Source organism: Ascidiella aspersa, chromosome 4, assembly GCF_963924565.1.
Source record: "Ascidiella aspersa chromosome 4, kaAscAspe10.2, whole genome shotgun sequence".
NCBI classification, from domain to species: Eukaryota; Metazoa; Chordata; class Ascidiacea; order Phlebobranchia; family Ascidiidae; genus Ascidiella; species Ascidiella aspersa.
In genome coordinates, this window is record NC_139450.1 from 13,476,741 (window position 1) to 13,718,718 (window position 241,978).

At 37.5% G+C, this 241,978-nt stretch overlaps 17 protein-coding genes and 1 pseudogene across 21 annotated transcripts; 3 read left to right on the forward strand and 15 right to left on the reverse strand.

Moving 5' to 3' along the window:
• Positions 1–6,011: 6,011 nt before the first annotated feature.
• Positions 6,012–24,001, reverse strand: LOC146148008 (uncharacterized). Its single transcript, XM_083387982.1, has 3 exons — positions 22,915–24,001; positions 16,945–17,161; positions 6,012–6,189 (listed from the first exon to the last, which is right to left on the reverse strand). Exons 1-3 carry the CDS (start codon positions 23,999–24,001, stop codon positions 6,012–6,014), a joined length of 1,482 nt encoding a protein of 493 aa, XP_083244108.1.
• Positions 24,002–28,726: 4,725 nt separating this feature from the next.
• Positions 28,727–53,685, reverse strand: LOC146148009 (nephrocystin-4-like). The gene is made up of 27 exons (XM_083386411.1): positions 53,437–53,685; positions 50,716–50,856; positions 50,126–50,325; positions 49,431–49,651; positions 48,967–49,160; positions 48,318–48,451; positions 46,905–47,041; positions 46,532–46,650; positions 45,852–45,937; positions 45,305–45,443; positions 44,785–44,888; positions 43,591–43,744; positions 42,691–42,910; positions 40,887–41,047; positions 39,562–39,728; positions 39,077–39,216; positions 38,616–38,727; positions 37,770–37,914; positions 36,917–37,143; positions 36,510–36,618; positions 36,001–36,174; positions 32,773–32,929; positions 31,938–32,082; positions 31,291–31,462; positions 30,714–30,899; positions 29,901–30,044; positions 28,727–29,296 (listed from the first exon to the last, which is right to left on the reverse strand). The coding sequence occupies exons 1-27, from the start codon at positions 53,623–53,625 to the stop codon at positions 29,153–29,155; spliced, it is 4,221 nt and encodes a 1,406-aa protein (XP_083242537.1). The 5' UTR covers positions 53,626–53,685; the 3' UTR covers positions 28,727–29,152.
• LOC146148010 (DNA-directed RNA polymerases I and III subunit RPAC2-like) lies at positions 53,685–54,370 on the reverse strand. The gene has a single exon (XM_083386430.1). The coding sequence runs from the start codon at positions 54,331–54,333 to the stop codon at positions 53,977–53,979; it is 357 nt and encodes a 118-aa protein (XP_083242556.1). The 5' UTR covers positions 54,334–54,370; the 3' UTR covers positions 53,685–53,976.
• A 4,605-nt stretch (positions 54,371–58,975) lies between these two features.
• LOC146148011 (uncharacterized) lies at positions 58,976–60,823 on the reverse strand. Its single transcript, XM_083386426.1, has 2 exons — positions 60,544–60,823; positions 58,976–60,236 (listed from the first exon to the last, which is right to left on the reverse strand). The coding sequence occupies exons 1-2, from the start codon at positions 60,800–60,802 to the stop codon at positions 59,644–59,646; spliced, it is 852 nt and encodes a 283-aa protein (XP_083242552.1). The 5' UTR covers positions 60,803–60,823; the 3' UTR covers positions 58,976–59,643.
• A 5,465-nt stretch (positions 60,824–66,288) lies between these two features.
• LOC146148012 (uncharacterized) lies at positions 66,289–67,743 on the reverse strand. The gene has a single exon (XM_083386432.1). It carries the CDS (start codon positions 66,999–67,001, stop codon positions 66,681–66,683), a length of 321 nt encoding a protein of 106 aa, XP_083242558.1. The 5' UTR covers positions 67,002–67,743; the 3' UTR covers positions 66,289–66,680.
• A 7,024-nt stretch (positions 67,744–74,767) lies between these two features.
• Positions 74,768–76,181, reverse strand: LOC146148013 (uncharacterized). Its single transcript, XM_083386433.1, has one exon. The coding sequence runs from the start codon at positions 75,265–75,267 to the stop codon at positions 74,947–74,949; it is 321 nt and encodes a 106-aa protein (XP_083242559.1). The 5' UTR covers positions 75,268–76,181; the 3' UTR covers positions 74,768–74,946.
• Positions 76,182–81,070: 4,889 nt separating this feature from the next.
• On the reverse strand, positions 81,071–89,833 carry LOC146148014 (F-box only protein 24-like). The gene is made up of 13 exons (XM_083387983.1): positions 89,780–89,833; positions 89,017–89,166; positions 87,815–88,019; positions 87,586–87,748; positions 86,884–86,971; positions 85,342–85,466; positions 84,772–84,946; positions 84,195–84,339; positions 83,757–83,869; positions 82,955–83,124; positions 82,509–82,638; positions 81,858–82,010; positions 81,071–81,397 (listed from the first exon to the last, which is right to left on the reverse strand). Exons 1-13 carry the CDS (start codon positions 89,831–89,833, stop codon positions 81,071–81,073), a joined length of 1,998 nt encoding a protein of 665 aa, XP_083244109.1.
• Positions 89,834–92,513: 2,680 nt separating this feature from the next.
• On the reverse strand, positions 92,514–94,664 carry LOC146148015 (protein FAM72A-like). Its single transcript, XM_083386428.1, has 4 exons — positions 94,439–94,664; positions 93,821–93,898; positions 93,391–93,515; positions 92,514–93,133 (listed from the first exon to the last, which is right to left on the reverse strand). The coding sequence occupies exons 1-4, from the start codon at positions 94,606–94,608 to the stop codon at positions 93,042–93,044; spliced, it is 465 nt and encodes a 154-aa protein (XP_083242554.1). The 5' UTR covers positions 94,609–94,664; the 3' UTR covers positions 92,514–93,041.
• Positions 94,665–96,428: 1,764 nt separating this feature from the next.
• LOC146148016 (coatomer subunit beta'-like) lies at positions 96,429–111,028 on the reverse strand. Of its 4 annotated transcripts, none has more exons than XM_083386413.1 (23): positions 110,890–111,028; positions 110,658–110,763; positions 109,597–109,715; positions 109,370–109,496; positions 108,856–109,059; positions 106,662–106,853; positions 106,050–106,141; positions 105,756–105,906; positions 105,570–105,672; positions 104,990–105,100; positions 104,686–104,881; positions 103,038–103,184; positions 102,650–102,780; positions 102,487–102,556; positions 102,177–102,314; positions 101,848–101,958; positions 101,066–101,237; positions 100,559–100,694; positions 100,021–100,198; positions 99,627–99,698; positions 98,949–99,011; positions 98,212–98,286; positions 96,430–97,262 (listed from the first exon to the last, which is right to left on the reverse strand). In XM_083386413.1, exons 1-23 carry the CDS (start codon positions 110,890–110,892, stop codon positions 97,170–97,172), a joined length of 2,790 nt encoding a protein of 929 aa, XP_083242539.1. In that variant the 5' UTR covers positions 110,893–111,028; the 3' UTR covers positions 96,430–97,169. The 4 variants fall into 4 exon arrangements, with proteins under 4 accessions (XP_083242540.1, XP_083242539.1, XP_083242538.1 ...); XM_083386412.1 differs by having other exon boundaries at positions 98,176–98,286; XM_083386414.1 differs by lacking the exon at positions 98,949–99,011 and having other exon boundaries at positions 96,429–97,262; positions 98,176–98,286.
• Positions 111,029–113,171: 2,143 nt separating this feature from the next.
• LOC146148017 (splicing factor 3B subunit 2-like) lies at positions 113,172–115,753 on the forward strand. The gene has a single exon (XM_083386419.1). It carries the CDS (start codon positions 113,214–113,216, stop codon positions 115,323–115,325), a length of 2,112 nt encoding a protein of 703 aa, XP_083242545.1. The 5' UTR covers positions 113,172–113,213; the 3' UTR covers positions 115,326–115,753.
• A 4,086-nt stretch (positions 115,754–119,839) lies between these two features.
• On the forward strand, positions 119,840–120,590 carry LOC146148018 (galactose-3-O-sulfotransferase 3-like; annotated as a pseudogene).
• A 2,946-nt stretch (positions 120,591–123,536) lies between these two features.
• On the reverse strand, positions 123,537–126,263 carry LOC146148019 (uncharacterized). Its single transcript, XM_083387984.1, has 10 exons — positions 126,241–126,263; positions 125,997–126,140; positions 125,169–125,365; positions 124,971–125,108; positions 124,662–124,890; positions 124,427–124,601; positions 124,260–124,360; positions 124,044–124,203; positions 123,729–123,981; positions 123,537–123,664 (listed from the first exon to the last, which is right to left on the reverse strand). Exons 1-10 carry the CDS (start codon positions 126,261–126,263, stop codon positions 123,537–123,539), a joined length of 1,548 nt encoding a protein of 515 aa, XP_083244110.1.
• A 3,739-nt stretch (positions 126,264–130,002) lies between these two features.
• LOC146148020 (band 4.1-like protein 2) lies at positions 130,003–148,695 on the reverse strand. Of its 2 annotated transcripts, XM_083386416.1 has the most exons (20): positions 148,520–148,695; positions 147,253–147,400; positions 145,314–145,434; positions 144,416–144,589; positions 144,049–144,136; positions 143,568–143,720; positions 143,109–143,206; positions 142,842–143,005; positions 142,312–142,382; positions 142,016–142,096; positions 141,377–141,503; positions 139,723–139,743; positions 138,306–138,448; positions 137,289–137,429; positions 136,312–136,680; positions 134,803–135,075; positions 133,818–134,021; positions 133,009–133,089; positions 131,737–131,866; positions 130,003–130,409 (listed from the first exon to the last, which is right to left on the reverse strand). In XM_083386416.1, the coding sequence occupies exons 1-19, from the start codon at positions 148,637–148,639 to the stop codon at positions 131,759–131,761; spliced, it is 2,685 nt and encodes an 894-aa protein (XP_083242542.1). In that variant the 5' UTR covers positions 148,640–148,695; the 3' UTR covers positions 130,003–130,409; positions 131,737–131,758. The 2 variants fall into 2 exon arrangements, with proteins under 2 accessions (XP_083242542.1, XP_083242543.1); XM_083386417.1 differs by lacking the exon at positions 139,723–139,743.
• A 4,763-nt stretch (positions 148,696–153,458) lies between these two features.
• On the reverse strand, positions 153,459–163,384 carry LOC146148021 (uncharacterized). The gene is made up of 16 exons (XM_083387985.1): positions 163,363–163,384; positions 162,753–163,097; positions 160,656–160,822; positions 160,320–160,394; positions 159,822–159,978; positions 159,448–159,564; positions 158,958–159,088; positions 158,599–158,738; positions 158,286–158,461; positions 157,257–157,411; positions 156,684–156,847; positions 155,959–156,128; positions 155,094–155,359; positions 154,634–154,762; positions 154,132–154,281; positions 153,459–153,605 (listed from the first exon to the last, which is right to left on the reverse strand). The coding sequence occupies exons 1-16, from the start codon at positions 163,382–163,384 to the stop codon at positions 153,459–153,461; spliced, it is 2,511 nt and encodes an 836-aa protein (XP_083244111.1).
• A 2,980-nt stretch (positions 163,385–166,364) lies between these two features.
• Positions 166,365–172,452, forward strand: LOC146148022 (eukaryotic translation initiation factor 4E type 3-B-like). The gene is made up of 7 exons (XM_083387537.1): positions 166,365–166,580; positions 166,902–166,974; positions 168,424–168,518; positions 169,854–169,914; positions 170,285–170,351; positions 170,805–170,960; positions 171,465–172,452. Exons 1-7 carry the CDS (start codon positions 166,381–166,383, stop codon positions 171,506–171,508), a joined length of 696 nt encoding a protein of 231 aa, XP_083243663.1. The 5' UTR covers positions 166,365–166,380; the 3' UTR covers positions 171,509–172,452.
• A 3,807-nt stretch (positions 172,453–176,259) lies between these two features.
• Positions 176,260–202,277, reverse strand: LOC146148023 (solute carrier organic anion transporter family member 4A1-like). Its single transcript, XM_083386719.1, has 16 exons — positions 201,906–202,277; positions 200,860–200,974; positions 200,547–200,707; positions 200,054–200,129; positions 199,268–199,441; positions 191,050–191,140; positions 189,987–190,146; positions 189,378–189,477; positions 188,401–188,569; positions 187,347–187,501; positions 186,228–186,426; positions 183,687–183,834; positions 182,475–182,556; positions 180,019–180,154; positions 179,086–179,308; positions 176,260–178,612 (listed from the first exon to the last, which is right to left on the reverse strand). The coding sequence occupies exons 1-16, from the start codon at positions 202,092–202,094 to the stop codon at positions 178,496–178,498; spliced, it is 2,295 nt and encodes a 764-aa protein (XP_083242845.1). The 5' UTR covers positions 202,095–202,277; the 3' UTR covers positions 176,260–178,495.
• Positions 202,278–209,522: 7,245 nt separating this feature from the next.
• Positions 209,523–215,543, reverse strand: LOC146148024 (syntaxin-binding protein 5-like). Its single transcript, XM_083386368.1, has one exon. It carries the CDS (start codon positions 215,504–215,506, stop codon positions 212,162–212,164), a length of 3,345 nt encoding a protein of 1,114 aa, XP_083242494.1. The 5' UTR covers positions 215,507–215,543; the 3' UTR covers positions 209,523–212,161.
• A 5,307-nt stretch (positions 215,544–220,850) lies between these two features.
• On the reverse strand, positions 220,851–225,277 carry LOC146148025 (galactosylceramide sulfotransferase-like). Its single transcript, XM_083387843.1, has 5 exons — positions 225,125–225,277; positions 224,005–224,172; positions 223,572–223,677; positions 223,037–223,151; positions 220,851–222,247 (listed from the first exon to the last, which is right to left on the reverse strand). The coding sequence occupies exons 1-5, from the start codon at positions 225,205–225,207 to the stop codon at positions 221,364–221,366; spliced, it is 1,356 nt and encodes a 451-aa protein (XP_083243969.1). The 5' UTR covers positions 225,208–225,277; the 3' UTR covers positions 220,851–221,363.
• Between the last annotated feature and the right edge of the window lie 16,701 nt (positions 225,278–241,978).

A 241,978-nucleotide genomic window follows, 5' to 3' on the forward strand; every position in this document is an offset into this window, starting at 1 on the left:
GTCGACTGAAAATTGGCAATTGCGATTTTCGCGACGAGTCATAAGCAGAAATGGACGACGAAACTACAAAGCGATGTCGGGGTCTTAACTTGTAGCGATTAAAGCGGCGCCGGATCCGTAAAAAGCAAAAAATAGGCGGACAGCATGCCGGGAAGATTACGTCTACGGCGGCACGGCTGGCTACCTGCTTTAAATCGTGCTCGAAATTACGCGTCGAACAACAAGCTTAGTGCGGATCGCTCGGGATTAAATAATTGAGGCGCAAATCGGGTTCCCAGGATGAAAACACGGATTTTCCCGGACTCTTGGTAGGTGATACATCGCCGTTTGTCGATCAGTTTGCTTGTCTCGCACAACGCTTGTTCAAAGGAGGCGCTTACCAAACGAATTGCACGGAATGCAGTGTACTTTATAGCACAGGCGCCTGATAGGTTATTTTTTGTAATCCTCATACATTTTAATTTTGGATAGAACCGTTGGTGAATCGTCTTTTAAAAAGGAAAGAAATCTAAAATTTTATTTTAAAGCTTGAAAAAGGCAAAATAATTGTTATTTAAATTACTTTATTTTTCCATAAACTTTTTATTATTTTAAAGACATGTTACCTAAGCTTTTTGTCCAAAGATGAGAACAGTTCACTGATTTCATCAGTCTGTTATTAACCAAACCACATTTTTTAAAAAATCGCAAGTTAAATTAGAAAAATACATGTGACATTCATACTATTTTTGGAGACAAATTCCTTATTGTTTGTAATTTTAATTTTGCTATACTGCCAGTGGAAAGGTTTAATAAGAGTTATTCGATTAGAGTTCGATGCATCTTCGTTTTCTTTGTGTTTATTATTGTTTTATAAATTATACTTTCTTTTACCAGTGTAGGTCTAGCTGCTTACCACGGGCAGATCCAGGGGGCACCTGCACCATCTGCAAAGATCTTTTTATAGTTTTTTTCATTACATCTCAATTATGTAACCAATATATCTTTGCGTATTTTTATAAAAAACGTTTAAGCCCAAATGCGTTTAAGCCCCAAAGTGTGAAATGCATCGCATCACACCCCAAAAATAAAATTTTAGCAGCTTAAGCGACGCAAAGGCGTTTTTCGCTTTGCGCAAATTAATTTTTTGTATTAAAAGTAATACCTCCCCAACCTATAAATCTTTAACAAAATAAACGAAGTGCCTGGGGTTCTAAAGGTTAATTCTTTGTAACGTCACGTTTTGACGTAGTTTTGTGACGTCATCTCAGAAAAATATTTCATGGCCCCAAACAAAAATCGGAAATCCGTGCCTGGTGATTGACCCACGCGTTTCGCTGCAATACTTCAAACTCGATGCACTGACCATAATCATTTTAACGCATTCCATATTTGGCGCATCTGGCCAATTTTGACGCACCGTATTACGCCCGGCCGTCATATCGCCACCTCACTGACGTTTATTTACTCGAAACGTCACTTTCGGGAAGTCGATTTATCGAGCTACAAAAAAACTCCCAAAAATGGCGCCGACACAATGCAGACCGCTCGTGTCGAGACAATACTTCTAGATTGCTGTCATCATTGATAGACCTATAGTAGATAAAGATACACCAACAAAAAATGACTTCTGTGAATTGATTTTCGATGTTTCACATGTTGCACACTTTATGATATGTCGCCGGATTATTTAGAAACAAAAACTATTGTTTTACTGAAATTAACTTTCACAAAAGCGATGCTGAAAAAATGATTAATAAGTACTTCTAACATAATTTAAAACGTCCGCCTACAACCATGCTATAATTGGCTCAAGTTTTAAATTTAAAAAATATTGTTACATTTAACATTTTATCCAGGCAACTGGGTTATGCCATTTTGTCGTGACCTGAACGTCTTTATTCAAATAATTTTTATAAATATAGGAGTTTGTCAAGTCTTGTCAATAGCAACGCGCTTGTGCCAGGAACTTACCGTGAAAGCTTTATAAATATTGTGACAAGATGTTAACAAGAGATTAAGGTTATTTTGGTAACGCATGGAACCATAAAGAAGTAGTCCACATATTTTTTTTAAATACAAGAGGCGGCCCTCAGTGCAGTCGAGTATAAACAAAACTCTAGCGAATTTTGTTTTTTGTCTTATAATGCTTCCGCTTTAAAGAAGCATTTGAATTAAGGGTCAAACTTGGTTACTGAGTTGGCGACCCGTATGCGGTTCGACAGTAATACAAAAACACGTATAGTCGTTCGTATAGTGTAGCAACAAGGCTGCTAAAATAAATTGTAGAGCAATCTGAGAATAGTTAAATTAGTTATTGAAGGATTGTCATTTTTAGCTTTACAAAAAAGCCTTTATTTTATGTGTGCAATATAATAACCTTGTAAAAAACGTACAATCCTTTTTATGTATTTAGTATAACTTGGTTGCTTTAGTCGTTCACCAAAAAACACAGAGTTCGCGCAATGTTCACCTTTCCCAGACCTATAAGCTCTACGAAACGCTATTTCTAGATTGCAGCGGCAACGTCGATGTCAGAAGCGTATATGGTTGGAGAGTGATATGGAATAACATATTACCTCTGTGGTGGCGACCAGAAATCGGCTTTGGTTTCTTGACGATTTCCATTCGGCTCAGTGTCCGTTTGATCGAGTGCCTTCCCAGGCCCATCCGCATCCTTGTCATTGTGCGATTGACACCAGCAGCGGCGTAAAAGTCTCGGAAGTGTCTTGTCAGCACGCTTGATAATTACACGCCCTCCGTCGACTGCCGATAACTGGCAATTAAGCGTTTTGCCGCGATGCAGTGACACAAAAAACGTCATCACATTTCCAAGAAGGCTTCGAAATGTTTGACTTTTCTAGAAGCTTAATCTACTCGAGACTCCTTTAAAGTGAACGATACAAGCTTAAAATAAAAATGACCTCCACTTGGCCATACAGCTTGCGGCCCAATTTTGATGTTTTTGTCGCTATTTGAAAATAGGTGAACACTGAACAGTTTTCCCATGATTATCAATCGAATGTTCATGAATGTGAATTTTGTGATTTTCGCCACCTGTTTTAAACGCTAGAATGTTTATAAATGTCCGGCCTTTCGACGAAACCATTGTTTAAGGTTTGATTTAAAGATGGATAGTCAGTTCTAAAATCAATTTTCAAGTCTAGAAAAAATATTTTCCAATCGTTCATGTAGGACTCATAAAACCCATTTGTTTTCAAATCGAAGTACACTTATCTTATTTATCATCTTGTTGTTCCGGTATTCAAAATACATATTGTTCTAAAAATATTATGTTTAATTTTCGTTTTAAAATAAGTTGGTGAAAAAATCATGTTTGTGTCGACACTTTTTATTTTTCGGAAAACATTCCGTCTTATTTGCTTTCATATTACATTTTTTTGTATTTTACGTTGTTCTTACTTGTTGGACAAGTCTGGCTGTCGGGTTGCAAGTAAAATAACCATGGCTATGAACTCGATAGATTTGGGCTTATTTTAATCATGGTGAAAAACGTCAAAACGACTTTTAGCGATAGAGCAACAGCACTAAAGGAGTGAACAGTTAAAATATAGAAAAACAAAAAATACAAATTGAACAAATATATTGGAACAAGGGCAAACGCGGAAGAATAAGCGTGAACGCTTCAAAGCCTCTAACAAAGAAGCGACATTGAACTTGGTGATAAGAAAAACGAGAACTGGCTATCGGAAAAGACAATCGTGGTGCAGATTATAATCGAGCCTGTTTGGGAATTGGGGGCAGGCTTTTGCCGAGCGATTAGTTTGGTCAGAGAAACAAAAAATATTTTGACAGGCCCATATAACCTCCGCCTTACGTGGCGCATGGCATTCAAACATGGTAAAAAAAAACTAGAGGCTATACCGCTTCACCCAAAATAACTTTTGACGGTCAAATGTGAACAATTAGAAAACCCGTTAGGCCAAGTTCGAAATAAACTACCATTTAAGAACCTCCATCGAGTAGTTGTATCACCGACACACGAATAAACAATACATTTACATGAGTCACTCGTATTGAGCACAGGTGCATTCCCAAAAGTTAAAAGAAGCGTGACGGTTACGCGCCAACGCTGACATTGATTAACGATTAGTCACGTGACACCTGTTACTGGCAAATTGTTGCCTGAGATTTCGATTTCATTACTCTCAAATTCAAATGGAACGCCATGGAATCGCGATTTTTACGCCTTTTTATGATCGCATAAACCATCGAAATTAGCAATGCGAAGAGTGGTCAACCTTTGACTATAATTTGCAAAAAAACGCTGGAATATTTAAATGAAATTCGGAATTTCACACTTTATTGCCGTGAATAAATATACAGATGCTTTTGTGGATTGCAATTTGCCGAGGTTCCCCATTTGCTGAACCTTTGGACTAAGAAAGGCCCAACGAAATCTGTTTTTCACGGATTAATATTGTGTCATGCACCTGTAAGGCGGTTGCGATAGCGGTCTGCTTTGTTGTACCAATATGCCAATTTCGTAGGCCAAAACGCGGGGTGGTCGTCTGTCTCACGACTGGCGATATTGGAAAATCAACGATGCGAAAAAATAAGACCAAAACTCTTCGGGTTCACAAATTATTCTTTTGCAGCTTTAGATATTGTCCGTTTATATTATAGGGCATTGAATTGTGGATCAGATCGACTGGCAGACCCGAATACGTGACAAAATATGTTGCTTTGATCTACGACGTAAATCAAATTTATAGTATTCGAATTTGTTTTCGATTTGCAGTGCGAGTTAGTTTTATCCATATATTAACGGGTAAATTGTTGATTTTGGAGTTGTATAGCCCTTACTAGTTTAAGCCACATATTTATATAAAATGCTATCGGCAAAAGTAAAAAAAAAATGGTGATTTGCCGAAACTTCAAAAAACTTCAACTTAAACTGGAGATGTTAAGCGTACTCCAGTGTTGGCGCAAAAATGGCTGCCGTTTGTTGGTGCGGGTCTGCCTGGGTTCGGCTTCCCCCAACGGTCGCTTTGCAATGAAAGGAATACTGACGCTAAACATAACAACAGTGAAACCGGGAAGAATACGTGAAGAAATGGAAGATTATACAACGTTAATTGGCAAATAAACGAAAAACTGTAAAACGTGGTTTAGACAAGATTCGCAACGAGCGACACAAACGCGAAAATATATGTCAGTAAAAATTACATCAAGCGGGTACGTTAGCTTTTGACACCTTTTTAGTCGCATTTTTAACTATTTGTCAGTTTGTGGAAAAAAGAGCAGAACTGGCAATTTCGGCTGTGTGCCTAAGCCAACATATCGGCCTTCTTTTAACTTAGATTTTGGGAATACAAAAATTTTACCAGAATCACAATACATATTACACAGGCCTTCAAATAAGAAACAACTATAACGATAATGCTTCACCGGATGTGGAATCTCAAGATTAGAAGTTATAACTCACATACGCTAATGTTACTACGTTATAACAACAGCGGATTTATAAAAAAAAGACGAAAAATAAAAGTATAATTTTATTTTAAAACAGTGCTAATTATTTAGTGGGGGAAGCACTATGGTAAATTAGACACAGAGTTACGTGTAACTTTAGGGAACAAATATCCATGGCCCATTAACAGATTAAGAGCCCAAAGCGTAAAAAACACTGGAAAATTCAAAATGGACTGTAGTTTAACTAAATATCCCTTCAATACAGAACTTAGAAAAGCACCCTTGCACAAATTGAATTGGCTATGAATGTGCCTTACGGTTAGTTGCATGATTTAGGTGGTGGTACAGAATACGTGAATGGATATAAAAGTTAATCAACTACTAAAAGATTGAGTACAACATTAATTTGTAAAATTTGTGCAAGAATTCTTACTCTGTTGCGGGCGAGGCAGCGAATGAGTCGCAACACACTTTTTTTTTGTAAAAAAACAACCTTTCGAGCAACAATATGATGCCTGTGCAGCACGGGCTTACAGTCAGCAGCGGCATTTCCAGGTGGACATAATCGGCCAGCACATAAGTAAGAAGGCAACCTATCAGCCCACGTTCTGGAGTCGCGCCTGGAGGTTGTGCAGGGCGAAGAGTGACGCGTTCCTCAGGCACATGGCGTCAGGTGCGGGCAGGGGGGTGCGCGCCAGGGCCTCTTGCTGCAGTTGGCTGATCAGTCGCTGTGCCGCCTGTCGTTCGGCCTCGCGCTCCTCCGTAGTTTGACGCCTGAAAAGTTGCGCAGCGTTTTACACAATTGTTCGTCGACCCAGCAGGTATTAATTAGTGTGGTGCTCACATGTGACATACTGGCGATTAATGGTTGGCGTTCGGTATTGGTATATTTTACTGTTTTAAAACCTACACCAAAGCGACCGAAAAAGGAATGAAAAAAATTAAAAGTCTAAGCAGAAAATAATAATCAAGTTTGTTTGCATTCTTAATTTCTATGGTACTGAGCGGACGAATGTGGAGTCCCGCGCTACCTTTCATCTGTAGTGAGCAGTGAGCGCCACTGCAGTTTGCTTTGATCTGTTTGCTTTTACTGGCAAAACAGTTGAAAAAAAGATGGCCTAGAGCAACAACAAACCACTGCGTTATATTTGTCGCTACTCCGGCGCAGCACCGTTTTTGGCTAATTATAGCAAGAAAATTTATACAAATGTGCCATCCAAAAATAAAGATCGTGTGAGATCGCTTATAAATCAAATTCCGAGCAGATTTGTTTTTATAAGAGGCAAGGAGAAACGCCAAGTTTTTCAAGCGCACAGAGTTTAACTTTCCAAGCGCATAGAGTTTAACACGAAAAAATGCAAACGGCTATTCAAGTTTCGCAAGGCCAAAAAATTAGATGGTAAACTTGGATATGTCCATGCACTGTATAACATGTCGGTTTACATTACACTTTCCTGTTGTGTTTTTTTTTAATTCATGTGGTATAAACCAAAGGATTCGCCAAGGTTAAATAATTTGAAAACGCCATGAAAATGTTATGGAGGAACCGACCACGGCAGCCTATATAACGGCCTAAAGAATAGCGGCCTCGATAGAGCAAAGTCAACGCAGGCAAATTTCCCTCAGGAATATCGCCTTAGCCCTCGTTCTCGCAGTTAAAAGCCAGCGTGAAATCCCGATTGGCTTCCCGCTGCAGAGCGAAGGGCACTCTTGCGATTCTGGCGGCGACCAGGCGATCGCGGTCGGAGATAGTGTCCAGCGAACAGCTAAAGGTTATGAAGCCGTTCATCATGGTCGGGCAACTACAGGTGGCACGGATCCACGCCAACAAAGCAAGGCTAAACAATGCGCGACCGGTTTATTTTCGCAGTTGTAGCGTTTATACACTCATCATAATCTGATTTCCCAGCCTGACGGGCGGCATCGGGCTGTGATTGGGCGACGCAAAGCAGCAGGTGTGTTTTGGCGTATCGTAACTGGTGTGAAACGCGCTTGTTGCGGACAGCGCCACACGCAGCTCTGTGTGTACGGTTCTTTGCATGGGTGTTCGACGACGGAACACCGAGGTAAAATACAAAAGGGCGTTTATCGATACCAGCAACGAAGCGTCGAATTTTAATTTTATTTCTAATAGAAGTTGTCTCTGTGCTGGTAGGGGTTCTACGCTTATTAGCAATCTAAAGTTGGTTATACATCAACACTCAATTAGGAGCCAAAATATTAAGGCATTTAACAAAATGCACAAACATCATCATTAATCATCAATAACCTAACAGAAAGTTTCTATTATTGAGTTACGTAACGCAACTGAACTCAAAAAAAATATTAATGAGTTACGTAAACTAAAAAAACACAACTAAAAAAACAGCCAAAATACTGGTCTAGTTGAATTCGCTAGTTCGGGGTCTTAGGCGATTCGACACAGGGTTTAAAAATATGTCTGGTCTTCAACGCAATACGCTACATCATTGCTCGACATCTTATCGCACACCATCACTTTATTAAAGACCCGCTATCTCTTGAAGTGCCCTTACTGGGTCGGCGAAAAACGGTCATGGGCAATTTTACACTGGCAGAGGTTGTTGGCCATTTTAGTGCGAATAACGGAAAGTTTGGGGGTAAACACATCCTGCTGTCTAGACCAGGGTAATTCTGTTAAGTCATCTTTCTCAAACCCTTTTAGAAAATGAGACAATGCAAAGTACATAACGCATCGTCAACTGGTAACGCCAAAATAAAATAGGAAATAGTTTTAAACGCCATAGCAGTGAGGATTTCACACTTGAAAAAAATTTACACGGTTTCATTGTTTCTCATTAAAAGAAATAATATGAATTTTACTAAAAAACATATAGTTTATGTGACAAACAATCTATAACGGATTGCAGAATTAAAAAATTGGTGGTATAAAACCAACCGCAGTCTGCATTAAAGAAAAACTAATTCAGCTTACACCTAAATGCCCTTTGCCGCTTACAAAATATAAAGTACGATGCACAAAACGAATCAAAAATCGATTCACCCATTTTTGCTTGGCTTATACAGCATCAACAAGATAAAGTGCGGCTCAACGAAAAACAATCAAATCCATTATGCGACCGGTCCGCCTCCTATGAGAATCGCGAAATCCCGTCCAAGCCCCGGTCGCATCCATCTCAAACAATAAAGCCTGTTTCGCACAATAGCTGGGAGCCTTCAGCGCCGCCGAAGACAAATTTGGCGTTGAAAACAGCTTTAGCGGGTCTCGGGGGCAAAAACAACAAGTCGCCCCGGGCGCACCTGGACCCTCGGGCCTCAAGGTTTCACAACAGGGGTGGGGAAGGGGTCGGGGTGCGCGAGCGTCGTATCACTCGACACCGCGAGGATGAAGCGCTACGATGCGCACTCCAAGAGATACCGATCTGGGCCTTTGTTTCGCTTCTTCGCCAAGTTGAGGAGATTAAGCAGAACTTTGAAAAGGATACCCACAAACGCCAAGCAATGCCACCAATGTAGTTAAGCGACTGGGAAAGTTTGTAAATGTATAATGTTATGTCCCACATTTTTTTTAAACACAGCTTCTAACTTGAGATACACCTGTGCAGTATATGCGTTTTCGGTTTATAAATAGTTTAGGCTCGGGGTGGAGGGTTAGTCCAGCGGCTAATAAGACGAGCATTTGTTGCTTGTTGAGATTTCAAGGACGATTGGCAACAGGGCATAGAGTTCGCAATAGAAAATAAATCTATTCTGATGTGTGATGTATAAACATGTTGAATACCCAGATTTTCCGAGGTCCACCAATAGAACACAAATCAATGATTCATTCTCAAAATACAGCAAAACTAAACAAACACTTTGTTTGTGTATTTTTTTGAGAAAAAAGAAAATGAATCTTTTTAAAAGCACAGAGAGCAGCATTGCGTTTGTTACTTTTCGAAGTTCGCATCAGTTGTCTCAATACCTATTTAGTTTTTTGGCCATTCAACGTATAACTAATAAAATAGTATCCAGCAGGTAGTCGAACATTTGGTTGGCAACTCTAGTATAATAACAAGTTTTAAATAATGCCAAAGTTATTCCGTGTTTGACGGTTTGTATACCAAAACGTAAAATACCAAAACGTAAAATCATACTAAAACATTGTCAATCACAATAATTATATCGCTTTTCTAACTAAAAAAATACTAATTTAAATATGTAAGGCTTGGCTGGAACTAAATGTATAGATATTAATAAAAATTAACCTAAAAATGTTAAAGCGAGTTCCTGGAGGCTACTGTAGCTCAGCGGAGAGAGCCTATGGACCGTAAACAAAATGGCGCTGCACGCGAAATACTGGTCGTGGCGCGTACAAATTAAGTCGGCATCGGGTTTGCCCCAAAGGAAACGCCGTTCGCTTTGCCTTGATGGGCGGTTTTATTAGAGCGTTGGAACAAAAAACAACTTCAGCAGGAACATAATTGCGCCATGCCTCTTATGCCGTATGCAGCGCGCCAATCTAATCACGTCGGGGACAGACCTAATGCAATCAATTTGCTAATTAGCTTAAAAAGTCATTTCTCGGCGGCAACACGCGACGGACGGATGAGTGGTGTGTTGCGCGACACGCGACATGGCAAAATAACCGCGACGGCCAATATTGGCGTTAGGGGAGGGGCCGGGCAAAGAGCGACGCGCTTCGTTACATTAATTGCGAGCAGGGCAATTTGCCGAAGCCAGAATATAAGCTGTATATGGCTCAGATCGGCGCACACAGGCTGCAAAATTGAAAGGCACCAGAGGCTTATGTTAGGGAGCAGTTGAAGCGGCGGCGATGGTAGCAGCCGTAGCTGTAGCCAGCCCGCCCCTAATCCCAAATGAATTGATTTGCGCCCAGGCACAATGCTGTAGTAGCGTTCACGGTTAATTGTGGAAACTTAATAATAAGCGTGCGGGGCCTGGGCGCCGATCGATCGCTGTTGACGTTTATGCGAGTTTTATTGGCGTTAATGTTCGCGAATTGAATCGGGGCGCGCCGAGCTCGACTCGGCCGCCTTAGGACTGCGGGCATCGATCGTCCCCCCGGCTTAGAAATCGCATTTCATTGTCAATCTCGTCGAGACATTTTCGGCCAATTTTCAAGACTATTACGATAAACGCCAGGCCTCGATTTTCGGCCACAGCGCTCTCAGTCTTTTGTGTAGTTCGACCTAAAGACCGTTGGGTTTTCTGCCCCCATTTTGACAAAACAGCGGTGCCGCCAGCTTTTGAAACGGCCCTTTTTAATTGGTGCCTTTTCGAGAAGAGCTTCGTAGCTGGCTCAAGCGTCCTCTGGATTCGATATTTCGTTTTTCATCAGAGCCAAAGTTCATAATTGCAAATTGGGGCGAGATTAACCGACACGGGAAGAGTGGCTTTCGACTCTGCTTTGGCAGGAAGACGCAATTATGCTTGGAAAGTTTAGATGCGAGTCCGACGTCCAATTAGCAATGGAATTTGTGCACCCGCAGAAAATAGAGATTTCTAATTGCAATTTTTTAATTGGTTTTAAGGAAATTAAGATCACTTTGGTAATGCTAAAACTATATTGGAAGTTTGGTAAATCGATTTTTTTAATTTGGTTGAAAACTAAAATCCACGCGAAAGGTTTTGAGAACTCGACAAATATCACAATGCTGTTTTCGCCATTTGTGAAGTTAAAAAAATACTTTAAGGTTGCTATTAACGTGCTACGGTTGTTTCGAAAGAGAACTATACTATCAGTTTTGCAAAACCGATGAGCGATTCATTTAAAATGTAAGTGCGATTTATTTAAAATTACATTAAAACTAATTCAAAAACAACATGAACCAAGGAAGATTTATTTAAATACTTTTTACACTTAAGCGCATATATCAAGATCCAAAAACCATCTGATTTGAGAGTATTTAATATCATGAATCAAAAAACTTCCAGTGCCCGCCCTATGAAACCTTGAACTGATGCGTCGGAGGACCAATAGATTAATCCCTGTGCCACATGACAAGCCGTGCATGGTTATCCTCGCATCAATCCTCGCCGAATCTCACCGCTAAGCACTTGAACATTGATAATCGCGCCTCGGCCAAATAGCGGCTCGGATCATCGGGCTCGCATAGCAGATCGCTTTGGCAGAGGCGGTTGCTCTCTCATGGGATTTTTACGCGGCCGCGGCGCCTGGCGCTTTCAAGAGCCCGCCGAGAACTTGTGGCGTAAACAAGCCATCAAAGCGACGCGTATTAATGCGATTAACCTAAACTGCGGCGATGGCGATGACGACTTACAAGGCAAGGTGTACGCGTCGAATCGACTTTTGTCGGTTAAAAAAACGGCTGCTGGAGTGCTGTGCGTGACTTTAAGCTGGCTGTAGGAAACGGGCTGCTGCGGATTGGCACTTTACCTTGAAGTGTTGTCCTCGACGGAAAGGTGTTTAAGCTGAAAGGCGGTAAAGCGCTGATTGAAAGCTTTTGTAACTAGGTTGTACGTCGATTTGGTAACATCGTATTACATCCTAAAGAAAATAATCATCACTACAACATATTTGTAACGCTTATTGCGGGATCATTTTAACGGCGAATCTGTAAGAAAATAGATGTCCCTCTATACAGCAGCTATATAAACGGATTTCGGGGGTTGTACTTTGTAACTGCTAGTTTTTTTCACAGTTAATCTAAAAAACCTACATAATATTAGTGCTACTCAACGTATTTCTTACACTTGTTAATAAAATACGTTACCCTTGTTTTAAAAAAATGTAAATTGTCGTATATCACCACAAAACCAAGCTTAGAAATTTATGAAAAACTCATTTTATACAAAATTCGTTTTCTCTATGGTCCGTTGTATCAAAATAGAGTAGTGTTTGTTTTATTAATATTTGTAGTGTTTACACGAATAAGTAAAACTTGGAATATTGGACGAAATATTCTGTATAAGTTATTGTTATTGTAACTATAACAGTTAAACTTTTTACTATATAGCACTATGCATATAGTACATCGAACGACAGCGCAGGCTCGCCGAATATGTCGACAAATAATGCAAGCCGGGCAGGCTAGAAAAACAACTAGCCTTCAGTGAGATTCGAACTTACCACTTCCGGCCACACAGGGGCGCTATTAATATAGGCCTTAGTTAATTACAAACGAAATAACTGAAACGCTCCCTAAACAAAATACAACATTCAAAAACAATATAGCAAAGAGTTATGCATACTCAAAATGAAACCGGCGAAGCACAAATATCTTAACACTATAGTATGACATCACTGTAAAAGTGACATAAATGCAAACAGGGAGGAAACCCGGTGGCGCTGTTTTTATTGCGGACTTGGCACAATATAAAATTTGTCGAATTTTCTTCCGTTATTACGTCCTACAGAAAATGGTGGCTTATAAACTCTCTGTTGGTCCGCAGTTTCCGGCACGCCAATCATCGTAAATGCGAATGGGTCGTAACGCATCGTGTTGGCCAATGCCATATGTCGATCACGTTTAACGCCAGCGACACAGCGTCACAAGAATACTTTGTTTTTGTAAAGACCTGAATTTGACTCGAATTTTGAAACTTTTTGTGATTTGTTTTGACATAGAAAGGTTTAAATAGAAGCCTAATCCTCGTCATATTTGGTGATTAAAATTCAAACTCCGTGGTGAATAACACGTACAACACCTGCGTTACGCGAAACTGGAAGTCATTTATAGTCAATCACTGCAAATATATAGGTTATAGTTTCAAATATATAGGTTATAGACATATTCCTACTCTTGGCAAATTCTGCGGGGTAAAGTAACACATATTAGACAAATATGTTTATCACTTCTATGCTAAAACTATTTTACAACTTCCTAACGAAAAATGAAATGAAACAAAAACAGACTTGGATAGTTTTCAGTGGGCTTGCTCGGGGAAGCCTATACCATGTATTGTAATTCCGTTTAGCGTGGCCGGAAATTATTGTTTTTTTGTAAGATCCTATACTTAACGTTATTTATCGCTATACTCATCAATGTAGTGTTTTAAAAAAATGACAAAACAACTTTCTCGAAACACCATTTTTTAATTTCATATTTAAATGTATTATAGGCCAGGGGTGGGCAAACTGCGGTTATTTTGCTATTACCGTTATTACTATGTTGATTATAACCGTTTTGTTATATTACAATTCTGTGGTTATTGCGGCTGGCCGCCTTGCATTATTTACCATTTTTGTATTGAAATAATTTTGAGGCTCTTTGGTGCTTGTATTTTCGTCAAATGGCTCTTCCGTTGAATACATCTGCCCACCCCTGGTATAGGCCATATGTTTAAAAAAAATATTTTTATAGTTATATATTTTGTACCCAAGGAAAAAAATATTTTTTATAGTTATATATTTCTGTCCTTCTTGCTATGAACACAATGATGTAAACTTTATTCGGAACGGTATATATGCAGTACATATAGACATTTCAGCAAATTGACTGTTAGTTTCAGGCACAACAATACGGAAAACATCCTTATTAGAAACCATAGGATATTGCGTCAATTTAAAATGAGTGTCGCGCTTATTGAAAACAAGTGGACTACTGAAACACACAATTAACATCATACTAGGTTTGTACCCGGAACAGCGTTGTTGTTTTTGTACGAGCGTATAGGAAACATAAAATCTGCCGCATATTTATTTTTGACACGTCGAGCAAGGAACTATAAAACTGTGGAGTTAAAGTGTAAAACCAGTATATAGCCCAGCTATCGTTTTGGAACGTATATACGCACTGCTTACGAAAAGTAAATTTTGTTTAGTGTTACTTTATAATACAAGCATACAAAACTTGACCTTGTAAAGAAAAGGACAAAAAACAATCCGGTAATAATATTTTTTTTATATTTGGCAACACATAAAGTGAAGTGCTTTTTTAAAGATTACTTTTTTTATTCAAAGAAGTTGGTGAATGTGATGGCGTTAACACTTTTCTTTACCGCCATTATTTTCGAAGAGCGCATTATTTAGCAATGCGCAAAATACATACGATTCGGAAAGAACTTAAAACGCGGAGTCGAAATAGATTAGCAAAAGTACACAAAAACCGAACTCGCCTTGAGGTTTGCCAACCCTCCTCAGGGGGCAGCGCGCACAACAATGACCGCTAAGGTGACAGAGGCGTGCTGAATACGCTTTACTGCGAGCGCAAGCTGCCGAGAAGCACGGCGCCAATACACAAGCCCGCCTTGTTTTGACAGACCTCTCTCGAGCAAATTAATAGCTACAAAACGCTTGTCGATACAACCCGGATGTCATAAGTGACTCTCGTTCCGTTTTGGGGACGGTTTCATTTCACCATTTTCCGTTTATTGCAAAAAGGGGGTATAGAGGCGCTATAAATCTGCTTTCCAATTGACGGGTTTATATTCTCCAAACAAACGGTTCGAGTTTTCGTAATATGGCACGAGATTTTACAACCAGAGGAATTGGACCTATATGAAATGTATAAATTCCACACGTGGCTTGGTTGGTATTTGGAGTTAGTACATAGACGATAACCACCTAAATCTGGGCGATAAGTGCAAATGAACTACATTGAAAGAAAATATAGATTTAAACGTTGGGTAATTTGCTGCTTCTTAGGTCAAATAAATTTGAGAATGTCACAAAACCTATTAACAGAAAATAAATATTCTGCCAAAATATTTCTCTTAATAATATAAACGATATATTCCTTTTTAATATTATTATTGTTGTTATCATGTAACGAATATTTAAACGAAACACATCATTTGAAACAAGCAAACGTTCCTGAAAACACCGCTTATTACACGCAGACTTCAACCTTTTGCGCGATTTTAAAAAATGGCGCACGGTTTTGACCTGTAAGTTGGTTAAAATAGTGTTAGGCGTTGGGTAAAATAGATACACTACGAAAATATATGTCGGCTTTAAAAATAAAATCCATTCAAAATCCAACTGTATCCACAAATAGAAGGATTATTTGCATAAAATTATAAAATGTTAAAAGGTTTAGTTTTTTAGCAATGTGGTCATATGCAACTGGAGTTAAAAAGTTGCTCCGTATTTTAGGCTCTGCTGCGATAGCGAGGAACGTTTAATAAACATACACATAATAGCACGTCACCCATTGAAAGAACGACAAGCGTGATCCTTGAGGTATGTAAATTGTTTGAAGGGTATAATCAAATCCTAGGTCGTTTAGGTCGATGATTTAGTAACTGCTAACACGTTAAACACAGGCATAAAAAATGTTGTTTTTGTTTTGTTTGAATCTTAAAAAGTTGCGAAAAAATATCACCTTACATAACTGTTTAAAACTAAATAAAAACTATTATATCGAAATGCTTTGTTTAAATCTTAAAAAGTTGCGTACTGTAAGTAACAAAAAATATTATCTTACTTAACTGTTTAAAATAAAATTAAAACTACTATGGAATGTCGACCTTTTTTCCTACAAGTCCACAGAATATACTGTTTTATGAAGGCAAAGTTGATTACAACAACATAACGATTCATAGCATTTTATTGGGGTATTATGAAGGAAGTGCAACCTCTTTAAACTAAGTGAAGCTCAAAAGAGTGCTGGAAGTTAACTTTCCGTTAAAAGTAAACACGTAAAAAACGGGAGTAGTGGCTAATAGTCAAATTGATGTAAAAATTAAACAGATTTTTCTTTGTTTTAGCAGCTCGTAAAAATTCCTAATAAAGAAAAAGTTTAAATTATATATTTGCAAAAGGCCAAAAGCTTAATGTACCCAAACAAAATTATTTTGTTCGAAAATCAAGCATACAATGAAATAACTTTCGCGTGAAAAACCTGATAAAGACCATGTCCAAGCACGCAAATTCGCATTTACCCGTTTAGGGTGTTTGACTGGTTTAAATATAAGGTATATATGGCTACTCGAACCAGTTTTTTCGTTTATAACATTAAAGCTATATGAATATTTAGCTGATCTTTAAAAATCGCTGAAAATACAGAATTATTCTTAGATGAAGAACTTAATAATGTTTGACAGAAAGGCTGCGAATTTGGAGGCTCGAAATTGACAAGCTTTAGTCAGCATTTTATTTTTGAGGTATTCCATAACAAAAATCGTTGATAGTTTAAAGCAAAGTTGTCAATGTAAGCGTCATTATTTTTTTTATATTTTATTAAAAAGTCAGAGGAATAAAATTCGAGAAGGACGTCTGGGTTAAAGAAGAATAATTATGAAGTTGAGTTAATTGAAATAATGCTCCGTTGACATGTTTAGGCTACCCTATAGTGCGGTGGCTCTCTACATTCTTGGGTATGAATGAAGTTTATTTTGGTGGAAAGGTCCGACAATTTGTAGGCTTTGTCAACAGTTAGAGCAAAGTCTAACACAATGACCCCTAAAATTATTTTCGAAATATTGCGTACTTAAAATCGCATTTAACCTTTACTCGGAGATATGGCCTCAAAAATTGGGGATCCACTGCATTCAGCGTTATACTCTGTTTATCAAACTTTCCAACCCCACACAACAGCACCAGTCGACTACCTGCGGTCATTTATTCGTATAAACAAGCTTTACCTCCACTTGGTCCGTCGGTTCTGGAACCACGTCTTGACTTGCGCGTCGGTCATTTTCAGGTTCTTGGCGAGCGAGGCGCGCTCAGAGCTGGCGAGGTACTTCTGCCGGTGGAAGCGCTTCTCCAGCTCGCAGATCTGGATGCGGCTGAACGAGGTGCGCGGCTTCTTCTTCTTGGGCGGGGTTCGGTTCTGGTAAGGATGCCCGATCCGTCGCGTCACTGCGGCACGAAGCGAGAGACGTTCAGTTTGGGCGCTGACTGGCGAAAAATCGGGAAACGCGCCGGGACTAAAACGGACCATTTCGTGTGTGTGCGACCGGCGGGCTGCCGTCGTGGGCTTCGGGCGTCTCTTTTAAGGGTTTTCTTGGTCATAATTATTTTTACATTAGTTTTCAAGACATTTCTTTCGGCGCATTAATTCAGCAAAACTTTCGTTGCCGATGACCCTTCTCCCTATAAAATTACTATTAAAGACTTCCCTAGGTATTTTGCTAAACTCGATTAAAATGTTTTGATTTACTTTTATTTTTGTGAACTGACATTTATCCATCAAGATATTGATGGCAGCCCCCGAAGGTTGAGTCAGGCAACGACAACAACAGCCAATGTGATATTTTCAGATAAAAAAAGTTTCAACCATTTATTTGCAAATGGCCAAGACCTGTACGCAAACGAAATTATTGTGTTGCAAAATCAAGCGTACAATGAAATAACCTTTCGCGTGTGAAACCTGGTAAAGACCATGTCTAAGCATGCAAATTCGCATTTACCCGTTTTAGGGTGTTTGACTGGTTTCTGTATGGTATATATGGCTACTCAAACCAGTTTTCTAGTTGATAAAATAAAGCTATATGAATAACCAGCTGATCTTTAAAAATCTCTGAAAAAATATACACAAGTATGAACAAGTCGACCAAATTGTATTTAGGAAAAAATATTAATCAGTCGCCGAACATTGTGTTTTTATGAAGTACATTACATTGTGGCACTTACACTTTTTTATTCTGTCAAAAAACGCAACAATTATTTAAAACGGACTGGGAACCTTAGATACCTGGAGCGGATCAAGGGGCTTTCCGAGGCTACCACACATAGACTGTATTTTTTGTTTGCTTTACCTAGATAATTGCAAAAATTTATAGAGTGTTTTATCCCGTTTAGGAAAATATTTTTTTGTAAACAGAATTTTTTTCGCACGCCGCTAGAACGTTTGTTTTCAAAGAAACACTTTCTGAAGAGTTCAACGGCCTATCGTGTTTCTGCAATCTCCTTTGATATATTAGGACAATTGCAGTTGCACATTAGCACACGATTTCGACCAGGAATAGAAAAGTTCTTCACGTTACTTGTATCTTTACGTTATGGCGTAACTTTGTGACATCACTATTGGTTTTATTATAGAACCGTCCATGTTAGCAGGGTTGGATCCAGTGGGGCCACGAAGCCATCCACAACTGTAATTTTTACCTATTTTAACAATAAATAAATAAAAACTAACAATGTAAATGCAAAAAAAAAAAAATCCAAATATGTTTATATGGTAAATGTGTTTATATGGTAAAGATGTTTATATGGCAAATATGTTTATATGGCCCGTTTCCCACAAAGTCGACGAGCTTCTCATTGCGGTATTTTAATAAAAAACACGTGACTTTTTGTGTTTACGTGTTAACGTAACTTGTTACGTCATGTTTGACATAACTTTGTTACGTCATACCTGAAAATCGCGTGATGGCTCCCTATGCAAAAATCCTGGATCCGTGCCTGTTGGATAACAACCATTCGAAAAAACGAAAGGAACGCTAATATTTTTTTAGTGGTGTGAATATTGTGCAGATAATAACGTTTTACTTTCTAAACGTAAACCAATTAAAGTTGGGCCTACTTTTAGTTACAAAGAGCTTAACTGTAGACTTTGATATTTACTTTGACTTAGAGGCACACCCTCTAAGTCCGATGGTCGCCTAGTAGCGTTATTCCAAAATGAGGCAAGGCTAAAAACAGCAATTGCAAAACGAGGTAGCCCCGCCTGAAAATTGATGACATCGCAATCCGTCAAATTCGATAAAACGACACGAACTGACAACCAAAACTAATCCACGGTCTGCGGCCAGTCTCATGTCGGCCGCAATGAAAAATGATACCCGGAATCAAACGGGCAATGAAACCAACAGCAAGGCCTTCCGAAAGCTAAAGTTCGCGTTGGGCGTAACGCAAATAATTGTTGCTAGCGACACCTCGATTGTCGAGAGTTAATCTCATTACTTGTTTCGGGTGAAAGGTAAGTGCTCGCGATGTTGCTTTGCCTTGGGGGTAAACAACCAGCACGACTGTCGCGTTTGTGCCTTTGTTACGAGCGAAGCAATCTTATCGAAATTGTGTCGCAAATATTCTTCGGTAAAAATGTGTTTTTTGCAATGGAAGTAGAAACTGACACTAAGAGAGTGTGTGTTTTCTGGCAATCTTACGAAAAAAATCATGTTAAATTACATTATAATAAATAAATCATTGTTCTTAAATTTTACTCATTGAGTTAGCGAATACCACTTTTTTAATGCAAATGTTCTCTGTGAAGTTGTAGTGCCACTATCAAAGAACAGCAAACCGTTCACAGTGGAAATTGAGCATGAAACAAACCGGAATTGGCAACATTGTTGTTCAGGTCTACGCGCACAAAGGCAGCTATGTAGCTCAAACAGCACTCCTTACATGGCAGAGAGGTATCGAATATACACTTTGCCGCGACATTTTAACGCTGAGCCCAACAAGAGAAAGCGAACTGTTTGCTGAACTGTGAAGGCCTTAACTTGGGCGGCCCGTGTATACTTCGCGCGCGAAGCAAGCAAAAGAAACACTTTAAATTATAAGGGACGTGTAAGGTCTGGCGTTTATCGGCCAGACAATGTTTTGTTTTTTCAACGGTAGGAAGCGGCCCGAAAGCGACTTGCTTTGGCTAGCTGACAAGATCAGCACTGGAAAGGCATTCCTGGGATAAATCCACGGGCGTGGGAAAGCAGCGTGACCATTCAGTTTTTTGCTATTGTACAATATAAGATTAATACTGCAAAGTACACCTGAAACAATAAACTAGATTGGATGCTATTGTGTAGATACAATGTATTTGTCTTTACAAATGTCTTAAACAGTGTTGAATGTTTTAACATCTTAAAAAGACGTCGGAGGAAGACTTAAAAAATGAGAGTTCAATAAACTAATCGGTCGTTTTTATTGTTAACAACCGGCCATTATTTCAAAGCATATATCGCATTATTGTATGTAGATCTTTAACAATGTTGAGTTCCCCCCTTAACTTATTCTGAAATCGGACTGGGTCCTTAACCTGGGACGGATCAAAGGGATTTTCGAGAATACCACATAAAAACTATATTCTTTGCTTGATTTACCCACATAATTGCAAAAACATCGTAGCATGTTTTACCTTGGGTCCTCTGGCAAATTTTTACAAACATTGATGTTGTAAACCAAGAAATATCTGCTATATAAGAAGATTCTTACTTTAGTGTAAGAAGGAATATGGATGCTAAATACGGGATTATTGAATAGCCAAATACTGCGCAAGCAATTGATGCTTTGCAGCAAACGCCCGACAGACCGTAATTTGTGTCATTGTATATTTTATTGAGTTGCCTCTCCAGCAAAGCCGAGTGAGTAAACCGCCAAGCTTGGCGCTCCAACACTGTTAGTCACCACATATCGAGCGCCGTAAATAGCACTAGCAGTGGCATTTTATGAGCCTTATTTTGTAAACATGACTTCATAAGACACGAACTCACACGAAGACGTTAATCCGAGTATTTAAGTGGAAAGATCATTAAAATACATCGCCGCCGAAATTTGCCCGGCGTACAAATTGAACTCTTAATAAGATGATCACCTGTAAATCCTGACATGCCGTTTTGATGTAGCGTTGGCAGCGGCTTTCAGATTAAAATTGTTTCGCCGGGCGACACGGAAAAGCTAAACTCGTACTAGCGTTGACTAAAGTATTACTGTTAACCCGTCTTCGACGTGTCATGATACCTTTTACGGCACCGGAATTAGGGGTAACAAAATGGCGAATATACAAAACGTACACGACCTTGCCTTTGACTATACTGTGACAATTTTGGATATACGAATTTTCATTTAAAATGATAAACATATAAGACGAGCGTTATAATTGCAAGCTCCATTATAAATATCCAATCATTAAAGTTATATACGAAAAACGAAGGTGGTTATGGTGCTTACATTTAACCGAGCTAAAACAAGTGGTACTGGATTTCGATTAAACCATATTTGTAACATTAATACTTAAAATGCCAATTATGGAGTTCACGGAAATGTGCAGCAAAATCACTGATAGCAGTGCAATATTACGGTAATAAAACATATTAAATTAATAACCCGCCACTCGGCATACTAAAGGTAATTATATCAAATGAAGTTTAGAAAAATAAAATGAGAAGGTATGGATGGCTTCAATATCTTCGCCAAGCCAGGCTGTGCACCTTGAATCTATTCCGCTCATTAAACATTTATTGAGGTGCTTGTGCCAAACCACAAGAGAAATAGAGGTATTTCGATTAGCACGACATCTCTGCTTGCCTTATCAAACAATTTTCAGTATGACCCTTTCGATCTCATTAAAATAAGACACAATACACTAATGTAAAAAAAACACTGTAATTAAAACATTAAACAATTTTTTGGTCAAATTTTCTATTTGTATCTAACAAATTGTATACCGCTCCAAGCTGGACCATTAGGTCAATAGACGTAAATTGAAGTCCAAGTAAATTTTAGAAGTCGAATGTTGTTAACAAGCTGAAAACTAAAAAAACACTACTCATTGGTTTTATTTGCTGTATATAAACGGTTGGTTTAGAGGCGTTTTGGGACAAGCATTATATAAGTTTTGTCTGTTCAAAAAGGTCATATATCTAAGTCAGTGTTTCTTAATCAGGTGAATGGTTCATCCTAGGGTGAATCAAATTTTTGCAGGGGTGAACCAACTAAAGGGGGTGAATAAGGGCGAACTGTTAGAAATGGGTGATAGCTTGCGAGCAGGGCGGATATTCCGGGTGTTCAACCTGTTCAGTGAACAGGTGAGAATTTCCAAAAACAAAATCAATTCTAAGTTTTTCATCTTTAATGAGAGAAGGGTGAATGCAATCTGGAGATATATGCAAGGGATGAACAGAACTAAAAAAGTTTAAGAAGCCCTGATCTAAGTCATTGTTTTACAACCTTTAGGGGCCATGGAACACTTAATGCATTGAAGTTCCGGTAACAATTCATTCACTTTAAGATTTTCTTAGTCCGATATCTGGGCATGTTTGGATGATCACAAAATTGATATTTATAGTTACTTTATAAAAAAAATGGTTAAGCTCATTGTGTGTTAAACCAGTGATTTTCGATCGGTATTTTATAAACATTAGTCAAATTAAACCCCTGACGATCTGTCAGGGAACACTAGTATTCGGCGAAACGCAAGTTATCACTGCTCTCTTTACATTTTTAGAACACAAAAAGTTCTTTACACAGTTAGGCATGCTATTACCCAGTGTTGTGAACAAGTCAAGTTGAAATGACTTAGGTCCCAGTCAAGCCTTTTTGAATAAATAACAAGTCAAGTAATAATTAGAGTAAGTCAATTCCAAGTCAAGTCCTTTCAATAAAAAATAAATTAGCATATTAAATTTGGCAAACTCGTCCGATTAGGAGCAATACAACATTCGCAATATACGGCAAGCAAATTATTTTATGTGCAAAAAATTAGGATAAATAAACCAATTTTATATAAAATGCTTAATGAAATCACTTCATTTCAACCCAAGTCATTTGTCCAAAAGACTCAAGTCAAGTTAAGTCATTACAAACAGTGACTTGAGTGCAAGTTAAGTCATGGAGTCATTATTATTTCTGCCAATAAGACAAATATGTAACACTGATTCTCTATAACTTACATGCAATTCTTTCTCTGCGGCTTTCCATCCAGGGAAAGGTGAGAAGAGACGGTCTTTGGAGGCTCCTGGGTGGCATCCGGATCAGACTACCGTTGGCGGCCGACACCGCCGCCGCTGCCGAGTCGGCCGCTGCCATCGCCACAACTTGATGGTTTAACGACGCTTGGGACTGGGCAAGACTGGTGCTGTACGCGGCCGGGCCTGCAAGGCTTCCAACCCCGCGGTGATGCGACGCGGGTAGGCCTCCTGTCAAGATGGCTGCCGCCGTCGCGTAGCCGTTGTAACAGTTTCCGTAGCATTTTGATGCCGAAAAAGCCCCAGCGTAGCCACCAGCGGAATTGTTACTCGCCTTGTCGTGAACGCAGCTACCTGTCGTTGCCGTCATTTCCTCGCCAGTTCTTTTAGCAGCATCACCCTCCTGTTGCTGGTCACGGCCCCCGCCGCTGAAACGACAGTTGCTGTAACTGGAAAAATGGCGGTCGCCCATACCAGGTTGCTGCTTATTACCCAAGCTTGCGTCGTCGACTTGCTGCTGCTCATTTGGGGAGTTTGTTTCTGTTTCTGATGAATTTACCGACTGATAAGGAAAGCAGTTGCCCGAAATCTCTCCCTGCTGGTTGTTTACGACACCATTGGCTTTTGCGTACGCGTTTTCAGCTGTATCGTAACCAGCAGACGTTGGAAACTTATTGGCGGAATAGTTATTTTCCAAGCCAAAGTGGGAACTGTTAAATGTGCTAGAGGGATACTCGTGGCCGTAAATGTTACTGGTTCTATTGCCGTAGCCATGGTAGTATAACGAAGAGTCTCTTATACGGCAACCATTGTAGTATTGACTGTTGTAAAGGTCGTTTCCCCAGTAATTGGCAAACTTTGGGTAAAAGTAGCCGTTTCCGATGCTGTTGTTATTTGACTTGTCACTGCCAGGAACGTTTTTGGCGTCACAATACACATTGTAGTTGTACTGTTCTCGGGTTTCTTCATCCAACGGCGAGCCATCTGAGTTTGGGCTTAAAATTTGATTTATGCTGAACGAAATGTTTTCCTGGCCCTGCAAATGCGGCGGTACGGGCCTGGTTTGGTGCATCCTTACTTTCGTAGATTTTGTTTCTTAATATAAAGAAGCCGTTACCAAATTGATTTAATCATACTTAAACACTAGAGATATCAGTTACAATCTGGAGTTAAATAGGCTTTTAGAGCGTACAGAAAAGGCCATTTCAGGAGTTATGTATTGATCAAAATTTAATCTTTGCTTATTCTGCTTTAATTTGATTTACTGTTTATCATACTACCTATTTAATTAATAAAATACCCCGAGACTTATTTTGGTAGTAACATAACTTGGTACACTCATGTTTTATCTTTTCTAACTGAATTTTAAACAACCTGAATACGTCCTGATTCCTTTATCCTGTTGAAACAGACAACTTCAATGGTTCTACATATGGTAATTTGATTTCTTCTGAGTTCTGAATCAAGATCCTGCATTTTATATCAACATTCTGTTGCGAAACTTTACAGCCAAAAATTTCGGTCACAAAATAACAACAACCGTTCCTCAATGCTACGCTAAACAATATGTCGGCCGGTTTGTCAAAGCGTATGCCAGTAGTATAGCACTTTTTCTCGCAAATCCAGCAGGGCACAGGCCTTCGGGAAGATTTGCTTTTGTGGGAAAAAGGATGGTTTGAATCTCCGGGCAGGAATATAAGACGACATTGACAACCGGTTTATGGTCCTTTCGCCGAAAATGGAATACGGAATCCTGCGTTACATTTGTAGGCCTTATTTATTTCTTATTGAATGCGAATTGATACATGATATAGATTTTATTAAGCACGTTTTTTACCGAAACAAATTCTTGAAATCTTTAAAACATGTTTAACATTTTGCTGTGAAAACCGCTATAATTTTTTAAAGCGCATGATAATAGTAATGGGTGCTTTGGTTTAAATTAAAATTCAATTTAGTCTGACATAGTTTTATATTGCGTGAGGTTTTCCAAAATTAGCTGGAATCTCAAAATTGGAGCAAAAGGCCACATGATAAAGTGCAATTCACAGTCTTCACTCTGACAAAGGCATAGTTTGAATCTTCTGGGAATCGGGGGGCTTCGTTTCAAACATACACAGGCCAAATCCTGACGGTTCAGAAGTTAATCTCTTCCACTGAGCACAATCCAGTCCAAGTTCAAAGACGGGCCGGTGGATACGTCCAGCGCCTAATTCGACGTTTGCACAACATCGGTTTGGTGCTAATGGCGGCCAGGTCGGATTAATTTCGTTCATGTAGCTACACCCCCAATCAGCGCAAAGCCGGGGTTTAGTCGGGGTCGCGTGATAAGCATCTTTTCGCTTCTGTCATCGCGATGGTTAATGAGGCGCAACGTAACATCATCCATGCGCGTCCGTTGTTTTGATTGGAAGATTCCCACCTTATACTAGCGGGACGACTTTTGTTGTCGGGAAAAGTTAGTTGAAGCAGTCTCGATTATGTTGTGGACGATGATCCACTACATCGCGAAAAACTTTAGATTTACCGTTTACCTGCAGTTCAACAAAGGTTTAGTCACCTGTCGCTTCGTAACCATTCATATAATCGAAACACATTTCTCTTAATAGTATCCCTTACTGACAGGAGTACATTATATGAGCAAAATATAAACTTTTGTTGGATTTGACATTTGACGCCATTTTTTTACCTTTAAAGAAAAAATCAATGTTGAAATACAATACCAGGGCCCTTTATATAGATAGGTCGTATAGGATTTCATCTGTAGTCAACTCAAAAATCTAGGCAGAAATCGTCTTGCTGCGTTATATCGCTGACAGGAATATTTTTCATCGTTATTCCACAAATAGGGCTTTTTGTCGAAACGCGGTTTCATCTTTTATAACGATGTGTTTGCCTTATCAGTCTTGTGTATAGGGTTTCAGCAATCGGTCTTCCTTGAGTCTTGTTGATCGGATGAGTTGAAAGGAAATGTGAGAGCCTGTAAGTATGTCGTCACATTTTGATTTGCGCAGAGCGACGAGCACAGATGTTGTTTTTAGCTTCAAAAAAAGCATTCACAGTAGGCCTACAAGTAGTACCCAGAAGCTAGCACTCAACAAGGCCTAAACAATCGGACAGCAATTCACACTTGTCGACCGCTCAACGACGAAGGGATTAGGCAATGGGCCACACACCGAATGCTCGTGTTTTAAACGATGCATCACGAGATAGTTTGCCACCCAAAACTTCAAAGCACGCCGGCGAGGGGTTTTCATGCACACCTCGGCCGCGCAATCTATGCACAAAATAAAGGGCTAAGTTGATCCCCTTCAATTAGTGGACTTCTCCATTACCAGAAGAGGCAGCGGGAAGATATGCACGATAGCGGGTTGTTGTTTTAGTCGGACCAGGCCAAAGAGGCACGGCCATCCCGCTGCCTGGCCCACGTGCTGCCTGGTCGTGGTCCATCAGGAAGATTGCAATGGGCCATGACTGGTATTTACCTGTCAAAACTCGGCTTGTTCGGACAGCGTCTTAGCGCTGTTTTTGTTCTGATTACCGGTCAGCACACGCGACAGGTCGAGTGCCCACTATGACATCACGATTGCACGGGTGCAACGCGTCATCGATCAGCGCGGGGGGTGTCAAGCCCCCTCGAAGACCCGACAATGCTCAGTTTACACGGCCGTCGAGCGTTGCCCACTTGCGGTCAGCGAAAAGAGTGCAACGGCCAATTGAGTCCGGCCATTGACGACAATTGTTCCTTATCTCCGACCGACCAACACTTCCGACAACGATGCCAGTAATACCGGGCGAGATTGTGATGATAATATTTGGGTCGCCTTCCTAATCCAGCTTAATGCCGCGTTGGGCTACCTGCGGTATTAGGTGACAAACAAACTTATAAGGTAGATCGTCGTTTGCACAGCCGCGTTTATCTTTTTGTGACTTTCGAAAACAAAACTGCGTTTTCAGTGGATTGGGATATTGTTAAAAAAAATTTTTTTGTTTTCAATAAAAAATGGTAACATTTTGAATGAATAATTGTTAAATCATATCTTCATATTTAATTGTTTTGAAAAGACAAAAATATAGTCAGCTTTCCCAGCATTTTAGTATCTAGATTTGGATATAGAAATGTTATTTTGAAATTTCATCGAAGGTAACGAAAGTTTTCAAGTCACTTTATTGTTACCAAATAAATGTGTGTTTGGTGAAATATTCTCAAATTGAGGTGAATAGGCGTCAACTGTCGAACACCGAAGAAGCTAAACCTGCCGAACTCATTTGTCGGATTCCTTCAATTTGATGATAATAAAAATAATGAATCACACCTTTCGCCGATCCCCGTTAACCCGAGGACCACCCGGAGATCACCTAAAATAACCACGCGGGAAATTTTGCTCGAGATTATTTCTCACCGCCATAGGCCCAGCGCCAAAGACGCGGACGACAATAAAACAACAACAAAAAGCCTATTTCGAGAGACTGCTGCTGCGGCGGCGACCTATACCAACAAGCTAAAAATCGCGCGATGAAAGACGGCCGAAATATCGCCAACAGTTGGTTGCTAGTCAGGTCTTCTTCTGCCCATACGTCGAAGAGCCAAAGATGAAAAGACGGGCGTTGAAAGAAAAGAAACCCATGATCTTCCAACAACGGTTTGGTTCAAGGTCGGGGCCCGATGCTTTGATCGCGTCTTCTAAGAACGCGTCCACTTAGCTAGGTGTTATGAATTCTGTCTGTCGGTAAAAACGCAACAGCGCACTATAAAGAGGCGCCTCGTGTAGACATATAAGGGTGTTATTTTAAATATAAGTATATATATTATTTTTAGGTAAAAACTTTTCTTTACAAAGTTTATGTAATATAAAACTAAATTAAATAGACACCAGATGGCAACATTTCGTAGTTCCTCTGGCTGTTTTCTGATTTATACATCTTAAAAATACACCACCATGGCATGCAAAATTGAAAAAAAAAATTATAGTTTCGTTATTTAAAACTTGATTCGAATCCTTTTTCACATTATCTCTTTGAGGAAAGTTTATATTTGCTTGTTCTATTTTTTTGCCTATTAGTGCCACCGAGCGGCAAAGCAAACAATACGATCCTTAGTAGAATAAATCGTTGGACGACAAGCTAAAAACAAAAATCAGATCGAAAAGCGGCCTTCTGAGCTTATAAAATACAAAGTGTGCGACAATAATTTTTATGCGTAACTCAGTTTCCAAATGGACAACTTTTAAGTGGTCTTGACCGGAAGGATTTGTGGCGGCATGCAAGTGAGCAGAGAATCTAAAATTGTTGATTACGAAAGCACTAAATTTCTGCAGGTTTATTCTGACGTAACACATCTGTCATAACCACCAGAAATATATTATACTCCCACGCTAGATGTACTGCTGACAAAAAATATTTTATTTAAAAAAAAGTATTACTTTTTTTAACTTTTTGTAAAATGAAAGCAAAAGGCATTCATTTGTATAAGGTACACCTCTAGATTGGTTTAGCAACGAACATTTATTTTTTAACAGCTATCGCAAATTACACAATTATCATTCCAACGTTCAAACAGCCAAGGTAATCGGCTATTTATGTTTAGCAATCAATATTTCTTATAAATCCATAGGACATAGTTGGTGGTACGAGAATAAAAATAATCCCACGTGCTACATATGAAGGGTAATATTAATACTCCCCGATGTGCATTACCACATTACCAACATCTGCGGAAGATTAAATACTGCGTGTTTACACGTTTTACTCTATAAATATATATATTTTATTCTGATATGATAAAAACCACGCCGAGTTCACTTACATAACTACACGCATTCGCGACGGAGTAGAAAAATAATCGTTAAATATAACAGCGATAGAGTATGAAAAAAGAAACCAAATCGTAAAGACCTAAAAACACGCATTGACGAATTACTACAGTGCTGATGAAAATAGCATTTTATGACAATCTTAAGTACAGAATATACGCAATGTAATCTAAGTACCGAATATACGCAATGACATACAATTTGCCAAATACTTACACTAACCAAAAATTACACGAAACTGCATGGGACTTCAACAGGTGCAGCACACTATTTGACGAATGTTTAAAATATATGAAAACATATTCTGGACGTATCTACACTAATAAGTAGCGTAATGTGGAGTGGTTCGTTCGCCTCTTTCTAACTATATTCACCAATTTTAGACGCCACCAGGCCGCAGGATCATGACGTCACAGGTAGGTGACGTTGACAAGGAAGGTCTCCTCGTTCTTATCATCCTGGTCGTTAATGAAGATGTACACGGGGAACTTGCCTCCATGGTGAAGGCCAGCGGCAAAACGGAGACCAATGGTGGTCTGTTCACCCGGGCCGAGCTATAAAAAAACATTTTTTTGTCTATAGTTTACGTTTTAATTGTTGTCATCAGTTTAATCGTTGTTTTCATCTGTTTAATGGTTGTAAGAAAGTCAACCCAGGGTATTTCAAAAATAAGCTGCTGCTACCAGGCATTTTTTAACTGTAAAATTGTTCTTCCGGCAAATTTTACTAAAGTGCCAACGTTTCAATTACCTATTCTAGCAATCTTCTTCAGGGCAATATAATTGCAACCATAGGCGGTATTTAGTTTAAAATTAAACCAAGGTATTTAGTTTGAAATTAAATCGCATTAAATCCATACTAATTTCGGTAAAATACCGATAGCGTTGGTGTTGTGTTCTAACACGGATGCTGGATACCGGAGGTGGCAGCTATTTAAATACACAACGTTCTACATAGACCTAGTAAGAATATCAAAGCCCATACAAAAAAATTCAAAATGAATAAACAGATATTCGAAACGCTCAAAATACTACCTACCTCTGTATGGGCTTTAATATTCTTGATACGTCTTACTACAAACCATTATGCTCCAAAGTTCCAAATAGAGATAACAAAAAAATACACTACGGTTGCATATAGACTTCCTAAAAAGCACACCTCTAATTGAGTTTCCCTGAAAGTGAGCAGGTCCGAACGACTTGTCATAAGCACAAAGGTCTTTCTGTTCGGGTACGGGTTAGTGTAAGTGATGATCTTGTTCGAACCCTTTCCTCCCGAACGATGCAACTCGATGCTGAACTCCTGCATAGAAAATCCAATAAATTACCGAATGTGTTGACATCGTTTGAAAAGTACGCTACGAGAATAGTGTGTAGTGTGCACTAAAAAACGATTAGTACTTTTGTATCGGCTTTAGCATTCATTCTACGTCAATCTACAACCACCAGTTACTATGCTCCGGTTAGTAGTCTTAAACTATAACTTTTATAACTGGTCCACGGACCAAGGCACGACCAGTTGACCTGTAGTTCGTTTTTTTTCCTAAATCACTTCTACAGAGCTGACAAATTCCAATAAATAAGAAAAATTTCAAAAAAATAATATTTTTTTCGAAGTTAACTCTTTTTTTATAGATTGACTTTTATGTGAGCATCTATTGCAGCTAATATATAAAAAAATGTGTTAGGCACAATGTCATTTACAAGATTCTGGAAATGAGCGAGTACTTTTACCTAAATCAATCAACCATCAGGCACAATCAATATACTGTTGCAGACAGTTTAAAACTAAAAATGCTTCTTTTGGTAAAAATTTTTTATATCTGTCAAGTTGTAGTTTTTTGAAAAAGGCTACCCGAAAAGGTAATAGAAACGTCTGCGATCAATTTTCAATTAACAAACAGTTAAAGACCGGAGGGTTGAAAACGTCCGAAAGAAATCACAAAAAGCTTCGTACTTTAAAGTCTATTACCTTAGTGATGACAGGCTCCCTGGTTTTGACGGCCACCAGCCAGCTCCTGAGCAGCTGATGATATTCGCTATCGACCACGTTGACGTACATGAAGCGCGTGCCACTGGAGGCGCTTGTGGTGCGCACGCCGGCGTTGATCTCGTGAACGCTGTTGGGTGGAAGAAGGAACACCTCGTCGGGCTGTACCTGTGAGAAGGGAAGAAGAGAGAAAGAAGAAGGAAAAGGTCAGTTGTACTACGAAAAACGATCGGTGCTGGTGATTTTAACATGTTTAGTGTTGCGTGTTGAAACATATGAGATAGTGATCCATTAGTGCCAAAACGTTCAAGATTAGACTTTTATATTAGGTGTGAGGAATTATACATGGGCAAGAAAATAATTACATCATCTCATGTTCATGGAAATGTTCGTCTAGACCCAGTTTTTATTCGTCCGATAATAAGTGGATGGTATTATAATTTGTCTATTGCTGGGTTAATAACGAAATTCGATCGATATTGCAATAGCTAAAAACCTAAATTGTCAAACTGTATACCTAGAGATGGCTTTTCTCGCCAAGCCACCGCCAATACCTCACCTGCATCTCGTTGGGGTGTGAGGAGTAACAACGCACCATGCGAGCAGTCTGGGTACCCCTCAGTACGAGCGAGAACCTGCTGGTCTGCCCCAGGACGCAGTTGACATCCACGCGTTGCAGCGAGTGCACGTACAGCTGCCAGATCTGGCTCGGGACAGCCAGGAAGGGGTCACTGCAGAGACGAAATGTGTTTTAGGCAGTTGAAAAATTATATATTGGCTAACCTGCGCTTTGTTGGCTTGGTTGGGTTGGATTTTTTTGTTGCCAAACCGGCATGGTTCGTATTGGTGATTTTGTACCATGGGAGAACAAAACTATTGGTTTATTACTTTAATTATACTCATAAAGGTTGGGGAAAAATAAGCCTGGAAAAACCTAATGTATTTAGCGCCAGACTTTGTTGTTTAAAATCAAAGGTTGTCCATTGGCCCAAAAGCTCATGGACATTGAACAGTGGACACCTTATCATTGCTGGGAGTAAGATATACGAAACTTATAGAGAAGGCATTTCCACTTTATCACGATGAAACCAATCGTTATTTAACATCGTAATTGTAAAATATAAAACACTTTGATTTACTTACTATTGCGACCAGCATGCAAAGCGCAAACCAATATAATCCAGGCCAGCACTTTGTCCGACTTACCTGTAAATTGAGATGTAGAAGCGTCGCACAGAAGGGGAATCCCCGCAAGGTGATTTGAGGAAAATTTCGCGCGGCTCGTCACGGCCCAGCGACTTTCCCTGGCACACTACCTCGGGGTCGCTGCACACCACGTGGAACTGCTCGTCTATGACAAAATAATGTAGAAGTTAATCGACCATTCAGTGATAATGAGGCCATAGGTATAGTATTGTAAAATGAGCCCAAAAGCGTGTTTTATGGAGCCAAAGATCTAAGCCTTAACTATGAGGACCTTTCCTCGAAAGAAAATACCAAAGCCCTGTTTCCTACCGTATGCCCTAAAAACTATGCTTTTATGTTGAGTTTTAGCTGTTTCGCTTACCATCGAAGCAAATTAAACAACACACGTAATCTTGGTAAAACAGTGGTATCTTTGTGAAAAAGGTCACCCGCCATTATGGACCCACCTATATGAAAATGACTCCAGATGTTCCAACTGAGCGAATAAGAATAGTACCATGAATTCATTTGTAGAAATAATTTTGAACAGCTAATAATAAATGTGGCGTTTTCGATTTTTTTGCGAGGTAAACCAACTTGTCTACAATTCATCATGTTTTCGTTTTTTTGCCAAATTAAAAAATACGACGACTCATGCCAAGTCTGTCAAATAAAAATTTATGAATTTTTGCATGTCCTGTTTAAAGCGTTTACATTGGAAGCAAAAATTGGATACGAACAAAGTACATTGCGTCTTATAACAAAAAGGAGTACACACTAGTAGTCGACTGAGTAATGAGTATCTTAATTGCAAAGTATGGGGATCTAATTTTCTTACCAGAAAAAAATATCTCACCTGAGTCGAGGCGAGACGGTGGCAGCCTGATGGTCTTCTTCAGAAACGTGTGCTCGGGATTGTAAAAGCGGAAGGTTTGGTCGACCACGTGAGGCTGGGGATCCACCGTCAGGTGGAGCACCGAGAGGGGCCGACCCTCAATCGTGCGCAGGATGGCCTGAGGAAATATGATCAGTAAACAGATATTGATCCCAACAAGCAAAAAGTGGAAGCCTTAGTATTTAAAACAGGCCTACTCAACTGGCGGACCGCGGTCTGAATGCGGACCTTTTTAGTGTTGAATCCGGACCTTATCTGTCTCAGTATTACTTAGCATTACGGTTTGATGAGTTTTCTCTTGGCAAACAATTGCTGATGTTCATTGAAAACCGGGGTATTCTATGTCAAATCATCAAGCCCTTGTAACCACCTGTCTTAGATTTTGATGATATTTACATTGTGCAAAATATATCCCCAAAAAATAAGTTTGCGAAAAAAATTTCGAAAAAATTCCAATCCGTTAAGAAGTTACGGCATTTTTAAATGTGGCCACTAGAGGAGGTTTTCGGACACCCCAAAAATTGAAATGTACATTTAAACGCTGTAATTTAAGTAAAAATGAAAGTAAAAGTACCATTTTTGGGGTCAAGGAATCAAATTTTTTTTTTTTTTTTTTTGAATTTTTTTTTTTTTGATTTTTTTTTTTTTTCAAAATTGCATTTGGGTAAGGTTAAGAGGCCTTAAGTGGCACTTAAAAATTGTCTATGTTTCGAGCTGAATGGTGAAAGTCTGCAAATATTTAGAAACCCAATTTTTTATTTGTTTATTCTTTATAGCAAGATCTGTCAAATAAGCCTAAAATGAATCTTTAGACTTGTTGGAAATAGATTTTATAGCCAAAATGGAATTATACTATTTTGGTTACAATTCTCCTGTTAAATGTATTCATTGTCTGCGCTTTTTTACTTATGAAAGCTCTTTGTATATTTTGTATGATTTTTTAAAAGGATTAACAGAATATGGCTCTCCAGGAGACATTAAGATGACTTCCAGGAAATTTGTTTAAGCAATTATGATTCAGCTGGACAAAATATTACTTTTAAAACTATTATTTTGGCCCACATTGTTATAGCTGTTCAATCCTTAGACTAACCACCCTTTTTTGTCCTAGATTTTTTCTACATCTTTGGCAGTTTGGTACTATCTGTCCATTGCTTTATTCTTTTATTAAATTGTTACTTGGTTACCTGCTGCAGCCTATATACTAATTAGTGAACAATCAAAGATGGAACACGCTTCGGTGATTTGCTGCACCGGAAAAGCTACCAGGGATGACTGTCACAAGTTGACATACACTAAGACTAAGTCACTGTTGAACATGTCGGATATTGATGAAGAAGAAAACGAATTGGTTTTGTGGAGAGCTGGGTTTTAAAAGAGGAAATAAGCACTCTGCTAAGACTGTATGTAAGCATGTAAGCATCACCATGCAATGCTTTTTAAGTGTTTTGAAAGAAAAACAGCAAAGTGCTGCAATCCATATTCATTGCACAAGAGGAAAAGAAAAGCAAAGGACACTGTTAAGATTGATTTGATTCTTGCTAAAAATATGGAAGAGAAGAATTTAAAAACAATACCAGCATGGAAATTATGTGTCACATGCTACAAGCAGCTTTTAAGTGACACCTGTAGGTCTAGTTGCGAAAGTTTAAGTTCTCAAAATAGATCTTAATTGTTTTTAAGTGTCACAGTTACACCAGTAAAACGCATTGGATGACAGTTTAAATGCAACTGGTGTTTCACCTTTTAAAGCACACAGCTTGCCAAAAATGCAAGAGTTAGCAAAGCGAAAATAAAACTTTACACAGCCAAACACTGTTCTTGGAATTGATGCTTGTGATCTTGAAGAAATAGATACTAACAATATTATTTCTTAGCATGGAAAACATTCCAATGTTTAATGCAAAGGCTGTTTGACATTAAGGAGAAACTATCTACACATTCTTACCAGACATGAGTCTGCTATACCTCATCTTCATAAAATATTTTTACTTTTTTCTTGGCTGCAATTGAAATTATCTTTCGTTGCTTCTTTTTGGGAGAACAAGTATACCCTCATTTTTCCTCAATTCATCTGCTAGAGGATATTCAAATACACCACAATGTGGGCCAAAATAATAGTTTTAAAAGTAATATTTTGTTCAGCTGAATCACAGTGCTTAAACAAATTTCCTGGAAGTCATCTTAATGTCTCCTGGAGAGCCATATTCTGTTAATCCTTTTTTAAAAATCATACAAAATGTACAAAGAGCTTTCATAAGTAAAAAAGCGCAGACAATGAATACATTTATCAGGGGAATTGTAATCAAAATAGTTTGTGTTCCACTTTGGCTAAAAAACTTTTTTCCAACAAGTCTAAAGATTCATTTTAGGCTTATTTAATTGCTATAAAGAATAAACAAATAAAAAAATGGGTTTCTAAATATTTGCAGATTTTCACCATTTAGCTCGGAAGACAAACAGTTATTTTTTTTTCAATTGTCCCTTAAGGCCTCTAAACCTTACCCAAATGCAATTTTGACTCCAAAATGGGATTCCCTGACCTCAAAAACAGTAGAAAACATACTTTTACTTCAAGTTTTACTTAAATTATAACGTTTAAATGTACATTTCCATTTTTGGGGTGTCCGAAAACCCCCTCTAGTGGCCAAATTTCAAAATGCCATAACTTCTTAATGGATTGGAATTTTTTCGAAATTTTTTTTGGCAAACTTATTTTTTTTGGCTATATTTTGCACAACGTAAATATCATCAAAATGTGAGATGGGTGGTTACAAAATTGGATTTTTTGTGATGATTTGATAAGTCTTTCCTAGATGGCAAAATCGAACAATTTTGTTTGATATTTTTGTCTTGATAGTTTAGTTAGGGGTGTAACTAACAGTGATCTGACAAAAAATCTGCGGGCCAGCTACATGCAACTGATGCATATAAGATTTTATGAAGTCTTGTTAATAAATAGTAGAAAGTATAACGCTATGTGTAGTTCAGTCTAAATTGCTGTAATGTTTAACAGCATACTGAAAGATGATAAGCAAGTTAAAGTTAGACCACACTTCTTTAACTAATGGTTTTGCAATAAAATTTAACAGATCCATGAAACTATAAATTTTCGTCGTTATCATCCCTTCTTTTTGTTCGTTACAACTGTTACAATTACATATTCAATTACGAAGTATAAATCCATACCTTGACAACTTTGGACTTGATTGTTCCGTGGTAGGCCGCGTCCTTAGTTGGCTGTAGAGTGGTGGTAGTTGGCCTGAACTTTTGACCCGGGTTCTGCGTCGCCACCTTGTGGTCGGCCTCGTAACCTTGGTAACGGAAAGGTATGAAGACCGTCTCTTTCGGGCGGAGAAAGATCTAGTAAAGATATGTGTTCAAAAACATTAATGAACTATCACTGTCAAGTTTATGTCGTAGTTTAATTATGTCAGACCGACGGACTTTAAATACTATGGTTACTAATTTATGGATGGTTCACTAAATTCAAAAGGATAAATCGCAGCAAAACCGCTTGTTACTGAAATATTGTTTCCCACACTTTACTTTAAGTATCTGCATATGCAGTTTAAAACTTCATTCGGTTTTTATGCTACGGTACCAATATCTTTACAAAACCTTAGTTGTACAATTGTACGATGTACATGTAGATCGCTGTCAGATTTTAACTGGATGTTAACGCGTGGCGACCGTACCTGGGGAAGAGACGTGATCGGTTCAAAGTTGAACATGTTTTCTTCAACTGGAGTTTGGACACCATTCAATGATTTGAAGTATCTCCATTCCCGTGAGTCGGTAATTACTCTGTGTAAAAAACAATTATCAGCATTGGGGATTAACTGACCATACTCGAATCTATTGGCAGTAGGTCTTTATGCACAACTTTTTTTGCTTGGTTTAAAAAAACAGTTGTAAGCAAGTAACAGGTTTTTTTGAAAAAACAATTTATGTTTTTCCATCACAGCTATAGGAACTACATTTTCTATACCAGCCAAAAAACAATTTGAAACTAATAATTCCAGGGTCCACTATTTTACTAAACGTTTTTTTGCCAAACAGTTGTACAAGCTTAACCGCATAGGGAAGGGGGGATTCCCCTTACCTTAACTCGTCCGAGTCGCACTCGATGGTCACGGTCTGTTGCTTGGCGAAGGGATTCTTGAGCTGAAACTCGAGAAACTCGGCAGCGCCCAGCGTGGGGCGGAGCGTGTGGCGAGTCGTGATCGACATGAGTAAGATCTCCATGATTTGGTCGCCCTTGAGCTGCTCCCGGTAGGTGGCGACGGTGCGCAGGTCGCGCAGTTTCATGTTGCGCTCCTGGGCGTGGATCTGCAGGGGTGGATAGAAGCAGAAGGATTTAGTATGATTTTACCACCTTTTAAAATGGTCGCTTCGACCAATGTGCTGTTATAGGCGCATAAAGAACTTTAATAATGAGTTATCATAGTGATGGAAGTATTTATCGTTTTTCGAGCGAATTTACTGTTAAACACTCGTATTAAAAGCCGTTAAGATTCGTATGCTGTCTGTGTAAATCGAAGGGTTGACGAAAATTCTGGCTTAATATCATAAAATATTTACCATTCAAAACATTCAAAATTCGTTCAATTAAATAAACATTAAATAATTGAAAAAAATATATTATCTGCTTGTCCATTTCCTAAATCAGTGTATGTTTTTTGAAACTGAAAAACTTGATTTTGCTAATTGTTATGTAAAAACGTGGAGTAGTATGAGCATTTCTTATATATAATGATAGCTGTTTTTCAATGACTAATCCGTATTTAAGAAATTTTTTTTTTCCTTTTTAAACGATTTTATCAAACTGAGGCAAGTTGTAAATGTACCAATTAGTTTGGCAGCACCACAAATACACTGTAAAAAAAGCAAATCATAACAGATCAAAACATTAAACAAGACACTATTTAGTTACAATAGCTTAATATCATAATTACCAAGGCCCTTTGTCCGGTGGTTATTGGTTTCGTGACGTCACCATTGCTCTCCTGCGCCTCCTGCTGGCGGACGGCCAACATCCGGGCTATCTTGCGCTTGCGATCCGCCTTCATCTCGGGACTTAATTCAAGGTTCTCCTTGTTGCTGTAAAAGCAATTCGACGCAATTTTAAACTAAATAAAATTAAATAATTTAATAACTTCCTACTTGTTAAGAGTAAAAATATATCTTTAAGACTAATTTGTCGTTGAGCGCAACTGAAAAAAATGCCACCAAAGCAGTGGTCGGCAAACCGTGGTCCGCGGCCCAAATGTGGGCGGCAGTGCCAGTGTTAGTGGGCCACAAGTTACTTTTGAATAGAGTGTTATCATGTAGTTGTGGGCCCCGTGATAGCCGTACGTCCAATTGCAGTTTATTTTAAAAGTTCATGTGGCAAATAAATTTGATGTTATCTTAGCTTCGTTTAGACACACGTGCCAAATGTGGTTCTGAGAGCCTGTCGAACTCTAATTTTTGCCACCTTTTTACATATGTAAACGCAAAAATTCTTGCGCCTCGCGCGTATATTTTTAGTTTTATAGTATATGTTTTACAAATATGCCATGGTAGTGTTTTGGCCATCAATATCAAGGCACCGTGTATTATTTCACCATAAAAACAAATATCCTGAATCCGTTTTCGTATTGGTTTTTCGATGTGGGCCTTTAATAACTCTGAAAAGAGTGTTTTAGGCAGGGAAAAAAGTTTGCCGACCATTGCACTTAATTGTAATCGGTTAACACTACTATTTTAGGAAAAAATATCAAAATCCCTAAATTGCTAATGAAGTACAGGCAAGAAATTACCTTGCCTCGTCTGCATTCTTGTCTCTTGTCGCATTAACCAGTAACAGTTCCGACAGTTCCTGGTTCGATTCAGCCATACGCTTCGCTCGCACCCGGCTAGGACGGACGCCATCTTGGTAGAAAGGCAACGTGTTATTGAAATAAAGTAAAGCCAAGAAAATCTACGAAAATCGTAAAAATATACGAAGAGTCGAAAAAATTACGTTAACCCAAAAGAATAGATATGTTTAACCCTTAAAAAAGTATCATTGCAAACAAAGTGAGTAAAAGTAATTTACCCATTTTAAGGGACCCAACAGTCTTACAAGTTTTTCTAACGGTCTCTCAACATTTATTAGCGATCGATGTATCGGTCTATCTCTATACTGTGCTTTGAATTATAAGAGATGGAAGATTGCTGATCAGCCAAATTTTATGACCTAAAGTCATCAGTAAAACACATAATCTTTCGAAATACTCACTCTTTCTCTGTTGGTTCGCCGAGGACAGCGTTCCACCGGCGAACCCGCACCCGCTCAAATCGGCCACCACTAGGTGGTTCTTCTTGAGGAGCGAGATCGCGGAGGTTTTGCTTTCCGACGGGAATCCCACGTTGCCTAATCTGTGTCAGAAAAAATTAAAGCTTTTTATTTAAGGTAGCCTTTGCGCCTGTAACAAATATCGCAATCGATATCCTGATAACTTAGTTGACGGGCATTTCTGATAACATACAAACGATTTATAGGTTAAGCTAATACATGGATATACCTAAGGTTTAAAAATAATTTTATGTATTTTACAATAATAGTGTTTTAAATGCTTGTTCTTTTTGTGAAGCAACGCAAAATCTGAAAATAGGTAAAATATCGATTAAAATATAGAAATAAAAATTTAATCTTTAACTTTCAAGTAAAAATACAAATCTACACATACATCAATATTTAACTGTTTTTTTAATTTTTCTGACCTCAAATGTAATTTCCCACGGAAGAGCTTGGACAAACCGAGTGGCCGCACAGCGCCCCCAGTGGCAAGATCCCCTGTCATCGTGGGGGTGTTTTCCAAATGATCCTCCATGATGACGTCAACCTCGTGGTTGGCACACACGGCGGGGTTTCCCCCACGCAAGATGTGCTGCGAAAATGACCACATTCAGGGTTAATATTGAATTTAATTTATACACTCGAGTGTTTAACAATCAGCATTTGCCTGTACGTAATTATTAGACTCGCCATAACTGTCAACACGCTTTTTGCGACATTTTGTCCTACTACTCCTACCCAATTGTTTTTCACCAATGGTTTAACCATCCTTTATATGTCGGTGGGTTTAGGCTACATAGTTCTGGATTGCCAGCCTCGATTGTTTATCATACTATTCAATGTGTAGGAGACACTTTACCACGTGTCGTTACCGATTTACGTATTATTAGCGTTTGATATAATTTGCTACAAATCACAAATTGAGCCCAGTAGACCTGATCAAAATAACGGTTTTCAACTTAAGGCCCTGGCCAGTTGGGCGGGTGGGTGTCAATCAACACTCGCCTGGAGCGAATTTGGCTAGCGCAAAAGCTCATCCCCTGACATGAGAAACATAAACTACAAAAAATGTTCGAGTCAAACCAAATGCATTCATGGGCCATTCAGGTGGGCATCAGTATAGCCGTATATGAAGTTATATGAAAGTAAAAACAAGTGATTGTCATGACAAAACCATAACGGTATATACAGGCGCATGTATGCCGAACCCTGGACTACCTGACATTGATTTGGTTAAGAATACCGACAGTCCGGCACACGATGGAACACAGTGCACGTTTATAATCACACATTTATATGCAATACCGAAAACAAAAAACCTTAACAACTGCCACGGATTCCCGATACTGTTGCGTGTATAGTATTTTTTATTTATTTGAGTTATTGCTCATAAATAATCGGACGAGTATACCAGTTTTAATAGTTTAAAGTTTTATTTTTTATATTTTTATGAAGGACTTGACTTTAAGTTGACTTGCTCTAATTATGGTTTGACTGGGACTTGACTTGAACGTAGTGATTTATTTTTATTATTAAGACATTTACAGCACTACACAGGAGTATAGGTGGGTTAGTGAAGGCGCGTAGAAATATAAACTTGAATGTTTATTATTGTTTTTATTTTTCAATATTCATAACTTTGCATATGATGCATTTGGTGTAACTGTGGGAAATGTGCTGGAAGCCACTTTGTTGTAAACGCAAGTACTACCTAAACGATATTAGTTTTAAAGCGAAATAAAACCCTCACCTTTAGCGGAACAGAAAGTGAGCCGAGCAGGAGAAGAGAGTCCCCGTCCCACACGTCCACGTGGAGTTTGTGCGTTGCCAGGTAACGGAGAAAGGAGCCATTCTCGCCAGGTTTCAGGTGCGCCGGGTCGACGTGGTACTTAACCTCGAGCCCGGGTTGGCCTGAACGACATACCGAACGCGGTTAAACAAATGTGATTTCTAAACAACGGCCGTTGGTTAGATGGAGTTTAAACCAACTGTTTTAAACATTGGTAAGACTGAAAATAGGTTATTGCTGCCAAGCATAATGTATAACCGAGTGTTCCTCATCAAGCAGTTTTATTATAATATAATCAATCGACGTTTTGACGTTCTATACAAGACGCCTTCATCAGGATAATGGCATATTATTGGTAAGACTGTTTTAAACATTGGTAACACAAAATTAGCCAATTAAACAATTGTTAAAACGCATAAAAATTAAGCAATTTTTGCATCTTTGCACAAAAAATGTATTTATTGTTCAGAATAGATCACTGGTATTTACCATGGTACATTAATGTATGTTGGATTATTCTATATGCGCGAAAGAATGTGCAAAGTGTGTAGCGGCAATCTTAAATAAAGATTGTTCGGGTGACTAAAACATTGTTAGGGCTAAGGATGTCCGATACCCGATATTTTGGAAAAGTATCGTGATATGATCTGATACTAAATGACGTCCTTATTATGCTTAAACAAGCAAAATAGGTAATCTTACACGTTCAAGAGTAATTTTTTTCAGGTTACCAGGACAAATTTGGCTTTCGCGTTAAGTTTAGTTACCTCCAGTTGTTTAACCTGTGACCGTTTTACGATAGGCTCGCCTTTCAAAATAGAAATCGCTGCGTTTGATGCAAATCATGGATGAAATTCCTGCATTGATTTATCGGCCCCGATCCGATATTATCAAAATTCGGATTCCAGCCAAGACCGAGATAAGAACAACACCAACGTCAGAATAAAACACAATTCGGAATAAGGCCAAAATAGGACTGATACCTAATGGTAATAGTACAGTCTAAATCGGAATAAGTCCTAAATTTGTCGGAAAAAGACCTAAAGGGTCACAATCAGGCCTAAACAACAATTTAACTAACCCCAAACCCCACCCATACGTACATCACTAACTCCCCCAATAATTTCAACACTAACCCATTTTTAACCTTACCCATTATGCACCAATAACCCCAAACAGGACCAAAAATCCGGTGCGCAAACAGCAGCGGTCAGACTAGGGCGCCCAAACGTAGTCGCCAAAACGGCCGATGCCAGACCGATGACCCCCGATCGTAACACACAATCTACCCAAAGGTTCGGGCGTTATTTAGGCTTTCTTCTGATTTATTTAGGACTTATTCCGTTGAATTTAGGCCTTATTCCAATGAATTTAGGACTAATTCCTAAAAATTTAGGCCTCATTCGGATACATTTCGGACTTATTCCGATGAATTTAGGCCTTATTCTGACAGATTTAGATCTTATTCAGACGATTTTGCTCGTATGCTGTACTGGATATTACTGCGTATTTGGCTGTATTATGACGTTGGCCTTAATGCTATGGTTTTATAGATTTTTCTGCTTTAGATATTGTTGCTTTTTAGGTCTCATTGTCTGTCCGCCAGACATCCCTATATTTGGCATTGATAAACATCACTCACCACAACAACCCATGCGTTAAACAGGGTTAACAATATTGCCACACATGACTCAACAATTACGGTACTAAGAACTGACCACAATTTCATATTATTATATATGACTTATCAATGCTAAGAACTGACCTTCGTCCATTTTCTCCCCGCTCTCGATCTTCCGGAGGAGGCAGGGATCGCCTCCTGCTCCCTGAGGTTTCCGGAGCAGCGCCAGCCTCTGGGTGGTGACGCTTCGGAAGCGATAGAACTGGAAGGAGAGGAAGATGGAATGGATGGGAGGGGACGAAGCTTCTCCGGGAGCACTTGAGGGAAGAGTAAAGGCGAGGAACTGGAGGATGATCTCATTCGCCTACGAAGAAGTTTTATGGTTACATTTATTGTTATACGATTTTTTTAATATCATCAAACTATTGGACTTATATTATAGCAAGGGCCCACCCGTGGCACGCGAGCTAAAAAAATGGCACGCAAGCCCCCCAAAAATTACTGGATTTGTTACTTGGACAATTGATGAAAAATACCATTTTTTTAGTTCGGCTGAAAACAAACGTTTGCAAAGAAGCAGTTTTGGTCAATTATTTGCTTGATTAAATAAACAATTGTTTTTCATGTTTAAATAAACGTTTTTATTTTTTTGTAAAAAAAGCGCTTTTAACATTAGAAAGAATTAGTTAGTAAACTTTGGCACTGGAAGAAGTTATACGATAAAAATCGGCACGCCGGCATGTTAGAGTCGGACACCACTGTATTAAAGAATAATCTTATTTGGTTTGAAGGAATTTTTTTAACAGGATTAGATGTTTATACTTATTTGTTTTTGAGAAAAAACATTTATTTTCTTGTGTTGATCACATCAATCCTTGAAGAACAGTAGCACAAAAGTATTTTTAATATATTTTGTCATCATTTATCTATACTTAAATATCACAAAACAATATTTTTATTTGGTGGTTTCGTTATTTTACTTTATCGTAAGTGATCCGTTCTATACCATATTTTGTTTTTAAGTTTAGTTCGGCAATTCCATACCTGCATGACGTCAGTGACCTCCCGGTTAAGGTCGACCTTGTGAAAGGCGTCACTGGTTACCACGGAAACGGCGGGCGACCCGTCTCTATCCAGGATCTCGGGAAAACCGGCGGCGTAAAGTCGGGCGTACGAGGCGCGAGTCAGGGCCGGGGCGCTGTGAAAAAAAATGGCGTTGGATTTTTCAATTATATTTTTGCTACTAAGTAAACATATTCTAAAACAGGGGTTCTTAAACTGAGGTCCATGAACCCCTTGGGGGTCCGTATATTATTTTAGGGGGTCCATCAAAGCCAAATTGAAATATTAGCGTATATTTAAGCAGTCATCAATTTTTCAAGCATTGAATGTATTTAGACTCTATTTCACTTTTACAATTTCTAGACTGAAATCAGGATATTTTAGAAGTCTATTGGAATTGTGATGCGAATTTTTGACGTTATATTTTAAAAAGTCTTGCCATTCTAATTTGGGGGTCCACGGTAAAAAAGTTCAAGAACCCCTGTTCAACAAGGACTATAAACTTTTTAAAGAATTTTACGGAGCGGACCGTTTACGTTTTTTTATTGATTCGTGGACCCTTGCAATAAAATACTGCGGAAAGGAAAAACGTCACTATATGACCGATGTAGATGACAACAAAGACATAGGACACAGATCAATAAACTAAATTTTGTATAGCGAAGTTTATGAAGATGGGTAGTACACTTGCTTTGCTTTATATTTAGTTTTCATATTAAGACTTGGGTTTAGGACCACAAACTTCTCATTCGCGGACCCACTTAAATTTAAAATAAACCCAATATTGAAAATGTTTTTTGTTAAAACTAAATTTTAGTTCAAAAATATATTTAAATACAATCAAATAAAAAATCCTATAAAACAAAACGCAAAATCAATTTTACATTTATCAGATGAAGTTTGCCATTTACACTAGGTAAATAAAGTATAAAATAAAATCTTTATGCAATAATGCCAGGAAATTAGTTCCTTATTCCCGCAAAGCGTAACCTATTTTCGAAAAGTGGTAAGAAAAAAAATACGAAAAAGTCTATATGTAATATGAGATTAGTGACGTATTTTTTTAAGTAAACATGTATTTTTTATACAACGATTAAAAATGTTATACGGGGGCGGACAAAGAAACTGGTACAGTTATGGAGGAAAACAGAAAAGGAAATAGAAAGAAGCCCACACCTTTGTGCGACGGGGTAGATGGGTGGTGCGTGGACAGGAAAGGAGTCGTCCGGGGCGTCCAAATGACGTACTTCGAGATTGTAGCTTTCGAAAGATTGTGCGTCCTAAATAACGCGTTTTTAGTCAATAGCAACATTCAAGGAGGGTGAAGCTTACAGAAAGCAGAATTTTCGATGTATTGCAAAGACTGCGATTATAAACGTTAAAAGCGAATCAAGTTTCGGAAAAAGGCCTAAAACTCACTCTTTCATATTGGCACAGATTGTCCTAACAGTTAAACTAACACGAACTGCTTAAGAATTGTAACAGCAGGTAAAATTGTATCGTATGTTAAATTTGTATGAGACTTTGGAAAAGTTTGACTTGCAAATGGCTTACTTAAACCAATAATGACTTGACTTGGGCAATTGATGACTTGGACTGGGACTTAAGTCATTTCAAAAGGAATTGTTTACAACATTTCAAAAAATCAAGTGGCACTTTTACCAACAACAAACAAACAACCGAAGTAATATGTCACCTGAACTGGTGCAAGCTTATCTTCGCTTGGCGCGGCGCCCGACGGCGGCTTTCTCGGCGAAGGCTTCATTATTGTGGATACCTGCTCGAACACTGAAGTCTCGCTCTTCGGAGGTTCGTCCGTTGTCAAATAGGAGAATCTTAAAATAAGAAATCAAACCACCACAGTTAAAGGCGTGTTTAAACCAGAATGGGATTGGATAACACCGCAAATCAGGTGGGTTACTCCTGATGAAAGACAATACATTAAAGACAAACCTATTGGGGCAAATTCTATTGACTATACATTAAAGTTATCATTTAAAAACATTGGACAAACTAGTACACGTTTGTTGTCTTGGCATATCTACAGCAAAGCGATAGAGTTGAACAAGCAAAGTTTGAAAAAACTTTTTGTTAAACTTCTAGGACATTTAAGTACATCCAAAAGGCAAAAGCGTGACCTAAAATTAAATTTCTACAGCCGCTATTTATTTTCGATGCTGTTACCAAACGGTTTCACCTTTACCCTTTAAAAATGTCAGACTGGACAATGCTAGATCTCTTACTTTATTTCTCCGTTGCTAACAGCCTTGTCTTCGTTCTTAAGGTCCTTGTAAAAGAATAAGCTGTCTGGGTTGCTATCCGTTCCGCCCTGTAAAAACATCAACCTAATTTATCAAACAATGACGTGATGTCGTCCCATTCAATCCGCTCTCCTTTTACTGAAAACAGTGGCACTTCCGCCGTATACAGACCAGTTTGCGAACATGCGCTGTAGAATTACGTTGACTACTTATTGCCTATTTGCTTGTCAGAATTAATATTTAATGAAGCTATTTGTAACCCGGATGTGTGATCTAACAGATAGGTTTATGGACGATCGTCCAAATCATGTCACTAACCAAATTTAGTTTTTCATCTTTAGGTACATTTTCGCTCTATCGTTACAAAATATGCTATGTAAAACAACGTACGCCGTTATGCAACCGATTTACTAGATACCAGATGTCCGCAACCAACCGTATATTCCATTGTAATTACTATTATATATTATTCATGGTGGTAGCACAATGGCGATGTGTCTCGTATCCAAACGGCAGTCGCCGTTGCCTGCAGTGTTTTAAACAGCACATTCAGCTGATTACACGCAAAATTACTCCCAATCAATTTATTTATTTGTGGAGCTGATTTTTGCAAAAATTTAATGCAGAGTTGAGGCTTTTTGCACCCAACAAGTAGAACTTACGTGTAGAGTAGCTGTCGCTGGTCCAGATGGGTCACGAGTGGGGTGGGCAAAGTAAGGTTGCCACGCCCCCCAACGCAACATCACTGTGAAAGGCTGCGACCGAAGGGATGACATGGAACCTGTGTTTTTATACACACAAAATATGTTTAAATTAAAGAACATAATTTCGCTTTCTAAAAAAGGTGACACCTTCAACTCCAAACAGTTTTTACTGCGTATTAGTACATCTCCTTTAAACAATATGCAGTTTAATTTTCTGTTTTTCGATAAATGATAATTATATGGCAGCGTGTATCCAGCTGATTTTACCCATGGAAATACATACCGAACCAAATATCTAAAATACCAACTTTAAATGCGCCATGCCTCTTACCTTTTATTAATCTTTGGTCGTTAGGTGGCACTGCAAGCACGTACTCCAGCTGCATGACGATGGCCACTAGGGGGTCGGGGAGCATCTCGTTTAGCTCGATTCGACTACGCAGAACGAGCCTGTCGCTCGGGCCGTAACTACATATAAACGTTATCCGTAAAAAGCTAAAGTGTAAACTATTTGGTCGTCCACTCTCTAAGCTTTGCAAATGTTGCGAAATGACACGAATGATTAACTGGTTGGTAACAAGAATGATTCACGAAACGTTAGTAAAGAATTACATTTACCAGAGGATTTGTTTTTGCCTGGTAGCAGCAGTTTATATGAGAATGATTCACATTGTAATACACAGGGGTGTCACTGCTATTTAAAAATGAGTTGTGGTAATGATTTATACGCAAAAAGATAAACAAACACAACACTTTTTACAATGTTAAAAAACAAATATGTCGCTGAAAAAGCTTGATATTTTTATCTGTATGGGTGTCGGTTTTTTGTTTTGTTTTTTGTTTTGAAATTAACAGGTGACAAAAAACAAAGGGATTCAGCACAGACAATGAGGAAATTCGTTAAATAAAATCCTGAACATCGATTCCTATTGTGTGAATTTGCTAGTTTTTTTCATTATGGTATACATTAAGTAATCGTACTTGAAAAGGTTATAACTACATTCCTATAATATAATTACATTCCTATAAAACTTAACATATAGTTGGAGCTGTTACAAGTACTAAACAACGACTTGCTCGATAACCATCACCTGGAGAGTAGAATGGTTATCTATACCTGTGCTCTTCTACCGATGTGCACGGTGCACCCTAGGGTGCACCACAATATAATGGGATGCACAAGTACGAAAAGGTATACAAGGGTTCATCACAAACTTTTAACAGACCATTAATACTAATACTGACATTTAGGATATTAGAAAAAATATATAGGTTTCACTTTCAACTGATGTAAAAATGGACCTCTGTATAGTACTCGCAAGCAGCGTATCCATGTAGCCTACTGCGTAGCCATATAATAGTTCGTCAGAACAACTGTAAGGGTTCACCGAACAAAAAGGTTGAAGAGCCCTGATCTACACGAATTCAATCATAACAGTTAAAATAAAAACATTTTAAGCTGTGGTCCAGTATTTCAATATGCTAACAGCGTTAAGCGCAAACTAATCTGCTTCTCTTTATACTTAACATACGTGGAGCTGTTACCAGTGCTAAACAAACTTGCTCGTCTGGAGAATAGGATCGTTTAATTTGTTTGTCGTTCGTTATACGGCAACAAATGTAATCATAACGGTTCAAATTAAAAAAAATTAAGTTGGCATCGAGAATCCCAATATGCTAACAGCGTGGTACTCGTTTCTAATAAGGTAATATCACCACAAAGTCCACTCGGAATGACACTAACCTTACGGAAGCGCTTGCGTCGTTCCGCTTTCCCCGACCAAAGCTGGCCGTTCTGCTCCTACCGATCATCGCCTCTGGTTCGAGGTGGGCGTATTGCGGCTTTTGGACATAGCAGAAGCCGTTGTGGACGCCAATCTGAATGAGAAACACGCACATAGAGTGGAAAGCTTCTTTATAGAAAATTATTTAGGGCCTTTTTTTAGGGGTGGATTGTTTTCTTTCTTCTAGAAACGAAGCAAGCTTTCTTGTGCACTAAATATCGCCTGAAGTATAGGTAAATTCCTTGTATTAAATTCTTAAATTCCTTGTCTGCAAAATTTATGAAGACAAGTGCTTTTTAAACCTTTTTTAATTTCAGTGAATTTCGCGTTGCGCTCATTTACATTTAAACCGTAAATTTTTAATTCTAATTCGCAAATTTGTACTTTACTACTATTATTATAAATGTATAGAGTAAATAACACGGGCTTCTTGATTTTAAGTTTGTTGACAAACTCGAGACATTAAAGCAAGATATTGTATTTTGAAGTTCTCAGATACGACAATGCCACTCTGTAGCCGGGTGGCCAACTTAATATCGACCGATGGCAAACGTTATAAAATTATATCTACGGACCACACACGTAACGAAAATGAAAGTGTCTCCGCACCATGAGTCTCCGTTCCGTTACGGTGACCGTTTTTCCGTCGTCCGTTAGGTTGTCACGTCGCAGCCGATCGTCGTTGACTCTTCTACACAGTTCCTCTTCAAACTTATCCACCGTAGTTCCCAGGTTAACCGACAGCTTCTCGATGTAGCCCACGCACGACTTGAGGGGCCTTGGCTTCAAGTAGAAATCGCGGCCTTGGGAGAGGCCAAAATTATAGGTGTTGTAATAAGGTATTTAATTAGACTAAAAAATCTGTCAAACTCAAACAATATTAGTTCGCCATAAAACACTTGAAATGAGTTAGTGATGAAGTTAAGGGTTAAGGTGACAGCTAAAATAATGTGATTTCGGTCTTATTGCTGAAGTATAGCAGCTTCAGCAATAAGCAACTTATTGCTTATTGCAACTTAAGTATCACCAACAACTACCAGCAAAAAAACGAAAAAATGTAGACTTAGCACTACCGTGTTCTGTTTTGCTGCAGCTTTCCGTCAATCCCGGAACACGTTCGTCAGAACCAAATAAGCTGTTCTCAGGGAGCAAGTGAATGGCCTGGCCAAGCTGATTGTGTCGGGAAAGGATCAGGTGTAGCTGACAGCCAACCACTGGCTTTAGGTTGGGGTTGCTTTCCAGAGGGTCTTCCATGTAGAGCAGGGCACGTGGGGAGCCATTGAACACGTCCAATCTTGAAAGTTAAACAGGCGTTTTAATTTTACACGGCTACCTTCATATATCAAGATACATAAAAGCTGAAAAAAGGGATTTTAATAGCCTTCAGGTCAAACAAAGGTGTTCTCACACAACAGAAAAAATACAGACAAAGTAATGTTGCCTTCTTGGAAAAATACTATGGGCGGTCAAAACCACGAAAGATTACTGAAACATACACAATACACATGTGCCTAAAACTGCAATCTAGCAGTAATGTATAAGCTTTTATCGTTTGTCAGTTACAAGCGGATAGACATACTATTATATTATTTAATACACATGCGTTTGAATTATGAAAATCTAATAAACATTGTAGTTGTTGTTAGCAAAGGCATCAAAGTTGAGGCCGAAAACAAAGTATACAGAATTCATGACTTTTTTTTGCACCAATCTATAATTTATTTTAATTTTTGTTAATAGAAAAGCGGCAGTCAAAAACACCATTTACTTTTTCATGGTGGGTTGTAAGTCCGCAACATCCTTTATAACTGTTCCGACGGTAAATGGTCGAAGAATACTCCAGCCCATAGATCGCCGTTTTCCAGTGGTTGCATCGCCAGGTAGCGGATTTTTAGGAAACTGGCAGGCGACAATTTCGATGGCCAGAACTACATTTGAATCGCTTATTGGAGTGTGAAAATAGGCAGTCTGCAAGCATGCCAAAAGTTGTTAAAAACATGTATTTAAAAACAGAATTGCCCAACTTAGGTGAAAAAATAATCATGCTATTATTTCTATTGTTTGTTCATATTCAGGTTTAAGCCTGTTCCAAAATTAACAAAGTTTGTTTTAGATCTTTTTACCCTTAGTGGTTTATTTAGAATTTACTTTGAAGAAAAATAAGAATTTGTTTTTTTCCTTTTCAAACCCAAAGATGTAATTTTATGTAAGTTTTTCATGTAAAATTTTTTCTCAACTAATTAATTTACAATAAACTGAAAGAAATTACTTTCCATACTTAAAAAAGTAAAATCTTTAAAAAAAAATATGTATGTCAAAAAAGATTGCTTAAATTATATTAACAAAACGACTGCTTACAGTATTAAAGTTTATGGATGTTTGCTGGCCAGTCAATGACACCTCTTTACTGCACCAAGTCCTTCCAACAAAACGGCGATACAATATGTCAAACATACTGATATAAACTCGGTAAGTTGTTTTGTAGACATCAAGTGTATTCTGGTAAAAAAAAACGTTCAAATGTAGCTATAAAATTGCTAAATTTTAACACAATAGATTACAACCAAAAATAAGTTATAAAAAGGAGCAAATGTAATATACATATTTAATATATATTTGGTGCAATTTTTCGGTCAGTGATTAAGTCTGTCGATAATCGGTATGCTCGCAAGTCGCAAAGAGAGTGGTGGAGCACTGTACGCAAAGGCGCTCCGTTTCAAGTGAGAAGCCTTCATTAGGCATCAGCAAATTTACACGAAAATCGTACAACAAACCTACCGGAGAATAATTTGATAGTGAATTTGACCAAAGCTTAAGTAGTTTGAACAGTAAGCAATGTATATATACAAACGGTATTTTTCTTACGTTGGACGTAGTTTTGCACCGAGATTGCGTATTGGCTTCAATAAAATGTAACAAACAATTTTACATTTGCTGCTACAACGTCTTGGGTTTTCGTAAGGTAAAATACATGTCACATGCTTAACCAAGTGTTGTGGGCTATTGTCGCGTATTTGTCCGTTCCATTACAGAAACAACACACAACATTGTAATTTGGTTGCATATAAAATTTTCACATAACCTTTTTAAATCATAGGTTATAACAGCAGTCGGTAACCTATAGCTCGCGAGGCATATATGGCTCTTTTGGTGACGCCAAACTCTAATCGAAATACAACCAAAAGTATGCCGCTTTTATGGCTCCCCTAGGTAAAAAGGTTCCCGACCCCTAGGCTATAACATGCGGCTTCAGCAAACTTACACAAGAATGCTACAAGCACTCCAGCCATCAGACTGAGATAAGAACAACATCAACGTCAGAATAAGACCAAAAAGACTAATACCTAATAGTTGTAGTACTGTCTAAATCGGAATAGGTCCTAAACAAATCGGAATAAGATGTAAATGGTGCGCCCTAGCGGCACCAATCAAACTAGGGCGTCCAGACGTAGACACCAAAACGGCTGATGTCAGATCCATGGCCCCGGATCATCCCATACCCTCGTTAGTTTAGGGCGTTATTTAGGCCATATTCCTATAAATTTAGGCTGTATTCCGGCAGATTTTGATCTTATTCTGTACTGTATATTACTGTGTATTTGGATTTATTATTTCATTGGTCCTATTACTATGATTTTACAGATTTATGTGCTTTAGGTAATTGTTGCTTTTTAGGTCTTATTGCGTGTTTCCAGAATAATATTTTTAATAACTCTTCTAAAACAAAAATCCTTATTCTTCCCAACCACACTCAAAGCAATTTACCTTACAGGCACAAATGTTGTAGTTGTACTTTTTTACACTGAGTAACCTACCAGGAAACATTCCAGTTGCTACCCTGCCCATATATTTTAAAATTAGGAAGTATGCTTTCTATTTGAAATTAATATCACGGTATGGCATAACATTTACCCCCAAACAAAACGTTATGCCCAGCAGCGCACCAAATTAATTAAGCTACCTTTTAGACATATGGGGCACTAGATGTCTGTTTTGTCCCGCTTTCCTGATGGTATACACAATAATTTGGTAGCCCCATAATAAGAAACATTCTTTTAAAATTATTAATTCCTTTTTAGAAAGTCTTGTAAATTAAAATACTAAATATATAGTAAACCTGAGTAATGATTCCATGAGCAGTGACTAAATCAATACGACAAGCTACACTTCTTATATCGCTTGCAAACTTTGATAACTTGAATTCCCAAAAACCAGAACAATCTTTGTTTCTTCGATTATGCATGTGTAAGATAGATGACCTGAAACCTTCTACAGTACATTGCTTGGCGCTCATCAATGATGATTGAGTTTTCGTTCTTTTTAAAGACTTTACGTTTTCTACTTTTACTATCTCTCCTCTTTTAAAAACTGTTGATGTTGACTTTTTAAAGTTTGTACTTTTAGGGGGTTTTAGGCTGTGCACATTTTGCAAAGAACCAGGAGAATATTCTAACGTCTCAGATTTTGATTTAAACACGACAGAGTTAGTATCAACACTTGATTCTCTGAAGATGGTATATTCCTTGTTTGCTTGCAGATTAAACGTCACACATCTGTCCTGTGCCATAATGCTTTGTGCACAACTATACTATTATTGCAACTGTTTAGGCATTGATCAAGTACAGTAGTTTTTATGTTGTATGCCAATACTATTTTCACAAACAAATATATGCAAAGCTGCTTAAATAATCAATATAACAGCCTTGATACTGTACTTAACCAGAGAACACAGCTATCAGGCTACAATGGTAGGTAAAGCATTTATGGCAATAAAACACAAAAAGCACAGTTTTCTCACTTACATTTGTGGTAACAATGTCAAGAGGTTGTGTCACAGTCTATTGACAACCAACCCTATAAGTCAGTACCGGTGAAAAAATGGGTAATTTTTAAACTAAACTTTTCTAATGAAAATGTTAAACTTTTTGGATAGCTCATTTGTACTGGACTCAACACATTCAGGAATAGTTTTAGCCCTAAACTACTAGGTAAAAAGAAATAGCAAATTGACAGCCAAGTTTTTTTCAATATTTTAGGGCACTTTACATTATAAAGTTACAAAAACAAATGTTAACTTACAAGTTGAAGGAGGCCAGAAACATTTTTGACACAGAGTTGATATCCACTGGACACAGGGTTGTCAACTCTGTCCCTTCCAAGTTCTACATCATTCCAACTGGTCACAACGTCAGCCCATGTTGTGAGCTGCAACTTGCCATCTTTAAAGATCAAGTGTTTAGACTGAGATCTTTTAGATTCTTCAACCATTTTTTCTCTTTCGTTCAAGCAGTTTTAAAGGTTAATCATATCTTTAACATATTTCAATACTGAAAAATTACCATTACAGTTTGTGTAGCATGATTGAATGAATGTTGTATTATAAATTACATTATTAAGTTAAAAAATATAGAACTTATCAGGCAATAAATTAATAATGACAATATTTTTTCACAAAAAATTCTATTTCGAACTTGGTAGCAGTATTTGGTAAAGCTAAGACACACAAAAATATGGCAGTAAATTTTCAGGTTAACCTGGACAAGATTTGCAACAGCTGGAAATTGTTTTGTTTTTTTGTACTGCAACAATTTACTATTGTTCCTAATGCGAAAGCAAACGTTATGTTTCTTCTTCCATATTATTTTGCTGGCAATTGTGTTTGTAACTTTTTACAGAATCGTCAAATGTACACAAAACATGCTGGCAAACCGAGTGCAAATCCTCAAGTCCCTTGCGTAAAACTTCTGTCACTGCTGCTCCGCGTGTTTGAATCCTGAAGTTCAGCTTGTTTTCGGCAGGGTGAGGAATTGAATACCCACAAAATTCAACGTCAGGATTTTTCGCAATGATGTAGCGTAGCGCATTACCAAGTGTGTGGTCCTCATTGTGAATCACAAAAGTGGCACAAGTCTTTGTACTTCCGTCTTTAACTTGTTCCACTTCTAATTTATTGCTAACATTCACCTTTTCACCCATTTTATGTCAGTTAAAACCTCCTACATATGCATAAAGGAAATCTGTTTTACATATTTTAAGTTAATCTTTGCTTAAGATTGAATGAATCTTTGCTTAAGATCCAAACATGCAATAGTGGCTTTCTCCTAGTTTTTTCCCCAATAGAATCTCTTTACTTGATTTTATTTTCAATTGTGACAGATTGTGTAAAATATTACGGATTTAGTAACAGTTTGTGACCAAGATAAAATGGTGAATAAAATATTCAACCACTATTTTCAAACACATTGCATATATATGTTAAGAAGAGGCAAACTAGTTATCAAACTGTGATTTTGAACGCTATTACAAAATTATTTTCCACACATATAGAGAATGACCTTGGCCCGATTTTGTGCAATTCAATTCACGCCTCAAGAATTTGTTTGTAACTCAGTAGTATGATATTACAAAATGCCTTAGATCTAAAATGTTTTAATCCAAAGGTAAAACTTACGACAGACAAACAGTACAAGGATGCAAAATCAAATTCACCATTTGGTGCCTATTGGGATAACTAAATGCCCAACAAAGATAAAAATGTCACCCTGCATGCATAGTATGGTAATTGATTTAATAATTAATTTAATGCTAGGCAAAAGTCCTCAGATGGGCATAGATGAATTTTTAGATCTAGTTTAATTGCATTGTTACATCACACAAGGAATATAGGGATAAAATCAAGAAATGGAAAGTACAAAAATTGAATTGAATTTAGCCTAATACCATCTGAAGTTAAACATCTGCCAGTCGGCTAAGAATACCCTGTAACCCTCAAATATTGAGCAATAGTTGCAATCAATACTTGAATGCGCGGCGCTCTTTCACTTATGTACGTGAAAAGTTATGCAAAAACTAAAACAAAATAATACCGCATACCACAACGCATATTGTTTGGGTTAGAGTGCGGGTTAGCGTTTGGGTGAGGGTGGGTCAAGTAATATTATGTTTATTATTAATAATAACTTGACCCACCCTCAACCAAACGCTAACCCGCACCCTAACTCAAACAATATGCGTTGTGGTATGCAGCATTTAAAGAAAGTTTTTTTTTTATTAATTTTCACGTACATAAGTGAAAGAGCGCCGAATACGCTATTTAATTTCAGTTAATTTTACCTGAAAGCAAACATCAAAACTTGCACTATTGTCCACAACTCTGCTGATTTATTCAAGTTAAATCCTGATATCCATGTGTTGGGTTTTTGAACATCATGTCCATGATTTTAGCATTAAATTGTTTTGAAATTTAGATCCATATATAAACAGGAACTGTAAATAAGTTAGATACGCAGGCAAGCCACTACCTATTCTATATCAGGAAGCAAACATTTGGGTCCATGTGGTGCCAAACGTGAATATACACAGAGATGTTATCATTAGCCTGAAAATGAACAGTTTAATGCCTAGGGCTGTTTCTGTTGGAAGAGAAATTTTGAAAACTTCAAAGAAATATATCTATTTACTTTGTTTATACATTAATGAAATGCAGCAAGTTTTTAAATAATTCATTTTATGGCGCTGTAGCATTTATCACACAATATTCTCGATCCAATGAACAAGCAAGACATAGTAAGGGTTGTTCAGGCGCTGCTTGCTGAAACGCAATGGGTAACACTAATTTACGGAATTAGGGGTGGTCGGAACGCTCACTGTATTATTATTAAATATAATAACACTTGACCCACCTTCACCCAAACACTAACCCCCACCCTAACCCAAATATTGTGCATTGGTTTAATAATTGTTTTAACGGGGTAACACTTAAATTAGTGAGCGTTCTGACTATTCATTATTCCGTAAATTAGTATTACCCAACGCAATTTACTACTAGCAAATTTAGTTCAACTTTGTTGGGGAAATTTTAATTTGCCATATAAACGATATCAAATCAATATTTATGTTATTAAAGGGCTGTCAACATACCAATCGTTTAGGGGCACATGTTTTACTACAAAGTTAGTATAAACAACTTATAACACTAATTGGTTAAGTCTAGATCAGTGGTTCTCAACCTTTTTTCTTTCGTGGCCCATTTACGTTGCAAAAAATTCTGTGGCCCAATAGTTTTATAAAGGAAAAAACTGTAAAATAAGTTTAGAACAAAACATAGACACAAATGAAACTAAATCTAGCTTTTTTATATTGGTCTGTGGCCCACCTTAAATGTTCTTAATATGGCCCACCAGTGAGCCATGGCCCACTGGTTAAGAACCGCTAGTCTAGATCTATACAAATTTACAAAATTACTGATTTTGTACTACGCTATTTTCACGCTCCATTGAAGACGAAATAAAGTCGGTTTCACTTATAGAATACTTATATTATGGTTGTTATGAAGTGGTTGGCCCATTGGCCCAAAGCAAAGTCTATGGGGTTCTTAAACTTTTTTAATTTGCGCCATTCTTTCCAAATATTATGTTTCGGAGCCACAAGACTGATGTGCTTTTATTGATACTTTTAATACAGAATAATCTGTATTATAGAGGAAGTGTTCTTATCTTAATAGAAACTAGACGCGGTCCTACGATTTTTAATTAGGGGAGGGCCATGCGTTTTTTACACATTACGTCAAAAAGTTTCGTCATCCCGTGACGTCACAAACTTACGTCAAAACGTGATGTCACAAAGAAGTTATCTTAAGAACACTTCACAGTTCGTTCATTTTTTAAAGTTTTATGTTGGATATAGGTGTTATACCAGACCTGGGCAACATACGGCCCGCGGGCCGGATCCGGCCCGCCAAGCAGTTTAATCCGGCCAGCGGCTTATTTTCAACAAAATACATAGGCTAAGCGAAAACCAGGGCAAGTTTGACAGATCGTGTCAAGACCCCGGCAAATTCGATTTTTAGCCTGTTCTAAATGCTAAAACGGAAATTATTTTCGCGCTTTGCGCGAATCTCTTATGTGTTGCTCGTATGTGTTGCTCCACTCGATTTTTTGGCAATTTCACAGACAAATAGCGTCCTCTGCTCAGTGGCACTTTTTCCGACGAAAGTTTAACAAACTTAGCCTAAATATGTAAATATTAGGCTAAGTTTGTTAAACTTTGTAACACATCGGTAACTTAAAGTTTTAAAAACGAAGAAAAAACATACAGGTAAGTTTTTCGTACGAAATTTTCACGTATTTTTATCTTAAATTTTGGGTCAACGCGCCCCACAACTTAATAAACGCTAATATATCAAGCAATGTACATTTTTAGTCGGTGCTCAATGCTTTACGTGCCGTCTAAATCTAAATTAAAGTTTGCATTTTCAAACAAACATAGTCGCAAATTTTTCGCGCTTCGCGCAACGTTTTGTGCCCTTGTTCAAATCCGTCTTAAATTGCACATTTTCGCACAACTCTAAACGTAATAACAAATTGGTTGATTATTTGATTTACATCGTCAGAGTATGACGTCATATTGTACGTATTTTAGATCCTATATTATATTTGACCCGGCCCGCCACAATGTTTTAGGTTTCTCATGCGGCCCGCGGCTAAAAAGAATTGCCCACCCATGTGTTATACCGTAGTTTTACAAAAGCTATATTCCAAACGTGTTATCGATTCACGCGAAGCGAAAAGAACGCCTTATCGTTTGTTTAAGTTGACAAAACTTTCATTTTCGATGGTGCGATGAGACGCACGACACTTCTGCGTAAATAAATTTATCTAAATGGGTCAAGACATACCAGAAATATAATCCAAATTACTGCCCATAGAATAGAGATTGAAAAGGGGCACTTAAAATGTAAAACTGGCAAATTAAACAAAACGTTGTTTTGTATATGTGGTTAATTGTCATGTCAAGTGGTTTTACTCCGAAGACTAAAGTCAAGCCGAGTACGTAAAAACAATTATTTTGGTGCAAGTCATTGATTCAATACAGGGAATCGCTTAAGAAATTAATTTAGGAAGTATTATGCGCCTATGACGTAAATGATACAACGTCTTTATTTATTTATGTGTCAATAACGGCAATTATGCAACAGTAACATGCTATTCCCTTTTTATCCCACACTTGAAATTTACTGGCAGTGCCACTTGTTATATAATCTTTATTTTCGATAAACCAACACGTATCTCCAAATGAACAGAAGCAGCCGGGCCTCAATAACATGCGTAATTGAAAAGTGGGGAATGTTTTGCAATTCCCGTGGTGCTTTTTTGAAAATATTTTAGGGGAGTCACCATCCTAACATGTGTTTGGTACACGTTGCTGCCTTGAAAGTTTTTTGTAAAGGTCGAGAAAAAATATGCAAATAATCAAAATTGAGTTCAATTTGCGTTGAATAAACCAACTACTCTCTGTCTCGGCGTTATTTTAACCATTCGGGATTACCAGAATTTCAAAATTTTCACCTATGAAAAAAAAGTCAAGGTTGTTGCATTTTTATATTCAAATATAAATACGATCACAGAGGCTGGGGTGATTTTAAAACGTTCTGTGTCAGTGAATTTCTCGGGAAATAGGCCAACAATGTAAAGTTTTTAAATAATATTTTACTATACTAAAGATAATAAACTAAAATTGTTGGTCCAGAATAATTAACGTGAACTTTGTAAGCGAGACGTAGTGTTTGCCCTTTAGAGTTTACGTAAGATAGAAGAACATCGTTATTTTAAAAATGCGAGCGACCCAAAGCTTAGCTTCTTGGGTAAATAAATAACCGTAGCACATTTATTTACAATCAAACAGTTGCTATAGGAACGACAGCAACACCAAAAGGTAAAAGAAGGTAGGTGAATTCCATCAAAATGCCTTTAGGGGATTTACCAGGTTATGCGTTCGTGGTGTAATTTTCATTAGCGGAAATAACAACTTCGATGAAACAACATCAAGTATGAAAACAAACGTTATTATCAGACACACCGCATGATAAGGGACTACTAATAAACATATTAGAAATTGTGGCTTGTGCTTAAAAGTATGTTTTACCCACGTCATACAGTTACACATTATACTGGTGACAGGCTGGCTCAGTTAAGCGGCCACCCTTCAGGGAGAAAATAGGCGACCAATCAAGCGAAACCACTCAAAAGAAAAAGGGAATGTGGGACCGCGGTGTCAAAGCTTTGAAGGTTTTGAACAAACGTTACACATTTTTTACATTGTTTTGGCGCTGGTTTTGGCTTTGTATACGAATCAATTTGGCAACATTGACATTCCCTAATGGAAAAATTTTGACAACATACAAAAAGAGGGTTGGAATTAAGGGTTTTGTAAAGCGGTTGCACGCATTTATCGAAAGATAAATTGCCCTTCAGTTCTAGTTATGTCAATCTCGTGGAGAATCCAGGTTTAACGTCCATTTTTGTCGTCGAACACGAGAGGGTCGGTTTCGTCGCCGCGATTGGTAAACTTAGTTTGCTGATTGGCCGACATCGGGTGCACTTTCTCTTCCGTTTCGCTGGTTTCCACGGCCGGCGGAAACAGGTTAAAGCACATCTGTCCTGGCTGCTGGCTCTGTGCAGCAGCTTCGACTGGGGCGGCTGCTGTAGTGCTCAATGGCAAGGCTGGTGGTGGCACGTTTGTTGACCCGGCTGGTAACGCCACAGCTGTGGTTTGCGACATGTTAGCAGAGCTTTGGGAACTGGTGCGCTCGGCGTGGCAGCTACTCAACACGCCATTGAACAGGCGTTTAAAGTTGGCTCTGCAGCTATAAATTAGGTAGACCAATCCTAAAATGTAAAGCCCGCCTACAAGACAATACAAAACGTATGTGTTTCTAAAATCGACGGTATTTTGCTGGCCCGAATACATGGCATTGTTAACAAACTCTCGAAGCAATTGCAAGCTGGCGTTCTGACTAGATTGATATTGCGTCACTTTGGCGATTTTCGGGTTCAGCAGATTGAGTGCCGGTTCGATGAGAAACAGCTTTATGTATACAACTGTAAAATAAACTCAGTGTTAAATTGTCGTGCCATGTGTAGATATCAATTCTAATACAGTAAACAATTTCGTGGTTTTCAGTTACATACTTTTGGCTTTTAACAGTAACAAATTGGAGTAGTATAACTATAAATAGAAATGATGTTTACTCATATTAATTGCTGCGGTCATGGCCTTATTCCCAATATACTGACTTTGAATGGTAGAAGTTAACTAGATTTCAAGTAACCCACAGTTAAATTGTGAACAATGTTTAACGTTGTTCCTATCAAACAAAAAAACAGTATAGAAAACTACTAAACATACCTGGACACTTAGAGTAACAAAGCGTTTTGTCCAATTGAGGACCGCAGATCTCCTCACACGGCCTGCATAAGTCGTTAAGCGGATATTTTTCCAGTCCACATTTACCTTTGGAAACTTCAGCGTTACTAATTAGCCGATTAATGACGGCAAGGTCTCCTTCGGTAACTTTAGCTGAAGCATATGGCCAACATACAGCAAAAACGATTATCAATGCAAAAAGGTTGGCCATTCTTGTTCGATCTTTCTGGATTATTTTCATACTTACACGAATACACGAATAGCAATACTTAACAAATGTAGGCCTACACTGCTTCCAAACATACTAGTAGTGCTTGGCTAAATTTACTACACGTCCCGCCGGGAGGCACCGGGGAAACTCCCAACATTTTGTGAATGGGAAGTTTCAAGAGTATGGCGCAATGCCTCTGTGTGATGAAGTAATAGGTTCGCACCAATTTTATTTAGTACTTTGCTGATGCATTTTTCTGATATCTTAGTTATTTTAAGATTTTCCATCTTAATAAGTGATCTCGCCTGCTAAATTATTTTCACTTTAATCTTAACTGGGGCTGTATTTTCGTCAGTTGGTTCCGGTGTAAACTTAATTATATAGCCCCCACTTTTCTGAGCATCATATTTAATTGAGTTATTTAATCATAAAAGATGTTTTTGAAAAATACAACAGCGTATCGTAAAATAAAAATAGAAATACAATAAGACTGATATTGATGCTTAGTTAATTATCAACTTGTGGATTGTAAATTCCATATGGGGTTGTCCGATTCTTGATATGTGGTTGCAAAACCGAGACACAATTTACTTCGCGCTAAGAAGTTTAGTTACCACGAGTTATTACCCTACTATTTTTAGATAAATTTACCTTTCAAGGTAGGATCGCTGTTTTGGATTATACTATTGCTGAACCTTTTTCAATTTGGCATCGGATCGGCACCGATACCAACCTAATCCCCGACGAGTAGCGTTAATACTACGACTTGGCATCGGGTATCTCTTCCGATCCGATATTATCAGACATCCCTAATTCAATAATATTAAAATGTTTAAAACGTGACTCGTGCAAATTCTGAAAAACAAATAAGTTTACTAGAGTTTTTAACATAATATTTTACAACTTCCAATGCTGGGCCCTTATCGGCGGTAAGTGCGACCCTGTTGTAATTATTGTAGACCAGTGGTTCTCAAAGGGAGCCACTTGGCTTTTAAACTTGAGGGAGGAAATTTGTTCCGGGGAGGAATAGGGGAGGAAAAGTGAATGAAAACTGTTCACTTTATTTTTTAGGAAGAATTAACAGTGTTTGAGTCTTTAAGGGAGGAATATGAAAATTACTTTGAGAACCACTGTTATAGACGATTCTTAAATAATAGGCCAATTTTTAAATGACTTGTATTAAAGTTTTAAAATGACTTTAAACAGGTAAAATAAAAAAAATAGAAAATGTAAAAAAACTTACCGGATTTGGGGAAGGATCAGCCTTATACCACAAGTGGTTATACAAAGAGACTGACCCTTTCTATTTTAGCAATATATAAGTTGCAAAGAGAAAAAAATTGCGTGCAAATAATTATCTAAAAACACATTAACGACTTTTGCTAGGAACTTATTAAACAAAACACAATTACGCACATAGCAATAAATAATACATACATAGATGTCATATTTAAAAATACATCAGTAGGCTATAACCAACGCCTATCTATAATAAAGGCGTTGGTATAACGAAGCGTTGTGTAATTACCAAAATAACCATGCATTAAATATCGCCCTGGACTCTGGAGCGACACTCGATAGTAATTCATTAATTAATCAATCACGGCTGCAATCAACGGCTATTTTAATTAAAACATGACAAGAGGCCATACCAAAAACTATAATGTAGGACTGTTTTACCTACATTAATGCAAATATTTTTCGCAATCTTTTATTACTGTTTATATGTTTAAATGACTTGTAAAACTCTTTTCAGACCAAAGGCGCCTTGGGTTTTATGATACTGAAAAACTTTAAACTTAGCGAACATATTTTTTTGCTCTTTTTTCGCGCGTTTGTTTTACAACTTTTCGATATCCACATAACACCGAGAGTGTAAAGGCTAATTCACATTTTTGATACCTTATATCAGTGGTCTCCAACCTGTGGGTCGCGACCCCAAGTGAGGTCGCCTAAAATTTTTCTGGGGTCGCCCTAACTTACCATATTTCTGCTGTTTTAGTACGATTTATGTATTTTGTTTTCTTTGCAATGACGTCACATTAATAAACCTGACTGGGTACATAGCAAAGATATATTTTTGGTGTTTCTACATAAAATACGTTTTTAGCTCTTAAGAGCTGGTAGGATACAAAGATTTCAGCAAATAAATATTTGCTTTTGGACTTCGATGCAATTACTTTACCCGACTCTGTCCAATTTCGTCAGTTAACTATTTTTTTCCGTTTTCAACCACACAATTTGTTTAAAGAAATTCAGCGCAATGAGCATATTAACAACCAAACATCGTAAATCGCTTGGAAGTAGAGCATTACGGTTATGCTTATAGGCAAAGTGGAGTCGCGTTTTTCAAAACTGGTTAACACTATGCAGCACAAAATGCCATTTAGTGTTAAACATATTGAAATTTTTGTGTTTGTTCGTGTGCTAAATTCAAATTCATAATTTAAATAAAACATCCTAAAATAAATCATTTTGGTGCACATATAGCCACAGTTCTCTGGAAATGTTATAATTTACGTGTTACTTAGTAATTTACGTGTTTACTTAGTTTTCTTATCTGAAAACAAATGGGGTCGCAATGTAAATTCTGATTTCATTTTATTTAAATTGGGGTCGCTTATTAAAAAGGTTGGAGACCACTGACTTAGATCATAGAAACGATAAAAGTTGTTATCGCTTGACTGAAACTTTTTCTATTATATGTGATCATAGACTAGCCGCGCGGAATATAAACTAAAAGTTATTCTAATTAATCTAGTTTTGAGAAATGCAGTTGGTGCTTTCGTGTGAATGTGGCAGTTATACTGTAATTAACAACTCACAACCAACGTTATTAACACATTAGGCCTATGTGTTTGTTGTTTTGCGCTTGGAGCAAACTTATACGGTGGTTTTTGTGGAAATCGGTAATGGCTCACAAATTATTTTCCAAAATTTTCTACTTATGATCAAAACTAGTTTGGCAATATAAACTAACAAATGCAAGTTGTTTGCGCGTGGCGCAAACGCTTTCCCCTCTAGCTTGGCTAAGAACAGTAATTTCTTAAGCTCTCTTGTTTTGTGGCGTGACGTTATAATTTAAAATTAATTTATTTTATACCCTTCCGAAACAAACATTCTAGATCTGCTTCCGAACTAAATGTTGTTGTCCTAAATGTTGCAATATTTTCCCTTGTAATGCCAATTATGCTAAGAACCAGTTATTGAAATAAACGGTTGTCGAAGCGAAACTTGACCAGTTGCAAGTTTTTAATTGACTAAAAACAAAAACACTCTCACTTTTAGCCTCTTTTGTTTGTTTATTTCGGTCCTAATTCAGTTGGTTCATTTATCTAAGTAAGTGGATAACAGTTTAACAGGCATCATTTGCGTAAACGTATTAGTGGAGATGATGGAGATAATCAGTTTAAAATCATGATACACATCAGGCGCAAGAGCGCTTGTATACCCTGTACGGTCAACTTGTGGGAACAGGTCTTACAAGTTTTACCAAACTGCATCACTTTTAGGGCGAACTTTACCAAATTACCTACGACTGCACGGCGGAAAAGATATTTAGAAGTTTTGAGATCAAACTAAACCTGAGCCATCGTGACCAATAACGCCCTGTGCTCATTTGGAAATAAAGACTCGGATAAATATGTTTGTGCTGCGATGCGCTAAAAAGTGTGGCGCATGTGTTATATTGTTTTAGCAAAGTAGTAACTTTCTGGGAAGAGGTCACTGCCTGGATCTCGGCGAAACTTGATAAGTGTAGTCCGCAATCCTGTTTATATGTTGTTTTGTATGGTGGCGGATCTAATTAAAACCCTGTTGTGTTTGTTGTTGTGCGCGCGTTTTGTTATTTACCGTTGTAACTATACGTCGAATCCGTGCTGAATTGAAATATGTTTCTCAGTTTGGTCAAATTGGTGAAGAAATCGAAACATCTTATCGCCACTAAGAATAATAGAATGAATGACTTTCAATGCAAGTGGACAGGGCTCAAGCCCATAGTACAAGTAAGCACAAATCCCCAGCCCTATTATAATACCTCCCTGCTAAATCGACGCTTTCTAACATGTGCTTTATCTCGCCTATTTTTTATATTTCGCACTCGTTTGTTGTGTCCTTATAATTTACAAAAGAAAACAAAAGTTTAACATTTGGAAGATCAATTTCATAGTCTTAGCAAGATAAATTTACTTTTGCCTCTACGATAAATAATAAAGAAGTTGGCTAACCCCATAATTGATTTTACTTTTAACACTTGCACATATTGCACTTATATGTTTGTCATGAATAACGCATCATTTTTAGTCTTCGCAATTATTAATTTTCAGCGATACACCCACCATTACCTTATAGGTATAAAAGTTATAGGTATAAAAAAGCCCGCTTGCCAAACATTCCAATTGGCTTTTTTTTTTAAATTGCACAACATTTTTTCGAATTTTAAATCACCAAGCGATATTCAGGTTAAAGGTTAATGCCTCACCGTATGCCCCACCGTAAGCCACAATGGCTTAGGAAAAGGTAAGATAGGCCTAGTCGTAGTCCTATTTATAGTTTTTTTTCCTCAAGCCGGAGGTCAATAAACTATACGCTACGCCTCTAAAAAAATCTGAGCCTGTAAAATATGTTGTTAATGTTTTATTGGTTTAGTGACAACCAGGCCCTTTATGTAAACAAATATGCCCTCTGCGCTAAACAATTTTAGTTTTTGTCACCATAAGAAGAAAATAAACTGTTTGGAATGTTCGATAACAATGCGTTATTGCATCGTTAATTAGTTATGAATAATTATAATTTGAAAAGTAAAAAAGAAAAAAAAAGCATATAACTTTTGCGTTGTTGTTTGTTGCCGGGTTGTTGACCCTACTACGTCAGTCCTGCAGGTATAAACATTGACAGTACGAACCTATAGTCAAACTTATATTACTCAAAAGTTTATTTAAACGACACACGTGGCGTCTAACGTTCTTTAAAATACAAAACAGCAAAAATTAATTTCGTATCGCTCAACCGCAATTATAAATAAAGATCATAAAGCAAATTATTATCAAACAGGGAAACGTTTGCAAAATACATATAAAGACACGCAGTTTTTAATTCACATGAATACTGGTGCTAGACGTATTACAAATATAAACACCTATTTAACAGAATTTTTCTACGACCAATAATGCATATTGAACTTTTAATGCGTTTACCGAGTAATCAATATCCTATATAAAAGAAAGCTAAGTGATTGAATGGGCATTGCAACATGGATTGCATTAAGGCTGTTGCACTTATAGCCGCCGTATGGCAGTTTGAAAACGTTCCAAATCGCTGACTCGTGACCTTTCGCACATTTCAAGGTTGACGCAGCGAACTTGACGTAGCAAGGCATGTACCGAATAGCACAAAGTTTAAACAGCCGAAAACGTTAAACGGTGCAACTTAAGTACCAACATGGAACTAAAGCATTCACAAGTCACGATAAGCTAACATCCATTAGTGCAAACAAAAATTGAGAAAACATTCAAACATAAGGTTTTAAAAGCTTTTTTTGATCGTCCAAAGCTCATTTCGGATTCTCAAACGCTGACAGTTGTTGCAGAAAATAACACCAGTTTCTTGAGGTACGAAGAAAAGTAATAGTACAGTAAAGTCAAATTATCACAGCTTTAAATTCAAATAGCTATAAGTACGCAAAGAGCAAACAGTATTATTGGTCGTCGAGTTGCTTTCGTTGCCTAGCCGGAAATAACTTTGTACTTTTGTCTTTCAATATAAAATAACGAGTGTCGTTCATCATTAGGGCGTGCCTTGTGCGCAAAAGGTAATAAAAAATAAATTACGGCATAAAAAATAAAAAGGAAAATACAGAATCAGCTGCGAAGTCCAAGAATGTGCGTGCGCCTTTATAAGGTTCGCATTTTTACCGGCTGTATCTGCCGTCGGCGTAAACCTCCTTTAGGAGCTCGCGCAGGGCGGGATTGTCTTTGTGCGCTTCGATTTCTAGCCTCCTCGGAAGCATCTTTTCACGCACATTGTCCCAGTCGACCGTTTCGAAGAGCTGATTCGAGTTCCACCGGTTGAACGTCACGTCGTTCTTGACCAAGGCAGTGTAGGTCAGCGCCCCTACGCTCATTGACCCCACGAAGGTGACAGCCCCCATAAGCGGGTAGATGCCAAAGTGCTGCCGCAGAATGTTGAACGCCCCACCGGCCATCGATTTCATGTGCATTGAAGAAGGCATTATTTTTTACTAATCGGTAAAATTTAAATTCGAGTCTTTAATAAATTTGTAAGTAATCGCTGCAATATAAAATGTAATTTGTATTACCGGGTTTCAATCGGTTTAAATAACTATATCTTAAACAGAAGTGTAAAGCTGTACATAATTACATCAAAGCCCACTCCAATGGTCGATACAAAAAAATAACAATAAAAGCGTTTAATGGAGTTGATCAGAATCTAAGAGCAGCTACATATACCCTGGCCACAGAAAAAACAATTACTGTAGCATTCGAGAAAAGTTGTTTACGCCTCATTAAACTGGGAATTATTTATAGATTACATTCGCAATCTATCACGATTTCGAGGGGAAACATCGATTTGGCTAAGTTCGCTAACTTAGTTGTTTGTCAGTGAACGTCTGCTTTTATTTGTACAGAATGTAGCCAACGCTCTACAATCTATATGAAATATTATAAAATAAATTCAACAACGTAAAAATATGGTAAAATCAGCACTTGTAACAAATCAACTGCTTGCATGGCATTTTACCGAAAAAAACTTTTTAAGTAGCAGACACGTATTATATTTGCCGCAAACACCTCTCCATGTAGTTTCACAGTGCAGTGTGTGGCTTCGCAATCTGGGCCTATTTTAACAGATTAACTCATGAAACCCTAATAAAACTGTAGCCTCAAAAACCTGAGCTCCCAAAACACCTTTTCGTTAAAAAAATTCAGCAGATGCCACATATTGCAAATTGCTCTTTCGCCCACTGAATTTCACCACTCGACGAGCCTCATTTATAGAGGAACCGAAGAACGCCGCGTCATAAGAACGCGTGACGTCATCTTAACGCAGCGTGGCTGCCGTCACGTAGGCAGCCGTTAAATAAATACGTCATAAAAAACTAATTGCCCTATTATTAACACACCCGCGTCCTGGCATATTTCCATGTAACCTCAGCAAACAAGAAGTTTTATCAATTGATTTTACTTTCTTAAGTTTAACGTAGCACCAAACTTGGTTGGAAAGTTAAACAGAATAATACTTAGCTTTTAGGAAATAATTAAAACTTCAAACAAATGCTTTTTGTTTAAAAATTTATTCTGAATTATTGTAACGTCGCGAATATCACTCTGCAGTTAATGACTTTACTTTAAACAATCTGGAAGATAGAAATGTAAAATGATTGACACTTTCCATGCGTTTGAATTCAAGTGGATGTCTCTGGTGAGTGATAATTCCTGCTAAGCTAACACAGGGCTTTTAACCGTATTTGTGTCTGTTTAACTGCGAGTTGTGTAATTCAAAAATTTACCCAATAGAGGTTTATTGTTTCCTCGATGAACCAATTGACGTGGAAATAAAGAATTACAAATTTCTGAACAATTCTAGGAAAGTGACACATTATCCGTTGAATTGAACAGATATTTCTTCCAACTGAGTTCTTCATCAAGCGCACGTTTCAAAACTTATAAATAGAATGGCTTTCTGCACAACGAAGCGGCAACAAAGTATACAGTTCGCAGGACGGCGACCCCGAGAACAGTCTTTTTCATTCATAGATAACCCTATACGTCTCTCACGTGACTTTATGACGTCACACTAGGAAGGCGACCCGCCTCACGTACAGCGAAGAGTAAACAGTCGAACGCTTCTTCATTTCTATGACCGACAAAATAAGTTCAAAGCACGAGGAAGTTAAGCTAAAGGGTAGGTCCGTTGCCATTTCACCACTCTGCTACTTCAGCGTCAAAGACAACAAATGGCTGAGAAATACAAACAAATAAATCATTATAATAATGTATACCAGGTTTTATTATATTTTTTATGAAGGTTTTTACTTTTTTGTGCCTTGTACTGCATTATAATTACATCTTCAAGTTGTTAGAAATGCGGCAAAAACTTAATATTAATTAGTTTTTCGACAGGCAATCTGTTTTATATGGCAGTAATCGATCTCATCTAAGTTTCATGACGCTTAGCGACATTTGTTCAATACTAATCAAATTAGTAATGCCACACGTTGTGTAATTGTAAAAAAGATATTAGATAATGTACTGTACACGCAACAATAAAGCTTTCAGCTGTGCCTCTAAAATAAGGTTTTGTGGCTGTTTTTTTCTAAGTAGAATTGTGTAAAATTTACAAGGGCAACTGTAAATTTCAAAGGCATCACTTGTGTTTAACGTTCACGAAAAGTCATTAATAATTAACGAACTAACACATTGGCCCATCGGGCGGGTATTTTCAATGGTTGACTCAAACAAACACTTTACTGTACAAAACCCATGTTGTAACGTGCCCTTCGCTGAGCAAACAGACTAAACAGAATAAACAAAGACACTCAATTTGCTCTTTAATAGTTTTGTTTCGTTACCGTCAGCCGTATGAAAAGATACGCATAAAAGTCGCATATGCATAAAGAGCACAGGGGCAACATCTGGGCATTTTTTACATTATCACCAGCCTATGGCAAGAGAGGTATTCTCATTAACGTGAACTCCATTATATAACTGTTCTATAAAGACTTATACAAAGCAAAGCAAAATCGTTGTTATATTCTTTTTTTGCTAATTAATAATAGATTTTCCCTTTTCATCGCTCTCGTCGATAAAAAGTTGTGCTTTTTTTTTACGAAAACAAAAAATCGTGTTTAGGCACTATGAAATTTGTTAAGGTGCCACTGATGCTGTGGTGGGCATCTATAACTAATACTTTGCCTCGGGCATCAACAAACCTATCGATTTCTCTAGTGATATGCTTATTGCACGTATTACAAAAAAGTCGAAAATGGTGTATAGTTTGTCATAAAGTGACGAATACACTATGTTAGTCATTATTTTCCATTCGAGATGGGAGCAACAAATTTTTTAGATCAGCTTGGTCAGCAAACTTTTTTGCGTTAATTGTAAAAAAATGCGTTTATTTGTGTAGTTGGACCCCGCTACAAAAACTCTTAGCCATACAAACTTTAAAATACTCAGTAGAAATTAAAATACTCAGTAGAAGAATGTACGGCTATCAAGCGGTCCACAGCTATATGATTATGATAAAACTTAACTATTAAAAAATAGCTCGCGGCCCACTAAAAATGAAAAAGGTCGACATGTAGGCGAGTCCCCCAGCTCCCGTGCTTTGCACATATTTAAAGGTGATGTTTAAACTAATCATTTATTACACTTATCAATCTAAGCTGCATCAATGAAAAATTGATTAAATAGTTTCTGGCTATATACGTTCATACAGCAGACTTCCTCTTGACTTTTCCGAAAAATTTGTTGCATTTTGATGGGCTTTTCTGTTTTTGACCTTCGTTGATAAAAACATCCTGTGATATCCAAGAAGTAATTTTACTTTTTAATAAATACAATTTCGCCAACTTTATTATACGTTGTGCTTTATCTCGTTTTATGTTATGTTTTGCCAACATTTGTATTTTCCTGCAAAGATTACTCAATTAAAATAAGCAAAGTATGCCAAAAACGTAAAATTTTTAAAACATATAAAAAATATTAATACAACTTTTCGTTGTGTTACAAAAAATGTGATTGATATATACACTAACCTAAACTGTGCACTGCGTTTCACACACTAAACATTTCCTTGTCGGTGAGCCTAATTTATAGGTGATATTAAAATAAGTCGTCACTCCTGATGTCACCTACACTCTACAGTACAGCGTGTGCGTCGGCACGTGCACAACTTTTTAATACTATATATACAACTTATTAAAAGCCTTAAGTTGTTGGACCCAGATCATGGGATTAGTTTTACAAGTGTTAGAGTTACATCGATGTAATTGTATTTTCTCGTTACGTCTCCCTTAACAAATTAGAACGTTATTTGTTTACTGCATTTTACGTGGCGCAAGCGAAAAAATCAAACTATACGTGTTTTGCTATTTTGGTGCACTTCTTACTCCGCATGGCATTTACCATTCAATAAACTTTTAGAAGCGTCTCTTCAAGACCTAAAATTAATTATTGAAACGAGACTTTACAAGGAAGACCATTGCACAATTGAAACAATGCCTGGCAGCAACAGCATATTCCTTTACAAATATTGTAGACTAATATAGTTTTAAATACTACTGATTGTTTTTGGTTAGAAAAAACTCCTGTGTTGACAAATAATAACACGAATAAGTACGTGCCATTTATGTTTATTAGCTACAGGCGTGGATTTACAAAATAATTTAACTTCTGGAATGTAATCGTTTGTGTTGAAAAAAACGAATCAACGCACAATTCCCATTTGGGATTCGGCATCCGGAATACAAAAAAGGCTTAATTGGTGCATAAGTATTTATTGTTTATGTTAAATCACTTGGGAAAAATATGGACAGCTGACAACCTGCCTATTGAATTTGACAGCGTTTAGTTGCAACTCGACAAGCGAACGTTTTAAGATGTAGGAATGGTCAGCATGATAAGCAAACTGTGTACAGCTCACAAAACGCTGACCCTGGTATCAAATCAACCGTATTCGTTTATAAAACTCCAGACTACTCACGTGACATTTATGACGTCACAAGAGGAAGCCGACTAGATTCACGTACGACACACTGATGACTTATCAGCTGAAGCCCACCCTTCTAAACATATTTCCATAACACCTAAATACTTGTAAAGCTTAAGTAGGTTGAGCCAAAGGACAGTCAAAGCAACTCGGTACGCGCTTTAAGTTCTCTATGTGTTTTACAGTTTTTTTTTATTTAAAAAAGCTACGTTTCAATCTATTATATTGACCATACGACATAAATTAATACTTAACATAGCTTTGCAAGTGACGATGCGATACAGAAAACTGCACTTTAGTATTAGCTGCGTTATTACGTGATAAGTTACATTAGGTAAATCCGAATGAAATCAGTAATGCCGTACATCGTGCAATTGCTATTCAGGCGTCTAATACACCCCACAAGTATCGAATTAAACCACTAAACCAGGGGTCGGCAACCTTTTTCTAGTCGCTGGCCAAAATCAAACTCAGAAAGGACTCTGCGGGCCGCGCAAAATTTTAATTAAGAGTTGTGTTATGAAAATAGTAGAACAAGTTCTGTGAAAACACGTTTTCCGTTTTTCCGCGACGCACATGGCGGCCTTCTACGGCGCAACGGCAAAGAAGCGCTGATCCAGTTGAAAAGACAACATTCAAACGTAAACAAACCGGAGTAGAATGATCATTCGCGCGAAGCGCGAAAATTTGTCGCACTTACGTATGTAAAATAGTTAAAAAGTATGTGAGATGGACTCTTGTCTAATTTGTCAGAGGCGGCGGGTCGGAAGAATTACATCGGCGGGCCGGGTCCGGCCCGCGGGCCGTAGGCAATGAACCTACGTAGGCCGTAGACCAGGGGTCGGCAACCTACGGCCCGCGGGCCGGATCCGGCCCGCCGATGAAATTCATCCGGCCCGCCGCCTATTTGACAAACTAGGCACGATTCCATTTCAAATACTTTTTAATTATTTTAACTACGAAAAGGCGAAAACTTTTCGCGCTTCGCGCGTGTGATCCTTCTCCATTCGGTTTGTTTACGTTTTGACGCTGTCTTTTGAAACATAGATCAGCGCTACTTTACCGTTGTGCCGCGGAAGGCTGCCAAGTGCCTCGCGGACAAACAGAAAACGTATTCACAAATATTGGACATATATTTTTTAGCATTTTGTTTATTTTTTATTGTCGGCATGTAGGCTAATGAAAACTTGCAAGAAATGGCGTTATACCAAAATAAAATCGCGCTCGCTTCGCTCGCCAGGTGTGCCCGGACTTTAAAAGGTCGACAAACACTCAGCTAGATTAACTAATGTTACTGCGTTTTCCAAGTAGTTTTATTACACTTTTCATTAGTACTATGGATGACGATGTGTGGACTCGGATTTTAAACCAAACAAACGCATTTTATTCGCGCTTTGCGCCAATACTTTATTACTGCCTCCTTAAATGTAATTAAACACGGTTTTAGGCGCCAAAAAGGTCCGAGGTCCGCCTGATTTACGGTAGTTTTAACAGTTTAATAACATAATTCTTAGTTAACATTTTGTGCGGCCCGCAGAGACCTTTCTGAGGTTGGTTTGGGCCCGCGACTACAAAAAGGATGCCCACCCCTGCCGTAGACAATGAACCTACTATTAATCATTAACGTTATAATACAAGGCCACTAAAATGTGGCACTAAACAGTTTAAAATGCTGAGAAACATCTTTATTTTCGAGCAGCACAAAACAACGTTGAATCTAGCTTCTTTCCGTATCAGTCTTTAGATTTGTAATCCTTAGGTTTTCCTAGTTTAACCTTAAAATGTAAAAAACCCATTTACAGACCTAACACAAGAAATACAAAACCATGCCGATTGACCTAACACGTATTTACTTTTTTTCTTTTCTTTTTACGTATGTATCTTTAACTCTACACCGAGCAATATCTGATTTAGTGCCACCCAGTGTTTGTCTTTTTAGGTCGTTGCTAAGGCCACGGTTTGCGTCATATTATTGTGCGTTTTTTACTATTGCCGATTATAACTGCGAGTAGCTTACTACACTTATTTCGCAATAGAACTGTTAACTGATAGTCGATCTTTACCACTTGCTATATAAATTGCGTCGAAAAAATCTTTACACTAATATAATCATACGGTGAATTTTCCAGTTGGTACTACGGTTGTCCGATACTTGGCTTTTCATTGCAATACCGATACCCGATATTTTGTACAAAACGTATGGCGATTTGATCCTAAACTAAATAACGTCATTACTATCGTATACCGAGAATAATAGAAAATGTTGAAACGTAAACAGGTATTTTTTCCAGATTATAGGCCAAAATTTGCTTCAGTGTACAAAAGTTAAGTTAACTCCAGAAGTTAAATATTATTTTTAGATAAATTTACCTTTTTAAAGTAAGTTCGATCGCAAATCTTGGCTTAAATTTCTGTAGTAATTTGGTTTTGGATCGGCACTGATACCACCCTAGTATCGAACGAGCACTTTAACCCTAGTATCGAACGAGTACTTTAACCCTAGTATCGAACGAGTATTTAAGGGTGATGCAACGTTTAACACACTCAATAGTGTTGGAAGGCAAACGCGCCGACGGTCTTGACATTTCGTCAGATGATCGACAATGGAACACCAGACAGTGAGTAATTGGATATCTTTCTAAAATCCCGGGTAAATGTTGGGAATTTTTTATGTTGTGTCATCGCAGGGATTTTGACTGTCGGTTTGACCACATCCACTGCGCCAAGCTAAAAGAGTGGGAGCAAGAAATTTGACATTTCCTGTAAAACGTGTTAATACAAACTACAAAGCAATATTAGGTTCTCGCTAACAACCCAACAAGGACGGTTGCTAAGGCATATATACATAAATTAAAACTTGTGGCACGTTATATAAAATAGAGTAAAAGTAATATGGGCTATACCAGTGGCTAATGTCACCGGACCGCTCGCCATGTAGTGTCGAGTTAAGACTTAACAGCGCCACCTCAAGGCTACTTTTTATTACAAAACAATACCACTAAAAGGCTAAATTTGCCAAACCCCCTCTCTGCACAAAGACGTTGTAGCAAGAGTTCAGTTATTTTCTATGTTTGAACTTCCTGTTTAAAAAAACAAGTTTTTAAATTATCTTAAATTAGTCACTTTTCAGAAAAGCATTGAATTTTTGCCCTATAAAAAATGTTGTTTAACTTTGTCACAAAACATATAATATGAATAAAACGACAGCAATTTATTTATATATATTTTGCGCAATAATAACATGTTTGTACTATGCGCGGCAGACTGCTTGACATACATCAATGAAAAAATTGTGCGACAAAAGTTAGAATAAATAAATACCGCTCTAAACACTCTCAGGACACGAAAGGGTTCGTCAAAATTGCCTATTAACACAGTGAAGACAAACACAATCGATGAGAGCACATTTGGGTACGAGGTATGTGGGCAGACAGAAAAGATCTTTATTTGCTGAACTTGTTGTATCGCCCATCCTCGTAGATGTCGGTCAGCAAGGAGCGAAGTGGCTTGTCCTCTTTGTACTGCTCCCGGTGTCCAACAGAGACAAACTTTTGGGTGCGCTTGTCCCACGCCACCGAGTCCTGTGGCTGTTTTTCTTCAGTCCACGGATTCCACTTGATGCCATGCTTTTGCGAGGAATGGATCAGTGCGGTGATGGTAAAAGTGGACGCCAGCCCGCAAGCCCCAATAACAGCTGTCAAACAGGTGTGGTCGCGCATAATACCCATGGCTGCCCTAGACCATGCACCTACGGTGAACGACATATTTTCTTTTTGTTTTTGTTCTCTTGCAATTTAACAAATAAACGAACGTAACCACGATCGCAGCTTATAACAACTGGGCTTGGATTCCTGCAAAATATATATCAAAAATTATGGGAATAAAGAAATTATCACTTATCTAAGATAGACGTAAGCTCTAAAAAAAAGTTTAAATGCCTACTATAAACAGTAAGATATCCAAATTACTAGTCAACAATTGTCCCAATTCTATATTATATTGTTGAAGGTTATTTATTAATTGTTACAAAACAAGCTACATTTCTTAATACAGTTAACTTTTCACTCTTTGTTTATTACTACGGCCACCCCCTTGCCATTATTGTTCTACAAACATTTCTGGTACTGCCTTTCACCCACCAAATGTATTGACCACCATCATACTTGCAAACCAGAATCATACACTTTTACAACCTTGAAATGGATCAATAACTGTGCTTTGCGCAACCACTGAACAACTAAACTGATTACAAGCGGTCGAAACGGCCACGTAATACATCCTGTTGAAGTGCCAAATGGCCTTGCTGACCATCTGCTGTCAGCTAAATAACGCCCAACGAGGTTGCACATATTGACGTTCAACAGCTGCCAGATTTCATACTGATTACAAAAAAAACTTACAAAAACTTATCTCTGTGCGAAGAAGTAGTATACCACAGACAGGTCACTGCAAAACCATGATTTATTTAAAGAAAGGATCAAAGTAAACCTGAAACTTAAATAGACAAACGTTTTAACTACGCGCTCCCATAAAATGTCATTTTGCGCGTTGAAGGTGGTTCATGAAGCTTCTTATTATCATATATTTGCCGACTTTCATGTCATACAACTTCGTTTGACTATTTCTAAAACGTACAGCTGAAAAGGTCGCATTTGGCTTATGGCTAACTGTCCGCTGTCTTCTGGTCGAACCTGTGACCTTCTTTCTACGCGAAGCGCCGGTTTCGCGTTGCGTGGCGTGATTGCGTAATTTCGTGACGTCGTCGTCCGGTGATATTGCGTAAGAGGGCGCAGCAATGAAATCATCCGTTTCTAAAGCGATGCTAACACGTGGCGAAAGGCCCAGGGTGTCAGCTCTGAGTATGGAAACTGTGACGAGGTGCCGAAGCCCAGTTACAGCGCTGTTTATGAACAAAGGAAGCTTCTTTGTTGATGGATTTCTCATATTGTGACGGACGTTTGTAATAGAAGCTAATAAAATGGGACAGTTAACTGTTGGTATGGCGGCGTACAGGATACAGAACATCCAGATGTGTTTGTTATAAGCGGGTTTAACGCTTAACTGGTGGTTTGCATTACCAAACTGTTATTGCGAATAATAAACTTTCCAACACATACTGTCCAATGCTGTTTGTCGAGAAACCTGAACTACACGTATGTTTGACTGTTCGCGAAACATATAATTATTTAATCTTCAGACACTTATCGGGAAGTCATGCGTTTGTAAAAGTCCTAGGATTCTAAACTTTAAAATAGCAATTTACTTTAGGTATGCTTAGTATCTGTTCTGACTACAGCAAGAAACTTTGGTCAACAAACATTTCTATACGACTTATTATATAACTTTGATATTCTCTTTTTATTGGTAAAATTTGTTTGACATGGGGCGTATCGCCAAAAATGTTCTCTTTTAGAAAGACATAGTCACAATACAAATATGGGCTACAATTACCTCTAGTAAGAAAAATATTTAAATGGGTAACACGCCCTTTGTCAAACAAATTTTAAAATCATTACCGCCACTGTGGAAGAAATGAAAAACTAAGCAAACCTAGACATGCCGAACGCCGCGCGAAACTACCCATTTTTTTCTCTCCTTTTTCGGTCGCTTTTGCAGAAACGATTCGGTTTGGGCACGTAAGCTGTCATTGGGAAACATACCAGCAATTTCTCGTGTAGCTTATACTCGAACATTCAACAATAATAACTCAAAAAACAGTTCTTTGGTAATTATAATTGTTAACCAACATTTCGGCAACCTATTTAAATCGCCATCTTTAGGGTGAATGACACCTAACTACAGAAAAAGATTATTATTTTTGATATCTTCAAACATTCACAAAAAGGGTAGCACCATGAACATCAAAACAGACGCGATGCTGTCGGCATGCTACAAGCACTTTCTCAAGGAACAGAAGCTATATACGTTATCGGTAATTGTTTTCTTATCGTGTGTTTGCTAGCGTTTTTCTTGCACGTTTTCCTTTGGGGTTTTTCAAATATTGTGCTACGAACGTGTGTTACTCATCCTAAAGAAGGCGATTCCCTGGTTGCAACAGTTTATATATATTGAAGATTCAACATCAACGATTTTGTCATTTTGGCAAATGCAGTTAGGTTGCCCTGCTTCACTCAAAATTTAACAAAAACAGTTTTACTCTTTATATTATATTTATGTTTTGTATATTTTTAACATTCTTTCTATGTTTGGACCACATGTTTGTAAAAATAAATTTGGAATTAACTTAACCTAATCAGTTTTCTGAAATGCATTGAAATTTTGCCCTAGATGTTGTATTTTTGCCCTATAAAAAATGTTGTTAAACTTTGTCACAAAACATCTAATATGAATAAAACGACAGCAATTTATTTGTTAGCGCGCAAAAAGAACGTGCTTGTACTATGCGCGGCAGAATGCTTCACATAAATCAAAGAAAAATGTGTGTGACAAAAATTTAAATAAATAAATATCGCTCTAAACACTCTCAGGACACGAATGGGTTCGTAAAAATGTCCTTTAAACACAGTGAAAACAAACGCAAACGATGAGAGGCATGTGGGTCAGACAGGAATAATCTTTAGTTGCTGAATTTGTTGTACCGCCCGTCACCGTAGATTTCGGTCAGCAAGGAGCGAAGTGGCTTGTCCTCTTTGTACTGCTCCCGGTGTCCAACAGAGACAAACTTTTGGGTACGCTTGTCCCACGGCACCGAGTCCTGGGGCTGTTCCGCTTGAGTCCACGGATTCCACTTGATGCCATGCTTTTGTGAGGAGTGGATCAGTGCGGTGATGGTAAAAGTGGACGCCAGTCCGCAAGCCCCAATAACAGCTGTCAGACAGGTGTGTTCGCGCATAATACTTTTGGCTGTCCTAGACCACGCACCTATGTTGAACGACATATTTTCTTTTTGCTTTTGTTTTCTGTCAATTTACCAAATAAACGAACGTAACCACAATCGCAGCTTGAAAAAACTGGGCTTAACAGGTTCCTGCAAATATATATATAAATCCTGTTAATAAAGACATGAAATTATCATTACATCAGATGAACGTAAACTCTTAATGCATAACAGTAGGATTTCTAAATTACTGTAGCCGACCATTGTCGCAATAGCTATACTTATATTTGCAATTTGTTGTCTGAGGTTATTTACCAATTGTTACGAAACAAGCTACATTTGTTAATACTGTCTTTGTTCGTTACTACGGCCTTCTTGCCATTACAGTTCTGCAAACTTTTCTGGTACTGCCTTTTAACCCACCCATTTTTTTACAACCATCATACTTGCAAACCAGAGTCATACACTTTTCCAACCTTGAAATGGATCGATACTTGTGCTTTGAGCAACCACTAAGCAGCCAAACTGATTACAAGCGGTCGAAACGACAACGTAATAAAGCCTGTCAAAGTGCCAAATGACCTTGCTGACCATCTGCTACAAGTTATATAACAGCTATCAACACTAAAACGAGGTGGCACATATTGACGTCCAACAGCTGTCAGATGTAATACTCTATATGTCTATTTGTTATTTCTGAAGGGTGCCGCTGGCCATAAAAGGTTGAGAAAAAACATTGTCATTCAACTGTTTCTAAAACGAACAGCTAAAAAGGACTCCAGCCATAAGATCAAAATAAGAAAAACATCAATGTAAAAAGACTAATATAGGGCTAATACCTAAAGGTCGTAATACTATCTAAATCGGAATAAGTCCATCGTGGGTACTACGTATTTGGCTTTATTATGTCGCTAGTGTTGATACTTTGGTATTAATGATTTTCTTTAGGTATTGTTGCTTTTTGTTATTATTGTGTGTTACCTCAAAGAGGTTGCGTCGGTTTGTATGTTCGACTGTTCGCGAAAAATAATAATCAATTAATCTTTAGACATTCGTCGGCAAGCCATGTCTTTGTAAAAGACCTGGGATGCTAAACTTGAAAACAGTAACTCACTTTAGCTATACGCTTAGTTTGTGTTCTGACTACAGGAAAAAACTTCGGTCAACATACATTCTTCCGAATTATTATATAAGTTAAATATTATATTTTTGTTTTTACAATTTGTTTAACACGGGGCGTATCGTTAAAAAAATCTCTTTTAATAGTGTTAAAAATACATAGTTACAATACAAATGTGGCCAAAATAATCTCTAGTAAAACCAAAAAAAAGTTGTCAAACAAATTTTAAAATCATTAGATTAAACTTTAAAATTCAACAATTATAATAAAAAAAAGCAACTGTAACATTTGTCAGGCGTGACAAGCAATTGCTTAAGGAAAAGAGGCTATATTATATACGTTATCGCTAATTGTTTTCTTATCGTGTTTTTGCTCGCGTTTTTTCATGCATTTTTTCTTTTGTGCTTTTCCATATATGCACAAATATTTCTTACGTGCTTTTTTACGAGCGAGTGCCATCCCGAAGTAGGCGATTTGGATAGGTTACCGAAACCTTGGTTAACAATTATAATAACCAGAGAAGGAGCTGTTTTTTTATTATTATTACTTTGCCTGGTAGCAAAAGTTTATATATTCAACATCCACGATTTTGTCATCTCAGCCCATGAAGCTCGGTTACCCTTATACTTCACTTAAAAAAATAGTTTTACTCTTTATATTATTCAAACGTTTCATATATTTTTAACATTCTTTACAATGTTGAACTTGAAACGACCGATCACTGTATTATATTTTATTAATTCAGAAGCTTAACATATTCCTACAGGAGATCTGAAAAATTCTAAGTAGTTGGGTCAAACTTCCTATTGAAATGTAGAGGTATGAAGTACGGTACATAAGGTTACCAGGATGTTTTTATGCGGCGTGTCTCATAATAGAACATAGTGTACATCCACTTATGAAAAGTTTGTTTTTTCTTCTACATACGTATAGCCTGCAGTCAGGGATGCCATATATTTGCTAATTTAAGAGACGCGCCTATTTTTTTATTTGCTTTTTAATTTTATTCATAAATAATAAGTATATAGTCTGCAAGCGGTAGTTTCCCTAATGTTAATGTCCACATCGAAAATGCAGACGTGTTATGTTACGTAATTCGACAAATGTTTGCCTATATCTGTTAAAGGTTATCTTTTTTAGCCCCGAGGGTACCTATATGGTGTAAAATTTAAGTAAACATTTTTACAAAGTAGTCTATTTCGTGTTATGACTAGTTAAACTGGGTATTACCAAGAAACACACCAACAAGTAACACATACGTCATACGCATATATCCTATATTGTAAATATTTGATGACTGGCTGTTAAACCCGATATTAAGTGAAAAATATTTCTTGAAGACGACCGCAATATAATAGTTAGACTTTCTTACTAGGACGTCCTAAACACACTGCCTTGATAAATCGATGTATACAACAGCAAACACAAACTATTTCGCTCGTTTAGTGCTGTAATCAAAAGAGAATAAATAAAATTAAATTAGAAAATCCGACAAACGTTCTAAAAAGTTATTCATCTTTCCAGTATAACCTCCCCACACATAATTTTCTGATATTTCATTCTTTTAATTTCACGATCGCGAAAACTTAAGTGCGCGTAAGTGCATTAATCAGTCTTTGCTTCGTCCCTGCTGCTCGCTGGCAATAGTCCTGTCCAACTCTTCTCTTTCTGCCTGTTGCCTCAAGAGCTCCAGGGCTCTCTTTAAATCCTTCAAGTCTGGTTGGCTACCAAATGTTTCTGAGTTTCGTTCATCATTATTGCTACAGGCAACAGGCCATTGTCGGCAAGGTTTGGCAAATGACTTGATGGAGGAAGCACTGCCGGTATCACTATTTTCAAACTCTGATGCCCTTAGCTCAATGCCATCTACCATAGCCTCGACTATTCTGATCTTATCGAGCAGAACCTTTGTCTTTTTCATTTCCATAAGCAGCTCCTGTATATAAAAAGCGAATCTAAAAGCTTTTTTTAGTAACTAATTGTCATGATATTTGAACATCATTTTGTTTTCTATATAGGCTACTCTTTTGTTTAACAGTCTATATTTGAATTTCCTGTCAAACGACTTTGTTAAATCTCAAAAAAATTCCTTATTGTTTGGCTTTAAAACTTACAACTGGTAAAATCCTGCCTGCCTTGCAAAAACTTACAAATATATATCGGTTTTTAAATTGCCTAAAAAAACAGTAGGCCTAATCACATTTTAACACTTGTAAGGATTACCTGAAAAGCTAAACAACTAGAAACAAAATTCCAACCTATTTAAATACTCGTAGAACAAAATATGTTTACGGAAATCCTGTTTGAAGCACTCTGCTAGCTTGAAGTACGTGTGTGGTTTTGCAACTAACTACATGAAACATTTATATACCTGCTGTATTTTACAGTAAACTTACCTGGTTCGATTTGATGGCGAGACTTTCAGTAAATGAGCTTCGTCGTTTTGACCTGTGTTGTTCTTTGTACTCTTCCGACTGGCTAATGTCCCAGCAAGAGAGGGTAAACAGCGTCTCCTTGTGGGCGTCAATCTGGCGGACGCCCCACGGTACCTAATAAATAAATTTTGTCCAAAAGTAAGATTTTAAAGTGTCAAATCTCTCACTTAGGTCAATTAAGAAGTCTCAGAAAATAAATTAGTGAATGAAAATAGCATCCAAAAAAAAAACAATCTCTAAAGGCCATTTACGCAAACTTTCTGGGACAGTGGTAGAACATTTTTAGAACTGTTTCATAATTAGTGATCTGAGTTTAAGTAGAGCAGCAAAATTTATAATTTAAAAAAAATCTTATTGATCTGATCGTGCTTTGATAAGCCACAGAAACAAGCATTGCAAACAGTTCGTGTGTTTCGATTGAATCACTGATTTAAGGAATATTATACCACTTAAAAAAATTACAAACACTTTGGCATGGTCTTTAAGTAGTGATCCTTACGGCGAAAGCACTGCAATTATAACAAATATATGTTTGCTTCTATAAGTTTATTTCTACTTCAATCAACCTTATTTCTACTTCAATCCCCTTTTTATCGCTTTCTTAGGTAATACCTTAACTTCAAGGGCTGAAAACTCGACGCATCCTCTTGCTTTGCCAGGAAGTCTTCCGTTAGATCCGCATCCGGTTCCCAGAAGCTCACAAGAGCCACCTCTTTCAACCACAGCCATCGTGTGGTTCAAACTAGAAGTAATTAGAATTTTGAAATAGCACGAAGTTACGTGCGATCAACCGAGCGATTAGCTGCTGCTTACAGGTTATATTGTAAAATCGATTAACTGTTTAATCGCTAAAGAACATTAACAAACTGGCAAAACACTATACAACTAAAAAATCTTTTTCGGGACCAGATATTCCATAAAACCAACAAAATGCTAAATTTAGTGGACGTTTTTATAGCAATAACAGAAATAGCAATATTTACATTTCTTAACAACTTGAAATTCAACATCGCGATTAACAAAACAACAGACAATCGTGAAATGAGAATTGAATCTACCCGCAGTGTAAGATTCGCACCCTCTGTCCGCACAAGACTTGCACTGGGTTACTTCTGTCCATTCGGTCACCGGTACCCAGCTGTCCGTAGCGGTTGTTGCCCAGCACAAACGCTCGGTTGTACTCATCGATGAAGCCGATGTGACGGTCGCCGATCGAGCAGTGGATGATCTGGCAAAAAATTTGAAAATTGTAAAAAAAGCGTTGTTGTATGTGAGGCGATACGTGGCTTGAGTGCGTGTGGACAATACGAACTTAAAACTGTATAATTATGCATTTATTTATACCTGGGCATCGCTTTCATATTTAAAATGTAAAATTTATTTTTACCATTAGTCTTTTTCACAGTTTATCAAGGCATCTGCTGTGTAAGGTAGCGTTGCCATATTTTATTACGCACATCCCCTGTTAAAGATTTAATGTTTTTGGGGGACCAACGCGCAAAGATTGTTTCGCTGATTATCGCTGATAAGAGTGATGGGAACTTATTTTTGACTGGGGCCCTTAGTAGAAACAGCAAAATTGTCTGATTTTCAAAATTGAGAAACAATATGTATAGAAATTGCCGATGCATTTTAAATACCTGACTTTAAAACACGTTTTGGCGTTTCTCCCTGACGCAAATTCCAACACTGAATCAGATAAAACATTGACGTATATGACTCCTAGTGTAGGGTATAATTTATAGGCGTACGTCCCGGGCAATAGTTAAGTTTTCCAACATGGCGCTTTAAAATTAGACTTGTCACAACGCAAACTTCACTCTTTGGGTTTATAGATAATACGTTTGTTTAAGAAATTACCTTCGCTATATGCGGTATAACCTGGGGAACGCCCAGTTTCACCGTTGTGCTTCGACCAAAAATGTCAGCAAACTCGGATTTTCTCTGGACGATAACGTGAAGTTTGCCCTTTTCTGTAAAACAAAACGTTCGATAATCGCTTTCCTAAACGAACATTTGATTTAGTGATCTTTGAACCACGACTAGGTCAGTAAACAAATTCAAATAAGAGATTGTAATTTTATTAATTACAATGGCTGGGTTAAGAATTATAAACTGAGGCATGAAAGCAATGGAAAGTTTGTGTAAAAGCATAAACAAACATCAAAATACATTGCCTAAGAGTTTAAAAAACTTAGCGTATAAAGAGCTGTAAAAAGTGCAAATTACCCCACAAATCCCTTTCTGACTGCATATATGCATAGAACCGAGTAACCCGGACTCGACAAACAAACTGACCGGTGACGAAAGCAACAATCCCGACGCTGGTTTCGACCTTGACCACTTTCTCGCCGAGTGTTTTGCTGGCCGACTTGAGGGTCACTTGCATTCCCTCAGAGCCGAGGTTAAGGAGCGACGACTCGTCCAGTTGAAGGGAGTAAACCTGATGGTCATTTGTGGCAAAATACATGGAAGATTATTAAAACGGTTGAAAGGCAAAAAACGAGTCGTGTTGGCCAAAGACAAAAGCATGGAAAGAGGCGCACAAATCTAAATACAAATGATGCTAATTGCTGAAGCCACTGAGCTAAAAGCGGCGCAACGTCAATGCTGTTCGAATTTCATATTGTAATCATCACCGACTGGGCGAACATCTTGCCACACACACACACACAAACTTTCTCTTTTATTATGTAGATAATTTAAAAAATAAAACATGACAACGGTCTTACCCTGACGTCATGATTTGTTGCAGCAAAATATTTAATTACTTATTAGGTATAGTAGTATGGGAATGTTTAAATGGCCTCTATAATGTTAAAAGTTTGCAATGCTTTCTGCTTAATATATAGTAATATACGATTGAAAAAGGCACCTTTCCGGCATCGGTCAGGATAAAGAGTGTTTTTAGCTGGGGCGAGAATGACGTCAGCTTCATGGCGATGAACCTCATCTCCGGGTCAAAGGTCATGTTGAAGACACGTCGGCAGGAGCGTTCGTCGAAGACGTCGATTTTGTCGCCGGACACAGGGCTTCCGAATTCGTTCCATCTATAAGGCATTGAGGAATTCAAGTGTATGAAACTGATTAGAGGACTTAATAATAGCGTATGGGCGATAGACGAGGAACTAAGTAAATATTTTGAAATGACGCCGTTTCTTCTTTTCGGATATACTATTAACGGATAAAGATAAAAAAATAGGCCCTTTTTGCAGAAACACAAATCCACTTAAAATTCTTAGGGAGGCTTTTGTTCTAAAATCATTTAGATTAGACAGAACATTACGTGGATAATAAGGCATGATGCCACATTTTGTAATTTTGTAATTTTGTGCATTCAGCCGGCCTTATAGTGTGCGTCTCAAATGACCCGAGGCCAAAGTTATATGCTTAAAGTGTTGGATGAATATCTTTCCGATTCATGTTAAAGCAGGTCATCACTTACCCCGAAGAAATGTCGGGGGCGCTTCTGGTGTTGGGCAGCCTCCGACGTAACCTCATTGTCTCGCTTTGCGTGAGCACGTAAACGTAACGTCGGTGGTTGTTGTCGTATCGCGGATCGGTAGTAACCTGTACGAAACATATTTTTCATTTGTTTTTTCCCTTAAGTTTCGGCAGTTGGTTTGGGACAGGTGTTTTGGTCGCAGACTGTAGCTTTAGTTTGCTGTGTTCTAATGAGGTCAATTACTTGACTTAAATGCACTTAAGGGAGTGGTTTTTGAACGATTCGACTTAAACATAAGGTACTTTCGCGAACGACTTGACTTAAACTTGTGTGACTTATTTAAATAGATTTTTAGAAAAAATGGGTTATTTACGCCAAATGTTAAATGTAAAAATCATTTAACTTTTTATTTATTTCGTTATGAGAATTTTAATGCGAAACATTACTCAGAATGGAACATGTTTGGCGATTTTGTAAGTTTATCATTTAAATGCCAATGATGTGACTTGGATTTGACTTAATTATGATACTGACTTGACTTGGACTTAAGTTTTTTAGCAAATGACTTTACTGGATTTCAAAATGACTTGTTTGCCACACTATGTAAATATTTCAACAGGGGTGGTGACTTAATGGTATAGAAAAATACACGAAGTCACTCTATCCATGTTTTTCGTCACATTTAGGTAAAACGAAAAAAAAATTAAATCATACTTATTTGCCAAAAAATTAACCCGAAATTCAGAAGTATGACAACCCTAAATATATATTATCTAGGGTACTTCCATTTTATAAAACTGTGTTTCATGATGAAGATTCAAAAATGGTAAATCAAGTCAATGAAAAAAAATATTTTTAACACACAGTCAGAATTTCAAAAAAAGCATTAACGTAAGGGAAAGTCAATAAACTATCTGTTATAGATATACTTGTTCCTGGAAAACCCAAAAATAAATAGGGCAAAGATAAACGATTTTCTCAGATAGAATATAACCTAAACTTGCTCAATAATTAGTACAAATAATGTTCAGTTATATTTATGCATAACATATTTTTTTTGTAATAAGTCCATGTATACCAGTATTTCTAAATCTATTGGTCGCGATGCAAAACTGCTGCATTCGGCTACCTAACCAAATCAAACGTTAGCCGTTTGTTATGGGACTATAGCCGATTGCAGTATAGTTCAAATAAGGTTAGATTGATAGAGAGTTGTTCTAAACAAGACTTTAAATATTTTCAAAAAAAGAAACAATACGAAAACAAATTAACTAAATTCGGACTTATTCATGCTTATTGATTATTTATTATGGTTTGAAAATTCATTTTAAAGAGAATTGAGTCGCCAAAATGTTGCTGTTAAACTTAACGCTTAATATTGAGTCACCGCAAATAAAGATTGCGAAACACTTATTTATATGAATCGGGCGTATAAAAAATCTAAGTATATATGGCGAGGCTTAACATAATCACGTATTTTAACAAAATACTAAAAACTAAAGTAACATAGCATTTTTGTCATTGCACAAGAATTGTACTTACATCAATCACGTGCTTAGCAAACTCCTGGTGCCAGTCCGTCCGCCTGAAAACGAACTCGTTTGTGAACGCGTCACGTTCCCACCTGCTCCTAGTAAATACGAACCGAAAGTTATACTACTAATCGCTTTTATATTACTTGTATTTTCAAGACAGTGTTATGCTAAATCGGTCAGTAAAGTATAGGTCCTTTAATTGACGAAAATCAAAGCCTTGATATTATTTTATTTTATCACACTGTCCTTATGTTTGGTACTTATAAGGGACAACGCGATAAAAATGGAAGTACAATCCGGTTTAACAAAAAATAGAAAATTAGTTCTTCTATTTATTTGTGAATTTTTGCGTAGTTTGCTCTATGATAAGGCCAATTGTACACTGTAAAAACGACAGCATTCTTGTTATATGTGACCTATAAGACATTCCGTTTTGTTGTGAGCCAGGGATTCTTAAAATGAGTTCCGTTGACCCCTCGGGGGTACGCGGACTATTTTCAGGGGGTTCATTATAGCCTAATATAAATGTTAGTGTAATTAAAATATTGAAACTAAATCCTAAAATATTAGAGCTAAATCCTAGCCGGCTTGTTAAGTTTTATGACGTCAATTCATACCAACCGTTGTCCAAAATAAAAACAATGTTTAAGAACCCCAGCGTTAAACCATGTGCTATGGGTTCAGTAAACATGTTAAATCGTAAGCTTGCCTGAAAACGTGCAGACAGCTTGCCATATCTAGTGCGAAAACGTGGTCGCGGGTTGAGCAGAGCTTTTTGTAGCCGAACGCCAGTGGAGTGTCCGATATACGATTCGCTGTCCTTCTTTTCGCATTTGCCCCACCCAGGAGTTGATAGGTGATGCCCTTTGTGTCTGAAAGATAAAGTTTTTTAGCTCTGGGCTTTACAAAGCATTTGGCGTGCTATCATTTATTCTTACAGTTGAGACAGTACTGGCGCTTCCACGACCCTTTCAACATTGCGTTGACCGAAAGTTCGCGACTTCGATTGTTCCAGAAGCTGAAAGTGTTGCTAAACAACGCCTTCCATATGTGGTTTTCCTCGATGACGTCATAAAAGCGTCGACAGGTCTGGGCAAGGCACCCGATGTCAGCTGGGCGCAGGTAGAGCACTATCTGTGCCAGCTAAGTGAAACAGGTAGAGTTAAAAGAGCTGGAAAAATACCCCTAATTTAAACAGGTTATTTTTATATTATATATATTTGATTCGGAATGGTATACTCTCTAAAATTCAGTAATACTACCAGAAAGGTACACCTGGGCAGTTTGACCGTATGCAATAAAACTTTTTAAACCGGTGTCAACGTTAATCGCCGAGAAAAAGAATAGAAGTCACAAACAAACTTAACTATACATCGCCCGTCCAGACTATACCAAACAATGGCTTACAAGCTTTATTTAAAAGCGGAACGCCAAAATATTATCCATACGATCGACATCCCTTCAATATCTCTGTATAGATAGAGTAATTTGTATCCTTATTATTTTCCCATCGGTTCACGCTGCATAAATTATTGGTTAGTGTTCGCAAAAGACATTTTAGGAATAAAATACAATTTTTTAGTTTAATTTACTGAATGCCATTTAGGAGCCTTCAATATATTTTGATCGGTCATCATGAGGAGTATCAGAGCTAAGTTCACGACTTTGGGCGGCTTGTTATATTTTGGAACCATAAAACTGCAAAATTAAAAGAAGGAAACATAAGACGTCAAAATTTTACGCCTTCGTCGCATTATTCAAAATACTTTCTTTCGGTCTCGGGTGTATTTCATATCAGCTCACGTGTCTATGGTCGCTTTAGGTATATTTTTAGAGGTGTGCAGCCGCGAATTTAAGATGCAGTAAGAAATAAAAGGTTGCGGGGCACTCCATTGATTAGAGCAGTGCTCCGCAACCTTTACCTACTTGCGGCACACCAACAGATCTAAAATAATTCGGCGGCACACCTACGAAATATATGTCCATCGACAAACGACGACACAAGCAAATACCGTAGGCAGCCCATAGCAATTTGTGATAAAACGCGCAGAAGGCATTTACGTATTACATTCCTTTGTTTTCTGAATTTGCGATACAGCACACCGGTTGCAGAGCACTGGATTACAGTACTAGTTCTTACTAGTTCATCTGGTAGACGCATAATGGAACAATTGAGATATTCGTCGTTTGACCACACTTGCGGCGTAAACGATGACTTTAACATCTTGTTGCTGGGCGATTTTCTTGTACATGAAGACGATTGTTCTTCCTGGCATAAACCAGTTGAATTCTGTTGTAAATAAAATAGAAAATACTTTAATTTTGCGAATTATGTTTATAAAAGGTTTCTTGGGTTTCCTGACATGTTGGCATAACAAAAAAGTAACCAATTCTCTTAAAAAAGACTTAAAAAGCTTGTTTGAAGCAATACAACGAAAGTTCAAAGACGATTTTTCGGTATCTTAACTTTAGCATTTCATTCTGCAATTTTATTGTAGTGTTAAAATTAACCATAATCCTTTACATTTAACAAAATTTTTTTTTTTTTTTTTTTAGCTTTGGTTAAGTTTTGGTTAACTTTTTATCCGTTACTTAAATTAAACAAGAACAACTTTAAAAGTAAAACTTTGTTTACATAGTTTTCGATGCAATTGTACCATCGATCACCAATTAAGACTCTCTTAAACAAAGTGACATTATATGACTACAAATGTTATATAACTTATAGTTGCTATTAATATACGTTGCATAGCAGCGGAAATGTCAAAATACCTGGGCATATTGTTCTGTCACAATGACGACCAGTTGTTGCGTGAACGGCTTACGTTAGTAACTTACATTCGAGGTTTACAAAGAACTTTGCCCTACTTAATCAGTGAACAGAAAAACAATACCAAACTAACCTGCTTTAAAGGTTTCCATTTTCGTTTTCTGAGGCCGCTTGGCCTGCTTTCCATCATCGAGGGTAACTGTACACAATTTTCATGTAACCAACATAAGTTAGTTTTTAGCACTTTTACTAAGTAACACCTTAGCTTATTTATTTACTTCTAACTCTAACGCAAATTGTTTTTTTCAGCGTCAACTAACCTGTGATTCCATTTAAAAGCTGTTAACTGTCAAATTCCTGAACAAAGATCTGCTAGCACACACCATAAAAAGCAGTTGACTCATAAAATTACCTAAACAGCTGATTAAGAAATTTATTGTGACATCACAAAAGTTTTAAATTAGCTGATTTTTTAGGTTATCACCAAGACAGCAACTTGGTTGCCTTGAAAATATGTCCTTCTTTTGCAGTTTGCGATTTGTTTCTTATATATTTACCAGAAATATATTTTATGTGGTTTTTGTGACTTTTCGGCGACAGAACCAAGTCTATTTTTTAGTTTACCACCAAATGTTTATCAAAGACATTTGGCAAATAAATTTGCCTAGTTTTAGTTTCTCTTTCGCTGTTACTCTATTGAAGGTGTGAATGATAAAACAGAGATGATAATTCCACAAAACTTGAAACTCCATTTGTATTTTGTCCTCTTTTTGGGCGAAACTTTTCTTTTTTTGGATGATGAACATACGAAAGGTTTATTAATTCATCCTAATACTAATCCTAGGTTAGAAGTACCACTAACTAAACTAGGGGTGTACAACCTTTTAAACCGAGGGGTAGATAAATGTATCGGAATAAACCTATGGGACAAATGTGGATTCGGATTATACCGCGGCAACACGAATTTCTCATCGACAAATCCACCATAGCTAAAGTGCTAGCAAACTCAATCTGTGGTGTGGAAAACTTTCAGCCATAATTCACGTTAAACAATTGCCAATTTAACAAACACTAGAAGAGAAGCAATTTTAAATCAGCCACAACATATCAAACAGAATCCGTGCTGTAAACCCGGCAGCTTTCCATATAACAGTGTTGTAAACAAGTCATTTTGAAATGACTTTAAGTCCTAGTCAAGTCATTCGTAAAATAACTTAAGTACAAGTCAAGTCTTTTTGAATAAATAACAAGTCAAGTCCCAGTCCAAGTCATCGGTTGCCCATGTCAAGTCCCAGTCAAGTCATAATTAGAGGAAGTCAACTTCAAAGTCCAGCCCTTGTCAAAAAAATAAAACTTTAAATTATGAAAACCGGCAAACTCCTCCGATTATTATGAGCAACTCAAGTCAAAAATAACATAAAATCAGCATATAACAAGCAAATTATTTTATGTGCAAAGATTGGGCTAAATAACTCAATTTAATAATTAATTGCTCAATTAAAATAAATTATTTTAACCCAAGTCATTTGTCCAAATGACTTAAGTCAAGTCAAGTATTTTTGCCCAAAAGACTTAAGTCAAGTCAAGTCTTTTTGCCCAAAAGACTTAAGTCAAGTCAAGTCATTTAAAAAACAGTGACTTAAGTGCACTTAAGTCAAGTCATTGACTTAAGTCATTACAACACTGCCATATAAAGCTTGACAATTTGTTGTGCGATAAACGTGGGTCATTTAAAAATGCCTTAAAAACTTGAACACCCTGAACACGGGTTTAAATTAAAGAAAATGAACTTACAAAGGTGAATTTTGATGTCTAACGTGTCAAAGTTTTGTCTTGGTTTCAAAAAGCACTGCGCATTATTTTTTTATGCATTCCTTATCGTTGTAAGAACACTTGTGTTGTAATCTAAGAAAAACTTTAAACGTCTTCTTTATAGCATTCGATTTTAGGTAGGCTAACTTAAACGTGAAAAAATTATCCAAGATGTTAATACTACGATATAAAATTGAGCAAGCATGATACAACGTATGACACCTAGGCCCTACGCGTAATATTTAAGAAAAACTTGTGAGCTGCCAAAACAAATAAACCTATTATGACATTAACGCATTAATAACATCTAAACCAGTGGTCGACAAACTGTTTGTTGCGGCCAAAGCCGTTTTTAGTGGGCCACGGGCAAAGTTTTATCATGTAGTTGTGGGCCGCATGATACCCATAGGACAACCAGGATATGGCCCCTAAAATATAGTGTTATCCAAGTTTAACTATGTAATTGCAAAATGTTCCTGCATTTGGCGCGAACTTCTTTCAGTTTTAATTAAATCTAGTTAGCCCAGCAAAGGCGTATGCTTACCAGCAACATTGGAATCTCCTTTATGTGCATGAAGCGTCACGTATATTTGACGTTTTGTCAATTGAAAACAAATAAACACAGTTCTTTAGATTGGGTTCCAGCTGCATATTCGCGCAGGAGTTCGATCGAAAACAGCAGGTGTTTTTAGGATTAGCCTACTTGTTTTATGACATCAGTTTGTGCCTTATTTTGGAAAATTTCATGCCCTCCCAAATAAAAATCCGCTCCTGTTGGCTCAGTGGTTTTACGTAGTGGGCCTTCGATAGCTCTTTAAAGTATATTTTGGGCAGCGACAAAAAGTTTGCCGACCACTAATCTAAACTAATCTGCAATAATGGTACGCTTGTGACCAGTACCGTTGTTTAATCAGCGGACAGTTTGTCAAGTATTTGGGTTTGAAAATGTCATCTAAAAGTAGACTTAGTGGCAAAAGCAGCAGGCCTAGTTACGTTTGTGAGGGTTAAGTGATGTAGTCTCATTCCGGCTTAAAACCTTTGTCCATCTATTCACAGTAGAAAATCACGTTTTATTTCTAATGACAAAAAGCGATTAGGAGCGGGTCGATAAAAGTAGAAAGAAGCGCGTCGATGAAGAACTATCAAATCGGTGGTACTTTTCAGTAAATACTGCATCAACTATATACGCACACAAACGCACAAACAAACGCACTAACAAACGCCAATAACACGCGTTACATACAGGATACACCTACAAGTTAAAACTAAAAACAAAAAACAAAGCCGTGTCTTTTAATTATATCACGCCTATAATGTAATAACTTTCAGGCTCAACAAGTCTTCATAACTAAGTTTGAGTTTTTTCTAAAAAAATTGGTAAAGTTATGCAACTCGACCTTGTTCTTAAACATAAAAGTACTAACAATCAACCAGCTTGAAGAAAATTAATTAAGGCAAGTTAGAAAAAGCATATTGAAGTGTTGTAAAATATTAAATAAAATATGGAAACACTTCCACAAAACGCTAGAAACAGTGTTCAAGTATAACAATGTGTTCAGAATAAACAAAACAAACTAAGGTGTTCATCGACAGGGGTCTTCATTTGAATCATAAGTTACATTTGATTTTTGGTTATCATTGTTGGCAAGCTCTCCCCATGTTAAAACTTCAGAATCTTAAAAAATGAATAAGCATGTGATTTTATTAAGTTAGAAAATGCACCTAAGTTCAATAAGATCTATATTTGACTTATAGCAGATTTTTGCTAAGCAAAACCAATTAATTTCACATGAATAGGCTGTAGTAAAGATCACCACAAACTGTTATTGTTTTTTTTAATAAACAATTATATATGCCATGGGCAGGTCTTATTCTGGAGATTTCTAAGATTACTTGCGGCTATTTGATTTAAAAACCTACTGACCGAATTACCTGCATTGTTCATGCGAAGTAGAACACTTGAGGTGTGACAATGGAATATCCAAAAGTGTCCATTGTTGCAAGATTCCAGGCATTTTGCACATGGAAGCACCACATGGTACCCAACTTGATTACCGCTACAAACACACAAAACAAAAATTACATTTGGTTGTTAGTTTTAAACCAGGTATAATTTTGCCAGTTAGTTCTATACAAAAATAAACAATATGTTGACATTTACTGAAAAAAATACCAATGGCAGTAGTGAAACGCCATAAGAATTTAAGGTGATTTTTAGCAGTATACATTTGTTGAAATGAATTGGCAGTGTTGCTGGCATCTTATTGACACAAAATTACAACACATCAAATGCGTTTGTATCCATTTGTATATATTAAAATTAAAAAAAAAAAATTAGAAGCAAAGAAAAAGTAATGCTTACCATGTTAAACAAGCGAAGTCTTTTATTCTGCACTGACACGTTTCAGTCCTGTAATATTTTCCTATTAGTTCAACAGACCTAAAAAACATTAGAATGTATTTTATTTTATAATTAAATGGTGGTGTTTATATCTTGTATTTCCTTCTCTAATAATAATAGGATACCAGACAAAAAAGATTACCAAAATTCTAAGTTAAATTGTTTAACACAGTGATAATATATATAGACAAAGTTTGGTTAGCATATTTTGCACAGGAAAATATGAATTTTAAGCAATTTTTATTAAACACCAAAATCTATTGCCGCTGCTACCCTGTTGCTGTGATAATATACCTCAAATCTAGATCAGTGGTTATCCAACTTTCTATCTTGACAGACCCCTTTGGTGTCTTTAAAAGTTTTTTATGCATAATTTAGGTCATCATGTCTTCCAATGGAACCTAATGTTTAATACTGTAATTATATAATCAAGATAAAAAAAAAAAATTGTGATACCCTGTAAATATATTGGCAAAGTTGATGGTGAAATTGGTATTGCACTGTTGCATCAAACATAAAATAGAGGACTTCAATTTGACTTAATCTTTATAACTAGTAAAAATAATAATGTCACTTAACGATTTTGGTGGCAAATCCGTAGAGTAAAGGTCCACCTTGGTGTCTGCCAGCAAAATGGCTTTCATTCCACGATTCGTTAGTTCCACAGAACAGAAAGAACAAAACACTTTGTAGACTTCCTTGTTGTGAAAGTAAGGGTGAAGGTGCGTCTTGTCATTGCCTACCTCCATAGTGATTTGCCCATCAAATTATACAGATTTACAAACTGTACAACTTTCAAATTACTTTTCACTAGGTTAAAAGAAATGACTTGGTTAATTTTAAGTATAAACTAGGTATGTCAGGTGGTATCATATCTAAACTATTATTACCTTACAGCATAAGTTCTGAATATTGATGTATTTGTAAATAAAAATCCATTTTCTAACTTAAATTTTGTCCAAAAATTTTAATCAATTTATATATCCCTAAATAAAATTATAAGCAAAAAACCTTACATGGAATCATAAACATATCTTGCATGCTTTTGAATGTTTTGTTTATATGAACTTGATAAATTTATTGATACATTGTCAAACCGCCAAAATTTAAGAAGTTAGTATAGGCAAACATAAGGTATTGGACGACCACAGCACTATTTTCTATTTGTTTCAAACAGGAAATTTATAGTTTAGTCCGGGTGAAAAAGGTGAACTGGAAAACAAAACAACCTACAAAAAAGTTGGTTACATGACACATTATAACTTCAATTCACATAAACCAATATGGTCCTTACAGCTGTTGAATGTGGTAAAAATTAGAATGTTTATTGTCTAATTGAAAAAACACTCTTTAAAACAAGATATTTTGACCATTAAAATGTAAGTTATTAGAACCATTAAAATGTAAGTTACTGAAAATATCTTTGCACTTAAAACTAGAAGAACTGGCAAACATAAAAACATGTATTTAAAATGTTAATAGTTAACTGCTTGCCTGTCAGTAAACATTTTATTCTAGAGCAACGTTGTAGGGATACTGCATGACACAACCAAGTTATCAGGCACCGTCATGAGGCCTAAATCGGGCCTGTTCGATTAGTCACCGTGACAAAAATTGCTATAGCTGGCTTGGCATTTTTTTGCATAATTTAAAAGCAATTTTTAACATTGGGGGTCTTCTCAGTTAATCACAGACAGGTAAAACCGGTAGGTCGACTACTGTCGAGACCCGTACAGCCTGCAGGTCGACGCTATATATCGATCGACAAAACGCAGTAACCTTGAACCAAAGCGGCGGCCCGAAATTTGAGTCGCAGATGTTGCGCCCACATTCGTAATGCAGAGAACAGTTCCTTACCGCACAGAACAGCTGTTAGCCTGTGTGCAACCGACCGTAGCAAGAATGCAAATAAAGGAAGCAAAACTCTAGTTTTGTCGCTATGAAACTCGCTTTTCCTTCCTAACAAGGTCAATTGCTAATTCTCGATTTCAACAAATTTTATTATTGACAAGAGAACCAAAAACGACGACTTGGCAAAATACCAAACGCAAAAATACGCCACATCCGCAACTAAATACTAACCTGTTCAATAAATTTGCTTTACTCTTGTATAGCTTCTGGCTTATCAAGATTAAAAAAATTAAGAAATTTCTTTTCACGCTGTGAAACCTTTAGAATTTAAAATGATATGAATACCTGTCGGGTTACTACCGATTTATCCTAAAAAATGTCGAGTTTTGTGCTGTTTGCGTTACTTCACCTCTCCTGATATTAATACGACCTTAGTCTACTTTCTAACATGGTAAGAGAAGGGGGGTGTTAGGACTCTGTTTTGCTTTTAGTTAACTGTATCACATGAACATTTTCACCTTAAATAAAGCTGGAACTCATTTGTTAACGTGAAACACCAAAATATTTTGCATGCCTGACACACAAATTGCACTGTAAAACAGTTAACCTTTCCAATCGCCTCAGGCACTGTACTAAGCGTGTACAAACATACAGTGCTAACCACAGTAAACTAACCTTCCTGTGCAAACAGACAGAAACATGTAGCTGCACTTTTTGCAGGAATTCTTTACAAATTGGCTTCCATAGCGATGCACAGGTAGTTTTCCGGCGTCACGTTTATTATAGACACTGCACCACTTGCGTACTAAGCATTATATCTATACAGTATGCAGAAAACAGGAACTGGGTCCACATGCCTTAAATACCAGGTTGGGCGTTATTGCACAAGTGTCAAATAACAGCCAATATACGTTAAGCAGTCGGTTCTCGTTTATCACTTTGAATTTTGCTGACTGAATGTGAATTTACTTGCTTTTAAGGTTGTTGAAGTTGCTACTAAGCAGTAAGATATATAATACAGGGAATTAATGGATTGTAACAACAACCACTCTTTAGTTAAAAATAGTTGGCTGTAAACTGGTATTGCCACCTCGTGCAATGATAAGCGATACCTTTTATATTGAACCAAATGGTTTATGTAGAGCCAGATTTAGGTGCGAATGTGCGTAAAAGTTTACATCTGGTTAGTGGCCTTAAAAATACCATCCATTGTACACATATTCATCGGGTAAAAAACCTTCCGCGGCGAAACTATAACAGCCGGTTGCCACAAACCTACGGCCTCACATTATACATTTGAAAAAATGGAGCGAGCGAGAGTGGCCATGTGATGGCGTAATGGCACGCGCAGTATAGAAATATGTAATATAATACGAAATAGTTTGATTGAAAATTCGAAGTAAGAGAAAGAAGGAAACCGATTTCCGACATAAATATCAACGTTTGTCTGAAGAAGTCATCAGTCCTCCAGAAAATCGTCATCGAGGTTGACGTCACTCGTGTCGATGTCCTCTTCATCAAGTTGCAGGTTTTCGATGTCAAGTTCAAGGTCCTGCGAACGACATGAGGTTGCTAAGAAGCCTTATATTGAAACACAATTAAAGGAAACCTTTTTAGCACCCGATTTGAAAATAAAAGTAACATGAAATGTCGAGAGAAGTTACAATATCATATTACCAATAACTTTGGTATGACAATTGGAAACTACACAACTACAAACAATAGATTAAACAACGGAAGCTTGGTTAACTAACGTATTTTAAAGCTTTTTAAGAAAAAGTGAATTATTACAAACACACCACCAGCAAGCCAATCGAAATGTTAGGGAGTATTTAACAAAAATCTTACTTTAATAAAACCGTTTTCGTACTGAATAACATAAACGCGCCACAAGTCTTCAGATGTAAATTTAAATTACCAGCCAAGCGCAAATACTTTTGTGTAAACTGTAAAATCTAAATAAGTATTTTGAAAAAAAAGAAACGGCAGGCTAAAGTTAATAATGCTGATTAAAACATAATAGTTACAGGCGGGCAATTTACCTAGAAGACGCAATGCGCATTTGTCAGCAGTATCTAAATGCAGTGATTTTCTATTTGTCAGTTTAGATTATTCTGATTTACAAATGTTATTTTCCTCGAACAGTGACGTTGTTCAAAAAATTGATTTACCGCAATCCGCATACGATGTCGAACTTTATACTTTTCGTGTAAAGTAGAAAATTAAAAACAAGGTTTAACATTTTTTTCCCAATATTTCGAAAATTAAGGTGATTGTATATTTATTTCGAGCTCAATTATGCTAATTTCAAATCTAAAACCCTGCAAATTAAGCCAATTGCTTGCTAAAAAATTGAAATCATTAAAGCCGAAAATAATCAAAACAAAAAACCCAATTAGCGATGGAAAAAAAAATCAAATTATGAAACACGCGCATGCGCAGTAGCGCTAGTTTTTCTTATCTACGTCATATTCGTCGAAAGTTAGCGCGTCTGGTGAAACCTTCGTCTCTTGTTGTATGTCTTTGGTTTCCTCAAGCTGCTTTTGTGGGGCGACCTCCACGGGTGCTGGATCATCCTGAGAAAATTTAAGCGTTATTTCGAAATAACATTTTTCAATGAGTGGTGGTATATAGAGAGATAACTTATCAGCATTACTTTAGAACAACAAACACGCCAAATGGGTCTAAAACCTAGTGCAGCCATGAAACGACGGAGACTGAGAATCGCAAAGTTAATGCTTTAATATTTATGTGATCTAAGGTTATTTTTTGTTACACCAAGAGGGAACTGAGTTTTTTTGTTAAACGTGAAAAGTTTTTTGAAAATAAATTAAAACTGCAACGAAAAGCAAAAAAGCAAACAAAAGACGAAAAAACATACGCAAATAAATAAACAAAAAAGGTTTCTCCCAAACATATCAAAAACAAGTCTTGTGGTTCGAGGTATTTTTATGGAAACTTTTAGCTGGAGTTGTAGTATCATCATACAACTTAAATTGGATGGCTCGCAGACATACATGAAGATTTGGATAACATAAATATCATCTTACTATTTCAGTAAGCAGGAAGTCCAATTGGCATATCCAAGCACGTAGGATATTTAATTATTAGTTTATTTTAAGTATTGCCCAATAATAATTATAATTATATCGATAAATATAAAAAACATTAAAAAGTTCATTGCTGTTCGAGACATTTAGTTAATGTTATAGATGTCCGGCGTTCAAGTATTGCCTACCTTTTTTGCGTCTGGCTCTGGTTTGATGAGGGGGATGGAAACTTCGGGAACTACGTTCTTTTCCTTCAGCGTGAAAATGCAAAACAAAAGCATGCATTCAAACGGCAATTGTGAATAAATGCATGCAAATCTAATATCATTTAGAAGAGAGACCAAACAAAACCTTTCAAACTATTTATTTAGGGGAATAGAGGAACCATAGGGTTAATCATGTTTTTGTCTGTTGTTTAAAGAAGGTGTAAAAATACAATGCCGTATGTCTGCATGTTTGCATATGCAAAATATAACAATCACATAACCTACAGCAAAATATCGCAAAAATAGTTGAAAAGTAAGTATTTTACCATAGGCGACAGTAATATAGTAATTATATACTTAAATTGCCTTATAATATCCTCATAATATTCATAAAAGAAACAGGAAAACGATTTTTTTATTTGCAGTTTAACGTGCTTCTTGAACCCTAGCCTTCACACGTGACATTTAAGCTAAGGAGTTGGCTTTGTTAATGTATTTTAGCATTTTAAACCCAACTATGAACGTGGAGGGTCGTTTCATCTGGTCTGGTGGTAAAAATCATTGGAAATGAAATGTGCCATGATTGCGGAACAAAAATATTAGCAAAACATGCATCCAATGAAGGAAAATATGACAGGAAATTCAGAACTAATCTCTTACCTCAACAGGGTTTGTTTGAGGAGTTCCGTCGAAGCCCTGAGACTCACTGAGCAAGTCCCTGTCATCGTTGCTCTGTTATTGCATTAATATTGTTTATATCTCATACAGAAATAGTTGAGCTTGGGTTTACTAATACGCGACTTTAATGATTGTCAGAACTTAGGCGAAATTGGGCAAAACAAATTTAAAATATATATTAAGATGTTGAAAGTTGTTTCCCATAGTGATTTATCGTTCTAATAATGGCTAGCTACATGAGTATTTCAGCGACCAGGTTATTGCAGTAGTATATGGGAAAAAAACAAGCAAAACGGGCAACAAGTTGCTCTGTAAGTACGGTTGTGAAGTATATGGAAACTAAACCGACGAAAAATTCGACAAAACGCCAGCTTACAGGAGTAACTGGGTAGTGCGCGGCCGGCCTTTGCTTCTCGGTGGCCTGCAGATACTGCTCGGCGACCAGGCTCTCGGTCATGCCAGGGAACAGGTTCTCGTATTGGCCCGGGTCAGCCAGGGCGTCGGCCGCCTTCTTGTTGCTTTTGCCGACGTGCTCCTTCCAAAGCTGGACCACCCTAAAAAACGAAATCAATCGTGTTAAGCCGACCAGCGAGTGGATTTTAGTCCAACTTCAGTACAAGGCGCAAAGAAGACAAAGCCAAATATTTGATATTAGTCTTTCGCGTTTAGGTATTAGGCATGCAGATTGGCAACCTATAATTATAGCTTTACGTAACTTTACAATTGAAAAGCCAAATTTACAAACATAAAATTTACAAAAATGCAACCCGTTATTTTTTATTATTTTTGTACATAATGTATAATTGTATAATGTATACACACTACACAGAATCGATCTTACTTAGAAAAATAAAACAGGTTTACCCAAAGACCAAAAACCAATAACAACAGATAATAATTAATCAAAATCTCACCTAGAGACTTGGCTGGGCACGTAGGTCCTGGCAAAGAATGCGGCTTCTGGAAGTCGGTTGGATTCGACGAGAAGTTCCAGGCACTTCATGGTTTGACCAGTGATGAAGTAGCTCAGAAAGGCCACGTTGTTCTTTCCTGGATTTAAGGAGGCATTTTTAAGAGGAATCCTAACCAAAGTGGCGGGAGAGGGACTAGACTAGGGTAAAGCTATGTAGAAAGACTTGGCCAATAATTCCGGTTTATAATACTACAGGAACAACATAAAAATGCTCAACAATTTGTTATTGGTAAACGTTTTTCTAACATAATAAGAATATCAAAGAATTACGTCTTAATACAACCTCCAATCATTATGCTCCAAAGTTGTTCTAACATAGTTTACGGCCTAAAGTACTAAATATATTTTTACTTAAGCTTGGGCGTGTTTAGTTGTAAATTAAACGTGCGATTGTTTAGTAATCCGCTCAAAAAGCTAATCCAATGAATAATAAGAAAAAATGTCGCACCTCCAGCTTCGGCCCTTTCGGCGAGCTGCTTCACCATGCCACCGTTGCCTGCTGATGTTGCCAGGAGCAGAAGGCCGCCAAAGTCCTCCGCCTGTCTCAAACACTCCTGGGCCAGTCCGAACTCGCATTTGTTGGTCGCCAACTCGGCGAGCTGCTTCCATTTCTGCTCTGCCTGTTGACAAAAGTCGTTTTTTTGCTTTCATATATGCAGTTGCCGGCTATAAAAGAGCACTTTCAACGATCTGTCGAAACGTACAAAGGTTTTAGGTAGCAACGTAAAACGAAAATACGCTTTACGCGATTTTTATCCATCTAGAAGAGCGTGATAAAATAGTCATTTTCCCACATTAGTGTAGCCCTGATAAATAAATAAAGAAAAAGTTGTTTAAATCCTACATCCAGGATATAAAGTTCAGCGTTTCAGACTCGTTTTCAAAAAACAGGCAGTGTTTGTCACCCAATTGATCGCGACCCAAAAATAAGTATTTTTATATGGTTATATTTATTGAAACTCGGCGAGGGGGAACTCATCCACATTTATTAAAATTGACTTGATTTATGTTAGTGAAATATTTCTTCTTGTTTCACTTTAAGCTTGCAAAAATTTTAACGAAGATAATTGGGTCGCCAAAGCTTCGCTGCTATACCTGCGCTTAGTATTTGGGTCGGGCGAAAAAAGGTTAAGAAACACTGCCGTAAGGTAACAGATCCATTTTGCCGATTCCAATTTTATTAGACTAAAAAACGCAGTACGTCCTAATGCCGTAGTCGGTAAACCTTACCTGTGCTTCTTTGGCAAGCTCATACGCAACTTTCATGTCACCAAGGCCGAGGGCAAGTTCAAATTTGTGTTCGGGGTCGCTAGTTACTGCCATGGCTTGCGGTTTGAATCCCTGGGAAAAAAGTGTCAGTAGTTAGTAAAAGTCGTTAAGGGCATGGAAGTAAAAGCCTGCTCCTATTAGCTTCTGTATACGTAAAATAAGTAATATGGCATCGATACTACCAGCTTAACCTACATGACGCAATATTTACATAATTTAACAAATGCAGTTACATTAGCAAGGTGGATTATTAGTGGGCATGTCATTTGTTATCTGTAAGTTAAATTTACCTGCTTCTCAAGGAAGTGTGCTACCCTGGTGCGCTGCTCCTTTGGAATGGAGGGCAAAACTTTGTCGGCAGTTTCGAAGTCTTGCCTCATAACAGCGGTTTGATATTCGAGGACGGAAAGAAGAAGGGAATAGCTTACCTAAAAAAACGCATAATTAGAACATAATTTCTTATAAATCATAAAATACAAAGTAAAGTGACTAAGATTTCTCCTCAACCTTGGTGGTAAACTCTTGTGTGCAAAAATTTTTACATTATAATTCAACATGCAATATCTTTACTTTACATTACAATAATTTGTAAATACTCACCACATTTAGCTCCTTATCTCCAAGGTAAAGTCGGTTGTCATTCGGAATGTAACCAAGAAGATAAAGGGTTCTACAAACAATTTAAACAAATAAAAGCCATTTCCTTTAAATTAAAAATATTTTGCGTTTGTTTTACAACTGAAACAATGTGTTTGGAAGGTACCTGTCCAAGTGAGCAATTGTGACGATCTCGCCACCGACGTAATAGTTAAGTCTGTTAACGGAGTTTGTATAGATGAAGCAATCGCCGACCCACAGCCCAGTTCGAACTACCTCCTCGATTTCACCAATGTCCTGTAAACGTAAAAAGGGTGCGTTACATGATGTAGTCTGTTTAATTTAGTTTATTTAAATACCTAGTTGCATTTTAGTGCAAAGTAAAAAAGTAAATATTATGCTCAAAATAGAAGCTAAGTAAGAATACAAGCAGAAAAACTGAAATGATACAATTTTTACTGATCCTGGTAGTTAAAAGATAAAAGTTTTTAATTTCTGCTGTCTTTTCTCCCCACGTCCTTACTTTTTTGTAAAATATACAGTATTTGTAATACCTCACTGAAGACATCCGTAATACCATCTTCTGTGATGAGGTCTGAATTTTCTTTAGACTCCTCGAGTTTACTTTGGTCGAACTTGAGAATGTAGAAGGATTCCTCTGTTGTGATGCATACCAGGTCTCCACTGTCAGACCAGAAAACCTGGACATAGATAAAAAATGTATAAATAAAAATAAAAAATTCGACAAAAGATGTTTTTACAAGCAATTTGGGGTGTTAAATAATAATTTATGTGGCACAGCCACACAAGGACAATATTAATTACAATTCAATGTCACATTAACTGATGATAATACAATTACGTATCAAAACACTTTATCAAGATGATGTCGATTTGCAGACCTTTTAGGCTTGAAGGTTTATTATCCAGCTACAACAGGGTTGTTCCTAAGAAAAAATTTACACTCGTCCGCCTGGCGAGCGGCTATCAATCAGCACTCGCCCAGCCGAAATAACACTCGCCAAATTCGTGGCACGCCGTCTGCGAATTTTCGTCCTAGCGCGGTCATTTCTTGGGTTATCGTTAACCTGTCTTATGGTTTGTTTCTATACGTATACATTAGTTTTATAAAAGTCTGGTCATTTATTTCCATGCATGGATGAACAAATTTAGAAGCCACGGCCTGTCTGTTTTCCTTTTTTTTTCAAATGCTCGCGTTTTTTTCGTGTTCTGGGTTGTGCTTAAGGGGGAGTTTCACCGCAGGTTGCTTCGCGCTAGAAACAAAACGCAAAACTTCGCTCAACACTATAGTTGCTGGTCGAACAGCAAATAATCACAAAATAATTGTAAATTTACAACTAAACCATTCTTTCGCACAGTTAACAAACATATGCACCAAAGGTTCTGTGCTGCGCTATGAACTTTAGATATCGCAACAACATACTTACGTAGACTAATTGTTAATTTTCATTTGTAGTTTTCAAAATACCGTAGTGTTCAGTGGGCCGTTTCGGTCTCTTAAAACGTCTTAAAAAAACACTGCTTACAAATAATATAAAACATTTGCATTCGAACTTATTGTTACCAAAACTGAAGCAATTCTTATAATTTACAGAAAAGTAAAATTCTTATCGCTGGGTGCATCGCAAGTTTAGTAAACTTTTCCAAAGACGTCAAGGACCGGGTTAAACATTTAAAAATTAACAACGTGTAAGTTAAACAATAAACCTCATAACTATTTTCCACTGCAGCAATGACGTCTGTGATTGTTTGCCGGTAAACGATTTTTTTATAACGGGACAAAGAGTCTTTATTACGAGCTTCGAACTTGAATTCGATACCGGCGCTAAGTAATATTTCGCTTAGTAGTGGTGCTTAACACACAAGTTAAATTTCTCGCCGAAGGCACTCGCCAGTCGGGCGAGTGGGTGTCAATCAGCACTCGCATTGGCGAGTGGGCGAGTGCTTAAGTCCAACCCTGTACAACGTCAATAAGTTTGTCAAAAAATGGTGGGCAACTAAGTTGCAAAATAATGGTTATTTGATCTATCAAGTCATTGATTAATTTAGTCTGAACATCAGTTGCAACCAAACATTACAAAAGAACCACAATAAAAGAGAAGTTTTAAAATTTGATTAAACAGTAAGCTATTTATATTAGTCATTTTTTAAAAAAAAACAATACTTTTCCGAATGGCTTACATTTTTCGGGTTTATTTCAATTCTACGAATCAGTTCCAAACTTTCCCAGTCATAGAAGGCCAAACCCTGCGAGGTGCGAACACCCAGGAAGTTGCCACCATAGATGCCCTCAGCACCGAAATCAGGCTTAAAGGACTTTTTCTCTTTGAAGTTCTTAAAGAGCTTAATTGAAGTACCACTTTCTCTCACAGCATACCTATCAAAAGCAAAGGATAAACTACAAGTGGTTAATTTTTAGCAAAAATATGGTAAGTGTAAATAATAATCATTATAATTTACACTTAAACATAAAAGCAATACATACTCAGAAGAGTCATTGGCCCACGTAAATTCCAAAGCAGATCCAAATGCTTTGTTCCGTAATGCCATTGCTGTATATATGATGTACTCGCCATCGCCACAAACAACAACAAATCTGCAAAATGGTTTCAGTTCAATACTACTGCTAACTTAAATATTATCATGCCCCACTACAGTTTGACACATACAAATCAAAACTATGCATTAGCGTGTTTGTGTGATGTATCAACAATTTATTTTGGTAAAGCATTTTGCAGTGAGCAACCATGGGAAAACTAGGGACGACTGATACTATGAAATAAATATATATAAAGTCAAATGTTAAGGCCCATTGTGGGACATAAAAAACTTTCTAGTAAAAAAACTGAGTGATAAACTAATATATCACTTGGAAACCTATTAATATCTAATAGTTATGAAAATCTTTTTTTTTTCAAAAATCCATCACAAATTTATTTTAAACAAAAACAACAAGATTTTTCTCAGGCGACACTTATAATATATTTTCTTAAGAAGCCTAGTTTCTTTTCTATTAAGGTATATATGTTTAAAGCATTACAAGGCAATCTCTATCTTCAACTAACCTTCCATTTGCATTGTGACTAAGGTTTTGTGGGTAGACTTCACAGCTCCCCATGTCCTTCACTTGAAGTTGGAGTCTTTCACCATCTTTAATATCATCCAAGTCTGCTTAAAAATAATTGGTTTAAAACACTTGCTTAGCAAATTAGTCATTTTTTGAATTTAGCAAAAACGTAATATGATCTCACCACTGAGGGCCTTTAAGTTGGCTTGCTGGATTTCAGAATGCTTCGCCCAGATAATTTTTCCATTTGAGTCCATTGACATGGCTGGCTCCTCTCGGCCCAGCTTGATCATTATGCTTCCCTCATCATAACCCAATGCTATGTTGTTCGAACCCTAAAAAGGTTAAGAAGTAAAATTATTATGGTGATATTAATAGTTGACAGATTCAAGTTTATCCTAAATTTCAACTAACACAAGGAGGTTTAATTAGTCTAATTGTTTTTCATTAAGTGTAGAAATGATGCAGTATAACCAACCTTTAATGCAGAGCAACACCACACCCTCTCCATGCCATAGTTAAGGGTGGTTTCAAGTCTGTATGTATTTGCATGCCAGATCTTCACAGTTCCTATTGGAAACAAATACAACTTTTTTTAATTTTTAAGGTTTAGAGTTGTATAATTTTCTTTTAACAAACTTATTGCTAGAGATAGACTGATATACCGGTTTACTGATAATATCGGCCGATATTTGGCTTCTACCGATATATTGTATCGGTAAATGTAGGCCGATACTTTTGCCAATATTTTAGTACAAAAATATGATATAATTTTTCCTGTACAACAAACAACTTGTCAATTTTTTTATGTAGAACATTTTGGTTTTAGCATCACGCCAAGTTAATATGCAAAATAATAGTTTAATGATTAATAAAGGTGTATAAACTAAAACATTATTAGGATTTTATTTTAAATTTATTCAAGTTTTGAACATTTCCCAGGTATATAAAAAAATCGGTATCGGATATCGGTTGAAAAATTGTAAAAAATCGGGTATCGGTATCGCTCCAAAAAATGGATATTGGTCGATCTCTACTTATTACCATAATAGAAATATTTGAAGTATTTTTAGGTTCAACTGGAACTTACCATCTTCTGATCCAGTCATGATGATAGGCAGCTCTGGGTGAAAGCTAACACACACAACATTCTGTGAATGTCCTTCCAAAGTCTGAACACAGGTCTTGTTCTGGTAGTCCCAGATTTTGATTTGTCGGTCGTCTGCCCCAGATATTAAGTAAGGCTTGTCACCGCCGCTGTAGTAGTCCACACAGTTTACACCTTAAAAATAAAAATGACCTTAAAATTAAAACAACTAATATTATGATACATATTCGGATCAGAAACCATGCTGTGTGTTTCCAGGGAATTTAATGTAACTTAAACATCACTTAAGTGGCATGGGGTACTGAAAGTAGGAAATCACAACAAACAATTATTATATTGCAAATTTATTTTCCAATACTAACTCAATTTAATAGCTTCTATCTTCGAATAAATTTATTTTATACTAATGATGACAGGGCTTTGAAATCAATTTAAGACAACAGCACAAAAAATAAAATGAAGTTCAACTATGTCCAAACTTGCTAAGTCGAGAGTCTGACTATAACTCTACAGCTTGTATTCCCATCTAATTACGTAAACAGAGTGGATATACAGCAACTTACTTAAATAGGAGTTGTCATATAATTTAAAACACACAATTATTGGCTGAAAGACATTCAACTATATGCTATTTCATCTTTGAAATTTACAGTTTGCGGACTTATCATGAAATTGGTAGCATACTTTCTTTGGCTATGCTAAAACTCTATTTTGCAAACATTAAAACGTTTTAAAGTGATCTTGTTCCATTAAACGTAACCCAAACAATAAAATATTTTAGAAACAACAGGGTTGGCCTTAAGCACTCGCCCGCTCGCCAATGCGAGTGCAAATCGCTCCTGGCGAGTGCTGATTGACACCAACTCGCCCCACTGGCGGAGTGGCTTCGGCGAGGAATTTAATTAGTTGGTGTAGGACAACTTGTGTTAAGCACCGCTACTAATCGAAATATTACTTAGCGCCAGTTATTTTCCCAAACACTAAGATGCAAATACCTTCAACACTACACAAATAATAAGGTTAATCAAAGTAACGTTCAAAGCTCGTAATAAAGTCTCTTTGTCCCGTTTAAAAAAAATCGTTTACCGGCAAACAATCAAAGACGTCATTGCTGCAGTGGCAAATAGTTATAACGTTGATCGTTTAACTTAAACATGGTTAATTTTTAAATGTTTAACCCAGTCGTTGACGCCTTTGGAAAAGTTTATTGGACTTGCGATGTACCCAGGATAATATTTCTACTTTGTTTGTATTTATTGAATTGTTTTTATTAGGAAATTAAGAGCAATTGCTGCAATTTTTTTCAGTGCTTTTTATGTTTTGGGGTACCGAAAATATCGCCAACTTGTGTAACTACAGCTGAGAATTAGCAATTAGTCTACGTAAGTATGTTGTTGCGATCTCTTGAAGTTCAGAGCGGTCAACCAAGACAAAGCTTAAAAAACAACTGTTTGTAAATATTTTATATCGCAACTATGTTAAGATATAAGTAGAGCCATTGCGGATGCCCTGGGAAAATTAAAATGACCTACTATACGGAGTCGCGCAGCATATAAACCCCTGGTGCATGTTTTTCTTATGAATGGTTTAGATGTAAATTTGACTATTTTGTAAGTATTTGCTGTTAAACTAGTAACTATGGTGCTAGACGAAATGTGGCGTTAAGCAACCTGCGTTAAAATGTCCTTTAAGCACAAAAAAAAGCAGAATACGAAAAAAAGAGAGCGCGAGGATTGTTAGAAAAATGGAAAACAGGTAGGCCGTGGCTACTAAATTGTCAGTGTTATTTTTTTCACTAAAGATTGTTAAAAATATTTCGCAAAAAAACATTGTTTTAAGCGTCAACTACTTTATGGGTAATTAGTTTTTTCGTCCATGTATTGAAATAAACGACCAGACTATAAAAACTAATGTTTACGTATAAAAACCACAAGACAGAATAGCGATAACCCAAGAAATGACCGCGCTAGGACGGAAATTTGCAGACTGCATGCCAACATTTTTGGCGAGTGTTATTTCATCCGGGCGAGTGTCGATTGATTGCCGCTCGCCCAGCTGGCGAGTGTAAATTTTTGCTTAGGAACAACCCTGAACAACTAATATAATTCAGAAAAGTAGCGATAAAATGCAAAAGTTAGCAGCAATAAAAAGTCTGCAAAAAGGCAAAAAAGAATACCTTTATCGTGGCCTTCAAGGGTAAAGTTTGGAGTTGGTGAGCCAAGCTGCCAGACTTTGATGCTGTGGTCAAGGGACGCACTTGCAAACTGGTTGTTGTCTTTTGGGTTGATGACAATCTGCATGACATAGTGGGTGTGACCTTCAAACACCTGTGCACAGCTCCACTTCTTCTCCCAGTCCCACATCTTGATTAACATGTCGTCTGTGAAAAAAAAATAGTATAACTGAGAAACACTAATTTGCACAAGCTTTGTTGAAAGAGAAAATCAAATAAAATGTGTAGTTTTTTTGTTCAAAGATTTTCAATTAAACAGCTGATACAAAAGTAAAAAATAAAACATTTAAAACTTTTAGTAAATTAGTCGAATAATTGTGTTAGGGTATGTTTTCTAATATTGACTCCCTCACAATATTCAAGATAGCTCAAAATTGCATTCAAGAAAATTTCAACATTTGTTTATATGACCTTAACTTTTCTATTTGGCACCTATTTAAATAACTAAAATACTTACCACTTGATGTTAAGACATAGGGTTGTGTTGGATGTACAGCAATTGACCGAACATAGTCTGTATGTGCTTCAAATGCATGAGTCCTCTCCAAAGTGTTGTAATTGAATACTCTGATTTGCATATCGTCCTAAAAATTATTAAACAAATATACATTGACATGACATGTTAAACAATTGAAATATGATAAAACAACAACTTGAATATAAAAAATGTAAAAAATAACTTACAGATCCAGTGATGACCCAGTTCTTTCTGGGAACAAATCTGGTAGCTCTGACAGGCAATTCGCAAACCTCAAAAGATTTGACAAGTGTTTGTGATTCATGATTCCAAATATGAACATTTCCTAATAATAACAAACAGAACTTGTGAATTTTAAGTTGTTCGTTTTGTTAATCAGGATTTCCAGAAAGGCTAAGGTTAAGAGTGGGGTACATTGACCAAACACAAACTAAGGATTATGTTGGTAGCACCCAGATTGGAAAGATTTATTTCCTTTGGGGATTGGGGAATAATCTCCTACACAGTTGCACCTTGAGCCACGCATCATGTTGAAAATTGTGGACATATATTCAGCCACAAAAAAACAATTAAATAAACGAAATACTTCAGTCGCGCTTATGGTGTTTTATAGTAAATCTTTTCATATGAAAGTTTCACCAAATAAAATGTATTACAATCGCACAAATTTAGCAGTGACATGATTACAACGTTAACAACTGTCTGAATAATATCATTTGCTTCTAATCTGGCAGAGCACCCAGTCTGTATTACATTGCACTTCACAAGGAGATGTTGGGGGTGCATCAGAAAATTTTAAGATGTACAGGTGTGCAATAACATTTTTTGAATCCTACTACATCTTAATTTGTTTTAAAATTTGTGTACAATATACCAAGTCAGGTGTGCAAACAAAATTCTTCAAAAAACTATTGCCTGTACACCGGCCCAAAAATGCAGACTGGCATAGCATTACACATCAAGTTAATTTTCCAAACAAAGACGGAAATTAACCAATTACTTTAAAGGCCACAGGTCCAGAATCCTACCACAACGCACAATATTTGCAAAATTGGGTTAGGGTGCTGGTTAGCGTTTCGGTTTGTTAAACATATTAATATTAAACATAATACTTGACCCACTCACACCCAAACGCTAACCTGCATCCTAACACAAACATTGTGCGTTGATTTAATAATTGTTTGAACGCTGTGGTTGGATTCTAGACCAGCGCCATATAAAGTATAGTTGACAAGTGCAATTAATGTTTTAACAGTAAGTACATTACCATTGTACAAGGAAACAAGCATCCATGGTTCGGTGGGATGAAGATCAACACTCTTAACCCTGTCTGATCTTGCATTAAGTTTGCGTTTAATATCCAATCGAAGGGGCTGGAAAATAGAATAAGTTAGCTACATACAAAAAGTGCTAGGCAAAATATTTAGGACTACACTATACTTAAGAAGTTTAATAAGAACACAGAATAAAAACATTTCCACATTATTATCAAGACTCACCATGATGCGTATTTCTGGTCAACCGGTTAAAAAAGGTGAATTCGTTTATAAGTGGTGTAACTTCAATATCAGCATTCACTTAATCTCAGTTTTAATAAACTTTTTCCACCGAATTGGCAGAGTTTCTTCTGACGAACAAGTGTTTTTCCAATGCTGACGCGTTGGAAGCTTTCCCACCACTAGAGTCGCAATATTTCAGTTTTATTTGCAAATAAAAAAATAGTTTTTATATTCGACTTATAATTTGTAAATTGTTAAACCTGTAAAAAAATTCCATGGCTTACTTGTATAAAACGTTTCTTATTTAACAACAATAAAACGTTACTTTATTTTAAAGCGCTTTTTTAACCACTTCAACCTGTGTTCGTTAACCTCACGTTTAAGGATAAGAATAGACTTTGCCATACGAAGAAAAGCGCTGGTGATAGTTGACATACGTTTCCTGCAGTTAAGTCAAACTCACTAAAATTCGTAAAAATGTATTATACTAATCAATAGTACCGCTAACATAAGAAGTTTGCACAACAACAATGGCTTATTAAATATTAGGTTTTACCTCTAAGATTTAATTTTATATGTAAAAGTGATTGCACATTGTGACATTTTTTTCCATTCAAGCAACTTGCCATTGCAATGTTCATTGTACAGTATCTACCTATTTTTGAGACATTTTTTATTGTATCCATACATGACAAACGTTAAAACTTAGATAACAGCAATCTAGAGCGCCGGTCTACAATCCTACGACAGCGAACATTATTTGGGTTCGGGTGCGGGTTAAGGTTTGGGTTTGTGTTAGTTAAGCGGTATTATTGAATAATACTTGGCCCACCCTCTCCCATAAACACTAACCGACACCCTAACCCAAATATTGTCCGTTGCTTTAATAATTCTTTTAACTCTGTAGTAGGATTCTAGACCAGCGCCCAAAGCTGTCATATAGGTGCGATATACCTCTTCTGTAAAACATTTACAAAGCGCCAAAATGCCTTTTGGTGCTGGCAAAGTTTATGATGTGCTTTACTGGCAACCTCTAATGTTTAGATAGTTTAATAAAAACATTTAAACAGCTGAGTTTGATATATAATTAAATTCAGTCATAAACTAAAGGAAGAGGCTATTCACCGGGACACAAAGGTAGTTTTAAATTAGGGTTCCTCGATTTCTTTACTCCCTGTAAAACGGGATTGACAAATGAAACTTCCTGGGAACCCTGACGAAATTTTCGTGCCCTAATTACGTCATTATGATGATTAAAATTCTCCAAACGTTCGCGAGAAATCCTGGGAATTTCCTGTCGAAACATTCCCGGAGAGGAACCCTAGTTTAAATCGACATATAAAATTACTAGTACAAGTGTATAGAAGAGCGACCCGGTCAAATAGCCGGGTAACAAAATAATTTAAATCAATTTCCAGAGAAAAAATCATTGAAATAATGCAAATATTGGAAAATTGCATCTAATGCTACCACCACCCAAATTCAAACGCTAAAGAGAGTGATCTTGTCAAATAGCCACTTCCTAAACCGAATTCAAAATATGTTATTTATGCGTTTTTTGGTAATTGATGCCAATCAATATTACATAACAAGTTCACACAGGAACAATGATTTTTAAAATTAAATTTAAGTTTTGAAGTTTAATTTAGATGTAAAAGTGATTACTCAAATTTTCTACATTTTAACAACTTGGTAATTGTAATGTATTAAAGTAGAGTCCCAGGGCCAGTCTGCATTTCATGGCACTTCACGCCAAGATTTATGTTTGCAGTGCACTAAATTTTAAGGTACACAGGTGTGCAATCATGTTTTTTAGCACACCAGAGGTTGGAAATCCTGTCACAATTCAATCTTTTTTCATAATTTAAATGCGAAAAATCCGAATTCAGGTGTGCACACAAAATTCTTTAAAACATAAATCAGGTGTGCACTGTGTACCTGCCACAGAATGCATACTAGTGCCAGGGGTTCTAGAAACATACGTTATGGCCAGTGAGCATTTCATTGCGAGTTTGCAGCTCCATATTTTGAGATGTGCAGTTGACAAATCCTACTTTTCTGCCCATACAGTGACTTCAATACCGTACAATGAACTTTCAGCAATTTAGTTCGTTTTATAAAACGATACTGTGTTTAGTACTTCTACATTGCTACAAAACGCTGATGTCACACAACATGGCTACATTTAAAGCAAGAACTAAAAACGTGTGACAGGCTGTAACCCTTTTGGTGATTTGTATAATAAAAAATAAACTGAATATTTATTTTCAAGGTTAGTACAACGAAAAAATATATTGCTAAACATTGCTAAACTGCCTTTTATCATGGATACTGATTGGAACAAATTTAAGGTGGTTGAACTTCGGGCCAAATTAGAAGAATTAAATTTGCCCACGGTTGGGAGAAAACAAGAATTAATCAACCGCATGGTAGAACATTTTAGCAGCAATCAAGCTACAGAAGAAGCCATAGTTGCAAAAGCAGAAGCGGTGGACAACGTTTCGCAGGAAACAAACGAAAAAGACACGATAGACACACCTAAAAAAGGTGAAACTGATGCAAAAACTGATGAAAGGACAAACATTGAAGCTGAATTGCCAAACAAACAATCAGAAAAATTAAAAGAACAACCAGGAATGCCTATAAATAAGGTGCAGGAGTCCTCTAAACCTAATCTTGATTCAATCAAGCAAAAGCTTTTGGAGGGTTTGGACAAGAGCCAAGGTCTTCCCAAGGACCCAGAAGAAGTTTTGCGAATGAAAAAAATGTTAAAAAACAAAAAAAAGCGGGAGAAGAAAAAGAGAAGGCGGGCAAAAGAGCCCGGAGATATTCAAATGACAGAAATTTCATCTTCACCAGTTGTAAAAGATGTGGATGTTGAGTATGTGACTGAGGACCCTGATTTCAATGACCCGCAACTTTTTATGTTCAGGAAGATTTTCCAAGCTTTTAAAATCGCTGAAGAGGTTGCGCAAGTTAAAAAAGAAGTTCAAGCAGTAAAAACTGAGTTAACAAAGGAAAAAATCATTGAGAAGGCAACAGCGTTTGGCGCTGACAGTGATGATGATGAAGTGGCGGATGACACAGCAAAAATTTCAAAAAAGAAGTTAAGAAGAATAAATCGCTTAAGTGTTGCTGAGCTGAAACAGCTTGTTGGCAGGCCTGATGTTGTTGAGATGCACGATGTCACAGCACAAGACCCACGGCTACTTGTCCACCTTAAGGCAACTAGAAATTCAGTCAGTGTACCCAGGCATTGGTGCTTCAAGAGAAAGTATCTGCAGGGAAAGAGGGGCTTTGAGAAACCACCATTTGAGCTTCCTGAATGCATTAAGAACACTGGTATCATGGAAATGCGGCAAGCTCTGCAGGAGAAAGAAGACTCCAAAACCATGAAATCCAAGATGAGGGAAAAAGTTCGTCCCAAACTCGGAAAAATTGACATTGATTACCAAAAGTTACATGATGCTTTCTTCCGATATCAGACCAAGCCGAAAATGACTATTCATGGTGACTTATATTATGAGGGAAAGGAATTTGAAACAAGATTAAAAGAGAAAAAGCCAGGTAACTTGTCAGATGAGTTGCGCCAGGCCCTTGGAATGCCAGTGGGAGCAAATGCTACAAAAGTCCCCCCACCCTGGCTTATTGCCATGCAAAGGTATGGACCACCACCCTCTTATCCAAATTTAAAAATCATGGGACTGAATTGCCCTATCCCAGAGTCCTGTTCATTTGGGTACCATGCAGGTGGTTGGGGGAAACCCCCTGTTGATGAACATGGTAGACCCTTGTATGGTGATGTATTTGGAACCCAATCAGCTGAGTTTGCCTCACGAGATGATGATGATGATGTTGATCGAACAGCATGGGGTGATCTGGAGTCTGACAGCGAAGAAGAATCCTCTGAGGAAGAAGAGAGTGACGATGAAGATAAAGCGCATCCAGATGAATCGGGATTTGTCACTCCGGCAGAAAGCGGAATGGTCACACCGAGCGGAATATCCACTGTACCTACTGGAATGGAAACGCCAGACATGATTGAACTCCGAAAAAAGAAAATCGAAGACGTGATGGAAGGGGTTGAAACTCCTCAACTGTATCAAGTGCTTCCAGAAAAGGCACCCGGCGGTCCGATTGGACGTACCATGATGGGCTCGGCTCATGTATACGATGTTGCCGCTCCGCGCAGAGGGGTTGCCGGTGGAGTGTCTGACATGGAAGGTGTTGAGGTGGCACTCAACCCTGAAGAGTTGGAGCTAGACACCGTCGCCATGGCAGCGAAGTACGAGCAGCGAGTGCGGGAGCAAGAGCTTGTGCAGAAAGAGGACTTTAGTGACATGGTTGCCGAACATGCGGCTAAACAAAAAAAGAAACGCAAGGCCCAGACGCAGGACACCTCCAAGACCAAGAAGTATAAAGAGTTTAAGTTCTAAATCGGAACGTACAATCCCTTTGGCGCTACAAGAAACATTCATTCACGCAAAGCTCGTTGTGCTCTTCGTTGGGTCGTGCGCGGACGTTTGTCTATTAAACACAGTTTTAAAAGTAGAGTTTATGTCAATCATTCAATTCAGTCTGTTGCTTGTATTGTCGGATTTTTTATACTTTAAACCGTGTAAATTGAAGTTCGAAGTATAACTAAACTTTTCCTACAATAAACAGCCTATCACATGAATATCTTTACAATACCAAACTAATAGTCTACTAGTTATAGGATCGAAACCAGGGTCAACGATATTTTGGCCTTGCCAAATTTGTACCAAACCTAACTATTGCTTGTGAAAGATTGTATAATTATAAAACTAATCGCTCAACACCTGTTCTAAAATACGCCATTAAGTACCAATGTAATATACTTATAACTAGGGCGATTATTTTTTTACCTGAAAAATTGAAATTTTGACCAAAAGATTTATTTTTGACAAAATTTTGACCGTTGAGAAAATAAATTGATTTATACAACATATTGTTGTTTGAAGTACTGCATTAGTGCCTAGAAGTCGTCAAACACTCGTTTTTCATGTATTACTGAGTACTCACTACTGGTAAAACACAATTCAGTTATTTTTTCGGGTTTATGCAATGCTCTTGGGAATAAGTAGTTGATATTTTTGCCATTAAAAAAAACAAGTATAAAAATACCTAAGAAAAACAAGACGCTGATTATTTTAGAAATATGTTGTGTAAACAGTTAAAATACAAGGTATAAAAGGTAAAAAAAATCAAACTACTGTTCAACACATTTGTCCAAATCAGAGATACACAGTTATACAAAGCAAAAACGAAAATCGAGCTGAACCTAATGCGATAAACTAGGTTTGGGTGGTTATTTCTACCGGCTCTCGTACACCGTATATTGCTGTAATGAAGATATAATACAGTTAAAATGTCGTTGAATATAATTCCAAACTAATATTTTATGATAAAACGTGAACTTAACGACAATTTCAAAATCTGACTATAGTTTCGTTTAATTTTGTAAAATGTGCATCCTTAATCGATTTTGACTCGAAAGAATTTTGACCTAACGTGTAAATTTTGACTTTTTTGGACAAGTCAAAAAATAATCGCCCTGCTTATAACTTACCCTTGCAATGTAACAGGTGTTAATACCATTCTTTGTTCAGTTATTTAACGAATTAAAGTCTCGCACAGTGTTCCCTCTAAGAAAATTTTCTACTGAGCAAATATTTTTTGTAGTGCGCAAAATATTTTAAGGCTGCTTAGGCAGGGGCCCGCGGCAGATCATTTGTTTATTGGGACAATTAAGGCGTGAAAATGTTAAAGATGAAAAAAGTATTTTCAATAAACTTGCATGTTCAACTGCAATCGAGTTAATATATTCAAGGATGTGACAACAAAGCGGTAACGCAAAAAAAGTGAATATTTGGGATAAATTAGGCCTACCATATCTCCTATTTTAGGAGGATTTGTTCTCTTTAAAGTTATTGGTCCTCCGAGGACGCTTAAAAATGCCCAAATGTCTTTTTTTCGCATTTCGAGTTAGTTACTACTTTCAACAAGACTTTTCGGCGAGACGTTGTATTTATTTCCGAAAAAATACTGCAGCCATTAAACATGCTGAATTGCTGGTTTAAAGGTTTTCCAACAAATTGCCCGCCAGCCCTATCTTCTTAATTGTTATTGCAAAAAACATTGCGTCAGAAAAAGTGCAACCGAACCTTACATGTAGAGGCCCATTAATAAAACAAAGGTTTGAGTTTTGTAGGCCTAGCCTATCATCAGTGTTACTGTATGGGAGGCGATGTTCTTTACTTATGGGCTACGCCAGATGCCCCTTGCTGGCCGATACAGGAATTTGCGTGAAAGCGAGAAGTCGAGGCAAAGTTAACGAGTCGGGGCAAAGCGATTCGACGAAATTCGCGCAGGTGCGCGCAAATGGAACAAGGCGGACGCGGCGCTGTTTGATCATTTCAATCAAACTCTTTGGCGCAAAATCAAAGCCTATGGTCTGGAACGAATCAATCGAAGCAAAGCAGTTCTGCGTCAGGCGCGCTTCAACTGGACGAAGTTGTGCGTCCAAGGCGATAAAATGGTAAAAATGTCAAATAACGGATAGAGGGCTGCAAAGTATAAGCTCTACAAGCCGAGTGGCGTCGACGTTGCTTCCTAAAATTGCCCGCAAGGCTGGCGCTGGAAACAACGAAATCTGTCAACAGGTGTAGCCTGAAGTATATTTCACGTTGGAAATTTTCAACGACCATCTAAATAAGAAGCAAAAACGATTGAAAGCCAGTAGAGAACTTTTACATAACAACAAAACAAAAATACCCAGTTTGGCTTAAAATAAATTTTATTTTCATTTTACCTTTACCTGCGCGTTTAGTTTTAAAAAATACTCTATAGGTTCATTAATTGACCCGAACCGTTACTTTAAAGCGATTTTTGGAACCACCGCGGCAAACCGAAACTGAACTGGGATATTTAAATTGCTTTGAACCTAGACCGGAACTAAATTAAATTCTTTAAATAACATATTTCCTCACAATATAGTTTTTTTTCATTAGTAGTTTTATTGCAATTAAGTCTGTAGAAATGTTTTTTCAATGGTACTAAAATAAACTAGACCTATAGGCAAAGCACCTTAGAATATTTTTGCATGAGTAAACAAGCACTTTTTTATAAAATACAAATAAAAAATATTTGATCAGCGATGGTTTTAATCATGTAAACTAATATTTTGGTTTGTATATATAAGACCTTGTATTAAGCATTATCTAAAGAAAGAAAGCATAATATTTTGAGCACCTCAAATTTATATTTAAACATAGTTTAAGTATATCACTAACGCTTATAGTTATGAATGGTGATTGGTGATATTAAGAAAATGGTCATGGAAATGCAAACTGCGTCAGCGCAAAATAGAATTGTTGCTAATGAAGGCCTTTTCTCCAGTAGGCTACATACCAACGTTCCAACGCATTTTTAATAGTTGTAACCTAATAGACCTGAATCAAAAATAATTAAAGCTTAAAATATAGCTAGGTTTTAGTTTAAAAGTGTCAGTATTTAGGCATTTTTCATGAAATAACATATCACGCCTTTTTTATTTGAGCATTTCCGCTTTATTTTTGCGGATAGTTTTTATTTGCAGTAAAACTATTTTATTTTATTTATTGCCTATTTCCGTCCAAATCTTGGGTTGAGTACATTTAGCTGTTTAAAGTCTTAAAAAGAGAGCGTTTGTTTTTTTGTTCTGTCGTGGATATTACTGCGTATTTGTCTTTATTTTGTCGTTGGTCTTAAAACTATGGTTTTATGAATTTTTCTGCTTCAGGCACTATTGCTTTTTAGGTCGTATAGTGTGTTTTCCGTAATAGGAGTATTCCCTAATTGTCAAAATAGGGTCTAAATCGGAATAAGACCCAGATCCACCAGGATTAGACTTGAAGAGCCTCAAAAAGAGCTAAACAACATTTTAGCTAACTATGAACGACCGATTCCAGGACTGGGCGTCCTAAAATTGGGTCGCGCCTACACGATTTGATAATAGACTAGATTCAGGGCGGTCACCAGACCACGCCTCAAAAAACTATTTTTTGACAGCTTTTACTATGTAAACACATTTGTTTTCGCGCTATTCTATCCGTTTAACTACGTTTTTGTCTGTTTTAAGGAATTTATTCACTCTACAAAAGACAAGTTCTGTTGAATTTGTCAAACAGCCAATATTTGCGAATCTTTATGCGAATTTCTTTTATGCGCTTAATGCGTCACGAATTCTTCTTTTAAATTCTTTTAAATTTAAAGTTTTGCCAATTTTCACCAAGCAAACGCAATTTATTTTTGCGCTTTTGCTTAACACGAGCCTAAAACAACAGGTTTTTAAAGATCATTATTGTATTGTTTTTATCACGTACCTTTGTAACGCGTGGTTTAAAATGTCAGTAAGATGTCATTAAACCGAACAGATTGCTATTGACTATAAGCTTGTACTATAATCTATGTTATTACATATAAGTGGCCTATGTGTTGGGTCGCGAGATATTTACAATACTCAAATTTAGGTCGCATTGAAAAAAAATTGGAAACACTGCCCTACAACCCTTACCTTTGGTTTTAGATGTTATTCAGTCGATTCTGATCTTATTTTGGTCAGCGTAGGTCTTACTTCGTCGTTAATAATATTGCGTATTCGATATTATTATGGCATTCGTATTTACAGTATAGTATGTTATAATTATGTAGGCCTATGTCTAGTCTAGATATTGTTGTTTCGGATCTTTGCTGTGTATTGGATGCAAGACCGTATGTGATGCAATATTTTGTCACTGACCCACCGATGACGATTTAGTTACTTGCGTTACTTGCATCACTTTTTATAATGCCCTGTTCAAATGTAAACCCCCCGTAGGTTCTACAACGTGCAATTCCTTCGTTTCTATAATTCATTGATTTGCTGTCAGAATTCAACAAATTTAACATCATGACCCAGCATGTACGAGTGAACTACAGTGAAGTCAGAGCAGTGATGCCGCCCGACACTTTCTTCTTCTCCATCATTCACGAACCCGGAGCGCATTTCGAATCATGTTTCGATTTTTTCCGTGTCGTGACAGAATCTTTTCGCCGCGTACCTCCCAAAACTACGCCTGAATTCTGGCTCAGAAATGCTCACCTTCTTTTCAAGAAAACAGGCAAATTCTCGGCACTGGCAAAAAACCTAAACACTTTTGATTTGGGTACGACCATCTTAATGAGGAGCCCGCTTACGTACAAAATACAATCTCTGAAATATCGCAAAGATACGATTTAGTTTTGATCGCCGATCATAACGACGAGTCAATGGTTTTGCTCGGCGAGGCCCTCTGCTGGCCAATCCAAGACCTCGCATGCTTGACCTACCTTGAACGTGCGCCATCAAGGTCACGTCGATTCCGACAGAAATGCAACTATTCGTGCAGGGGCGCGCAAATGGAACAAGGCGGACGCGGCGCTGTTTGCTCATTTCAATCGAACTCTTTGGCGGAAAATCAAAGTCTATGGACTGAACCGGATGAATCGAAGCATAGCAGAACTTCAAAGAGCCAGGGACAATATTCTGAAAATGTGTGTTGATGGTGAGACCCTAGTGTCCATAAAGGAGATTAAGGACGCAAAAAACTCAAAAGATCTTATTTGTGCCGAAGGGCGTTGAAGTTGCGGGGTATAACTTGAAGGAGGGGCCGGAAAACTAAGAGTACTGTCGCCATTTTGTGTTGCCTGAAGTTCCATTTTCAAAGGAAATCGTTACAAAGCAACGCAAACTGGTGTTGCAGCTATAATGTCGAAACTAAAAGTGAAAATCTAAATATGTCATTCTATTACAATGAATTATGGTCCTATATAGAGATGTTCGATAATATCGGGTCGGAGCCGATGTCAAGTGGTAGTATCGGTTATCGTCCGACATTAGGTCGGTATCGATTCTGATTCGTGCCAAATTACTGTAGGAGTTTCAGTCATGGTTTGCCATCCAACGCAACGATTGAAACTAAATTAATCAAAAACTAGTAATGAACAATTGGAGATAAGTTTTCACGCTAAAGCAGTTTGTGTCCTAACAATATGGAACAAATAATACCTGAAGGTTTAAACGATTAAATCGCGATACTTTTTGCGTAACATATCGGGTATTTTGTATTAAGGCTATTACATTTAATACTAGAAAGGCAGATGAAATTCTAGACTACTTAAAGACAACTATTATGTAATCTGTAAAAAATGTGCTTACAGTAGTTCGGCAACGAAGCCATGTCCCGCAATTAATCATTTTTTGCCTAGTTAACTGTACGAAGACAAAACAATTGTGCGAGTCCATCAGCCAATAGCATTTGCTATAATTTAGCTGGATTTATTATTTTTGCGCTTTCAAAAAGTTCTTTGTAATGCAGGATTTATTATACGTCTTTCTATAAATTAACAATTTGAACGCAATTTTTAACGCAATCCACCCCTATTTCTATGAGCATTTTTGCACCGAATTTCAGTTGCACAATTAGGCAGGAGTTCGATCGGAAACAGGAATTTTTTAAGGTTATCTTCTCATGGCATACCATTTCTCGATCCGTTCCTGACCTACGGTAACATTTGAAGTCCTGTAGAACATACACCAAAAAACCTTTTTACTATCAGGGCTGCCACTCCTGGTGCTTTTCCACTAGATCTAGTGGCTTTTTAAATAATATAGTGGTTTTCTTGTAGAATCTAGTGTTTTTTTTATAACCGCTTATAAAATGTTATTTCCCCGCCCAGCATTGTTAAAAAATGGTAGCTGAATGAAAAATTCCCTTTTTTAAACCAAATGTAACAATTAAACCTGCTCATATTTGGTGATCGTCGATGGCTCGATGCTTGTTAATAACAGGTTGCTAACGGGCAGCAGGCTATATCTAGAAGTTCCTACAGTTGCAGTGCTGCACGAAATCTGTAGGGAATGGGCCTATTTTTTAACCGCTTGCCAACCAAAGGTGCTTAAGGAATAAGTAAGGGAGTGAGAGAAAGGAGCAGATCTAGGGTACTTAATGCCGGCGAAATAAAAACTGCCTTTCCAAAAAGTCGGCCTCTAGCGAGGAATTTCTTGCCATCTCTGGCTAGGGCCCCCAGGGTCAGTTAAAATTATTTATAGTGAATAGAACTGTTCCCAAGGCTAAAACCCAATCTTCAATATGCCAAGTTTGCGATATAAAATTAAAACAAAACAAAACTGATCTTTTAATGTACTGTACAAAGACAGCGTTAATAATAAAAAGAATAATACTGCCAAACTCAAAACCACTGTTGTTGCTAAATTGTTTAATTAGTGCCCTAGAAATATTTAACAAGAAAGGTAATAAAAGGAGAGCTTTTGTTAACTGGATTTAAGGCTGAGCATCACACACGTTTCGGAAAGTTACGCAGCCAAGGGCAGTGTAGTAAAGTTTTTGTAAATTGCCTCGCTTTGTAATGATGTATTTAAGTGCTTGTTATTCTTCGACTTTTCATGCGATAATTATGTGTATATTTAGCAAATAGTGACTTTAATAAAGCAATTATGGCACACAGACTTTAAAACAATCTATTTTTTACGTTGATCAAACGTCTGGCGATGTTAAAGCGACATAAAATGGCCATTTGTTGTCGCGATAACAATCTAGTGTTTTTTTTCTGGATCTAGTGTTTTTTATTGTCCAATCTAGTGTTTTTTAATTTTGGGTGTGGCAGCCCTGGTTACTATATATAGGCCCACGTGGTTACTGGTCAACAAAAACATATTTTTTACTTCAAGATATATAACAGTGGTTTTAGAATATTAGCTTATATATTGGGCCCCCAATTCCGAAAATGCATTTCGTTTGTTTGAATTGGCTCTATTTCGAAAACACAACAAAATTATAGTTTGCCTTTCGATTACGTATTTGTCGCCTCGTAAATTGCATGAGCATAGTGTGAAGTTAGCCAAGTTACATTTTATAGAAATAAATATGCCAGTGGTTCTCAACTGGGTGCCGCGGCACTCTATAAGTCTAGGTGCCATTTTTAAAAATCAAAAGCTGTCGAGAGATATTTAAATTCTTTTCGTGATAATATTAGCACTATTTTGGTCTTGTTCCGGTCTGTGTTTTATTCTGACGTTAAAGTTGTTTTAATTTCAGTCTTTGGGTGTGAAGTCCTATGATTGTCTTAAAATATTTTAAGACCGTAAAAACTGCAAAATAAGAATATAAATAAAATAATGCAACGTCATATTTCCGGCGCCTTAAGAATATAAATAAAATAATGCAAAACGTCAAATATCCGGGGCCTTTTGCTTTTTGCCTAGGGTCGATCGCCATATATTTCGTAGGTGTGTGGCACAATTTTTTTTTAACTCTTGTTCATGCGCCGCAAGTGAAAAATGTTGCGGAGCACTGTTGTTACCGAATGCAGTATTAATTGCTTACTAAATAGAAACTTTTAAACAAAGTTGCGCAATGCACTTCGCGCAAAAACGGAAAAAATTAGTGCATTTGTAACAGTTTTCTTCACTTAGTGATGTCTCGCATTAAGACTCTACCTAGTGCTACCCCGAAGGTTGAACGAGTTTGTAAAAGCTCAAGACAAAATATTAAATTACTAAATTTATATGACAAGATGAAAAACATATCAAAAAAATGTTAATGGAATTACGCAGTGGAAGACACTTGCTTTGGCGACATGCGAGAACGATAGACACGCGTCAAGATATACGAAAGCGTTATAACACATGAAACGATGAAGACGATGCCGATCCATGTTAACATCACGAAGTTTTCTGTAAAAAAAACATTGAAATGTTATTTTACAGTTAGTGAACTAAAATCTTATTCCAAACATACCCGACATAGCAGAATCTAGGTTGTCGGGAATTTTACTGGGGACCACTGGCTCAGCCAGCAAGATATCATCTTGGAAGGTGAATCCCCCTTGAGCAGTGCCGTCAAGGTAAAGTTGCTCGACCTTTCGTCCAGGAGAGCCCTTTAGAATCGTTATAGGTCCCAAAGTGGCGAAAGCAATGTTGTCATTTTGCAAGGATCGCCTCTTGCGACCAGCGGAAGCGCAGTAGAAGTTATTGCTTCCATCTTGGCAAGTCTGCAATGAAGATACACATATATAGCACAGTGGATGCGATAAATCCATAATTTAGTGTTTACTGTCAGGTCGCCTGTCATGCAAAGTAAGATCTTGACGTGGATGAAGATTGTGGAGCAACCGGAGGCTTTGGGAACTTGGAAGTTCGCGCAAACCGACTCCGGCGAGGATTGGTCTCCAGATCGCATACCAAATTTGAAGACTTGGTTAGGACGCCGACAACTGGAAATGCAATGTTTAGGCATGCGAAAACTTTCGGAATAGAAAAAATATTTTACCCCCCACTGGCCATAGTAGTGAGAACGTCGCTGCTGCTGAATGGATCGCTACTACAGGAAAGAAACATTTTTTCCAATGTTGCCACGAAGTCTGGCTTGTCCTGTAAAAATAAATCGTTGAATGTTGTGACAAATTTTTTGGTCCCGAAAGTATTGAGGATTATTACCTGTCCAGTGATCACTTTGACGTTCACGTGGATCACTTGACCGATCGTGTACATTCCATAGTCTCTAACAGTGAGGTAGGAGGGGCACTGGGCAGGGCAAGAATCGATCTTGCACAAGCTGAACTCAACAGAAAACTTTCCGGAGCGTCCGATGCGAACAGGGTCTTGTTGGATGCTGCGAGAGTCAAAACATTTAAAAGTTATTAGTTTTACCTAACACAAACGGGATCGTTACATCGGTTGGAGAGCCGTGGTGACCGCGTAGTCCCGGGCGTAGACGCAAGTAAAGTTGATTACGGGCACCGGCATGTCGAAAGCAGCGCCGGTGTCGCGATTAATCCAGAGCTTGTTCTCAAAGGGGATTCCCTGCTCTGCGAGAGCCGGGTCACTGCTGATGAAAGTTCCACAGTCTACGAAGGGCAAGGGGATGACGACCCGGTAGCTTCCAATGAAAGTAATTTGCCCTGTTGTAATTGTAATAGTTTACATTTATTGTAGCATTTCGAAAAACACGATCGTGCGCAGCGCAAACGTTTTGGCTTACCAACGCACTTATCCTTGCTGTCGAAGTTTGGGGACACGTAAAAGATGCTATTACCGATGCCGCCGTCGAACTCTACGTAAAATTTATCGGACACCTCAATTGAAATACTGGTCTCCGAGCAGCTAACCGTGGGAATCTCTGCCACAAACGATTGGATTAAATTTTTAACACCAAAAAACACTTTATTGTGATATATACCGATGTCGCAGTTCTTTCCGATGTAGCCAGCTTCGCTGACGCACTGATATCCGAGTTCGTGTTTGCAGGAGGGCTGGCACGCACAATCCCCAGCGCACGGGTTGGGCGAGCATGGGTCGATAACCGCTTCGTCTCCGGCGGTAATCCTTCCGATCTTTTTCGAAGCTGTAGAATTTCGGCATGTGTTGGTTCCGTTACTGCAAGAAAGGTTAAATATGTTATTATGGACTACCTCGCACGTCACCTAACTATAATTATGACAAAAATATTTAACAGTCTTCCCCGCACGCTAGGTGGCAAGCAAAGGTTTTAATAAAAGTAGCATAGATTTCAGCAAGCGTGTGAACCAAAATGTCATTAAATTCCCTCACAAGCTGGGTGACAAACAGGAGTTTCTTCAGCAGAACCTTCTTCGAAAGCAGATAGTCTGGCAATCTTAGCGGATGTCATGTTTATACGGCATTCAGTGGCGTTGTAAGTGGAAACTAATCGTAGCATGGAACTCTAAAATGAAAGTTTCTCCAACTGGGTATCAGAAATGTGTCCAATTTAACTTGTGTGCGCAATGCGTCACGTCTTGCAAATTGAAAGGCAATTTAAACCAATCAAACGCATTTTTTTAACGCGTTAAGTTTAGTATAAGATAGATATTTAGGTCCGACCCAGATTTAGAACGATTAAAATCCACACGTTTTTATAACAAAATTTTTGTGGAAATTTATTACGGCCCGCCAAGAACTCACCGAGGTTGGTTTTGCCCGCGACTAGCAAAAGGTAGCCACCCCTGTTTTACACCAACTAGGAATCATAAACACAAAGCTAACTTACACAACCACACAAAACTTCGTTTCCTCGCATGCTGGGTCACAAACCGGGGCTTCTTCGATAGTGGCGGAACCTTCTTCGGTCTGGATCTCGACGCGATCACCGCCCAAAGCAAGCAAAACGAAAAACGAACCAACAAAGGAAACCCTGAAAGTGTAAATTAACATACTTTATACTTTCATTAAAACAAATAAACAATCCTCCAACACTATAGGAATCTTAAATATCGCGCGTCAACCAAACTCACCAAATGCAACGATGAAGCTTCATGTTTAAATTAATATTACAACTTAAAAGAAAAAACTTAAACAACAACAAAAACTAGAAAATAACTTCCACAGCGAATTATCACAAACCAAAAATGAGAAAATCTAATTTGTATTAGGCGTTTTAAATAAGGAACGAAGTGTAATTAGGTAATCAACGCAAGCGTTGGATTGACCTTTTTGCTGGTATCCTGCCTAGCAATTTAGCGCGTGATAGATCATTTTCATAAATTAGGGTTGTGAACTGGAATTTAGTTTAACATTTGTCACAAATACCCAAAAGCATTTAATACTGGTTAAAAAATGATACCAAGGTAATATGTAGATTTATCTGTGTCAAATTCTGATATGACGGTTAATTACTAGAAATATGTAAAAACATTCGTTTAAAGCAGAGGTTCCCAACTTGGGCGGTACTGCCCCTTGTGGGCGTTGGCGAGTTACAAGGAGGCGTTTTGGTTGTCATTTGGGGGGGGGGGCGCCGAATGCACAGAAGGATAAGGGGGCGTTACGTAAAAGCAATTTCCGAATTTTTTTATAAACAGTTCACACAAAAATAGTAACAAACAGCACTGTAATAATGTAACATTTAAGATTAAATCGCAACTTCGGTACTGCGAACTTGTAGTGGTTCCCGGCCATTGTTACCTAATAGTTCGCTTTGTTATGTAAGGTTGTTGGTTGTTGTTGCGTTTCATCGTTTTTTACGCGAGAAAATGTTTGTTTATTTTAAACTGTTTTTTTAGTTGAATTTTTCCTGGTAATAATTAACCTTGGGAAATAATGCATGTATATTAGATAGTAATAAAACTGTATTGCATTATTACGTTAAATTTTTCGCAAGATGCAGTGCAGTTTATGTTTTAGTATGCATAAAACTATGTGTTAAATCGATAGCCATTTTAAAAACCATAACGCAATTATTGTTGTATGTAAAATATTTATCTATATGCCTTAATTGTTTCAGTTATGCAACCACGTCAATAATTTAGTTCAATTTTTACAGATGCTTACGTAAATTTATATAATATAGTGAATGTATGTTAGAGTTAGACAACCTAAAACATGACTGACAGCTCAACGAAACGAAATCGCAGACAGTATTATGTTAGACAACGATTAAAGCAAGGGTTCTTACACTTTTTTTTACCACGTCCCCCTAATTTTTTTCGCGTGGACCACCTCAGGTAAGGTATTTTTAGGAATGACGTCATAAATTGAATTAACAATACAAATAAACTTCAGAAATCTGTTGATTTCGGTCCGAAAAATGTGAAAGATAAATGTTTGAAAAATGTATTACTTCTTATATATACACCTATAGAATTTCAATTGTGTCTTCATGTACCACCTAAAACTAGTTCACGGATCCCCAAGGGGTTCAAGAACCCCAGTTTAAGAGCTCCTGGATTAAAGCCAACTATCTATTTTGGCAGTACTGGCACATATACCGTACTGTAAAGCAAAAAAGGTTGGAAAACACTGGTTTATAGTTTGGAATATGTAATTTTACCAGGGCATTAAAAAAAAGCAAAACTGACTCCTTAAGAAAAATTTGCTATTTCGCCATATATTGTATCGTACGTAACACCTTTTAAGTTTAACAGGATAAACGCACTGTAGGCTATGTCTTTGTGCTTCGCTAGTTTTGAGGTGGTTTCTGTTGAGCTATTGGAGTAAATAACCTCACAACTTATTTCCCAAAGTAATCTTAATAAATCTGCATTTCAAGCAGTGTGCGAATTTTAAATGTGTGTTCATTTTGGAAATAGTCTGATCAAAAGGGTGCTATGTGGTTTCATAAAAAAGTATGTTAGTTTACCTTCTTGAAATATATATCGTTTACCCAAGTTGACAAGAGCAGTTTCAAAGAATCACTGTGGATAGCCAAAACGCTTATTTGTGGATTGAGTTAAAAAAAAACTATTATTTTATAGTGACATAGGCCTACTAGTACGCACGACGCATTTTAACATAATTGTTTTTATCGTACTAACTAAAACATTATTTGTATATACGTAGTACAAATAGGTAAAACATATTATTTGGGGTGGGGGCATGGCGACGTACCCTGGGTCTCCACGGCGCATGCCTACGATAAAAAAACTGTTTAATATTTTTTTAGAAACCCTGTCAATGTTGCTAGACTTATAAGATAACGCTGTTTACAAAGACCCTTTCTTTGCCTTAAAAACGTTTTGCATTTAACATTCAACCAGATTTGATATGTACGCCTTATTGTAAATGGTGATTTACTAATTATAAAGGCTTTTTTAAAAGCAGTTATTTTTAAAGGCAAGTATGGCGATTGTATAAAATCTTCAGTAGGTCTACTTGGCACAAGTTGATTTATAAGAGGTCATACTTTTACAAAGCTCCTAACTCGTTATTTTCGCCATTTTGTCCTAATAGCGTACTAGCAGTATTTCAATGAACCTATAGTTCATCTATTTTGATGGACTAAATAGTTCAATAGTATTTCGTTTAAAGGCGACGTTAACGATACTATAACTGTCACGATTACGCAAATAGCCTAGTGGTAGGGGAAACTGTAGAACTGTTCATGTGTAGCTAAATTTACCCGAACGTTTGCAGGGGCGGATTCGTACAAAACGTTCGATGTAATAATGATATTCAAAACTGTAAAAAAGAATACGGTATATGCACGGCGTCTTTGGATCAAAGGACCTCAAAGAAAAATCATACATTGCCATAAGTTAACAACAAAAAATAATTTCAAAGCGCCCGTGGATCCGTCCCTGCGTAGATGCATTGCTTTGCGATACAGTTTAAAGTTTAAACGAAGATGTTAAAAAGCAGCATATGACATATTAATACCCGGATTATGACATACCTTATCCGTACAAGAGGAATTCGTGATGTAGTTATGGATTTTATTGGTTCGTAAAATGCTGCAAAGCCATTACGCGAGGAAAAAGCGAAAAATCAAGCAAGCACCGGATTGTGTGACGGGTACTGGGTACGGCAAAAAGCTGATAGCTTACGTGGCATTAATTCGACTGCACAACAAACAACTCTGCAGATGTTGAAAACACGTAGTGTTTTATGGAGGTTAATTGGAAGCGGTAAGATATTTTGTTCAATAACGTGAAATATATTTCGTGGAAAAGCTACAGCGAGGATACATTCGGAAAACGTTTGTTTAGGTTGCCTGGTCTACGAAAGATTGCTAGGTGACATATTCAACGTATTTTTATCTTTCACAGTGCCTGCAAAGTCAATTGATTGTGTCCTTATTGTAAAAATGCGTTTTTGTAAGGAGAAGATAACTGCTTGTGTCACTCAATAAGGTTCGAATTGCGAAATTGTTGGATCGTATGATTAAAGTACAATACTATTTCACTTCAAAATGTTGTTTATAGGCAGATAAGCAAACCACCGCTTTTAAAGCGATGAATTCATATTGTACTCACTATGTAAATGTGGGTTATGCAATGATACAGAAAACAACGGATATATATAATAAAAAAAATTGGGAAGAAAGCGGACAAGTACAACGGCGGTATACATTATACAATATACTTCTACTGCTAAACGCAAATACAAGGGCTAAAATACTAAACAAATCCACGTACGTTGCGTCAGTTTTTAAAATGGGAAATCAATATTTGGTGGAGTGCTACTATTTTTTTTTTATCAAACTACAAATTAGCGAAAGTGAGTACATTATTACAAGTTACTGGCTTATAGTAATCGCTAATTTCCGCAGAACGCGAAAACCAAATAAGTATTTTAAACACAAAACTATGTACGCCCTACTTTGTTCAACATTAGTTTCAACAACGGTTACACCGTTAAAATCAATTGAAAAAAAATGCGCGGAATAAAATGATGTACAGTATATGCAAAGTCGAAGAAAACAAATTGAAACTTTGACAAAGACGGGCGATACGAAATTTAACCATTAGCGTACAAGGGCAAAGTTATTTACCCTTGCTGGTGGTGATTTGTGTGCGATTCGTATTGTACGAAAATAACGAAAACTGCGAAACGAAAGACTTGGAAGCTAGAGGACTGCTGTTGGTGAAAGTGTTAGCAATCTTGATCAAGTTTGGCGTTAATCTGGCGTAATCTGTTGTTCGTCGAAACGGGCAGTGCTGTGGTTCCGTCATGTTAGTTTGAAATTCAGCTGAAACGTAGAGTTACAGGGTCAGTTAGAGCAAGTTTAAGTTAGCTTTAAATTAAACACAGAGGTTCGGCCCGTTTCAAAAACAAAAAATCTATTCAAAATCTACAAATAATAGCCACTGGTGTCAAGTAGGAGTACGCGTGGGCGACGCCGATTAGGGATTTTCGTTTGTCAGCTATAGTCAACTTGAATTCACTTGTGGTGTCCGACACTCAAAAAAGATCGTCAACAACATTGATTGAAAGGTACATTTAAAGTTTAGGCCTCATACTTGGGAGCCGAAAAGGCTGTTTTTTACTCCCTGAAAGGCTGTTTTTACTGGACATACAAAAGCTAATTGTATTCAGCACGAAATGCGTCAACGTTACACGATTTAACACTATAATTTTAAATTTTGCATCGCATTTACAGCATTTTGCGATTTCAAGTAGAGAAACACAGTTGAAACCAGTTGGCAAGATTTGAGTTTGAATTTATCCCATACATTTTCGAGGAGCCTCGGGATTAATATTTTGCACTGGTCCGCTTCTCCAATGCAAGTGCAATTTGCTGCGGACAAGTGCTGACCCACTCGCCCGATTGACGAGTGCTCTTTTTAAGCCAGTGTTTCTTAAAACTTCATTTCAATTTCTTTATCCCAAAGAATTTTACATTTTATTCACCCCAATTCAAAACCGATATTAACGTAAAAACTATACATGTGCGGATTGTGGGTGACAGGAATGAGCAAGAGTTATTGCAAGTTTTTCTGTAGGGTTAGCATTTTGTAGCACTGCATTTTGGCCTACTGTTTACGAATAATGATGTTTGCTCGATATTTTTAGATTAATGCAAGTTTATAAATGGACACAAACTGTTATATACAATACACGACAAAAACGGCGTTGTTCAGGTTAAACTGGGTATTTACCAGTTTAATTCAAACCGATGTAAATCAACTACAACAACAGTAAGCGCGATAATTTACGAAAATACAGCAATTAGTGCGAGAGAATTATTCTTGCAGCGTACATCGGTGACCGACTGACAAACGAAGACAATTTTATTGCGAGATAACTTATTCACCCAGCAAATTTCTCATTCTCCTTGTTAAACAATTGGTTGCTGATTTTAGGCCTACTGGACTAAATTTGTCGATCTGCAAATTATTATTTGTTAAACGCCAAAAACGATACATCCTTGTGCAACTACACAAAACAATTTATAACATGGCAAAAAGTCCCTACGCAAAACAAATAAGTAGGACGGAAAATCGCGACGGCTGGCCGACTTTTTCTGATTGGTAGACACTCGCCGTGCAAATTGTAATTCAGTATCAACCCCCAACCTGCAATCGTATTGGCAGATAGCTAAGAGTGTTGGTTGTTTTCAAGCATCGGTCGCTCTTCGTGCACCACGACTTTGGTGATGTTCATCTTGGGATTCATCTGGGTGTCCATAATAGTGTCTGCCATCGCCTAATTAGAGAACATTTTTCGGTTAGAAAAAAAAACAGGCAACCGAAATTGTTTTCCAAGACATGTGCGTCCGGAAGCAAATCTGACATTGTGCTACATTTAATCGGCGGTCAAGCGCAAAATAAAATCTTCCTATTTAATTTAGTAATAAAAGCATATAAATAAATTTGAACCAAATTTTAATATTCTAGTCAAAGTTTTTTTTGACATTTCACGTTAATTTGCCTTAGAAGTCGGTTTGAAAATGGGATCAGTTTTACCTAAACTTCAATATTTATATATATATTTTTTTAATACAACAATGTATTTCTTAAATATAAATTTTACGCGATTACGTACTTCAGTTTAAACTCCGATCAATATATTCTATCTGTCCCCCAAAAAGACACTACAACATGTATATTAAATTGAACTAACGACAATATCACGGATAATTGCGAAAATGATACTACGCATATAAAGCAGTAATAAAAATGTTTTTTTTTTCGAGTTGAGCTTCGTGGTCGCATTTTGGTTGATAAAGAATAATTTAAATTGTCTATTGGTGCAACAGTAATATCTAACACTAACTACAACAAAATAAATCCACATTTATCTTGATTTTCCCATAGTCGAAAATTAAAGTACGCATCGCCCAAGTCAATAAGCTGACTTTACTTAGACCGGTGCTTCTTCTTACAATGAGGTCTTGGGCCCATTGGGGGTACGACGGTACGTAAACTAGTTTTAGGGGGTCAATTAGTGGCTAGCGGAAATATTGATGTATGAATTAAAATAAAATATTTTTTTAAGAACAAAGTCTAACAGACAACAACGCTTTGTCGCATTTTGCGGGCCACATTGCGGCCCGCCTGAAATTTTTGTGCGGCCCGCTGGTCATTTTTACTCCCAAGTAGTAATTTAAACGTTCAATATTAGCCTTATTAAAATGTACCAGTCAGCTTTTAGGGGCGCACTAATAGTATAATATGGGTAAAAATATATACATATACCTCTAAAGGCCCGTTATAACTTTAAAGGCCAATACTTAATCTTGAAACTTAATAGGTTCTGCGGCCCATTAAATTATGTCAAGTGTCAATGCGGCCCACTATAATGAAATGTTGGACATCCCTGCATTAGAATTTCATAAATCCACCGACCTGGTAGTGGTCGACATCAACGTTTCCCGTTGTCACAAGGTTCTTCTCGATGTGGGTTTCGCTTACTCCGCCGCGCGTTACCTGACAAGTGCGGACAAAAATAAAAAAGCATCACAATCTAAGTCGTTTCCAAATAAGAATTCACGAACCATAAAATTCAAACCTAAATTAAAAACTTGAGCAAAGAGAAAAAAACATATTGAAGACTTCGTTAAGCACTGTTTTCCTCTATTAATTTTACGTTGCCCATCTTTACTAACCCCGCCCTACGGATAAATAATTCCAAGACCGGTGCCCAATCAAGTAACACGAAAATCATACGCAATTCAATCTAAACACAGCACCAGCACATGCCTGAAAGTAAAAGGTGTTTCTTGTATCTTGGAATTGGTGAAAGAATTGGTTTATACCAAATTAAATGAAATATTTTAAATTTTAAGTTCGAACAGGCTACGCTCTATTTGTCCACACTTCACAACAAAATTAAAAGACCTCGAAAAGTGTGAACGGCCCATCTCAAAGGTTTCCGAATATTCAGTGGGCCGTCGCCCGCCGATTTAAAAGCGCTGAATAGAGGAATTACGGAAATATTGAGCCAGTTTCTAAAGCCACAAGACAAATAAGGCCGCCAACCTTTCTACACTTAGGCTTTGTGTAGGAGGAAAACATTTCTGGTCAAAATTAGGGTGAGGGGCCCGACCGGTTTTACACGGTGGCACAATAACCCGATAGGCAACGAAGGCAAGCCTTTGAAATAAGTCAAGCCTTTGCATATTATACAAGTTAATGTGAAGTCTATGTTTTTTTACCTTGGTGATCTCGGTCGTCGTGATGGTCGAATCGGTCTCGGACGTTATGATCTGGCTGCTGAGGAGCTGCGTGTGAGTGCTGCTGTCCGCCGCCCAGGACGAGCTGTCCATCACCTGCGCATCGTCGCCTCCAGCGCTTCGTGACTGGACACTCGACTTGCTTTCGTAGGTGATGGTCTTCGTCTGTGTGTGGACCACGGGCGGCTACAAGTTCACGAATGGAATGGTTAGGGTGGCGTTAAATTGGTCGTTTAAAGTTTACCATCCCCCCTTCTCACGTCGTTGTGGCCTCCCAAAACGGAAATTTGAAAAAAATATATCACATCTTTTGACCTAATTTTACAGTAAAAAAGTTCGTAAGGATGAGAAAAAGTGATTAAATCATACAGAGAAATATATTTTCCTCATTTGAATTCCGTAAAAAGAATAATCGACAAGATTGTATAAGTTTGAGGCTTACAAAAAAACGAATACAAAGAAGGTCATCATTCTGCAAAGCATACAAAACGCTTAAAACAGTGGTCGACAAACTGTACCCAAATGTGGGCCGCAGAGCCATGTTTAGCGGGCCGCGAGTTACTTTTGAATGGCTTAGTGTCATTATGTAGTTGTGGGTCGCGTGCACTTTATTTTAACAGTTGGTGTGGCATAGAATTTTTAAATTGGCTCAGCTTTGAAAGGCCCACGTGTTTGAACTATATTTTTTGCCGATTTAAACTGTATGTAATTAAAAAAAATTTCGCGCTTCGCGGGTATATTCTTCGTTTATGTTTTACATTGATATGGCAGTGTTTTGGGCACCAAGACGCCGTGTTATATTTCACCTTAAAATTAAATATCCTGAATCGGCCACTTTTTCGTAGTGGGCCTTCAATAGCTCTGAAAAGAGTAATTTGGGCCGCGACAAAAAAAGTTTGCCGACCACTGGCTTAAAAAAAAGCAATAATGGCATCCGTTTAACCAACACACAAGATCAGCAACTTACAGACGTGGTTCCGGCCGGCGTTTCTTCCACGTAGGAGTCCACCACCACCGCCTCCGTCTTGACTGTGGGCGGCTCGGTGAAGGGCGGCAGGTCGATGACGTCATCGCTGATATCACCGCTGCCATTGCTGGCTAGGTCGTCCTGCTCCTGCTGGCGGTCCTCGCCCGAATCTCGTGACGCCGACGAGACGCTGGACAGGCTACTGACGCTGCCCTCAGTTGGGTTTACGGCGATGCTGTCGTTTTCGTCGTTGGTTAGCGAGATTTCGTGCACCTACATACGCAGTAAGGCACATCCGGTCATTATTTAAAGTTGGGATCAGGCAAGAATTTTTGTTTTTACACAAAGGTACTGTCGTCGGAAAGATGCCTGTATAATGTATATGGTGGCAGTATTTAAGAGTTGGAAGCTAATAGAGTTGTGTGTTTTACGCAGATATCCGCAGGTAGGCACCACGGCCACCAGATATACTGGGTCCACAGCTGGTGTTGATATTTTTTTTCGCAGAGAAATACATTCTGTCTCACTGAGTTTTAAGGAATTCGGGCAGATAGAGGCATAGTTGTAGTGAAATTAAATGCCACACAGATGCCTATCCTCACTAATGCAACATGTTAAAAATAAAAGATATTTAACTGGCATGAAAAAAAAAATTGCAGTTACAGGCGCCGAAAAAGGGTTTATAGCTAAAAACACACTTTCTCTGCGACCAGGGACTCTTAAAACTTTTTGCAATAAAAGTCATGCACATCAAACAGGTATGTAACATTTTTGTTTAGGTCTTATCAGGATAATTTACCGTGTTATTGCTCTTCTCTATCTAAACGTTATATTTTGTTTTGCTTCTAAAATAGCATTCACCAGGACACTAGGGTCTTTCGTGCAACATTTACCACATTGTTCGATTAGCGTCATTGCCGTTGAATGAAAAATCGAGGATTAAGTTACCAATTGACGTCGCGTTAAACGATTTCGAACGCCTTAGAAATTGCATGCCAGACGCCCATAGCATTTAAAGAACTCGACAAAGCCAGGCCCTCGTTGATGTAATTTGGTAAAGGGTTTAGCAATTCCTCGTCCAAAAATCGATAACATAAAAGATGTCGTAGTAACAATATTAATCCATCCTATGAATAACGTGGCGTGTACTGCGACCATATCTTGTGTCACTAGCAGTCACTTAATCGAACATGCTATTGACATTTTCACAACTAATGGGGCACGTACGCTATAATGCCATGTGAAAAATTACATGAATACCTATTAATCGATATATAGTACGGTCGATTTGGTATAAAATCTATAGTAGGATGATTCGATATCTAAAAGGTTGGAAATTTGAAAACGCCACTGGTGTTAGTCATACTTAAAACATACACTAAAATGGTAACAGAATACAAAATAATGGATCTTATGAAAGAAAAAAACAAAAAGCAGATCGAAAAAAGTCAAATATCCGACCAAGCTACTTCACTAACGTTTGAAAAAACAACAACATTAAAAGCAAACCTCATTTTCTTCAAGAGGGATGATCACTTCCTCGACACGCACAGTCCTCGTTTCCACGGTGGTGATCCCAGGATGCAGGTCCTCCTGATCCGAGACGCTGGAAGCGGAGGAAGACGACGAAGAAGAAGAGTTTCTATCAGCATCATCCTCTTCCACGAGCAGTGGCTCCCGATCAGGTATCACGAGATCCGGGTCTTGCTCCAAGTCATGTTCCTGTGATGATTGGCTCCCGCTCCGGCTGAAGGAGGAGGCGGTCGCTTTGGACTCGACTTCCTCCTCTTCAGAGTTGTCTTGTTCCAGCTTGTCCTCCATCGGCGAGGAACGCAAAGAGAGCTTTTCGCTTTGGATCGATTCGAAGTGTTCCGAGCTCTGAACAACAAGCGCAGTTTATACTACAGTAAAACAATCGCAGACTCGCCGAATCTGTCGATCATGATGCAAGCAGGGCAGGCTAAAAACAAGTAGCCTGAAGTGAGGTTCGAACTCACGACAACTATATGTCAGTTATGAATTTATCAAAAAGCACCTAAAGTCTATACTTTTTCGAAAACTCATTGAAAAACACTAATAATTTTTGCGACATTTTAAGTGGAACTTATCATTAAACATTGCATGCTATTAAGTAAAATATCACTTTAATACACTGGAGCAGGCCTTTGGTGCATTTTAGGCTTTCATGGCAGGTACAGTTTCTCATCTATAACGTTTTAAAAAAATGCAGGCAGTTGCATTAGCGACGTTTTCACACGCGTAGCAATCGTTAAAGCGATATACAGGTTTTTTTTAATGGCGACCTTTTTAGAAGGTTTATTTCAATGAAAACCCTGTCTGGGCGCCCGATGGAAAAAGCATTGCACAGGATATGTCGATTTTATAGCTCCAAAACCGCGGAAACACTATATGTTTGTGAAGGGAAACAGCCAAAACACACAATACAATTGGTTCGAGAATATTATAGTGAAAATACGGCGTTTCACCTCGTCGCTGTCACTCTGATGTCCATTCTCCTTTATGGCTCCGTGATCATCTTTGTCTTTCGAATCGGTTTCAGTGACCACCACAATAGTCTCGGTGGTCACTACAGTCTCGGTCACTGTCTGGACAGTATCAACGTCTTCCTGTAGTAACATTCTTTTATTTTAGTGCACTATTATATGTTAAAGTTCTGATTGCGAAACGTTTGAGGATTTACAAAAAGACAGTATACGTTAGACATCGATTATGACACTCCGGCATTATCCTAGAGCGGAGGGAAAGTGCAAAAAAATAGGCACTACTGTTTTAAAGGGGGCCAAATTGTTAATTGGACACATGCAAAATTGGTTGATGATATAATTTAACAGTTTAGTTTCAGGTATTTTAAGTAATTTTCACGACAGTTCCGCTGTGCTTTACCTTCACCATGGTAAAAGTTCCTTGAAATTCCCTCATTCTTACGCTAGTGGAAGTAACCTACGGCCTTGCGTTAACGATATACCAAGTTGCGGGATTCAGCCGGTTCGCACCGGTTCTATAGAAACGTCTCACGAAATTTTATGAGGCCAGCAAACCGGTTAGCATTACTGGTTACTGCCAATGGATTTTTGCATCTTATCTAATACACCGATTTTTAAGCTCCAAGTAGTTCACTTTTTTTTTCAAAATGTGCAATGGTCAAGTTCGAACGTAACATAGTGTTAATTTTTTATAATTGTAATAATTATCGTTTGTTATAGTTTGTCTGAAAATTGCATTGTTGCGTAAGTTCTAATCACGAGACGACTGCTTTTTAGTGTGGCTGTTAGCAGTGATTGGATTCAGCCGGGTCCAACCTTTCGCTGGAACCTGGGGTTGCATCCTGTTATTGCAACTAATTTAATTATTTGCCAAAAAATATAACTTTTTGTAACACAACCGGCTGAAAAATATGACTTATGTGATAGAACCGGCTGGCAAAAAATTGAATCCCACCACTGGATAAAGCTACGCGCAATCAACAAACGGTCGATACTAACGTCTGTTTGCGAGGTGGGGGGCTGATTAGGCACGTAATCAGAAGCGCGGGGCGGTTTCTTCGGCGGCAATCTCGCGTCAAGAGCGTCCAACGAGTCTCGGCTGGTCGACTTAGCCGGGTGGTGCGGGGACTGCAGAAACTCAACTGCGAGAAACAGGTTAAGGTTTAATTGTGTGGGCGACAGGTGCGAGAGGCACATCGACGACAAGGCGAGAAGTGCTGCTACTTTATTTGTTTGGCTACTCAGGTCGAGGCAAAACTATTTTTTTAAACACGCTAAAATAGTGGTTCTCAAATTTTTTGAGCTTGCGGCGTAGTAAGAATACAGAAAATCGCGGCAAACTATTTTCTCAAACTATAATTTTCTGTTAAAAAACATCATTGCCAAGTACCATTATAATTTGGCATTCGGTTGAACGCGAATATTATAGTATTATCAGTTATTTAGTGGATAGTGTGCATTCAAGTCGCACATACTTGTCGGAATTTGTAATGCGAATAGGTTGGTTTTCAAAATTGCAAAACAGGTAACCGTCATAGAAAAGAATCTCTTAAGGCACATTGGTGTACCATGGAACACAATTTGAGAACCACTACGCTAAGCATTGATTAATTTTAAAGCTTTTGGTTTAACGATTTCACGGTTGCTTGAAGCCATTGCAAATCGTATGGTGAATTTAATAAATCTTAAGATTTTTAAACAAAATTAATACAAATTTGGCGAGAAAAATAAAATCATGTCCAATAACAGTATCACAAGAAACACACTCAACCACTACTAAGTCAGAAATGAGGAAAAATGTGAGCCCGACTGGGTCAAGGGGATTTGCAACTGGTTAAATGCATGCTAAAATCACCAGTGAATTTAACTAAATTGCTAGCTTAATGGTTGCCTTATATAGATAAGAGAGGTTGCTTTTTAAATGCAAGTATTTTTTTATTTTAAATATTATATATAAATTTCCTTAAATAGGCCAGTGGCATATCAAGAAGTTGTTTACTCTAGCTTGCCAATGAAGAGTACAGCTTCACAAGAAAGCATGGTATTGTTTCATACCAATATCTTGGGGATAATAATTTCAAATATATCACAAAAATAGACAAAAAAGTTTTCTACAATGCAAACACAGCTTAGTAAAATTCATGCAATGCAATTGGTAAAATACTATAAAACACAACAATTACATATCCATCTATTAGTTTTTTCATCTATTAGTTTTTTACAGTATAAAAAAACGAAAATACACCAGAAGAATTATAATTTAATCGCAAGGCTAACATAAAACAATGCATATTGTGTTATTTTCAATGCACAAATTAACTTATCTATTAAGCAGAGCACAAGCACAAACAATATGTGATAATGGGTGTTCATGCAATGACATAAGTGCGTTGTATGCAACGCAGGTTTAACTCACCACTGCCTCGATCTTCCACAGCTAATGAACAATTTATGGGTTTACAAGAAAACGATGCAAATTGACAAAAAATGAAGTAATTACTATTGCATATATATATATATATAGGGAACTACAGATGTCCAAAAAAGATTTTTTCAGGATAAAAGATGCAAAGTATTTCAAGATGCACATTTTTATTTATAACAATTTGCACTAATATTTCACCATTTTTATCCCAAACAACCAATACTAAGTTATCCTGCAACTGCAGTAGCCTAGTTTTATGGTCTGATAAAGCTTAGTGCTTTTTCTGTAATTACTTTGGTGTTTGATTAGTGCCTGTAGCAGTCACACAACTATTCTTACGTTAACAGTAAAAAGAGTTAATGACAAGCAAAATCAACATAAATCATTCATTTTGCTTAAGATGTCAAATATTACTTGAAAAAATTTAAAATATTAATACTGTAGCATATAGTGGTTTCTTTGGTTTAAACAGTGTTGCACATAACCAGTTTTTTGCACCTCTTGGGGTGACTTTTAGCACCTTTATCATTACAGTGGCTGACATAAATAGACATACCAAAGGGTGCAATCTATGTCTAACAGACTTGTGGCACCTACAATCTAAAAAGTTAACCACAAAATTCTGACAAAGGACAGAAAGAGCTAACACAGAAGGCCAACATGCATTGATAATGTGTTGTGTCATGCTCAGTTAGCGACAAAATCACAGGATCTTTCCTGCCATAACAATTTTATGAGGTGAAATCAATTTTATTACGGCCGGCACATCGCTTGAGAGTTAACACAAGCTAGCTGTTCCTCTTTATAATAAAGAGGTCAAGGCATAGTTAAGTACCAACAAACTGCTTATTGTAACACCTATATCTAAGGCACAACAAATATGCCATGTAGATACAATTAACAAAGATAAATTCCTTGTCAATATTAAATTAATGGTGTATAATATCCACTTTAAAAACAAATCTAAATATAGAATAAAGGTAAGACTAAAAAAAATTTTAAAGGTTGCTTAACGTTAACTAAAATGCAAACAATGTATGTGGTGTTGTGTAGATATATATCTAACATAAAAGCATAATAATTGCTACTTAAGGACAAACACAGTCACCCAAGTGGAAAGAATGCCAGCACTGGTATTACATGAGAGATGATAATTTGTGCCTTGTAGGACACAGTACAAGCTTTGGTAATATGTAGTTGTGTGCTGTGTTTGTGGACACAGCCAAGTGAATATAATGTACCCACTGCCTGCCCCTGGTATATCAATTAAAAATCACAGTTTAGATGGTAAGTAAGTAAATGAATGGTGAGTATACTTTTTGGCTGAATTCAGGCTTGCATAATGCTATCACGCTAAACATAGTAGTAAATATTAGTATTATAATGTAAATTCTATTACTTTTAAGTTTTAAAAATGCAAGGTTTTACTAAAAACTGCTACAAAGAGGAGGGTGTTCAGTAGGTGTAGGTGTTTAGCCAGTTTTTAGTAACGTTAAAATTATTGCGCCAAACTACAAACTATTATTTAAACAATGTTTAGTGTGCAGGACTGTCAATATATTTTTCCAAAGGAAACTAAAGTCAAACACGGATTCTACAATGTTTATCCCATCTGGCAAAAGTTCTGAAACAACAGAAAAAATACCTTTCAGCTTGTGAATCTGTTTTTGATGGTCGGTTAGTGGTGCAGTCTCGCTTTGTTCATCACTTTGCGAACTGAGAGAGTTTGAAGACGAATGCCTTGACAATTCAATTGGTTTTCTTTCCTGTAGCTGTTCCAACAAAAAAAAAACTGATGTTGGTGGAAGGTGTTAACTTGCAAGAATCCCAGATGAAATTTTGCATATTTATCACTAAACTATGGATGTTATGTTGTAAATGCACAAAAAGTTCTATGTTCAGTAATTTCTAATAATACAACAAAGAGTAAAATTGTAAAACCATTTTTTCAAAAAATTACAGGTCGCAGCATAATTAGCAGTACAAAGTTGAAACTTAGCATTTTTATTAAAAATATATCATTAGTGACCATTTGTATTACCAACAAATCTTTTTCAAAGACTTGGTTAACTTTTTTATAACAATGCTCAAGAACAAACATAAAACATCATTTAAAATTTTTGCTTTTCTCCATTCAGCATAAATCTGACGCAATAACTTAAACAAGTTACTTATCAGTGGGTTAACTGCAGGGTGTGAAACACATGTATCCCTTTATGCTGTGACAAGCTATTTGATTTATATTTTCAGCAACCACTAAGGTGATTTTTGTTAAATTTTTTACCTCGATTGTTTCAACGGTTGTCTTTGTTTCAGTTACTGTTACTTCCTGCACGACAGGTTTTTTTTCTTTCTTTTCTGGAAGCTGGTACAAAGAAAAAAGAAAAATACCCTGTAACAATCTAACAAAACCTTTTTAAAATCTACTATATCACAGTTAGCATTTTTATTGACATAATTAATAGTTTGATAAACTTAAGTGTATTTTTTAACATGGATGCTTTAATAACCAATTTTGGAATGGGCATAACTAGAAATACTTCAAAACAAAATAGCCATTAAGGGCAGAAAAAATCTAACCTTTGGAGGCTGTGGTTCTTCCTCTGGCACTGGATTAAGCACCGATTTAACAGGGGAGAGTTCACCTCCATCTAAAATAACACAAATCAGTGCAACAAATAGGGTCAACCGAGTTTAGGGGTGAGTAAAGAGCAATACTTGGGATTAGATATTGGGTGTAAAAAATCGGGTTAAATTTGGTCTATTGAAAATGCAACCATAAATACTATATTTAGTTTTCAGGTGAAAAGACTAACATGTTTAGTATCCTGTATTGACATGGCACAGGGAAAGAGTAGGTCACATAAATCATAAATCTGAGTAATAACACAAAAACAAGTGCAGTCAATGTTGAATCATATTCTTTCAGCATGTAATGCATGTGCTAGATCAAGCTTTGGTCCTTAGGGATCATTTGGTCCAACCAAGGAAAAAGGAAAACAAATATCTTGGTAAATATGCGATTGAATAGAAAAGTTCAGTCACATAATACATACATTGGCAAGAATTGTAAATTTTATAACAAAAAAAAATCTTTTCAAATGGATTACCTGATCGGAGGCGCAAGCTGTGAGTTCTCTTCACCTCAGGAGCAGATCTGCGCTCTGATCCGCTTACTGCCCTCCGTGTTTCTTGCTGGGTTCGGCCGCTGTATCTGAACTTTGACCCCACACGGATAAATTTACTTGGTTGTGCATTGTCACTTCTCACCAGTCTGGTTGGAAGAAAAATGACAATAAAAATATGAAAGTGAACTGAATATAATATACCTTACACTGAAAAAATAAATTGTAATTAAATATAAATAAATAAATAACCTAAAAAAGGCATGGTGTTCCACAGCTGATTTCCAAAGCTGTTTGGCTGAACGATGATTTTGCATTTTAAATCCAATCATGCTCATTTGCATTTCACCCTGCAAAATACCACAGAAAGTGAATGTTGATTATTGCATACTGGCTCCCCTGTGTATGTTGCTAGAAGATTACATGGGCATTGGGCAGTAAAACTAATTAAGGTCTAGGTGAGTGACACTTTAAGATTCAGCACATATTGTCCTGGTTCTTTTATTGAGCAAGGGTTAAACTGTTTCAGATAAAGAAAGGCAAAATTTATGGTAGTAATCCATAGTTACCTGTTGCCTGTGGTTTATGGTATACATGATTGTGGTTATAATATTGTACAATCTTTTTTTAAATACTTAAGCAGTTCATGTTATGATGAAGAAGCTAATAAGTCTTTAATGTGTTAGGTTCATATTCTGGTCATCAACTCACATCAAGAGGTCGCAGTGTGGTGTAAAACTTGCTACGAACATAGGATAATTTGACAATACGAGGCCAGGAGAATCGATTGATTTGGGTTCCATCTCTGTACACAGATACTCCATTCCAACTGACCCCCACCAGAATTGCTACACCTTCACAGTCCTGTTGAGAGTTTAGAATTTACTGACTTAGCACATGGGTACAAAGTGCAATGAACGCTCACTGGAGGTTAGATTTTATAACAAGAATATAAAGTGTTAGCAATTTTAAGGATATGCTTCTTTCGTATAGTTTTAATGGCAATTTTGAACATGTTTAATACAGACAAGAGATAACAAGCTTTATAGATTTATATATCTACTATATAGATTGAGATTAAGCTACAAATTTTCTGCAAAAGAAACTTTCAACAGTAAAGTTTCCCCTAGAGTGGTTCTAAAATCAACTCGGTCTGGTGGGAATAGTTTTTTTTTAGGCCACTAGTATATACCTGTGCAACGTGGAGGTCTACACCATACATTGGAAGCTTCTTGGCATTCTCAAGAAAGTTCAGTTCTGCTTGTTCAGGTGTTTGCCCCCTAAAAGTCATTACAAAACCACAATTATAACTACACATACTTTAACATGTATAAAATTAATGCAAAGAGAAAACCAGCACAATTTTGATAGCTGTTAATCAAACTAAGTTGAATAACAAATTAATGAATGTCTGTACAATTTTTTTGTATTGGGTAAACAAAACCAGCCAAAATGTGACCCTGCCACACTTAACAATCTTGTTTAACTGTCAACGAAAAGTTGTGCCCCAAAAATACAAAAACTTATGCAAATACACACACACAAATTTTGAATCAAACCTATGGGTTTTGTGAAGTTCAATAACTCTGTCCTCAAGTTCCTTCGTCTGATTTGGGGCGAAAGAGAAGTTGTCAACGTAGTTTTTCTTCATCTCTGATCGGTCATAATCTCCTAGCTCCGATTGAACCACGTATGACCCCAGCAGTGCGTGAGTGACAAACGAACAAGGAAGCCTGTGTTTTGTTTGGAGGGAGATTAATTGCCTGCTAATTGCAAAACCCTAATAGACTGCACACGCAGAACAGAAGCTTTGTTTTAGTAATCAAACATCAAAGCAACTAACAATCTTAATGTTATCATAATGTTTTTATCAAAAAAGATTAATTTTAAAAGACTAAAATATATATATGTTTTTTCAATTGAGCTGCCTTACTAATACGAAGCGAAACTTCGAATTCTCTCCTATAACTGCATGTAGCAAGCATTTCTGGTGTAGTTGCGCAAAAGTGTATTGTAAGCGCTTAAACAAAATGATTGGCCGTCAGTGGTTGAAATTAAACATAATTTGTTACGTATAAATATATTAAGACCTTCAAAGGGTCTTGAAACAACAACCAACTTTTGCTTAAGGGCACTTGTCAGTGGAGCGAGTGGGTGTCACTTAACAATCGAATTGCACTCCCATTGGCAAGTGGCCGAATGCAAATTCCCAACCCTGGGTGTAACTTTAATTTCTGTTTTACAATACTTGTGCTGCCAAACATAATATTTTAAACAACTAAATTATGCAGGTATATAGTAAATTTCAAAATTAATTCAAACTGTTTAACAAAGCTTTTTTGTTTTAATTAAAAACAAAGTATACAACTATCCAACTGTACACAGAAAAAAAACAAGGTACATAAAATTAAACAAAGTTTTTTATTATTTCTGAAGACAGCTAATAAATAAACCTACCTTCCACCAACAATATCATCACGAATCTGTAGAACCATGTAATATCGTGTGATGTCCTCAAGCAACTGGGACGGGTCAGGTGGATAGAATTTAACCGCGAAGTAAAATGACCACGGACCATCTAAAAGTATATCTTAATTATACTTTATAACAGCAAAGTTTTAAATCAACAACTCAATTACTGAATTCAAATAAATTAACCCCTTTTTATAGTAAGCAATAAGAAATATATTTAAGATCTACATTTTGTTTGGCTTAGTGCAATGATTTAGTCTGCCTTTATTTTTAGTGCATAAACATAGTTTTAAGTGCGTAAACATGGTTCTTGTATGGCCTGCCATTGTTTACTGGATCATTGAATGCTCCAAAAGGACTTTTCACCATGTGTTATGCACTTGTTTGTTGTAGTTACACAAGCAATCAAGCATGTAATGTAAGAGATTTACGGAATAATTGGCCTTTCAGTTCTTCAAGTTCATATAGGTAATTTCAAATAGAATCCCAAGGCATTCTAAAATAATAGGTTTCAAATATAGAATAACAAATCTAGAAAATCTAAACCTAATATATTTTTTAATAGTTTTATTTACCTTTTATTTTTGGTGGAATATATATATATATGAATATTCCACCAAAAAATATATATTTATAGCCTTTAGTGGCAAAACAGCAATTAATCACAATACATTTCCTAACATATCTATATAGTAATCAAACAATTAAATTACAAATGATTTACATTCTAAACAACTGCCATTTGTGGTTAACTTCTGATGCATAACAACACAAAACACAAAATAAAAACACGATATAAAAAACAGATTGTTGCCCCAACCTAATTTTTTAGCCATATAGTAGGTGAAAATGTAACACAATAAACTATTCACAAATTCAGTTTGTTTTATAAGATATTGTTGTGTTTTAGTTTACTACAAACGTGATCTGTTTAAGCAGTTAACCTTTATGCTACAAAGCATACAAAGTTACTACTACCAGTAATGTGTTACTATTAGGTCATTTGCACTATGCATAACCTCGCTAAATTTTGGCCTCAAGTTGACCTTGAGTAACCCCGTAGGTCATTTTGTTCAAGGCCAGCATGCCTTAAGCTGGATGTTACTTAATTGCAAATTATAGCACTTAGTGGAATTGTAAAATCCCTGCATTGGCATTAGAAGATGTTAGTCACTCGCCCAATAACAATTGGTTGACACTTAATTATTAGGCAAAGGTCATCGCAAAGTTATTGGTCGATCGAAAAATCGCTGACGCCGCACTACAAGGCTAGATTTAAAGCAAGCGCTACAAATGTGTTGCAAAAGCTACAGGTCTTGATCCGAACCTACTACTCGCATATGTAACATGTACAATTAGGCACAACCTTAAGCGTTAAAACATGAAATTATATTGGTTCCAATTACCCGATATAAATGTCAAAATTGGACATCAATCCAGTTTGGATTTAAGTCTAAGGATCCCAAATTCTACTTTGAACATCCATAATTACAAACTGTCGCAGATAAATAAATGAGGACTAACACTAGTCTGACCACAGCACACAGTGTTTGCTTAGGGAACTGGTCAGTTAGGCTTGGGGTGTCAATCAGCACTCGCATTATTGAGTGAGAGCAGGTGCAAAATTTTAATGAGGTTGCAACAGTTACTTTTTATGTTTTATTTAACACAAAAAGCAGTCGAGTTGAAAAAAAAAACAGTTTATGAGAACCCATACCAATTTAGTATTTGACCACTACTCATTATATAATATCCTGGTATGTGGATGATGTTGTCCAATATTATTGGGAATATTGAGTTTGAGATGAGAAAGACAGTATTCGACAAACTAAAAAGTATATAAAATTCAAAATTTGCTATTTCTAGATATGCAAGAATAAAACCAAGCTATTAACAGTTTTGATATGCGTGGTCAAACAATTACTTTTTAGTTGCTTCTTTATTGCTTTATTTGGCTCAAGCCAATACTTGTTATCTGCAAGGTCTTTAAAGAAAAGTCCAAAGTAATCATATTCCAAAATGTTCAGCAAGTCATAAATCTGGTTCAGCAGCTGGATGCCATTAGCTTGTTTCTGCCAAAACAAGAATCATCTTTAATATTATGAGGTTGTAGTAAGATGTAACAAGAAAATCAAAGCCCATACCGAAGTAGGTATCATTTTGCACGTTTCGAATAACTCTTTAATCATTTTCATGAAAGACTATGTTAACTCTCAACATTACTATGTTAAAAATAAATAAAGAGTTATTTGAAACATTCAAAAAGATACCAACTTCTGTATGGGCTTTAATATTCTTAATAATGTTGTAATATTACTTGATCTCATATTTATTGAGTATAACTGCCGAGCACACACAAAAAATTGACCGTAGTTATGCACTCAACACTAACTAACTATTTAACATATTCAAAACCTCACGCCCACAAGTAAACAAATAGACAAAATCAGGGATACTCTGAATTATTTATTACTTTATTGTTAACGGACCCAATGATTGACAAGTCATTACAAAAGTCCTGAATAATAAATAATAATTTTTTTGTTTGACAGGATTTTTTTTCTGCAAAATAACTATTTCCTAACTGCAAGAAATGGTGCCGATGGTTTATCAAAATATTAAATACATGGGGAGTTTTTACCCATGTGTTGCATTTTGTCAATTTCTTATAGTAATTGTGCAACGCTGTGATTCACAAGCAATTAAACAAATAATAAAATAAGACCTTCAGGCTTTGAAGTGTTACATAATTTTTATGGATCACAAAATTAAGACCTACAGTATGATTTTAACAAACTCCTGGCTTTATACAGAAAAGTGCAAACTACAACAAATGCACTATGATGTATAATTTCTTAGAAAATTGATACATCAAGAACATGTATAAAACTGAAACAAAACATAGCTAACATCATGTTCCATTTAATGACATTTTTCTATGAGATGTTGGGTGCGCAGCGCCAAATACTGTGTTGTGCAGATATGCAAAATTTTAAAATTAAGGTGCTATGCACAAAGTGATTCAGAATCGCACTATATTCACCAAACAATTACACACAAATCATACCTTTTTTAAAGTTTAGCTAAGCACTTCAGATGTGATTTCACAAAATCTTGGGTGTGCACTAGCCACAGAACGTAAACAGAACTGTTAATGCAAATGTGAAATGTTTTTTAAAGATTTTACTTACTTCTACATCACATCTAAACTCTTGGCCATTGAGAAGGTATATCTGACAAGCTCGTATTTTCTTTTGGTTTCCACTCCTTTTTATATTCTCATTTTCGTTGGCTGACTTTTCAATTGTCATTATGACAGATTTCAAGTCTTTTTCCTAATTCTTACAAATTACATTTAATTCACAACAAAAATAATTCTGTGAAATCAAGACCAACACAAAATTAACTGGCAATAGGATCATTTTAGGGTTGATGTTCAACATGAATAGAACTCATGAATACTTTTACTCTTGAAGGTTGGATTAATCTCTAGAGTACATGTAATTCGTGGATCCTTTGGGGTGCATTTAAAAAACATTGTTATACAAATAATTTTCTAAATATTTAGCACTTAAACACAAAAAATAAGTTGACAAACTGATATATAATCTATTAGTCTGCCTGTTCTTGTAGTAACGAGGATCAGTTAGTAAATATCGGGATCAACAACAGAATACCGAACCTATACCTATAATTTCTATTCTGCCATTGTAACATGCCAATATATCAAACAACACAAATTGCATCATACGGGACTACGGGAGTTCTAAAACAGTTAAATCTTTTTGCCTAAATTAAAATAGTAAACTTTTTTTTTTTCATGTGTAAACAAAAAAACTTTAAAAATGCAACGGATTCTTCAAAATACTCCAACGTGTACTTTTAAATTCTTTGAAAAAAATAACTTTAAACAGCTTGTTTCATTAACACACAGGCGTTCCGTAATCGAAATCTATTGCTAATCAAACGTCTCGCACACTGTACGTTGCCTCCGTTCGCAAGTTCACTGCTTTCGGTAAAAGCTTTTGCGAGTGACTAAACATCTTACACATTTTTATTTCTTAGGCAATTGTTTTTGGGCTTACTTTTAGTTTTGTTGGTAAATTGAAAAATAGATGATGTTTAATTTGTTTTATGAAAACGTCCGGAAAATGAAGCGGAATTTACAATTGGAAGTGATTCTCGTGATATGGTTATAAATTTAAAACATAGGCTACAAGCTGCAAGTACTTCTGAAAAGTGGTGTATACAGGCGCGTATATATTCTTCATATACCGTATGCATATATATTAGCCTACGCTGTCGTTAACTGCATCGAAATCAATCAGTCGACAACGACGTTTCATCTGATTTAAAGTTTGCCATTTGTACTCAATCGCAACAAAGTTTTAAATAAAAGTTTATAAACAGACATGTTCTGGCAACTGGTAGTCGTTTATGTAGGCAGTTAGGCACGACTTGGCAAACCGTTATATAGCACAGTTTGGTAGCCAGGAGTCTCATATTGGAGAATAGCAACCTAATGTCAGTTTTTTAATGTAAAACGTACCCCACATAAATTAATGAATTGATGGTTGTCTAATCCAGTGCTTTTCAACTTTTAAAATTTCCATCCGCACTTTTTTATTTCGGAAAATTTTCATCCGCACGAAACAAGCACAATAAGTTTGCAACTTTTCGTTTTTTCGTTTTGTTTTTTTCCTTTAGAGCCTAAGCCTTGACCGATATAAAATAGATAGCTTAAGCTGCAATTAACCACTACGAGACTATATTACTGTATGCGTAACGCATAAGTGGACGCACCAGCTTATTTGATTACCGTATTACACATATAAAAATAATATGCACCATTTTCATCCGCACAATCATCCGCACGACGTTTGTCGTCCGCACTACAATTTTTTTCCGCCGCACAAGTGCGTACCATCCCACGGGTTGAAAAGCACTGATCTAATCATCACATCATCAGGTTGCATTTCAGATGTTTCTGTTTTTATAACAAGGCGCCTGGTTTTGTTTTTATACAGCTATACAATCGAGCATTTTTGTTATAGCCTACTCCCTACAGCAAAAAAATAAATTGAACCTGTGCTTATTAAAACTCATTTACCAACACGGAATTTAAATCAATGTAGCCTAATTGGTTTCATTTTGGCTAAGCACTAAAAAGAGCGTTGTCTAAACGAACAATAATGTTTGAAAGTGCTATAAAATGGTGCTTTTATTAAGTTTATCTTCGAGAATATTCAACCATCTTATTGTACCATAATTATTTTTTTGGAAAACATCAGCGTAAAATAAAAAAATTCATGTATTAGAACGCTGTATATGTGATGCTCTTTTCGCCTAAAACAGTTCGGAACACAGTTTCCATAAAATAATCGCTGCCGGACCAGCTTCCGGTAAAAAAATTGCAGGTATGCGGTACAGGTAACAATTTTTTTTTTAGGCCGAGACAATGTCCGTTTTTATCAGGTCAATTTTTTCTTGACTTTTATTTTTTTTCAAATGATTTGATTGAGACTTATCAGTCATTTAACAAGAATTTGTTTTCAACACTGGTTTTACAACGCTCACAACTACATACACCCTACCCTTTGGAACAACTCTGTACCGCTTGAGTAAGTAGGCCTAACATTGGTGATGTTTAAAGCTGAAAGCACGTTCTTACAACCCCGAGACTAGTGGTTCTCAAAGAGAGCCACTTGGCTTCTTTAGGGAGGAATTTTTAATTTAAGGAATAAAAAGTGGATGAAAAAAGAAGTTATTCAATCGTTGAAACCAGGGCTTTGGAGCAGTCGTAAATGTTAAACGGCTCCGGCTCCAGCTCCGGAGCTCTCTTTTATCATAGGTTAGCTCCAGCTCCGGAGCTTATTGATTCCACTGCTTCGGCTCCAGCTCCGGCTCCATTACGACAAAAACTGAGGTTTAAGGCTGAACGCTTTCCTTATTTTGTGAAAACAATTCCTTATTTTGTGAAGAGTTGCTGTTAAATTATGTGAATTCAGCTATTAGTGGAAGGCTAGTAGCATATCATCTTATGAAATATATCGGAGCCGGAGCTATTTTTTAAACAACTGGCTCCAGCTCCTGCTCCAGCTCCATTTAAATTACACGTAGAGCTCCGGCTCCAGCTCCAGCTCCAGCTCCAGCTCCAGCTCCAGCTCCAGCTCCGTTAAAAATGCACGGCTCCGGCTCCACGCTCCGGCTCCGGCTCCAAAGCCCTGGTTGAAACGCAATAAAAAGATTATTTTAACTGTATTGACTGTTTTTTTTAATGTTTGTTAGGCCCATGATCGTCTATTCTTCACAGTTGCAGAATATTGCATTGCTAGAGATGTACCACAATACCTTGCTAAAGTTGTGTCGCAAGTTCATAATTTTATTGCGCCTTTTAAAGTTACCGTTTATATTAGTCAGTAAAGATACACAAGGAACATATAGGAGCCTACCAAGGCTGGCATTTTGTACACAAGTAAAAAAATAATAGGCCTACCTACATGATACGTTAAAAGAAATTTAACTTTTAGGCGATTAGCGCATTTGAATTATATATACCGGTAACAAGCAATTCCTATGTACCTCAATACCAATTAGCATAACTTTGGGACGCTATCCATATGTTCGAAATTGTTGCAATATCATTAAATAGGCCAGTGGTCTCCAACCTGTGGGTCGCGACCCCAAGTGGGGTGGCATGAAATTTTTGTGGGGTCCTCATAACTCACCATATTCCTGCTGTTGACGAATTATTTATTTCGTTTTCTTTATGACGTCACACAACTAAACATAATTTCACACAATTAAACGAGTGCATTATTCTAGGGAAACCGCTAAATCAGCTAAGGTGACATTTAACAAAAACTAGATTTCTTTGAGTTAGCCCAGCGAATATCGAACTTTCGCAAATTGTTCTATTTGGACATACTTTCAATGCGTTATAAAAGGGTTAATTTTTCAAAAAGTCAAATTTGTTATTAAACGTAACAAACGTTGTTTGCAGATATAACAATTAGGCTTTGTATTCCCAATAATGACAGCGGATGCAGCAAAACGCTTTTTGTGTAATTCGTTTAAAGTAAAAAAACAAAGGTTTTAGCAAATATTTACTTTTGGACTCCGATCAATATCAACGTAACCAACTCTGCTTAAATATGGCATTGAACTAACCCTACTCATTTCTTTTTAACCACATGGCTTTGTGAAGCGAAATTCAGCGCAATTAGCTTAATATTAAAAACGAAACATCGCACTCGCTTGTAAGTAGAGCATTACATGCGGTTATGTCGTTATGCTATGCTGCCATCATACTGAATGTAATTTATTGTTGAAACAAATTGAAATTTTTGTGTTCGCTCGTGTTTTAAATTCATATGTTAGCTACTGTAAAACTTAGCCATTGCTCTCTGGAAATTATGCATAATTTACGCACAATCGCTCGTGTAACTTTGTTTCAGTATTATATTTTTATTTATATCTGAAAACAAAATGGGGTCGCAATAAAAAATCTCATTTCATTCAATTAAAATTGGGGTCGTTTATGTGGATTTCTTCAGAGAACATTAATTGGCTGCCTAACAGTAAAACACTTTCGAGTATAACTGTGCCGCAAGAAATGGGCGCTCCCCATCGATTTGGTACGAAGAAAGTAACGCAAAAAACGGCCCAATTGCCGTATGTACCGCAACGCAATTATTTGGGATAGGGGGCAGATTAGCGTTTGGGTTTGTCAAGCCTTAATAATAAACATAAGAGTACTTGACCCACCCCCACCTAAACGCTAACCGACACCGTAATTTTGGGTGACTAAAAAGCGGGACATTGTGATAATTAATTAAAAAAAATCGTAACTGTCTCGCCTAAATCGGGAAGTATGGCAAGCCTACCATACTTGAACACTATTATAGCGTGTCGCAAGTCTTTACAATATCGTATGTCGATAACCTGATTGACCTGACTCACAGAAGTCACTAAACGCCCTGATCTAAACCGATTCGACCTTGTCGGATATATGGCTATACTTGCGTATGCCTACAATTTGCATTTGACATGCAAATAATCGCAACGTTGGTACAAAAACAACTCAACTGGTATATTGACGAGAAAATAATAAAACACGAATAAAACAAATTAACTACAGGTGACATCTGCGTTAATTGAGTATGTCCGCCTGCCTCCCTCGCCCAAACTGGAAGAGCTCTTGTAGTCGAAACAAGTGGTGCGGAACGCGGTACTTTGTTGCGTCATAATAGTCAGGTAATCCACTGCTGTTGTAGGCTAAATTACAGTATTACACAGTAAGAAAACAAATGTCAAAGTACAAACCTAATACAGGGGTTACCAACCGTGGTTCTACGACACACTGGGTCGAATTCCTAATGTTAGGAAAACATTTTTACCTTTATAAAACTCTGGTAAAACCTCGTTGACACAACCCTTTGTGTAACATTAGAGAACATCAGATCGTGGTTATTGGTTATCTTTCAAACATTTCGCACACTTCATTTGTGTTGTTACACCTGTTTGTTGTGGCATATTATAGTAAACACCTTGACTAAAATTCTAGTAGGGAATGCCGCAATGTATTTATCAGCTCCGGGGGTGCCATAAGCCATAAAATGATAGGAACCACTGATCTAACAGAACAGTCTATGTTGAAATAATGACACAAAAAAAAGATTTAAATTGTTTTGCTCTACTGATTTTACAAACGCTGATTTGAGATAAACGATGCTGTTGGAAGAAAAATATGTAATTACACAAAACTTTGCATGGGCAATAGATTGTTTTATCCTATACTTACTGTTTTTGATATATCTCCACACGAGTTTGAAACGTAGTAAAAGCCTCCGAACGTATCAAAAGGTATCGGACTACTCTGGCGACCGAACATCTTCTTGGTCGTAAATCCCATCACGTCACCCTTCTTCACATCAACGTTGAGGTTGTTGATCTAAATGTTACGTGTGTTTGATCATTTAATTTAACATTTTGGGCAAATTGAAGTTTTGGCTGCATCACACTGGGTGGGTATAGGCCGCCATTGAGGTGTGTAGTGGTAATAGGTTGTGTTTTTTTATAATAAAAATGTATACAAAGCGAAGTGTTGGAATCAGTTGGTGCCAGTTCAAGTTCGACGAGTCTCGTCTGCGAAACATCATCTAAAGAGTGACTGATTTTCAAAAACTTTGGACACACGTATATTGTTAGCCAATGAATTTACGTGCTGGCCACTGACTTTGATTGCTCCTTTTATAGATGACTATAATAACAGACTTCCCTCTAGGTTTTGTTTGGCGTCATACCGTGTGTAACTGATTTGATATTCCATAAATCGGCGACTCCCAGACAAGGTGAAAACCGCTTTGCTTGAGAGAAGGCAACAAAAGGGTTTCGATCTGCGACGGGTCTGCGAAGACACCAGGTCGCCAAACCTGTGGTAAAAAAAACATCGTTTAACATAATTTTCAGCCAATGACTCGACTTAATTAAGTCATTAAAACACTGTAGCATATACCTCAGGGGTTCCCAACCTGGGGGTATTTCATAAATAATTAATTTTAAGCTTCATGAAATTGTCATGCCATTGCTGTTGCCTTTCCATATCGTTGTGAATGTGGGTTTTGAACAAAGTGACTATTGAGGGAAAAGCAGCACAGTGTCTTGTATATATAATATTACATGCGGCTGGCGCTTTCCAACACCAAACCAGCAAATTAAGACATTGTCAGAGCAAAAACAAGCTTAACCATCACCCTGCTATACCTGAACAACGACGAAGTTAACCAGATGCTCAAGTGTGAGCTGAGCGGCGGGAACAAAGGCGGTGACCTGTCGCAGTCGGCCGTGGCACCGAAACGCGGTTCCGGGCAAAAAAACGGTCTGGCCTCTGCTCACGGGGTCCAGGAAGCTTCGACCCACAGCGCTTGCGAACCCGCTGAGTGAGGGCGGCGGAAGGAGGTTGCGGTGACTTGGAGACTTAAACGAACGACCGACCAAAGGCGCCCCTCGGTCCTCGTAGAGGGCTTGATCTAAAAACGGTTTGTATAGCTTATAGTTTAAGATTTTCGATTTTCTTCATTGCTGACATGGTTTCGTGCGCCTGACTCACCAGTGCTGGAGAACTAAGAACCTTTTCCGTAAATAATTTCGTTTTGGAAATTTGCGTGGATGGCTGCCCTATTAGGACTCTCCTAATACTGGTTACTTTTGAAGTAGCCCATTAATATAATTAATTTTACAACTTGCATTTTAGTAAAAAAGTCACATCTGCTGGATTATCTTAAATTTCGACGAATAATTAAGTTAATTTGTTTCATGGAATTTATTACCATTTTTGGTTCGGACTATTATTCCTAAAGTTAGTCAACTTTTTAGGACATACACCATGAAAAAAATGTTAAACGGATTCATCTTTCCTTATAGCAATTGTGGCCCTCGGAGAAATTAAGCAAATAATAAAAAGCAGCTATTTACATGTAAAAATATTGACCTACGTTTTCAAGACACCGTAACAATAAACGAAATTGATTTTTCTGTACATTTTATAGGTTTATTGCCTTCAAAACACAGAAAACTAATCAAAATCACTGCTTGTCACAAATTGGGACTTGCTTCTTAACAAACTTACCGCATTGCATATCGGCGTTGATCGAATAAGCCCGAATGAGAGAATCAGTCGGAAGTGCCAAGGAGCTGCTTCGCTGCAGCGATTCCATTGCCATATCGGTGACAGACTGCATTACCTTGCTCGACCATTGGTTCATATCGATTGATGACTCGTCGGACGACATTCGAAGCCTTAGGAATACAAACGTCAATTAAAAAACACCAAAACTAACAATAAGGTGGATACGAAAACTAAAATAAGGTGGAAACTCATAAATCCACCATGATTGTCATATAATTCATCCGCCCAAAATATATGGCTGGAAATTTTCCATCATGTATGCGATTCCACCTTACGATTTACAGTTCGTGGGCTTTAAGTTTCGAAAATTGTTACTGCGCATGCGCGCGCTGGACTCGGGACTCGGGTAGTCTTAAGTAGTATTACTCGCGTCCCGAGTCCAACTCCGACTCCTCAGCCCTGGCTAACAGAGTGAACATTAATAGTTTTCTATGAGTCTGCCTTTTAAAAGAGATGTGCTCAACGAATGTCGAGTTTATAGAATTATATTATTTTTCATCCTGGTCAATTATCGAAATCAAACACTGCATGAAAATTTTGTAGAAAACAAGTTGCACTAATTTAAACGCCTGGAAACCCCTTGGTATTTTTATGCTACATCACCCAAGACGGCTTAGTCGAGTGTTAGCGTGAAAACAATAACACCAAAATTGATCAAATTTTACCTCTTGCACTGCTTGCCACGATTTACGTGCAGACAGTCGTGCGTGTGTAGGTAGAATCCGCCTTCGTTGTTCGAATAAGATATGTGAGCGGATCCGATGAGCGGAGAGGTAAATCCAAGCATGTCACCGCTTTCCACTCGAGCGGGAAAAAGCGGCTTTGAGAACTTTGAGATACACGAGAAGTATTAGGTATGTGGCAAATTGAAAACGCAGTTTCCACTTTATTGTGAAATATTATAATCGCCAATTACCGTATTCTTGTCGTGCGCATGATATTGGAATACAATTAAATACATGGTAAATCAAATGAAATAGTTGATGGAACTATTACATGTTATAGTATGCGTTGGTGAATTTAAGCTTACAATTTGCGGCTTGAAAATGTTAAACCAGAAATAGACATCCTTTTCACTTATTTTAAAATCACTCTTGAAGCATAAATTGTAATGTGATTTGAATAAAAAATGACGTGGTCTTAATATCACTTGATGCGTTAAAATATTCAATCAGTTGATAGGCATGCTTAAAAATATACACTGGACAGTTGGTAAATCTGTCGTGCGCTGCACCCACTTCGTTGAATCCACGTTTGACCTTGACTTCTTTATCCCATATTAACGTGCAATCGTTAACGACGTTAGAACGCCAGACTTGAAGTCGGATCAAGCCTCCTTGACTGGCGTAAAGCTGAATGCTGTTTATAACTCCGTCGCACGACGCCGCTGCGCCTTTTAGAAGATCACTGTTAGTTACAATGCGACATTGCTCTTTAAAAAAAAATAGTTTATGGTTTGGAAAATTGATTTTTTACGAGATACAGAGAGATATCGTTAATCCGGGCCACTTTTTTACGTCACAAATGTCAATTTAGCAGGGTGTCCTGGTTAAGCTAAAATTCAATGTCTTGCAAATGCATTACATGATAGTATTTTATATCGATTAAGACTGTTTAAAGTAAAACTTCAACAATTCTATACTAGTTCGCTATTGTTTTCAAGAACGAACCATTTTATTAGGAAATTCGGGAATCAATTTCGTTTGACTCATAACAATGCGATTTATCTAAATATATTGGTAAAACTTGGTTACACTATGCACGGATCTGTAATCTAGCTTGATATCTTGTGTAATGTAGCTTGAGATTTAGAATCTCGACTTGTTTGGGTATTGCAAATCATAATCAAGCTATATCGGTAATAATTTAGCACTTTATTTCAAGGCATTTTTGTCGGACGCCGACAGCGGGGTTTCACGTTAAGGGGTAAAATGCGTACAAAGAAATCCGTTCAAGGCGGTTTAATTTCGGATACCGGGATACTGTTTCTAGAGATCTCTCAACAAATCAAACGTTTTATTATCTTGGTAAGACGCCGCCTTTAATTAACAAACTAACGTTATTTAATTATATTAGGTGAACACAATTCACTTTACGGTTAATAGTTTCTTCGACACACATTAAAGATTTTTTTCGCAAAGTTTAAACAAGAATCAAGATAAGATTCATTGATTGAATAGCTCGTGTTGGGGCACTACAATCGCCCATATGCTCTGACAGTGTATCCTTAAAACAGAATATTTCAAGCCAAGATTTAGCTAGCTTACTTGCTAGAATGACTGTGGTTGGGGGAACGTAGAAGGTTTGACTTCTAGGCTTGACGTCGTAGCCCATGTAAGACAGTTTTCCCAGTGACCGCATTTGAGGTGACGGCCCACTTTTCTTTTGTGACCCAACTACGGAGTTGCTTGTTGCACAGACTTGTAAATCGCAGTAGTCGAACCTTAAATATAAACATACCGTTAACTTTTGTAACATGTATTAACACATAAAGTACGTTGCTGTCCAAACAAGGTTTACCTATTGTGCCAAACAAGGCCTATTTAATGAGGTTATTGATTTTCTTGATTGGCTGTTCACCTTTTGTTTCGATCCGAGGTGTAGCACCACGGCCTGTCCATTTCGCCCCGAGGATTTCTGCAGAGGTTGTCGACTAGTCCTTCGTCGGGGAATAACCCGGACTTGTACACGGTGGCGTGTGGCTCATCAACATCCCAGTTCTAAACGTAAACATCGTATCACTTGGCAGTTCTACTTGTTTGTAAAATTCAAGTCGATATAGGAGTTCACTGTCAACGCACTGGGATTGGTTTGTGCAACTTTATTAGAGTTTTGTAGCTAAACGAAGAATTTATGACAGGAAAACTTTAAGCAAGATGTCCTGGTTATCAAGGTTGTTATTGATATTGCAAAAATATCTTTCTGTGTTAAATTTATACCTGGCAAGGCACTCCAGTGAGAGTTTTGTTTGCCTTTCCTCTGTAGTCCTTTCCTTTTCCTCGATAACAATCGGATTCGACCATCTCCGCGCGAGCAGTTGCTGATCTTTGAATTACAATTGGCGATGATTCTGTTACAAAATGTATACTCGTTTAAATCAATTGGCATTACAAATTTTATTTTGGCGTACTATTGATATGTGTACGTCGTTAATCCATAGGCCCTAGGCTAAATCATACATTGTATTGCATTCATGTTAGGAATGCGACAATTCCAGTTGTAGAATAGTCCTATTAGTTTTTTAGTAGGCCTACGCGAAAATATGGCGTCAGTTAACTTTAAACCGTTTGAGATTTATATAGTTTATATATACTGCTTATTAATGAGTAGAGCAATTTTAATTTAACTTTTCCCGCCATGTTTTTAATGGTTTCGTACAAAAGTGAATTAAAAGCAAACATGGCCGGCTTCCAACAGTCAGACACTGACCTTTGTAGCAGCGCACCATTGCGTTAATGGCGTACGACCTCCTTTGCAAGTTAGAACCCGACGAGTGACGGGGCTGGGGACACGTTTCTCCTACTTTAACTGAAGCACACTGTGACCCTGAAACAAATAAATGAAATCTATTTTTGTCAGATCCAACCATAAGCGTTATAGGGATGAACTTATTCTCGTTTTAATTGATGTAACTGGTATGATCCGACGCTGGATTTTGCGTTGTCACTAAAACTGTTTTTCTTATATATAAAGAGCTATAATAGATATCGGAATCGGATCGGAAAAGGTGAATGTATGGTACAGAAACAAGTTGTCCAGCGTAAGTAAAAAAGTTGGATAAGTCCATATACAACTTTCCTTACCACTGTAAAAGAAAGGTCCAGAATTTTCAAAGGTCACCGGAATAGGGAAAGCCAAGTCGGTGCGAGTTAGCAACCCAAGGGTGCCGGAGACTGCACGCGTTGGGCACAATCCAATCACATCGCCCTCCAGCACAGGTTGCGGTGTCTGAAGAGTGACCTTGTTTTCAAAAAAGAACATATGTATATGACACTGGCAAATTTAGCTGACCATATTTGTAAATTTTAGAGTAGGCACAAAAGTGTTGGCGTTTGTTGTAATATTATTGGAATAAATCGGGGGCTAATTAAGTAGCGGAAGAAATGGAAATATGTTTTAAAGTGGCTAACTTTATATCGGTATGTTCTTCAGTTGTTTTTTTAGAAATTAGTTAAAACACAAACGACAAAACGTTTTTACTAAAAAAAAACTAAGTTACACTTAATAAAGTACCGTAAACAACAAAAATATTTAAATGGGCGTAGGATTGCATCAACGAAGACTGTGGTTGCGAATCTCACCTTGTTTATTCCGCTTTGCGAAGTAAGCTTTTCGCTGTGAAGTAGTTTGTATTCGAAACCCCAAGGACGCCAAACCTTTGAAAAAATATTCGGATAGCGCTCAAACCAAGTGTTTTCCGGTTAATATGTAAGCCAAAATAAGTGCAATATAAGTCTACCGAAACTGCAGGTCTCACAGAAATAACGTTTGTGCGTGATCCCAAAATTCAAGTTAAAAACACATACAAAATATATTTTCTTGTTGTCAAAATAAATTTATGGCGACGAGAGCAATTTTAAAATGCGAATCTTCTTCTGAAACATTAAATATAAACAGATTTGGACCAGTGTCTATACCTGAAATGCGAATCCGTTATCGCTGGCTGCGTGGAAGTTAACCGAAACGATGTCGCCATTGCATCTGACCTTGTGTTGGGGCAAAATAACGGGGTCAGGAGTAGTTACGTCAACTAGGTCGCAAGCTTTAATTGGACGACCAACGCGCCGGTACTGATATTTAGGGTCTGAGAAAGAAAATACGCTGAAATTACGGTAAATCCTAATAGCATTAATTTAATACAAATTCATGGATTGTAATTTTATCGCTTGGTCGGATTGTTTTTTTTTGATCCAATTTGACACTACACAAGGTTTATGTGGCCTACAGTTATATTTGGTTAATCTGTTGATCCGGCATACACGGAAAACAATGCTATTTTAAATTTAAAGTTAAACTTTCAAAATTCTCCCGGACGCCTATGGGCCAGGTGGATTTTTTACCGCATTACTAGATGTTTACATAAATATATTTTCGGTTATAAAATACCGTTGTGGTTTTTAATGTAGCCATTGCGTTCGACAAGTCATTAAACTTTTATAGTGTTTTATCGTTATAAATGGGCACAACAGTGATGCCTGAAATCGCAGGTACGGTCAATACTATATTATATACTACACTAATTATCAAATTCGACGATATTAAACAGTCTTACCTGCTTTAAGCTTTTTCCCACACTCCCCTATTTCTGCTGAAAGAACTAGAACTACCCAAGGTATTAACTCACCAAACATAATTTCAACCAGTTAGTTCAGTGCAAAATCTAACGGCGACAGCGTGCAGTGACAATTACCCGAACTGTTGTCTCACAACTAAAGAAAAACGAATGGCGCACAAGTATGCTGACCGGCTGTGATATGCTGCTTTTCTTTTTTCACCAATAATAACCAGTTTCATAAATGGCAAGGTCAGTTCTAAGCGCACCCCTTCTTTATTAATATGTTGACATTCGCATCCTTCTAATGTTGTTCGTCGAGTTGGTTCGGTGCTTTTGGGATTATAAACAAAATAATCCCTCGCTAACTTTACGACGGGGACATGTCGGAAGCGAAAATTGTTTCATAATTGTCGCTTATTAGTTGCGTTTTAGACTTGGCTGAATAGGATGAATGTAATTTGTGCTGTCGCCCATTGCAGATATGTTATTTGGCAATATGTGATTATATTTAAGGGTTTGCTGAATATTTAAAAATATATTTCGCTTTTATTACACCCTTACGGCTTGAAGTTATGGTTGTTGTTATTTTTATATCATATCAGCCAGGGTTTTTACCCAGGGGCCTCTTATCTGGGGACAATATTTCAGCCTTCAGTGGGCCACGAGCATAATATTCTTAAACAATCGTTAGTAAATCTTCAATTTGTTTATTTATAGTTTTAAGGGACAACAACTGAGACAGTTTTTGTTTAAATCAGTATTCCTCTTTTTTGGACTGTGGTACACTTAGAAACCCTAAAATTATTTGCTGCACGCCTACAAAACTATACTGCCAGAATTAATAACCACGCACGCCTAGTTTATCGCATTAGGCTCAGCTCGAACTTTGTTTTTGCTTTTGGTAGTGTACTCTGATTTAAACAAATGTATTAAACAGTATTTGCTCTGTCTTTTTTCGCTCGTGGTTAGCAATTATCCCAATTCCTATTTCAATAATATGCTAGATATTTGGTAATTTTCTGCAGTTATTTTTACTTTGTTTGTCAAAATTTACACAATATTTTTCTGAAATAACCATCAGCGTGTTGTTTTTCTTTTTCATTTTGATAGTTGTTTGTATTTCAAAATAACAAAAATAACTTAAACATTTAATAACTGACTTATGTTCGACCAGAATAGTCAGGAAAACATCAAAAGAGTGTGGTTGACGACGCCCAAACACTAATACAGCACACCATACAACAATATACAACGGAGTGTTGCTCTTCCAGCAGAATATATAATAGATCGACGTTTCGACGTGCTATACAGAACGTCTTCATCAGGATACTGACGTTACATGTAAAACAGATTCCTTATAAATCAACAAGTAACAATTCGTGCGATTAAAAACTCGCACCAACGCTCATTGGTGTAAGAGCGCGCGATAGCTTATCGGCATTAGAACGTCAGTTTTTACGTTCATGGTGCTGGCTTGTAAATATGTTCCACGACTCAAGAAAACCTCGCTTGTGGTAATCGGTTTCCTTGGTCAACACCTGAGCAGCAGAAAAGTTAATGCTGTGCTTGTGGGTAGTTGCATGGCTTGCCAACGCTGATTTCTTAGCATCCTTCTTGCCCACATCCCTTTCGTGCTCCTTCCGGCGCGTATTTAAACTTCTCCCCGTCTCTCCGATATAAATTTCGCCGCACTCACCGCACGGTATAGCATACACCACACCCCTTGTCGCAGTTGCATCAACCGGGTCTTTTGGGTGCGACAGCATCTGACGTAGGGTGTTAATTGGTTTTGCAGGAAATTTAACTAAAATGGAGGAAAATTTAGACTTTTAATCTAAAGTTAAAGTCATAAATAAATGCAAATCGGTTGAACATTTAAAAGGTTTGCATCAGACGACTGGACAAAAAAATAACACGCAACTTTCAAAAAGATTGGTGAAAAAAGGAGTGGATGTGTGACTGTCATAGGCTCTGCCAGGGGGCCACAGAGGCATTACCCCATAAAAAATTATAAATATTGTACTCTTAATAATATTTTGTTTTTTAGCATTATAAGCAGTACCACAAACGTCGATCACCGGCATGCCCCATCTTCAATTGTCATGACTGTTACGTCATAAACGATTTAGTTATTATTAAATTCGCTATACTTATTGATGTAGTTACTTTTTAGTCATTTTGTTTTTGCTCTCTGAATGGTTTTTAAGTATTGCGCTAAAACTCAGTAAGTTGCTGCTCGAAACGGTTTGCTAGCATATTTATATGTGTTCGATGCGGCATTTTAATTCATGCAATGGCAAAAGCTAAACAACAAAAGTTTAAACTTTTTGCCCAGACCCCAACCTCTCTAAATTTTTGTCTGGCTATGTTACCGGTGACTGTGCTTTAAAAAAATCGCCTTTTTTCTTTTTTGTTTTCATTTTTTGTAATAAACGTAAAAGCATGCCGCTAATTTTTTTTATTATTAGTAGTAGGCCTACGATACCGTTTTTGTGGTTGTTAAAGAAAAACGTTGCTTGAAAAAATCAGTGCCTCACCATCTAGGATCCTTACCGCACGTCACTGCTTAATACGCTTACAGTCATTGAAACCATTAGGGCTTTAACTAGTAATGACTAAACTATGCGCTTTATTGTTTTCGCCATTTATTACAGCAAATATGTGCGATCGCGCAAAACGCAACAAATCCGCACAAACCGAAAAATGTGGGCCAAATTTAGGCCTGGTGTACATTTGTCCTCGCATGCTAGTCTATATACCAGGGGTCGGCAACCTTTCGTACGCAGTGTGCCAGTTTATGAATAATGTCTAAATATTAACAACTCGCGTGCCAAACAATTTTCTATGTTTAGTTTCGCACTGGCAATCAGGGCTGCGGAGTTGGTTAAAAACAACCCGACTCCGACTCCGGCCGAATATCAAATTTTATCACGACTCCCGAGTCCGACTCAGCAGCCCTGCTGTGATCTGACATCTAATTTACGTATCTTTTTTGAAATATACTTCGATGCTTTTTAAGCCGATACCTAGAAGTGTTAACTTTCAGTTTCGCTTTTTGTTGGTTTCTCAGTCGCACAAAAACACGTGCTTACTTTTAATGTAGAACAGTGGTTCTCAACCTTTTTAGCATACGGATCGGTAAAATTTCAAAACAAATTTTGCGCACCGGTGGCACTTCAAAAATTAAAATCAACCAAAAATGTAACAATTACGACAAAAGTATGCAACTTAAAAGAAAATAACGAAAACTTCTATGTAATGAGAAATTTGCTGCTGTCTTTTTGATATCATACGTGTTATACGTGGTTCTTTTGAAGTTTTTCACGTACAACTGGTCTTAAAGTTTAGGATTTAAACGAGTTGTAGCCTACTTTTAAATAGTTGTGCACAACACTTGCAGCATTGTGACGTAAGATAAAGTCCAAAAAATTTTGGAACTGGTTAAGTTCTAAATTTAATGGACAAGCCGCCTTCAACATCTTGCATTTTGCAATTGAGATATAAATTTGTAATCTATTTGGCGGACCGGCAGGAAAGTTGACGCGAACCGGCGGTTGAGAACCACTGATGTAGAATGCCCTGCTTTAACGTACCGGTAGTAAACGTTACGCCAAATTTGGGGCATCGTGACGTAATACGAACGGTTAGTGGTAAACAACAAGTACGCCGACAAAAAATAATATTAAATACAACACAGTTAAGACACTTATTTGTGACACGAACTGGCAATGTGTGCAACCACTTAGTTAGCGCTAGTGTTAATAATGTAATAGTAATGTTAATGATGTGGTAGTGATGTAATGGTTACACTTTCTTAAGGTGAACGTGCGCGTTAAATCAATTGGCGTGCCATGCAAAATCATCTTGCGTGCCACAAGTGGCACGCGTGCCAGGGGTTGCCGACCCCTGCTATATACCAACTTGTAAAACAAAAACTTATTTTTCTAAAATGAAGTAGAAAAAGTTTCGCGGCACACTTCAATTATCTCCCGAAGCAAATGGTGTGCATTGTGCTGTGTCACACAGTACGAGAAACACTGGTTTAAGCGTTCTGCCTCGTTAGAGCTGTTCTTCCCTGTCTCTGGTATTTCGCAAATCAATGGGTGTGGAAAAGCACTTAAGTAGATTTTGTTAATTTTCGGAAATACACGATCTTTAATGCGAACTTTCTTTTAAAAGTCAAACACAAGTTTTTCGTATCATTTTTTAAATATTGGTCCGCCCAATCTTGTTTGAAAACAAAAATCCCAACTTCCACATACTTCTGACGCTTGGGTTAAATGTAAACCAACATGTAAACAAAAACAAACTGTATAGCTGGTAGCTGCCCTTGTAAAATAATCGCTGCTGCTGCATCTTTTGTGACGAAACTGATTGCTGCAAAATGAACTGTACTTTGTGCGTACTGTGTTTAAGTTACAACACTCTTGCTATTTAATAAAAAGATGGAAAAATCTGTCTAAAGTGTGTGCAAACATTTATTGCTAGTTTGTCACGTACTCGGTCCAGAAACAGGAACCCAACAGCTGTTTTGTTAGATTGGGTATTTCCCACTCCTGGTAAACCCAAGTTTCCCTGGGAAGGCAACTGAGCCGTCTTGCACCACAGTTTCATCAGTTTTATTTTCAGTTTTACCCTTTTTGAAAGATATTGTACAAGCACATTAAACTTGGTTTTAGAAAAAAAATATTTAGTTTTTATTTCTTTTTGAAAATAACCTAGAGGCGCTGGTCTGGAATCCTACCACAATGCACCTTATTTGGGTTAGGGTGCAGGTTAGAGATTGGGTAAGGGTGGGTTTTGCAATAGTATTAAATAATGAATATAATAATACTTCACCAACCCACACACCCTAACACTTACTCTTTCCCTAACCCAAATATTGTATGTTGATTTAGTAACTGTAGTAGGATTCTAGATGAGCACCAAAACCTATATTTAAACCTTTGTTTATCTTTGGCGTGCTGTGCTATGGTGCTAAAAGTATATTAAATGAACCTGGCTGTAGTAAGTAGTATTCCTAAATACCTTAAACTAAAACTAGTTTGCCTATTTTGTGACACAGGTTAAGAATAACTGTATAAACAATGGCTAATGATATGTACAGTCGTAACAGCAATTCACACAAGTATCTGGAAACCAAACGGGACAGCTTTGATGATAGATCTGGATCACCTGTGCGACAATCTGATTCACCAAGGCTATCACGCAAAGCAATTAACAGTCTTGGTGATACAGAGAAAACTGGAGTTCCATTAAATACTCCATGGACCTTGTGGTTGGATAGGTAAAAATCAATTTACTTTTATTGTAAAATTTTATGTATTTTGGGAAGACTAAACACCGATCTGTTCATAATCTTCAGTAGATGATGGCAAAAGCACTTGCCGAAACGTTTGCTAATAAAAGAATGAATCTTTTATCTATTATTTGGGCCACTCTCTTTCTACTGAAGATTATGTATTTTGCTTTTTTAATAAAGTTATGTTTAAGCATATATGACCCTCTTTACTAAAAAAAATATATATTTATATTTAGGCCATGACCAGACATCATCATACAAAAAATTTATCAAGTCTGATTTTTAATAGTTACATTTTTTCAACAGGTCTGTTCCAAATCTTTCAGTGACAGAGTATGAGGCAAACCTGAGAAAAATTTACACTGTGTCCACTGTTGAGGTACTATGTCCATCTTAAAGTACATGCCATTATACATTTTTTCCAACAAAATCATTATGTTTTCTTTTATATTTGTTTGAAATTTTTAAAATATATTTATAAATTTCTTAAAAAACAGGGTTACCATTTTGTGTGTATTAGATTTTTGCATATTTTTGAGTGCAATGTCTATAAACCTGCTTTTACAAAAACACATGCAAATTTATTTTTAAGATATGTGCTTAGTTTTTCTTATGGGGATTGGTTTATGTTGCTGGACTCGGGCTCAAGTAAGACTGCTCGAGTCCAGAGTCCCCCAAGCACATAGGCAGTCCTAAATTCGAAACAAAAAGGCCCATACTCTAAAAAAGGAAAAGTGGAATATTTTCCAACCACAAATTGTTGATGGGTAAATTATAGTATTACTTGATTGTCATACATCCATCTATGTTCAAATGAATGGGTGGAATAGTGGCCGTAGACTCGACTGGATTGGCAATTTAGTCATTAGTTGGACCCGGGAGTCAGAACTGTGGTTGTTTTTAACCATATGCTCATTTCAAAGCTGACTTTAAATTTCGACATCCGGTGTTTTTTCAGACCAGACATAATTTAGAGAACGAGTAAGTAAAACCATGTTTATCATCATGATTATAAAAAGGAATTTGTTCTTGAAGTTCATCATTTTTTAACACATGTATTTTATCTAGCAACATCTTCAAAGCTTGCATTGAAATAATTCCGGACGGTAAACTACATGGGCGAATGCAGGGTAGAGTAGTTCATGGCTTGGCGTCAACACACAGTATACTTTGTTCCAAATTTGTTGTTCCAAAAGAAAATCGATTCAGTCCAAAAATACTATGCATGCTATGGCATGGTGCAGTGTGTGACTAATAAAATCTATAAACAACAGTTTCTGTTAAATTGGACTACACATGCCATTTTTTTGAGCATGTTCCGTTTTATGTGCCTAAGGTTTTACGTATCCTTTCAAATGAAAAGTTTGTCAATTTCAAACAGATAGACGCAATTTTTATTGCAATTAGCCGGGCTGCATATTTGCGCATAAGTTGGTCAGCAAACAAAAAAAACAAAAATTGAAAAGTACCGATAATTATTTCATATTTAAGAGGTTTGCAGGACACAGGACGATTACCAAACAGACGCAGTAGAAAAAAGGTTAAAAACCAATGTTTTATAACAACCTGTTGAAACGAAATCCAATAAAATGTTCATTCCCAACAGACAAAAATTCGTCCTTCCCCCCTTTATTTTTTGGTCTTAGCAGATGGTAACCATGCTTATAAACAAAGATGTTTTTTGCAAAATAATGTAACAATAAACTCGTTAATTGCAGAAAACTGTGTACTGTGTTTTATTTTACCCAAGTAAAAAGGCATGTCTGAACTTGACCAACGAATAGTTGGTTGATTTCATTTGAGTTAATTTGTTTGTTTTTTTGATTAGAGTTTCTGGGGTGTCTTCAACCACATACCAACACCAAGCAATCTGGTGACAAGGTACAGCTATCACTGGATGAGGAACAATATCAGGCCTGTTTGGTGAGTTTAACTAATCATGTATCATGCATTATTCCCAAGTTTTTATCAAGTTGAACTGTGATGTTGTTACACCAAAATTTCAGGATTTTTACTTAGTGGCCTGTTAGATGCCAAGCGCTTCACAAAGTGACTTACAACTGAATTTATATAAGTGAACGTAAATAAAACAAACAGAAGAGGTAATACAATAAAAGCGACCAACGTATAAAAAAGAAACAGAAACATAATTTGCAAAAATATCGAAATGTTGCCTAAATCCAAATGTCAGCATATTTCCCTGTTTTACAAATAAACTACAACAAGGGGAAAAAAAGGTGTAAGTGACAAATGTAACTAATTTTTAGATGCCAACCAACAGAAAACATAATAAGATAAGAAATAAAGCGTGAAAGGCGAAGTGCAAAATTGGAAAAGCAATATAATTCACTTGAGTGTGAAAGAAAGAGTGTAAAGAACAGACGTGCAAACGATAAAATGTTAAAACAATTTCACACAAACAAACCAGGGCTGCAGAATCGGTTAAAAATAACCCGAGTCCGACTCCGGCCAAAAAAATAAAACCGAGTCCGACTCCGGTCAAATGTGCAATTGCCTGTATTTCACCAATTTATATAACTAAAATAACGCGGATATTCAGTAATCCACTTATAGGGGTGTTGTATAATTCATTCACTCAAAATACATGGTTGGAAAATATTGTACCATATGCTATTTTGCTTTTACAATTTTCATTTGGCGGCTGTTTCAGTTTTTAAATTAGGTACTACGCATGCGCATTTCAGGCTCGGGACTCGGGTAGTTTTGCAACGTCTTACTCGAGTCCGGAGTCCGACTCCAGCAAAAACAAACCGACTCCTCGAGTCCCTAGTCCTACTCCGCAGCCCTGAAACAAACAATAAAATAATGCGTGTAACAGTGTCGCGGTAACTTTAATAAAATCAGTAAGATCAATGTTCTCTTATATTATCCTAAAGAACCACAAAGGTTAAAAATATCTAAAACAGGTTTATTAAATGACAGAATATGTGTTGGGACAGGCTTAGATCCGAATAAACAATATTATTATTATTATTTTTTTTTCATGTTCTCTCATATTATTTGTTGTTAAACATAGGTTGGCCTTTTTATAACAACCCTTATTAGTCAGTTAACTGGTTTTAATGCAAGACAATGGCTGCTGTTAACTAGATAGTTCTAAAATTAAACTAAAAATTTCAACATCATCGAAATTATTTCACAATCTTGACACAGCTTTTTACCATTTTTACATAAGCTGATGATAACATAATGAAACTTGAAATTTTACTTTGGTATTAACTATGTGATCACTTTTAGGGAAGATGAAGTCAACACAAATGGAGGAATGTGGAAACTGCGATGTCACAAGCTTTGCACTGTAGATTTTTCTTTACTTTCTAAATCTTTATTAATTAACCAATTAATTAGCTCTATATCTAAACTTAGTTATGCATAAAAAGCTGTTACAGGACAATAAATCCCGATCAAATCTTAACAGACAATGTGCCAATTATATTTTCCAAGTATTGGTCACATCCTACTGGTATTATCTAACATTTCTAACATCTTTTAGTTTTTGTTATTTTCTGCTGCTAGAAATGCCAATAAAACTATTTTAGATAAATTCAAGCGAATAGGACCAAAACTTGATATCAATGATTTTTTACAGAAAAAAATATTTAAATTTCAAACATACTACCATTGTAATATTATTATTCTAAAGCTGACCAATTGCTAAAACTTTGCAGGATAGTGTGTGGAATGAACTGTTGTTGGCTTGTATTGGTGAACAGTTTTCCCAGTATGTCAACAAAGGTAATTAATTATTTTATATTATCTTATTGAATATAGTATTGAGTTTAAATATGTCCATTCTTTGTTGTTACGCCGATCCTTGAACTGAATGTAAAGAGTTCTTGTTTACCCGTTGTACTGTTTATAAGCTTAGACTTAAACCAGTGGTTCCCAAACTTTTTGTTGTCGCGACCGTCTTGTGAGTTTACAAGAACCTACACGCCCCGGAATTATTCTTACATTGGGTGAAAGTAAGAGTAAAGTTAACTCGAAAACACGACTGGTTTACTAAAGCAATTGCCGTTAACAAATTTTTTAGACTGGCACATTATTTTACTCTTTACACTGCTAACTTTTGTATTGTTTTTTTATGCCAATTTTCGTTCGGCAAATAGTACACGGCGATCCCCTGACAACCTCTTGCGACCCCCAGGTTGGGAATCACCCACTTAAACCAATACAAAAATGTTACAGGGGATGACATCATTGGTTTGAGTGTTAGCGTAAGAAAGAACGATGACCTTGTTCAGCTCTGGAACAAGGATTCAGCAGGTGCAGAGGACAACAAGGTCATGCAGCGAGTCAAGGAGCTCGTGCCCAACGTCACCTTCGAGACGAGCTTCTACAAACGTAAGCTTTTGGTTTACACCATAAGTTGTCAAACTGCGTGAAGATCAATAGTGTGCTTGGTAATACCAGTTCAGTGGACTTTAGTGAAGTGACTAACTAGCGATGGGAAGTTATTAGACAACATACGCGGTTTAGGTTTGTGTGGCCTGCAAATAGTGCAGTTACTCGCTAGCTACTTCCTGTTATGATGTCATCCATTGACCTGTTCGTTTATCACGTTTTAGCAAAAATACTGAGAGGTTTAAATTTTTGCCTGTGCTTGATTAACTTTTCTCTTTTCGATACCATTTTATTTATAGTTTATATAATATATATGTAAAACTTATTCTGTGACATATTTACAATGTAGCCCTGTTTTAATAACACTTTTTTTCCATAAAAAAGATTTTATTGAGCCGAAATACCAAGTAGTTTTTCTTGTGCTAAGTTTAACTTATTGCCTCGTAATTTCTAACCTAACTGATACTTTGTTAATATTCTGTATATGATTCCATATATTTACAGCACACCAAAAGCATCGATCTGTTGAAGCCAGGAACGGCCCATGAAATAGCTTACCCACAAAACCAAAGCAAAACCGGAATCATATCCCGTATGTGGACCCATTCAGTGTACTGTGCAATTAGTGTTAACAGTTCCTCTTAATCCTTTTTTAACTTATTTCCACCTGTACACTTTTGGGTTTTAGCCTGCGCGGCCATAGATACGCGAACTTGTGTTTATAGAATGGTAAAACGTGCACGGCACTTGCTTGAAAATGAAATGTGTTCCATGAGGTCGTTTTAAAGTTTTACTGTATCGTGCCTCATTGTCTGTTCCAAACCGCACTTCCAACCGCATTTTGTTCAATGTTTTTATCGTTTTGCTTTCACACTTTCAAATGATTGATTCACCTTCTCTACATTGTTTGTTGCGTTATAAATTGTGTAGTTAACCGGAGTATTGTACATATTTTTGTGTTTTATTCGAAGACTATTTTAGGTGACCTTTCTATGTTCCCTTTTCCGCTTTGATACAGTTACTTTGCGTTATGCGTGTAGGTTAAAGTAGTTTCGTCTTTTGCGACTGCCCTGCGTTTATCAACGTCTGTATACGCAAGGTTATATTCTATCCCGTTTTTCTGTTTCGTAAATATAACATTCGTTGGTTATAGGGGATTAAATTAATAAATCCCAAGTCTCGTTTGCCAAATTGCTGCACGACGTTACCTTCACTATTTCAATTACGTAATGCATGCCTTGCAAGTACTTTTAAAAGTTAAAATAAGCGTAACTTCAAACAACTTTCTATTTTCAAAATTTAAAATAATTAGACCTATTTATAACGTTTTTGTTTCGGTTAGGATAGGCTTGTTCTTTTGTTTGATTAAAATAAGCTTACACTTAGTACGTAAGTCGTCGGTGCTGCGTTTCGGAACATTTGCGCCTTCATTACTTTCCTTAATTCCGTATTCTATTATACCATCGGTTCAATAAAACAGGTTAATCGACGATTTGGATGCGTGTTCTTCTTCTGCAACAAAGTCGGAGCTGAACTTTAACTCATGACTACGGCGATTTTTGTCTTGAAAAAAAGAGAAATTTTGACCTAAAAAATAAAAATTAAGACAAAATGTTGCATATTTAATTGTTTTGAAAAAATGTTGGCTTATCAGAAATATATTGATTTGAACAACGCAATGTTGTATGAAGTACTACATTAGTGCCTTGGTGTCTTCAGTTATTTGTTTTAGATGTTTCACTGACACCGGTCGAACACAATCACTTTTTTCTGGTTTATACAAACTCTTAAAAATATTTAGTTGATTTAAGTACATTTTTTGCAAAGCCTACAAATATTATTATAAAATGTACTTTTTAAGCTCGTATATTGGGGTAGGTTAACCACCAAGAAAGAGACCAAGTTCTTATAGGCCTACAGCATATATTCATTTTGCAAGGGTCACACATAACAAATTCGTGACGACTTGTACTGTGCAGTGATCACTTTACAAAAAAAAAATAGCACGTGGCTTGGTCTAAGCCTGCAGCCCCGAGGTTTAGTTAAAAACATACGACTGTATAATTTAGACTCAATCTGAATAAACTTTCGCCTTTGTGCTAATCTTGGTTGTTGTGTTTTTGCGCTAATCTTGATTGGCTTTTTGGTTTATGGTTTTTTTTTACCGGGCTCAGGGCCTCGGGTTTGTGTTGGTGACAGCTGCACCACCCGGGGAGGGGAGCATCATTGCCCGTTGTTTTATTAAAGTTTTGCGAAAACAAAACAAAGAATACAAGTGAAAATTACAATGAAAAAAAAGGGAACTATACAAAGTTGCTTTGTTGAGTTTTGTCGAAAAACAAAACATAACAAACAATGCAAGAGATACTTACAATGGGAATGAGAAAAAAGAAAAAAGGGATCCAAAGGTAGCAAGTTCTCTCTTGACGAACGAAGATGTCTTCATATAAACTGAAGAACCTGGAGGTGGCATCTTCGAACATCTGAAATGTAGAAAAGGCTCTAAAATGTAGACTCGTGCGCATACAGCTCGCATTGCAGCTTGCTGTAGAGCTGTTTCGACTCTATAAGACAGTCACATTGAGTTGACTGCTCCTTCATGAGAGGGTTGAAATAGTTGCGGCATGTTCGGCAAAAGTACCCGGTGTAGTTACCACCCGCGGTCACTGTTTGGGCTTTGATTGCCGAAATCTCTAGGGTGTAGTCGACTAATCGACGCTTCGGTTTATGGGCTGGTGTTTTGGAGCTTCCTTCTGAAGTTGAGGATCTGTTCCTCTTCCCTTGTGGAGATGGGTCGCTGGAAGAGAATATATGAGAGGAATTACCGCTCGCGGAATCGATTCCAATGCCAATGGCATTGAGCGAGTTCTCAAAAGCATGGAACTCCATGAAAGCATCTTCCTCGAGCTGGGCCTCGAGGAAGTCATTTCGACACCGTGATCGGCGTTCCAGCGAGCAGTGGAGAGCCTCCTGGTAGTACCTCCATAGGAGGAAAATTCTCGTCGTTCAGAGGCGGTGGCTCTGACCTGACGAGTTGCTCTTTTTTTGTCTTTTTTCTTTGCCAGTTTTGGACACGACGGTATTTCGTGGCCCATCTCTTTGCAGTAGTTGCTAAAATTCGGCTGACCTTGGTAGAACACCGCTACCTTGTCTTCCCGAGTTTAACCATTTTCGGGATAGGATTATTCTCGATTTCTGACCTTTTCAGCGTCATTTCTCTCTTGCCATTGGCACATTTATCATTATCCCGAAGGATTCTGACTTTCGAGCACTCGGCATATTTGAGAGTGAACCATCTCTTGATGGCATCGTTTCGCATTCGCGGCGGTACATATGACAGTTTTGCCTTTATTTGATCCTCATCAAATAGCTCGGCAAAACTGCATTCGGGCCTCGCCCGTAGTAGTGCTGTCAAGGCGGCAGCAGATTCTCTTTTAGTACAGGTGAAAGTGACATAGCCGTTCGGCTTTTGCACAATAGCTTCAAGGTGGTCGATCCAGTCTCTCATTGTCGGGTAGCTGGCAGTTGCAGGACGGTCTTCGAGAAGAGGGTCTACTTCATTGACAGCCTTTTTGGTGCCTTTGCTTGCAGCCATTTTGACGGGAGGTTCTTCTGTGCTTTCGACGACGAAGAGTGCTTTTTGGTTTATGTTTTAGTTCGCTTGAGTTTATTTAATGTGTTTCATCGGGATTTCGCTGAAAAGTTAAAACGTTTGTTTATTTAAGCTATAGATGGGCGCATTTTTTCTTTATACGCGCGATTTGTTTTGCGAGCTCGACTCAAATTTGCTGAATGTATTTAACTCATTTTTTATGACGTGATTTTCCATCGTAATATTTTAAAGTTGGTATTTCACCTCTCAATCAAGCATCTTAAATCCATACCATGGTTTGTTGTATCAGGGGGCCGTACAAGAATCCGCCAAGCCCAAGGGGCGTTAATACAAAAAGGTGAACACTTGTCTACAAAAATAACATGCTTAGAATAGTAAATTGTAAACTTAGCCTTACTGAAAAGGTATTTATGTGTCCGATGCACCAAGTCTATTTTCAAGGTAAGCCATAAGCTGCTGTACATGGAGAAAAAGGTTAATCACAAAAATCAGCTTTTTGCACGGACTTAATGCTTGGATCTTGATGAACAAAATCGTATTCGACGGAGGCAACAGCTGTATATAGAAAAGTCTGATATACGTGATAGAAAGTCTCATAAACTTGATGTTTCAAAATGTTTATAATTTATGTTGCACAATTTTAGCTGAAAACAAAACATTTTTCGTATTGTTTTTTCACCATGTGCAATAGACAATCGGCACCAGCTAAGTGACATCGCAAAATATTCCTCTACATCAGTGGTTCTAGTCTAAGTTAACACGGCGCAACATGCCATATTATATATTTACAAACCCGCCTTTAGGCTAGAGTTTATTTTAAAGGCTAAAAAAACAAATACTTATTTACATAGTTAAACTTTGCTAAAAGTATATTTTGGGGAAGGGCGGGGCTTGGTAAACCTGTGCGGTGGCGGAATTAGCCAAAAATTTCAACAATTTTGAAATTGAACTAGTAAGAATATTTGGTTTAGCACACCGCCTATCAATGCGGAAAAAGACAAGACACCCAGAGTACGCAAACTATAATGTAATAAATTGACACTGAAGCTGCTATACCTCACAGAGAAAAATCGACTTTATAAAAAACATAAGCATATAAAATAACTATTTATAACGAATATATAATGACACTATGATTAAAAGTCCGTTCGTCGCTTCCCGCCAGCGAGGCTCGTTACAACTCGACCTATATTTTATTTTATCCTTTCACGATGACAACGAAGCACACAAATCTGAGAGCCGATCGAAAGTCGTCGCTAAGCGTAACGATGTTTTGACCCGTTTCATACATAAAAAAAAACGCTTAGCCTTAACTTGCAGGTAATGCCTTGGTAATTTCAATTGCCGTGCTAACTCTTGGGTAATCTTGAGCGCTCAAAAGAACAACTGATTGAGTTTTAACGCAATACTCTGTACCCCCTGGCTACGCCTATTACCCTCGGATGCACAATGAGCAAAAAACTGTTAGGCACACCAGCTTTAAAAAAATACAGTACATTGTTTGTACGGCTATCACGTTAAACAAACATAAAAAAATAAAATATTACTAAATAGCTTCCGGCCCACTATAAATGGCTGACAGGCCCATAGTTTACCGACCACTGTTCTACGTTCTACATTATCGAACAGCAGTCTTCATATGTTGCGTCCCTGTTGTTGTTGGCTGCATGTGGCAAGTTTGCTGGTGTAAATGTATTCCGGGCGATAAACGCGAAAAAGTGTGCACACGAAAGAGGCAGATGAAGGTGTGAGAAAACGTGAGAGAAAATAGAGATCCGTCCGGGGTGGCGGTTGCATTGGCTTTTTATTGGGCGAGGATCGAAGTGCCGATGTAACCTTTGGTCGAATTCACGAAAAAAAACAAGGAGACGTCGAAGGCCAGACACAAAATAAATGATCACGAAATGTGAGAAAGCTAAGTATTCCAACGGCTCGACAACGCCGTCACTTTGCTGACAAATCGTTGTTGCAGAGTAAGAAATAAAGCGTTGTGAAATAGCAACGTAATAAAGACATTTTTCTGTAACTCACACGTGTTAGGTGAAAGTTTACAACACGACCAGAAGCGAAAATGAAAAATAAAAATACAGATAGCGAAATACCTGGTGATTCTGTGGTATACTAGAAGCACATTGGGATGTTATCTGCGGATGTCAAGGCACTGTGAAAAATACGAAAGATTCGGCAATGAGGGTAAATAGCAAATGTTAAATGACTTTTTTGTTTAAATGCCATAAAAACGAAAACAAATCGTTACAAGTTTCACTTTTGAATTTCACTTTTATCACATTTTCACAGCAAAAATTGAACGTAACAAAACACCTGACCGAAACCAAGCTTTCTTGGGTAAAACCGTGAAGCAAATTTTAAGCCGGTAAGAAAGCATTTAGAGAAGTAAATCACTTTATGTAAAGCAACAGTGGCCGTTTTTGTTATGACAGCACCGATTTTATAGACAAACAACTTGAAAGTTGACGTGCTCGGGGAACGATTGCTTAAACAAAAAGAAAAACGAAAGAAAATAACGGCGACAAATCCACAAAAGGAAACACGCGTTTCAGACACGAAACAAGAAATAAACGATATTGCATTTTTAGCAAGCAGATAGTACGTTTTTCCATTTCACGTATCAAAGTGCACATGCGCGATTCGGTAACCGGCCAGCCGATCGAAAGCTCCAAAATGGGTTAAATTGGCTTTAGAGAATTCGAAACACGTGTTCGTATAATTTTTTGGGTGTGGCATGGATAGTAGTGACATAACATGTAAAATTCGTCGAATGGCAATGGTGGGTTATCTATCGTGTATATTGCCGTTGTAGTGTAATCTCAAATACGGCAATGCGATGTTAAACAAAAGACGTGGCTGGACGAACAAAATCAACGGACGACGTTAAATGATGTAGAAAAATGTCAGGCGACTAAGGCAATTTATTTAGCACGCATATTTTACTATACAGGAACTACTGGGTGATTTTATGTCATAATATACAATTTTATATAAGTTAAGTAATATTTGACTATAATTCATTTATCCCAGCGTTACTTCCCATGATAAATCGCTTCTCTATGATTTATGCCTGTTCATTTTGTGATATGTTAAATATATGCTTTAGTAACACCAGGAATTCACCTTGGGTAGTTCCACTTTTGCAATGATTAATGCGCCCAGGACAAACTACAAAGCAGCTAAGACCCTGAACAAATGAAAAAAATGCAAATTCGAAACTTAGCAGCAAAGTTGTCTGGTCGGAGCAAATTATGCGGCACGCCAGTGCAAAGTTATTACCTATATCCCCCTAGGATTAGGCACTTTGGTTCGGTTTCGCGCCTCGGTAATTTCGAACGACATGCACAAAAAAAAACGATTTTTTTTACATTAGAATAGAATAAAGAAAATTCGCCACAGAAATGAACCCAGTGACTGCGAAAAATATGTAGTAAGAACAAAAACGATAAAGTAAGAGCAGAAACGATAGTGCGTTCATAACGATGCTTTTCCATTGTAAATTTAATTTAGTATTTGAGCCGATTTTTTAGTTTGTGTTGCACTAAGGCTCGATGATAAACTTATGTGCTAACGAATTTCCGCAGCAAAAAATACTTTTAACGTCTAACCAGATGAATCATTATCTACATTTGTCTAGGTGGAGCACAGTCGCTCCAAAAAAAAAAATAATACGGGGGTAGACACTCAAAAGAAAATCAAAACGCAAAGTTGGAGACATTCGCCACCAAATGCGAGGGCGGAACTTACGGTACAAATCGCAACACAACACGGACAAACGAACGAACCCTACATTGAACGAAAAATATTCGGTTGAAGAAACGCAAACACCCGGTGGGCTTTAGGTTGACGATAATAGGAAGCAACGTAAAGCCATTGCCAGTCGGACAGATTGTGCAAATGGGAGCTCGATGGTTCACAAGGGCGATTCGACCACCTGTCGGGAGGGTTCCACAGCAGGGCCGGTGCTCTCGACCAGTCGCGCCGGCTTGTAGGCCATCAGGCTGAGGCCGAAAAACAAGATACTGGCGCCCTGGAAAACAGATCGCGTAACCTTTGTTATCGGAAAATCCTGTTTTACATGTATGTCTCGGGGCCATTTTAGATAGTGTTTGACTGTGTTGTTTCTATAGAAATGACACTTTGTTGTTTACGCGAACAAACGTTTTAAGATCAGTAGGGGTATACCGTTATTGATCGTTACAAGTGAAACAAATTCTTCTCATCAGAGATTATACAAAATTTATACAGAAGATCACCTGCCGCATACAATTGTAAAAAACTCCATCCTATATTTGATGTGATTAAAATTGGTTAGGTTTTCATATTTTGCAGAACTTTATTAGGTGGTACTTGCAAGATTTTCAAACGTTTCTAATGTAACACGTTGCTTTCCACATAGTCGTAACAAATATTCTTGCGTAAAAAGGTAACTACAGTATTCCTAAAACATGATATTGAATAGAGCAAGCTATGCGGTCCTTAACAAAGGGGAAAAGAGCATACCTTGTAAATGACCGAGAGTATGAGCAGGCTGAAGGAGAGCTCTTGGTTTTTGTACATCATGCACGAGCCGTGGTCCTTTGAGCAGTCCTGGTTTTGGCTCCAGATCTGACAAGTGCTGTCAATCATGGCGCCGAATATGATCGGGCCAGGAATGGTGCCCAAGGTGCGAATCAGGATCCACTGGACACCCACTGAAAGCGAACGTAGGCGCTGGGGGAAGCACCTGGTCGGAGAAGGGAGTAAAATGTTTTAGGTCTATAAGGCAAGGCAACCATCGTAAAGGCCAGTAGCTCCAAACATTCTTGGCTTATGACCCTCGACAGCAGACCTGGGCAAACTGCGGCCTACGAACAGGATCCGGTCCGCGGTTTGTTTTCCATAATACTTTTAAAAGCAAAATTAAACCTTCTCGATTTTTGATATTAAAATATTTTATTCATTTAAACAGTGGTTTCTAAATAAGGGTCGCGGTCCAGGGGCTAAGATTTCGAAAACTTTAAAAGTGATTGCGACAACAAAAAATTAAGAACCGATGATTTAAAAGGAATCATAAGAAAACACCAGTGTTCAGTATATATGCTGAGAAGTGTCAATGTAATATTTCAACACAGCCCTTTATACTCTCAGTTCGCCAAAACCAATTCCTTGTGGGAAAAACACACGCAAAAGTTTTCAAAATTAGCATAACTGTATTTATCACGATTTTTGCAACATTTCAATCGTTACTGGAAAACTTTCGATGCAACGAGCCTTTAAACTTAAACATACGTGTGTTTGATGCGTTTTTTCAACATTTCATACCATGTCCTTCTGTCCAGCACAAGAACGTCGTGTCACAAGTGATCAGCAATCGCATCACTGATAAGCGAAAGTGCGTTGGTGGCAAAGACTTTTGAAATATGTTTAGTGTTTTATTGTTTGTATTGCACCAACCTGAGGGACAGATCAACCCCGGGAACGGCGCACATGAAAGTGGTCGATATGACGAGGAAGAGGCCCACCAGAATGACGTCATGCCACCAGCAGGGCCGAAAGCACTTGCCGCGAGTGGCTGTTCCAAGAAGCGAAACTGCGAATTAAGGAGAATGAGTTTAAGCGCCATACGAACAAACAATATAAGCACAGGCGCAACAATTCAGGCCGAATAAAAAGCGATACAACAAAAGGTCGAGGGACAATATATCAAGAAGCTTGAAAAAGGCTATTCTTGCCCTAGACGTGTTGTGATAATAATGAACGAGCGGAGAGAAACAGCGATTGCGTAACAGTGGCTTGCGGCGAAAAATATGCCAAGATCCTGGTTATGTTCAGCCCCAAAATAGCACACACACAGAGTGATTGGTGGCGAACTGTCAAGACAAGGAAGCAAATAGTGGAAAGGCGCATTTTGCTGGTGGGCGGTAACCGCAGTTTTGCACAAGTTCGCGTGGGCCACACATTTAGGGGCAGCAGGGCGCCGTTGTACCATTTCTCATCTATAGGTGGGGGGTCGGTATGGCGGCGAGCGCAGAAGTTGAAAAGGATTTTTTTTTATTGCTAACACCGGCGACGCTAACCGTACCATTGCTCGTCGCATCACCATGGATGATTTTCAAAAGTTTCCCGTTTTCTTTTCTTATATTGTCCCATTTTGCCCTTTCATCATCTCAACTCATTTTAAAGTTATGCATCATTGGGCATGTTACGGCTTTTATTTATGATTGATCGATAGTACTTTGTATTTGTTGGTAATGCAAAAGGTAAATTTGATTGCCCGACGCAACGTTGTTACTGACGATTATAACCACTCGGAATCGCCAACGTTGAATTAAATTGCACACTTTTTTTTTGTAGACCCATATAAAAATAAATGGCCGCGTAAAGCAGAGGGAAATGCAATTTATTTTAGCGAGCTTCAGCAATCACCTAATCGCCGCACTCTTGCATTATTCAGAGTTGGTCAATTTTATCGCAAACAAAATACTCGGCTTACCGAAAGCTGTCAAACAGTTTCCTATCGAAAGGTGGCGATCAATCTCTCGGCACACTGTTGTAATTCGATAACACAATTGGAATTGTGGTCTGGGCGTGTATCGTGTTGCAATGTTCGACTGCTGTTTGCGCTACAATGCGAAAACTTGTTTTTACTGCACCAGCGCGTCCTCGCGCCAAAGGGCCATGTATTATTCAGTTTCGACACATGCGTTTTTTTAAAAATAAAATTTAAGGTTTTTGCGCTACGTGCAACAATCTGCAACTTTCCTCCTTAACCCTGGATTTTGAAGCGTGCGTCACACGGGAGAGTGGCATGAAATATTGATTAAGGCCGGAAGCATCGTACCATATCTAAAGGCAATTTAAGACAAAAACGACTACTTTTACGCGTAAAAATCTATTAGGCGTGACTAAGTACATCGACAAGTTAAAATCAAAAAATCAAGCTGATCGCGATGATGGAAACTAAAGGTAAACTGTTGGGCCGATGCACATCAATAATTGAAGACATTTGGCCCTTCAATATAAAGTTTATTCGCGGCGACAGCACTGGAGACGTGGATCGTCTCGATGATAATGTCGAATCGTCATTTGATTAGGCCGCTTTAGCGTCAGACGAAGCTTCTAAGCTGTGGTTGCGCTGCTATTTCGAGCATAACCAATCGAAATTGCTGTCTAAGGAATGCTGCCTTCAGCTTAGGGTGCTGGGACTGCTGGGGGCAACGGAAATATAGACAAGGCCTAAGAGTCGCAAACCTTCTGACGCGAATGTGGCAAATATAAAGACATATTTTCGAATGGTTCGTCTTTTAATTATAAAACTGTGTCCAGGCCACTTTCTTTGGTTACCGACATTCCTGTGTGAGTGTGTGGTTGCCTCAGTAGGCAACAGAACAGTTTAATTTATATAAAATAAAGAAGTTTAAACTCATTTCCTAATTTAAATATATAAGCTTAGTTTTAAAAGATGTATACCTGCTAAGTGCTAACCAAATTTTCCGAATTTAAACAGTTTTTTTTAAAGCGTTCGAAATGTATTTCAAAAGAATTGTAGGAGTCCACATTTTGTCGCGGGCCATAAGATGCACTTCGTTTTTTATACCAGGCCAATGTTGCATGGGCCAATCCAGTATTTTAGATTGGGGAAGGGGCATAAAAAATCTTACATATGACGCCACAAGTTGACTCGTTACATAATATTTCATAGTATGGTATGCCGTAATGCACAACAAAAAAACAAACATTAGAACACTGGTATGACATACCAATTACATATGACCCGCGGGCCTTTAGTTGGACCACGCTGCGCTATACAATGATTTACCTTCATTTGCTTTACACAGGAAAAAACGAATCTAAGGAGCTCTGTCAGGCTTTCGACATAAACTACGTTGAATAAAGCAGCATATATTTACCTGACAAAGAGTCGTTGAAATTGTCCCCGACCTTCGACGAGACACCACTCACATTTGGAATGCACGAACAGTTGGTATATATCTGGAAAAATAAACAAAACATGCCGGGCGTGAATAATTCAAGCGGTGTCGTCTGTCGGTTCCAGACGAGCAACCGATACTAGGTTCGTGCTGCCGGGAATTTTCAACCAAATACGGCCACAACTTCCTCCTACGTACTTTATTCAGGGTCACGATACACTAAAGTCGGCCGCGAAACATGTCTCGATTGCTAAACCTTCTACCTTATAGGCGGCAGGGAGCTTTCGAAGGCACAAGCATTGAGGTGGGGTCACAAACCTATTTTTACAGGGTGGTGGGCTGCTAGTGCAGTAGCTATTTTAATCGCGGTGGTTATATTGTAAATTACATAGTTGCTGTTAAACAGTGTTTTAATGCAGTTTTGAAATCTACCATTTTTGAAAATCCTAATGCAGTTTTGAAATCTAGAAAAGTCAACGGCAGAAATTTTTAAATCACTAAATATTTACATAACGATCAGTGAAAAATGTTTATTGTTGGTCGCGCTAAGCGAGAGTATGCGTATACCCTCAGTAGAGCAAATAACTAACACAGTGTTTCGCAACCTTCTTTGGCTTGCGGTACCCTAAAGAAATTATAAATAGTTCGCGGCAGCCCAATTTTGGGCACTTTTATTGTACCCCAAAAAATTATCAAGAAGCCTACCAATATAGCAAAAATTGGAATCCTAAAGAATGTGAAATATTTCTACATACATTTTTGCATTACTCTCTATATTGGTGTAGTACAAACCAGGACTGCGGAGTCGGACTCGGACTCGGGACTCGACGGAGTCGGTTTGTTTTGCCGGAGTCGGACTCGGGACTCGAGTAAGACTACCCGAGTCCCGAGTCCGACGTGCGCATGCGCAGTATCAAATTTAAAAAACTGTTAAGGCGGCAAAATGTAAGTTGTAAAAGTGTAATAGCAAATGGTGAAATATTTTTAAACCATGTAATGCGGGTGGATCAATTATGACACCAATATGAATGGATTGCAGAAAATCCACCTTAATTTAGTTTGCGTAAATGGGTAAAATACAGGCTGTAGAGTCAGAGCAGGACTCGGGACTCGACAAAATCTTACATTTGGCCGGAGTCGGACTCGGGTAACCGACTCCGCAGCCCTGGTAGAAACGAACGAGACTTTTACCTGCTTGTCGGGAGAGAGGGCGGTGCAGCCGGCCAAGCAGGCCGAGGAGTAGGTGACGTCATCGGAGCCACACACGGGGTTGAATCCACCGCTGGCGCAGTTGCACGCCTCGTTGCAGGTGGACGACATTGACAAAGGCGCTTCGGGTCTACAAGAAAGCACATATTTTCGGCACGTTTATTTGAAGACTTCGTTGCGATCCAACAGTTATGTTTGCCTCGTACTTGTAGGGTAGCCATATAACTGCTTATCTTTTGGTGATTTTGTCCGTACGTCGGTGCAACTTTCGCATTCCCAGTTAATATTTGGTTTAGGACTACAAAACGTTAAACTACGAAACATGCAACTTTTGACTTTTGAGCATTTCTTAAAATTATGTTTTAGGGTTGCCACTTGCTACACCATTTTTTGAAAAAAATTCAAAGATATTAAAAACTTCTTAAAAAATAACTATAGCATTTCAAAAATTTAAAATTAGATCTAATAAGAATATCAAAGCCCATACAGAAGTAGGTATGGGCTTTGATATTCTTATTACGTCTTACTATAACCTCCAACCATTATGCTCTAAAATTAGATCGCTTGACGTTTTTTAATATAATTTGAAAACAAAACAGTAAAACTGCTATGGTCAACACGATATAAAATAGTTCAAAAGTTGTGTTTTTACCGAACTTACTTAACATTTAATTTAAAGCTGAACATGAAATAAAAGTCCAAGACTGTTTAAAGACTTTTGAAGATTTTAAGATTTGTGGCAACCCTTCGTTTCCACATTTAGGGTCTGTTCTTGACCGTTATTTTTAGCAGCGCATGTGAACAATAAATACCTAAAAAAAAGTATATTCAGAGATCGTCAAACATACACTCGTGGATTACCAATAATACTGGGTGAACCACAGTAAGTGACCTGAACGTACGTTATAGACCACTAGCATATTACGTAGTTTATGCCACTTTTATTGTTTTAACTCTCGTATATATACTGTCGATTGTATGCCGACAATAAGCTGGAGGTCGCAGTTCAGATTTCACATGGACTATTTTTAACTATCCTCTCGCGAATAATAAACCATGAACGATTGCATCCATCCTGTTGGTCGAAACATTTCAACAGAGTGCAATACATTGCTTACGTGCTTTGATACCCGGCTAACTAAGGCAGCGTCCTCATGCTATGCTTACGCTGCATTTTCCAACAATGGCGCAACTAAAAAATGCCCGAAGCGTTCCCTTGGAGGCGTCGATATCTAACGGCGAGGAGCGTATGACTTAATATTTTTGACCTGAAGCCGGTTTGGTGTTGCCGGTTCTTGCGACTGCCGCTGTTGAAATCAAATTTACTGCAGTGCAGGGCGTCGTCACTCGATATATGGGTTGGCGCCCAATTTCCGTCGATCGCAATCATATCTATCGCGCCTCGTGTCTGTTCCCGGTTCGAGCAGCTATTTACTTAGCTGCTGTTGTTTGTTATTTTGAAAATGCGCTGTACACCAGAAGTGCGACATCAGTAATATGTGGCCAACAGCCGGGTACTGCAATAACCCATCGATTTGTGTCAGACGGGACGAGTCGGTTACAACAATTATATGTTTGATTTGGGAACCCCAAATACAAACAGGTTATGTTAGACGTGACATAAAATTAAGATGGTGCACAAAAACGAGATTTCAGATATTTAAGTTTCTACGACTTAAGAAAGAATTACTACATTATTCCGTATTTTTTTTTTTGAAAAGTTAGTTGTAATATTCAAAGGCCACACACGTTGCTAACTATTATCGAAAACAAAAAATGCCTGTTTGTCTACGAACTATTACATTTTACGCCTTGGCGCGCCCTGTGAATTCTGTCATAGAACAACATGTACAGCGAGAAACGATTGAAGGGTAAAATCGTATCATTACTAATAAGGCGGGCCGTTTTAAACAACACAGGTATTACAAGTACAAACATTACTAAGTGTCACACAAGGCGAAGTCGTTACAAGGAAAACAACGAGCTTATTATTGCCTAATGCATATTTATAAAAGTATAGAAAAAATATGGATTTTTTTTACCAAACAAACTTTTATGTATTTTTTTGAATATTGAGAATTTCTTAAAGGCAATAAGGCCTTAACTACGTGTAATACGATTTAAGTCCGATATTTTTACCCGAATAAATATTTGCTAACATATGTTGAATAAAACAGATTAAGAAAAATGATGTGAGGGATTACTTTTTTCGTAGTTTCCCTAACTGTACATAAACAGTGCGTACCTCCTACTTTTGATAGGAAATGATTTGCTAAAATTTGCTTTAATGATACCAAAAAACTACCGCATCCAGCGTTAACCGCAAATATCGTTCAATTAACTGGTCCAAAGAGGGAATATACTTTCCAAAACTATCACACTTTCGTTAGTTGTCCAAAATTGCTAATAAGGGCATAAAGTTGCTTGCGTACCGGCCGGAAAGTCCTCGCGTCTTATTACAGGGGTACTGGTACCCCAGGTTGCAAAACCACTGGATTACAGTTATAGCTGAGAGTAACTTACGATTGCGAGGGGTAAGGGTGGTTGATTCCGGCCAGCGGAATGTCGTCGCAGTGGAGCGTGAGCGCGAAGAGCGCAAAAAGTCCCAGCAGGCTGACGCAGAAGCACATGCGCAGCGAGCTCCTGTAGCCCAGCTTGAGTCCGCTCATGAGAAAGGAGCCCACCAGCATTCCACCTGCTCCGGCCGGGATGCACACGTAACCTGCGACCAAAGGCAAGCGCGTCAACGGTCGGTTGACGAATGTTGAAAAGGTAAGGCGGACATAAGCTCGTGGGGTAAATACTTTAGCTTGGTAAAATTAATTCATAGAATACTTAACACATTTTTTTAGTTATTAAGTTAGTATTCTACATTTAGTATAATATATATATGCCAATTTATATAATAAACTTAACTAGAAGTTTATTTAAATGCTATCAGACCAGTAACTAAAAAAATGTGTTAAGCATTCTATGAATTTGTCTTGCCCACTTTTAGTTTTACCAAGTTGAAGTATTTTCCAGCTCGTAGAGGTATAGGTTTGTGTGAGCAGCGTTTTACTTCAAAAAGTGCCCGAATGCCCTACCTAATATAACGCCTTTGCCGGATGAACGTTTTTAAACACTTAAGATAAATGACAGGATTTTTATACACACTGCTACTGCAAAGCATATACGTTTCATATATAAATCTTATCTTCCACCCAATTTTCATTAACAGGTCCTAAAAACACAATGCATGTCTGATTGAAACTGCTTTTGAATAAACCACATTATCGCATATACGCCATAAAAATTGTAATGCAGAAATAGCATGACAGGAAACAAGGGCATCAAAACCACGTTTGCATTGAAGCGCACAAAACCGAGCCATAACCTATAACATTTGATCAAAGCGTGGCCGACATCGTGTTTTCTTATATGCTGTAAAGCGGTGTGGTTTGGCACATGCGACAAAGTTCTGGTAATCCATGTTTCCGACTAGTTTCGCCACTTTGAAAGGAACATGTTGTCAAGTAATGTTCACTTCACAGCAAGTGCCAACTGTGAAGCTTTAACACCCATAGATCGAAACCACTATATAGCCATAGAACATCGACGCCGAAACCAAATAAGACTTCGTTGCTACTGATTAAAGCTTACCGAACAAATTTGCAGCGTCGGACGCAGATTTTCCGAACTGCGACTCAATGAACTTGGGGCCAAATGTGGAGAAGCCGGACACCAAAGTTCCCAGGACGGCGGCGGCCATGCTCAGGTAGATGAAGGCCTTGTTGGTGATCACTTGCAACAGATCGCTGCACAGGCGGACAGAAGAGAAATGTTAAGGTGAATGCGGCGAAATTTTTAACGGGTGTATGAAGAGGTTGCGGTTTGACACACAACGATCGAAAATGCATCAGTTTGATTCTGATTAATCGGATAAAGTGACTTTAGTGCTCTTTTTACACGGCTGAACAATTTAAGTGCCGTTATAGTAAGTGGGTAACCTTTGTGAGTCTGTTTTACCAATGTGTCCTCACTCATATTTATATAGTTAAGGCTGGGGTTATAGGTTACGGTAACCTTAACTATACCATTTACTAATATACCAAAACAGAAGTTATACAACCATTGACTGCCAGGTAATTATTAAACGACCTTATAACCCGTTTTGTAAGCATAGGATAACTCAAAAGATCGGCCACATAATAGAACTATAAATGTTTTAATATTTATCTCTTTTATCGGGCAATAACATTGAACACTTCGTTTAAAAGCATATTTTCACAAACGTTTGGCAAATTTCATGTTCGGGAATCTTTACGAGGGCTTGTTAATTGTTATCATAATAATTTATCATCTATTCCAGTGGTTCTCAACCGGGGTGCTGCGGCGCCCTGGTGTGCCATTTCTAATGCTCAAGGGTGTCGATATGTATTTAACAATTTATAAGAAGAAATTTTAAGATTTTTTTCGGCTTAATTGGTAAGCTTCTTGATACTACTATTTGTGTACGATTAGAGGCCATTATATCAAATGACATTTTCCCACATGTTTTAAGTTGACTGCGTTGTTCCAGTTCCATTTATAGTGACATTTCAGTAGAATACCCAACGAAAATTCCAGTGGGTGCCGAAAATCTATTTACTATATTTGAAGGGTGCCGTAAGCCATAAAACGTTGAGAATCACTGATCTATTCACAAGCAGGCTACCTGACAAATTTCTCCACCAGGCCGCAATTGGGCCAAGTGGGCAGCGCCTTCTCAGCGTCCCTGTCGCGTACCGGGGAGTCCCCGATACCATCTAGCCTGAGGTCGTCGCGATGCAGCGGAATCGACTGCTCCTTGTTCAGCCGTTGCACGTGAGGGGAAGCCCCGTGCCCTTCCGAGAAAACAGAAAAACGTTTGTAAGAAAATCAAATCCAATACAGAAGTAGGTATCATTTTGAACGTTTCGAATAACTCTTTATTCATTTAAAAACATAGCTATGTTAAAAATGAATAAAGCGTTAGTCGAAACGTTCAAAATTATACACATGCTGATATTCTTATTACGTCGTACTACAACCTCCAACCATTATGCTCCAAAGATTAACGTTTGATTGTGCTAAAATCGATCTAAACGAGGAAAAGGTGTCTTTGTTTGAGCTGTTGCTGCTATAGGCATTATAATGTTAATTGAAATAGAATTGTCGGCAATTATATAGTTGTGAGACAATGTTTGATACAATCTTTAATGTTTAGTGCAGCGTTTAGTTGCGTTCAGAAACATTTACTGTGATGAGGGCGACCCATACATGATGTCGAAACATCGAAGAAGCCCATAAATTAGGTTGGGCAAAAAGATATTCCCCAGGGTTAGAACATAAGTTCATATCATACCAAGTATAGCCGGAAAAACAACACGTATTTCGAAATGTGTCAAGCATATATATTATATACTCTACACTACGACAAATGCTGAAAAAATACATATACACATCACGTTGGTAGGGAATATAAAAATGACCTAAACAGTAAATCAATCACCAACTATCTGATACTTTCAGACTGAGATCCTACTTTAATTGTCAAATCCGCACGTACGGAAAGCAAGAAAATAAATATGAGTCTAGATTAGTCCAACAAAATAGTTTTATCAAAGGATTTTTTGTGAAGTGACAATGTCTTCTGTTATCAAAAAAACTCACGAATTTGACAAGATTCCTCATCATCAAGACCAGGAGCGCGCCCCTTACTGCCTACAGTGGCCATCAGCGAATCGTCCCTGTTGCTGCTGTACTGCTGGCCCTTTATAACAAACGCAAATATGTAGGATGTTAACTCACAAACTGATTATAATATACTTTTCTATACTTTCTCTTTGGTATGTAAATATATATGTATAACGAAATTCAACATAATGCGTGTACATAAAACATCAAAACCTAAACATTGCTGAAAAAATAAATACCAATAACATGAATCTAAATTGACATAACACGCCTAAGGGGACGTGTCAAAATACCTTATGAACTTATTAATTGCAGGTATATTTGATGACAATGTAAATACAGGGGAGAACGAACGCTTTTCCATGGGAAATGCTTTAAACGGTGGTCAAATTTTGACGCAACCGTTGTGCAATGACAAGCCGAGAAAAACAGAATCGCGGACAATGGACGGGCCTAATAAACACAGCACGACAGGAGACAGGGGAATAGGCGCGAAAATCGATACGCGTATGCGGTGGATTGCTATCTGGGCGCGTCCAACGCGAAATCGCATCACAGCATCGTAGCAGGTCCCTAATCTGTCACCTTGATGTCGACCATGGTAAGCTTCCGTGTAAAGGTGCTCGGCAGCTTGCGAGGATACCCCAGAACAGGAATGGCCAGCACAAAGATCACGGCAGCGCTGATCATGAAGCCGACCCACCACGCTCCCACCCACTGGGGGCTTTCCGGGGTGATGCCGGGGCTGTGACGTGCAAATGCAAGTGTGTATTTCGTGTGACAGCGCACGGGTGTGCAGGTTATTTTACACTATGCTATTTATACATTTTCTATACATTTTCGTGAAAGCGGATTGGAACTGTGAATCAAATATGTTACTTTGTATCCTGTCAACATATTGATGTGCGTGCCAATTGCGATGTACAGGGACTTTTACACTTCTATGTACAAAAAAAGTACATATGCATAAATAGAACTTGAAATCTAAAAATAAAATATAAAACAGTAGATCTATTAGTTCAATCGTGCAAGTTGTATGTATGTTCAACTCGCTGTGAACAGAATAGTGGCTCTTAAACAAGGACCTAGTATCTTTCAACATCTAGTACGTTTAGATCAGCTATACACCTTAACTTGGTTGCGCCTTCGGCAAAATCAAATTCGATATGACGCAACACTTTTGTCTTGTTCTTTTCAATTCGATAAAAAAAGAGTGATGCAGGTTTCACCTCGTTTTTTTATTCTGACACGATCATGGTTTGAAAATTGCTTTAAAATCGTTCGATGCTTTAAGATTTCATTCATGACGTAAATTGCGCAAACCAAGTATCTCGATATGTCACTAACAGTAGGGTTGCCTTTTGATAGTCAGATTTCATTTTAGTTTAACGTCACTTCGTAGAGCAACTTAAAACCTTTAGAGATGAGAAAAATGACAACCGGACCAAATCAGATTGGTCCCGAAATACCCACAACACTTGTTTTGGCGCCAACGCGTAAAAAGGCTTGTCGTCGTTTCTTAAAAGGCAGGCCGAAACGTTATAGTGGTTTAGTTGAAACGGCAAATTTAACAGTGTGAAGTTTCCTTTTTCGATTAGTTTTGTACTGTGATAAATCCCACCACTGTCAATAGAAAGATAATACTTACACTACGTCAATTTCGGTAAAGACCTTCAGCAGTTGTCCACCCAAAATGAAGCCTAGAGCTGGTCCTATTAACGCTCCCATGTAGTAGAAACCTGTGAAAAGTACAAAATAGCCTGTTATTTTAATTTTAAACGTTTTATGTATTGTTTGTCCCATTTTTCTCAGAAGCAAAATAATGTCTTTGTTCTTTGATTATATCAAACACTTGTAAATTACGCCTTATTCACAAACTGCATTAGTCATTTTAATACATTTGAAACATTGGTTGATTAAATCGTAATTAGGTAGTATAGATATTTCCCGGAAGATTAGTAAATTGCCTATAGGCAGTAAAGGGGTATATTTACTTATTGCTTAAATTCTATACAATTTACGTGCCGCAATTTAGTGTGCGAGAACTCAACATGAAGTGCTACGAGAGTAGTAAACGAATGGCAGCAACCTTACTCTGGGGAGTCAAATACCTTGGAGGGTGGTTTTATTTTGTGGCAACGTAATCTGCCAAGTAAACATTTCCCGTGAACTGTTCTCTGTCGCCACTCAACGACATTAAAACTTGTTATTGTACTGGACCATACAAGGGTTTCCTAACAACTAAAGAACAACTATCTAAGGCAGGAACTTGAGAGGTTTTCATTAGCTGCGAAATCTATTTTCGTCGAGTCTGAACAGAAACTTTAGCACTCGACAACTTTTGACAAACTAAAAGAAGTACAGTATATATTGCAACAAACAAAAATATACAAAAAGTAGGTAATTATTTAGCGTTAGGATGTAATCGCGATATGCTAGTTACTCTACAAAAGTGAATCTTGAAGGAACTTAAAAACTTTTTAATTGTTTTGTATTGCGTTTGCAACAAAACACTATACGGCACAAAGGCGTGCTATAGTCAAGTATACTAATTCATTATTTCAAGTAAAAGAGGATAAAAAGGTACAAGAACAAGACAACTCTATGCAAAGCACTTTTCAAAAACAAAGAGCTATATTAAGGCGATAATTGCTTAGGTAATTTCCGCTTATTTCCATTGAACGATGATGATGGAAGCTTTGGCATATTGCGCCAGAGTGTTTCCACTTTTTGTCGCATTTAATATATTTATAGACGTATTCAAACAATGTTTTGAGAAAGAAGCAATGCATTTGGGACAGCGTCATGCATAGAATCTCGTCGTTTTTTAGCGCTGTTAATAAATGGTGCCAATGTTGTTGGTTTGTAGCAGTGATTAGCATACCGCGAATTATTGCCAGGTGGTTTAAAACGTATTTCCGTTTCCGTTTGGCAATAGCAGGCCGCGAGCACAATTAGTGGCGTTCGCATCTAAAACACATCTACAAAGGAAGGTATGCACAAGACGCCATTAGAATAATAGCATCTTCCGTTTGCGACGTTGAGAAATAGTATAAATAAGTTTGAATTTATCTAATGATCAATGACGTCACGCAGTTTCCTTAATTTTTGTCTTGCTTAGAACCGATCGCAATAAAAAAAACTAACATTAAGGAAATTCTGCAGGCAGCGATCCAAACACAATTTTGGGTCGCGGTTAATAGATTGATAAACGCTGCATTAATGTGATATAAATGATATTTAACAGTATCCAAGTGCGATATTGTTTTTTAATAGCCTGTAAAAGTAAAAACCTGAATAACAATACATACACACAAACAAAACGCAGCGATTAGCACAACGCTTTCTTATTTGCGCTAACTTTGATGTCAATTCAAACTCACTCCTCAAACCGCAGCCAGGAGCAACGCTTGAGGACTCTAACAGCATCGCGACACATCTAGAAGTTATTTAATCTTTAGACAATCGACGCCCACGCCAAATGGCATCTTGGTCGGCGCGAAAGGTTAGATAAATGCGAGGTTAGAAATCAACCGGGTAAATTGATTTGGTCAAGTGGCGTAGGTTTGTTTGAAACCTACAATTCCTATTAAATTCGCAAACTCAGGCGAGACACAAGCACAATTGTCTTGCATGATGGCAAGCAAAATTCTATAACAATAGCAAAGTTTAAACATAGTTTGGGACAGCTGTAGATGGTAAACCACCAATCGGATCAATCACAACAGATTAACCCTTAAATATGACTTTCAGACATCATGGCGGGTAGCATTTGGTGTACAACAAATCAGGTCCTCCTCAAAATTAGACAGCCGTTACCACCTATATGAGTAACCCAGCAAAAAATAGGTTTGGTTCATGATACAAATACTAACGTAAAATGTAGAGCTTTGGCTGATTCACTAGTGTTTACCTGACAATGGCATCTGTATTTTTTAAACCCTATAGGTGCAATTCTAGCCTATTATTTTTCTTGTAGTTGCTACTTTAGACGGGGTAATTACGTGAGTATAACGTCTATCAAACGAGATCATCATTTAAGAAACGTTTCCTTTATAAAAAGAGATCTATCACACCAAAAAGCTAACATTTACACAACATTTAGCCACTCAAAATACAACTGAAGAAATTCGTGTGATCGTGATAGCAGTGGCTGTTGTTGACTTAAAATAAAAACAAAGATGAAATAAGAAAATCACAAAAGTTCCTTATTTGGAGAACTGTTCTGTAATGTCTTGTTCGTGCGCAAAACACTTAATTTGCTCAGGCAACAGTGGTTCCGCCCAAAACAGAAACTGTATAAACAAGTTTCTCCCATCCTTAAATGTAGAACACTTGGCGAAAGGTCGACATCGTTCAGACGGGCGTTGGGAAAAGGCACTTGATATTGACGCACTACGGCGACAACAGGACGAGAAACAGTCCCCCACTTAAAACAGTCGTTTTTTGCGCCTAGAGTGGGGTTGGCGCGATTTGATTTCGGACGTTTTGGCCAGGAGTAACATCGCCGGCGAACAAGAGTTGACGAATTTACACGAAACAAATCAAATAATGGCCACATGACTGTTTTATGTTAAGAGTGACTAAAATATCGTCAGAAATGCAAAAATATCGTCGGAAAACTCTCATGGCCTTGTAATCATCCGAAAAAATCACCGTGTAAAACCAACCACTGCTAAATTAAAGTACACCTACACGAAAAACGGTGTTCAGTGCATTGCGTCACTGCTCAGGCTATATCAGCTGATTTAATGTTAATCCACATAACCGTGTAATCACATAGGCCGAGTCCCCAGAGTCAACATGCGAACATACATCCTAAAAGCATTTTTTTTAAACCTGAGGCGGGAACATAGTGCGACAGTTGGACTGCCCAAAAACAACTTGCGCAAAATACCCCGTCTGAAAACGCGTGACGTGTTATTTGGAGGTTTTGACCGAGAGTAACCTTAACCCGGCACTCTCAATTGGTTTTGAATGAGAGTTTGGTCCTATCGAATAGCCGAATTCCATATCCTGCTCGTATGCCGCCAACCGTTATAGGAAACGTAGAGTCGTACACTAGCTAAAGGCAGCTTTGCAGTTGCATTTCACCGTCACTGAAATTTGAGGATATGCGATTCAAAGCAACAAAGTAAAACAATTTAAATTTAAACCGTAGAATAATTATACTCTTTTCCAACGCGTAAGAAATCGTAAATTCCTGTAAAAATTACCTTGATTTGAACTTTATTATAAACTGAAATTAATGCTACTTTGTTTGGCCGTTTTCGACCATGTTTGTGTGTACACGTGCTGGCGGACTGCGACTTTTTACGACGATACTGGGAAACGACGCATTTAAAAGTAGAGATATGCTACGTGGCGGAAACCAACAAAAAGTTTACAACTACATTCTCACACGTTGCACCGCTACATTTCAGTAGACAAGTCAAATTTTATGATGGCACTTAAATTTTTCAGCCTCGATAGTATCAGGTTCCCCAACATTTCTAGCTGACTCCTAAAACCCTTACACAAGAAGGTCTTACATAAAGTTTGAAAATAACGGGGTGACCGTATAGTTTGGATTATAGGTTAAAAAACCATGCCACAGGTGTCCAAAAGCATATTAAATGTGGTGCGTGTAATGTGGGGGACGGGGGAAGATAAAAAAGGGGAAGGGGATTTCGTGAAAGGAAGTTTTACTTTTTTATCCTATATGAGAACACAATACAGTTTACCACGGTAAAAAGAGGTTGTATCCTGCGAATCGAAACAAAACCTGAAATGCTTAGTAGGCAATGATAGCACAATTCAGTGTTCCTGTATTTACATCTTAATATTCATTTTTTGCTATACTTAAATCTCAATATCAGGATCAGGCGGCCCCTTTTTCCATTCATTTAAGTGTCATATACCACCGGATATATTGTCAACAAAAAGGCCAGGTTGGTCGTTCGAGCTACAAAAATTGTCAATTAGGTGAAGCTACTAAAATTGTCATAATGGGTGAAGGTTCAAAAAAGGCGTCATGAGACGTCTTCTTCTGAAGCAGCAAGGTGTGTAATACAAGGCTTTCCCTTGTCTTCGGAAAGTACGCAGACAGAAGGAAGGCGAGCGACCGCGACTAGACTGGGCGAAAAAACGTGATAGGAGCTACATATCGCGGCACACTATCGGCGCAGTCAGCCATTAAATATTTCGTGCTTCAAGTTTTGGGTAAAAATTTGCTGGTTTGACGAATCCAACAAATAGCAAGTAGGTAAGCTTGCTGCGTTTTTACCAAGCGCCAAAAGCACCCAAGGCAATAAAAAATGCATTGACGGTAACTTGACAAAGATGAATCGTTTAAAAACGTAAGCTATTTATCAAAAGAAAAGCAACGGTTTTAGGTAATCTTTAGTTAGGGCGTAAAATCGAATTATATTAGAAAAACGTTTATACCAATAAACATAAATCGTTTCAATTGATAAACGCAACAATTTGTCTCGACAAGCGGCCTATTGCTTTCTGCAATGGGACTATTTCGCAACGCACACAAACGAAACTAGCACAACGCTTCGAGGCACAAAAAAATGCGTGGGCTTTCAAGTGCGAAACAGGAGCGGGAGAGCTTAACCTTAGCAGCCGGTCTTTTGATCCGCTTACTATTAGGCATGTTCCAAAAATAAACTCTCGACTGTCGCAACCTATAGGCACGCCGAGGTAAACATGGCGCTGCAGTGTGTGGTATACATATTACATACTGTGGTAAACCAGTGGCATACCAGTCGATAGGAGTTGTATGAATTTGTTCTGGAGCGTGTAACGGTAAATCGCAGTTGACAGGCGCTGACGGCAGGCACAAGACTCTTGGCACATTGGTGTTAACATCCTGAGACGGGCATAGGCTTGCGTAAGCTGCAACAAACCATTCGCACATGGATCCAAAACACGGACCGTGGATTTTCCTAATTTTCTTTCGTTCAGACGACTACTTTGAAAAATCCCTTGAATCATTTAAAGACGACGAGACAGGACAAGGAAGGCGACAAAGCCACCACTTGACATTTACAGGCTCGTTCGCCGTTTACGAATGTAACGGAACGGTGCAAGTTGAAATCGATCGCGATAAACCAATTAGATAGCCTATCGACGTGACCATGGCAGTACAAGCACACTCCCCTGACCTGCGCTAACAAGCACGCGTAACACCAATTCGCAAGGCGGCAATCACAAGGCCTCTTAGGGAATCAGTACTCGAGTTTCCTCAATCCAAAAACCTCAAAGTGTGACAGTGACTTTGATAGAGTTACGCCAAGGCGGAAATGTCTCCAAAGGTGCGAACATCAAAGTCAACATTTCCTGTAAGACGCTTACCTATGGACAAGGGTGTGATTGAAATGCTTTAATTGGTGCGCTAAGGCAATAATACAGGCCAAAATGTTACAGTGCATTTGATGACGCGACTTTTGGTCCTCGTCCAAGGCAAGAGGATGTATCTCTCTAAAGTCTAAAAGCTGTATCTGCACGAAGGGCGTCGTACCACTTGCAAATTGGGTCAACGCATGTTCGCCTGAAATCAGTGTATGTTAGTTATTTGGTTCACTGAATTGGTCGAACGTATGGTGGAACTAAGTATCAAACGTAAAACTTGGGATGTTCGGACATAAGGTCGAGTAGTTTGTAGTTTCTTGCAAAAAGGCTCAGTAACAAATGTAAAAATGGGGGAAATTCGGACTTAAAAAGGTCAGTGTTGTTATGGTCACTTACGCTTTTAATGGGGTTTAAATAAAAGTACAACCTATTGACACTGCGCTGCGCCCCTTTGAAAGGGAATAGCGGTATGATTTACGACCGTGGACGACCCTGTTGCGTAAGGCGTCGCATGAAATTGGTTTTACGCGATGTCGTTGCGCGCCTATATGATGGACGCAGTTACAGCTTGTCGGCAATCGGATCACGTGACTTCCTGCTGCGATTGGGGCCAACTGGAATCGCGTACGATCGAATGACCAAGTGTGACCCTTGGTCAGTTTGTAGGTTCAATGCTACAAAGAGATAACGGGCGCTTGGGAAAGTAGTGAACCGACTGACTGACTGATTGATTGATTAACTAGCCATCTAAATGTGCAAGCTTACAAAGGCACCACATAACAAAGCAGGTAGCGAAGGGTTGACAGCACGCTTGCTCGGGTCAACGCTCTGCAGTCATTTCCCTGCAAACAAGCCAGCACACGATTTGAGCGAGGTCCAAGAAGCAAAGCTAACAACCTCAGTTCATGCAAATTGCCCAATGTTGCACTGAGCGAGATCAATTTAAAAGCTCAACTTTGTTATAGTTTTATATACTTGGAGTCAAGCAACCGGTGGCTAGCGATAAATCGTACTAATCAAGCTGGTATTTGCTGCGGAAGTGCCACGTTACAACATCGGACAGCAGAACGTTTGTCATTATCGAAATGCTATTTGATGCGTATTGGCAATGCCGTTTGACTGATAGAAAGCTAATCCATAAATATTACACACATACAGCGTCAGACGGATACACAATGAACAACAAATCCGGCACTCGAAACTCGTTTTACTTGACTGCAAACAGCACGCGGTAGCCCTGACTCTAAAAACGTTTAATATATGTTTCAAGCGGGAAGCGGGAAGCGGGACCGATGGCACGCAATATCCATTTAAGTGCATTCCAACGCAAAATTTCGACTAGCGCATTCATTCAGTCGGTTTTGTCAGTATAAATATTGGTCTTTTTAAATCAGGTGTTGGGAGTGACGCAAATAATACCATCGCATTTGTTTTTATACTTGCAAACAACTTGACTATGCAATTAGCACAATAAACCACTTGCTACTGTAAACGCGAAAACAGAGTGAAAAGGGTGTAGCCTACAATGGCTTGTAAGCCAAACAATCTATCCAAGGAGCACAAGAGGAACCAATACACGGATAAATAAAGAACTTCAGCCGATTTGTACAACATAATTTCAGCGTTTTTCAGTAGGGTTGACAAAAGAGGTGGCACAGGGCTAATTTACTTTGTCTTGAGGTGTATTTAATTGCACGACGGTGCGTCCTAGCTTGTCGTTTTATCGACAAGTGTAAAGAGTTTAATCTTTCCTCTTGTCAGCAGATTACCGATTTAATCGGAGGTCACTGACCTTTCTGGTGGGCACATTAACAGCACCTACAGCATTGGGTGGGCATATTTTGAAAATTTGTTGGCGCCTTTCTTTACGGCAGAAAATAGATTGGAAAAAAACACCTTATTACCTTATTAGGAACGTTTTGTTACGTTACTGGGTTTACACTTTACATGGCCACTTTGACGACGCCTCTCTTGTACTTATGTCATTTAAAGGGTATTTCATTTGAAAATGACTATGTACAACAGAAAACACTTTTAAAGCTGCTCAGAACTTTGATGCGCTATACATGGTCGTACTAGTCACCAATGGAGGTAACTTTTACATTCAAAACCATTGTTGAACATTTCGGTTAGGCGCCAAAATAGTCAGCCAAATTTTAGCGGTGAACACTAGGCTACATGGTAGTAATAGTCGTAGTCTAACAACGTTGCCCAAGGGCACGAGGATGACTGCTATTTTTGGCAAGCGGAGGGATGCAGTTGGCGCCAAACAGATGGACCGAAATTTGTACAAAACGTGCACAAAAAGTTGCTCTGAAAATATTTGAGTCTCATTTGAAACTGGTAAAAACAGTTGTGATAAAATTTGAGTAACATTGTATAGGTGGTTTCTTCTTTATTATAGTAAGGAATCGTTCAAGCACAAATAAATGTCATAATAAGAATGAATTTTACCAAAAATATTAAAACAAATTAACAAAAATTATTTTCAGAGCAACTACTTTCGTTTTTAATAGCCCAGAACTTACCAATATACATAGGATAGACTTGAGGGTCGACGCTTTCATCGATAAAAACAACACCGAGTACTGACAGAGGAGTACATCCAATTCCGGAGAGGAACTGACCAAACAAAAACACATACTTCATCTGGTTGATAGAAACATATGACACAGCCATTCTTGTAACATCCTGGCATTCAACTGCAATAAATTAATCATTTAATTACTATTCTCTGATGCAAACAGTTATCCATAAACATTAACTTAGTAGAAAAAAAAACAAGGTTTAGTTGTACTTCAAGAATTCTGCAGTTTACGCACATTTGTATATCAAATATGCATAAAAATAGTATAAATGTTGTAGAACGAAATACTAATGTTAATGAAAATATTTTATACAAACAGATATATAACCTAGACTTTACGGTTATAAAAACTCTCCTGTAATGACAAGAAAGAGGAGTAGGATTACTTAACTAAATTACCAAGGGATTTTTAAAGATGACCTTTTTGGAACCATAAAAAAATCAAGTTATATATATCACTAGATCAATCCAATCCAATTGGTATTGATTATTGCACAAAGAAATACCACAAAACACAGACAGTAAAATCTTAACCAAAATCAATACAATACATGGGTCAGAAGTGTTAACGCTAACAGATTTAGGTAAATATTAAAAAAAATGTTCATTATACAATATATATAACTTAAGTACATACAATTGGAAAAATAAAATACTTTAAAACAGTAATAAAATTGAAAAAAACATGACTGAAGTATTTTAAACAAGATAGTTTACAGTAGGTTACCTGAAAAATTCTGAGTAGAATTTTTATAAAATGGTTGTGTGCCTTGTTTGCAAAGATAGGAACCTGTTAAATTATCCTACAAAAACACAAATAGTAAAAAATTAATCTTTGTAAAATATATAACTGCAGAAGAATATGATAAATGGAAAGTTTTAAATATTTCAAAAAAAGGTATCATCCAACTTGAAAAAAATTGCTATAAAATATGAGCAACAGAAATATTAAATAATTTAAAACTGTAATAAACCTTAGGATGTATATAACTATATTATCTATGATTAATAACATTATAATATAGGTGTTAAAGGTTTTTATAGCAATTTCAATAAAAATATATAAAAGCCAGAACATTTGATAAAATCAGATAATTTTTTTGATGAAACATCAACAAAATATATGAAAACAGAGAAATGTGTTGGTTTTATCAAACGCTTGTCTTTTATATGTTCATTGCAATCAAGTGTGGTTAATCCTAAAACATAACAAAACTCACTATTAGCTTTTCATTGGTGTGTGACTGACCAGTGGTTCCAGGTGGACCAAGAGTGTACTCATAAGGGCCTGTTAAAAAATGGGGTAATGCCAACACAAGTGAACCAATACTTGTGATTACAAGGCCCCATCCAATCCATCTTGGTTTGTGACCTTTACCACCTATTAAACAAGGTTAAAATTGTCAAGTAATAAATACATACCGATACTACTAAGTGCTAAAATATTCCTATAATTATGTACATCTATTGCAAAACAAAATTTATTTGTTCATGATAAATAAAAAAAAACAGATAAATTATACAGTGATTTACCTAAGTAACTAATTGGTAATAGACTTAAACAACCAGCAATGTCATATCCACTGACAATGAGACCAGACTCCGAACTAAGAAAGTTGAATCTCCTTTCTATTGAAGTGACACTAACCTAAAAAAATAAATTATATTGCAGTGATGATCATTTTGACATATCTTTTAGATTTATTTAATTCTTAAATCTTGATTACTGGTTTCCAAATTTTTTTGGCTTGCAGCACACTAAAAATATCTTAGCTATTTCGCGGCACACTTTTAACACAACAACAATAGAATAATTCTACGATCGCCCTTAACACACAACAAACTATATGTAAAAGTCTTAAAATTGTTAATTTGTAATGAAAAATGCGTATTTAAGTAAAAAAAATGCTTGTATGTGAGCCTATTGGTAATTACAAAATTACAAAAATTTCCTGGCACACTTGACAATTTCTCGAGGTACGGAATCACTGATCTAGATGTTTAACAGCTTAGGAATGCATACAATACAAAGAATAAAATATATTTACAATAGTTGCCAAAGCTTGTTTTTGTATTGGTAAGACTTTGTGTAACCAAGCGAATGGCAAGTTCATTACCTTTATAAATATGTAACACAAAATTTAAAATCTATAGTTAAAATATTTATGTTAGCCCTTGAAAACAAAAACTCAAGAAAAAAGTCTGGGTGTTACAATATAGTTGACCTGCTCGATAACAAAATGTACAATGATGTGTATGTTTAGAATAATTGCATGGCATGTCATAGACACAACTTTTTTACGCTATATGAATGTATAGCCGCGTGGGTTCGAACCCCACACCCAGTATTACTTTTTGGAAAATTAAGGCAATTCAGACACATGAATTTCAACACATGCTCAAATACTATACATATATTCAATAATAGGTTTTGACAAAACTTAACAATACAATCATTCTAAACATACATCATTGTACATTTTGTTATCAAGCAGGTTATACTAATGTAACTTTAAACTTTTCAATGTTTTAGAAAATTATTATTTTTAAACACCAATAAAATTTATAAAAACAATTACCTTTAGAAGGCCATTAATGACAATTCCTTGCATTATGTTTGCCAAAGTAAGAAGAACTAAAAATGCTTTTGCATTGTTAAAAGGTTTTTGAAGACATCTAGGTTGAAAAAATCCCCATCCATAACAATATGTGCGATTGGGATCCAAATTTCTTTGCCTAGTATCATGTTCTGGCGTTGACTCGGACATTGTAATCCAAATTATTGACTTTTGCTTTGATATTGTTGAAGTTGGTGTCAAAGTTTCTTCTCAAATTCAGCAACGGACACGTTTAAAAAGACGCACATTCACAATTTTGAACCGGACATTCTGACTTCGTTCCCATTTTAATCAAATCGCACAAAATTGTGCAATAAACTTACACAAAACGGATTTAACCTGTAAACACAAATAGTTGCAAACTGAGTATAAGCTATAAACACTGGTTGGTGACTTAATGCTTAAGGAAAATTAAGCTGCATTAAAATTTGACAGCAGTGCCATAGATCTGCATGAAGAACTCCCGTGTGGTTAGCTGCAAGACAAACAGGGCAAGCCCGCCACAACCAACCGCATGAAACTGTCTGACCGACTAGGCTCTATCCGGTATTCCGGTTGCAATTTACGTTTTGTCCGCACAGCTGTGTTTTGACTGTGCTAAGATATTTCTTTGTCGCCACCTGGCGGATTTTAAAAATAGTTTGAAATAACATGACAACCAGCTGTTAAAAAAGACTGAGTTATGATTTGAATTAACTAGGGGTATTCATTTTATACAATACACAGGTTTAATATACTCCACTACAAGCAAAAACAACTCTTTTTAACAGTTGGCTTCACTACAAGCAAAACAACGCAGATTTGCTTTCGCATTCCAACGCATTGTTTCGAAACAACACAAACTTTGTTACATGCAAGTTGTACTTCTGGTAGTACAATTCCTCTTTGAGGAGAATTTGCCCTCTGTTTTTAGTTAAGTCAAAGACTTTGGCGACAGCAAGAGGTCTAATCATTTATTCTTATCAGTTATCACTAGGGCGGTTAATTTTTAACCTCAAAAATTGAAATTTTGACAAATTTTGACCGAAAAATATATTTTTTGACAAAATTTTGACCCATTAGAAATTAAATGATTTGAACAACATATTGTTGTTTGAAATACTGAATTAGTGTCTTTGGCGTCGTCAACCACACGTTTTAGATGTTTTCCTGACAATTAGTGCTTCACAAGTGACAAATCTAATATTTTGTTGTGATTACGCAGAACTCTCAAAAGCTTGTTGATATTTTTGGCATATCAAAAATACAAACAACTATAAAAATGCTGAAGAAAAACAAGACTCTGTTTTTATTTTAGAAAAATGTTTTGTAAACGGTTAAATTACAACGTAAAAAAGAATAACTAACAAAAGCCTATAGTTATCGAAATATCAAAACTCGAAATAGGATAATTGCAAGTAGCAAGCGAAAAAAACTCATTATTATACTATTTAAACATTTTAAACACCTGTGATACGAAACTATTCAAAGGAAAAACGAAGTTCGAGCTCAACCTAATGCGATAAACTATTGGTGGTTAATTTTGTCAGCTCGCTATACCGTATGTTATTCCATGTTTAAAATTTTATGAAAAATATGAAAATTAATTAATTAAAACGTGGATTTTTTTTGATTTTTTAGATATTTAAATAAAGAGTTACTGTTTTTTAATATGTCACATAACTTGGATTAAATGACCAATTCAAAGATTATTCTCTACATTTATTGACCCACATTTTTAAATTTAACGCGACTTATATTGTATCCGAACCGGAACTTTATGAACCGGTTTTGAAATAACGACGGTCGAACCGGAGCTGAACCGGAACTTTTAAATTGTTCAAATCCGAAACCGGATCTGAACCAGATTCCGAAAAAATCCTTGAACACAACGGAACCTGAACCGGAAAAGTCAAACGGTTTGACTCTCTGCTCAAAACTAATTTATTTTGAAAAAGTTTTTACTGAACGACAAGTTAAAAAAGATGACTATATTTTTTTCAGTTTTGTAAACGATTTATTAGCATATATTTTTAAATAATTATCCCAAAATGTGCAAATAATTATCCTGATTTATTGCGGAAGTTTAAATAGCAATTTGTTGCGAATTTGTTCCATGGTTGGCGTCCCAACACGATGCTTACAATTCGTCAAGTTAATTTTAGCGATAGTAACTAAACTTTAAGAAATTTAAGGTCTAACAACAGGCATAGACGTAGCCAGAAAGGGTCAATGACTTAAATTTTAATTTTCGATGATGCGATAAAAATGATCAAATACACTCGAGAAGCGCAATTCAGAGTGTTTAGAGGGCATGGACTCTGTGAGGTAGCGGTTTCAGTGTCAAGTTTTTAAATTATAGTATACCTACCGTATATCTTGTCGTTTTCTGCATGCGGTGTCTCAAACCAAATACTCCTACTAGAGCAAATTTGAAACGTTTTACCCCCCTCAAAATTGTTTTTCGGCTGGCTACGCCACTGACAACAGGGTTGTTACTATTGTACAGTGGCCCAACATTGCTGGATTTACCAACGTTACCCAAAGTTGCAAAGAATTGAAGAGTTCACTTTGTCACTGTGAATCGCTGAAAAAGGAATGGAGAGATCAAAATTTTGATGTTTAGAAAAATCATCCAAGCCTTTTTTGTGGTTACGTTGTTGTGTTTTAATATCTTATTGTAGTATTGTACCTTGGGGGTTAATATTTATCACAGATTATTGCTGATTAGGTTGAACAATGGTCTACGTTTTCTAAAACATTGTGAATAACAAAAAATGGTGTTTTGCCCTGAGAAAAGTATTTTCCTCATGTAGATGAGTTTCCATCGGGGACTCAACTGACGAAGTTATGGCTTTTGTCGAAATTTTGTTGACCTAGCCTTTGTTTGTTTCAATTCAACAATTCTTCTTATTTTCCCATAGTTATGACGTCATTGCGTATCGTATCTGAAGGCTTTTTGCCTAAATTATCGGGCTCTAAACCAGGGGTTCCCAGCATTTTTTACATCGTGGCCCCCTTTGAAAATTTTGAGAAATCAATGGCCCCCCTATTTTTTTTCAACCTTTTGAAAAATCAAGAAACGTCATTTTAATCAAAAAACTGTTTTATACAGTAACCGAAATGATAAAATGACATAAATAAAAAAACACAGTAAAGATGATAGTAGTAGTACATTAATTAGGTACTACTAGGGCGATTATTTTTTGACCAAAATATTAAAAAAAATTGACCTGAAAAATTAAAATTTTGACAAATTTTGACCTAAAAATAAATTATTTTGACAAAATTTTGACCTGTTAGAAATACATTGATTTAAACAAAATATTGTACTGCATTAGTGTCCTGGCGTCGTCAACCACACGTTTTTGATGTTTTACTAACTACAAATCGATCACAAAAATCAGTAATTATTTCGGATTAATGCAAAACTTATGAAAATATGTAGTTTGAAATTTTTTTCTGTTAAATACATTTGTCCACCCGATCCGTCAGAAATTAGTGCAGTTCTAAGCAAAAAGGTCTACGACAATCAGTGCATTTAAAGGATCAAAAATTCCGACTTTTAGACTTTGAGGTCTTGGACAATGCACTAATTTGCATTGACAAATGTGCATAAGAAGATTAAGTTTAACAATACTTGACCCAATCAAACCCAAACGCTAACCAGCGATAATGTGCGATAATTTAATAATTATAACGCTTCAGGCCCCAATACCTCAATTTGTGACGTAATAATCTTAAATACAATGGACGAGAAACCATCCGAGTTTGGGCTTTTTTCCCCAGCATTTAAAGAATTATTAAAATAACGCACATTATTTGAGTTAGGATTCGGGTTAGCGTTAGGGTTTAGGTGGGTCAAGTGTTATTAATCCTATCTTACATTTTTTGTTATCTTTTCTGAACTTTTAATGAATATTTTTAATTCATCTTCGCCGGGAGTTTACCTAAAGGTCCAAATCAGTGCATTGCCAGGACCTCAAGGTCTAAAAGTCTAGACTTTTCTGCCATTGGATGCCCTGATTGTCGTAGACCTTTTTGCTTATAAATGCACTGATTTCTAACGGATCGGGTGATTTGTCCAATTCAGGCCTCGGTGGTTAATTCGGCTCGCGTATACCGTATATTGTTCTAATGAAGATATAATAAAGTTAAAATGTCGTTGAATATGAATCAAAACTATTTTTTTCTATAAAGTTGAACAACAATTTCAAAAATCTGACGTTAGTTTTTTTGTTAATTTTGTAAGCGATTTAAAAAAAAAATTTGACCTAACATGTAAATTTCACCCCATCCGTCAGAAATCAGTGCAGTTCTAAGCAAAAAGGTCTACGACAATCAGTGCATTCAAAGGATCAAAAAGTCCGACTTTTAGACTTTGAGGTCTTGGACAATACACCAATTTGCATTAAGAAATGTGCATAAGAATATTAAGTTTAACAATACTTGACCCAACCAAACCCAAACGCTAACCAGCGCCCTAACCAAATAATGTGCGATAATTTAATAATTATAACGCTTCAGGCCCCAATACATCAATTTGTGACGTAATAATCTTAAATACAATGGACGAGAAACCATCCGAGTTTGGGCTTTTTTCCCCAGCATTTAAAGAATTATTAAAATAACGCACATTATTTGGGTTAGGATTCGGGTTAGCGTTAGGGTTTAGGTGGGTCAAGTGTTATTAACCCTATCTCATATTTTTTGTTATCTTTTCTGAACTTTTAATGAATATTTTTAATTTATCTTCGCCGGGAGTTTACCTAAAGGTCCAAATCAGTGCATTGCCAGGACCTCAAGGTATAAAAGTCTAGACTTTTCTGCCATTGGATGCCCTGATTGTCGTAGACCTTTTTGCTTAGAAATGCACTGATTTCTAACGGATCGGGTGTAAATTTTAACAAAATTTTGACCTTTTTTGACAAGTCAAAAAATAATCGCCCTAGTTATTACATATTCAGTAAAGGTGATGGTTGAGCTTGTTTATGAATTGACAATGTCTTAATTGCTGGTTTAGTGGTGGAAAGAGCCAGCAGCATGTCATATTGACTATCCAAGACACTGCGCTGCTTTGTCTTCAGAAGTAACATTGTTGAAAACCCAAATTCACAATATATATATATATATATATATATATATATATATATGTTGATGGCGAAGTCAACAGCAATCGCATGACAATTTCATTAAACTTAGTGTACAAATTGCTTAGTTTTGCCCAAAATGTGGTCAAACTATCTTTCTCAAAGCGAACCGGGTTGTCTTTTCTTGCGGCTTTAAGAGTTCATATTTTATTTATTTATTTTGTTATTTATGGAGTAGACTTAGAGATAATAAATTAACAAAAACTACTATTTTTCAAATTTTTTCATGGCCCACTTGAAAAAGGCTCATGGGCCCCTAGGGTTGAGAACCCCTGCTCTAAACGCTAGTTCTTTAACACCGTTCGAAAATTAGACTTTAAAAACACGAATCCTATAATTATTGCCTTTTATACAACTAGTTGCCGAAACGGTTGCACAACGTTCTTGGTCTAATCTCGGTGGAAAGATTTGCACGTTTGTAACATAATAGCATTCCAAAAAGAGTGATTTGTTGTCTAACAAAAGGTCATAAGCATGCTAAGCACGGTTCTTTTAACTTAAATGCCGCTCTATAAGTAAGCATATTTTTATTTGCTGTTTTGGAAAATCGATACACTGCCAGTAAAAATGACTTGTTTGCGTAATCCCCAAATTTATTTTGCGTGCCACAGTTTAAGAACCCCTGACCTAAGTTGTATTATTTTTCTCCCAATCCACGCTTAATACGATCCACACGGAAATAGAAAAGTAAATAACGTTACCGGATTCGGGGAAGGATCAGCCTTGAACCACAAGTGGTTATACGAAGAAGTCTATTTTAGCAATATATGAGTTTGAATTGGCGAAGAACAAAAGTAATTAACTATCGACGTGAACAAATGTAACTAACTATCGACGATGTTATGCAGGGTTGAAGTAGAATACATTTCGAACTAGAAGAAAAAAGTATACTAACCCGAAAACATGACAATTTTCAGGGGTGACGTCACAGCAGGACGTCTAATACAAGGCCTTTGCAAACCTGAGGTTAACGTTTGATGAGTGCACAAATATACAACTGAAACTTTATGTCAAAGTTGGCATTGTACGGATGACGAAAAATATAAGATCTGGACTTCAAAAGCCCAAAAGTTCACAATTAATTTGTCGAACAACAGGTTCAATTCAAGATATCCACGCTGTAGAAAGTTGTTGGGTTACCATGGCAATTCTTAGATTCCTCGACTCTTATTTACTGAACACTGTGTTTTGTACGGGCTCTGGGAAGGTTGTCTAAATCTAAACGTAACCATCGCGTTGCCTACGTTGATCATTGTTACGTTATCTATTTACTTGGAAAGCAGTTATTTTGCCTTGTTTAGGAAAGTGTTTTGTAACGAAAGTTAACTTTGCTCTGTTAACGTAAAGGTAAAAATTACTTTACATGTTCAAGGAAGTAATAATTAGCCTTTTTTAAAGCGTAAATTAACGATGTCGTTGAACTGCTTGGCTTGACATTCCGTTAAGAACTTGTTTAATTCTTGTTTGTAAAAGTTATGATTTGAACTGTGGCTAACCGGCGTCAATTTTAACGTAGCGAAGTTTAGTAGACCTAATTATATTCTCCAGTCTTGTAAACTATAGTCATTGTGAAATCCCAGTCGAGTCATTTGTGAAATAACTTGAGTCCAAGTCAAGTTTTTTTAATAAATAACAAGTCAAGCACCAGTCCCAGTAATCAGTCGCATATAAGTCATAAATATTATTGTAGTTTTGACCCGTTTTAAGAAGAGACAGAATATGGCGTTAGCGCATCCGATCCAATAACAATTAATTTATGATTTGACATCCAATTACATTCCCCCCATCCAATGCAACGCTTAGGCCTACATTGAAAGAATTAGATTGAATCACGAGTCGAAAGTAATTTAGTTTTAACACCTTAGGCCTACACTTGTATATTTTGAATTCATAAGTTTTTAAATGACCTGACTTAAAACTCTTTAGGTAAAAAGGCTTACCTTGACGTGTAGCCTATTTTGTACAAATAACTTTGGTTGAAATTGGGTTATTCATCTTAACTTTTGCACATACAACAGTTTACTTGCTTTATGTTTCGTTTTTGTTATTTTAAGTTGTTTTTTTTTGCTCATAATCGGATAAGTGTACCAACTTTAATAGTTTAACGTTTTATTTTAAGACAAGTCTTGACTTGCTCTAATTACAACAACTTATTATCCTGCCGTTGTGCCACGTTTGGGCAAATAAATTAAAGGTAGGCCTACTGCGCATGTGAATCATTCAGCCCGTTACGTGCAAACATTATCAAATGGTTTAATATTATAACCAAAGTATTTTTAGCACTGCCTATACTCCTATAGCATAAAATGAATGACGGGTTAACATGAATGGCCCGTTTAACGCCTTTAGCGCAGTAACAATTGAGATAGGTTAGTATAAGAAGAAGAAATAAATAAATATTACGCACTTTTTGTGCCGCAACATAAAACCAGATCCTAACGGCATTCATCTTTGTAGCGGATACAGAGAAAGATGCCATAACACGACATCTGAGAGAAGCCTTGAAAGCGCGTTCGTTTATTTGTGTCTACACAGATCGCACTTGGTCACGGAAAAAGCCTACATTTTTTGATATAAGGTTCGGCGAATCGACGGTAACATTTTCGGCACAGTTTCACGACGACAAACAGACAAACGATCTGCTACTGTACCAAAGTATACTAAGTGGGCGTGGTCAACGGATTCGTTTGTGATCAACTCGAGTATATATTAGTTTAGCGGAAAGAAGCAATCAGGGTTTTTCGGTGAGAATGTGTCAGTTGCAAAGGGCGCAATGATTTAAATAAACTAAAATCCCTGAGGATTATTAATATTCCTGCTTATACGCTATTTGGGTATTTACGAAAACGAATGTGGTAGTTTTAAATTTAGCCTTCTAGTTCAAGTGTCCATAACAAATAGATATTTCATATTAAAACCGGTTTTAGACTTCCTTTGTGTTAAGGCGACTTTTTATCTAGTCTTAAAAAGTGTACGATTGAAAATGGGTCGATCCTGGTGCCGTCGAGTCGGTCAGTAATTGGCCGGACAATTGCTACGTTCCGAATGCGGCAGATATAAGTCGGGGACGTTACACGTGGAATTAAAGGTTGGCGCACGAAACATACAATCGAAAAATGTCCGGTATTTGCGTAGTACCAGATTTATGATCTACAAACCCAAACCCGGGCCTTAAATATTAGCATACTTTGTACATAGCTAAGAGAAAAAAATCGAAAAACGAAAAGTTGTTACTGAGTCACCCACAACGTTAACTCACTCTGGTAATATAGATCACAATTTTGTTACAGAAGGAAGTCTCGGTACTATACGGTTACACCATAAAAAGGAAGAAATCGGGTACCGTGATGTAAAAGCACATTCCACTAACATTATGACCACGAAACAACGAAAACTTTGGACAGCGAAGGCGCAAAGGAAACGCGCATATACTGTTGTTGTGTATATAGATAAGCGGTGAATGAAGATAAAAAAGGTCGGAAGGTACAACGGCAATAAAACAACTAAAGCGCATCGGAATAAATCGAGGGCAACTGACATTTGAAGCATACGGAAAGAATGTAAAAGCGTTTTAAAATGTGCGAAATGTTAACCTTTCAATAATAAGGGCATTGCATTTAGTTGTGCCATAAATCTTAGCGGATGACTGACAATAACCACCGCTGACATGCAGGACAGGATTCGGCGGAGCGTAGATTGAACTAATGAGTCAATTTAGTATTAAATGTTGGAATTTAGGTTGCCAGGTGAAACTCGCATTCGTTATGACTATTTTTATGTGGGAGTTTCGACTGTATTCCAGTCACAGCGAGGACAGAAAAGCGCTAAGCACATTCGTCACGTTCCCACGCAAGCAAACAAGTAAAGGCGATTTCGAGAGAGTATTGCATTAGGGAAAAGGAAGCGGGGCCACGGCGCAATTAACGCAAAGCGTGAAATCCAATTAGGCGGGCGCCGGTAGACGCGCAGAGCGCTCAAGCCATCGCCAAAGGTGGATGGAAATACACTGATCAAATTGAACGGCGGCAAAGTGCACTGCGATGCGAGTGGAAACCATATTCGTAAAAGGGTATTGCGAGTGGCCTTTTCTGTAAAGCACTAATTGATTAGCGATCGGGTTACTTTTCCCGGTTTTCGCCACGTTTCTTTAGGTTACATGGGGTGTTGACGTGAACCGGTTTAACACCAGGCGACCGAAAACGGGATTAAAAAGTTGGGACAGGGCTGCCTTTCGAATAGTTGCGAATGGAATGAGTGCGTATGTACAAAAGCTGACGGGACGTGAATGCGCGTTTATACAGCGTGACAAACGAATACAGAGCGAAAACATTATCGGCATATGTGTGTGTTACCGATAAATCGTGCAAATACAATAAGTCTGATACATTGCACAATATGTAAAAAACATCCACTGAGTGGAGTTGCACGTCGTCCTGTAGCCACACTGTTGCTTGAAACTAATGTTACATAATGACAGCAGTTTGAAGAAATGCACTTAAGAATACGCATATACAATTTAAGCCCCGAGATTCACAATTGGGAAATCAGTTGTCATATGACACGCATAACTGTTGTTTTGATATGTCCACCACAAACAGGAATGTGCAGGTTACAGGGAGCAAAGCAAGTTTCAAAACTAAAAATAGTTTAATTTACCCTTTATCAGTTACAAGAAGGAACATTCAACCAAGGGCTATAACTTTGCACCTACCAACGAAACGTCCTAACCAACAGGTTTGGACAAAATATGAAAAAAAAAACAGCATAAACAAACATTCCAAAGCACTGGAACTAATCAAAACAACAACAAAAAGAAAACATTATGACAGCAGTAAAAAAATAATATTGGTCGGAAAGTAAAAACACTTTACAGAAAGATGGTTGGTCAGTAAGCAACACAATTGCCTGTAAAAATAGCACAAGCAAATATAATATATTTATAGATATAATAGAGATATTTGTTGAAATTCAAGAACTAAAAGGCAGTCTGTGCAAATATGAAAGTGCAGATAACACAACTGATACACATGGCTCAGCTACTAATGAATATATATTTTGAATGTAGCAAAATCTACTGAAATAAGTTAATTATAATTGATACCACTTTTTGTTTTTCATTTTTAGCATAATTGCATGGGCATTAGCGGAGAACTTCTTTGCAGACTCGTGCATTTCCTCCGTTTTTTCCTCAACGCTAGCCAGTTTTTGACCGCGTTCCATCGCTTTCATCTTTAGCTGTTGCATGTCCGCTGCCAATCCAGTGGCGGTGCGGTCCAGCTGCTTAATTTGGGGTACAAACTTTGTTGCAATGCCCCGCGAAGCTGTTCCGCTGTTCTTGCCAGCAAACAACTCTGCTCTGTCCAACTCCGAGTAGCCTTGGCCAAACAGTGTTTTGATAATTCCATCCTGCTGGCGTTCAGGGGCCTGGCAGGGTGTGAACAGATTGCACAAGCTTTCCTGTAAGTTTCCATACACTTCTGACATAAAGGTGATGTGCTGCATCTCTGATGCACTGCACATGTAAGCAAGGCTTGCAGAGGGGGAAAATGAGCTTGTCTGCAGGCAACTGCTTGGAGGTGGCACCAAGCTGGGTGAAATAAACAGTGGGGTGAGTTGTGGTAGGGATAGCACAATAATGGAGCCCTCTGACATGAGACATGTATAAAAACTCCCAAGGGCAACTTTCTCGATGGAGCTTTGAGTGATTTCACCAAGATGCGAACTGATTTCATAAGATCTAGAACTGTTGCTTAAATGGGATGGCACATTTAGGATTGTAAAAACTTTTACTTTGGTCTTTGACGCAACAACAACATATTGTACTTTAAATTCAGGTACATCAAATGATGATTTTGATGAATTGGGTTTCAACTGGTCCTTTTGAGCACCAACAAACTTATTCAATGATTTAACACAGACTACATTACCAGCTGGATTTAGAATCTCACAAAAAGTAATTGCTCCGTTCAGCTGGAAGGTGCAATCTTTCATAATAGCACTTTCAATTCCATCGGACGTAAGCTTCGAAAGTTCTACATAAAATAAATTGCCAAGATCTGTTCCAAGCCATAAACAGGAACCGGGCAGTGACTTGTATGAATATGTGACAGATATTTTCATGTAAGTAACCACTTCTTGTAGTTCATACTGATCTTCAGTACTTGAGTTTCTGTTGCTAAAAGACCCATCAGCTGCAGAATGATCTAAATGATTTTCAAAACTTGCACTGCTAAGCATTTTGGTAAGTTTAGAACCACTGCTTTTTGAGTCGGTGCTGTCTTGTGATTTAAGAATGCCCCCATCCTCATCATAAAAAGACGATGATGATGACTTTGGCCTACAAGGGCTTTTAGGTGTCAATGACTTGTGCAGAAACCTTGATATACTGCCTGTGTTCACATTGAGAAGAAAGGACTTCGCATTAAGGTCAAATATATGTAATGTAGAAGCACATGTTGCTACGAAAAACAAATCTACAGATGATTCCACTTTCATGCAAGTTACCTTGTGTGGTGATTCACCAATTGGTTGTAGAAGTAAGAACACATACTCAGCCTGAAAGCCAGCACTCTGGCTGGGTTTAGTGCTTTTTAAATGTAGAGTAGGTTTTGCATGTTGAACTGAAGTAATTGGAGACTCTTCATTTGCAGGTTCAACTAAGGTACCTCTGCTACTGTTTTTGTTGGCTGATATCAGATCTTCCATTGTACCGCTTGCCAATGGAGAAACTAGAATTTCCTCGTCTTTCAAGGGGCAAGAAATCGTAGATGCAGATGGATTAATGTAAAACACTGCCAAGTCGTTTTCTGAGGCCTTTTCATTTAGATTAAAGATTACTATGCTTCCACTATTCGAAACTACCATAGTTTGGTTTTCTGCGCAAACATCAATACACTGAACTGCCAATTGGTTAGCACTTTCAGGTTCATCATTAGGCTTTTCAAATAGCTTCTGGGTCTTCGTTTTGAGCAGATTTGTCAACACAACTGAACTTGCATTCCAAAATCGAACACAGCCATCTGCATGGCCAGTTACAAATATGTCAGACCAACTTTCCACTTCATCATTCCATTCTCCGCCATGAATAGGCCAAAGCTTTTCATTTCCACTTCCACTGCTTGACTTAAGAAGGGAAACATACTGTAACTTTTGCAGCAAAGCAACCTCTTTGTCACTGACATACTTTAAGAAGGTGACAGGTGAATCGTGTATTTCTAACACATGTGGTATTTCTAAACAGTGATATCCAGGAACTTCCAGGTCAACAAAAAGCAATTCCTTTTCTAAAAGAATTGCGACAGCACTCGGGTCCTGGAACTCACATTTCCAAGGAGTCCTGACAATTGGAACAAAATCAATAATTGGAAAGTCCATCTCTAAAGCAGTGACAGATTTTCCCTGCATTATGGTAATGCAGGGTGTTGGCAGCAAATTTCCTTTTCTATGAAGGCCACCAGAAAACACAATGTAGTCACTCTTTTGCTGGTTACTGATCCATTTCAGCTTCTCAATGGGATTATTGATTTCCTGGCGATGATTGGAATCAGGGATTGATTTGTCATGAGGAAGAAGTACCTGAGCTGGCTGGTCTGCTTGTTTTAGATTCCACACACATATTTTACCATCCACATGTGAAGACATAAATTGTTTTCCTTCGCTATGCCAGGAAACACTAGAAACAGCAGAAGCACTATAATACCGATATTCCACAACACTTTCTTTAAACTTCCACAATACTAGTAGGCCTGTTGAGTACGCTATCAACATTTTATTCTCATCAAAGGGATGCTCAGAAATTGACACAATATGACCAGGATGTTTGCGCTGTGATATGTCAATAGCTTTGTTCCAGTTTATGCAATAGCCTGAAAGTTGAAAGCTTTCAACATTACACAGGTGCACATTTCCCCGTTCTGTGCCAATGTAAATCCACTTGCTTTGATATGGAATATTACACAATGATATATGCTCTCTATTGAACCTAAGGGAATGTAAAATTGCGGGTTTCTTTTGTCTAAGATTCCACAAGTGAATGGTGTCATCAGCTAAAACAGACAGAAGTGCTCCCTCATTGACTAGAAAAGCAAGCTGGATTACAGGAATACTGCTTTCGTGGTTCAGATTAACATTCACCCCAACCTGGCCAAAAATTCGAATGGAGCCATCGCTGCTTCCAGTTGCTAATAAACTTTGAACTGGATCAAATGCCATGCAAATCGGCTTGTCCGGAAACCCATGTCGCGCTATGTTGCACACTTGGAAATGTTCTGAGCAGAGATTGGCAGAGAAATTTACAGAATTTTCTGCAGTTTTCGAAGAATCAGATCCTAGGCTTAGACTGCTTGGACTAAGAGCCTCAAACATGCGTTTGATTCCAGCCTTTTTCATGATTATTGATTTCAAATTTGTGCTTTCAAATAAGTCACAAATCATACAATCTACATTTGTACATTAAAACATTGCTTGTACATTAAGTTTCTGAAAAGATACATATAATAGTAACTTCCCCATACCACCGTACATATAAATCTAGACCTGTATGGTAATTTGCTAACTGTATACAAAAACAACGATCTTAAATAATACATTTTGTGTATATATACGACCTAAAACTGTATATATGAACATGGGGGCAATGATGGAAGAGCAGGCCATATAAAGAATTTCTAAAATGTTTTTTTTTTAGTTTTAGTTAGATTATACCTAAGTTGCAGCCCATTAGTTCACAGTGTATGTATTTTTTTAGACATAAAGGTTTTGGGACATAATAAATTCAGAATATCAAATCCAACCACCACAGCAGTTTTACCTATTTGAAAAAGTAAGAATTATGAATTATATATAATTATATGTTACACTTTTAATTAAAATAACATCTAAATGACAATATATTTGTCATAGCAATAATGGATTTGATAGAGATGTCATATAACATCAAATCAGGAAAACGATAACCGATGCCAGCAGTTCTCCGATACTAGTATAGTATCTTTGCCAATGTGATATAAAATTATTATAAGAATTTCAGCCACGATTTGCAGTATAACCTAGAAAGAGCTACCTTGGGGATAAATTTATTTATAAAACATTAGGTTAACAACTGAAGGTAATAAACTTTTACCGATTAAACAAATTTTGGCCTAAAAGCCTAAAAAAATTACATTTGAATATTTCAATTTCATCTTCTTTGCTTGTGTTAGCATAGTTGCCGTAATTTGGTATCGGACTAAAATACTTTTTTTCCAAAATATTTAAGAATCCAACATTCCTAATGACAGATGTGATATTTGAATAATGGTTTAACACTATGTGGTTCATGTTGTTTTGGAAGATTGCAATGCACAGTTACAGACAAATTTCACAAAACATAAACAATTAAATTTTTGTTTAACTAAGGAGAACCGGGCTAAACAACAAACTTTAAATTTTCATAAATGAACAAATGTTTACTAAGGTTGTAGGCCAACCTAAATCACTTCATTTCAGTATTGCTTGTTTAGTATGTTAATCGTTAAAACTTAGCACATACAATATCATAACATGATTATTCAAGCTGCTATAGTAGAGTAGAATAAAACACAAGAAAAGCAAACAGCTAAAACAATTTGTGAATATACATTAAGTATAAACAACAGAAATTCTGTTTCTTCATTGGTGATAAGATAGATTTTTCGCTGAACTGTCAATTAGTTAGGTTTGGGTTGGGGTTAATAGTTGAATTGTATAATGATAAGTAATTTAAGTTTAATTAACCTAGTTATGTAGAAATTTTATTATTTAATATACCCTTGTAGCCTCAATTAAACATTATTATTCTGCATTGCTTAATTTGACATCACTATGCAGATGATGAAATCCACTGATGCGTGACCAATAGACATAAGGCGCATTATCAGCGTTTCTCAATTCATTCTACTTAATACTTCTTATAGACTAGCAGCCTGAATAGCTGTGTTACGTTAACGTGTGTACTGAGATTTGTGAATATATACTCACTGAGAAATATCATCCGAGTATAGTGTCTTTATCTCGAGTTCAAAAAGTTAAAGACAGATATCTTAGTGGCATGCTCTTTTGGAGTCAGCCTTGACAAGGAATGTGTAAGAGAGTCAAGCAGCCTTGATTCATTGCCTTAAGAGTCCGCTCCGTTTTACCTGTAACTACAGCTCTCATTTGCTAAAACCTAATCCAGTGGTTCTAGACATATGTGCCAAAGCACCCTTTGGGTATCATTTTTATTGAGTTGTATTTCAATTTTTTTATATTCCAAGGTTTGCTAAGCTTCTTGAAACAATTTTTTGTGTATGTATAGAGTGCAACTAATCAAGGTTTCTTCTACCTTGTGCAGAGTTAATATGTGCAGTTTAATTTTGTTTATTGTAACATTAAAGTAAACTACTTAAAGAAATTACTAGTTTATAATTTAAGAAGGGTGCCACTACTCAAAAAAGTTTGGAATCCACTTCCCTACTCTAACAATATGTGATGTCACAGTTCTACTTGGTAGCAGGACAAATAGCCTATTCATTTCTTATCGCATTCAGCTTCTACAAAACTGTTCACAAACAAAAAATACATTGCTATATTCCTGCCTGAATTGGCACTTCTCACCTAGATCATATTTTTTTAGAAATGAAATCAAATCAAGGATTATGCACACCTCAGAACAGTAACCTTTTAAAAAATCAACCATAAATAGAAACTAACTATAAATTTTCTCTAATTTAGCTGTGCAATCTAACTATTCACCGGTCTGCATTCCATGGCATGTGCACACCTAATCTTATTTTCTAAATAACTTTGCGTGCACACCTCAATAGGCCCATTACATCATATGGGAAACCCAAGTTCATATTCATTTTCTAGTGGTGCAGGTCTAGTCTGTTGAAAAAAAAATGCAGGTGCAATTGCCATTCTTTCCGTAGTGGTCAATAGATATATAAATTGTGCACTTAAGTTAAAACACGCTAAATTTTAGTACGATTCCAAAGCTAAGGTATGAAAAAAACATAATTGCACACCTATACACACTGCAAAATTTGGCTCTGCATTTCCAAAATCTGGGCATGAAGTGCCATGAACTTGCCTATTCAGGTGTTCACCTGCCACAGAATACAAACTAAAATTAAAAAAGATAACATAAATACACACCTATACATACCAACTAAAACTTTGAAATACACTAAGCAGTCACATTTTATGGCAATTCTCTTTGAGATCGTTGGTATGGGTGTGTAGTCTAACTTTTTTTCAGGTGTGCAGATGCAATTATGTTTTATGCACACCTGGCGATTTTCCAAATACATGTGTGTGCTACTCTAAAAAAATGGGCACTCGAACATAATGCAGATTAGAGTGTTACATTCCCAAATCTAGAGAAACAAATTCGGCGCTGGTCTAGAATCCTACCACTTTTTTACATTAATGAAGCGAGTTTTCAAAATTGAATATGCAAGTAAGAAATAAAAAGAGTAAATATAATAATATTACTTAGCCAAGCCAAACCTCGTACGCTAACTCGCACTCTAACTCAAATATTATAAACCCCCACGAAAGTGTGGCAGGATTTTAGACCGGCGCCACAATTTCTACTAAAATCTGACGAAGACCACTGGCATAACATGCTCTTTTTAGATAAAAAGACTAATAAGTTGTAGCATTACAGGTTTACAGTACAAACTCTACTATAAAAGTTATTACAGTGGGATATGGAAAAAATATTCCCTTTACTTGCAGGTCGATTTTTCGTAACGCCTGAGTAATTCGGCAAAAAACTCATATATTATTAGTTTAAGGGTCTACTTGTGTTGGAAAAATAGTTTTTCAAGAAATAAAAACTAGCAAACAAACGCCAACACTGCAGTAATGGTAATATGCAATTTACATTAGTTTTTCTCAGTGTTTCCCAACCTTTTTGGCTTTCGACACATCATAGACAGATTACAGATAATTTAATTGCGGCACTATTTTTTTTGTAATTTTTTTCCGATGGAACCTTGTTCATAATTTTATCGACCGACTTAACTCTCTTTTTTGTCCAAGTAACAAATTTCATCCCAGAAATTAAAAATTGATGAATGGTGAGTCAATTTAGTATTTCATATTTAAGATCCGCTGGCCTCAACTTTGGATCAGTGCTGATTTCCAACCTGGGAGTCGCAACCCCAGGGGGAAAAAAACTTAGTTGTGTGTTATGAGGGATTTGCTGCAATGGACCAAGTCGTGTTTAGGACGTCACCATTATGCTTAGTCAATGAATCAGGCATCTTTTTCTAATAAAAATCGTAATTCGACGAAAAGAAGCTTAAACCTTAACTTTATCTCTTATACGGTTGTCTCGAAGTGGCAACAGATAAAAAACTAGTTGTGTTCGGCGAAATACTGTTCCATATTTAAAAATTGCATACAGTAGAACTCAAATATAACGACACGCATTTCTGACTAATTCTCCGCTCATTTAAAGAAAATACAATTTTAAATACCACGTATATAGGCTATATAACGCGAAAACGCAATAGGCCTACAATTTATTTTGTTTGAATTTGGCAAAACTTTAATATAGGATACCTGAATTGGGCACACAAAAAGTTGTCTGCACTCGATGTATTGGTTTTCATCAAGGCGATTTTGACAAACACTTGTGAAGGCATCGACTCCACAGTTGTAAGGCTGCACACAAACTACGTAAAAATGTTTCCCCAAGCTCATAAAATAAATACTACGTTAGTCTTTTTTCATATGTTGTGACGACACACAAAGTAAAAAACATAGGCCTACTGCAAATACCATTACAAATTTGCGCCCAAAAGCAGTGTTGTAATGACTTAAGTCATTGACTTGACTTAAGTGCACTTAAGTCACTGTTTTCAAATGACTTGACTTGACTTAAGTCCTTTGACCAAAATGACTTGACTTGACTTAAGTCTTTTGGACAAATGACTTGACTTGGACTTAAGTCATTTTGTCAAATAACTTGGGAGTAAATTAAGTGTTTTTCATTTAAATTTATCTCAAGTTTTGCACATTAAACATTCTTATTGCTGTATATTGCGTTTGTGTGTTTTTTTAGTTAAATTGTTGCTTGTAATCGGAGGAGTTTACCAATTTTAATAGTTTAACAACTTACTTTTATGTCAATGACATGACTTGAAATTGACTTGCTCTCATAATGACTTGACTGGGACTTGACTTGGGCAACCGATGACTTGGACTGGGACTTGACTTGTTATTTTTGCAAAAGACTTGACTTGGACTTAAGTTATTTTTCAAATGACTTGACTTGGACTTAAGTTATTTCAAAATGACTTGTTTACAACACTGCCAAAAAGTCTAAGTTACCCAAATTTGTGATATAAATGACAGTTACCGGTACGCACGTAGCAAAAACTCAGTTTGTGGAGAGGTAGCATGTTGCCCAACCCTTAATCGTGCACAACTGAGATCTCCGCCAATCATATCTTACTGTTCTGACTAAACACAGACCAAATATTGTCCAAAAACTGAAACACTATATTAAAACATAATAGTCCAAAAGTTCGCAAATTGCAAAAGTATTTTCTTTAGCTACCACTCATCTACACATGTATTTTTGATGTACAGCTTATGAGAGCATGAAAGCAGAAATCGTCAAAACGCAGCATGGAACCAATAAAATCATAAAAAGTAGTTAAACATAGGAGTTCGCGCAACCCGGTTAAAAACCACTTATCTTGATATTAGATCGGCGTTGATACCAGGTGCTAATACCGATAAATATCACCATCGGATTGGCGCCTATTTCACCCTGGTATCAACCCGATTCGGCATTATTAAACATCCTTACCGCAGTCACTTTTATTGTGAGCATTTGGTTGCTAATTCTCCTGTATATAGTTTATAACTACCTATTTTTTATACAAAACTTCTGATTTTGGAAAAAATGGTTATTTCAAAAGCAAACAAATCAAAAGATCATGAAAAGGATTTTAAAACCAAATCCGTTACACTTCTGTTTTTTTATTTTTGAAGAAGAAATTATGAAAGTTGCAGTTCAGCTCAGGTGAGACACCTCTTTAAAACTACGGTTTGTAAAGGACTATACAGATTAAGGTTCAAGCAGCTTTCAAATATGTTTTAATTTCGGTTCGACTCAGGTTCGCCAAAAAAACGTTCAAGTTTGGTTAAGTTGCGATAAAATTAACGCATAACCGTTTTATAAAAAACAACTTCCGCCAAAAACGCGTTTTCTACGTTGGCATGGCAACAAAAATAATTTTGGTTGCGGTTTGCGTGATCTATGAAACATTGTATACTACTGTAATTTAGAAGGTGTGGCTGTTGTCTGATTTAGCAACATCTGCTTGCGCTGTCTTGCAAAAATTTCTTTGGTAAAAATAGGTTCAGGCAAAACAAGATACCTACAAAACTCTTTGTTTTTCACCTCCGCCTTTATGTTATACGCGGCAACTTCAACATCCTTCGGTACAAACAAATTGTTTCGCATTTTGTCGTCTTTGACCTGATTCATTGACACTTCAGTTCCGCCTTCGATGCACATTTTTGTAATATTGTCCCTAGCTTTTTGCAGTTCTGCGATGCTTCGATTCATCCGGTTCAGTCCGTAGGCTTTAATTTTCCGCCAAAGAGTTCGATTGAAGTGATCAAACAGCGCCGCGTCCGCCTTGTTCCATTTGCGCGCCCCTGTACGAATAGTTGCCTTTCTGTCGGAATCGACGTGACCTTGATGGCGCGCGTTCAAGGTCAAGCATGCGAGGTCTTGGATTGGCCAGCAGAGGGCCTCGCTGAGCAAAACCATTGACTCGTCGTAATGATCGGCGATCAAAACTAAATTGTACCTTTTCGATATTTCGGCGATTGTTTTTTGAACATAAGCTTTTTTTTCGTTCATATTGTCGTATCCAAAGTCAAAAGTGTTCGGGTTCTTCGCAAGTGCCCAGTATTTGCCTGTTTTGGTAAAGAGAACCTTGGCATTCTTAAGCCAGTATTCAGGCGTAGTTTTGGGAGGTACGCGGCGAAACGATTCTGTCACGTCACGGAAAAAATCGAAACATGATTCAAAATGCGCTCCGGGTTCGCGAATAATGGAGAAGAAGAAAGTGTCGGGCGGCATCACTGCTCTGACTTCGTCGTAGTTCGCTCGAATGTGCTGAGTCATGATGTTGAATTTGTTCCAATCTATGTTCGCAAGTAATAAAAGTACGGTTGTTCACTTTAGGTCTCATTGCTAACCATAAATAGTTTTTACCCCTAAACTGTCGGACTAAAAACGGCCTTCAAAATGCAAAGCCCAACATCTTTTTGACAGCATAGCTTTCTTTTTTAGAGGCGCCACATTTTAAAATACTGACCACGCCTACATACCGCATAAGAACCATAAAATTCATTACATTTTTATTTAACCTCATAATTGTAAGTTCGTTTAAAGTATAAAATTGGTTAAAACACGATTGTATAGGGCTGCAGGTGGACAGTTGGTCGAAACAACAGTTGGCCGAAACATTTCTTACGCCTTTGGGAACAAAATATGCCATTCGACCATTAAGAGCGACAATAAGGAACTTAAACTACGTCCATCAATGTCCGAGACTCTCCTCGAACCCTACTTGACCGGACATTAGGCACTATTGAGTTTAAATCAACTATATTTTTTTACATAATAGAAATATGTATAAATCTGCTCTCGAAAATTGCTGGAGAAGCGCTAATGGTAGATAAAATTAATACTGTTCCGAATTTTCGTCCTAGCTTTTGCGAAATTTAAATATGGAAAACCTAATTATATTTAAAATGAAAAACCAAAGATAAATGGGTAAATGGATAATCAATTCCAACACGAAACTTTATCAACTGTTTAAAGAAATAGCATTTAAACCGCTTTTTTAGAGAGTATTTTTTATGTTGACATAAAAGAAACCATAGAACACATTTTATCAACTTAGAAACACCCAAACGATTTTAGATTACTTTCTTTATGAAACACCATATTCCTTTTGAACATCCGCGGATAACCGAAGTTATGTTTGTTGACTGGCATGGCAAAAAACAGATGATATTTCTGGCCGTATCGAAACAAAATATTCTGCAAAGAAACATACAAATCTGGATTTACTAAATATTTAGGTATTTAAGGCGAAAGCTAGGTTTGCGGCTAGAGACGTTAGCAAGGTTTTTAGTTCATTTTCTAAAATTTATAAAATCATATAAAATTGATTAAGGGGTCTCAAACTTAAGGTATATCCACCGACACTAAAGAGTCTCTTATAAGTGGTACGCGTCCACAAGTGACCATAAACCACAGACCATAAAGGATCAAATTGTACTTTACTTGGGTGAGTGGTGTTTTCGGCTGTGAAACACAGTCATGAAAAGCAAAGAAATGGCATAGCGTATACGTTAAAGATAGGCTTTAAACTTTTTTAGGACATGTTTAACCGAAAACCAAACTATATGTTAAAAAAGTGCCTTTCTTTTCATTTATGGGATACGCAGGCCGCTGTACCTGTACGGAGGTACCAGCAGTCTTGTGAGTTTTCAGAAAAAAAATGTTGTCCTTTCTTTTGCAAGTTCGTTGTTGAGACCTTTCTTCGTAAATTGATGTCATTTTTCTGAAAAAAGTACGTTTTTATTTCAATAGATTTTGTTTAACACAAAAAAATTTGAAATAGTAAAAATTCAAGAAATGGTAAAAATTGCAGTACGACTGTCAAGTTAAAATTTCGTTCAAGATTTATGCTCTAAGAGTTCAAGCAAGCGAGGTTTATAATAATTTTCATTTTAGGGTACGTTTACCTGGTAATGCTGTTCGATCATGTAGGCCTATCCAACGTGTCTAAAATAGTAATTAAAATTGGTACTTTTTTGTTAACGCCTTGTTCTCATCTGTTTCGAAACTAATTCCAAACAGAGTTGTGAGATATGTTGTCCTCCTATACCTGTTCGATAATCGAGTAGTCTCCAAGTATGCTATTTTCTCAGGTTTGTTGGTCGATTGTACAGCAGGAAGCAGCTGACTTGTATTTGAAACAGCTTTTGGTTCGAGATTGTCAGCGTTTGTGGTTGTGCGAGCTACATCGTCTTTTGTAACGATAATAGAACTTTGCCTGAAATGTAAACACGCAAACGAGTTACAACGAGAACACATGTATCAACTCTGTATGGTCGCAAACTAAGCTTATTTGGTCCGGGACAAAGAGTCCTTATCAAAGTGAGACCTGAGCCGGATTAAAGAGGCATAAAAATTTTACACTGAACTTTTCGCTAAATTAAAAGATGCTTCATTTTTAGTGCAACAATCGTAATTTACTTTACAACTATCCCTAAAAATTTGGTCTAAGAAAACAAGTTGAAAAGATATGTTTAACGGCCTTGGGTCCGATACTTTACCGAACTTCTTAAATAGTTACAATTTGTTTTACTATTAATTTTACAGTGCTTAATTTTTTATTTTCGAAAAGGTTAATTGTTATGCTTCCCTTAAGACTTTAGGAGTTAATCGACTGCCGAACAAAAGGAGGTGAGAAATTACACTGTGCTCGATTCTCCACCGGAGCGCGTGTGACTTCCTTGTTTGTCAGTCACGCCTAATGGCTTCGCGCATTATGTTTACCCACGCAAAATTTCGCAAAATATTTTATAAGGCCCTGAGAAATGTGCCCTGAGTTAGAGTTGGAAGAGTTAGAGAAAGCGTTAGAAGAGAATAGATAGTGCGATAGTTAAAGGAGAAAAGTTAGAGTTTTAAACATTTTAAAGAGGTCGCAAACTGAAAGATTGGAAGCCCTGATCTAAACAATTGTGTGCATATTGCATTAAAGTTTTATTCCTATCTGCACGTGGAAAGTTTATTCGAATGGGTTATTTGAGTCTCCCCAAACATATAAAAAGGAAAAATACAGTTTAAAAATCATTTTTGGCGGCTGTTTGGCGGCATACAGACAGAAGCTTATTCCAATATATAAAATGTTTTTGGAAGCAATGAATTAATTGATTCTGAAATTTGTTATAAGACTGATATTTATTAGCCTATATTTACAGGTTTAAATTTATTACACTTACCAGACTTTATAGATGCTGAGAAGGATTATTGAAATAATGCATATTTTTTGCAAATGCTTGTACTTGTTGTGAGACAAAAGCATTTTCTAAATCTTTATTAGGCATTCATGTAGCTCACTTTGATGCAAAGTCTCGAAATAGTCATTGCTTTGTCTATTGCTAAACATATAAAACGCGCTTGTTTTGGTTCAGAAAAAACCTTAAAAAGATCTTCGAAATCAACATGGCACACAGCCAAGGCTACCGTCAGGGGTGGCTGACCTAAATACACCCCCTCTCACTGCTTTGTCTTGCTCAAACTTTTTTTAAAACCTACAAATGTCTAAATGCTTATACTGTTCATGTTTCACAACAACTTTCCCTTGACCAAACCCTCAACAATAGTTGTCGCCTGTAAGTATGGATTCGTCTACTTAGGCCGAGCCTCGGCCAAGTCAAATTCTGCTGTAGACATCTAGTCATGGATATAGTTTTGGGCAACCTGCTAAGCTATTCTTCATGTACTGGCGAACGCTTGCCGACACTCGCAGTGTTATGTGCCCTGGAGGTATATTATTGATTGTCACACATGTTCTAGCAGTAGTAACTTTCTGGGAAGAGATAACTGCCAGTATCTCTGTAATAATGTAGTCCGCAATCCTGTTCATACGTTGATTGATATTTTGGCGGATCATTCTGAAACCCTGTTGAATTGTTTGTTGTTGTGTGTGCGTTTTATACAGTTGTGATTAGTAGAATACGCCGAATCTGTGTCGAATTTAAATATGTTCCTCAGTATGGTCAAATCGGCCTAGAAAGCGAAGCATCTTGTTGCTACTAAAAATATGAAAATTAATGGCTTTCTCTGTAAGTGGACAGGGTTCTTTTGAAGCCCAGTAGAATTAAGTCCAATTTATCAGCTGCATTTTACTACCTCGTCGCTTTTTGACATGTGTTTTATATCGCATCTTATTTTTCTTTTGCACTCGTTTTGTTTTGTCCTTAAGTAAATAAACAATATGAAAATAAAAAAACACGAAAAAACACATGTTAAATTAATAGCTAATTATTTATGTCAGTTGAAACAGTTTATACCCTGTAGTTTTCAATCGTTTTATATGCTTCGTAGCATCTTTCACAGACACCGTCAACACTCGTGACCCTGTGGGGCACGAGTTTAGGTTGTTTACTCCTGACTCCAATTTTAAGTTGCGTGGGTTAACTCGTTAGCCAACCACAAGACGTACAGGTTATTAGAATTGTAATAGTTGATAAACAAACACCCAGTTCAAAACGATAGTCAGCGGACAAGTTAGCATATAGGAGATGCTACTTGCAAATATCAAAGCTGTAGACAGAAAACAAAGAAGAGATTGTTAACAAGCGGACCGCACAGAGAGAATGCAAGCCAGTAAGCACTTTACACTTTGGTGCGACAATAAACCTGTGGCATAAGCCGATACAGCGTAAATTGCACGGCAGGGTTGTTCAGATTTTGAAAATTTTTGAAAAGTTTAGCTAATCGAAGTTTTTCCCATGGTTTGGACCTTAAAAATAGGATTGACCCGAAAATGGGTCATGATTTCGCCTTCCTCAAAGCCCCCAAAGTTTAGCAGTTAAATCATCAAAATATGGGAATTCCCCTATTACGAAAACTTGCTAAATTGGCTCTATTGTTACTAAACGGTGGCAAATAGTATTGTAAAATTTTATTTGTAATACATCAACAACAAATACACATATTCAACACAAAGAAGCATTGAAAATTAGCTAAAAAATATTTTGCAATGATTGTTTTTTTAAATTCTGGAAACTATCACGAATTGCAGGAGGCTAGCATGCTGCCGTGCATCATCAGTGATGTTTGCTGGGTAATCGGTGTTTATCTTAACCATTCTCTCAGCAGCATCATTAACAACTTGACAGTATTTACAAAATGTTCTGCAACTTGGTAGTCTTTATCTTGCGGCCAGTCACAAACTGGAAGCCTCGGTATGTTGGTTAAACGCCTAGGGGGGAAAAAGAAACCAGGACACCTAGCCGACTAAATTTTCAATTGTGGTGCTCTTTTGGACCCATCACTGACAAGTCCAGGGAAACTTTACTTGGCTTGGATGTATCCAAACTTTTCTTGCCAATGCCGCTTTCCTATCTTCGTCCATAGTAGGGTGTGAACTGAACATAGAAAACAATACAGTTTCTTCATTTATGTACCAATGATCAACTTCAGCAGCTTGTTGTAGGCAAACCTGGTGCTACATGCAGTGCTCGATGGATGAGCCAGGTCCTATACTGCCAAACAATGTTCATGTGGATGTAACATATGGGCTACGAACAAGATTTTGTAAACCACCGGCAGCGCAACAACCAGTTTATTGCCTTGTTTGATGTTTCAGCTTGGGTAAAAACAGGTATTGGTTCCAAATCTTTAATAAATACCTGACGTTTTGGCTGGCAAACCATGAAAGAGTATTCAATAGGTTGCCTACAACAAGCTGCTAAAGTTGATCATTGGTACATAAATGCAGAAACTGTATTGTTTTCTATGTTCAGTTCTCACCCTACTATGAACGAAGATAGGAAGGCGGCATTGGCAAGAAAAACTTTGGATACACCCAACAGCCAAGTAAATGTCCCCTGGAGTTGCCAGTAATGCGTTCAAAAGAAACAGGATGCACCAGAATTGAAAATTTAGTCGGCTAGGAGTCCTGGTTTATTTTTTCATCTCTGGACATTCAGTGTAACTGGCTGAGGCTTCCAGTTTGTGACTGGCCGCAAGATAAAGACTACCAAGTTGCAGAAAATTTTGTAAATACTGTCAAGTTGTTAATGATGCTGCTGATAGAATGGTCAAGTTAAACACTGATTACCCAGCAAACATCACTGATGATGCACAGCATCACGCTAGCCTCCTGCAAGTCATAGAAGAACACCGGCGATAGTTTCCAAACTTAAAAAAAACAATCCTTGCAAAAAAAAGTTTTTTTAGCTAATTTTCAATGCCCCTTTGTGTTGAATATGTGTATTTGTTGTTGATGTATTACAAATAACATTTTACAATACTATTTGCCACCGTTTAGTAACAATAGAGCAAATTTAGCAAGTTTTCGTAATAGGGGAATTCCAATATTTTGATGATTTAACTGCTAAACTTTGGGGGCTTTGAGGAGGGCGAAATCATGACCCAAATTTAAATTATTTTTCGTCAATCCGATTTTTAAGGTCCAAACCATGGGAAAAACTTCAATTAGCTAAACTTTTCAAAAAATGCCTTGGTAAAAATATAATTTCATGTGGCAAAATTTCAGCTTTATGTTTTATAGCATTTTGCAGTTTGTTTAACACGTAAGTGGATCCTAAGTTCGCATAATATTGTGTGTATTGCAGCGTTTTCCTTAACATTCTTTCATGAGGCATTATGACACTTACACAGACAACGTAGAGCAACCCTAACCGAGTATACACTACGCAATGTTTGGACTGAGTTTGCAAAATATCACCTTTATTGCAGCGGTTTGCACAGTAAGCAAATTTACTTTTCAAACGTGATTTTTTTTTCGTTGGATGCAGTGTGATATCTACTGTGATGACGTATTTGCTTGAATTTCGTGCAATTTGAATTATTGCTTCTACGGCATACGGTTTTCCGTTTGTTAGTGATTTTTGATCGATATAACTTACGGGTTTCCATTACGTAAAATATGCGAGACGTGTTTAGCCAAGGTTGTCTGTTTAGTAGCTCCATTTTAAAAAACACACATCGTTGCAATTTGGTTTGAAGTTAAATATATTTTTTAAAATTATCGGCTATAACATACGGCTTCAGGAAAAAGGTTATACAATGCTGGTAACACGTGATAAGTGATTAAATGGTCAGACTTATTTCAGACCTAAAACGACTTTTTATACGTTAATTTTTCATTTTTACACTGTTTTAATCAAATGCAAAAATTATTAGGAGTTTACAGAAGCCAAGAATTAAATCTTAAGAGCCACGCAAATAGGTCACACAGTTAAACACGCCATTGCATTAATGCCACTTTCACACAGGATGTGGGGTGTTACTCTGATTGTGGAAAGCATTAGGTTAACCGACTTTAGACACACAATATGACATGATTTGAAACACATCACATGATTTGAAATTTGTATTTAGTGACACGCAGTGCAAACGTTTAGGCATAAACAAATTTGTTATGACATTAAATTAATATGCTTGCATTATTTATGCCTCTTAATAATTCTTACGCTATTCGTAACATTACTTTTTGGGTATATTCTGATTACTACATCTATCTTCCATAATCATGGGCTATAACATGAGGCCAGCAGTTTAACATGTAACAACATAACGTGCAAAAGTGATAAAGAGCAAACAGTATGATAGATTGTTTCATTTCGTTTAACCAGACAAAGTTCAGGTAGACTTCGTACATTATGAAGGTTATTGTAAGTGTAATTCATTTTTGGCCAGTTGAAATAACTGGTAAATATTTTATTTAACCTGGGCAACGCCGGGTATTTCGTCTAGTCAGTTTATAAATGGCTCTTTAAATCCACGCGCGCTGACGACCGCCAGACGTGCGCAGTTAGCTTAGCACTTGCCCGATATGACCCACTTGTTTCTGGAATGGATTATTTTTTTGGTGATTGTTAGACCAAGGCTCATGCATAATTTATAAGCTGTTTAAGTTTCGCGCCATACTGAAACCCAATAGCTGTAACAAATACTAGAATTAATCCATTCTTTTCTATTGTTAATTTAATAAAATAAATAATAGCTACTTTTCAACCAATGATATTTGATTGATGGCTTCAAATATTCAATTTTCGGGTTTAAAACAGCTTATGAACGTATTTTGTGTTGCAATAAATTAAGTTTCAGGTTGTGTGAAAGCAGTTTTAACTCACCTTCTCTACATTGCCAAAATTCCGCTAACAATGCTTCAGTCTGTTTTTGTACTCATGTCGCAAAATTCGAAAAACGACTGAGATCCAATCAGCAATTACACGGACCTTACAAAACGATAATTTCCAAAGGCCCTACCGCGTGTTGCGCTTTTAACCCTTACAAAACGCCAAATCTAATTAGGGAATCAAGCGGCTCCCTTTCCTGTCATGCCGCTATTGGTGGTGTCATCCCCCCGTGGGTGTCGCTTGTGATTTATGACTTGGCTTTGCTCAAGCGAGGCCGCCAGGACTAAGCAAATCGGCCGTACAGAATCGAAAACAAATCAAAAAGACCTTGTACAAATCGAAAAGACCTGCCGGCAAACTGCAGTCAGGCCCCTCCCACTGTTTCGAACGAAGACGATAGAAGCAACAACAGCTTCGGATCTGAGTAGGCTACGCTTGGTGCCGTCAGTCACGTGTTCGAGCCTCACCACTTGTCGAGCGATCAAGGGGCTAAGACCCGCCCTCTGGTTATCACCCAGTTCGACCCTCATCACCTTCAATAGCAAACGAGGTAAAGCTAGTGGCGACGCCAATAAAATTACAAAATTTAATTTTAATGATTTTGCAGTATTTTTTGGGTGTATAAAACATCGAAAAATTTAGAAGTCTAATGTTTAATGGAAAATAACAAAATTTAACCTTACCTCTGATTTATCTGGGGTTATTATGGGACTAAGATGAAATTTAAAAAAATCAAAATTGTATTCAAAATCTAAAATTGAGCCCCCTTTTCCCAAACCTCGTCGGTGTAGTGTAATATCTCCCAAAATTGTGACTTAATATGTTAAATTTTACAGATTCCTTGCATTTGCTTCAGCATACTTTTAGCGAATATATTAATAAAATAAAATATAAATAATAATATTCAGCATGATACAGTCATAACTGTAGAGATAATTAACAAGCCACATTTTAACTTTAACCGAAGGACACACTCTTCAAAATGAGCTATTCTTCAGGTTAAATTTCATTGGAAAAGTATAAAAACTTAGCGCCAAGATCACCGAGGTCTTTCCTTTTTTTTGCATTTGTGAAAGGGTCTTTTTTTGCTAATTTCGGGTGTCAGAGTTTTAAAGTAGATAAAAAAACTCTAATGGATGATGTTATAATATTACCAGATATATTATTTTAAATCAGTGGTTCTTAACCGGGGGCACGCCCCACTAGGGGGCGCAATGCTCTACTACACTATGCTTTTGGACCACTATAGTTTCTCAGTTTTTGGACATTATTTGCTACTTATTATGTCTGATTTTGGATATATTTAGTCAAAACAGTCTGATTTGGTTGATGAAGATGTAAGTTGTGCATTTAGGGATTGGGCACCATGCCACCCTCTCCACAAACTGTGTTTTTGTCAACTTTAACAACAAAACTGCTAAACATATTGCGCTTCGCGCGAACCTGTCGTTCATATTTCACAATGGACCATTTCGCCGTTTTTGTTTTTGTTGAAAATTTCAGCCGGACGATCTACGTTAACAGCAAACCCCAAGGTAACAACTGTTTTTTACCGATTTGTTGATTATGTAGTCTATATTAGACTCATTAGTACCTGGGTACTTATATTTAGCGGAGCCGCCTTTTTCTTAACAAAATGGAAACCGCTTGCCCCTCGTGGGCCCCAAAAATGAATACCTTCGACCCGAATGAATTCATTGTTAGCCATATGGGCGAAGTTGACACACAGTTTGCGCCTCCACAAACGCGCCCTCAAATCTACACGATTTTTGAAATGATCAAATTCAAATATAAAACTTATTGGAATGTTTCGTCCAAAAAACAAATGGACGCACTCTGCTGTGTTGCCGCTCTGATGAGCAGGCGCACATTCTAGCCTCAAAGCTAAACAAGCTCAGCGTTGTAAAATACGCTGAGCCTTATCAAGAAAATGTTATTAAGGTCCGGGTCAGCTATTTGCTGCCTCGGATGAAGCCTATGACCGCCGAACGCTATTTTGACCATAAATTAGCCCCATTCTCCGGCAATAAGGAACAATTACATTCACGCAACATACGCTCCGGTAAATTAGTCCTAGACTTAGATAGAAAGACGGTGGAGCAATATCCCATCGCAAAAGAAATAATGATCGGCCCCCACAAGATGGGGTCTTTTACGACGAGCAACCTGAGTGCTGTCGCTATTGCAAGAAACCAGGTCATGTGCTTAAACAATGCGACAAGCTTTAAAAAAAGAACAGAGATAAAGAGGAGAGAGCAGCGTTGGAAAAGGAGCGGAAGAGTGAAGAGGGGGAAGAGGAAGAAAGAAGAAAGAATGCAGAAAATCTCCCATCACTTGGGGATTATTTTCCCCTTGATCATCACTTTGGGGAAACGGTCGAGGTGACCTCCACCCAACTGAAACATCCAGCACAGCTCCAATACATTGGGAGAGCAGAGATCACTAGCCCGGGGGGTCGTAAACCCCCAAGACCCACACCGCGATCCGGGGCCGCCTCGCACCAGACCTCGGAGACATATGGCTCCACAATCTCCAGTTTGACGGAGAACGACCCCGTCGATCAGCTCTGGGAACGAGGAGGAGGAAGACCAGATGAAAACTGAAGAACCAACACCACCCCGTAAAGGTACTTCTGCTATTGGGGGTCAAAAGAGGTCCCAAGAGACCTCTCTGTCTGATCTTGGGGTCGTTAGAAAGGCTCTAAACCAACAAGTTGGCTGCCCGTCTTGCAAGGGCATAAAAAGTCATAACCTCGATTGTCCCCAGGCTGCTGAAGATTCCTTCTTTGAGGGTCCCAGCAGCACTGTAAATTAATTCCCCCACCTTCTTTAAATTTTCCGATTTAAAAAATCAGGATAAATAATGTCTAAACTAAAGATAACTACTTTTAATGTAAACGGCCTACAACAATCTAAAAAACGTCACGCCGTTTGTTCTTATTTAAAAAGTTTTGCTAGCGATATATTTTTGTTACAGGAGACCCACTCGACACCACTTGTTGAGTCAACCTGGGCTGCTGAGTGGGTTCCTGGTTTCGCTTATTTTAATTCTGCTCCCTCTGGAGGATCTTCCTCCGGGGGTGTTGCTTTTTGTTTTCATCGTCCCCACTTACCCCTTTAGATACCTTTTCGGATCTCGCCGGAAAAATTATATTATGCAAAATTAATACTTTAACCCATACCATTCATCTAACCAATGTTTATGCCCCATCCGGAATACACAATCATATGGCAAATAATCATTTTTTTGACAACCTTTACCCTTATGTAACCTGCCCCCACCATACCATTTTAGCTGGAGATTTTAACTGTGTTTTCCAACCTTACCTCCCCCCAGAGGTTTTGGCCTCTGGAAGAGGTTTCTGGAAGAACGACGCCAACACTCTTGCCCATCCCGACTTCCAAAGACCCCTTGTCATCAAACTAAACCGGTTAAAAACAATTCAACAAGAATATGACCCACTTAATTTTTGGATTTTAGTCAAAACGCAAATTGCTTAACTCCATAAATAATTTGCTAAAAAACTAAACTTAGAAAAATCCAGAGAAATAGCTCATAAACATTCGGATCTTGCCAAATTACGGGAACAAATGAATCCTCTTAACTACCCGTAAACATTTGCTACTTTCCAAAAATTAAAACGTGAACTAAATCAATATTATCTGAAAACATCTAAACAAGACCTTTTAAAGGCAAAGGTTGATAATATGGAAAATAAAAATGTTTCAAATAAAGCCCTATACACCCGTGTCCTACCCCAGAAGCAAAAAGCACACATAAATGAATTATTAGATGATTTCCACCTCCCTCACACCACTCCCTCTGAACTGTGTAAACTGGCAAAACAATATTACCAAAATCTCTATGTCTCACCCCCCTCCCCACATACCCAAATTGACCCCTTCTTCCACAATCATACTCTTATTCCCGATCAACTCCATCATTCGCTCACCCGACCAATCACTCGCCACGAAATTCGTACAATAATTAAGACCTCTTCCACCGGTAAAACCCCTGGGCCCGATGGCCTCAGCATCGAGTTTTACACTGAATGCTGGGATCTCATTGGGCCCTATCTCACTCCCGCTCTCAACCATGCTTACCTTGCCCCAAACCTCCCCACCGACTTTACCCACGGAGCCATCACCCTCATACCAAGAACTCCCACTGCAAACACCCTTGCTAATTATCCCCCATTTCACTTCTAAACACGGATCTCAAAATACTTAGCAAAATTCTTAATCAACGCATTAGGCCACACTTGAAACACTTTCTCTCTCCCTTACAACACGCACAACCGGGCACGAACACTGCCACTGCCGCCACCCTCCTCCGCGACCTCTACAACTATTCCACCCAGAGTGATCCCCCCTCCTACTTTATATCACTCGACTTTAAAAAAGCCTTCGATTCTATAACCTACCCCAGGCTTACCCATATCCTATCCACCCGTAACTTTCCCCCACCCTTTCTAAATTACATTCATACGACCCAAAACTCGGCCACCTCCTCCATTTTATTAAATGGATTCCCCACCGACCCTGTGGTAATCAGAAGAGATGTGAGACAAGGTGACCCGCTTAGTCTCACCCTCTTTTTGATCGCACTCGACCCCCTCCTGAAAAACATCCAGGACAACCCCTCCATCTCCCCCGCCCCCGCCCCAATCCGCAACCCACCCAAACTCGTGGCTTATTCCGATGATGTTACCCTCACCCTAGCCCACCCCCCATACTTCATACACAAACTTTAAAAACAAGATCTCACAAATCACACACCCATTTCTCACCTTTGATTCCAAATCCATTCTCTCTAAAACCCTCCTCCTCCCAAATTTTACACAACTGGCTGCCGTCTATCTTCTCCCAAACCCGCTACGAAATAAAATTAACCAAAAATTACTTTTTTTTTTAACTTTATCGGTCACCATAACCCCCTCATCCCACTTGACACCCTAGCGGCCAGTCGCCCCCACGGGGGCTGCTCGGTCGACAACAACCCAATCTACCTCGATCTCTTTCTTATTCGTATCATAGGCCTACCTTAACCATCGTATCCTGGACTCCCCCGAAGACGCTCAAACCCAAATAATTAAAGATAACCTCGGAATACAGCTCTCCAAAAAATATGTCTTCCGGATTAAAAACACGCTCCCTCATACAGCCTTTCCGTCGCCATATTATCAACAAATTTGGACTCTCATAAACAAGTACAACCCCACCCTCACTGAATTACCTTGTCCCAAAATCAAACCTGTCTACCTCCGCCTTAATATCCCCCAGCGATACTCCAACCCCAACCCCAGCTACAATCCCCCCAACTGGACCCAAATTCATTACCCTATGCTCCCCACATACCTCCGGACCTTAAATTATAAACTTGCCCACAGTGCAATGCCTGTTAAATCCCACACCACCCCAAACATCCTCTCCCTTGACCCCAACTGTCCGCTCTGCCACTCCCGATATGAATCTGACGCACACTTTTCATCATTGCACACAAATTCAACCCCTCCTGACCCACGTTAAGAACCTTTACTTTAATTTTTCCTCTCTACCTACAACCTTTTTTGATAACCACTCCCACATTTATTTTGTCCCGCACCGCTCCCCGCTCCCCAATAACGAACTTATCACACTCCTTAACACCCTCCTTCACCACACCATCTGGAAAACCCGTATAAAAAAAGTCCTCACCCCAGACCCGCAACCCACCCCAACGCCTAATATTATTTTTTAATAACTCTATTCGATCCCGGTGCCAAATTGAACAGGCCAAACCCAACTCGCCCCACGTCGACCTGTTCATTAAATTAACCTCCCGCCTTTAGTACCAACTGACCTCTCTTGTACTACCAAGCTAAATCGTCCCAACCCCATGTCAATCCAAAACTTTAGGTTATCCCTCCTGCCTCCTTAGTTATCATATCTCTTTTGTTTGTTATTGTTTAAATTTGCCTTTTTCGTTTCCCTTCTCTTTTAATTCTTACACGTAACCTTATTTATATGCATACTGGGAAATGTAGCCCGGTCGCCAGTTTTCAGGACATCATTTGTTGTTCGGTCCGCCCTTCCTCCGTTCCCCTTCACGCCTTGTTTTACTTGCCAGAGCTTCAAATAAAATAAAACGAACGGGACAATGATGAGCTCGAACCGAAGGGGGAGTTAGCATATTGCTAACCCCACCACCCCTGAGGTACCTGAGCCCTAAAAAAGAAAACAAAAATTGGTTAGCGCCAGGGAACTTAAGACATTTTTGCGCGAATTTTTAATGTTATTTTCAGTAAGGTCATTGCGTTGTTTATCATCCCACCTTTTAAAACACGATTACTGCAATGTTGTCAAAATCAGCTCGATGAAACCAATATATAGGGCACGAGAAAGTTTTCTGTGCCTAATGCGTCAGGTCTCCCAGGCTTAAGCTTATTCCTTTCCAACCAAATAAGCACCATTTTTTTCGTTTGTAAAGGAGTGTAATGAGCTATATAAATATGAATAATGGTATACCATGAGAAAACCCCTAAGGTAAAAAGCAATACCTTTCGGCCCTCATCCTTCGACGACCATTGGTACGTTAACCTTCGATGAACAGACGAAAGTGGAACGCCATGCAAGTAACGTAGAGGAAAGTTCGCCTCGAAGCATGATCTGCATGGTGAGTGGTACGCTATACTGGAAGCCTAGTAACCTTCCAAATGTCGACAATTTCCACAGCGGTATATTCATGGTTTAAGACGTAATAATACCACCAAACGCACAACAATGTGTACGATTTAATGAGATAAAAACCCGTACGTCGGAATAAATGCTAAATATTTATTCTCAAACCGTTGATTAGTTCATGGGACGTTTGCCGTTTTTTTTTTGTGTAAAAACTAATAAATAATTGAAAAGTAGTAGTATTCCTCTTGTTGGGTGCGTTGCAAGTCAAACTTTCCCAAAGCCGTCGTCGCAAGAAAGCAAGTTTAAGAACTACTTAGTTCGACGTTGGGTGAAGGTTAATATTATTTATTCATTTAGTGATAAAGTTGTGGTTGGTTTTGGGGTTGGGCAAGGGTTGCTCAAATATTTTTTGGGCGGTTTAGGTGTTTTTTCGATCTTCTTATTTAGGATTTTTGTTGTCAATCAAATTTGATCGTATCTTAATTTAATTTTTTCCGAATACTTTAGAAATTGCCAGTCTTATTGTTGGATTGCGATTACGATATTGGATGAGATAAAACTCGTAACAGCTATATTTGCGAGTTTGTACACAATGCCGTTTGCTTTTGACAAAAAAACTCCAAAACTCCGTGTAGTCCAAAAAAAAACTCCGTGTAGTCCAAAATATTACGCATCGCGTGAACCTATAACAAAAAACTTTCCTAAATAAAAAATCAGTTTTGTAGAACTGGTTGGAATTCATTGCTATGGCCTTGTTAGGATTTTTTGCTGCGTAAATTTTATGCAAAACATGGTTTTCAAACGCCGGCTGACCGATATTTTTGTACAGGAATCTTATACACGGATCCTTTGACGTCAATCCAATGCTGGCATGTTTACTGCGAACGATGTTGGTTGCGAGGTCTCTCTGTTAAAAACTTTGTCCCCAATGTAACGCCATTACCTCTGCGGACAAACTTCGACGGATATTTCTTTAGTTGATCTTTGCTAATGATTCACTGGTGGTTAATTTTGGCGACAAATATTTTGCTTGTAAAAATAAATCGTTGGGTAAACGTATGTTGTGTAACCTTAAATCGTATGTGTTTAGAAGAGAGATATATCTCTTTATTTCACTTCCTTAAATGTTTTTTTACGGATAAACCTTTTTTGCTTATCAAATAGGAAATTAATTCTTTATTGCACGTGTCCACATTTGTTTACTTGGGGATGTTGTACAACAAAACTGTACACCCAACATTGTCTGCCTTTTGGTAAATGTTACTATGTTACTTTGGTGCGTAATAAATGTTGTACTACTTTGTGAACATCGTGATTAGTTTAAAACTTCGCATAAAACACTGTATAAAAACAGATGGGGAGGATGATAGGGGTTAGAAATTGGTTAGGATCAAAATTCTTAGGGGAGTTAGTTAGTGACGTACTTAGGGGTGGGGTTTGGGGTTACGTAAAGTGTCGTTTAGTCCTGATTATAATCATTTAGGTCTTTTTCCGACCGATTTCAAGGTTTTACAACTATTAAGTTTTAGTCCTATTTTGATCTTGTTCCGTGTGTTTTTTCGACGTCGATATTGTTCTTATTTCGATCTTATGGCCGGAGTTCGCATCCACTTTAAATTGACAAACTCTACCCTGCTTTTTTATGTCAAAGTTTTCACTATAAAAACAAGGGATCAAACATTTAAAGCTGCTTCGTGGTGCTAATAGTGCTGTTCTCAGAGCCACTTTAACCATTAGGCTAATAATGCTATATAGCCTCAAGCCCTGGAAAAATTCGGCCCACAGTTAGTTTTATTTTATTCAACAGTCGGAATGCAATACAGTTGCTGCGTGACTGGCGTCTATTGTCACCGTTATTAAGCAATTTTTGCAAACCAGGTTTGGCGACGTGGCACACTTTTGCATTATTATTGAATTTGACAATCGTATTTGTGTATTAGTTGCAAATTTAGTTAGAGCAGTGGTTCTCAACCTTTTTGTCTTACGGTCCGGTAAAATTTCAAAATAAGTTTTGCGGACCGGTGGACCTTAAAAAATCAAAATTCACCCAAAATATAATTACGACAAAAATATGCAACTTTAAAGCAAATAATTAAAACTTCAATTTAATAAGCGATTTGGTGCTGTCTTTTTATTATCATACGTGTACGTGGTTCTATTAAGCCTTGTGTTTCACATAAAACTGGTGTTAAAGTTTAAGACTGAAACGAGTTGTAGCCTGATTTTAAACAGTTGGGCAGAACACTTGCAGCATTGTGACTTACGATAAACTGATAAAGTCAAGCGTTTAACGTCTTGTGTTTTGCAATTGAGATATAAATGTAATATATTTGGCGGACCGGCAGGAAAGTTAACGCGGACCGGCCGTTATGAGGACCACTAAGTTAGAGTGTTTTTTTTTAAATTAGGTCTAGGGCTTTAAACTTATGGAAGTTATGGTAACTACGCTCTTCTCTAGTAAGTTAGGCCCTTCTCAAGTAAACAGCCTTAGGCCTATATTGTACCCTTAATCCGGCCCTGGCTGTACTGCTGAGTGTTGTCAGGTATACGTTGGAAAGGTTTTAGGACATTACTAGCTTAAAGTTCCAGAATTTTAAATTGCAACCGAAGTTCCTTACTATTCACAAAAATTAATTAATTAATTGTTTACAGTAGTGTAGGCGCAACTTTAACCGATCCAAGGGACGGAACATAAAAAACTTTTGGTATGTTGATTAAGCTATAAAAAAATTTCAAGTAAAGGCCAAGTTACTTTTTTGCTAAATAATTTGTAGATAAAGGTTTCATAATCCTAGACCAGGGGTCGGCAACCTTTTTCTAGTCGCGGGCCAAAAACAACCTCAGAAAGATCTCTGCGGGCCGCACAAAACTCAGAATTGTGTTATTAAAGTGTTAGAACAACTGTGAATCTAGCGAGCCTCGGATTGTTTTGCGCTTAAAAACGTGTTTAATTATATTTAAGGAGGCAGTAAAGTGTTGACGCAAAGCGCGAAAAAAGCTTTTGTTTGGTTTAAAATTAAAGTTCACACGTCGTCATCCATACTACTAATGAAAAGTGTAATAAAACCACTTCGAGGAAACGCGATAACTTCAATGGGTAAACTTGTTTAGTGTTTGTTAAGTTCGGTCGCACCTGACGAGCGAAGCGAGCGCGTTTTTTTTGGTATACTGGCATTTCTTTTAAATTTCTTACATGTTTTTATTACATTGCTGATAAGAGTAAAATGTTAAAAATATATGTGCAATATTTTTGAATAGGTTTTCCGTTTGTCTGCGCCGCCCTTGTCTTTCAGGCTTTCACGCCGCAACGGTAAAGCGTGAACCTATAGTTTAAAAGACAGCATCAAAACTAAACAAACGGGAAGTATAAAGATCATTCGCGCAAAGCTAGTTAGTTAAGATTGTCAAAAAGTATGTGAAATGGACTCGTATCTAGTTTTTCAAAGAGGCGGCGGGCCGGATGAATTACACTGGCGGGCCGGACGGCCCGCGAGCCGTAGTTTGCCGACCCCTGTCCTAGACAGTTGGACTTTTTAGGTTTAGAGATTAAAAAAACGGTTTTATGCGGTGCATAGCGTTGGGGTAAAACGGACCCCCAAGCGGGGAAAAACGGACCCCTCATAAGGTAGTCCGTCATTACTAGTGTAACTCAACTTTAAACTTTGCTTTTTATTTTTTGGTTGACCTTCATTAAGGCATTTTGCACCTGGAATAAAAGTAGCCTACTTAATATCTCATTATTTTATGTCTAGATCAATTTGGCAGAAAGGCTAAAAAATCATTAATTTTAACAAGATTTCCTGCAAAAAAGGTCAATTGATATTTGTTTTATTACTAATGAGTTGGTATACCATAAGAGAAATATAAGGCAGTTATACCATAAGAGAAAATATAAGGCAGTATTAGGCCTACGGCCTATTTATAACCAACTTTTCCATTGATAAAATGCTACTTATGCATAGTGCTATTTTGATTTTCTAATATGTTTTGGCCTACTTATATACAGAATTTTCAGGCTGTAAGGCGTCATGGATACCATTATAGACTACTTGAATTGTGACGTCACCTTATGACGCAACATGTGACAATATCTCTGAAAATTTTTATACGCCCCTTGAAAAATCTTTGATCAGGCATTTCCACAAAACAAAGCCATTAGATTATTGTTTAGTAGAGGGGTTGTTTTGCCCCGCCGGTTGCCTGTTTTACCCCGTGAAAAAATCAACAACAAAAAAGGTTAATTATATTGGCCGAAAATTTATTTTCGAGACATATCTTGTTTTTGCCGTTATTAACGGTCAACGCTTCGGAAACTTCAATCGGTGGGGTACTCGCGCTGTTCATTGGTGGCATATGGCGACCATTAGCGTTTTTTAGTAGGCTAAACAATAAGACCACCCGAAGTTAAATACAGCGCTTTCAACCGTGAGCTGTTAGCTTTGCATTTAGCTATCAGACATTTTCGGTATTTCCTCGAAAGTCGAATCTTCACCGCGTACACGGATCATAAACCTTTAACGTTCGCATTTGCAAAGATTTCAGATCCATGGTCTAGTCGTCAACAACGCCATCTTACCGCTATATCAGAGTTTACGACGGACGTTCAACAAATCAAAGGAAAGTACAACCAGGTTGCGGACGCATTTTCACGCGCTACAATCAGCAATGTTCACAGTGCCACTATCGACTTGGACTACAGCGAGCTTGCGAAGGCGCAACAGGTGCAATAAATTCAGGTTTATCGAACCGCAGTTTCAGCCCTAAAACTAGAGGATGTCGCCATCGGGCCAAATGGCACTACGCTTCTTTGCGACACCTCCATGGCCAACCCACGATCAATAGTGCCACAACCTTGGCCCCCAAAGGTTTTTGACTTCATCCACGAATTATCTCACCCCTCAATCCGGACAACCCGACGACTCGTGGCTTCACAATTTGTATGGAACGGTCTCAACAAAAATGTCGGCTTGTGGACCAAACAATGCACATCTTACCAATAAAAAGATTTTCGACAAAAAGCGAAGGTTCACCGACATGTGCGCGCCCCCTTACAGCATTACCCGTTGTCTAACGTCCGGTTTGCCGATGTGAATGGCTATTCGAACGTTTTCCCCAGTCCCCATGTCACGTCATTCCACCCAACGGCCATCCATACCTCGAGGTTTTGAAGACTCGCAGTACGTTTTTGTACGCAGAGACTCGCACCGCACCCCACTAACGCCTCCCTACGATGGGCCATTCAGGGTGATCGAACACGGCCCAAAGACATGCAAACTGGACATCGGCGGAAAGGAGC

What these genes read in the sequence shown, in the direction of transcription:
- LOC146148017 (XM_083386419.1), top strand. Translation starts at nt 113,214, where the DNA reads ATGGATACTGATTGGAACAAATTTAAGGTGGTTGAACTTCGGGCCAAA.
- LOC146148021 (XM_083387985.1), bottom strand. Translation starts at nt 163,384, where the DNA reads ATGGGGCATGCCGGTGATCGAC. An exon ending in GGGGCATGCCGGTGATCGAC is followed by an intron (nt 163,098 to 163,362) that starts GTTTGTGGTACT and finishes CCTCCATTTTAG; the next exon opens with TTAAATTTCCTGCAAAACCA. An exon ending in CAACGCCGATATGCAATGCG is followed by an intron (nt 155,360 to 155,958) that starts GTAAGTTTGTTA and finishes AACCGTTTTTAG; the next exon opens with ATCAAGCCCTCTACGAGGAC.
- LOC146148020 (XM_083386416.1), bottom strand. Translation starts at nt 148,639, where the DNA reads ATGACAATTGAAAAGTCAGCCAACGAAAATGAGAATATAAAAAGGAGT. An exon ending in AGTTTAGATGTGATGTAGAA is followed by an intron (nt 147,401 to 148,519) that starts GTAAGTAAAATC and finishes TTGTTTTGGCAG; the next exon opens with AAACAAGCTAATGGCATCCA. An exon ending in ACAGATTCACAAGCTGAAAG is followed by an intron (nt 139,744 to 141,376) that starts GTATTTTTTCTG and finishes ATTGTTCATTAG; the next exon opens with CTGTGGAAGATCGAGGCAGT.
- LOC146148025 (XM_083387843.1), bottom strand. Translation starts at nt 225,207, where the DNA reads ATGCTTTTGTCTCACAACAAGTACAAGCATTTGCAAAAAATATGCATT. An exon ending in ACTACTCGATTATCGAACAG is followed by an intron (nt 223,678 to 224,004) that starts GTATAGGAGGAC and finishes TACTTTTTTCAG; the next exon opens with AAAAATGACATCAATTTACG. An exon ending in TATGGTGTTTCATAAAGAAA is followed by an intron (nt 222,248 to 223,036) that starts GTAATCTAAAAT and finishes TTGCGAACATAG; the next exon opens with ATTGGAACAAATTCAACATC.
- LOC146148009 (XM_083386411.1), bottom strand. Translation starts at nt 53,625, where the DNA reads ATGGTTGAAGAATCTAAAAGATCTCAGTCTAAACACTTGATCTTTAAA. An exon ending in CGTGGGAAATTACATTTGAG is followed by an intron (nt 39,217 to 39,561) that starts GTCAGAAAAATT and finishes TTTCTGACACAG; the next exon opens with ATTAGGCAACGTGGGATTCC. An exon ending in ACCGTCTCGCCTCGACTCAG is followed by an intron (nt 32,083 to 32,772) that starts GTGAGATATTTT and finishes ATTTTGTCATAG; the next exon opens with ACGAGCAGTTCCACGTGGTG.
- LOC146148023 (XM_083386719.1), bottom strand. Translation starts at nt 202,094, where the DNA reads ATGTCCGAGTCAACGCCAGAACATGATACTAGGCAAAGAAATTTGGAT. An exon ending in TGAGGAATCTTGTCAAATTC is followed by an intron (nt 188,570 to 189,377) that starts GTGAGTTTTTTT and finishes TTTTCTCGGAAG; the next exon opens with GGCACGGGGCTTCCCCTCAC. An exon ending in GGGGTTGATCTGTCCCTCAG is followed by an intron (nt 179,309 to 180,018) that starts GTTGGTGCAATA and finishes TTCTCCGACCAG; the next exon opens with GTGCTTCCCCCAGCGCCTAC.
- LOC146148019 (XM_083387984.1), bottom strand. Translation starts at nt 126,263, where the DNA reads ATGAAGCTTCATCGTTGCATTTG. An exon ending in ACGAAGTTTTGTGTGGTTGT is followed by an intron (nt 125,366 to 125,996) that starts GTAAGTTAGCTT and finishes CCTTTCTTGCAG; the next exon opens with TAACGGAACCAACACATGCC. An exon ending in CAGCAAGGATAAGTGCGTTG is followed by an intron (nt 124,891 to 124,970) that starts GTAAGCCAAAAC and finishes CAATTACAACAG; the next exon opens with GGCAAATTACTTTCATTGGA.
- LOC146148013 (XM_083386433.1), bottom strand. Translation starts at nt 75,267, where the DNA reads ATGTCGTTCACCGTAGGTGCATGGTCTAGGGCAGCCATGGGTATTATG.
- LOC146148012 (XM_083386432.1), bottom strand. Translation starts at nt 67,001, where the DNA reads ATGCCTTCTTCAATGCACATGAAATCGATGGCCGGTGGGGCGTTCAAC.
- LOC146148024 (XM_083386368.1), bottom strand. Translation starts at nt 215,506, where the DNA reads ATGATTTGTGACTTATTTGAAAGCACAAATTTGAAATCAATAATCATG.
- LOC146148014 (XM_083387983.1), bottom strand. Translation starts at nt 89,833, where the DNA reads ATGGAAAGCAGGCCAAGCGGCCTCAGAAAACGAAAATGGAAACCTTTA. An exon ending in GCGCCAGTACTGTCTCAACT is followed by an intron (nt 87,749 to 87,814) that starts GTAAGAATAAAT and finishes TTTATCTTTCAG; the next exon opens with ACACAAAGGGCATCACCTAT. An exon ending in GTGCGAATCTTACACTGCGG is followed by an intron (nt 82,639 to 82,954) that starts GTAGATTCAATT and finishes AATTACTTCTAG; the next exon opens with TTTGAACCACACGATGGCTG.
- LOC146148022 (XM_083387537.1), top strand. Translation starts at nt 166,381, where the DNA reads ATGGCTAATGATATGTACAGTCGTAACAGCAATTCACACAAGTATCTG. An exon ending in AACAATATCAGGCCTGTTTG is followed by an intron (nt 168,519 to 169,853) that starts GTGAGTTTAACT and finishes GATCACTTTTAG; the next exon opens with GGAAGATGAAGTCAACACAA. An exon ending in CGAGACGAGCTTCTACAAAC is followed by an intron (nt 170,961 to 171,464) that starts GTAAGCTTTTGG and finishes ATATATTTACAG; the next exon opens with CACACCAAAAGCATCGATCT.
- LOC146148016 (XM_083386412.1), bottom strand. An exon ending in CCTTGAAGGCCACGATAAAG is followed by an intron (nt 106,854 to 108,855) that starts GTATTCTTTTTT and finishes TTTATTTTTAAG; the next exon opens with GTGTAAACTGTGTGGACTAC. An exon ending in AGCTTGCCAAAGAAGCACAG is followed by an intron (nt 101,238 to 101,847) that starts GTAAGGTTTACC and finishes TTTTGTCAACAG; the next exon opens with GCAGAGCAGAAATGGAAGCA.
- LOC146148008 (XM_083387982.1), bottom strand. Translation starts at nt 24,001, where the DNA reads ATGCACCAAACCAGGCCCGTACCGCCGCATTTGCAGGGCCAGGAAAAC. An exon ending in CCGCAGAGAAAGAATTGCAT is followed by an intron (nt 17,162 to 22,914) that starts GTAAGTTATAGA and finishes TTCGTGCCGCAG; the next exon opens with TGACGCGACGGATCGGGCAT. An exon ending in AACCGACGGACCAAGTGGAG is followed by an intron (nt 6,190 to 16,944) that starts GTAAAGCTTGTT and finishes GCAACTTTTCAG; the next exon opens with GCGTCAAACTACGGAGGAGC.
- LOC146148011 (XM_083386426.1), bottom strand. Translation starts at nt 60,802, where the DNA reads ATGAAAATAATCCAGAAAGATCGAACAAGAATGGCCAACCTTTTTGCA. An exon ending in TTGTTACTCTAAGTGTCCAG is followed by an intron (nt 60,237 to 60,543) that starts GTATGTTTAGTA and finishes TTTATTTTACAG; the next exon opens with TTGTATACATAAAGCTGTTT.
- LOC146148010 (XM_083386430.1), bottom strand. Translation starts at nt 54,333, where the DNA reads ATGGGTGAAAAGGTGAATGTTAGCAATAAATTAGAAGTGGAACAAGTT.
- LOC146148015 (XM_083386428.1), bottom strand. Translation starts at nt 94,608, where the DNA reads ATGGAGGTAGGCAATGACAAGACGCACCTTCACCCTTACTTTCACAAC. An exon ending in GACTTCGCTTGTTTAACATG is followed by an intron (nt 93,516 to 93,820) that starts GTAAGCATTACT and finishes GTGTGTTTGTAG; the next exon opens with CGGTAATCAAGTTGGGTACC. An exon ending in ACTTCGCATGAACAATGCAG is followed by an intron (nt 93,134 to 93,390) that starts GTAATTCGGTCA and finishes TCATTTTTTAAG; the next exon opens with ATTCTGAAGTTTTAACATGG.